This window comes from Drepanopeziza brunnea, assembly GCF_022702325.1.
Source record: "Drepanopeziza brunnea f. sp. 'multigermtubi' strain 214-2 chromosome Unknown ctg7, whole genome shotgun sequence".
In the NCBI taxonomy this organism is placed as follows: domain Eukaryota; kingdom Fungi; phylum Ascomycota; class Leotiomycetes; order Helotiales; family Drepanopezizaceae; genus Drepanopeziza; species Drepanopeziza brunnea.
The window spans coordinates 2340963-2609603 of NW_027094070.1; the positions used below are offsets into that span (position 1 = coordinate 2340963).

Here is a 268641-nt window from a genome sequence, read left to right on the forward strand (position 1 = left end):
CTTATTCGTGGCGGAAGAAGTCCCGTACAGAGTACACAACCAACGGGTCAATGGTACCGTAGTGGGTGTGCAGAAGAGGTAGCTACGGAAACCGTGATCAGGCCAGATCATTTATATTGATAAATATTGATTGTTTTGATGCAAGGCTACACGGCATGCATGCAGGCTTACGTATATGCATACATATCTGCATACACCCGTATCCAGGGTCTTTTTTCATAAGCGATGGTTGGTGGGGGATTGTGTACGAAGTATCGGTACCGGACAGTATACAACGCACGTAGTAGTAGTACAGTACTGTACTGTACTCCGAGTCCTATATACTGTATCTATCTGTAATGGCTGATGCATCCGCCCGACAGGAGCCGGATCATCTCTGGCCTGATCTGATCTTCCTGGATCGTGATACCGGTACGGAGGAGTTGGGGAAGGATCAAGCGCGCCTAGTAGTAGGTCCTCGTCGCTCGAGTCGTGAAGAAGGATGCTTGACCTAAATAGGTAAGTAGTAAATGGGAAGCGGTTTACTACGCCCTACTCGGCCAAGTTCCGGCCAAGTTCCGGCCAGCTTCCAACCAATCCTGCGCGGCCTCAGGGGCCGTGAATCACTAATGACACAAGGCCCCACTTCCGACGCTTATGCCGTCCGCTAATCCACTCTCGGCCTTGGCCTTATCTTCCTGTCTCTTTCGTCCTTCACTTCGCGTCCTTCGCATCCTTGCGTCCTTCCCTCAGACCTTTGCACCATCTCAACCTCAATTTCCACCTCGAATACCACCTCCCCCTTCCTCCGGACCTCCTCGCGCTCTCCCTTATTCTCTCTCCCTCCCTCCCTCACCCTCGTTCCTCAATCTCTCAATTCAATCATCTTCCCTCGTCTTCGACACCCACATTCGTTTTACCCGCCGCTTTCTGCGTAACCGCCGGTAGATGCCTATACAACGAATTATCGTCGCCTTGCCTTCTATCTATTGCCCGCAACTGAAAGAGACTCCTGCTCTCGTCTCAACCGCGACACACTCGCCCCAATCTCCTCATGGGTAAATGTACGTGGTGGTATTCCTCAGCCCCCTTCTGCGGTCGGTGCTGATTGTTGGCAGGGCGATGGGGCGTGATCCTGGACGCGGGTTCGTCGGGAACTCGAGTCTACGTCTACAGATGGCTCAATGCAGCCCGAGCCAAACACGATGCAAAGCCCGAGGACCTGCTCCGACTGCCAAAGCTCCATATGAAGTCGGAGAAGAAGATCAAGCCGGGCGTGTCGACCTTTGGTGACCGGCCAGACGCGGTTGGGCCCGAACACCTCAAGGAGCTACTCGACCATGCCTTGAACATCATTCCGGAGGACCAGGTGAAGGATACGCCGATATTTCTGATGGCCACTGCAGGAGTGCGCCTGCTGGAGCCCCTGCAGCAGAAAACCCTGTTGAACTCGATATGTACCTACGCGCGAGCACACACGGAATTCTCGTTACCAGACTGCGATTTGCACATTCAGGTCATCCCGGGTGAGACGGAAGGCTTGTACGGCTGGATCGCGGCAAACTACCTGTTAGGAGGCTTCGATAAGCCCGAGAAGCACATGCATGGCAAAGGCCACCACACTTATGGATTCTTGGATATGGGCGGTGCTTCGGCCCAGATTGCCTTCGCACCTAATGCTACCGAAGCAGAGAAGCACGCCAACGACTTGAAGCTTCTACGGATGAGAACTTTGAATGGAGATTCCTCTGAATACAAGGTCTTCACAGCCACATGGCTAGGATTTGGAGTGAACCAAGCAAGGGAACGATATGTGGAAGCGCTTATGGATGCGACGTACACGAAATCCCTACGCGAGTTACCAGACCCGTGCTTGCCCTCGGGCTTGAAAACCACGTTGAAAGGGCAGATCATCGATGGATCCTCAAGCAAGGATCCTGTCCTGGTTGGTACGGGGCGATTTGACGAATGTTTGAGACAGACTTACCCCCTTCTTGACAAGGATGCCCCTTGCGCAGACTTGCCATGCCTACTGCACGGACAGCATGTGCCTGCTATCGATTTTAATGTAAATCACTTCGTCGGGGTCTCGGAGTACTGGCATACTACGCACGAGGTGTTCGAGATGGCCCACAAGGATAAGGCTTACGACTTCACCGCGTACCAAGCCCTGGTGAAGGATTTTTGCAGCGAGGAGTGGCATGATATTAAGGAAGGTGTGGAGGAGAAAAAATGGGGGAAGAAGGTTAGCGAGAAAACTGCGCAAGAAGTGTGTTTCAAAGCCTCGTGGCTGATCAACGTTCTCCATGATGGAATCGGTATACCGAGAGTGGGGATTGAGAAGGGCGTCGCATTCGGATACAACGGCACGAAAGAAGTGGTCGCCTCCTCGAAAGAGAGAGGATTCATGGATTCTTTCCAAGCCGTGAATAAGATCGATGGAATGGAAGTGAGTTGGACATTGGGCAAGATGGTTCTCTACGCTGCAGGCCAAATCCCGCCTTCGACTCCAGAGGCTGGCCCCGTCGGATTCGGCAGCAACCTGGTCCACAACGACTTCCAAGAGGCTGGCTCGAACTCGAATCCGGTACCAATGGATGAGCAAGACAGCTGGACCGAAACAGTCGAGGACCTCTCGGAAAAGGCTCATTCGCGGACCACTCCCGGCTTCCTCTTCTTCATGCTCGTCCTCATCATCACTTGCTATTTCTTTCGCAAGCGCGAGCGCCGTCTACGCCTCTATCGCAGCTTTAACAACTTCCGCCGAAACCGCCGCCCAGGCAGTCCTCGCAAGGGCGGCCGGGGCTTCTTCCACTCCAACAAGCTGTTTGGAGGCCATAGCTCGGGGAACTATGACCGTGTTCTCGAAGATGGCGAATCAGCGCATGAGTTTGAAATGAGCGATGTCGATTCTTCCGATGATAATGAGAATTCGGACAGCAGCGGTAGCGCCGGGTCGCGTCTGGGCCGTACATCCGGCCTAGCAACACCCAAGCTGAGCGTGGTGAATTTTGATTCGAATACCTATTACGAGAATATGCCGAAGCACGAGGGCGTTGGGTTGGGGCTGGGCAGCGTAAATGCATTTGACCGCGCGGGGTTGGTAGTACGAATGGAGAGTCGGGAGCGCTTGGGACCTAATATGCAGATGCTGGGGGCGGGGCGGAGATCTAGGGCTGGCTCTCCGACGCGCAAAAGCCCCCTCGCCACGATACCATTGGACGAGGATTAATGCCATTGATGGAAAAAGAAATACATGTGATGGGATTTAGAAGAGGGATGTGCGGGCTTATTAGCGAGGCGCTACGTTTGGATGTTGGCGTTCTGGGGAGGGGGATTCTGGTGGCGTTGGCCCTGGTGGGCTATTTCTGTCCTATTCGTCGGCACACCCTCTTAGTGTGCCCCTCTCCTACTCTTTGACCGAGTCGGAGTTTTTGAAGTTGTTGCTAGAACAGAGTTCTGTGTTGGGGTTTGTTTGTACATATGGACCTAGACGGGTGCCTGCTTGCGCGGCCAGCTCCGAGTGAATGAGCAGCATGGTACGTGTGCTAGAGGTGGAGGAATTGAAAAATCACGCAGACTTCCTACTTCCGTATCACCAGTCCCGAATACCTATACATCTGCCAGTACTGGAATACTCTCACCTCTCGGAGGTTGTCCCATCCACGTGGCTATCGTTAGTCGTTACGTAGGTAGGTAGTTATGTAGGTACCCGTGCGGGACCGCTATCAAGTCTGATGACCGGTCCGTCTACCCGCTAGAGCGCAAATCGCTTGAGAATAGATTGCGTTGCGTTGCGTTGCGTTGCGTTGCAGGACTCTACTGTACCGTAAGTACTGAATTGAATTGAAGTCTTGAACGGCATGCATTACTCGCTCTTTCCAGCGACGCACTATGTGTGCGCGTCTTTCAAAAAAAAATTCCTTTCGCTTTCGCTTTCGCTTTCGCTTTGGCTTTGGCTTTGGCTTTGGGTGCATGAGGAGGTGGGCAGGTATGAAGTACCTAGGTAGAGTAGTAATGGTGCTAGTAGTGCTAGTGCTACTCACTTACCTCAATCGCACTGCTACCTACCTACCTCCGTAGCCCTAGATGGTATACAGATACCGGTACAGTACTTATGAGATGGATGCGCGGAGGAGAAGCTCGCTACAGCTACAGTACCGGTGATCAATCTACTTGTTAGTACCTAATTACTGTACAACTTACTACCGGCACCTACTCCCCTCCCTTCTCCATGAATAGGTACCTACTCCTAGTCCCCACCCCTACCCACCCATATCGACTGTACCGGTCGGTACCTAGGTACTATTCTCTTGTAAGGGGTCGGGATCTCATCGGTGCTTGGATTAAAAGCAGTCACTCGATCCATTTCCGTGGTTCGTTGCGTTGTGGAGGAAGTCAGACCTGGGAAAGGTTTTGTTGTAGTTGTAGTAGTAATATCTCTAGGTTAGTATCTTTAGGTTAGTATGTAGTAGTACAGCTCCCGTCGTAAGTACCTACCTAGTACGTAGTACTTATTCTGTGCGATTGAATCGGCGGGGTTGCGAGCTAGTCGGAAACCACCGCTCTACCGGTACTCGTATGATAGATAGTAGATAGATACATGGGCCTGGACGGGGTCTGGCATTTACTAGTAAGATACCTACTATACTTACGGGGGGGAGGTAAGGTGAGCTAAGGTGAGATGCGGAGTCGAGGCTACTTTTTGGTCTGGGCTTGGTTTTTCTACTGACTACGGTAGTTGGGGGGTCAGTAGGTGGGAGATTGTTGCCCTCGTTCATTTCAGGGGCCCCCCCTTTTTTTTTTTTTTTTTCGTTCTTTTTTTTTTTTTTTTTTTTTTTTTTTTTTTTTTTTTTTGAAATAAAATGAGATTGGTATCTGGCGCCCCTCCTCCCCCTCAAAAATGTGTTTGTTTCCGTTACGGTCCTGGCAGCTCTTGGCATGGTTCCAGGGATTGGTTCCGGGATTAGTCAGCTCATATCACATGATATCCCGCCGTAGGAGATGCATACCGTACCTATACCGGCACGTAGTAATAGTAGGTACTCTCAGCCCTGTCCCTACTGTACCGTAATCCCCTTCCTCCCTTCGTCTTTCTCTCAAACGAACGCAGTAGTAGCGTACAGATTGGTAGCTACGTAGGTACTACCCAATCCGACCTTTTCCTCAGCCGCAACACTTTTCGCACTCGGCATAACGTTCCTCGTTCCATGAAACATGATTAATTACACACACACACACGCACACACATATATATAAATAAATAAATAAATAAAAACTTGTTATTCTGATGTTTAGCGATAGTGCTAATTCACCGAATCAACCCATGAAACGCTAGCTTGTTTTACCGCTTGTTCTATTCCAGATCCAATTTGAGTCGGATTTGACTTTGGTGGGGTTTTTCAAGCCATCTACTACGTATATCGGTTGGATACAAAACCCCTTTTAGAAATTGGTGTTTCGAACCATATGTGAAAACCGCGGATGTTAAATGATTAATCTTGAAGATGGGATGCGTTGATGGGTAATCGTCGGTTTCCTTAAATTTTAATTCGAAAGAATTGACCGACTTGCTGTAGCAAGTCGGCACCACCAAGGCGGGACAGTAACGGTATACTACTTATTAAACAATAACTATTAAGATAAATAAGAAAAAAAAAATCTTTACGTGCTTAAAAAACTTTGCTTTACAAACGTGAATTGAAACTATAAAGATGCGTTCATTTGTGGTGATTCAATATATCGAAATGTAGTGAAAACATAAGTAATAACTGTTCCAAATAATTCAAATTTATTTGTCTATTGCGAATATCTTAACAACCACAACCTTGATTAAGAAGAAAGTCACATGGATCGAAAATAAATGATTTAATCTATTGTATATTATTAGAAGTATTAACTATTGAATCAAAGTTGATAGTGATGTGTTACGGTAATGGGGAGGCTCCAGGTCACGTGGAGGTTATAGGACGACACGCGTACAGGTTACACGTTACCTCGTGACCTCAGGCTCCCGTCTTGGCAAGACTACCTCTAAGACCTCTTCTCCCGCACTTATTCTCTTCTTTTCCTTTTCATCTTTCTTTCTCATTACAGAGCGTACTCTTAGGTAGCAATACAATCACACTGCCTTCGACAGCCGTAACATGATGCACGTATTTACTTGATAGGTTTGAATAAAAGTCCGATTTTGACGTTCCTCGCTTATTCTAGTATATACGCGGCAATTCTGATATATACGCACAAGTAAGGTCGAAAAGTATATATCAAAAGTACTATTTTTACTACTTTGACCCAACACAACAAAGTAATAACAATCTATAATTGAAATTTTAATTGATTGATAAGTAACAAACTCAATACGGTGCATCTTTCTATACAACAATAATTACGATATAATCGTCGGCAGATTTTCTATTCATTATAAAGGAGCAAAACTTTCTGTCCCGCCTTGGTGGTGCCGACTTGCTACGTACAGCAAGCCGGTCAATTCTTTCGAATTAAATTTAAGGAAAACCGACGATTAGCTTTCGTATTTACTAACTACTCTAGCTTTCGTATTGACTACCGGTACTTTGCCTTTGTATACGGGCATCCTTGACGATCGAAAAGACTTTTTATAGCTCGGCATCGGAAGTACTATAAGAATGCGATTCGAAGCTAGCGCAGCAAATCCGGAGAGTTTTGCTTGGAAGTCGGCATAGGAAATAGAAGCGAGAGGAGGGATTGCATTCGAGTCTTGATGTTTGTATTCGGCTGTTACCGCGAAAACTTATTAACGAGTGCAAGAATTGAGACCTTGAGCATATTGGTGTTGGCTGTCGATCAGCTTTCGAAGCTCATAGGCTAAGTAAACGAGCTTCGGATTTATCTATGTCCGCTCGGGATTGCTGAACTAGGAAGGCCCACGGTGGTGTGTTTGAAGCTTGGCAGATTAAAAGGTAAGATCCGCGGGATTGATTGTGTTAAATCGGAGAGGTGCGCGCAGCTTGGGATCGCTGGATGTATTGAAACCGAATCGGGAAGGACCGCGGTGGTATGTCTGAAGCTGGCAGATCGAAAAGAGAGGTGAGGTGCAACGCTCGGTGTAGCTGACAATCAAAGAGAGGTGTCAGAAGGCTTGGTAAAGAGTTTTATGTACGGTATTTCAGTCTGCGTGATTGTATTAAGTTTGCAATCAAGTGCAAGCTCTTGTCAAGAGAGTGAGGCTCGAGAGGCAGCGGTTCGACGAAGGGACTGAGAGATGTGGTGTGGTGCTATTGCAGGCTTGGTTGTGGTAATACGAATGTAATGTAACGAGGTACTTAGGCTTGGTCGCAGCAGTTCCAATGAGGTGGTAAAGCGAGGTGCAAGAATAAGGATCGCAGCGAGTCGGTAGCTTGGCCAAAGGAGGTAGTCTCGAGACTATAATAGATGATGATTGGCCTTACTGTATGCTACGGCCAGAATAGAATACTTAGTATTGTAGTATTATCTAATCGTACTTGTACGCTTGGTATTGAGAAAGTAAGACGAGGAGAAGAAGCACGAATACAGGCTCCAGGTACTACGTATATGCATCTCCGGGAAGGTGATGTCATGTGACCTCGGCTGACTAGCCAACCCCCAACCCCCTGGAACTTTCCTTGCCACGACCGTAACAATTACTACGTACTACGTAGATGCCAATCTAATCCGTAAGTAAGTAAGATAAGATAAAAGGCCACATTTTGATCCGCGCCAGATTCCACCACTACTTAATAACCGGGAGGTCTTGATTTCTAACCCAAGCTCGTTTGTGTTTGTGATTCACCTGTGTTTCAGACGATGTCAAAATCTACTATTAAAAGGGGGTGAGGAGGCGGGGGAAATCTCTCCGATCCTTATACAAAACATATATGTACCACGGTACAGGCGTAAGTATTACCCCTCGAGAGTGCCTCAAAAGTTTATTTTCCACTTCAAAACCCCTGGTTACCCTACCATCGAGGGGCAATACTTACGCCTGGCACGTAGTATATCCTTTAAGACTGAAACCTAAGCGAGCCGACGATTACGTTACTGCTCGTATTTTTAATACGGTACTAGCGATAAAAAGTATATATACGAAATTGCCGAGCCACTTCACAGTCATAACTATATAAGATGAGCTATTCTTCTTTGCGTATCCATTCGTCCCATACGCTATCATTACAGTGCTCTACAATCTTCTTATAAGCTCAATTCGTTAAAACGATCACCTTTATTTACCAACTCCATTATGCGTTTCAATAACAACCTCCTCTTGGTCGCCTCCTTCCTCGGCGTCGCAACCGCCTATCGTCGAACCTGCAAGCCCGACACCACCGGCGCCGTTCAAGGCCTCGGCTTTTATACTCTTACAGACTCCGACAATTGGAGTATTGTCGCGGCTGACTTTTGCACCACTTTAGCACAGGTGCAAAGCTTGAACTCTAGCCCCGCTTCCGAAAAAAGAGAAACTTTAAAAGTTCCTTGCAGAGAGCGAAAGCGCGATTGCGCTAGGATCTCGAGCAGTAATGAATTTGGGTACTATACGGTCGTCGATGGCGACCAATTGTCAGCTATTGCGTCAGATTTCTGCATACCTGTCGATGCTTTGCAAACCACAAACTCTAACGTTGCGAGCACTATAACCACCCCTGGCACGATCTTGAAAGTTCCTTGCTCTTGGAACTAGCGACAACAAAGGCCTCATCCGCTCGCTCGCTTTGCCTACTGCGGGGCTATGATAGGCATGGGATTAGAGACGGAATAAGTTGTGGGTTGGACTCTGTTTTAGAGCTGGGACTATTGAGCAGTTGGACTGCTCCTCTTCTTCGACGACAGAGTTGAGCTCAATGTATTTCGGAGGGAGGGAGGGAAGTTAAGGCATGAAAACTAGGTCTCTATTTATGATAAGATATTAAGGACTTGATTATCAACAAATAAAAACATAATATCGACAATTCGATTATCAAAGTGATGTGTTTTTATATATATATGGAATTTCGATAATTATTATTGCTAGTACTTATCTAGTAATAATACTAGGTCATAAGAAGAAGCTTTTGGTAAGTGTGGTTGTGGTTGATCGACTTGTATTCCCTAGAACTAGGAATTGGGGCGAGGTTGTAATAGTCAGTGCACTGACTTTGTGACCTGCGGGCTCTCGGTCACAGTCAAGACAAGCAAGTGTCCCAGGTCAAGCAAGTGTCCTATTTTAATGATTTCAACTTGTATTAGAAATCACTTAATAACGAATAAAGCTATAATATTAAAAATTTGATACTTTTAAAGAGCTCGATTCCGCCGATTAATGCATTCAATTTTTATCAATGTAGCTCTTTTTATTATCAAGTAATTCAAGTTGCAAATTGTAAAAAAAAAAGTTTTTGATTTTTTATCGAAAAGAATCGAAAATCGCGATTTGTATTAAAGATAAGTCAATAACAAAAAAAGATACAACAATAAAAATTAGATATACGAATCGAGATAAGTGAATTATACTTTACTTACAAAACATATTATATATTTTTTATTATTAAAATAAGTAAAATAATATTTATTACGCAAAATTACAATTGTAATAGCGAAAAAAGCTCGGACAATTTAGCGAAAATTAAAGAACGTCAACTTTTCGATTATATTTATAACTTAAATAAAATAATAATTATAAAAGTTATAATAGAAAAAACAAATGGTACGAGTCCGCTTAATTAAGAGTTTTTTAAATATCAAATTTTTATATTAAAACTCAATGCAAAAGATGATTAATATCAAAAAATATAAAATTTTCAACACAAAATATTTGATTTTCAATCAAATTCAATCGATAATCAAACATTATTTATTCTATTTATTATTAAATGGTTAATAAAAAGATCTTATACTTGGTTAGACTTTTAAAGATATCGATTACGCCGATCTATGCATCTAGTTTTAAATATTATAGCAATATTCGTTGCTAAGTTATTTTTAATACAAGTTGAAATAATTGAAATGGGACACTTGCTTGACCTGGGACACTTGCTTGTCCTGACTGTGACCGAGAGCCCGCAGGTCACAAAGTCAGTGCACTGACTATTAGCTCTCTTTCCACTTTACTAATTAGGGTGTGTATGGCTCGCAGTTGCACGTCCGTCCAACTAAGCAGTTGAGTTGATCTTAAAGAAGATCAACTCAAATTGACAATGGAAGTTCCACGTTCCAAGGCTTGTATAGCTCGCAACTAGCAAATTGAATAGCAATTTGCTAATTAGTAAAGTGTTTTTACGAAGTTGTTTTTGTAGTATTGAATAGCGGCGCATGCTCCCATCGCAGCGATAATAACACTTATATTGCGATTGCGCAGATTACGGTTTTTTAAAGTATCATTAGAAAAAGCTATTGCAAATAGTTGGCGTTGTAAAAATGAAAAGCTGATCAAAATAGGCGGAAAGGAAAGGGGTGGGGAGGGGGTCGAATAGCTTGCAACTTGAGCTTGCAACTTGGGAGTTCGAGCTATTTACTGCAACTTCGATTTGTATGGTGCAACTGCAAGTTGCAAGGTCAGATGCACACTTTACAAGATTTACCTGCACGAGCCATACAGATTGCTCAATTCTTGCATCCTGACGTGCAACTTGGAGATGCAAGAATATTTTGGTGGTGCAACTTGGCTTGCATCTGCGAGCCATACAGGCTCAACAAACCACTTTAATAGTGGAGAGGGAGAGCTTGTATGTACGGTAGAAAGGATGATATTTCCAAGTTCTCTTTGGTGGGAGAAGTCTATGTACTCCCCTAGCGCGCACATGCGCCTTAGAGGCCTGGTAGCCTCAGGCCATAACAACACCCCTCTGTCGAGGCCTCAAAAGGCTCTGGGCAGCACCCAATTAACACGGTACAGGCCTAAGTATTACCCCTCGAGGGTGCCTCAAGGGTTTAGTTTCCACTCTACCCTCGAGGGGTAATACTTACGCCTGGGACGTAGTATATATATATATATATATATATTTATATCTTGACTTTCTTACTGTAAAGTTGAACGGGACAAGGAAGCTGCGCTTCTTTACCTACTCTGTGCACCTATGCGGAGGAGGAGGTGCCTGTGCTCTTTCGAACCTTAACTTCGGCTTTCTTCTCTCTTCTCCTCCAGCTCTCTTTCCAGCGGCAGAGGGAGTCTACGGAAAGAGCCGAAATTGAAACAAGGTGGCCGTTTCGAAGAGATTTTTCTTTACCGGCCGCTCCGAACGAGCCTCTTTTCCGATTGCGATTATCACGCTGATTATGGTTTATGGTTGACGGGCATACCGAACGGGTGGGAAGGATGGGAGGGGATTGATGGATTGATTGATTCATTGATTGACTGAAAATAGGGAGGGTACTGTGCTTTTGATAAGAGTGCTTTGGAAATACAAATATATCGGCTTTATGGAGTATAGAGGCTATGAATGGAGGGAGCCTTTATAAGAAGCTTTGGGATAAATGAGAATGATGTTTGTATATATTTATTTTTATACAGATCGTGGCTGCTCGCAAGGCCCACGTATTCGCGGTTATCGAGAAATAATTCGATGCCAATTTTCCCTCCCCTCGAAAACTAATCTTAAATGCTTGCAAAAGGTTTATGAAAAGTCTGCAATATTGCGGGATTAGCAAACGGCCGGAGGGTTACTTGATAGAAAAAGAGTTTTTTTTTTTTTTTTGGACATGGATTTAATGCGCGGTTGGATGGTATTCGATCTTGCGCATAGTTCTTTTGGTTAGCACGGCGCTGTATTTAGCAGGGGGGTTATAGGATTTAAGAAATAAGTATTGGATAGGCGGCTGACGTAAATGGGTGAATGCTATTACTACTACTATTACGAATATAGGAAATCTTGGAATACATTTTCTACTTAATCCACTTGTTAACCCGTTCATTATCCATATTCATTAAAAATACAATAAATAAAACGGTTAAAGTTTCTATGGATTCCGTTTCGTTTGGCTGGGAGTAGGTAATAAGGTAAGGAGAGCCGCGTGATACTTAAACCGCGAAATACTTAGACAAAAAAGAAAGCAAAAAGGAGAGGCAAAGATACCTACCTAAAGAAAAGGGAAGAGAAATAAAATCACTTAAGGAATGTTTGTTTTATTTCATTTTATTTCCAGCGCAACAGAGATAAAACGAAACCTGTTTGTTATATAACTGTATCTATCGCTTATAGCCCAGCCACAGGTACAAGTATATATTACGAAAATGTATAGATACATGCTAGCCAGATAGATAGATGGATAGATGGATAGATGCATGGATACTTCGTTCCATTTTTATATAAATGGTTAATGTTAAACAAATACACACAATTTTTTGCACTTGCTGGCTGGCTGGCTGTCTTCTGTCTGTCCGTTAATCAGTCAATCGGTTCACAACCTCTCTCACAGCATCCCTCGGTCGCTATGCGCAACATACACAGCCCATATATACCTATACCTACTTATCTACAACAAGTGATTCAGCAGCCGCCTCTCGTTCTATCTCTCTTACGCGTGCACCCACCCATCGACACACGCCATCCAACTTCCGTAGGCCTCACTACACTACACTACACTTTCCCTTCTATACCATTTCCTTTCCTTTCCGCGTCTGACCTGATCGGATCTTGCTCGCTCGCTCGCTCTCGCTGACATTCTACTGCCATACATGTGCCTTTTTCTTCGAATCCGTTTGTAGATACACTCATTCACTCACTGATTCCACTCAGTACGCCTCATGTTATACACCCCCGCCCCGCCCCGCCTTGCCTTCTCATCTCCCTTCTCCCTTCCCTCATCTTTCGCGCTTCATACATTCCACATCTATCTATTGGCAACCCGCGAGTCTACTCAGCAGCAGCAGCAACAGCCTCCTCATTCAGCCTCACCGGCACTGCCTCGACCCTCTGGTCCCCTTCCGCTTCCCCCTCCAACTTCTTTTTGTCCGCCTCCTTCTCGAGGGAGACCTCCGAGGAGACTGGAGCATCCAGATCCAACTCCTTCCGCAGATCAGGTAGGAAACGATCGATGCGCTTCCACGTCTCAACCCACAGCTTCTCCTGCGACGGGTTCTTGCTTGGCGGGACGAGGTACTCGCTGCTGGACATGACGAGGAGGATGTTCTTCAGAGACTCGAGGACGGCTTCTTCCTATTTGGTTATCAGCAGAGCATTCCAAAATCCCAATCTCTAGGGACTGCTTTCATACGTGGGCGGAATTATGATTGGGTAGGGGGTTTTGTGAGAGGGGAGAGAAGCGAAAGAGGCATACCAGACTATCACCCTGCCCACTGTTCATCAAGCGATCCATGATATCCAAAATCTTTCCCCATAGATCGAGCATGCCCTCCCACTGTGCAAGCAACGTCAAGTAGTGCAAGAAGATCTTGCTCAGCAGCGTCGCGGCCTGCACCCGAGTCTCGCTCATGCCTACCGGATCTGAGCTATAGACCTCCGGCTTCAACAGCCTCAGGATGAGCGGGAATAGTACCTCCCCAAAGATAGCCGTCCATTCATCATGCTCTCCCTGAGTTAGTTCTGGGGAGAGCAAGGCACGTTGGAGGGAAGAGAAAGCTTGGTGCCGGATCTCGCGACACGGGTTCGTGCATTGCGTCGTCAGAGCGTGGAAGATAGGCGACCAGTACGCGGCCCACGCTTCCTTGCTTTCGAGGTGGGATTGCTGCATCAGGACTGGTATGCGTGCTGTGAGCGAGAAGATCATTGTGATTGCTTTCACGCCTCGGGCAACAGCGGCGTCAATTTGAGGCTGCTGTTGCGGCTTGGCTTGCTTCGGCGTTGGTTGCTTCCCTCGCCTAGCGCGCTTGTCTTGCTTTTGCTCGACGGTTGAGCCGACGCTGCCGGCAGATGCGAAGTCGTTGAGGAGTTTGACGGCGGACTCATAGTTGTCTGCCATTATTGTGGGCGGTGAGCCGACGGCAACACCCTCGAGAATCTCAAAGACTGTTGGGGCGGATTGGGCGTTGCCTGTCAGGTTGCGCAGAACAACCCAGAAGTCTGGAGAAGTCATAATTTCGTTTCTGAGAGGTCCAGGTTCTTTGAAGCATTGCACCAATCCTTGGAGCACTAGAGGCGCCGACTTGTCAAGAAGATCTTTTTTGAAGCTCGAGATCGTGTGAAGCACAACTGGGACACGGAGGAATTCATGTTCCTGGGATTTGTCAGCCTGTGTCACTATAGACCACAGACATACTTCACTTACGTAGCTAGCGTGCAAAAGATGGAGCAGGTAGAACATCGTCCTTGAGATCATGATGGAATGATAGCTTGATGGGTGTCGCATCACGTTCTGCAGCGCCTCGGCCACATCTGCACCAAGAGCCGCGACAGTCTCCTTGTCCCGGAGAGCGAGCACTGTGCACAGTTCTAAAATGTAGACCATGGCTGGATCATAGACAGGTCCATTCTGCGTTGTCTTCTGTCCGTTTGCCGGCAGTGTATCTGCTTCGGATTTGACGCTAATTACTATTGACGAGGGATCATCTGGGAGTTGAGCAAGCAATGCATCGATAAGCGGTTTCAGAGACTCGACGGGCATGTTTCTGTAGAAGTCAGCGTGCGTGACGGTGAGCCGTGTCTAGAAGAGCTTACACAACGTTTGCAAATACATCTCCAATATAGCAAGCGTTGACACAGTCTAGCGTGCATAAAGTGCTCTCCAACTCTTCGTCAGAGGGCTCGGGCGGGTCGTCGGCAGCATAACTGGAAATGTAAGACGTGAGGGCTGAGAAAAGGCCAGCATCGCTAGGCTTTTGGCCACGGTCGATAATCTGGGAGGGACTCTGTAGGGGTATAGGAGAAATCTCTAAGCGATTGGGTGCAAAGAAAGGTGGAATGAGAGAGTTGACGAAGAGATTCACCCAGATGCGGACGATCTAGCGATGGTCAGTACAAAGATAAGACAAGAACAAGAGCGAAGCTTACATGTTTCCAACTATTGCCGATGATAGCCTCACTGCCCGTAATAACCCGGAATAGCACAACTGTGGCCAATTGCGCCTTGAAGTCCCGACCAAATTTCACCGCAAGTTCGCTAACCATAACACTGTTCTCGCCAACCTGAATCTCGGTGTTGAGAGAAGTATTCGATGGCAGCTCCGTAGCCAATGAAGTGATGTAGCTCAAGCAGTACACCACTTGGTCGACGGCCTCTGTAAGTCCATACTTCACAGCAATACGCGTGCATTGATCGAAACCCGTAATGACTCTGTTGAACACCGCATCGTCACTGGCTGACATAAACACGTACGAGAGAGTAGCAACTACAGGTCTCCAGGTGGCGGCAAACATGTCTGCATCGTAAATGTTCGTATTGCAAAGCGTCAAGTCTCCAGCTGACTCCGTTTTGAGGAGCAGTTCTTTCCAGGCATAGTCGAAGGCGTGTTTATTATCATGCTCATCTGGCAAAATGATCTCATTTGCCTTGATTGAGTCGTAGATACTTTGGATGTACGTAGGCTCGAAGTTGTCACCGCCATTGACTCCGCGCAGGTTGTTGCCAAATTGCTCCACCGTCATACGGGATGCGTTTTTGAGATTAGGGTTGTAGCTGTCAGTGTTCAGCATGAGAATGGCATATGTCAAGACGAAGATGGCGTCTGGATTCGCCATTGGCTGGGGTATATCGCTTTTGTGGTAGTGCTCGGCAAACACTGTGACAATTCGCTCGATTAGGGCAGACTCTCCTGGCAAGCGACAACTCTCTACCACTTCCCGGAGCGCTTCGTCCACTCGCTTTCCGTCGAAGTTAAATGAGGCGATGAACGCCTCAAGGATAGGCTCATTGCCTTTCTTCGAGATGAACTCTCCGAACTGCTTCTTCGAAATACGGGCAGTACCTTTCAGGAACGTGGCGATCTGCTGCGCGTCTTTCAGGTCATCAATGATACCTTGAGCGTGGAGGTAAGCAAGTCCAGCCTTCGGACTCTCGTTAAACTTCCCAGCACCCGTGATAACAATCTTCTTCCTCCTCCGCTTCTCTCGTAGCGCTTTCTGATCCGGGTACCCGTCAGTCACAGGTTCATCATCAAGCCTTTCGGCAATGAACTGGATGTATCCCAAGAGAGCGTCCAAACATAACGGAGGAACACTGGTCGTGCTCCAAGTTGCCGAGTCTGGGATAGCATTTCGGGACAGAAGTCCCACCATATCTTCACACAGGTCACTCCGGTCGATTTCGCAATCGTAGTTAACGAATAGCTCTACCATGTAGCTCGGTATCCTTGTCAATGCGCCCACACTCTCAACCATTGCTTCTCTAGCATCCGGTTTCCGCGATCCGCCTTCCATGCCCAACTTTTGCCGGTCTTTAACAGGTACGGGGGTTGATCTCCCGCTACTCGACTGCGAAGGCGACGGCTTGACGAGCTTAGGTGCTTGGGGTACCCCGGCGTAAAGAGAAGGATCGATTCCTGGTTCCCTGGGAATATCAACACGTGGGTGTAGACACGCCACCAGGTACGACAAGAACAGCTCTTGCTGCAGCTTCAAAACGCCTCGGCAAGTTGCCAGTAACGTCCCAGCCACAACCAGAGACTCGTGTAAGATTGCCATGTTGTCTGACCGAACAAGCTGAAACAGATATCTGCATAAACGATCCTCAGCCAAATTCGCCAGCGAAGGATGCTTTGCGATCGACGGTCCCGCAACTTCCAGCGCAACGTCTATAATTCGTAGTGCCATCACCCTCATAGTATCAGCATGTTGCCGATCATGAGGATCAAGCAAGTCCACCAACACTCGAAACAGTTCTCGTATCGACGGTAGTGAATACGGCTTGGGAGGAGCTTCATCAGACGCCTCCGAAGCAGGCGCAACTTCCATCTCGGACCCGTTGTCCATAGACGCCGACGCCGAAGTCTCCGGCGCCCTCCCCTTCTCGAAACTCGACGACGGCCTCACGTCTTCTGGAGGAGTCGCCAAAGACGATTTCACAGCATCGTTCTTGTTGGCCGACGGGGCCATCTTCACTGTGTCCATATCTTCCTTGGTCTTCTCGTCCAGTGCATCTAGCTCATCCCCAGCCTCGATCTCCAGGTGTTTTAATCGCTCAAAAATGACTTGGGTCATCCTAATCATGGATATTTCCGCAGATCTTCTGAGCAGCTCTGAGAGCCTGGCTTGACAGCATATGCTCAGTCCTGTCTCCATCATTTCGCACACGCTTTCGTCGCTCAAGAGATCCCCGCCTGGTCCAGACAACATGCCCTCCATAAGCTTCAATATACGCAGCAACACAATCTCATCCGCCGCAGAATCGCTAGCTTCGAATCGGCAGTGCGTGATCGCTGCAGATAAGGACTGCATCGCCAGCGGTAGGCGTGGAGAGTCAGGACTTATAAGGTTATATGAGAAGAACTTGGTGATGGCCACGAGAGCGAGGGAGGTAATGGGCGCAGATGTCGCAGGAGCTTGGATGACCTGCAGGAAAGGATGCAGCAACGAGGGCGTATCGAACTTATGTATATCTGCTTCCCCATCAATACAACATCCCATTACTTGACTTTTAAGCTGGTAGCTCTCTTGGCTGGTTGTGCTCTTACCTTTACACCCCGTCAACTCGCGCCTCAGCCTCCCAAACCCAGCCATTAGCGGATTATCCTGCATGCTCTTCCCCTTCTTTCCCCTCAGCCCCCATCGATTCGCTAACCCCCCATCATCTGCATCTATGAAGCCGGAGGACGAACGATTCTTGCCCACCTTTCCTCTCCCAATCTCGTCTCCCGGCGTTGATGGGCGGGGTTTCTGTAAGCTCGGATTCAATGGGCTAGAGCTACCCCCAAGGATGGCAGAGACGGACGAGTGCGCCCACCGGGCATGCTTGCGCATGGCAGACGTGACGGTGATGCATTCCGTGGTGATCAGGGCGACGGGGTCAACTGCCACGGAGACAGGCGCTTTACTGGAGGCAACCATTGCGCCTTGGAATCGCGGCGGTTCTGAGATGTATCTAATGCTTTCGAGATTCGAGGATAGTTCGGTATCGTATATAGAAAAAGCTCTGGAGTGGTTTGTCTGTCCAGTTGCTTGTTTCGAGTTCAAGGCGGAGACATTATTGTTCATAATGTAGCTCAACACGCCCGCAATACAAACCCAGCTCCAAAATTAGGAATGACGGAAGCTGTAATCTGGCTCAAGTTATTCGAATCGTTGAAATCGACTTGATATCTTGTTGTATTAAGGAAACTTTCCAGGTTATACATACATTACAATCAAGGTAGCCAAATTGTCTCGAGAGCCACAAGGACACATTGAGCCGTCATCTACCACGTGACCATATTTCTCACTCAGTCCAATGTCTGGGCCCTCTTTTAGAAGAAACAGAGAATGGTAATTCATCTCCGACTAGTTTTCTTCGCAGCTGTTCTTCTCTTTAACATTGTTCAACGTGTTGTCTTATTGCGCCGTCTATACTTTTACATAACTCCCAAGCCAAATTAGTCAAGAAGCAGGATTGCTAAACAAACGGCTCTGCCATTACTAAGAAGGATGCTGAAACCATCATTGGGTGTACAGCGTATGCAGTTTTGAGCCTAAAGCTTTCCATGTCCCTCCTCAGATGTAATGCTACAGCTGCCCAGAAGCCACACACTCTCCCTCCCTCTTCTAATAGTTCGGAAGCGACAGTCAATGGCCAAGCGATTGCGACACTTCTCAAAGGCACTTCCGTTCATCTGGTTTGATCAGCAAAGCTTGAAGGGAAAGGGTACGGAAGCTCTACCTTGCTTCGTCATTCTCTCACTGGGATGGGGGTTGTGAGTCAGGCTTTGCTTCCTGCTTCGTCTCTTTCACCTCGACTTTGCCCTCAGGCTTGGCTTGGACGACATTTGCAGGTTGGGCAGCGGCCTGAGCTGCAGCTGCTTCTACTTGCTGCTTTTCTTTCAGAGCCTCATTCTGGATGTCGGTCTTGTCCTTCTCCCATTGGCTGTTTGTATCCGCGAACTGATCTTTGATCTTCTTCATTCGGTCGGCTTTCTCCTTTTCTTCAGCTTCACGTTGCAGACGCTCTCTCTCCATTTCCTGGTAATTGTCAGTATACTAATCTTGAGCTTGCATAGTAAGTTTTTACCTCCATGTGACGGATGTCGTCAACACTAGGCTCGTACAAATGCCAGATTGTGTAATGGGGTAGCCCAACCACTGAGAATTGCATACGCTTGGCCATCTGAGTCTCATTAGAATTGCGCAGAATTGGTTAGATGCAGCTGCATTACCTTTCCAAACCCTTCGGTTTCGGCATGCTTCTCAAAACTGAACGCTGGGAAGTGGACTCCAGATCTAAAGACTTTTGCCTTTGCCAGAATACTGACCCCCCCAACACCGTCTATATCCATCTCCATATCTGGGTCACCATACGGGTCTCGTAGGTAAGCAAGATGGGGTCTCCAGGTGGCATATTCAGCATATCCCTCAACAATGACTGCGTCCTCGTCCAATGTGTCTGCCAGAGCCAAAGCTGTCTCGGACTCTTGCCAAGAATTCAGATCATAGGGTTGCTCGCCACCGAGCCAGTCAGGAAGTGGTCTCCACACGTCTACAATTATTAGCAAAATTGGGCTGTGTACAGATGCTCGGGAACCTACTTGGCACAATGACATCCTTGTTATGGCGCATGAGATCCTCCAGAATAGTGAAGGGTGCAGTCTCAACATCCACATCTCTCCAGTAGACCCAGCTGTGGTAAGGTCTCAGAGCAGCACTCAGAAGCCAATTTCTAGCCTGGGCCATCAACTTTCTTCTGCTAGCTTGCGCGGCGAAACCGTGACGACTCTCCACATCCTGATTGACTTTTTGCCCAAAATCCTTCTCAATGATCGACACTTCTCCGAACGGCTGCTTTGGGTCCTCATCTGCTTGAAGTTCCTCTAACAGTTCAGACAGAAGCGACAATGTTTGATCCTTAGAGTCGGAAACAAGGAATGCCAGATCAATTAAGTGGTGAGGGTATGTGAAGTTCCGCAGATGCCCGAAGAACATTCGGAGGTGTGATTCAGCATCGCGCAAAGGGGCGCACAGCAGGATTCGCTCTTCCCTCTCCCAGCCCCTAGCCGTCCCTTGAACTGTCGAAAGGTCATAGTATCGTACAGTCTCTAACTGGAAGTCCCCTACGGAGCTCAGGAAGCCCAATGAAACAAACGGTATTATGGAGGCACCGGGCCACACGAAAAGGAAGATAAAGAGGATGGTGACTCCCACGCAGGAACGGAATATCAGTGTTCTTCTGCGTCGGACAGAAGAGGGGGTTGATCTGGGCTTGAACCTGTGCATGTCGAAAGTCAGCTTGCGGCTCAAAAACCACTTATGTCTGCTAGTTGAAACTGCAAGCATCTCTGCCTTCACAAGCTGATTGCGTATCTGGTATGTCTTACCTATGAGGCGATATTGAATAGGTTTCCTTTTCGCTCTTGTTCCTCGGGTATCCATTAGTCGCGTTGTGCCGGGGAAGCATCTTCGAGGGAGTGTGTTGTGGAGAGAAGCTGGGGATTCGCGGTCACGAAAATTGCGTATGCTGCCAGGCTGGCGGATCGCCCACGGATACTCAAGTTCAGCCCCTGGATCGTTGCATCGACGGGTATGGAATTGGGTTGGATTGCTTGTCGTGCTTGGCGGCAGAGACTTCAAAGAACCTCCCCTCGTTGGTCTACCTAGGCGATTGTGCGATTCGCGGTCGTGGGTGGGCACTGGCGTGAAGTATGAAGATCGTTTGCTTGTTGCTTGTCAGAGTGAAATTATTCAGGGGAGACGCCCGCTTGGCATAGACAAACCCAGATCGAGGTAAAAGAAATATGAAACAAGCGCGCTGGGGGGATTATAGAATTGGAGAAGACTGAAAGGGCGGTCGAGATTATAGCAGGTAAAGGATTTGAGAACTTGAATTTCATTGAGATCAGGAACAATTTATTATGTATCTATCTGTATATGTATACTAATTCGTGTTCTTGGGAGTCAGAGGATTTGTCTTTAACTTCCTTATTGTCTCATTTCGCCGATTAGATACCCGATAGACGCGCTAAGTAAAATGAGGTCTGGCCTTGCGCATACAGAGTAGGGAGCGGACAGGCCGGGGGGGACCAAGCACCAGGAAGCCATGCAGTTTTCAGTTCAGTGACCAGACGAAACAAGCATATTAGATGAATGTGGCACAACGGATTTCACTTGATTGTTCTAAATTCAATAACTCCTTCTACGTAGTAATTTCTAACTTCAGATGCCAACCAGCCAATCGTACTCTAAACCCAGAGAGCTTCCCTATGCCAAGCGCCTCGTTACCAACTTACATGAAGACCTATTCCTCCGTCAGCGATGAGTACGAGTCAAAGATCATGTGTTCAGAACACGAATATGTCGCTCAGAAAAGCCGGTTTATTCAAGCACCACGGCCGGCGACAGGCCCCCGCATCACAAGACGCAATACAGAGGACCGAAGCTCGGAAGCGCACAACCTCACAACATATCATCCCGATCAATAAATTGACAGGTCCTGTACGAAGGAGGCGCTCGGCCTTGACGCATTCATGGAATGGATAAGCTGTTGTCATCAGGGCGGAGGGTGGGCGAGGAAATGGCGGAGATGTACCTTTTATACTGGGCTTGCGGTATAGCATGAAGGTTGCTCATTGACCACCTGGATACTGTTAGCGAATATCCATGCAGGGTTTGCAACGTAGTTAGATAGTATTGCGGGTTTTTCAGAAAGGTTTTGGTATTATGGTTTAGCATCAAGGCGTTCAGAAGCAGAACTGATTTATTTTTTTCATCAGGAAAACAGCTGGGGAGGGCATGTGGCAGGGAAGAAGAGGTACGGACCAGATGTGGTGGGGCTGGAGGAGTGAGGCTCAAAGGTAGGTCCACTGGCCACCTCCTCCAGAGTTGGGTCAAGCACCTGCGGCCATCCATTCCTTCATCTTTCTGTCAGCGCGAGCGAGCGCTCGGAGCGTGAATCGCGAATGTTGTGGGTGAGCCCGGGCGCCCCTACGAATCGTGCATCATATTCCTATCTAACGCCAGTCAGTGTCTGAAACATACAAGAGTGTGGCAGCAAGACGCAGTATGTGGGAGTGCTTCAGATGGTGATGCATGTTGTTCAGTGGCTCAGGAGATCGCCGAAGAACTGTTGTGATAGGAATCATCAGGAGCAGGGAAGGGGGCAGAGGTCAAAGTTAGGCTCACCATTGCTATATTAGTCCATCGCATGGCTGATGTTTGCAAGAGAAATAAGCAGCAGCCGCTGCGGACTCGAAGTTGCGAGTTCCGAACGGAAGGTCGTTATGGCATAGAAAAGTGTAGGTGACTGAGGTCGCGAAAATTTAAATATAAGACTTGGTTGGCACTAGCCATCTGCACGGGCCAAGCGGCCGCAGCCGGAGACCTTTCTCTTCCAGCTCCGTCGCGAGGCTGGAAGAATTAATCGCTTTGAGCACCGATATTGATATTCATATTGGATGTCTCAGGAACTCTACAAAGCCCGATTCATGAGTATTGTACACCATGTCAGATAGGAGGAGAATCAATGGACCTTCGGGCGGTACTTCCGCGCCGATCTACTCCAAATACATCCAAAAAGATGCTGCATCGCAGACAGAGAGACCCTCCAGAGCAAGACAGCCCAATGTTTTGAGGAAGATGTGTAGGAGAAGCAAAACCCCTAGATCTTACAGCAAATATTAATGATACCTAGTCCTGAAGACCGGCGTCACTCCTTCAGCTTCAGGATCCGCATACCTGGAACTTGAGGCTTCAAGAGCAGCCAACTCCAGAGCCCCCGGCCTTGCTTCTCTCTCGACCTCCGGCTTGAAGCTCACCTGTACCGTCCACGGCCCTCGCCCTCTCCCCAAGTCTGCGCCTTTCTCGCCTCATATAATACTCTCTACACACGTTAAATATGCCCCTTTCGCTACACGGAAGAGACGAGGCTATCTGCGGGACTCGAGCGAGAGAGATCTGAGCGTACACTTGGAAACCGCTCTCAGGGGTGTGATCATCGGAGACAGATGGCCCAAGAGCGGAGTGGAAGTCATAATTACCATCCTTGAAGGCGAGGAAGACCAATGGTGGGGCGACGACCGCGGAGGGTCTACCACCGCAGGAGAATGGGGCATGATGAGTGTTCTCAGTGGGTGCATCACAGTTGCTTCAGCTGCGATTGCCGATGCGGGTATTGATTGTGTGGATGCCGTCTCTGGTGGCGTAGCAGCTGTGGTTAAGAACAACCAAAGCAAGCAATCGACGCTGGTTCTGGATCCTGTTCCATCTGAGCATCAGGAGATCCTTGCCGCTTGCATTGTTGCCTACCTGCCTGCTCGAGATGAAATTACAGATCTATGGGTCAAAGGGGAAATTGGGCATGGAGACCGGTCAATTAATACGGCTCAGACAACTTCATTTGAGGAGCTGGCTGATAATGCGGTACAAGCTGCGCTGGGCTCGCACCGAGTGCTTGTGGCGGCTTTGAAGGAGACTGCTAATATGAAGTTGGGAAAGCAGTAGGTGAGGGCTAGCGTGTCCTGGCTCTCTTTTTGGGACAATCTATCTTCAATGAGCAAATTTGATGCTCATTCTTATGGCCTCAGTTCGGCTGGTGGTATTGTCGACAACTTCTGATTTTCTGGATGGGTACAGGATCTGGCGTTTGCGAACAAAAGGGTGACATTGAAGATCTGGCTGTCTGGTTTTGGAGTTCGGAAGAATCGCACGAGCATAGAGTCTGACATCTTTCTCAAAGGTGCTTTGTGAGAAGTGTATTCAAGTTTCAAAGATACCATGTTGCATTTCCAGCTTTTTTTTTTATTTCCTTTGAGGGGATGCAATGTGGAAGATTGCTTTGCTCCTTGGATCTGCTTTCCTTCTTTCTGCCTCTCCATGTTGCTTGTGTATCGTCTGCGGCAAGTGTCAAAGCATTACAGTTTGTGCGGAACAAGCATGCCAGCTTCACTGCTCTATAAACAACCAATAGTTCCTCTGGTTTCTCTTAATTTCCTGTCTTTTCAATATCCCCTTCCCCCCAAACTCTTTTGGAGAACCCTCCCATACTTGCCAGAACCGAATTCTTCAAAGTTCAAGGTATCTCATCTCACTGGTCTGGTACTTCTCTGAGCAAGGCACGACCAACTCAGCTCAATCATCATTCTTCTCTAGCAATTCATGCCTTCCAAGATTCAACTCGACGAGAACCTGTGGTTCCTCTATATCTGCCTCCAGAAGTCAGATTTGAAAGCCGTAAGCATTCCCATTCCCACATTCTCTCCTCTCCTTCTCGAACCCTCTACATCTCACATATCTACCCCCTTCAAAGGCACATAACTAACACTCGCCCCCCAAAGATTGACTTCAACGCCGTCGGCCTCGCCACCTCACTCAAGCCTCCGGCAGCACGAATGCGCTACACACGCCTAAAACGTCAAATCGAGTCCGGCCTCCTCCTCACGCACACCACGCCCGCAGCGCCTTCCTCGCCCACCCTGTCGCCCTCCCCCCAACCCTCTTCCCTTTCACATCCCCACTCATCATCTCCATCAACCTCTGCTTCATACTTTAAAGCGGCTCCGATCGCAGTGAAACGTAAACGCGCGATCAAAAAATCCCAAGAAAGCAGTGGCGGCGGCGGCGGCGGGAACAGCTCTGACGGCGGGGACGAGAAACACCTTCCCTCTCACCACTCGCGCTACCGTTCCCATCCCTCTCACCTCGGGCCCGGAAACAGCAAGCCCGCAAACAAAGCCAAGCGGGAAAAACAAAAGAGTGAAATCAAGACGGAGCACAAAAGCGACTGGTCCTCTGCCGCCTCCTCCCCCTTCTCTTCCTTCTCCGGCTCCTCATCAGCTTCAGCCTCCAACTCCGAAGACGAGATTCCGCTGCGCAAGCGCCGCGCTCTGGCTCACGCTCATACGCAGGCACATGCTGCTCAGCAGAGGTCTGCTGCTCCCTCGCCTTCTCAGCCAGCCACGCAGATGGTAGCTCCCGGACAGGGTATGGAGATGGCGATGGGGCAGGGAGCTATGCAGGGTTACAACACGTACGCGCAGGCTCCGCGAGCGCAGCTTGGCAGTGAGGGTGATCGTGGTGTCGCACATGGACTTGCGAATATGGGGTATACGGGCCGAGGCGTGTATGCGAGTCCGTACGTGGGGTTCATTGATGGGAGGCCGACGCCGGATGCGATGGGCATGCCGGCGCCTGGCGGCTTAGGCCTGGGCTCGAGCTTGGGGTTTGAGAATGGGCTGCCGCGGCCTGGGTTGGAGGGAGAAATGGAGCGGGAAGTGGGTGAGCAGAGGGAAGAGGGCGGAGAGAATGTTGAGGGCAGAGGGATGAGTGTGTGAGAGAGAGAGGCTTTGCAGGATGTGTGTGAGATATGATGGGGTAACTGCTTGAACTGCTTAGAGGGGTTTGGGATTTTCTTTTTTGACTGGTGGAAGAAGTATGTAGTAGACGTTCTTGATTTCTATCTCTAGTGGCTTATTACTTTACTTACCATGCAATAAAACGAGATTGTAACCTCACATGCAAACCATCTATCAGACACAGCCGCCGAAGTAGCAAAAGATAGAAATGCTGTGCACGTCAAATCCTCTTAACAATCAATAGATGACGCGAAACTTGCGCGAAAAGACGATGGCTTCTCTCGCTTACCGGCCGGATAATAATTTACTTACTTTAGATAAGTGGTTTCCAGTCATAGAGGTATCAATTGGCGAACCGTCATAATGGCTCGATGGCTATAGCTCACGCTTAACAAACCGGAGACCATCTTGACACAAGTCGATTGGTAAAGTAGGCCAGCTCCCTTCCATCAGTACCCGTTCTAGGGCAACGAGGAGAGGAGCGCACCGAAAAACCTATTCAATTAGGTTTGTAAACTGGAACCTCATAACATGCATGGCATTGTTGTGGGTTTCCAGTTGAGTTTTGCTATTTTTTTTCTTTTCTTTCTTTTTCTTTTTTTTTGTTCCAAACTTAACCATGGTTGGGGAGATTAAGCACATACATGGTCGATAAATACAAGCTAATAACAAGCTGATGCAGAGAGAGCATCATCAAATATTTGCATTCGATACTTAGGCGTACTTGCAGGGTCGATCGATTCCATGATTAAGACGACAGTACTGTTTATTTTTGACGGCTTTCTGTTGACTGTAATGACGACAAACAATCTGAGCCTAATAATTCAGGTCTCTCTTCCGCTGCCATGATGCCGATCCATGAGTAGCAGCGCTTACTCTTCCTACGTTGGAGTTGCGAGGTAAGCCATCGCCAAAGCAGACCGGATCGATCTTCTAACGTCTACGAGAGGGAGCTTGATAGCAAATCGGCCTCTGTTTCACGTTCTGGCCGGGAGTTTACGCCGTGCTGTTTGTTGCCTTTGATCTCATGGGGCTCATTTTTAAGGTAAGCTGGAACTTGGATATCGTGATACACGTTTCATTTACTTTTCGAGAGAGGCAGGTAATTGATTGATCGCAGCAATACCCGGGACAGCTTAAAAAACCTTTAGATGTGTCTGGAAATTTGAAGAGGTTCGTTCTTGGGTTCGATGCAGCAAGCACGATCGGGCAATAACCCACTCCCAACTTTATTCTTGTCCCAGAATAAATTGTACTCCAAATCTACCGTCGGAAGATGGAGGAACGAGCGTCTACCAGTATCTCAATAATACAGTGGTTGCACGATACGTTGCATGCCTGCAAAAATAGCAGTTACAGTGAATAAAATGCGGACGGCCGAATGCCCGACTTCAATAATCACGTCGAGGATCCGCGAAGACACATTTCGCCACAACCGCCTACTGTTTCCGAGGTCACAGAATACAAAGCCTGGGTATATCGGAATCAGTCAATGGAAGCACTCAGCTTCTGCACGCGGTTTAGCGGTGATTCGACCTCAGAATGCGAAATACTAAGGAGAGCGCCAGCGACAGATCAACGGTAGAATTTGTTGATCTCATCGAATTTGAGTACTAGGTTATCGAATACCCCAACACAACCTAAGTGATGGGGAGACACATGGCGGCCTCGGAACAGGCCAGAACCAGTGTTGAGAATATTGAGATACGAACCAAGGAGGAAAATTTGGATAGAGGGTCTGATCCTTGAATCCTGGCTGGACTTCTGTTTTTCAAGCTCTGACAGCCACGCCAAATAGTACGCTGGGCGACGCAGAAAAAGTGACATCCTGACCTGTCAGGGGAGTTACGAGTAACGCTTGTTTGTTAGCTTGTACCCAAATCCCAACAAATCTGAACCTCATCAATACTTCTGTTCCGGAGGTGTTGGCCGCTGGGTCCCTCTCCCTTTTGCTGAGGGAGAAAAGGAGTTCAGATCTGGCGGAAATTTGCAGCATTGGCTTATATAAGAAAAGCCTACGAGCCGGACTTGCAATTTATTAGGTAGAAAAAAAATCGGAAGCTGATCCAAGAGACATTACTCGTTATTGAGGCCAATTACGCTGCCCGAATCCCACTTGCAACTGCTTCGAAGGAAGTACCATTATATTTGGCGAAGATTACAATACAGCTCTACAGACAACGCGTTTCAAATTTTGTACAAAGCAAATTCCTTTCCTACTGTGGAAGCGCGTACGCGGAACAATAGAAGGCGAGTGAATCGTGATAATACGCGAAAAGTGAAGTGAACTTCTACTTCTTTCGACCCAAAATTCATCACCGCCCTCCTTCTCGAACAGCACCAACTCCGGAGTCTTTGCAAGAGCAACGGCATACGATCACACCGTCGCATATAACACACGCAATACAGAGTAACGCAACGAAATGACAGGACCACCTGCAGGACCAGATCCAAAACGTCGTGAGCAGCTTGCCGCCAGGCTCTTCTCCCTACTAAAGAAGACGCGACAGAATGAGAAGAAGGAGCTTGGGGTTCCGGGGACACAGAAGACGAGTGCTTGCGCTGCTTCCAGAACGAAGAAGAGAAAGGTAATATCTTTCCTGAGATATTTGCGCACCCAAATTTATGGTGGCTAACACTTATCAACAGTGGTACCATCGCATGGGGTTCACCACGACCAAACATATTGTTACGCCACCGTTGATGAAGGACCACGAGATGACCGACGCCATGCAAACCCCGTAGGTGCCTTGTTTTGAATAATCCCAGGATTTCTGGCACCATGTTTCGTCCTCTTCGCCGAGCATTCCCGTCGTGAAAATTGCTGACTTCATCCGCCTACAGGGACGAGATATTGCTTGATCTAGAACACTGCAACCTTGGAAGTGCTCCATGGCAAGGAGGCTACGATGTGACTCCGGGAGATATGGTCACAGAAGGTGTTACTAGCACCGACGAACTCTCGGATCCTTTCGAGTTCCGTTTTGATTGTCACATAGCTACCCGCGACCCTTTGCAACATATGGACTTGGACGATGAAACAGAGAAGAAAAATCATGACAACTCCGCCAACAAAATCCCAACGCCAAGACGAACAGCAAAACCAACAGCAACACGAACAGCAAAACGAGCAGCAAAAAGAACGCAGAAACCACGTATACCTATCGTTGAGGTGCCAGGTTACGACATCTTCCACCATAGTTCACCTTGGAATTCGGGGAGTGTCCCCAAGCACACGCCTCCAGCAAGCGCCGAAGACGACTTCACCTTTGGCACACCGGGCGAACAATTACCAATTCGATCACTCGGTGAAGGTATGAAGACATATGTATTCCAAGATCAATTCGAAGAAGAGGATTCAGAAGAAGAAGAACGTTCCGAAGAAGAGCAAAGTGAACCTGAACTGGCATTCTCCGAGGAGGAGTTGAACTTCAAGGCTGGACGGGGAGGTTTACGAGGAAAAGGCAACGTGCAAGCTCCGATGGGTCAACCCTTGCGGAACAAGCTTTATCCGACGACCACTAGTTCACCTCCGAGTCTTGGCACTGAACCATCGCCATCGCCATCGCCCCCGTACTATCTGTCAGCAATGCTCAACGGACCATTAGCTTCTCTTCTAAACACCTGCCTTGAGATCCGGGATGGAGTGAAGCCTCGAGGTTTCTGTCCAAAGCCAGACGAGGTGCCTGCTACTCTCATCGCCGCTAAACCTCTCCCGCACGAGGAGGCCGCCGAGGCTTGGGCATTAAAGTGTGCCTCTTGGATTTCGAAAACTCCCCAATCTTGAACTCCCACGTCGGAATTTACAGCTTGGATTTGGGACGCGTGGTGAAAGCCCGAGAGGGTCTTGGGGACGTGGAAACTTCAGTTTGGAATCTTCGCTATTGGGGGGAGAGGGTTGGGGGGGGGGGGGGGGGGGGGGGGGGGGGGGGGGGGGGCTATGGGAGTCGAGAACGAATCGATACTTTAAGGCTTTGAGCTGATTCACCTGTTTGCCTTTCGAAATCTCTTGATCGTTCGTGTACGGTATGTATCTTGGTACTGCCTGATTTTAATATCAACAAATGGAAAAAAGTTTTCACCAACATCGCGGGTTACCACGAAATTTGAATCCCTGGCAATCATACCGTTACTGTAGGAAATGTGACATCTGTAAACGATAATGACTTGATTGCAGCCAAACCTCTCTTGGTATTTACAGAACTTTGCAGTACGTTCCTGGACTATGAGTAGCCAACCTTCACGCAACATTGAAGTCATAGAAAGACCTTAAAGAGGGATTGATGCAAATGTTATACTGTCTTCCACCGAATTTATGCCTTACTGAGGCCCAAAGGCTTTCAATAGCCATTTGGCGTGCAGGTAGTCTTGAAATATTCTTTGCTAATTTGAAGAGGAAGATGGTTGGTGATATTTTGACGTGTGGACAGTCCTGATTGCATGGTTCAAAGTATATATTCTAATAAAATTGATACCCTAGACAACATCTTTGGAACTAGAGTCAATCTAAAGATTTGACCGGTACAAGGAAACTCGTAGTGTTGAGATAAGGTTGGGATCAGGAGAGGTCGTCCAGCTCCCCCTCGAAGCGAGGTGCCAAGCTTGTAGCTAGAATCCTGGCGGCGAGCTTCAAGGCTGACTTGAAGAAGCCCCGAACACCTCACGACATATACAACACCTACAACCACCAAATGGCAACCACAATACCCCCCGGTGGCCCTCCACCAAACGCAACGTACGTGTCATTGCACTCCGACACGTACCTCCCGTTTGCCCTGCCAACCTCCAACTAACAATCCTTAGCGTCTACGTCCGCAATCTCGAAGAGAGTATCAAGATCCCCACCCTCATTGAATCCCTCAAGGAGATCTTCTCCGAGTACGGCACCATCATCGACGTCGTCGCAAAGGCGAACCTGAAAGCCAAGGGCCAAGCTTTCGTGGTGTTCGACAATGTGGAGAGCGCGACGCAGTGTATCGAGGAGGTGCAGGGCTTCGACCTCTTCGGCAAGCCGATGCAGCTGGCGTTCGCGAAGACGAGGAGCGATGCGTTTGTGAAGCGGACGGCGGGCGACGACGAGCTGGAGAGTCATAAGCGCAGACGGCTGGCGGAGAAGGGTATGCTGATACTGTGCCTCTGGAATGGAACGGGCTGGGCTAATGTGAAGTAGACAAGAAGAAGGCTGCCGAGCAAGCGGAGGAACTGAAGAGACTGAAGCATACCGCTCCGCCTGGCATGGCACCGGATATGGGCGCGCGACCGATCAAGGCGACTCGTGGTGCTGGGCTCAAGTCTACGAATGCCGGTGCTGCGGCTGTTATCCCCGACGAATACCTGCCTCCGAATAAAATCCTGTTTTTGCAGAATTTGCCGGAGGATTACGATGTAGACTCTCTTACTGCAATCTTCGGTCGCTTTGAGGGATTTAGAGAAGTCAGATTGGTGCCTGGTCGTAGAGGTATTGCTTTCGTGGAGTATGATGCCGAGGTCGGTGCTATTAGCGCAAAAGAGAATACAGCGGGCATGTCATTGGGCCAGGGACAGGTCATGAAAGTTACCTACCAAAGGCAGTAGGTCTGGAAGGTACTGGATATAAAATGTTCCTTTCAACCCTCGACGTTGGTAGGAAAAGAACAGCAGAATTTTATCATGCTTCGGCCAATCTGTTACCCGCTAATACTACAGCGACTGTGAAATACATACTTAAGAACGCTTTACAGGTACAGGGATCAGAAAATGACATCTGTGTCCTCGGACTCCCCCAGTATGTCTGGGTTGGCCGAATTTCCCTTGTCACCGCCATCTTTTTCGCCCGCAGCTTCCTTCGCTAGTCTCTCTCGCTTCTCCAACATCTCCGCGTCTTGAGCTGCTGTGTCTCTCAGCTTCTTATTTTGGACCTGAAGCACGAGTTAGTGAGGCGTAGTAGTGGCTGGCGTAGGAAGCTTACCTTCTTCAATCTGAAAAACTCTTCTCGGTCCATCTCGCCAAGCTCGGCCTCGATATCTAGAAACTGTCAGCATTGTTAAGGGTAAAATCTCGACCAAACATACATTTAATGGTATTTTCGGTTCTTGGGATGATGACATGCTCGCTGGGATTGATTAGTATCAAGTTTGATGCACTGGTTGAATCTCAGCTCACATGGCGTTTACTACATGAAGGTTAGCAAGACGTCATGGAAAGGAACATAAGCCAGAACGGACCTCTCCTATTTACAACCTTGATGACCTCGTCCAAGGTGACGAAAGCAGTCTGCAAAGTTAGCTATGATCCGGAATTTTTGCACAGATTCCCCTATACCTGCAGACTGGCGAGCTCCACTAATGTTTCAACAGCTCTGGCATATGTCTCTCGACACTTCTGGACTTGTTGTCCACCTTTCCCCAAACCCGTCAAGCCAAAGTCATTGTTCCCGTCCGTGGTATAGCTCTCGAAAGCTGGCAGAAATACACCGGAAACATTCTCTTGCTTCGTGCGAACACGAAACCGGGCCGACTTTACAGACTCCTGGACTTGGTAGCCAATGTCTCCTCCTACCGCATAGGTCACTTCTGCCAGCGAGAATGCCGCAATCTGCATAACTCTTCCCATTTTGCGTTTAGCTTCATCGATGCGTTTTGTGATTTCTGAAAAGTGTCAGGCTTAGACGAGTGTCGCAGCTCTTGTAAATACCTCGGAAACGTCTGGTGCGGTTCATTAGCTATTGGTCATTTGAAATTCGACCTTGACGTACTTTGTCAAAGCTTCACTCTTTCTCTTCAGCAGATCGTGGCCAGTTTGGGCTCCCTTCAGCTTTGCTTTCATCAATCCCAAGGACTGACGGGTAGGAAAGACAGCCTCTCGATTCTATTAAGCTGTGAGCTGGGAGTTGGCACTGGGCAGTGCAGCCTGTCTTACAGTTGCTCCCGACATCTTGACGGGTGGTATTTGGTCAAGAAGTGTCTTTTGAGAAGCCTGTCCACAAGCTTGAGGACTTGGTCGGCAAGGAAGCAAAGGAATGGGGTAGCCGGAATCTAGACAACTTCGAGGCTCTTCTCAACTTGACGATCGATAAGCTGCTGTTGTCGAAAGCTATCGTCGCGCCAAGATACACTAGACATGATGCCTGACCCGCAAGGCATCAATCACCCTTATTTCGGATTTCTCAAACAAGCTCCTTCCCGACTGGCTTATAACGTCCTTTCAAACATCTCCTCCTCTTGAATCGCTTCGCATTTTGTCGCCAGATATCGCAGCAGGCAGAGAATGCCTGGTGAGCTTCTGCCAACAATGGCTGCTCCCAGCGTCTCGAAATCGAAGCTGTCACGGGCCAACGCAGACTTGTATCTCATTGTAAGCTACGCAGCGCAATTGCCTCTGGAGCGCGAACCGAGTCGCTGATAATCCTGCAGTCCGAAGAAGATACAATTTACGAGCAAGATATTCTCCGAGACCCGGGAAGCACGAAGCCTTGGCTGGCATACATCGAGTTCAAGTTTCAACATGGCAACCTTCAAGAGCAGGCATTCGTCCTCGAGAGAGCCTGCCGGCAACTCCCACGGTCCTACAAGCTGTGGAAGATGGTGCATATACCCTCTCCATTTCTCTACGAGTGTATCATGCTGACTTGAAAAAGTACTTGACTCTGCGAATGAAACACCTTGGAAAGCTAAATCCGGCTATTTACAAATCCGAGTATGCTAAGGTGAATGCCCTGTACGAACGAGCCTTGATTCTCCTCAACAAGATGCCGCGTATATGGGAGATGTACCTGTCGTTCTTGTTACTCCAGCCGATTGTTACACTCACTCGAAGAACGTTCGACCGTGCTCTCCGAGCTTTGCCTATGACCCAACACAATCGCATATGGGCGCTTTACAGACCTTTCGCCAATTCGGCATCCGGACAGACTGCAGTGATAATTTGGAGGCGGTACATTCAAATCCACCCCGAGGATATCGAGGATTTCATTGAGCTGTTGATTGAGATGGGCCATTACACGGAAGCTGTCAAGAAGTACATGGACGTTTTGAACAACCCGAAATTCCGGAGCAAGAACAGCAAAGGCCACTATCAACTATGGATGGAAATGGTCGATATACTTGTGGGTCATGCAAAAACCGTTGAAACTGGGGATGAGGTCGGAATCGATGTGGAGAAGATCATTCGCAGCGGTATTGACCGGTTCGCGGACCAGAGAGGCCAACTATGGTCCGCTTTGGCGACATACTGGATCAAGAGGGGAAGTTTTGAGAGGGCTCGCGATATTTTCGAAGAGGGTATCACTACAGTCATGACCGCTCGAGATTTTACCCTGATATTCGACGCCTACGTCGAGTTCGAGGAGGCAATCACAGGGCAGCTCATGGAAAATGCTGCGGCTCGATCAGAAAAGGGAATTGTAGACGAGAATGCCGACTTCGACCTGGACATTCGCATGATGCGATTCGAGCAGCTGATGGACCGACGACCATTTTTGATCAACGATGTGCTACTCCGGCAGAACCCCAACAATGTTTCCGAGTGGAACGTTAGGATAGGATTGTGGGGCGACAATAAGCAGGAAGTGGTGCAAGCATATACAGATGCAATTGCTGCAGTACAACCGAAGAAGGCTGTGGGCCGATTCCACGAATTATGGGCCAATTACGCCAAGTTCTACGAAAAGGGTGGTGACATTCGGAATGCGCGAGTCATCATGGAGAAAGCTGTGAAGATCCCATTTAAGTCGGTAGCTGAGCTTGCTGATATGTGGATTGAATGGGCAGAAATGGAGTTGAGAAATGAAAACTTTGAAGAAGCCGTAAAAATCATGGCCAAAGCCGTTCAAGCCCCGAAACGATCGACCGTCGACTACTTCGATGAAACACTTTCTCCACAGCAAAGAGTTCACAAAAGCTGGAAGCTGTGGAGTTTCTATGTGGATCTGGTTGAGAGTGTCAGTACGCTGGAGGAGACGAAGAAGGTCTACGAGAGGATATTCGAGCTCCGCATTGCGACACCACAGACTGTGGTCAACTATGCTAATCTCATGGAGGAAAATAAGTACTTTGAGGAGTCTTTCAAGATATACGAGCGAGGTCTGGACTTGTTCAGCTACCCAGTCGCTTTTGAGCTGTGGAATCTGTACCTGACCAAGGCCGTGGACCGAAAGATTGGCATCGAGCGACTGAGAGACCTTTTTGAGCAAGCAGTGGAAGGCTGCCCCCCAAAATTTGCCAAGGTGTTGTACTTGATGTATGGAAATCTCGAAGAGGAGAGGGGCCTCGCCAGGCACGCTATGCGGATATACGAGCGCGCGACCCGAGCAGTGTCAGATGAAGACCGCGCAGATATGTTCAACTTCTACATCACGAAGTCTGCCTCGAACTTTGGCTTGCCATCTACACGACCCATTTACGAACGCGCAATTGCAGCACTGCCTGACAAGGATGCTCGCGATATGTGCATGAAGTTCGCCGATATGGAGAAACGATTGGGCGAAATCGATCGGGCAAGAGCGATCTACGGCCATGCATCGCAATTCTGCGATCCTCGTACAAGCCCACAGTTTTGGACGAAATGGGAGTCTTTCGAGGTGCAGCATGGTAACGAGGATACCTTCAAGGAGATGCTGCGGATCAAGAGAAGTGTCCAGGCGCAGGTATGTAAAGGGAGAGCATATTTTGTCTATCCAGATTTCAAGATCTCAGGGAACATATTAACATGCAATTACTGATCACTCGTTCTAACAGTATAATACCGACGTCAACTTCATCGCCTCTCAGGCTTTGGCACGTAGCCAAGCACAACCAGAGGGAGCGACGGATGAGGAGCGCGCCGACGCGATGGCTGCTCTGGAACGTGAGGCCAGAGCACCCGTTGGTTTCGTGGCGGCAAGTACTGGCCCGCAAGTAGGCAACATCAGCAACGGCGATGCGCCGGTTGTAGCTACGAATCCGGATGCCATCGACGTGGATGGCATGGACGATGACTGAGCCTATTTTCAACATGTCCTCAGACAAATGCGGCGCATGTAGGAACGATGGTTGGAATCTTGGCAGGCTCCGACTCGGTTGCCTCGGAGCCTCGCTTTCAATGTACCTGGAGAGAGTCGCGGTACATCTGGAAAAGAATATCGTGAGGAAGTAGGCACGACTGCATATGGGAGTTTGGACTGACATATCTAGCTGCTGGATCCAGCTCTGTGCATAGGATGGATGGCGTTTGAGGTGGGCTCCCAATTGCCTCATCATGACAGCCGAGGGCAAGTCGGGGCACAGAAGAATGAGCGCCCTTTGTACGGTATGGAGGTATTGGTACTAATGGTACAGCTTGAGATGATGAGAAGGCATAGCGCAGAGACATGCGTAGGACCCGAAAATTTTAAAATCAACTCCCTCTTCCTGTCTATCAATTTCTACAAACAATCCTGGGCCGATAACCAACACTGCTTTCGCTCTGATAGCCTCTTCATATCCATTCCGCCCATCTTCTACGAGTTTCAAATTGTCAGTGAACAGTCAGTTACAACGGCCGTCTCAAAACCACAGTTCTATCCGTCAACCTTCTCTCTCGCTTCCTTCTCACTTCTCCCCTTCTGTCTTCCCGTCCCTCACATCTTTCTCCATGCCGTCCACTTTTCTCTCCCCGCCCTTCTCTCCCTTATCAGCTAGACTCCCTCTCCTACTCCCCGTCATCTTCGCCCACCCCTTCTCCACCAGCGTGGCATGGTACTTGGCATCTCTGTCTGTGTTCCTGTCCACGTGTCCGTCCCGACTTCCTTGCGTAGCGTAGATACTGCCTTTGAGCTTCTGGAATTGCGACGGTGGGGTCTTGGAGGCATCTGGATTTTTGGAACAGCACTCGTTAGCCTCCTCGTTTTTCAAGATTTTATCCTTCATCATTTCACGGGGCCATGAAGCATGATGGGTAGGATTGGGTTACCACACGCTCCTGCCTATACACCGCCCACAGAAAGTTCGCGGCTGAGAGGGTCGAGGGGAAGATATGGACATGGACATACCCCATTCATTCGTCGTCGACACCCGACTCGCGACCTTCCGCCCACTCAGCGGGTCGCCGGTCACCACCTGCTTCTCGAACGGGTCGTCTCTGGGCATGGCTTCGACGAGGGGCGTGATGGCGTAGAGGCTCGGGTGCCGTTTTGACTTGGCTGTAGCATCGAGGGAGGGCGCCGGGCTCTGGGTCAGGCGGAGGAAGTCTGCAGGATGTGGGAGTTGGGCTCGGGGTTGTGGAAATGGGTGGGGGAGGGGGATTGGATGTGTATGTACCTGTTGTGAGGGTGGGTGGCGGTGTCATGGTGATGAGTAGGTAGGTAGGTAGGTAGGTAGGTAGGTAGGTGACGAGAGATACCTAGGCGATAGGGAGGTTTCTGGTTGCTCTGGGTTGAGGATGTATATGGGTACGGATGTGAAGTGTGTTGATGCGAAGGTTGTGTTGAGATGAGATGAGAGAAAGGGGGGGGGGCGCAGCTTGAGAGATGCGTAAGGTAATGACGAAGATGGACTGGACTGCACTGGAGTGGACTGGTCTGCGACTGGAAACGGAAGGCACGATTCATTCGTTTATAGTCCATGCCAGCGCTGACGTTTGCACCATGCTTCGGCTATAGCTATGAGCTCTCTCTTAATTTTTCGAAGCTCTTCAGTCGTCGGCCTAAATACTGTGTATGATACTGGCCCACATATGTGCAAAGTTATACACAGGATCTAGAAACAAATGTGTGAACAAAGTCATTTCCTGTCTGTCATGAATGGGGCCAGGGAGTCCGGGCTTATGCGCCTATGCTTACGTGGTGATGGATGCAGAGCTTCAGGCCATCGGTTCTCTTGCCTGTATACCATCACTGGCACAAATTGCAAAGCTCAAGAAGACCTGTGGCGGGCTTATCTTGCTTTTATAATATTGCATTCTGTGATAAATATGAACCGGTAATTATGTACCTGTCCATTCTCTCTCTCTAGACCAGGAGTGGGTTATAGGTATACAAAGAACAATTACGGAGTCCAGCCGTCTGGGGACCTGTCTCGGCAGGCTGGAACCTGTTTCAGGAGTCCCAATTTCGACTGTTTTCTAAGCTTCGAGAGCCTATCCAAAGAACGCCACGCTAAGCCCAGATCTCTGCCTTTCAGCATGCTAAATTACCAACCTGCATCTGCTATCCCTCAGGTCCTTGTCCGTTCATGCTCCCAACTGAATCTCCTTTCGGCAAGCTGTGGCACATGGATCAAATCCTCTCCATCTAGCCTGTTCCTGCTACTCAATTGATCCAAGACCGGGTTCTCCCGACTCGATCCCCCTTGTGCATATCCCGCCCTTTCAGACCACAGTGCATCTGGAGACGAGTTATCCAGCGGAGATACGGTATTCGTACCCCCGATGCGAGCTCCGGATTCTGATGGGGCACTCTGTAAGGGAGACACAAGATGCGAGCCTATTGATCCGGTGCTTGCACCATAGAGGTCCGTATTTGAACCGGAGCTTTCACTGCAGAGGTTCCTGTAGAAAGCATCGAAAGTCAATTCGCTTCCGAGCGAGCTATTTGTGTTCATGTCAGGCGGGGGACCAGAGACCTCGGGGCGATACACTCGACCATCGCGCCCAAATAGAGGGGGTGCAAGACCGGGAGGTTGCACATTATCAGGCAGTCGTCCAGCATATACAACGTTCGCTGGGTTGATCCTGTCGTATATGGGCGGAGAATCTCCTTGCGTCTCAGAAGAGGTACTTGCACGGAAGTGCTGGTTCTCCGTATCTGGGGCGCGGTAATGACCCATGTGGGAGATGTCCGTTTCGCTTTTTTCCACCCGGGGAGGACTTGCACCTGCTCCTTGCGTTGCAGCGAATTCTGCTTGCTGCCGCTCCATTTTTCTCCTGGCACATTCGTAGGCGGAGAGATATGACGAGTCTTGCGTTGAACCGCATGACTCACCGTCGAGTTCTACGGGACCCAGGGGAGCGGGGAGCTCGAAACGTTCGTGTGTTGCGTCTGCTCCGACCTCAGTTGGGTAGGATGTGTTGCCATCAACTTCGTGGATATGAATTGGTGGAGGAGTCGCTTTGTGATTAACCTCGTGGTCAAGGGGAGATCCGCTGCGAGGTAGCGAGGAGGGTGACGAAGAGGATGACTTCTCGGAATCGCTGTCTCTTGCTTGCTTCTGTCGTTTGCGGAAACATAAATAGACAATGGCAACGGCCATAGAAGCAACACTAACAAAAGCACCAGCTGATATACCTATTATCGCTCCTGTTGTGAGCTTTGAAGCTTTGGGTGTTCCTGGGCCGCCGGTCAAAGGGCTGTCTGAGGGTGGATTGATTTCGTGAATGCTAGTATTGGTAACCGAGTCTGAAGGGTGGAGTGCTTGGAAGATCGAGAAAGTGTTGCGTTCGTAGTCAGCGATTAAGTATGCTTCTTGTAGGAAGGCTCGACCGATGGTGTACTGAGCCTCGTTTTCTGCTTGACGCAATGGAAAGTAATATTTAGTAGCGTCCGGGTCGCCGAAACCGGTGCCAGGGATTGCAGGATATTTAAGCTGTAGATCGAAAGCGTCGTATGGAAGTGTGATGTCGACAGTGGATGGTGCTGATAACATGTCGGCGAAGGTGAACGTGAAGGAAAGTTGCGATGCAGCGAGTACATCATGCTGAGATGGATTGTCGTCAAAAGTGTACAGATTCAGTGAAGTGTTGTAACTCAAGCCCAAAGCCGTTGCAAAGCGCTCACAAACTGATGGCGGTAGCCACAAGAATGGAGTGGAACTGTCAAATACCGCGGATACCTGATCCGTGGTGCTCAAGAGTTGCACTGGGGCGGTCCAATTGTTGGAAGCTTGGGAAGAGGAAACGGTGATTTTGTTGATGGAAGTCAAAAGCTGCTTTGCCGCGTTCAGGTTGAAGTTTGTATCGTGGTTGATGAAGCGGTTGAGATCGAAACCACCAAGTGTTAAGGAAGCGACTGTCCCTTTTTGTCCTGTTTATTATTAGTATTTCGTTGGGGGATCTAGGTATGGACCAAGTCTTACGATAATGCGCTCCAGCGGTATACCCCCAGCTATAACTTGGTATAGCCCCAACTTCTTCGACCAAGGCACTGACGGCACTCAATGGAGCGATATTGTTAAAGGCTCCAGGAATAATACCGACGCCGAAAAACCCCAGCAGATATGAGGCCCCATGAATTGGCCCAGTCCCGTTGAAAGCACCAATAATAGCAGATGAGATAGTAACGCCAGAGCCGCCAAAAGTCAGAGTGTCAAGACCATACAATCCAACTCCGTTGTTGCCCAGCTGTTGGCTGGCTCCGAGCTCGTAGAGTCCTTGGTCTTTCCATGTCGAGGACTTTGATGGAGCGAAAGTCCCCCCTCTCGTGAAGACGCACTGCGTATCTAGCACCGGAGAGTTAGAAGGGCTTCGAAGCGTCGTGAGAAATATGTAGAGGGTGATGAGGGATAAGAGGCTCAAAGAGGGACCTAGAGTAGAACAACCACGACGGTGAAGCTGATGCCAACCACGTGAGTAGCCAACAGCTGTCCATACCATCCATACACAACAACCCAACAACCCAACGAAGGAACCGAAAACCACTTACCACCAGGACCACATCCGCCATCGCCGACGACCCACGTCTCCGAGCTTGCGGTGCTCACCATGACATCTATCCATTGCTGAGGCGTCCCCACGCGTAGTGATACAGCGCTCCACGTCCCATCGTCACCATACCATTTCTCGCTGGGAGGCACGCTCAAGGCCTTCCCGTCCCCCTCGGCACACCGAACGAGCGATGCAGCAACGCCTAGTACGCGCAGCCACCTGGAATCCATCATCACGGAATTTGGCACATTGATTCAAATTGCGTGCATGACTGTCTGAGTAGGTATGTTTGGGTTTCTTGTGATGGTGGCGAGGCAAACGAGGCACGAGAAAACAAAAGAGGCAGATGCAGGTGGTGGGCGGTTGGTGCAGAGACAGGCTGGGATCGAGCTGTGAAGGAAGGATTCGATTGCAGGAGGCGGAGCGGAGCAGACGGAACCTTACGAAGTTACGACTACGGACGAAGGGGGGACCAAGCGGTTTCTGGAAGGTGGTTGGTATCAGGGGCGGTGGAATGGTACAGCGTTCAGCCTTGTAAAGTAAAGTATCCTTGGAGACTCCTTGTTTTGTGAGAGTTGCGAAAGCTAATGCAGCTCCTACAGTACAGTATATAATAGACTAGAGCAGCACTCTGCAGATGTACGGACAATAGACACTTTTGAGGTGTCAATTTTCGATTGGATGTTATCGATCTGAGGTGCCCCGACGTACAGGTACAACTAGCTACCTATAGGTACGTTGTACTGTATGTGAACGGGATTACAGAGGAACGGACTGGGGGCGATTCGAGATCTCGGCCATGGTACTCGGTGCAGCTAGAGTACTTGATCCACTGAGGCAGTGCCACCATGGGCTCGCAGGAGCATGCTTTTTTCGCGGTGTGGAAATAAATAGGTAAAGCAACGAGTCTAACTGACTTTTCAAGAACTCATGTCAGTAAGGTAGGCACCCAGGTATACTTATCATTCATAACTTAGGCATTCGGAGTCCTTCCGGCCTACTTTCCGGCCAAGGAAGAGAGAGACGCAAGATCTACGGTCAGTAGGTAAACTAATTGTACATCCTACGACGCGAGTACGTGACTCCCGAATAGGCACTTCGGCTCCAGGGCCGGACGGATGAGATGAGGACCCAGATTGGAGGATGTCGATGAGCTCGAAGAGAAGGGTCGGCGCTTTCATGTAGAGTAGTCAAAATACGACGATGCGTCATTATTGTGATCATCTGCTGGCGAAGGAAGTTTATCTGTCTGGCAGGTCTTGGGTCTTGGCTGATATGGGCCCGGGCCCGGGCCCTACGGTATACAGTACAGTAGGTAGATGCACTGCGCTATCTCCACGTCTGTATCCAGGGGAAACTCTGTTTTGCTGGGCTGGCTAGGCGGTCTTCTGATTCCCAGTGGGCTACGAGTAGGTCGTAGTACGTACAGTAGTAGGTACGGTACCGGTACTCGATCTCTGTAGAGATACCGGTACCGTATGCCGTCCCTTCTTTGATGCAATATGCCATCTGAAAAGCTTTGCATTGTGTACTCCAGGACTTACATTATTGACAGCATCACGTCCCTTCCCCTGAGCCGAGCTCGCTAAAGAAGCCGGATAGGACAACAGAGCGGTTCATCCATTCTCCCATCTCCCATCTCCCATCTTCCCCCACCCCTCCCCCCATCCTGCACTGACAGTTGATTCCCCACCCCCAAGCTTCTTTGTGGGACTTCAAGGCTACTGGCATCTAAACTCAAGTTTCAACTCTTTGTTTCATGCCCTGATGCCCAGCCGAATGGCCCGAAGGCGGGCGATCATTCTATTCGCCTCGCATTGGCCAGTCCAGTTCTGGGTATGTGGGTATGGCAGAAGGTCGACGACTCGACTACCTGGCTGGCCGCGTTGCCTCTCCAGCCCATGGGCCTCGTGGCCGGGAAACCGGCATTGAGCCCGCCTCTACCTAGTCATGGCCGTTGTTGAGGGCACGGTGGTAGACTAGTAAGTAGTAGTACCTAGGTACTAGGTACTAGGTACGTAGTACTAGTATATTCAATAGTACCCTCGTGGTAGCGTGCAGTGTAGTGTAGTGTCGAGTAGTATAGTAGTATAGTACCGTAGTATAATGTAGTTTCAACGCAGTAAGAACCAGATCGGATGATCAGATATCTGCTTTGCTGCTGTAAGTACTACTGGTCCTGGTATCCATCCGTACGTACTACGGACTGCCCGTACGAAGTGTATGGAGTACAGACATTAAGGACCGACCTTATTTGCCGACGTTTATCGCGGTCCAAGCGTCTTGGCTGCAAAGTCGGTTATACGGAGTACACCATGTTCTTCGAGCTTCGAGGCTGGTTTCCATGCCTACCGCTGCTCATCCTTTACTCTTGATCTCTTTATGCAAACCTACGCCATAATTCAGCCTCTGAACTTGTGGCTATACACGATCGTTTCTACCAGCTTTATCTCCCTCTTCTCAGACATTCGTTTATTACAACTAAGACAGAGTTTGCGTTCGTTCTCGATAGCGCAATTTTCTGTAGTCGGCTGCCGGAAGAGAAGGAACTCGGTCGCATCTCCCATCTCTCACAGCCTTCACCATTACGTGCAATCCATCTCGGAAACCTTTGTTTGCATGTCTGGCTCACTCACACAACACTCCTGTGTTACCGGAAGGTGGTTACGGCGAAATTCGTAGCCATGCTGTTCTGGCCGGGAGTGCTACTATGGCAGGTCTTGCTACTCGGCACCTGGGTTGAAGCCGGTACGTGGAAAAAGTGCGATTTCGACGATAGTAGGCGCTGATATATAATCCACAACAGACCCAGACACGCCGCAGCGGAGGGGCTACCAGTATCTGAACACGACCTTCGTTTCGGAGAGGCCTGACCCAACCAAGTCCGATGTGATTTCATCGGATCCGCTATCACCATCTATTTACCCAAGTTTGTCGAGTACCGACTCGGGCATTATACACAAATATCCCAACAGCCCCGCACCAATTTCCACATCTGCGACGAACACGTCGTCGACCGCAAGAAACAGAACAGATCCGTATCCATATCCGACGGCGCCACGGTCATCTTCATTGACCTCTGCTAGCACCGGGCTCAACTTGACCTCTTCGGTTCCCCGTACCTCGGATGCGCAGGGCAACCACGCTTCCTCTACAGCGAAGCCCACGTATTGCACGCCTCTGGCACCAGGAGAAGCAGAAACATCGTACTCCTTTGTTCCTAACACCACAACGATTACTTTTACCTTAACGGTGACCGTCCAAAACAATAAGACAACGTACTTGAATTCGCCTCCGTCTCCAGTTCCCGAGTTTACACCTCCAACATACTGCAAGGGTGCGGCAAACGAGGTCACACAGCTTCCTGATCAGGACTCGGTTCCTAAGCAGGACTCGGTTCCGAAAGAGGACTCGGTTCCGAAAGAGGACTCGGTTCCGACAATGACCTCGGTTTCGAAAATGACCTCGGTTCCGAAAGAGGACTCGGTTCCGCAAATGCTCTCGCTTCCTAAAGACGACTCGGTTCCGAAAATGCTCTCGCTCCCTAAAGACGACTCGGTTCCGAAAATGACCTCGGTTCCGAAAGAGGACTCGGCTCCGAAAATGATCACGATCCCTATAGACAACTCGGTTCCGAAAATGCTCTCGTTCCCTAAAGGCGACTCGGTTCCGAAAATGCTCTCGCTCCCTAAAGACGACTCGGTTCCGAAAACGACCTCGGTTCCGAAAGAGGACTCGGTTCCGAAAATGCTCTCGCTCCCTAAAGATGACTCGGTTTCGAAAACGACCTCATTTTCGAAAACGACCTCGGTTTCGAAAGAGGACTCGACTCCGCAAATGCTCTCGCTCCCTAAAGACGACTCGCCTCCGGGAATGCTCACGCTCCCTGCAGATGAGCCGCCTGCTATAATCATTGACGATGGGGTTACCACTGGAAACAAGAGCCGGCCCGGGGGTTTCGTCCTAGATATCAAGGTAGGACCACCAAAGCCTGTCCTCCTCCATGAGAGCAACGCACCAATTACTTTGATCACAACGCGCAAAAATCCTGTTATTGTAACCACCGAGGAGGTTATTCCACAGTTTCCCGGCGGCCGGAGGCCCGACACACAGAGGAAGACGGTCGCACCTAGGCCTAGGCCACAAATCACCCCAAATGCTCCTGTCCCTAGACCCAAGGCCATGCCCGCGGCCATTCCCGTGGCCCCAAATGCTCCTGTCCCGGCACCCGCCGCTAATCCGGTGGCTCAAAATGCTCCTGTTCCGGCACCCGCCGCCAATCCGATTATCCCAAATCCTCCTGTCGCAAATCCGGTGGTTCAAAATGCTCCTGTTCCGGCACCCGCCCCTAATCCGATTGCCCCAAATGCACCTGTCGCTAATCCGGTGGCCCCAAATGCTCCTGTTCCGGCACCCGCCGCCAATCCGGTTGCTCCAAATGCACCTATCGCTAATCCGGTTGCCCCAAATGCTCCTGTTCCGGCACCCGCTGCTAATCCGGTTGCCCCAAATGCACCTGTCGTTAATCAGGTGGCCCCAAATGTGCTTGTCCCGGCACCCGCCGGCAACCCGATTGCCCCAAATGCACCTGTCGTTAATCAGGTGGCCCCAAATGTGCTTGTTCCGGCACCCGCCGCTAATCCGGTTGCCCCAAATGCACCTGTCGTTAATCAGGTGGCCCCAAATGTGCTTGTTCCGGCACCCGCCGGCAACCCGATTGCCCCAAATGCTCCCGCCGTTAATCAAGTGGCCCCAAATGTGCTTGTTCCGGCACCCGCCGGCAACCCGATTGCCCCAAATGCTCCCGCCGTTAATCAAGTGGCCCCAAATGTGCTTGTTCCGGCACCCGCCGGCAACCCGATTGCCCCAAATGCTCCCGCCGTTAATCAGGTGGCCCCAAATGTGTTTGTTCCGGCACCCGCCGGCAACCCGATTGCCCCAAATGCTCCCGCCGCTAATCTGGTAGCCCCAAATGTACTTTTTCCGGCACCCGCCGGCAACCCGATTGCCCCAAATGCTCCCGTCGCTAATCCATTGGCCCCAAATGTTGCCGTGGTCAATCCGTTGGCCCCAAATGCTCCCGTCGCTAATCCATTGGCCCCAAATGTTGCCGTGGTCAATCCGTTGGACCCAAATGCTCCTGTCGCTAATCCATTGGCCCCAAATGTTGCCGTGGTCAACCCGATGGCTCCAAATGCTCCCGTCGCTATTCCCGTGGCCCCAAATGGTCTTGCTCCTACACCCATGGCCAATCCCATAGGCATTCCAATCCCCTTCCCAGCGCCGACGCCAGTGGTTATCAACGAGGATGGGAGTGCGACGACGAGCATTACGCAGCTGGTGGGTCCAATCACTGTAGTTGTATCGCCCGAGCGAGCGGTAATTGGAAATCAAATTGTGCCTATTGGAAGCTCGCCAGTGACTATCAGGGAAGGAGATTCTGTGTTTACCGTCAGTCCTAATCAAGTGGAGGGACCTCTGGTCAAGATCTTTGTCCCAAAAAAGGAAGATATGGTTCCGAAGACGACCCCCCTCACGCCAACGACCGTTCAGGGAGTTCCGATCCAGCTTGGCCCGTCTCGAGTGGTTATTGGCAGTGCAACGCTACCCCTCAAACCTGGAGCTAGACCGACAAAGGTCATAGTTGGAACGCAGACTATTATCGTAGGGCCTGCGGGGATAGGGTTCTTGCCGAGAAAAGGCTTTGGTGGCACAACCATCACCCCCCCGCCGAGTATTCCTACGAATGTAGTAGTCATCGGGGCAGAAGGCTTCTCAGCGATTGGAAGTACGTTGGTCGCTCTCGGGGACCGAACGATCACCTACGGCCCTGGAATCCCATCTCAGATGGTTGTCTATAACGGAGAAGTCATCACCATAAGGCCGGATGGCGTAGTATTTGACGGCAAGACGATTGGAGGGCCATTACACCCTATAGGAACACAGTACGCCCATGCTGGCGGGATATCGATCACTGAAATCGGGTCAACCTTGGCAGTCATCAACGGCAAGACGCTCACAATCGGACAAGGAGCAGCTTTGTTAACGACTGTAATCGGAGGTCAAATCTTCACCGTCGCACCCCAGGGTATAGGCATAGGCGGCCATATCCTTCAATTCCCCTTCAACCCCGTCACAAAAGCCGTCACTGCGGGAGGAATCACTTTCACACAAGTTGGAGATTCCATTGCTGTAATAGGTAGCAAGACGTTCACCTTTGGCCCTAAAGCTACTCCAGCTATTGTCAGTTACAACGGACAGCTTATTAACATTGGACCGGGAGGGATTGGATTTACTGGCACAACGATCCTTGGGCCAAAACCCACCACGACCGGAATTGGGTCGCTTACGACGACATCAACGCCATATAGGATTGGACCAACACCGACAGCGAGTACAGGGGATGATAAAGAGAACAACGCTGGGAAAACAGTACCTGTGTTTGGCTTGCTCGGGGTGTGCATGATCCTCAGTTTGCTCTGAATGTGTCGGGGCGTTTGAGTTGAGTTGGATACGAACGGATATGAACGGATAGCTATATATACCCCGGTGCATGTTGGATAGATTGATCAATGATTTATGATTAGCGGGAAACGAACGGTAGTAATATAATGGCATAATGTAGAGATCATAGAAATGAACCGATATTAAGGTCAAAAGTCGCAAGACCTGTTTTAACGTGATCAATATCCCCGATATCATATCTTGAATTGAGAGACACTAACATCGGATACAAGATATATTCTCAACTCGATACATCGTTCTTTTTTATCATTTTGATTTTGTGGTTCGCAATTCGTCTTTGATCTTACGGAGGTACAAAGAAGTATCACCGTTCAAATCATACCCATGTTGGTGACCACGCTAAACCAGATCAAGCGCATGTCCACTTTTTTCACGACGAAGCATCTTCCCCCGTCACCGCGATCAGAGAAGTCTCCCTTTCTGTCTCCACCGACCACACACAACGTCTCGCAGCCACCGCAACCCATTTCCAAAATTCAAACTCAATCACAGACTGTCCCAGAAACACCTGGCTCAGTCAATTTGCTCAACCCGAGTCCTCCCCACCCATTTATATGCAGCCAGACCCTACAGAACCTTCACCATATACCCCAACATTTCACGCCTCCGAGTCAACCTCCATCTCCCAATATGGCATCCACCATCTACCTGAGCCTCCCGCAGTCCTGGGCGACTCGCGCGATGTCCATGCGTTATCCTCGAGTTCCGGCGGCGCCGTTGAGGACGCGGGTGTGCAGGAGCAGTTGCGAAGATTGAGCGTGTCGGCGCAGGATGAGAACCGTCCGAAAGCTTCCTTCCAGCAGATTTCAGAGTATGAGAATGCCTTGTCGCCTTCGCCTGCGAGGAAAGAGAACGAGGGGCCTGTGTTTAAGATCGTGAAGAAGAAGGGCAACAAGGCTGATAGTATACTGCTTGAGAACTTCCCTAATGGTATGGCTCTCCGCACACTCCTCGCCCGGACCAGACATCTAAATCCCACCAGAGGTCCTCACCCACATTCTGTCCCATCTTCCAGCGAACTCGCTCTCTGCCGTCTCACTTGTCTCCCGCACTTTCTACAATCTCGTTACTACCCCCCACGCGTGGCGGACAGCCTTTGCCCGTTTCTTCCCCGGACAAGATGCACTCGTTGCCCCACCCGTCACAAGTCGCCGCGGCTCCGACCTCGAAACCCGTGAACAGCTACGCTCAGAAACCCGCCTCTTCACTCGCCTGACAGCCCTCGCCTCCTGGCGTAGCGAATACATCCTCCGCACTCGTCTGCTCCGAAGTCTCGGCCGAGGAAAGCCAGCACAAATTGCTCCAGGCCACGGTAATTCATCACGATCGAACAGTGCAGCGAACAATTCAAATGCTGTGGTAACATATAGCTCTCAGTTGTTTGCTACTGTCAACCATATTCATGCTGTGTTTGGGAGCGGCAAGAAGAGCCCACGGTTCATTCATGGGACTGATGAGACCGGTTCAGCATGCACGAGTGATCCCAACATTGGCAGGATTGACAACTGGGGGATTTCGGATCCGCAAGCGTTACCACAGTTCTCCGAGCTGTTTGTTGGGGATCAGCCCTATGGAGATGGAGATGGACCCGCCGGACTGCCAAATTCGATGGATGTCAGCCAGCCCTTTGGTATGGTCTACGGAGAGGGGTTTCCCGGTGGACAGGCCTACTTTCGTTCATCGGACGAAATGCGAGGTCGATTCCTCGGCCAGTTAAGTGAGATGGCGATCCCAGATGCTGGTATTCCCGGCGTTCCAAGCCTCACAGAAGGCATTTCTGCGGTCTGGATTGCGAAGTCTACATTTGTTCCTCTCATGACTGATGGCTTGGTTGGTATCTTGACTGGGTCAACATTGGGCGTTGTTACTGCCTACTCTCTAGGCGCTGATACCCCATCCGGACGACGCATTCCAAGAGGCAAAATTACTGCGAAATGGGTTCTGAGTCCAGGTGTTCCAATCATTGGCATCAAAGTAGACGAGTCTTATAACTCTAAGCGCAAAGCATTCGGACGTATTTGGGCAGTTGCTCTGAATGCGCTTGGCGAGGTGTTCTATATTACCGAAACTCCCATATCTGGTTTGACCGATGGTAAGGTTGCAGACAGCGACCCTGGTCGGCATGCCTGGATCACTGGTCGGACTGCCTACTGGAACCTCGCTGAGCCTTCTCGTCGTATTGCTCGTGAAGACCCTTATCGTGAAGCCGAGATTCATGGAAGCTACTCGCCAAGATCATCTTCAAAGAATCAACGCTTGTCCAAGGCACAGATAGTTGCCGAGACAAACGAAATCGAGAAGTTCATGGCTTATCGCCCAGTCCACTTCCGTAAGCTTTGTGAGGGCTGGGATATGCGTCGGATACTCGAAGTTGACTTCGCAGGTGATGATGGTCACGGGGCTGGAGAAGGCATTTTCATCATAAAACGTGGACTTGTCGAGGGCGAAGAGGCCGAGGTCCGCAGGCTCACTAGATGGAAGTCGGAGCAAGCTTCTCTTGATGAGTATCCTTTGCCAAGGACACCTCCAATGGCTTCAAGAACCGCCACCATGGCTTCATTGTTTGGTGGCGGAACCGTGATCAGCCCTCCTCGAGCCTCGTCCCCTGAGCGCTCCCAGCGAGCTTCCATATTCGGTGGTGGCAGCATCATCAATCCAGCTAGGATGTCATCTCCGGAACCAAACACCCAAGGCGGCCCAGCCAAGGCGTCTTCATCTGCTATGGTTGAAGAATGGCGATGCTCGGACTTGTCCTTGAAAGAGCATCCGAACATCGAGATCACGACGAGCGGGATCGATATGTCTACGTTTGCATTGCTGACTGTTCAGGAAGACCCGTTGTGCACTGTCGATGGGACTTCTAACCTCTCATCTCCTTTCGCTACTCCCTCAGATGCAGGTACTCCTTCTTCGACTAATATTCCGGGCCACAGAGCTCGATTTCTAGCAGTTGGAACAAAGAATGGCAGTGTCATAATGTGGAATATGCGTGGTCCTCAGTCTACTAACCCCGGCCTCACCAACGAGCTGCACCCATTGCGCACAATCTACACTGACTCGCCTCAAATATCCTGCCTTGCAGTGTCTGCTCTGTATCTCATCCACGGTGGTAACGATGGCCTGGTCCAGACTTGGGATCCACTAGCGTCATCGCCCCAACCTCTTCGAACACTCAATTCACGATTCTCATCTCGTGCTCGCCGCCGGCTAGTCCAAGCTGAGGCGTCGGCCTTGGGCGTCGGTATCAATCTCTATGCTGCTGGAGCTATCGCGATCGATCCAGACCCAACCGTTCTTCGCGGCATGGTGTCGCTAGGTACCCATCTTCGTTATTGGTCCTACAGCTCCTCCGCAGCAGACCAATATCAGAGTAAAAAACGTCGCCTCCGTCGCTCGAACGAGCGCGGTAGCAATAGTACCTCAGACCGCTTTAGCAGCACCGGCCGCGGTGCTCTTATGGACTATATTACTACCGAGCAAGACGAATTGAAGATAGAGAAGCTCCGTCGCTCCCGCGAAGAAGCCCGTCTCCAAGCTCGCTTTGGCGTTGGTCTCGGCGGCTTGTCAGAAGACGAGGCACTGAAGTATGCAGAAATGGTCTCAGCAGAAGCTTTCCAGAAGGAAGAGGAAGAGCGCCGATACAACGAGTCCAGATCTCTAGATGAATTTGACGAGAGCTCTACCTCGCAATCGTTTGCACGGAGCAGTAGCGAAACTGTGACACCTGAAGGCAGCATTGTGGGGCGCGCTGGTCTGTCCTCGCCTCCAAAGTACCAGCCGAAGACCGATGATGAATACGAAAACGACCTCGAGGAAGCAATTCGCCTCTCTCTGCTCGATGGCGTCGACGAAGGTGGGCGGTCCCCTAGAGAATATGGTGCGGGCGGATATGAGGTTCCAATTACATACAAGCAGTTTAAGAAAAGCAGACGCTCTGCTTCTAGTTCGCCGTCGACGTCCCAGAAACCGCGGAGTAGGAAGAATGGCAGTGGACAAGAAATTGAGGTTGATGATCTGAATTTCGCACTCCAGTTGAGTCTGGCTGAGGAGAGGAGCAGGTTGGAAAGTGCTGCTGTGAAGGGCGGACAGGCTGACCTGTTCCCAGCGCTGGAGCAGGTGGCGGTCAAGGCGAAGGGGAAGGGCCGCGCCGTTTGACCTTGGGGGAGAGTTTGCGTGGGAGCGGGTGTTTGCAGTGAGCGATTGTGCTTCTGAATTTGAAAGGGCGGTTTGATGACTGGATGGTCGAGTTGGAAAAGACGCGCGCCCTCTGCTTGTTCATGCGCGCTCCGACGGCGAGCCTCGTTGATGTTTGCATTATTTTCTTTTCTGCCCCTTGATAACGTTCTTGGCCTCCTTGCTTTTCTTAGCTAGATAGATAGCTAGCTAGACCTCCGGAGATGTTTCGCTTCTAATATTTCAATGCTAGAAATTTCTGCTTTATTACCCGCTTATTCCATATTTGTTTTTTGATCTCTCCCGTACTTTTGGAAAGGATATCTTTGAGCTAGGTAGGCGGCAGGCTTTGATTTGGCATGGTACTTGATGTTTGATATCGCGCAGCGAGTCCTGCATATTATCCCATTACTTATCTTGTACCAAGCTCTCAACGTCGAAGAGAAATAATCTGATGTATATATCACTGGATCGATCATCATATCACATCACGAAGAAAAGTAAAGAGAGGATGGAAGAAAGGAAGAAATTGTGGGTGGGGGGAGGAGTGGGAAAGAAACTTTTCATCTTTCATCTCCTCCTCCACCGTCCGCTCTTCAGCCACGCCTTCTCCGGCAGCCTGATCAGGTCGAAGACGGTCGTCGTCGACGTCGTCGTCCTTCTTCTTCTCCCCTCCTCGAGCTCCTTCGGCGTCAAGGGCTTGACATTGTGGCCCCTCTCCCTCTGCCTCTCGTGGTGGCGGAGGAGGTTGATCTCCTCGAACGAGTCGAATGAGGAGGTGGAGGAGGAGGTGGTGGAGGGGTCTTGCTCCCGGGTGTAGAAGCTTTTTAGACTGAGGAGTCTGCTCCTGTTTCGGATGGGCGGGGTGGTGGTGGGCCAGAAGGGGTCTTGGTGTCTCTTGTCGTCTTGTTCTTGTTCTTCTTCTTTCTTGAAGAGGCCTGGGGCGTAGAAGCGGGCGTTGCGGGGGGTGATGCCGGGGGGTAGATGGTGGTGGTGGGTGGGGGTTGCCGGTTGTTTCTTGCGGTTGGTATTGGGATTGAGGCGGTGGTGGAAGAAGGGGTTTGGTGAGTGGAAGAGGGAGAGGGAGCGGGAGCGGGAGCGGGAGTGGGAGTGGGAGCGGCGGCGCTTGAGGAGGATGTACCAGAATAGCGTGCTGAAGAGGACGGCGACGGCGACGGCGACGAAGAGGGTTGTTAGGATGATGGCTTTCGCGGAGGGCGTGGCGCTCGAGGCGTCGGTCGAGGGGGCGCGGGAGACGAGACGGGGTTTGAGGAGGAGGAGGAGATGGCGAGGAGGAGGAGGAGGAGGAGGAGGGGGGGGGGGGGGGAGGGAGGTTTTGGAAGGGGTGAGCCATGGAGAGGGCGGGTGCGAGAAGGAGGAGGAGAGGTAGGAGGCGGGATTGGCGGGTGGATGTGTGCATTTTTGGTGGGCTGATATGTCCAGCGAAACGAGATGAAAAAAACTGAACTGAAGGGGGTAGAAAGTCCAATATATAGAAGCCTGGCTGCTTGCTCGCAGACTCGTCGTCTGAGATACGAAATAGGCGAACTCACCAACCCACCTCCGCCGCACATGAACTCTTGCCCAGATATAATCATAGGGACGTCTGCAGCGGTGTGGTCCATCTCGCAGCGCCATCACGGGCTCTGGGTGACGAGGTCGAAGGCCTCTGATCGTGGCTGAGGTTGAAGTATTACGCGGATGGCCTGCGCCTGGGAGCGTGTTGTTATACGGTCTTGTGAAAGAGACGGGCTACCGGTGTATGTCACCTAAGTCACCTGATGCAGGTCGGTTCAACAAGATGGTGATCGAGAGAGGTGGGTGAAGCCTTTCCACCACCGTCCAGACTTGACATGAGGTTGGCTGTTCAAGAACCCAACTACGAGGTGCCAGGAGTCTAAGCGAGGAAAGGGCGAGATTCTACAATTTGGCAGAGTAGGTACCTACCGGTAGACAGAGGCCTATGTATGACGTCATCGTCATGCCCATATCAATGAATGTTTACTTAGCAAATTGCAAATGGATCGATCAACTGCGGCCGGGAGCAGCCGACCGCCGGCGATGCAACCGAGCCATTCTTCGTACGGCAGTGAGAAATCCAGCCCACGCCAACCCCAACCCCCGGAACCGGGAGAGTGGTGATTGGTCACGTGACCCAACTTCCACCACATTTTTCGCACCATAGTTCTACCTATCCGTATTGCCATATTGCCATACCATCCATATGACTTTCTTTACCTCCATACATTCTTCTCCCCAATCCGTCGTCCCCAGTCCGTTCCCATCCCTTCGCGGCTCGTGTGGCTGGTTGTATGTATGTATCGGGATTGGATTGCATTGGATTGCATTGCATTGGATTAGATACCGGTACGACAACTGATCAATCCGATTCACTCACTCACCCAGCCCCTTGTTCGCTCAGCCACGGCCACAGCCACGGCCACTCGAGCGAGGATTTGCGACGGCAACCCAAAAGCCCAAACTATCGTCAACACCAAGCCCAAGCCAGCCGCAACAATGACCTCCCGCGCCGGCCGCAGCTCTTCCATGAGCCAGGGCTCCATCCCGAACGGCAAGGCCTGTCGATTCTGCGCCCGCGAGTTTGCCAAAACCGAGCACCTGATCCGGCACGAGCGCTGCCATACCAAAGAGCGACCCTTCCAGTGCAGCATCTGCGGCAAGAACTATAGTCGAAAGTGAGTTGTTGTGGTCTTCTTGATTTTTCTCGCACCACGACAGATGAGGTTGCGCGCATGAGAGAGGGACGTCCTCCGTAGGTAGATATCGCCTCGATTTATACGGAGACTCATGCTCCACCCACTTTAGTGGCCCCCGAGGCCCCCGAGGCCCCCGTGGGCCCCCTTATAAACATTCCTTGCCCAAATGCCCCGCATCCCCACAGTCACGGGATGGTGGTGCGACGTCGACGAGGTAAGGTACCGGCAGCTTCGGTAGGTTCGGTAGGTTCGGCAGGCTCGGCAGGTTAGGTAAGGTATCCTCTGTACGGTACGGACATGCATAGAGAGGGGAACCGGAACCGGAACCGAGAGGGACCAAGGAGGAGGAGGAGTCCGGACCTCAGACCGCAGACCGCAGACCGCAGACCTCAGGAAAAACACCCATCGAACATCGAGGCTGACCGAACACAGTGACACCTTGATCCGCCATCGCAGAACCCACGGCAACAACACCACCACCGTGCCCCCCGATGTCTTCAGCAGCAATGATGCCGCGACAACCTCCGACGGCCTGGATGTCCCGGATACGCCCCAGAGAGAGAGAGCCACACCCAACAACTTGAGCCGGACCTCGACCTCCACGACCTCGACCTCCCATGTATCCCTATCCACTCCCCATCTTCATCCTCACCCTCAACCTCACCCTCACCCTCATCAAGGACATGCCCCCGTGGCCTCCATGACAGACACCGACTACCAGAGTCCTCCCATCTTTGACGGCCGGGCGCTGGACTTCGAGTCTCTGGAGAACCAGATGTTCGGCCATGACATGGTCTACCCCGTTTCCGACCTGGTCCCTGGTGGGTATCACAACGAAAATGGCACTGGCAGTGGCAGTGGCATGGACAGCATCAATATCAACATCACGGGAATGCCTCAGATAGACCCCGGTCTCGGTGGAGCCGAGAACCAGCTGCTGGACGGCAGCGCCAACTTGAACCTCTCCAGCTCTTTTCTTGATCCGGCCTTGAGTCAGTACCCTCAGCATGCAAGCATGGACGGCTTCCCTCCCATAGGCCTGAGCCATATGCCATATGTGCCTCCGCAAGTCGAACAATTTCAGTCCTGGCTGGTCACCCCGGACTTTGATTTGGCAGCTTTCAACAAATTGTTCGTTCCACCGACGGCCGCTGAGTTCCTAGGGGTGAAGAGTCCTCCCATTCCTCACCAGTGGAAAGACCACGAGATGCCTAGTCCTGAGATCAGTGGAAGTATGGTTTCTCTGCGAGAGCACTGGGACAGAGACCTGCTACCGAGTATCGATGTCTTGGTGCGTATCCATCCCAATCCCTGGCCACCATTAATGCTAACAGCATAGAACATCGCCATTCAACTCTTCTTCACGGGGTTCAACCCTATCTTCCCCATCTTCCATGCACCGACCTTCCGTTCCAGTGATCGGAGTGAGCACAGTGAGCTCTTGCTGCTTTCCATATGCTCCATCGGAACGCTGTTCATGGGCTCTGATGGCACGACTTTACAGGCGGCGAAGATGTTTGAGACGGTGCATCAGCACATCGAAGGAGCTGTATGTTTGTTGCCAGGCTGGGCATTGGACGATGTTAACGATTGACTAGTGGGAACAAATCCTCAACAAGCCAATGACAGAACGAAAATCCTTCATCCAAGCTGGCTTGATCAGCCAAGTCTTTGCCTACCTTTCGGGTGTGAGTACCTCTTCTACAGGTGATTCTCCCAAAGCTGATGGTTATTCAGAATCCCAAATACGTGGCCCTCGTTAAGAACATGAATATGAAATTGATAGATGTGAGCAATCCGCCGACTCTGGTATGCGAGTTCCACTGACGGAGCTTAGCTTGCTCGGCGCTGTGAGCTTCTTGATAATGTTCGTTCTCTCCCGTTGCTAGAGAAGAGGACTACGCCGGAGCTCGATGGGGCTTGGGAATCTTGGGCCAGAGCTGAAGAAGTGTCGAGGCAAGTCGTTTGAACTCTATCCATCACAACCTTGTACTGATCTCAAAAGAACCGCTCTTGCTCTCTACATCTTAGATGCCCAATTCGCCAGCACATTCCACACTCCTCCCGTTCTCCAACACAACGAATCCCGGCTCCCGGTCGCCTCAAATGACGAGCTCTTCGCCGCCGCAACTCCAACTCGCTGGGCACACCTCGTCCGTCTCTCCCCAGAACCGAGCAGAATCACTTCTCATCTGCATATCAACCAGCCAGCCCACAACTGCACGACACCCCTCTCGAAGGAACTAACATGCAAGGACAGCCGGCTCTCTGCCTCCCTCATCCTGCACAGCATCTCCGCTTCAGTTCAAGACTCCAAGGCCGCCAACTCTCTCACACCGCAAGCTAAGCACGCCTACGAGGAGTCCCTCATCTGCTGGTACCACGCCTACGAGGAAACCCGCACCACGCAAGACGCCGACCCACTATGCCTCATGATCCTCTACCATGAGATCTTCATGACTCTTCTCGTCGACTTCCGCCAGCTCGAGGCCGCCATCGCCAACGAACCCAATCCGAACTCGGCGCAGGCAATCGAATACGCGCGCTCTTGGGCGACCAGCAAGGCTGCCAAGCGCTGCATCATCCACGCCTCGCTTATCCACCGCCAAGCAGAAGGCATCCGCTACGATGCCGAGCCTGCTCTCCACGTCCCGCGCAGCATGTTTATGGCAGCAAGAGCGTGGTATTGCTACATTCATTTCGACAGCTCGGACGTCGCGCCGCCGCCGCCGCTGATACTCGATAACGAGGTTGATCTGCCGGAGATCAAGATGTTCAACGTGGATCCGCTCCAGTATCTACCTGGAGCCAATGGGTATGGCACCGCCAAACCGGCGATGAGTGAGGCTGCCACGCTGGTGCGACTGACCGATCTACTGGAGCAGGTGGGCCATTGGGGTATTTCGAGACGGTTTGCGTTTATTCTGCGGGGGCTGATCTACGGGGAGCAGCATCAGCAACAGGGGGCTGATGGCTCAGGGTGATGGATGGAGGAAGCGGAAGTGGAAGTGGAAGTGGGCGATGATAGATTTGTGTAGGGGGGATTTTTTTCTTCTTCCTTTTTTTGGTAGATGGGCAGAATGGGGGTGCAGGGCGGGCAAGAGGGGTGTTTCAGCGAGGGTGATTGATTGAGGATTGCAGACCGAGGCAGCATAGTGGGAAGTGGGAAGTGGTTAGATAGACCGACCGTTGCTTTTCGCTCATACCTCGTTGAGCTCTCGCTCATATGCAGCACGATGATTTACTTTACTTTTCTTTTCTTTTCTTTTCTTTTCTTTAATTCTTTCCCCCTTGGTTTATGAGTTCTGTTTGTTACCTACCTGGTTCTGATCTAAAATGCCACTCACTGGGTCGGTTGGTGGACCGTGTTGGTGGACCTTGGTGATGGTGGTGGTGGGTGGTGAGTAGATCTCCGCAACAAGTTCGTAGCTGTACAGTACTAGGCAACTGCTGTTGGCCATTTAAGCGAGAACTCCAAATCAACAATAGACATCCATTTTTTATTCTTTAATTACGCAATAATTACAAATCCAAATTAAATAAAAAAAATATCATTTTATTCCTTAGACTCTTTTTATCTTTCTCAATTTTTAAGCTAATTTTTCGAAAGCGTACGAACCTTAATATTTAGTATGCTAGCCTTCAGCCGCGATACAAGCTTCAATTCTATCCGGCATACTTTAATACAAATTATCGAACAACGATTGATCTAATGTATTTTATACAGCTTGCAAACAACTTTCTATTTTTTGCTTTACGTGTTCCGAATTCGATTTATCGATCGCAACGTCGAGGAACATTTAATAAAGCTTTTTTTTAAGATGCTATTAAACGTACTTGATCGGATTAAGATCGAGAGAAAAAAGTAGCCAATTGATTAATAAAGTAATCTTGTTTTTGCCGAATTAAAGCTAAACTTTCTTTACAGTATAGATTGATGCATTGTCTTGCTGAAACTAATATTTGCGAAGCAATTTTCGAAAGATTAGCTTGACTTCGGCTTCGAAGATTTCGAAGTAAGATTGTGCTGAATACCCGTGTTTTTTCGATTCGAAATCTCGATCTATAATATAAAGATTCGATCTTCCGCGGTCTTAAAAAGCTCTTTAGACTATCACTTTTATATTCTTTTTCGCATCGTATGTTTAGACTATCCGACGATCTTATTTCTCTTTAAGCGTGCGAAAAACCCATTCGGTCTCTTTTCCTCGACTTCGCTCGACAAAACACTCATCCGACTAAACGATTTCTTTTTAATCCTCGACCGTCTACCCTCGATAGTCTAAACACTATTATAATCGAGCAGCCGCGTGTTTTTCCGTAAGTTCGGAGCGCTTTTTACACTTTCAATTAAAAATTCTATGATTTCTTAAAATCTTCTTAACAATAGTCTCTTTACAATCGAGATTATACGCTCGAATAATATCTTTGTATAAATCCTTAAGATTTAAACGAACGTGTCGTAATAGAATTCGTTCGTCGGATGCCGAATATGATTTCCGCCGAGCAGCTTTCGGTATAAATATACTTTCGTTGCGTAATAAAGCTTGCTTTCGAGTATAATTAATCGTGCTACGAAGTATTTCGAAAGCCTTTGCAATAACGGTCGGATTTGCACTAAAAGCAAAGCCGCTTATAATTAATCCTCGTTAATAAAAAGAAAGATAATGCCGAATAAGCCGATTACTAGACGTCGCAGCAAAAGGAGTACGTTGAGGTGGCATTTTTGCAATAGTTGTACAAGATAAAAAAACGCGTGTCGCGAAAAATCGCGGTTTTATGATTTTCGGCTAACAGCAGTTGCGGGGCACTGTAGGTGTACTTATCTCCTCTGACTTGTGTGTGTGTGTGTGTGTGTGTGAGATGCCCTACACATCTGTCTATCTTGTCTATCTTGTCTATCTTGTCTATCTTGTCTATCTTGTCTATCTTGTCTATCTTGTCTATCTTGTTTATTCATAACCTACCTGCATGAATGAATGAATGAATGAATGAATGCATGAATGCATGAATGCCACTTCTACGGGCATCTCTTCCCTCCCTCTCTCCCTCCCAAGTACTCTCTCTTCTTCAAATCCTAATCTCACTCATATACTCAATCTCAGTCTCATACTCATACTCACACCAACCCGCCCACACCACCCCACAAAAGATTTCTATATACTTCATACACCTCGCTATAATATTATAAAGTGGTGTGTGTAATGTTCAAAGAGTATCTTATTACAATTCTTACATACATATCTACAATACGCGTGCGGGCTTTTGGGCCCATCTAGGTACCTATCCATCCATCCATCATCCATCTAACCATTTGATGTGTCAATGCGTCAATGCGTCAATGTATCAATCCATCCATCCATCATCACCTATCCGTAGAGTCCCAATCCCCCTCTCTCCCTCTCTCCCGCCCCATCGTAAAAGTACCGCTGCTGTCAAATATGATATGACCAGAACCATGCCATGCCATCTCAATCCAAATCTCCTCCCACCTCGGAAAGATTTTCATCCACTCCCTAGTGATCAGAAAGGCTAGAAAAGCCAATCATTTCTTTTTCGCGAGAGGGGAAAAATGTAGACAAGAGGTGCGCGGAACCACAACCCCCCCTCCCAAACAAACGCCCTGTTGTACCATACCTTGTGTGACATGAAAATGCAACCCCTCGAACGCCAGTATCGTAATCGTGAAACCTCCTCAAAAACCAAAAGAGAAAACTCCATATTAAACATCGAGACGCTCCCGCTTGGCTGGAGGAACCTTCAGCTTAATCTTCATCTTGCGCTTCCGCGAATGGTCGTTAGCTTCATACTCATCATCCTCAACCACAACTGGCGTGTTAACCCCATTCGTCTCCACGGTCGTCGCGTCCGTCATGCTCTGCTCCCGCGTGCTGCCCTGTGCCTGCTCCCCAAACTCCGCCTCGTAGTGGCTCTTGATGCCTTCTGCAAGCTCCTCGCACAACTCCCTATCCTTGGGGTTATCCTCGAAATGCTCCGTGCAAGGCGGGCATTGGATGTAGAACGCGTTCGAAGCTTCCGGGTAGCCGAGCAAATCGTACTCCATGAGCGTGTTGCCGATGAGGGTCGTGTGATCGAAGTCAAGGCAGTCCTCGCAGTAAGCGCGCTCGCACCAGCGGCAGCGGTAGAGCATGCCGCCTGCGTCTTGAGTACCTTGGTGACAGTCGAAGCACTGGTGCTGGGGACAGTTGAACTGCCAGCTTTTGGCTTTGGACTGGTACTCGCGGTCCAGGCAGGCGAAATGGAAAGCCCGGGGGCACAGTTGGCAGCAGTGCAGCTCACCTCCGTCGATGCAGATTTGGCAATGTTCTTGTGGTGTGGGTGACTTCTTCTTTTCGCGCTTCGGGTTCGCCAGACGGGCGTCCTTGCCGGCCATGGTTGGGATAGCTTCGCCCCAGGCGCAGTTCATCGACTCCTTGGAGATGGCGAAACCGTCTACCATGACCGTGGTGTTCTTACCAATGCGTCGGTCCTCCTTGTTGAAGAACTCTTGGGCAATGTCCTTATTGGTGTTATGTCTCGCGCCCTTAGCTAATTTCTTGCCATCAAAGACCGAAGACTCGACACGCTCCATTTCGGACAACCACTTGCGCTCGGCTTCTTCATCAACCTTGGCGTCGGGAATTGCATCCTTCTTGACATTGACATCGGCTGGCTGGTCTTTGCACTTGGCTACAGTAGTCTCCCAATCCCAGCTTAGCATCTCATTAACGTCAATCTCAGGTTTGGAGATGGCAGAGGCACCACGACGGACAAGGGTCATCAGTTGGTTAGTGTTCAATTGAGGCATATTGTCGCCATCTTTGGCTGGACCCTTCTTGGATTTTCTGCCGGTACCGAACTTAGTATGGATGTCCTCCATGGCTTCCGTGACCTTGGCAGAAAGGTAGAGCTTCTTCTGGATTCGACCCATCATCTGCTCCTCAACTGTACCCTGAGATACGAGCTTGTAAATAGTGACAGGATTCTTCTGGCCAATGCGATGAGCTCGTGCCTCGGCTTGGAGTGTGATTTGAGGATTCCAATCTTGATCAAGCAGAACCACATCGGACGCAGTGGCAAGATTGATACCAAGACCACCAGCGCGGGTAGATATCATCATGACACGGTACTCGCTGTCCAAATCATTGAACATCCTGATTCCCAGGTTTCGACGAGCTCGGGCAGTGGAGCCGTCAATTCGCATCGATCGGAAATGGGTTCCATCACCGCCTCTCAGCAGAAGCAATTCCTCAACCAAGTCCAGCATCTTAGTGAAGCCGGAAAAGATCAGGATTTTCTTTTTCTGCTTGATCACAAGTTCGTTGACCAACTTTTCCAGGATAATGAACTTGCCAGAGGCTGTGATAACATGCTCACCAGAATGGTAAGGATCTGGCTCGGCGTTCTGGATCTGGTAAGGGTGGTTGCAGACCTTTCTCAGCTGCATGAGCAAATTCATTAGTTTCTGCCAATCCGACTTCTTGCCTTCGATCTCAACCTGCTCACGCTGCACGGTTTGCTCCAGAATGGCCTTGGTCTCCTTCCATGCGTCGCTGCCAATGAGCGCATCGTTCTCCAAGACTGCCAGAGCATCGGCCTCTATCTTCATGAGCTCGGCGTCACGTTCCTCCATCTCCTTCAGAGATTGCATGTTCTGCTCTTCTTTGCTCTTAGCCCCCTTGAACAACTCGTCAAGGAGACCTTGGTCAGCCTTTGTAATCATTCGAGTGTACCAGAAGCGTTGCATAGGACTGTATCTTATCAGCTGAGAACTGTAGATCGTGTAGTTTTGAGACTTACGAAAGTGGGACAAACAGGAGCACCTCAGTCTTTGGGGGTAGATTGAGGTCGACTCCTGGAGATGTCTTCATGCGGCGTAACATGATGAGCTCGAGCAAACGACGAGAGTTGTCCAGCACCGTATTGGAGTACTGTCCCTTAGAAAGATTGAAGGAAGTGTCGAAAAGCTCATTTGTCTTGTCAACGAAGACTTCCGGGTAAAGCCAATGCAACAGCGACCATAATTCCGACAAGTTGTTTTGAAGTGGTGTACCGGTCAAGATCAAACGATATTCAGCCCTGATACCATGCAACGCCTTCGATGTGAGACTTGCATGGTTCTTGACCGTGTGGCCCTCGTCCAGCACAACATATCTCCATACAAAAGCAGTCTTAAACCACGATTGCTCGGCCTTGAAACATTCATATGTAGTAACAACCACATCAACGCCAACGTCCTCTTCGTCCTCCGAGTCAGTATCCAGTGATATGACCTTGGCCGAATTTCTACGCGATTTCATCTTTTGCTTTGCTTGAGCAGTGAGGTTTCCGTACATGTCAATTTGACCAACGACAATTTTCTTCAAACGTTGTCGCTCGTGGGCCGGACCGTGGAAACGGATTGCCTTCAAGCCAGGGGCCCACTTCTTCACCTCAGACATCCAACTGCTTAGAACAGATAAAGGGCAGACAACCAGAAATGGCCGTTGCAATCTACCCATGCCTTGCTTCGGATCATTCTCTTTCAAGTACTGGATGAGTGAGATGGTTTGTAAGGTTTTTCCCAGGCCCATTTCGTCACCAAGGATGCCAGAAAGCCCCTGCGAATATTAGCTTCGTTCGGTAACATGGGAAAGAGTCCATACATTGTGATGGAGATACATCATGAAAGATAACCCAGACAATTGATAAGGCTTCATAGTGGCAATAATACCCTTTGGCTGCGCCTCAAGTTCCTTGTAGGGTGTAATCGTGGGCAGTTGAGCACGCTCCTCTAGTGTCATCTGTTCCTCCTTCTCTATCAATTTCTTTACGTAGTTGTGCTGAGCAGGCAAGAGAGGGAGAAGCACATCCTTCTTGTCCACAAAGAATTTGTTGCGATACGCTGCAGTCTTGCTAGCAATTTCCTGCCTAATCGCATTCCTCTTGGTGATAACTGGGGTTGTATGGATATTCGCCAGTCCGCTGACAGGAGCCGCCTTTTTGCGCGATGACTTGGGTGTTTTCTCTGGATTTCGGACCCTAAGTCGAGATCGAGGTTTCGTATATTCGATCTTCTCCTCATCACTATCGACCTTAACAGGAGTCGTTCTCTGCTCCTTATTATCCACCAGATCGACGTATGGAGTAGGTTGAATTGGCGGAGTCTGAAATTGCGCCTGGAAATGCGCCTGGAACCGCGGGGGTGAAGTGCTGTTGGACTCAGCATAAATAGGCTGGCCTATAGATCCCGATACCTTTCGCGGACTGCGCTGGTCCATCTTATGCATGGTGCTGACCCCAGGGAGGAATTTCGACAGGAGACTAGAGGCGGAAGATCGTGGATGGGGAGATCTTTGCTCGGGCTGGGTGTAATTAGGAGGTACCGGGTACGAGGGGAATGTTTGCTCCTGTAAAGACGGGTAGCTGTGGCAGCTTTCTTCTTGCGAAGATGAATAGTTGTAGTAGTGGTTTGGCTCGGGAGCGGGGAGTCGATCGTGAGGAAGGGTGAAGTCGGGATACGGAAGAGGTAGAGAGGAGAGGGGTCGCAAATTGTCCTGGGGGAGGTCGGGCAGATCTGGATACTGGGATTCTTGGTAATCTGAATTCTCATTCTCCATCTTGAATTGATGAGCTGCAGCTGCAGCTGGGTTGCGGTGCGCTGCCGTTGGTATGTGACGGTTGCTAGGTAAGGGGTGTAGGACGAGATCGAGACGGTTTGGCAGAGGCGGCGATTACGGGAAGAGACTGGCCGTAACGAATTTCATCGAGCTGCGACTGCGATCGTTGCTGCTGCTACTGCACTAGATGAAAGGGTATTGTCTTTGTCTTTGCGCGGAATCAATAAACGAATTGCCTTTGCAAGGTGCGATGCGGTGCAAAGGATGGCAATGGGCATCCAAAGAAGGTGTTGTGGTAGTGGCCGAGAATACTCATTGTAGAAAATAATTATCTGTCTGTTGCTGGCCTTCGCTCGACTAATTTAGAGGGCAGAGATAAGATAAGCTACCTAGGTACCTATATCTAGACTTCGATTGAACTCGATCCACCAATCTCACAAGTCAATGCTTTTCAAGTATAATAATTATCCTTTTGGTTTAATTATTTAAAAAATAAGAATTTTAGCATTCTCAAAACTAGAGGTGCTGGACTCTTATGACGTTTATTGATATCGGACCGTCTTCTTGATTAGCTAGAGCGCGCTAACCGTAAGAGCTTAGTGCGGCTACAGAGGTACAGAGGTCAAGTGTCGTAACCCTCGTCGACCCACGGCTACTTTCTCTAACCCACTTGGGCAATAACGTGATCGCTAGGCACGGAATTTTGAAGAACCTCAATTGAACAGAACCCAATTAGGTTAGAAAAATTGGCTGTGGGTCGACGAGGGTTACGCCACTTAACCGCTGTACTTCCGTAGATTATGCAAGATAAAGCAAGGATTCGATGGCCCAGTAGCATTTAGTAGTAGTATACGGAGTAAGGCGGGTCTAGAAGTGGGTGCCCAGATATAAGGCTGAAATTTACCCCGGATTTCAGAAGCGCTTGAAACGTTGTACGGGCGGCTCTCTATCGGTTGCTTTATATTAAAAGCCAAAATTGGCCCCATAAAGTCAGCCGTGTTTTAACATATCGAAATTTAATAAACTATCGCGAAAATGATCAAGGAAGTTAAAAACATTAGAACCTGAAACTTTATAAACATATGGCTATTAAGCTAAAGACCAACTTTCCAAAATGAAAATAAAGGCATTATAAAAAAGGCGCGTAAATAAGGTAGCAGTTGGATCGTTTCTCTGCTATAATTTGCAGCTTGCAAATATTTCAAGATTATAATTGTATTTTTAATTTTACCAAGGCCTAGGTACTTCAGGTCGAAGTCTGAGCGGTCATTATTACTACCTATCAGGCATAAATTTTCCCAACAGGTCCCCTCTAATATAGCTGGAAACTGCTTACAAAATCCTCATTTCCCCTTTAAATACAAGAGCGTTCTTAAATAGGGCAGCGTTTTGCTCTTTGCTGCAACAAACACCGACGCTAGCTCGGAAGAGCCTCATGTCTCCGGCATCCTTGGCGCAGCATACATGTGATCCGGTCGTACATTGTTCCAGCCCGATTGAAACCCTGTTCGATATGTACATGGAACATGCGGCCCGTAGCTCTGGTAAAAATCGATTGTATTCTCACTCTTCCACTACTCTTCCAGTGTAAAGAAAATTACAGCGAGTACACCTGTCACAATGGGTACCGTTTATTATCCATGTGCAGTGTCCCGCTCTGATGGGTGTAGAGAGACAGCTACTGGGAGGGATGGGTCGAAGGAGCCAAATACGCCTACAGCAAACCAGAAGGATGATACGCCAAAGGCAACGAATGATCCCAAGGACCCTGGGCAGCTTAAGTACGTTGTGGATTGTTACAAGAAGCTAGACGACAATGATCTCAAGGCTATTGAGTGGAGGCGCAAGTTGGGTGGCATGCTTATGAGCATTTTAACGAAGGATAACAAGGAGTTGAAGCGTATGCCAGTTTTTCAAGCACATAATATATATTACTAACCGTTAATAGGCAGAAACTGGATTCTTAAAGAGCTACCAGAAGGCTACGAACTATGGGAACACTTGAAATACAAAGTTACATACCGGACGGTGAACGGGAAGGAGAAGCAGACCGATGGCAATTTCGAGAGACAAGACGCCTACCTGTACGGACATCCGCAAGGTCGCAAGAAGAGATACAGAAGTCCCGCGGATTTCTTGCCACATCTTTTGTGGCTAGCAGTTGACAAGGAAGGCGACAGCAAGAATTGCTCATGCAAAGTCTGCTCACCGGACGCCAGCGATGAACAAATGGATGAGGTCAAGGGGGAAGATAGCACGCTTCAGCCCAGTATAAATACTGATTCTAAGGAGCAAGTTATTATACCGTCACGCTCTCAGCCTCCACCACAAGCAAATGCACCCGCTGTTGCACTCTCGACACCCAGACTTCAGCCACCAGCTCCTAAGCATGGGCCGTCTCCAGAACAGCTCTACGACAGTCAATCTGGAGGGTCATACCTATATCGACCAGGAGAGCTGGTCTGGTGGGAGAACGAACCCAGCAACAATTGGCGTCTGGGCGTCATTTCAAGAAGAGGCTTGATGAACAATGCACCACGATACTTCGTACAACCCTTATCAAATCCTTATGAAGCACAGAATCCTAGAATCCTCAATAAAGAGAGCTCGCTTCGACCGTGGTTGGCATGGAGTCTCCCACCCACTACAATTCCTATACTCCAAAGTAAAGGCTTCGATGACGTGCCTTGGGACCGTGTTGTCCGAGGAGACTTTGATCAAAATCAAAGCAAAGAATATGTTGTTGACGGCAGTATCCTCGCCGCGCGAAGCATAGACGCCAGCTACTCGTTCTTCGACCGAAACGAGAGCGCGCTGGCCGGCCCAGGCGAAGTCCACTACAACGGTATGTTCTTAGGTGGTGAGAAGCTCTGGGTTGGTGAGCCCGTTCGCATGCGCGGCCCTCCAGCAGCTGCATCGCTAGCACCAGATATACTGGTTTTGGTTGTACATAAGCTCATTGAGCGTACCACACATACGGGCTCTTCGGTGACTATCATCGGTGAAGTCTACAAATGGGTTGAAATGCCGACACCGTACACTAGTCGCACACAATGGCCGACTCCAAACCTACCACCTCGCATGGTAGCCGATCTCCGCTTCCGCAACGAGATCGCGGATAATGCCAAGACGGGAATGTGGTATGAATGGCGCCTGCTCGACCCGCTCGCAAAGAAAAGCCTATTGGACATCAAAGGTCGATGGTACGAGACTAAGAACCTCTTACCTACCCTGGCTGGTGCAACAAAGTTCAGACAAGATGTAGCGCTGGGCAAGCTTCTGGATGCGAATGAGTGGATGAACGCTCGGCTTGACAATAACCCTGTTCCGGAGCAGAGGCGGAAGAACAGGGCCGATACCTTTGGACGGGCAGTGCCTCCCGAGTTCAAAGTCAGCCGTGGTTTGGCTGGGGATCCAGCGGATGATTTGTTCCCTGATCAGATGCAGGCGAATATGGAGCAGTACATGGAGATGGGCCAAGGGCAGAGTCAACAGCAGCAGCAGTTCTATGCCGGCTCGATACAGCATCAAGGGGTACAATAATAGGGATGGATACATGGCGTTGGTGTCGAAATCTTGCTTGCTTGCTTATGGATGGGACAGGAGGCGCAATACAATGTCAGAATAGATACCCGGACAGGCTTTTTATCATGCGTGACCAATCGAGAATGAAGCGAGCTGCTTGTGATCTGCGTATCCATTTTCCCTCTTATGCAAGCCTCGTGTTGGTTTTGCATGTACTGTGGTCGTCATTGGCAGCGAGGTACTACATGCTTCCACTGCCCCACGAGAAGTAAGACAGACAATGGTTGGTTTGTCTGCTTCATCAGGACTTGCTGATCTATTCTAATTTGCTCTGCGATAGATGTGTATGTATGCTCCGTCGCGGTATCCAACGCGGCAATGGTCGGTCGGCTGCCACTGCTAGTTTCCCACGAGGTCGACGTCGACGTCGATATTAGAATTTGTTTGTTTGTTTATCGCTCCCCTTTTTTAAAAAAATGCCAGAACAGATCGAGGCGAGGCCTAGGAATTGTTGATCATTACCTCAAGTCATTGATCCCTGGAGTTAATCAAGACAGCCGCAGCAGGTCTTGTCTTAATACTACTTACTTACTTACTCTACATCGATCAAAAAAAACCATACGTCCGGTCGATAATACTTCGTAGATTGATGGATATAGATAGGTAATTGATCCAAATATGTGTGTGGTACTCGCTCCAATATGCATCAAATCCGGGAACCATCACCGAAGCAGAAAAAATAAAAAATAACAAAAGTGGAAGGAGGGAAGGCCACCGAGGTGAATGATGGGGATGGTGGCTAGGTGATGAATGTCGCAAAAAGGTCCGCAAACATACGGATCAGACGAGCTCCCTGACTGGTTCGAACAATCGACCTGGCGATGAATTGACATTACTGCAATCGCCCGCTCTACCACTGAGCTAAAGGAGCTGTACTGTATCAATACGCTTGGATGCGAATAAAGAATGTATATTCTCTAAAAATTTGTCCGATTGGCTCGGTGCTGAGTTGAGCGGCCACGACTCCAAAGGTCAGCTGATGCTTCTTGGCCTTTGTGACCACCAATTCAAAACACCTTCGCCCTTTCTCTTCACGTGACGATAAGACTTTATAAATCGTAGCCCGAAAATTAAAAGAAAGAAGGCAAGGCAATCAACAAAAAGCAGCAGCATGTGATATTTTGAATTACTACCTGCCCTTTGCATCGAGCAGAATATAACATATGTATTGATAATTGTCCGCTCTATTGAGTGTTTATCTCTAACCGAGTTTTCACGGCAGGTTCAGATCCCAAGAGCCTCCACAAATTGCTAATCGTGTCATCCATTCATTCAATTATCTATTGACCATCAGAGCAATAGAGAGCAGCTGCGGTCCAGGGGAGCCTGTTTTATCTTCGCGATAAATTGGAAGATTTTCAAAGTGCCTCCTTCACAGCTTTCCAACCGGATCAAAAGTGAATAAGTTTCTCCCTTCTTCGCCAACATGCACCCATCCGCATCTCCCAATCGGCTCCGTGGAACCGCTCGACAACTGCTGTAGAGTACTGTCATCGCCGTGATTAGCAAGGAATCGATGGCCATTGCTTTTCAATCTTCCGACGGCATGTCCACGCAACGGGGAACCATCCCGCTCAAACTCGACGGTGTATGTCTGCAAAATCAGCAAGCACTACAGTCGCCAGAAAAATGGAAGCGAGCTGCGACGTACCTCGATGACAGCTTCTCCTTCCGCTCTGTCATCTAGAGCCGGTACAGATCCGTGTTCCAAAACTTCAGGAAGTGGGTTGCGATTCGGATATGGCGAAGTCCGAGGCTGTGAGGAGAGACATACGACGTATTGATATGTCACCAAACCTCCGTTCGCAAGGACCAATCCTCGTTTGCTCTCGCCCTCTCTCAGTACTCGTACCATCTCGGTGATTGCCTACTCACTCATATTAGCGAAGCTGTACTCTGACACTTTTCGACGTACTCACATGCATAGAGTAATTGTTTCCAGCCCCTCCAAAAGACGTCAATCCTCCTAACAGCGTGATCGGTTTCGATTGCTTCGTCAGAGGAAATCCAAGATGTCGACATGCCAATTTTGGCACGATTGGGAAGCACGAGTAGAATTCAAAAAGATCAATCTCGTCTTTTGTTACACCCGACACGCGCAGCCCCTCGTCAAGTGACCTCGAGATGGCTGGGCTTGAGTAGAAGTTCGGACGTTCCCAAACTACCAGAATCAGCAACGGATTTTGTAACAGCTGCAGTAATCGCTTACAATTTTCGGCATCACTGGACCCTGCTCCTCCCAATGGATAGATCCATTTACTCTCAGAAATCCCTAGTTCTTGAGCGTACTCGGTCGAGGTCAGAATGCATGACCCGGCCAAATTTATATTGTTAAATGCATTCATCAACAGCGGGTCTAGAAGATCAGCGAAGAGCTTTTGATTTCGATGAATCGACGTACAAGGGAAGCAAATCATTCGATTCTTCTTCGACACGATCCCGATGGAAGCTTCGGTTGCTGCCGGCTGACCATAATTCCAGGATAGGGGGTTCTTCTCGGCAACCTTTGCAAAGTCCGCATACAACTCAGCCGACTCCTTGTTATTGCCCTGTAGAGACTGCCCTCTATGAGCTCTCAAGCCGTTCTCATACAAGGGGTATACATGGATAGGTAGCCCAATGGAGTGGAGAGTTCCAATGCCTACTATGTGTCAAGCTCAGTCCACAAGTGATAACAGTTCAACGTACTTTCCGGCATCCTCGAGATGTCCCCTGCCGACAACGACTTTCCACTCTTTTCCGGAGGTGTCCATCCTGGAGGAGACTGTCCTGCAGCAGCACAAGCACTCACTTTCCACATGTCAGCATATCGGCTCCACCAAAGATCCGAAGAACACTTACGTGAAGCCAGAGCTTCACCACCAGTTATCACGGCGACTCTACACTCCCGGAACGAGATCCTCCTCGCCGCTTCATCGAGCAGCATGGCGGGAGAGTCTCCACCATGGTGGCTGAGAGTCGTATACCTCGGTCTGACACCCAGATGCTCCGATATCAGCCCGGGAAGATCTGCGTAGCTCCAGGTCCAGGTGTTGACCACGCCCACGCTGTCAATCCCCGACTGCAGTTCTGAAGACTTCCTTGGCGAGAGACCGGTATCTTGAATGGCGGCTCGAGTTGCTTGGAGCATCAGTTTCATCGGTTCGATGGCATCTTCTACTTTCTGAGACCGGTTCTTGATGTCACCCACTCCGACGACGATGGGGACGGCTCTTTGGGGTAACATGGTCGGTCACAAATAGCAACAATAAGGAAAAAAAAGAATGGGATGCGCAAGACGGAGTAAATGGGGAAGCAACCCTTGTGAAAACAGAGATCTTTGGAAGGTTGATCTCCCGAATTTAGACGGTTCGGACCGAGGCTTCTGGATTGCAGGGATAGTTTCACCACGGCAGCCGATTCAATCATACCTCTTCTTCCCTGGCCAATAAAGATCATTTGAAGTAATGGGACTATTCGAATGAACACTTCGTAATGAATAATAATATGGACTCTTCGGCAGTCTATAGAGACCCAGGTCGATGGAGAACATTAAACCCTCCATCGCTACTTTCGTCTCTCTATTCTCCAACACCTAAGAAAAGAATATATATATATATATATATATTAAAACAATTTTTTTTAACATAAAAATAAAAAATAAAAATAAAAACACTTCAAGAGAGAAAATACTACCGGAAGGGATGTTATATAGCAATTCCAAGTTTCGATCTTGGGACCTCAGGGTTATGAGCCCCGCGCGCTTCCTCTGCGCCAAATTGCTTTTGTTCTTTCTTCGTCGCGGTTACGTGTTGCTACACCAGCTATCTATCTGCCGATTTCTCGGTTTCTGATGTCGGAAAAGGCTGAACTGAGGTTATATCAAGGAACTAGTTGGATTTTGATGAGGGGGGAGGGAGGAGGAGGAGTGAGTCAGTCATACGGATGAAAGCAGCATGATTTGTCTTTTCTTTGTGAGGTGTTGCGTCGTATTAGTTTGGTGCCCCATTTATGTCACTACTTAAGGTAGTTAGTTGTGAATTGGGTTACATAGAATGAACCGAAGGAATACATATGCACAAAAAAAAAAATTAAAAAAAAAAATTTTTTTCAAAAAAAAATTTTTTTTTGATTTTTTTTTTTAATTTTTTTTTTTGATTTTTTTTTTTTGAATTTTTTTTAAACTCTTTTTGAATTTTTCTTCATTGTTTAAAAAAAAATTAAAATTTTCTTGTTTAATTATTTTTTTTTTTTTTTTTTTTTTTTTTTTCTTGGATTACTTTGTCGGTTAATTCTTTAACCCAAGTTCATTTATTTCCATTCAAAGTTCATCGTTGATTGGTCTTGGTATTTTCGTGGTGCTTTCTCTCAGCTGATGCACCCTTCTCTCAACCAGCTCAACTCCTACCCGCCACGCCACCAATATTCGAAACGCTGCATCAATCCGTAAGTAGCGCGTGGCTTTCTGTGGCTCGCATTTTCGATTCCTCCTCATCCACCATCTGGGCTCAATGATAGATGAGCAGATGGGCTCACCGAGGTGCAATGTTTTATATAACATGCCGGTGTTGCAGGCAGGCCGGAGGGATATTTTATTGGTCTCTACCAAGTCGGAGAGCCTCACTTAAAGTCTGAATCTGACATTGAACGCAAGACTCGGGGAGGCCTGGCGCTGGCAGCATGCCCCTTACTCCTGAAATATTCGGGCTTCGATACAGTCAGGCGTTTGTGGCGACGGCGAGCCGCACAAAGCTGGAACGTCGAGAATGTTCGAATTCCTCAGGTTCCCCTTCAACTGCCTCTACTCTTTCTCGGAGCCCAGCTAAAGTTCGGACGCGCATAAAAACCTCCAAGAGTCCAGTCGAACTTTTGGATGCCGAGGAAATCAATAATAAGGTGAGTGAGTATTGCTTCATGATTATGGACATGTTTGCACTACAAACCTCTGCACAGGAGCGTAACAGCTATATCGCTTTCCCGCCAACCTGGGTATCCTTGGGAAGAGATTCTCGAGCAAAAGTTGATTATCTTTGATTGAAGAATATAAAGAGGGAATGTCTGGTAATTCTGAGGGGGATCGAATTAACCAGTCCAAGACCTTACTGCATCAACAGTCGCAACAGTAAGATGAATTGAGAAAAACAATTCAGGATCACGAGATCAGAATTCAAGAGCAGGAACAAATGCTAGGTGACCAGTCGAAGATCATTGACCGCATGCAAAACGAAGAGAGACTTCTTCACAGTCAAGTTTGAAGGTTTCCGGATCAGCTGAGCCAGGCGAAAGGAGAGGCGGATAATTTGAAGACTCAAGTCACGACACTGGAAGAGCAGGCCAGGAGTATGAGCTTGCAAGGCCAGGTCGCGAGTATCAAAATGAATGACCTGAAGGGCGCCTGCAACCAGAAAGACCAGGAGCTGTCAGAGAGGTCCCATAATTCAAGTTCTCAGCGGGCATAATCAGCAGCTACAAAGGCGTGTTGCCCACTTGGAGAGAATCGTTGCTTCGACCAGTCAACAGGGCGGGACATCTCTTCAATCATTTCTCGATCGCTATACGGGAGATGGATCTCGATCGCTATACGGAGATGGAAGCCACTCACAATGACTTGACGACGAGGATCAACAGAGAAAGCCTGATCTCGAACGCCACAGGCCACTAGTAAGTAGTAGAGGGTGAAGAGGAACCCCATGCGTTTTCGTTCCATTGAGAAGTCTTTATTTACTACGACCCGCAGAAGATGGATAGATGGATAGATGGATTGCCCACGCCCAGGCGGGGAGGATGGCTCCCAGCATATAAAGCCAGCGTTGAGGCGAAGTTGAGGCTGTGGAATATATATATACCCCCGATCCAGCGCCAAATAGCAATAGCCCATCTAAAATCTCGTACTGAAATGAAACAACTGATCTATCTATAGAAGGTGGCCTCACCCAGCGCTCACCAAAAGCCTTCATATGACAGATAGAAACCCACCGAAAGGCCGGAGGCCGGCTTGAATAAAGGCCGCAGAACCAACGGATTCCAAATCCTAATCCTCCGGTCCTTTCCCGGAGTCTATCAGAGACAGTGGTATTCTCAGCGGAATGGAATGGAATAGGCGTAGCCAGATCAATACCCCCTCATAGGTTCTCCGCCAACAATCCATATTTTTGGTTTTTTTTTTTGGGTTACCGTAGCGTGAGATATCAGCGTCTTGCGGACTCGATCAGTGGTAGGGGGCCGGCATATTGGAATTCCCACGCCTCTAACCTCTTCCTATCCACGCGTACCCGCCTCAGCTCCTGGCCATTCGAAGGGCAGTACTGAAAAAAGCCTGTCGGGCTACTGGGATTCCACGCATAGTATAACGGTACCTTATCAGCTAGCTGCATGCCAGTCGACACTCATCCCGGACCTCGGAGGCCCCCAAGTCAAGTCAGGTTGTAAACAAATATTGCCCCGCCGCAGTAAACGAAGCTGCTGATTTCATTCATCCACAACCTGCCAAATGAGGAAGTGGAAGTCGGAGGCGCAGATGGCTAGTACATGGAAGAAGCTCCTTAGCCATCGCAGTTGAGGAAGTAGAGCGCCGTCAGCTATGGGTATAACATATGGGTGTCAGAGATGAATATCGGGCCCGGTTACTAGCATCTCGGCTCTTTTCCGCTTTGGTGGTGCCTTGGTTGGCTGTCAAAGAAATATTCTCTGGCGTCAAGTGGTGGGTGAATAATGAGCGGGGATTACTGTTATCGATGTCTGTTTAGCTGTTAACCTCTTGCGTTCTTGATGCGAGTAAGAGGATAAACTGATCCGCGGTGAAGCACAGCAGCCCAGCAGCCTAGCAGCCTAGCAGCGCAGCTATAGAGCAAGGAAGCAAGCAAGCAAGAAGAAGAGCAAGCAGGGTCGCTGGGGTAAGAATGAACGGCTTCTATTGTTCAAGATGGAGAGGAGGCATATTTTGATTCATAGAAATACTATACCATACTATACCACACCCAGCCCAACCCGGCAGGAACCGACGTATACAAAACAACGAGAAAGATTCTATTAATGCGTCTCCGAAGTATCCCGGGCAAGGCGGAGAGGCAACAACTGTATTTGTTATATTGCGTTAATTGTACCCTTGGGTTTGCAAGAGGTGAGTATTTCCAAACGTATATATATGTATATATTCTTCACGAAACAGTTAGATAAAACGCCAGCCAGTCAGCCCCCAACCTCTCGGGGTACAAAGGAGAGTGACGATGCAACGTGGATGTCGAAACCCATACCGCTAACTTAATCATCTTAGCTCTCGTCTCGTGATTACCGGTTCTTTTGATTCTGTGTCCTCTCTCTTGCAACGCCCACTACTGAACGGATGAAAAAAGAAGAACCAAAAATGGAAAAAAGCAAAAAGGGAACGAATCTGTCAAAAGTACCGGTACCCAAGCAGGACGGAACAAACAGAAATACCGAGACCGAAACCAAAACCGAAACCGAAACCGAACAAGCAAAAGCAAAAGGAAGCAGCGATGAGAAAGAAGGGGCATGTACAGTAGCAGAGCCCAGAGACCCGATTGTAGGGAGAAAATTGAACTCACATCCGTCCGCTCCTCCGTTCGTGGTGGATGGGTTAGGCATCAAGAGGGAAAAGCAAAAAGAAAAGGAGTTACAGCGTTTAAGTAATTCCCCCTGTTTTGACCCACTTTCGCTCGCTTCGTGCCGCTAAGGGAAAGCTCAGCGAACTTGCATTTCAAGCGCGTGATGAGAGAGTCTGCCAGAGCGTTGTCGGGCTGTAATCGTGGCTGCACAGAAAGTCACCACATATCACGGAGAATCAATCTGGTTTTTATCTTCTTCTTTTTTTTTCTTATCGGATTTATACCTATTACCGGTACATGCTCGCGTTCAGCGACACGAAGCGAAGGACAGTAAAGGTATTGCTCGATTGAGCTAGGCTGCGTAGTGGGTCAAAACAGGGGGAATTGCTTAAACGCCGTACATCCGTAAACAACCCCCCCCCCCATCCCCCACCCACCCCCCCCCAGAAAGCGAGAGCGAGCCATCGTCCGTTTTTAAATTCCGATGATCCAGACGCGGACGGAATTCGTCAACTTTACACTATCACTTATCAATCAAGCAGAACGACGACGACGGAGAAAAGGCCAGCAGAGAGACTTTTTGGCCATCCGGCCCGTCTCCTTCGTCCGGAGAATTTTGGTAAAACTTCCAATCTGTTTTAGACTTCTCCTTATCAAAATGGCCCAGAGGAGAACGAAAAGGGAACAAAAGAGGACGAAACAGTCATGTCTATTAATCTACGTACTGCGTCGTTTGGCTGGCTATCTCATCAACTACATACTTGCCCCCACCACCTTTCTAGTGCGAAAGTGCAAAAACATCGGTACTGATTGCCCTTAACTACCTACCTCTACTCCTCCGTACGGTCTTGCTTATGCTCAGGGGGCGGGAGGGACTGGACTGTGGGAGGCCGGTAGATTATTCGGATGCTTCGGAGCAGGTGGTGATGTCGCAGGATGGCTTGAGCTTTTATCTTTTATTACTTGCACGTCGGCGAGGGGGGGTACGGATTAGTAGTAGTAGTACTTGGTACTGTAGGGCTTATCTACTTCTACTTTACTTGGTACGACAAGAAGATAGGTGTTGTATATACTTCTAGTAGTAGACCGGAAGTAGCTCCGTCCTTGACAAGTTCGTAGTAATACTACTACTATATTTGCGGATAGGTACTGTAGATAAGGGAGAGAGGTAAGGTTGACTTCGCAAAGCTGGAGTACAATGCAATGCAAGGAAAGAATACCTCTTGCTGCGGAGATTTTAATGTAATCTCTTTCTTATATCTATTTAATTTTTTTTATATTTTTTTATACGTTTTGCTCGATTTACATTTGTTAGTAGGGAGAAGATATTAGAGACGGACGGCACTCGAATAGAACACTCTACATCAAACACATCCGTCGGCTCGTTCGGCTGATCCGAAGACGCGCAAGCAAGGCTTGTTTGTCTCCAGCGTAAAGAGTACAGGCCTGCCTGGAAAGGGGTTTCGGAAAATCAGAGGTAAAGTACTGTAGGTAACTTCTGCCGCACTCCCTGATCGACCGCTAGTCTGTAAGAAAGACTAAAAAAGAAAACCAAGTACAGTTTTAAACCGGATTCGCAAACAGGGGTCCCTCCGCCGTGATATCGATCGGGATTTGAACATCTCTCTCTCTTCTTCCGAGAGACCGCGCGTCGGGCAACGCGACGGCGCTTTTTCAGACGTGGAGATTGTGAGGTTCACCACCAGGCGTTTGGTTTACCGAACACCTGCGTCAACCACTTCTAGTCGTAGTGTAGTGTAGTTGTGGTTCTGCGGCGCCCCGGCCAAACCGGGTACTTCGATTGTAATACTGCTAGTATAACAAGTACTAATAGTAGCATAACTACTACTAGTTGTATAACGGCCTTTGAATTTAGGAAAACGAGGGCGGCGGCAGTTGGGTGGTCAAGCGGACCGAGCAGCTTGGCCCGGCCTTGATTTTGGTTTGTGTAATTTGAACTGAATTTTCGAACTGAAAGGTAGTACCGTAGTAGGTAGGAGTAGTAGTTGTACTAAAGTGGAGATTAAGACTTTAATGGTACCCTCAGGCTGTGACACCTGGGCCTGTACTGTGGTGGTAGCTGTAAGACTGGGCTGTGTGGAGTCCGGTTGAAGTCCAGGGGGATAGGTTCGGAGGCGCTGGCGCTGGCTTTTGCGTTGTTGTTTTTGGAGAGTTGGCGGGATATAGTAATTGTATCTTGAAGAAGATCCTTTTGAATTTGGATTTGGATACGGATACGAGATACCGGTGATGATTTCGGGATCCTTTTTCTTCTTCTTCTCTATTTTTCATTTCTTCTAACCGTCTCGCGAATCGCAATACTATCTATCAGGTGTCGGACACTGTCTTGAGTTGTACTTGTACTTTACCAAGTACACCGCCGGCGGTAGGACAAATCGGCGATGTTCGAAGTCGGCCGGTATTTGCATCGTAGTCGAACCAGTATTCTGTACGGAGTATAGCAATACGGTACAGTAGGTATAAAAGTCGTACAAGTCGTTGTACGGAGCCTGAGGACAACAATTTGGTTGTCTGAGCTCGGCACTCGTGACCAACGCGTTTCTCTTGGCCGGTTCATAAGATACCGTAGTAGATGGCAGGGACCGTGCCTCGTATTCGTACTAGTATTCGTACTTTCACGGATCGGAGTATATTACGGGAGTATATTGATTACAGGGCGCTGCGTGGTCAGTGACTGTGACTGTGACTGTGACTGTGACTATAACTGACTACGACCATAACTAACTATAACTATAACTAACTATAGCTGTGACTATAATTATACGTAATAATTATAACTGACGGTGACTATAACTATAACTATAACTATAACTAACTATGACTATGACTATAATTGTAATTATAACTGACTATAATTATAACTATGACTATGACGTCTTATCAATGCTTTGCTATGCTGGCCGGGTGTCTCGTTCAATACCGATTTCGTGCTTCTTTCGTTCCGTATACGGAGTACGACATCTATGCAAGCGTGGTGCGATTGTGGCGCTCTCGTTTGGGCTGAGTCGATGTTCCCGAGCGCCAGTGCCGGCCGGTGTGGTGGTGGTGGTACCTGTATGTACCCGTCCCTTTAGACACTTGCTGCACGGAACATGGCTCTCGGGACTGACTCTCTCCCCCTACGCCACTTTAACGACACGGCCAACCTCTGGTAGTTGTAGTGGTAGTGGTAGTGGTAGTGGTAGCAATTTGTGTGTACTCTGTACATGATCTTCGCCCGTACTGCAAAGAGGACGAAGCGCCGGCTCGGCTGTCCGCCTGTCAACATGCCCGCGTGGACATTTGATACAGGACTCCGCCCGGAGCACCGGAGCAAAGATAGCTCGTGGCAGAAGCGCTTTTCTTGCAAGTTGAGATAAGAGAGAGCTGCTGTGGCACCAAGCCTAGATCTCGGTCAACGAAAGACCCGGTGTTCCGGCGTGGCGTGCTTGCCAACTCTTGCGTCTAGACGGGGATCTCGACTATTGTTACCGCATCAGGAGATCAGCCGCAGGGAATCTTGGTGACTGGTAGTAGTAACTGGTGGCTTGCAGGCGGCAGGAGGCTAGACGTACGTAGTACTACTACCGGTAGTGATTGTACGTAGTAGATGCTAAGGACGACGAGTGAAACGGGTTACGGGAAAGGATAAGATTTTGAAAGAGACTGGTAAGTTATGCCCTGAACCCATAGAAAGGCTTGTAAAGCACTGTGAGTGGAAAGGTAGCCGTAGCCACGATGCTGAGGACTAAAACGAGAGCAAACCCTCCTGCCATCATAACCTACCCTTACTTACCTACCGGTACCTACCTACCTACCTACCTACCTACCTACCTACCTACCTACCCATCGTTTCCTTCTCGCGAATCCGTCTCCAGCATCGAGATGGGCTTGTCAGTTCGTCCGTAGGCGAGACCAGTGAGCGATGCCCCACGGGTCCTCCTCCCGAGCCCTGCAGGGTGAAAGTCTTTTTGAGGATTCTGCAGGGAGCATGTCCCATGGCCACGACGGTGGAAATTCGAAGCATTCGGTATTCCCAAGATTTTGGGATGTAAAGTTCGCTCCTCCGGGATTTGGAATGGTAATGGAAGTAGCGGTACTTAGTACTTAGAAATACGAGTAGAAGTCGATTTATGCCATGCCATGCCATGCCATGCCATACGGTCGCAAGGAGTGTTGTGGACCCTGTCTATAGCGGACCGCTATATTGCCGGCACTCGTCCCTACCCGTCGCCCTTAGCCAGACCAGACACGGAGTCACGAAATCTTGCCGACGTACGATCTTCTGACTCCTTCTCAACCCTAAATACCGAGCCACCTTTCGCTCCACCTGCTTGATATGCGGGCGGGGAGCTCCGACGTTCCAAGACTGATGCATGTGCAGACCCAGCCAGGTCCAGGTACAGATCCCGGCGTGCGGGTGGTGAGCGTGGGTGAGAGTCGAGATTTGATTGCGTAGTGGAGATCCTAGTGGGGGATGCTGGCTGATGCGGTGATGCCACAACCGGTGCTGGGACTGGGATATACTACGTATCCTCAGGGGGTAATACTACTAACGCCTGGGACGTAGTAAACAAACCGAAGCGAGATTCTTCCAGAGGTGCCGTTGGTCCTGTACGGATGCAGTGAGTCCACGAGGAATAATGATTTACTTCCTACTTACCTGTACAGAGTACGTACCATCTTCAACTTTTCCTCTCGCTTCCCAATCCATCGCAGTGGATTTAAAATCCCGATCCTGCGGTGGCAGTGGTTCCATTGAGTGCTCCTATATATGTATATGTTCATGTGACCATGTCCCTTCTCCTAGAGTAGTTAGTCGTAGTACTCTGGCGCTACTTGGAGCAGGCGAGAAAATAGAAGTCTCTTCTCTTCAGTTCCTCCCGTCCATGATCTCCATCATCTCCATCCCTCAATTTTCCCTCAATTTCCCCTCCTCTTCTTCCATCGCTCCCATCTCCTCCTCTCCTCCTCCTCTCCTCCTCGCCGTCGTGGCCACCTGACCGTCGTACACTGCTTCGCTGTCAGTGTCCCTGTCCCAGTCCCAGTCCCGCGCCGTGCAAAGCCCGCCATGCATTAAATTGCGACGTTTGCAGCGACAGACCGCCTGTGCCAACCAACCCTTGCGAGCTTGGCCCATCCCCAACTGCATCCACATCCACAATCCTGTCAAGCCCAAGAACCCCCCCCCCCCATTCCGCCTCCACTCCCCCCCACCCCTCCCCGAGCCTGTCTCGCTACCCGAAAACCATCTCCAATCAGCTCGCCCCAGCTCATCCTTCAACATCCCAGGATCGTGGTACAGGATCCCCTCGTCGAACGGAAAACCTTCTTTATGGAATTATTCAGCGCCAGGAATCAGCAGCCGCTCCATACCCGCGAGATACCTACCTAGTCGTACATATATACTACGTAGTAGTAGTAGTATATCTAGGCTCGAACCCATCAGCAAGGAACTTCCCTCGGCGCTTCGACATCATTGAGCATATCAATAATTTATAATTTACCAAGCAGCCTGCGGAACACACCCTGGAAACTTTGTGCAGACCGCAGTCCAAACGCCGGAGACCCGGGAAAACCTTCGTGACGGGATTTGATTTTGCTGAAGGAGCGATTCGAGCGATAAAGAGGACGATCGACCTACCCGCTTCTACTCAGCTCTGGAATTGATCTTGACGATGCGAAAATAATGAGTGCACCAGCAGCAGATGGACCTGCCGTCCCGGGCGGAAGCAAGAGAGGCTTGAGCAAGATCGTCTTGAGATTGAAGACTGTGTTAAAGAGACGCGATGGGTCGGGACGTTTGTCGTTTTCCGGCAAGCCGGCCGTGGTCGCAACCGAGGGACCCAGGTATGCCCTCGTCTCGGAAACAGTACGACAAACATGCTAACCTCACAGCGTCGTCGCCCAACCGGACGAGCCTACTCCTGTCGTCGAGGCCTCAACTCCTGACACCAAGGTCCCAGCCCCCGTCGCCGACCCAGCCCCCGTCGAGGATATCCCAAAAGGACCACAGCCCACCAGGATGATGCGCTCGCAAATCGAGGCCGACCGTGCGATGAAAATAAGAGAGAAATTCGCCGTCACCATCGAGCCGTTGCCGTCCGCCTGTGACCGGGAGATATGTCGCGTCGAGAAGCCAATTCGGATGCGCGTCCACAGATCTTGTCACCAGTGTGAAACTACCTTCGGAGTAAACAAAGTCTGTTCCCAATGCCAGCATACTCGATGCAAGTCGTGCCCAAGATACCCGCCGAAGAAAACGGACAAGGCAAAACGGGAGAAGGCCCAGAGAAAGGAGAACGTCACGCCATCCATTGTGGTTTATATTGAGCCCGACACATACTGGGGCCTGCGCGAGCAGATCCTGTTGACGAGACCAAGTCCCAGACCTGGGGCACAACCCCTTGTGAGGAAGAAACCCAAGCAGAGAGTCCGCCGGAACTGTCACAAGTGCGGCACCTTCTTCCCAGGTGGATGCAAGATATGTCCAAACTGCGACCACCTCCGATGTGTTGACTGTCCCCGGGACCCGTATGCTCTCCCCCTTCCGACATGAGTGATAGGTAAAATTAGCTAACAATCCTCAGAGCCAAAAGGTCTCACTACCCCGACGGCTATCCCGGCGATGCACCTTCCTCTGATACATCGCTCCCGGTCAAATACAGGTGCCACAAATGCACCAAGGTCTTCCCCGCCGTACCGCACCCCGACAGCGCTGAAGGCATCGCTCGGAAAGAGGGTAAAATAGAACCGCCGCAGTGTATACGATGCAAACACCCCATGTGCTCTGCGTGTCCACGAGCGCCCCCCGTGAGAATCGATCCGGAGCCGGACCCCGAAGTGCTGAGATCAATGCAGGCGAAGCTGGCGGCGCTGAGGCTGACGGTATGACCGTCGGTTTCGGCGACACCTGTGGAATGGTCCTCACTGAGAGATAGATCAGGACGCAAGAGGGGGAAGAAAAAGATGAAGCAAGGAGTGTAATGGCATAAGCATTTACCTTTGTATGTCTATTTGGCTTGCGATTGACGATAATGAGACATGAGCAAGCGAGCGTCCGAATAAAACGAGATTGCCGGGGACGAGAGAAGCTTTTATGATACTGCCTGGGATGTGTTTTCTTGGAGAGAGCGTGTTCGTTTGGAGGCCTTCCGGAATTTGGGATCTAACCATCGGATGGAAGAGGAGTGAGGGAGGGATGGGGAACGAGGCTCCAGCTCTCTTGGCTTGAAGAGGGAAGTTACCGTGGTGATGAGGTGGCGGATGGAGGAGTGAGAAAACTTCGGAGGTGGCCTCTTGGTGATCTGAATCGAGCAATTGATTAATCCACACATTCCTTCTCATCACGCTTTGCATCTCGAGAGAGGGCGGGCAAATTAGCGAAGTCGTGCCTGGCATCTATCCAAGTGGGTAAATGTAACCAGACCTGCTATTCCTCTTATCATGAGTTAGTCATCGCACCAAGTCTTTTCTTGCAGCGTTTATGGCACTATCTAAATCCGAGGTTCATTTATACTCATCGATGCTTCAACCAATCAACTAGCTGCACACCTCTCTCTCTCTCTCTTTTCATATCAACAAACAGGGGCCTGCCTTTCTTTGTCCCTCCCTGAATACAAACAAGCAAACAAGCAAACAAGCAAACAAGCAAACAAGCAAACAAGCAAACAAGCAAACAAGCAAACAAGCAGACAAGCAAACAAACAAGCAGACAAGCAAATAAACAAGCAGACAAGCAGACAAGCAGACAAGCAAACAAGCAAGCAAACAAACAAGCAAGCAAACAAACAAGCTCGAGCGAGCGGGCGAGCACCTCTTGCTTTTTACTTTTTCCGCCGCTTTTACCCAGCATAAGCCAGACGACGTTCGGTTTCGGTTCAGTCTGGTCTGCTCTCTCTCTCTCTCTCTCTCTCTCTCTCTCTCTCTCTCTCTCTCTCTCTCTTATTCGAATACTGACTGACATCGGCGACTGAAATCGGTGACATCGGTGACATCAGTAGACCAATAATAGCGCACGCGCGCGCACCCACTCTTCTGCACCGCTGTGCTAAGTAACGAGCGTGGGAGGGCGGCTCCATTGGGTGGGTGGCTCTTGGCGTAGTAACTAGCGGATATATATTTATTTTTATATATAATATATATATATATATATATATCATTCCTGAAGGTGGATGGTATAGACGCAACTGCAAAGCTCCCCTTCTGCACGCCGCCTTGCTGGAGAATCTCGACGAGGGGCGATGAATGGATGGATGGGTGGGTGGAATTACTCATTCCTGCCGCTGCAACTTGGCAGTCTCCTCTTCCGCAGATGCATGGTATTGAGGACCTCGAAAGCTGCTGTTCGTTTTCGCTGTCCGAGTTGGCTTAGCGTTGGTTGTCTTGTGTGTGTGTGTGTTTTGAGAGTGATGGTTTTTGTACGGGCAGAGAAGCAGTACTCGTAGCTTCTTCTACCTGTAGCCTGAGCTCGTCCTTCTCTCCTGCAGAGTCCGAGGCGACGGAGCATGCGTATACGTTTTGGCGTTATATGCATCGTCTGCGCTGATCTGGTTACAGCCCGCCGATACTGAGGCTTCCTTCACCTGCCTGTAGAGAAGGAAGGTAGTGACGAATCTCTTCTGATCGGTCAGATATCTTTCCGACGAGGCGTGCTCGTATATCAGTCCCGGTGATTTATTCGACCTAGTTGATCCACGCTTGAGGGTAATGAATGGGGGGATCTGCTTCACTTGGGCTGAAAGGTGTCGATGAATGGGTAGGTAGGTAGGATTATTCCCTGCTGCTGCTGCTGCCCTCGCGTGTTGAATGACCGCATCGAGCCTTTCGAGTCACTGCGATATATATGACCATGGATCCATTCGGAGACCGGCTGACTCATGCTTGTAATGAGACAAAGAATACTCTTCATTGACGAGAGTATCAAACGCTATGCCAGGGTGAATTGAAAGCCCGGACCCCGGTGGTAGTGCAGTGATGGAAGGCGAGCGAGTGATTGTGGAATTGACGTCGCGTTTGACTTAAGCGAGCGCGTCTCGCGCGCTAGAAAATACAATATCAAGTCGAGGGACAATACTTACAGCCACCCACAATACCAAGCCTTCAGCACTTAACACCCTCCTCTCCTCTTCGCTCTTCCTCCATCCCTTCCTTCTCAATCACAATCCACCACACATCGAGAACAACATCCGCCTTCTCTCCTTCTCTCCTTCTCTCCTTCTCTCCTTCTTTCCTTCCTTCCTCCAATACAAACTGGTACGCGCACGACAAGACACACCTCGGCCCCGCGTAGTACCTGCTACATACGTACAGCAAGCCCTCGAGGTCAGTCTTTTTCTCCACACGGTTTACTTCACGCACATTCTGCTGCGAAGTCCAGACGGGCCAGAGTGTGTATCATTTGGACATTTTCACGGCCCTTGAAAAAAGTTTCAACGAGCGAGTTCCTACCCGTCCTGGAACGACCGAGATTTTCGGCACCCCGAGTACCGACTCGCACATTCACCTTGGAATTCACCTTTGAAAAGGGGGTGAAAAAAAAACTTCGCTTCCCCGGGCCCCGGCCACGTGAGATAAAATCTCGTCAACCTCCTGACTTCGACTGCACCTCGCAACCTCTCGAGCTTGCAACCTACTAAGATCTCGACATCTCGACCTCACAACCTCACAACCTTTCCTCACCCACTCCATTTCTTTTCCACAAACCTAAGTCGTTTCTCCGGCCACCCCTCACCACCTCATCATGGCGCCTCCAACTCCATCGGCCAGCTTCAGCACCCTACCTACAGAGTTAGTGCTTAATATCGTCAAACACACAGAGAGTATCACGGATATCCTCACGCTTTATCGTGTCAACCGTCGCTTCAATTACCTCGTCTTACCCGCAATCTTCGAAAGATACATCACCCGAGCCGTGAACACCTGGAGCGAGAACAATATTGAGCGTGCGCTGTTTGAGATCTTCCTCTGGTCCATCGTGCACAACCAGATCAACCTCATTCGGCAACTCACGACCTATACTGATCTGATTGACCTCAAAGGGTAAGATATGTTCCCATCTAAATTCCTGGACGGTAGACTGACTGACGTCCCCAGTTTGATGATGGAGTCCTACTTCGTCAAGAATAAGAAAGTCACATTCTTGCACTTCTCCCTCCTCATGGACGCCCCCAACGTTGCACAGCATCTGATGAAGTATGGTGCCGATCTCATGCAAGAAGCCAGCGAGTACCCGGACCTCACCTGTCTTGCCCTCGCGCTGGGTACCCACCAAGTTATCACCCAGCAAGAGCTCGATGCAGCTCTCCGTACCTCCTGCAGTTACGCATTGCCCCGGACCACCGAATTCCTTCTTGCTCGAGGTGCTGATTCCAACGCCAAAAGCCAATCCGGACAGTCCCCTATCCACACCACGCTCGCGAAGAAACCAAGATGGGGCCACTTCTCTGAGCTCCATGGGTTCCTGTACCGAGCTCGTCCAACATCTGAGCACCCTCGAGTCTGGGAGCAGATGATCATCGACACTGCCGCGGTTCTGCAGCTCTACGGCGCAGATATCAATTGCAGAACAGCGACATCGCAATCCCACCAATGCGACTTCAAGTGCTGGAATTCGGTCAGCTGCTGCGAGAATGGTGGTCAAACGCCTCTGCATCTGGCTGCTGCGAATGGTTTCATAAACGCAGGCAGATCAGTGATGCTACGTACGAGATATCTGGCTCCGGTTGACGATGACGGCTACACACCTCTCTACTACGCAATTGCTCACGAACAGTGGGATATGACTGTGTATCTGCTGCGAAAATCGAAAGTGAATAATCCGATTGTCAACGAGAAATACAAGTCTACACTTCTGCACATCGCATGCCGGTTCGGTATGGAAGCCCTGGTTTTCGAACTTCTCGAAGTGGGAGCAGAGGTCAACGCTGTTGACACCTGCGGACGAACACCCTTGCACGAGCTTCTCACCCAGACACTGATGGAGCGAAAAAGCGGAGTCATGAGAACACTGCGCACCCTGTCAAACTTTGAGGCAGACCTCAACCTGCGTACAGCATACGCGCAGACCCCGAAACAGATGGGAGAAAGGCATGAGTGGGCGACAGTGAGAGCTATGTTCACTAAGTTTACCTGGTTGGACTATCTTGATCCTCACACTACGGACTTGCCAAGTGCCTATGGAAAACCTGTGGCTGGCGTGAAGGCTTGGAATGTGGAGAGTTTTCCGAGAGCGATTTCAAAGGAACTGGGAAATTTACCTCGGTATGTGTTTGCGCTGGCTGTTTTTTGTGATGCTCGGCTAATTCTTTGAAGTGGATACTATCGACATGCCAATCAGGAAATGTCGGTGCAGGATGCAGCTATGATGACGGGGTACAAGAAGTACAAGCCGAGAGGCAAGAGAAACTACCAGCCGGATCCAAAGCTCATCCCAAATTCTACCTCGGGTGTTCAGCCGGCTACTCAGGAGACAGCCGCCACCCAACGAAATCACCAATTGGGTAATAAGCCTGAACTCAAGCCATTGGTTAGCAAGAAGCCTGCAGAGGAACGAAATGCCCAAGCCGAGCAAGAATTACCACTGAAGGAGAAGCATAGACAGCACATATTCACGATTTGGGAGGCTGAGCGGTTGGAGTTTGACCGAAAGAAAGCAGCGGCCAGTATTGGCGCGGCTTTGCTTCCTGAGCCCGAAAACACCAAGCCGGAACAGGGAGTAGAGGGGAAGGTATCGAGTTCGCAGAACGTTGGCCAGGAGAACATCAAACTTGGACGAGCTTCGGAGAAGGAGAAGCAGCAAGCTTCGTGGTCTACTTCCAAGGCCACGGTCCCGAGACAAAAAGTCTCGGAGAATCAGCAGGCTTCGTGGGATACCCCCAGATCCACCGCCCCGAGAGAAGCCTCGGACAAGCAGCAAGCTTCGTGGAGTATTTTGAAGGCCGAAACAACTCCGGAGCCACGAAACGACAAGCCTAGACAGTGGCATTAGAAGAAGTGCGCGAAGCCCATGGTGGGGCTTGTTCCTCAGGATGGACACAGCGGAACCACCGCTCCAGGAGTCAACCAGATGAGCATGATCTCCGGCAATGGCATGAACAGGACGCAGATGTTGAAGAGTCAGATTTTGAACCTGTTGCACTCTTTCTAGATTTGGGGGGGGGGGGGGGGTTACTATTGCTACGATCTTCGGGAAGAGTATGTGCCACGTGGGCCACGAGCCTAGATAAAATAAAAGGAATCTCGAGGGGGTTATGGATCTGAAACTCGAGGCGGGGGAATAGTTCAGGGTGTCTAAAAGACTCAATATTTTTTTTGGAGACTCGGTTTGCGGGCTCTTTTTCTGCGGGCTGCAAGCAGGGTGTTTTTGCTTTTTTTTCCCCTTCTGCTCTGGTCTGCTCTGGTCTGCTCTGCTCCTCTTTTGCTTTTGCATTGGAGGGTGCGTATGTATTGGGGGGGTGTTGGACATGTGGATGTGGGTGGGATCCTTGAGAGGAGAGGAAAGAAGAGCAGAGCAAAGCAGAGCAAAATCAAAATCGATACCAAAATAGCAAGCAATACAAGACGATGGATCTTTGAAAGCCCCTAAAGTCGCGACGTCAAGTCCCACCGTCAGTTTGAAAGTGAAATTGGGAGTACAAGCAGGCAAGTGCAAGTATAAGCAAAGTGGAGGAGTGGTTGGAGGAGTGAGTGAGTGAGTGAACCTGAAGATTGACTGATTACTCATTCATGACTAGATCTGATTAGATTATATTAGATTAGATTAGATGGAAATCAAATAGACCTACGCAGTAAAGCATGAATACCTAGCCTATGGTCTTTTTGGGGGCTGGGGTTGGGGGGTTAGACTACTCCTTCCTTCACCTATCTGTATACCAACAGAAACGAGAAGAGAAGAGCAGAGAAGACGTGAGTTCCATTATTACAGAACCACAGAATTCTCCTTGGTCTTAGTCTTGTAGTCTTCTCTGTCTCTCTCCTCCCCAAACCCCGAAATACGAAAAAGCTTTTTTGACAGTTGGGCGGGCAGGTGACCCCCTGGCTGCGCTGCTGAGATCATGATTCGCCCGAGGAAGACGGTAACAAAGGAAAAGAGAGAGATCTATGCGGCTGGATTTTTTCTTCTCCGCTTTTTTTTTTTAAAAAAAAAAAACTTCATTGCTGTGATCAATATGTATATGCATGCGTCGCAAGCCCGACCAAGGAACGCTTGCTTGCTGCTTGGGCATTGATCCGAGACTTACCACCTCAAGAGCATGAAATTTTCCAACGACGGAAAATTAAAGGATCGACAAAACTCGATCCAAAACAGGACCGGACAGGCTGTGAAGCTACAGTGCAGGTCTAGTGTATAGAAAACTCCCCTCTAAAGGCAGAGACTATTTACCTATCCGTCCATCTATCTGCCTCTACTTCTTGTACATCGCGCTGCCAGTGTCCGCTTGCTGAATTTCGCCAGGGCTTCTACGACTTCTTATGCATAACAGTAGCGGCAGCCTTGCAAATTAGCAGCTAGTCAGAGATGAGAGGGAGGCGGCTTACCTGGTGGTTGGGAAAGATCAGGGTGTCAGCGAGTACGACGTTCTCCCGACGCCCAGCAGCGAAGACGATAACTTCCGCGATATCCTCTGGAGTCAAAGGCTCGCAGCCACTGTTTTTCGATCAGCCCTCTATTCAACGAACCTAGATCTCGGCCGGAGGAACTTACGCATAGACAGCATCAGCCTTGGCCTTGTCTCCGTAGAATCTGACAACAGAGAATTCCTAGCCAAATGGATCATTAGCCTCGAAACCCTACTTACTCTCCTCTCCTGGCCCGCCTGAACATACCGTCTCGACCTGTCCTGGATCAACCTCGATAATCCTGATTCTGGTAGCGATTAACTCCTTCCTCAAGCTGTCAGTAAAGCTTCGGATAGCTGCCTTTGTCGCACAATATATGCTTCCTCCCTGGTAAGCCTCGCGACCAGCGATACTCCCAATATTGATAATATCTCCCGCCCCTCCGTCCGCCCTCTTCTTAAAGATTGGTAGAACAGCCTGTGTCATGTTGATGAGGCCAGTGACGTTCGTATCGAACATGACCTTGATATCCTGCTCTGCAATTTCCGGAGCTTTGGCAACGCCCTTCACCAGCCCACTGCAATCCCATCCATCGATAATCAGCACCCAACCCACTAATCCCACACGGCAGCGAAAAACGGCAACTCACGCATTATTAACCAAAACATCGATCTCCCTCCACTCCTCCGGCAGATGGCCCACGAATGCCCGCACCTCTTCCGGATTGCTGACATCCAGCTTGAACGGTAGGACCTTGACGCCCTCGCCGACATCCCTCTCAATCTCCGCCTTGACCTCCTTCAACGCATCGATCCTCCTCGCCGTCAAGACCAACCGCAGATTCTTGGGCGCCGTACGCGCGAACTCGACCGCGGTAGCTCGTCCAATGCCGGATGATGCGCCGGTAATGACAATGGTCTTGCCTTCGAGGCGTTTGCTCATTGCTGCAGACGCCATGGTTCTGACGCTGATGCGGATGTTAGGGTTGCGGCTTGGATTGAAGGGTGGTCGATGCACAGTTCGCAGCGTCGGGAGTGTGCGGGAGAGAATCGTGAAGGCTCGAGAGAGTGGCATACGGGTTGGCTGGGATGAAAAGGAAAAGGGCCAGGTTGGAGGCGGTGGGGAGTCGTCATTTTCGAGGTCGCGGTGCGGTTTGTTTTGTTGGAGGAGCTCTCTCTGAACCCCACCCCCACCTCTGGGCCTCTGGGCCTCTTAGCGGCATCGCGTCCATCGGGATCTGCAGCTTTCCGCGAAGCGAGAGAAAAGGGGCTTTGTTTTGATTCTTTAAATTCTGTGAGCATCGATGATGGAGTCGCGCAGAATCAACGCGGCAGAGAACTGGTCAGATTTCACTGCTACAATAGCATATGAAAAAAAAAAACACTAGACAGGAATCAAATACAGGCTGCGATTCTGGGACTTCCTGTACTGATATGCTCTGAAATGCTAGGCTCTAATACCAATAATCTAAAATTACTGTTCCCTTCCTCTTTTTGGGCGAGGGCGGGATTCTTTTGAGCTACATGAGAGGTAGAGTTGTCCACATTTCTCGAATCGTCATTGCCTAGGAATGCTGTTGTTGGCGGGTTTCCATCTCGCTTACGACCCTAGCCCAGCGCCGACGGCAACAACAATAAAAAAAAAGGAGCCAAAAATAATCGGAGAAGGAAGATTTTGTGCACACACACAAATTTGAGGAGAAATTTTAACTTAAATGTTGGCAAAATGGCAAAAAACTCAGGGGGAATCGGTGGAATACGAAACCCCCCTAGAACAACCAGGCGAACTGATTTGTTTGAAGTCGGCACGTTGATGGGATTTTACCCTACGCCTGCTTGCCAATTTAGCCCACGGTCCAAGAGCATTGCATGACCACTAGGCCATGCGCATCAACTTATATGGAAGCCACTCGTTTAGCTCGTTATGTGTACAGCACACTTGGGTCGGAAACCGGTCGGGTTTTCGGCTTGCTTGCCTGGACCCGGCAGATCGGCGAAGTCGAAGGTGAGAGAAGATAGATAGGATTGAATGTCACTTGAAAATTTTCAATGCGGGTGCCGCTAGTTATTAATTCAGCTTTACCAATCCCATCCTCCGGGTCCATATACACTACTGTCTAGCCACAGAAAGCCCTCGTAGTCTACTCTCGATATTGTCTCCCCCCCCACACACCCCTTTCCTTCGCCCGGTTTATCAGCTGTGCAATAGCGTACCAGCCATCCAGCTTGTACATTGCTGCCACACACCGCCCGTGACCAAGTTCCAATCAAGTCTTGCACTGCGAGTCTACGGCTCCTGAATTCTCCATGTCTGCCTTCTCGATTGCGTGTTTCGATTTTCGAACCAGCTCCTCCAGGACCGCGTACGGATTCGGAATCGGGAAAATGGCAGAGATGCCGTGAATCACCCCCGTGACCCGACAGGATTCGTACAAGCGCGAAAGCTCTTCGCCTGAAAATCTCCACCGCAGCGGGTTATGAAAAGGTACTATGCTGGACCGCCGTTCGGGTGCTTTTATCATGGCGGCGAGACTGAGAGGCCTGCGACTCCGCCCCTGATTTCATGCTCGATACCATGGCTCTGATTACTGTACCTGCCGCTTGGAGCGCTAATATCATACCGATGTGAGGGCCTTAGTCGAGGAATCCCACGAAAACGGCTGGCAAGACGCTGGACCGGAGAACGCGGGGGCAATGTTACCCATTCGAGGAGGTGAGCTACCTACTTCATCTCCCAGGCGTCGAAGAGGTAGGAGGCAGGCATGATGTTCACTAGGTTTCGGATCGCGGATACGAAATCGCGTCTGCGTTTTCCGCTGATTCTTTTGTCGCATTGCTTAAATGGGCGGACAAGCTTATATCTAACAATCACTTCTACCAGCCCATATACTGTAGCTCCGGGGCATCAACACCTGCACTCGGACTTAACAACTCAATAACTACTGTGAGGTGCGCTGGCACGTTCCTTGAAGTTGAAGTGTGTCATAAGAAGCCACTGTGCTTCTCCAGCGGGCTACGTACGGATCAGCTTACTATTATCACGATGGCAGTATTACTGAACATTGACTCTATCACACTACTAGGAACCGCAACCCTGGCCTCTGACCTGTACTCCCGATCAGGGGTACGATTAAAGCTAAGCGAAAGCAGACTTTTCACAGTACAGTAAGTATACTTCTACTTTAACTAATCCTATTGAACAATCAGTATTAAAAAAACCGTCTTATAAATGCAAGCTATTCCTTTCCACTAAAAGAGTTTCGATTTGTATTTACCTTTTGAAGCTTATGGTTGGATGGAGAGAGTTCAAGCTGTCGAATGTAGTACGAGTTCTGGTGCGAAATAGAACTTCATCTATCTATGCATTAGCAGTCGGAGTTGACTTGTACCCACCATTCTAATTAGTCATACCGGGCAAAAACCAGCGTATAAAATCGTCTCACGGGCGTCGGAGTGCAATGCGGGAATAGCATCCGTGGTTCCTGGCTGCAAGCTGAGAATTTTTTTTTTCAGGCGGCGGAACGGTCGTCACAGCACAGCGTATTGTATTCCTATCTCGCTGAAACAAAGATCTCAAAGCGTTCTGCTTCGTGCCTTGAAGTAATGATGCAAACCTCGGATTCTGCTGTCGAAGATAAGTCGGCTTTTGGCAAGCAATTCGGATGGAGTCTTCTTTTCAATTTCCAAAATCGAGAAATGTTCAATAAACCCCCAATTATATACACATATTTACTGTAAGCATGTAGACAGTTGCCTGTATTTAACCCTGGCCGAAGACAACTAGCTCAACGTCAAGTGACTTATGAGGTCCTGCATACGTCTCATCATTTCCCAAAACCATCACCCATTCATTTTTCATATCCAATGTCTCCCGATTTCATGGCATCAACGTGATTGATTTCTCAAGATTCAGAGAAACCAAAAAGCCCTCCCCCCCGCTCCCCCCCTCCTAATCCAAATCTGCTACAGACCTACCTCGTCTCAAAAATCTCGCTTCTCACCAAGTAAACAAAGCCGCTAAGCGAGATGGCCCCCCTCATATTTCACATTCCACAACTGCATTCCAGCGCCAGGAATGCTATTCAGCACCCACAACAACAGAACAATGGGATTTTTTTCATTGTATAATGCGCCCCCTCGGACCCCTAGTGTGTGCAGCTTGCGACATCTCACCCATAGTCCAAAAAACGAAGCGAAAAAAGGGAAAGAAAAAAAAAAACGGCATCGCGGAAACGAGCTACACAACGCTATTGTGCCTAGTTCCAAGATGTCCGGCCCATACCGCACGGGCGGACGGGCAGACGTTCGTTCCGGCCTTGGTCCCTCACGCTCACGCTCACGCTCGCCAAACAGAAGGCAAGATTTCCGGCCCATCGATCTCACGGAAGAACATGAAGACGACGACGACGACGACGATGATGACGACGACGATGACCTGGTGATCACAGGATCAAATCGGATCCCAGCAGGCGTCTCCCGACCACCGAGGGCCCAGGTGCCGAGAAGAAGACCGGGACCAGCACCCGGCGCGGGACGCACCCCGCGGAGAAGACCTCCCATACAGCAGATTGCCCCGAATAATCTGCCGCGGCCCATGGTCCCCCCGGATATCGTACCGACGCCCCAATCGGCCGGGCGTCATGACAGGAAGAGCTTGCTGAATGATGTTATGAGCATGTGGTGGAACCAGGCGGGTCAGGAACGGACGAACCCGCCCAGTAGCCATGTAAGTGTTCGAGATGAAGAATGACACTGCACACACACACACATACATTTGCTCACACTCAGGCGCAACAAAGTGCTATGACTGTGTTCGAAGTCACAGGCAGTGCAACCTCGCAACGGTCGGCTATCCATGTACCCGGTGCAGAGAACTGAACCGGGCAGACGAATGTAGAAATGGCTGTCCAACCAGTTAGTTACCCATCTTTTTGCCGCTTTTCCATGCACGGCTCCAAAAACATCAGCCGGAGAGAGAAAGAGACGCCGTTGAAGCCATGATCTCGCAAGGGACACGGCCTTCAGGGCGTCCGGATAATCAATGCTGATTTGCAAATCCAGTGGGGTGGGAGGCCGATCGAAGACAAGAAGACCAAGCTGCAGCGCAGAATAACGCGCCGATGGCCTACCCCCCGAATCTGGCTCCACAGCCACAGGGGGGAAACCAGCGCATAGGAAACCCCAACCCAGCAGGTCGCGGCGACGGGCTATACGACAACACTCCCACGGGTAGAGCCATGGCTGCGAGCTACCTGGGAATAAATCGCGACCAGGCCAGCTCGCGTGAGCTGAATCAAGCCTTCAGGGAAAACGATCCCCGGATGTATCCAGGCGCAGCTGAACCATCCATGACGTTAGTAGACATTGCACTCACTCATTTTCCTTATTCCTGATATATAGCTTTCTCGACCAGCTACAGCTAGCCAGCTAGCTACACTGCCAGAGACGGAGACAACAGAGTCGGCGAGAAAACATAGCTAACTCGTAGGCGCAGTGATCCACCCTACCCAAGCGCAGCCGGAATCACCGCATCGGCCAACAGGATCGCCCAAGAGGGCAGAACACGCTCTGGTCCCGCGTCAAGAAACAACCCGCGCCCGAGAAGCAGAAGTCCACTCCCGAGGCCCAGGTCCCAGAACCCGGCGGTGATGAACCGCGCGAACAGACCGCAGGAGTCGTGTCAGCGGTGCTGGGATGAGTCCGTCCCTTGCAACGATGGCGCGAACCGGCCCTGCCAGAGGTGCAGGGATAATAGGATGAGGTGTTACCCTCCGGCGCCACCATCTCGGAGACGACCTCAAGCATCCAACCGGCCGAGGCCTGCTCCGCCAGCTGCGCAACGCCAGCCGGCAAGGACGCCTTTGCAACAGCAGCCGGGCCCAAATCCTTTTCAACAGCCACCGAGCCCATCGCCTTTTCAACAGCAACCCCCCCCAATCCCAGGGCCCCCAGCTGTTGACGCTTGCGACTATTGCCGTATAACTGGAGCGTTGGTACGTACCCTAGAAATCTCGAAAACGATAACAAATACTGATCGTATCCTTCCAGTGCGACGCCAACGATCGCTGTCAGAACTGCGTACAGAATCTCACATACTGCGTTCGCAGCAATCAAGCATATCCGGATCAACAACCGCCGCCACCCAATTATGATTTTGCCCCTCCCCGTCACGACCCCGATGGCGACATTGACATGGAGAATTCCAATATTCCCGGCGTTTTCCCCAATCCTAATGCGCCCCCGCACAATGGCGACCACTTCCGCAGAACGGGCGTTGCGCCACCGCCCGCAGAAGAGCCCTTTGCAGCCCAGAGACATGCCTTCAACCAAAACGGGGACGGCTTCGGCGGGAACATTGAGGCCGGGCAGCGAGCAGACTGGGAACACCAGGTGGCGGCGCAGACGTGGACCCCCAGTCGCCTACCAGCAGCAGCAGCAGCTCCGCCAAGACCATCGCAAGGGTCGTCTGCTACAGTGCCGGTGCCATACCGACCCGAAAACCAGTATCCCGCATCTCAGATCGGGGACCATGTCCGTTCCCAGAGCATCCAGAGACCCGACCCGGCAGCAAACAACGTAGCCGTGAACCAGCCTCTCCAGAACTGGGCCAGCTACGTATATGACGACGCCGGGCGACAACGGAGCGAGTACGCCGGGCCAACGGAGTGGCCTTGGCCCAGCCTCGACCGGATCGCAGACTCGCACGTGCACGATCCCACGTACGGGCTGGACAGCGAGCGGCCGTGCGACGAGCTCCGGCTGACGGGAGACAACCCCTTCGTCGACTTCGACCTGGACAAGTGCGGGAACGTGCCCACGAAGAAGTGCGAGGTCAACGAGCCGCAGGAGATCTACCCCCAGCGGACGCTGCGTCACATAGAGGAGCCGTTCCACAGTTGCAAGCCGTGTCGCGATGTTCTCGAGGCCTTCTTTGCGGCGCGCTATACGGAATTGGTGGAGCAGACCAAGATGTATCTGTGTGGGGTTTGCGCGAACAAGGCGAGAACGCAGAATGTGGCCTGGAGGGGCTTGTGTCTGTGTATGGCTTCGTTGCAGTGTCGCTGGGTCTGCAGTTATCATCGCGAAGCTCTTGTCCGAGAAGAGGATTTCAACCTGTTTGTGGCAGCGTCAGAGGACTATTTGATCAGGAATGGGATCTTGATTAATGGTCAGAACAGTCGGTGTACTGCTTGCTTTGAAAGGTTTTCGATGCCGCAGGCTCGGGTGTGGTCGTGCAAGCTCTGTAGAGAGTATGTGTACAACTGAAGAAGTGTCGAGGAGAGTCATCTAGAGGGAGGTAATTTTTTTCTTTTCATTGGTTAGCTTCTTGTAGATCATTCAAAACCTCTTTAGCTGTTCGTAGTACAAGCATAGATTCATCCTCGAGTCCAGCTTTCTTTTTGTTGCCGATTGGGGACCCTATTTCGGCATCTCGTTCCGTGGTGATGAAGCCCAATTTAAGCGAGGTTACCCGATCCGGGATGTAGACAAAGCCAATTCTCGCTTACCACACAACGGCCGAAAGAAGCTATACAAAGAAAACCAACGCGCATTGTTCTTTCGCGCCCATATCTTGCGCACCTATCGCATTCAGCGCAGGTCAATCCGTCGCGATACACGAGCGCGAGCGCCAGCGCATTCACCCTCGCGACACCACATACCCTAGCTCAAACCAAAAATAGCTTAGCCCCAGAGGTATACCGCAGAAGAAAGCCATTGTACCATCTGAGCCCCCAACCATGTCGCTGCGACCACAGCAGCCATTCGGCCGGCCAAACTACACCGAAGCGACAGACGAGCAAGATGACGAGGAGATGGAAGGGGCGCAGGACGCGCCACCGCCTTCCCCTCCCCGCCTTCCTCCCTTAGCAAGGGGCATCCACCGCAAGAAGGTTCCAGCAGCTGTAGCCACGCCCAGCAGCAGCATAGCGCTACCGCAACTACCTCGGCCGGTTGTGCCGCTTGTTATGGTGCCCACGCCGGCCGTCAGGGGACGACCCAAGGACAGGAGAGAGAGTCTTCTGCACGTGCCTTCTTCATGGTGGAACGCGCCGGGGCAGGATCGGACGAACCCGCCCAGCGATCGCTGTTTCAAGTGCTGTGACGACAGGCGCACTTGCAACGTGGGGCTCGTTGGGTACCCGTGCTCGGAATGTGAGAGGCGCGGACCGGCTGTGGCGGCCCAGTGCAAGAATGGCGTTCCGACTGTGAGGTGGGAAGACCGGATCAGAGAGGAAGACAGGGTTGCGAGAGCAAATGGCCAGCCTCTGGGCTATGCGCCTACTGCTGTTGGGCCCCCGGGCCCGGGCCCGTCTGCTCCTACGGTTGCAGCAGGAAGGGCTGCTGCGAATTTGAGAGCAACTGGGAGCTCCTCCGTCGCTACTCCTGCCGATAGTGGTGTCCAGGGCGGATGGAGAGGAAGGTCGCGGGGACGTTTGAACGAGGTGAGCGATAGCAATATTAGGAGAGCAGCTCTGAGAGACGACAGGCCTGCCAGACGTAGAAGCGCTAGCCCGGAAGGTTCATCACGGTCGTCGTCAGAAGGCCCATCGGCAGCGCCAGGGCTGAACGATCCCCCAGGAACCGGAGGGAGGAGAGGCCGTCTGACAGGGCCGAGATGTAAACAGTGCGAGAGGTCCCGTAAGAGGTGTAACGATGCAAGACCTTGCGACCAGTGCCTCAGACGTGGCATCCTCTGCGAAGAGATAGATCGTGTGATCAGGGCTACAGGAGCGGGTACTGGTACGGGAACAAGAGGTAGTAGGGTGAAAGTGGCCACCAAGCCTCAACCAACACCTGCCGGGGGAAAGCCTACGAGACCGTATAAATTCGGGCGGTGCGAGAGGTGTAAGCGTTTGCGGAGACCGTGTGGGGACGAAAGACCTTGCAATCGATGCAGCAAAGCCAATGCCCAGTGTATAGAGCAGGACGGCAAGGCCTATCCCGTGAACCCGGGACAGTCGGTCGACGAGGGAGAAGGGGATGATGCCGAGGACGACGAAGATCTGTCCATGTACGACAACGGCAGAAACCGACTTGGAGACGATGAAGACTCCCCAATGTCCGGTGTCGGGAAAATTACCGGCGGAAATCTACGCCCAGAAGGCGCCATGCTGCAGATAGCCGACTCCGACACGGAGGATCTCTTTCCTGCATCGCCACGTGCTGGGTCCAACCCCTTCGAGCCGGAGGATCTCTATGGTGCCTCGCCTCGAGCAAGAGCTCGCCCAGCAAGACCTCTCCAGAATCTTGCCTCGAGACCGCCACAGTCCCCAGTCTACACACCAGGGGGCTTCAACAATAACAACCATGACCATCATCTGGGCCCATTCCCTCCCGACAACGGGTACGGCCATACCGCGAACCCAAATCTTGGGATCAACAGTTTTGACGACATGATGAATGTCGTTTGGGAGGACTGGGTGGCAGATAGCCCTCGGCTCCCCCCGGGCCAAGCGAGAACGCTCAACCCGTTCGCACGAGTCGCAGACGCACCAAGAGGCTACCATGATCTGCATCCCAGAGAGAGGACGACGCCGTTCTATCGTACATCGAGAGCGGTTGGAGGTGTCGCCTACGGTGAAGGCTTCGGCGGAAACCAGCGAGAAGGATGGTACAGACCGTTCTGGGAGATGCAAGTGGGGGAAGCTTCGTGGGCATTCCGAGCGCGAGCAGCGCAGGATGATCCAAATGGTCCAACCCAGTTCCACGGCCAACAATTTGGTAGGTAGCGGAAAGAATGCCCTTGTTTTCCCCATTCCAGAGATGTCTCATTTCCGTCCAAGTATACCCTTCAAAACCCTTCTGACTGACCCTCCCGTGTCTTCCTAGACCCACCTTTCGATCTTGCCACGGTCAACGTGACCGTACCGACAGTAGTCAACAACCGCCGCCCAGGCGATCCTTTCGCCCCATTCGCCACGTATTCCTACGACGGCAGTCTTAGCACCATGGGGGCATTCCGCTGGCCGTTCCCGGAGATCGATCCCGTCAACAACGAGCGGCCTCTCAACCCGCTCACCTACCAGGATCTGGAAGACGTGCCCTGTTCGGAAGAAGAGGACTACTTCAGAAGGATCTCGGACGGCAACAGCGGGTTACCGTGCGGGAAAGTCCCGTCGAAGGAGTGCGAGGTTGAGCCCCTGGAGAGCCTGCGACACAGGACTATACCGATGCAGACTTGCCACGAGTGCCACGAGGACCAGCTGCGAGATTCCATGGATCGTCATCAGCGCGAGATCGAAAGGACTAAGTCATGGCTGTGTGTTGATTGCTCGAATTCCGCGAGAGCAGCTAATGCGACCCGGCCTCAGTGCAACTGCACGGCAAGCAGGATGAACAGTTGGCTGTGCCATGCTCACCGGGAACAGATAGATGGCCGCGTTGAGGGCGCCATCCTCCAAGCAGAAGAGTAAGGCTAGCCGTTGCGTTCCATCGACGACGTTCTTATGCAAACTTGCTGACTTCCGATCGTGCAGGCTTCTTATCCGACTTGGGGTTTTAGGGACTGGCTTTGGCGCTCGGTGCGTTGCCTGTTACCAGAATGCAGCGGAACCCAGGTCCGGGGTGTGGGCATGTAAACTGTGTCGCCAATGGGCGGGGAACTGGTGAGCAGGGCCTTGGTTTTCGATGATTTTCGTTTGCTTTGCTGTAAGTTATGATTGAACAATGGGTGTTCGTCTTGATCTTCGTCGTCTAGGTGTGGGGTGGGAGTATATGTGACCGAGGAAAGGCGGTCCCGGTCCATATCGTCGCAGTAGGTCCACCCCCAAATCCAAATCCAAATCCAAATCCAAAATCAAAATCACAATCAAATTCAAACCCAATCGACAAAGAAAAGAAAAGAAAATGAAAGAGAAAAAGGTAAGAAAACAATCCAAGGACAAAAGACGTAAATAAAAAACTCCATTATGCCAATCTAATAAGAGAAGCTAGCCAACAACAATCGCAACAACAATAACAACCGCAGCAGCAGCAGCAACACACACACACACACATACAAACACACACGGAAATAAAAAAGGAAGAAAAAGAAGATTACAGAGATGACACGGGTACGGTACTCCGTCCGTCCTCTTTCCTCCCTCTCCAGCTAGCTTCCCCTAAATTTTACTCCCCCCCGATTCCATTCCATTTCCCGTCCCGTCTCTTCTCTTCTCTTCTCGTCCCTCCTCTTAATGTTATCACCTCCTCTCTTCACTCCCCACTCCTCTCCATCTGCAGAGAAGTGAGAAACCCGTCTGGCCCGCACAGCCACCACGTCGGAAGAAAAAAAAAAAGAAAAGAAAAGGGAATTCGTAATAAAAGGGTGGGTTCGACAACCCAAGGGGAAAGAACTGAAGCAAGCGCGGGAGGAGAAGAGCTTTCAATCGTCGTTCGCCGTCGACGTGCCGTGCTGGCGGGTGTTGGCGTTCAGAAAGGCCTTTCGAAATAGATTTTTTTGTTTTTGGTTCTGGCTGCGTAACTGTGTTGGCTTGCTGCTGGGAAATAAATGAAATTCAGACCCAACCCGAAACAAGAACCACCCAGCTCGATGCCCCCCTATAGAGGGCCATGCGTGCCTCTGCCATCCCCTCAAGTGTAGGAACGATGAGAGGTATAGTACGCAATTAATCATCCGTCCGCTCATCTCCAAATGCTCCCCACAGTCGTTCCGCGAGAAAGCATCGGCTGGCATCCCCGCAGACATTATTGCTCCGTACCGCCGAGAGATCCCCACATTATGCATTTCTCTCCTACCCACCCCACTCATGCCTCAAGCATCCACAATCGCCAGCGCATTATTAGGAGGCCAAATTACATGATTATGCAGCAGCAGTTTCGGTTCTGCTCACCCTCACTGACCTCCATCTTGCCCGATGGTCCTCCGCTCCCTGCGCCGCTGCCGCCACCTGCTGTGTAGCCGGCCATTTCCTTGTTGTAGCGTCTGATTTCGCGGACGATGTCGTAAAAAGCGTTGTCAACGTTGATGCGGGATTTGGCGGATGTCTCAATGAACTTGCAGCCAAAGGAGCGGGCTAGTGCTTCGCCCTCTAAGTAAATAGCATCACTATTAGCATTAAGCCGTGGGGCAGCGTCCGAAAACCCTGCCAGCATAGGGAGAAAACAGGTGGAGACGTACCCTGCTTTGATACTTGTCTCTCGCCTTCCAAATCACACTTGTTGCCCACCACGATTATCGGGAAGTAATCTTTATCTTTGACCCGGAGGATCTGTTGTTGAAAAACCAGGATTTCGTCAAAGGACTGCCTGCTTGTGATGCTGTATACAAGTAGGAAACCCTCGCCTGTCCTCATGTATTGTTCTCGCATCGCGGAGTATTCTTCTTGCCCGGCCGTGTCAAGAACGTCTAGGAGCGCTACCTCTTCATCGATCACGCATTGCTTGCGGTAGGAATCTGAGGGATGTTAGTTTATATTTCGTTAAATGGGATGAGTGAGGAAGATGGGAGAGCGGTACCTTCAATTGTCGGATCATATTCATCGACAAAATGGCTCTGTATCAACTGGATCGTCAAGCAAGACTTTCCAACTCCACCTCCACCTACGACAACGAGCTTGTACTCTCTTAAGAACTACGGTAGAACAATTGATCAGCACTCGATTGACAAGCACAGAGCGGCAGCACACCACACGCCAATGCCATGTGCCACAGGGAGTAGGACGAAGCCAAAGCCAAGGGCTCCAGCTCGTGGCTCGCTGCTGGCGTGTTGATCTCGTAACGGGCTTACCTTTGAGGCCATTTTTGCTTCTATTCGGGATTGTTGATTATGCTCTTTTCATCGACTGGAGGGAGTGTTATCGACGGGAGGGAGTACGACCCGGCGCGTATTCCAGTTGCTGAAACGACAGCGGTTCGATAGTTCAGGCTGGGGAGCTTGCGTGGATTGGGACTTGGACTTGGACTTGGACTTGGGCTTGGGGGTGATCTTTGCTTTGCGAAGTACAAGTAAGGCAAGCGAAGGTCGAAGAAAGGGATTGATGTCCAAGGGTATATCGTCGCCTGCGGATGGGATGAGTATGCTGTGCTGTGTCAAGGAGAAAAAGGACGTTGGTATTGGGAGTCGCCAGAAATCAACAATCGCAGTGAATCCGGCGATAGAATGCGGGACGGGGGTACAGGGACAGGGACAGGCGCCACGACCAGTTCGGGAGCCAGGGCTGGACACAATTTGACGGTGAGATGGGAATCGAGTTGGCGGCTGGATGGATGGATGGGCGGATGGGTGGGAGATGATGAGAAGAAGGTGGAGGGAGAGATGGAGAGATGAAGAGAGAGAGAGAGAGAGTGTGTGTGTGTGAGAGAGAGAGGGAGAGAGAGAAGAGCGGGAGAGAGAGTGAGAGAGGACGGGCTTGGGTGGGTGCTCGGACTGGAGAGAGATGTAGTTTGTAGATTGATTGATTTGAGTTGGGGGAGGGGGTCACCGTAGTAGAGCTTTCGCTCCGTACTGTACCTACTGCCCGTCTCCTCGACACCCACCACGAGCATTGCCCAAGCTTATTAGTTACCTAGTATTAGCTAGCCGCGCTTGCACTAGCGGCGCGGCGCACCTCTGTCTCTCTTACTACTACTTTGTTTCTTCCTCTCTTTCTTTCTTCATCCTGCATCTGCATCCGCATATCTGCATCTGCATCTGCATCTTCATTTTTTTCGTTCATTACTCCTCTTCCATGATTCTTCTTCTATCTTTCATCCAACCATGAGGCCCATACTCTCCTGTGGAATGGAATCAGAGACGCCCAACTCCAACCCCCCCCCCCAACCCCCGGCATAATAAACATCCTAGGCAGCTGCAGCTGTTTATTTACCTTTCTCCCAATCACAGTCCACTCTGCGGTCCAGTCCAGTTCACCTCTATCCCGAGGTGCAAGGGATATGCCTTCGATGCATGTTCTTTGAGCCTTCTGGAGCTGAGCACGCGACTACGATCGCATCATGGCGAGAGAGGCCTGCTGCCGTACTCAAGTCAAGCGAAATCGCCCATTTCTCATTGAAACTCGGGGTATCATACGTACTCCGTACGTACTCCGTACGGGAAAAGGTTCCCTTGGAAATCCCGAGGCTCGGAGAGTAAACTCTCCTACGGACTTTCCGGCTGCTTCTGACTCAAGCCCACCTATCATCTGAGACCGCATTTCTTTCAAGTCAACAACCTCCCCTCCCTCTCTCCCGCTCCCTCTGTTTCTCCAAGGGTCCAACCAAAAAAAACATATATATACATATCAAGGAATACCGAGCCTCTGCCGGTGAACCTTTATCACCACTCGATTCAACTGCAGTCTTGGGCCTTTTAAGGTTAATCTTTCACCCGATTGAAGATGCTCGGCTAAACATCCCCTAAGTATATACCTCACCCGGTCCGAATCTCGCAGATGGGCAACGATTGGAAGCTTCTGCGCGATTTGAAACTTTTTCACGGAATTTGGACAGCATCGCATCGGACTTTCAATCACCATTTCCATGTACCCGGTTTCGACAAACAGTATCTTGAGGATGCTTTACCACACCTCACGGGCATACTAGCAGCATATTGATCCTGCACGGCTGTCTCTGCCCTGCCGAAATGTAACCCCGCCATTCTGCTCGCACCACCGTCGCCGCCTTCTAGAACAGTACCAAATTTCCGATCGACTACCCCCCAATATATATATATATATATATGATATATCGATAAGACGACCGTTCAATGAGCCTTTCGATTTCTTTGCACTTTGGGCTAACCAACATTCTCTCAAAATCCCTCCCTCGCTTTGAATTGGAGTGGAGAGGATGACTTGAAGTGGAGTGGAGAGGAGTCAACGTCTCTCTTTGTCTTATCTGATGTGAGACCCCTTTCTCGATAGGGCGTCTAGGGTAGGTGTTGGTGGCGTCTATCAAAAATTACAGTACGGCAAGCGGCAACGTCAACGTGGACTTCACTTCCCTTCCCGTGCTGCCTTTTTTCATATTCTGTGAGGATGGCTTGAAAAAATTCAAAGCAGCCAGTCTAACTGTCACACGGTGTCAGCAGGAGAAACTCAAACAAGATGGGGAAAAAAAAATAGATAAAAAAAAATCCGATATTCCGAAAAGGCGCCATCTTTCTCCCCCGCCATTAGATTTATGCGGAGTATGCTCTACGGATACGGTAGGAAAGGCTTCTACTACCGGTATCGCGTCTCCGTACGGAGCGGCAGGCAGCAGGCCCAGCAGCGTGGCGTGGCGTGGCGTTAGTGTGACCCTCCAACCAACCAACCTTTGAACTACCTACTTCCGCGTACGGCGTTGTCTCGTTATAGTATATAAACGAAAAATAAAAAAATAAAAAAACATCAAGCGAATATCCGGCGGACTTTCAAAAAGTTATAGTCACAGTGCGGCAACTCGTACTCGTACTCGTACGAGAACAGGCCAGGTACCTAATAAGAGGGGGTGGGTGGTTTGGGTGGTTTGGGTAGAGAGGTAATTAACACATACTCCATTCCTCGACTCTCGACTTTCCACGTCGCTCAGAAGGAGGGAAGGGAGGAAGGAGGAAGGGAGGAAGGGAGGAAAAGTACTGGTAAGATGAGTTGACGTAAATGGCAAGCAGCTGACGTAATACCAAAGCGAGCTTGAAATTTCACTCTGCTCTGATGCGCGCTCGCTTGCTTAGGCGAGCTCATATGAGTCTTCTAATATCGAACCAGCAGAGAAGAAAGATGGAGGATGGCTTTTGCGTGGATCGGATGATACAATTGCAAGTAATATCGACCCATTTTCAAGGCGTTACTTCGTACTCCCATCTCATCCATCTACGACTCCTTGCTGGCCACCTCCTCGTCATCCTCCCCTTCTCTCATCACTCTCCTCCCCTCGACGTTCTGCTCAACTTCCGCCACCAAACTCTCGAGAAACTCTTGGTCCCTGTATACAAAAAAATCAGCACTTGCTCCACCCGACCCGCCAACACTCGAGGGGAACTCACCGCCCAACCAGCGTAACTGTATTCCGCTTCTTCCCCCATCGTGGATAACTTCCGACCTTCACGCCCTTGCTCTCCACGCGCCCTGCTAGCTCCGTCAGGTACCCCGCTACGGCGCTCTCGCTCATCGGTGTCGATATCAGGATTCGGTGGATGCCTTTTCCTTCTGGATCCGATAGGCGTGGGAGAAGGATGGGCTTCATGCCGTCGAGGAGGCGCTCAAAGAGGCGCGGGACGCCGGGCAGAATGTGCACGTTGCCGTTGATGCAGGCGACTGGGACCCAGAGATCGGGTCTGTCAGAAGGGTGGGTTAGTTAATAGCTTATGTATATACACGCATGTAATTCTAAAAGTTGAGAACGCTGAGAACGCTTGCAACGCTGAGATGAGACCCGAGAAGATGTTCCAAGATGATATCGGAAGGGAATCACGGGACGTACTGGGGAAATATAACCTGATCGGTCAGGGAGCGCGAAGTGTCGGTCGGCAGCTCGATCATGCGCAGCTTGGCTTTCTTAGCGGGAGACTCGATGTCCCAGGAGAAATCCGGCTGGGAGGGGTGCGGCTTGGATAACTTTTTCATCTTGGCGTAGGCTTCTTCGTGGAGGATGAGGGGCAGGGAGAAGGCTTTTGCGATGGATTGGTAGGTTATGTCGTCGTGGCTGGAGGATCGTGTCAGTTACGTATCCATCCTATTCCATTCCGTACGTTCATCACGCACGCCCAACATGTGTGTATATATATATATATATATATGTATATATATATATACATATATCATAATAGATGGGAAGGGAAAGGGGCCAAGGCATACGTTGGACCGATGCCTCCGCTAGTAACTACAAAATCGTAGGTAGTGCTCATCCGCCTGACGGCTTCCACGATCTCGTCCTCGTCGTCGGCAATAACTTCGATGCGTTTCAATGCCTGTTATTTTGTGCAGACGGCATCAGCACTGCATCACCTCTCCTGAGTCTCATCTCCTCGGATCCTATCACAAACAATCTCTCTCCCCCTCCCTGCCAATTCCCCCAATTCCGCTGGGATCCAGAGAGAGATTGGAAAAGATATAGATAGGTCGATGGAGTGGACGTACCATGCCCAGCTGGAAGCAGAACTTGGCCATGTACGCCGAGTTTGTCTGCCGTGCACCGAGTTATTCAATCAGCATTCGTTTCTCTCTTCTCTCGTAGCTCTCTTTTTGCCCTTTTCTCTTTCACACGAGGGTCTACCACGGGGATTCGAGTTCGTTTGCGTACATCTACCGTCTGTATTGAAGAGTCAGTGCATCCAGCTCGGCCTACAAGTACTTTCTGTCTCCCTCTCTCTCTCTTTCTCTCTCCCCCTCTCTCTCCCTCTCTCTCCCTCCCCCACAAAACACAAAATTCCCCTTATCTCCATCTCCCATTTTTTGCCTTTTTTTTTTCCCTCCCTCCATCCTTTTCTTCAGTGGAAATTCACAGAGAGAAACATACCTTCCCACCCAACACCTCATCCCCGATAATCAGGCACGCGGCCGTGTGTATGGTCCTGCGGTTCCTCTCGTTCGCATCGCTGCTCGCCGCCGATAATGATGATGTCATGATGCCGCTGCGGTGGAATCCCGCTGTTGCTGTAGCTGTAGCTCTAGCTGTTGCCGCCGAGTGGTGGGCGTAGTTTGGGAGGGGGCGAGTGAAGTGTCGTGCTATTTGTGAGAGTCGTGAAAACATAAGGTGGACCGAGACGGTGGGAGGGGGGTGGTGGTAAAGGTGGAGTTGAAGGTGTGCTCCGATCGTGTGTACAGCGTTAAGGTAGAGAGAGGGTGGATTTTTTGGGGATGGATGCGATGCATGGATGGTGGGGTAATTGTCGGGCGATCGATGAGACGGGGGACGGGACTGGACTGGACTGGGGGCCCGACAGGTGTGAAAGGGACCTTGCAGATTCGATCACGGATGCTTGATCGCGAGGAGAGTACCGGTACTGGGCACATATATCCGGATATCTATATCTGGGTAGGGAGTGTAGTACAGAGTAGATGAAAATGAAAATGAAAATGAAAATGAAAAGCACATACATATATATACGTATATGCAGTGTAGGGAAGAGGTAGAGTACCGTATCTACCGGTACCACTACCTACCGAATGCCTTTGTTTACTTTCATGCTTTAAGGCCGGGTTTCACAACTCAGCCTCTACTTGTACGTAGTAGTACCTAATACTTAGTACCAGTACTTAGTAGTACTTGTACGGTACTTACAAGCTTTAAACTTAATCCGCACGACCAACTACTTATTCAGTATTACCTATTCCGATTTGTCCCTTCTTCGAGGTATATCCAACCACCATCACCCACTATCACCCACCACCTTCATCATCATCATCATCGTCATCGTCATGATCGTCATTCATGCATTCGCCCTCTCGGACTTTCGAGTTTCCCTTTCCCGGCGCCCGGCATTTCTCCCACCAGGTCTGCAAGATGCCGGCCGAGCCGAGGTGGCTTAAAGCTGCTTACGGTACCGGTACTTGCAGCGTATTTTCCGTACCCTTACCCACACACACCATCACATCCCATCCCATCCCATCCAATCCAATCCAGCCCCCTTTCGCAAGAAATCAGTCATCTTGTCAGCTTTTAGTTCAAATTCTATTCCCAAAAGAAGCCTTATTTTTCCCTCCTGCCCACATTGATCCACGACAAGCAAAATTTGGAATGACCAAGCCTGATCACTGAAGGAAGAACCGATCAGATCTCTCGCAAACTTGGAATGACGTAGGACCGACCCAAGGCAAGGGTGGCAGTTTCGAAGCAACTTCACCACCGCAAATACTTCAGTGAGAAAACAGTAAATACTTCTCCTTTCTCGAGTCTCGAGACTCCTCTTGGATACATTACAGTGCTGGAACACGGAATTCCCTCGCAATTGCCAAACCACACAAGCACCATGGCAACTGAAGGCCCTATGCACAGAGTCGAATCCGCGACTGTAGAGTACGGATATCCTCGCGGCCATCTGGGGCACCTCTCCAACGAGGAGCAGGCGGCTTTCAAGGACTTCAAGATTTTATGCCAGGAAAAGGGATACTACAGACCTGCAACCGCCGACGAGGTAGAAACGCACGACGATGCGACGCTTCTGTACATTCCCCCCCCCTCTCTCTCCTCTTCCTCCCGAAAAGCTGCAAAACTGATCACACCCAGCCGTTTTCTGCGAGCCCGTCGCTTCGTAATCGCAGATGCGTTAAAGCAGTTCAAGGAGACGAATGATTGGCGGAAGGCAAACCAACTAGACACCCTCTACGAGACCATCGACCTGGACCAGTACGAGGAGACGCGTAGATTGGTACTTTCCCTCTTCTCCTCGGATCTCAATGCTTCACAGTCTAAGAATGTAACATAGTACCCCCAATGGACAGGCCGCCGCGACCGTCGCGGCATCCCGGTCTACGTCTTTGAAATCAAGCATCTCAACTCGAAAAAAATGTCTGCCTACGAGAAGGCGGCGAAAGCAACCTCCTCCAAAGCCAGCACCGACGGCAGGACGCCTGCGAAAATGCTACGTTTATTTGCACTATATGAGAACCTGATTCGTTTTGTGATGCCGCTGTGTACAGCACTTACTGATAGAGAGCACCCAAGGACGCCGATCACGCAGAGTAATAACATTGTAGATATTTCGGGGGTTGGGTTGAAACAGTTTTGGAATTTGAGGGCACATATGCAGGATGCCAGCATGCTGGCAACGGCGCATTATCCCGAAACGCTGGATAGGATATTCGTAAGTTTTGCCTCCCTTCTCTTCCATTCCATTTTCAAGAGGAGAGAATAGCGTGGAGGGCATAAGAGGGAAAAATTCCAACATCGAATAGATTATCGGCGCCCCCTCCTTCTTCCCCACCGTCTGGGGCTGGATCAAGAAATGGTTCGACCCCATCACCACCTCCAAGATCTTCATCCTCTCGCACGCCGAGATGAAGAATACGCTAGAGTCTTTCATCGACCCTGTCAACATCCCCGTCAAATACGGCGGGAAGCTTAAATTTGAATTTGGCGACCTCCCCCTGCTAGATCCCGCCTTGGCCAAAGTGACGAAGTGGAATGCGGGCAAGAGTGACTTTCCCCATGGCCCAATGTACTGGACCAACAAGAAAGGGCAGCCGGTTGAAGGGGAAGAGGTAGAAATGGAGCGGGAGATCACGGCGCAGAGCGTGGGCAGCATTGCTGGCAAGGCCAGAAAGGTGGAAGTGTGCACGGTCACTCACGTGTTGGATGGTAATAATGCTGTGGACGCCGTCACGAACGGCCATGCTATGGCGGGCACCGTGAACGCGAATGCTGCGTCTGACGCACAGGCTGTCGACAGCGACGTCAAGCCATCTCTTCCAAGCTCAGACGCCAATGGCGAGAAACCAAAAGCAGCCGCCATCTTGGTCCCCACACAAGCCCAGCCCGAAGCCCCAATCGTGCATCCGACACCCGCTCAAAAGGTAGAAGAGGGAGTACCAGTTCCCGCGAGCAGACCGGTACCAGAGAGATTCGTCACCGCCTTAGAAGGGTTTCCTACGAAGGCGGGACAGGGCGCAGAGTTGAGTACCGGTAGTGCTGTGGAAGGATTGGAATTTGGTAAGAAAAGCGGGAATGTGGATGGGAATGTTGCAGTCACGAATGGGAACGGGGGAGTGAAAGGCCCGCATAGTACCATGACGGCGAATCTGCTGGATCCGAGCTTGGCAGTTGGTGCTGCGGGGCCTGGTTTCAGGAAGGAGGGGGAAAAGGCTTAGTTTACTACGTTAGGGAGGTACCGGTACCGGTAGGGAAGAAACGTAGGGAGGTGGCCGGGGGCAAGGGGAAAGGGATTCAAAGATTCGGATCTCGTGATTGAAGGGAGAATGTGGAGATGGGGAGGCTGGGACTCTGGGAGAGGGCTTGGAGATAGTAACTGGGATCGAGAGAGGGTGAGAGAAACAGAGATAATCGATACTCTCGCTATCAGCTAACAACGGACGGACGGAAGAACAAACACGCGTGGCTTAGCAGGACTATGCGGTAGGGATGCATAGGTTATAGGTATGTGGGTAATGATGTACCTGAAATTTATTTTACATGTACGCAACAAGTATATCTATCTATTTAACTAGATGTCTGCTTATCTGGGTATCGATCTACAGACAAACAAGCCAGGCAGACAGGAAACAGAATACGAACAAGAGCTGAAATCGACCCCCCCCCCCCCCCCCCCCCCCCCCCCTTCGTTTCTCTTTCTTCTTCGATCCTTGCCAAGATCTGCGGGGTGAAACTCTAAACTTGAAATGTTAAGCGAGAGCTTAATTTACCTACCTACTTATTTGTTTTTTTGGCTTTGATCAGTTCTGTTGAATTAATTATAATTATATGAAATGCAATGAAATGAAATGTAATGAAATGTAATAACCGTCTTGCAGTTATAAGCTGTTTGTATCTATCAAGAGTTTTATGAATATCGGTTATTTTTTGAAGCCTATAACTATAAAAAGGGGGTGCTCTCAAATATACAAGTTTTGATGTAAAATGAGCGTTGATGCATCATTTGTTCTAGGTAGGTCACTGTAGATGAATGAATCAACGTGACGCGTATCACAGACGTATTTTGCATATACTATCATCGATTCATGAGTTATCTTTCCATCTCGTAGAAAGTATAGGGTATATCTGAGTTGAGTAAGTACCAAACGCCCCTTCCCCATCCTTTCCCATCCTGTCCCATCCTCACCAGCCAAATGTACCCTGTGTCCCATTTGCAATTTTCGCTCAAATAAAATCATTCCCCCCAAAGCCCCCAAATGGATTCGGCGGTCTGCCCCCACCACCCCTCTGCGGCCCATCTCCCGGTCCTAACGGGTCATACCTCGCTCCCGGCGGTGCCCTTCCATTTCCTCCCCTCCCCTGTCCCTGGCCCCCGAACAGCGGATCATCAAAAGTAGGATGCATCCCACCACCAAATCCCCCAACCCCACCACCCACGAAGCTCCCCCGTAGCGGATCTCTCGGCCCAAGACCAGGCGGGTTCAAATCATCATGTCCAATTCCAAACGGCGATCCTGCGCCAGGGAACGGAGGCGCCATCCCGCGGAGGGGACGGTTCATGTCGAGCTCGTCGTCGAATCCCGGGGGTGGGAAATCGCCTGCCGGGATGGGGGGATGGCGTGGAGCGGCCAGTGGGTCGTTGAAGGGGTAGGGGCGAGCGGGTTCGGGGAGTCCAGGGTCGCGGAGGGGATCTTGACGTTGATTTCGTCTTGCTTGGGCTTCTTCGCGCTCATCGTGGGCATCTCGCGCAGCGGCGGAGGACTCCTCGTAGCCTTCTTTGTGGAGATTTGGGATCAGTTTCTGGATGATGATTGTTTTGAATTCCGAGGCGAGGTCCTGGATTCGGTGGGGCGTGGTGAAGATGGCTTTCAGCTTGTCTGGTAGATCTGATCTGTCCTCCTCGCCATCTGGGGTGAGAGTTATGCGGAGGGGCAGAGCGGCGTTAGATATATAGTCTTTGGCGGTGATCTCGAGTCTGGTAATGCGCTCATCGCCTAAGCCAATTCCTCTGATCTCAGCTTTGCCTCCTAGTCTGTCGACTTTGATGACGTATTCCATCGATGATTGCGAGTGCGCGTAGAGGAAAGAGTAGGAGTTGACGGAAGAGTTCCATTTTTCTGAGAGGCGAGGTGCGAGCTTCTGGCTCTCTGCTTCTGCGGGTGGGTTAGAAGACCAGATGTGTTGTATGCGGAGGTTGAGCTTACCATTCTTCTGTCCTTCGCCGTAGCCTAGAAGTCGGAATCCAACCGCCGTCATACATGCGTGGGCGAACAGTGCGATGGCTTCGTATGAGCTGCTGAAGTCGGATCCGGTGTCTCCTTTGGTATGCGTGGGGACAGCATCTGCCATGTGCTTGAGAATGCTCTCTGTGCTGAGCGGATTGGTCGCCATCTTGGATGAGCTGGTGGTTGCAGTGTGATGAGATTGTAGAGCTCAGAGTCGTTGTTGCTGTGCGTTGATGAGGTTGAGGTTGAGGTTGAGGTTGAGGTTGAGGTCGAGAAGCTGTGAAGTCTGTTTGAGGGCGGGGATTTGATGGCGAACGCAAAGATGCCTGGAGTGAATGAATGAAGCTTTGCCCAGCCCAGCCCAGACCCAAACTCAGTGGTCACCCCTCCGTTCTCCACTTAATTACTGCAGTAGGTGACCGTTTTCCCACCCCACTGTTCAGGTGCCGATCCCTGTGCCCATATGGACTTTATCAAAAACTACTACTACCGGTACCTACTTCTCTTCAAGCCGGCGACTCGACTCGGCTCGACCCGACCCGACTCGAATCCAATGGCTTATTCATTTTCTGTGCGACTGTGATACTGCTGCCGCCGCCAATACAACCTGCGATACCCTCCCCCTTGACTCTGCAAACATCTTCCAACTCCAACTGTCATCATGGATAACGGCCACCCAGGATCCCTCGTGGGCATTGTCAAACCGACCAAATTCCCTACAATAGGTCCCGACGATCCTTTTGCTAAGGTCGTCAAAGCTCTGTCTTTGTAAGGTCACATCCGCCATATCTACCTGGCTGTTCGGACCATACATATTCTAACCTCTCATAGCTACTTCGTTGACGAATTACACGTCCCTTCTACCTTCGAACAGTTGCGAACCACCTCTGCGGGAAACAAGATCCGAGTCTTGGTGGATTACCTCGTTGCAAATGTCACCAACCCAGCTTTAATCAACGCTCTCCTGTCAGTACTCCATACGAAGTTGCCAAGCACCGCTCATGCAATTTGGGTAGGACCTTGAAATGGCACTTTTCCACCCTCGATGTCGACGATCGCGGATTGAACGAGACTCGGGCTAATGCATGCGAAATTGTTGCCTGGCGATTCTTGACACGACTGTCAGAGCGAGATGCTGTCGACTTTTGCTTGTACGAGCTGCCCGAAGTGAAGGTGCCGGAAGAACCAGAACCAGAACCAGAATTCGAGGGCCCTTGCGGCATGGAGGCAGGTGAACGCACAAGTCTGTTACCACAATTTAGAGCGCGGGATCATCCTCGACCAATGACACCCACGAGGCTGGGCAGTAAGCGTGTGGAACTGCTACGGTCAATATCGCACATGGGATCCAACTCAGTACCAGATCAGTCTTTGGAAGACGAGAATGATCCGACGTCGTCATTTACTGGCCTAAATGCACTGGAGATCGCTGCTGTAGCGGACTGCAAGAAATTCATTAGCCAGAGGATTGTTCAGAAAATCATTACTGGGATCTGGAATGGAGACATAACGTTCTGGGCCAAATTGAGCGCAGACACGAAGAAGAAGCCTCACTTTTACAACAAGAAACGCTCTGATATTTTCACGCGGCTGCGAGTACCGAGATATATCAAGGCGTTTGAGATTCTCTTTTTCGCCACCTTTCTGTTCCTATACTACGCCGTCCTGGTGGAACGGAACCCGTGGGTAGACCAACTGTCCGGCATTTCGCCTGCTTACATTGCCAGCAGATATCATGTTACTTTCTTGGAAGTCTTGCTCTATTTCTGGTTTGCTGCCTTTTCATACGATGAGCTTGGAGAATTTATTGATGCGGGGTCGATATTCTACGCTGTCGACATCTGGAATGGATGCGATATCATCATCATTCTCATCGGGGCAGCCTTTGCAATCACAAGTGAGTGGCTACACATTCTGAAACAGATACGGATCACTAAAGGCGCGAATAGGATTCGTTGGAATTTTCAAGGATAGCGAACCTATTACAGATACCGCCTTCGATATCTTGTCACTAGAAGCTCTTTTCATGGTCCCTAGAATATGCTCGCTTCTGAGTCTGCATCCATACTTTGGCACTCTAATTCCATGCCTGAAACAGATGACCAAAGACTTCGTCAAGTTCATGGTGGTCGTGGCTGTTCTCTACATTGGATTTCTCACCACTTTCACCCTCCTGGCTCGGGATAAATTCGACCTGACCAAAATGAGCTGGATCTTGATCAAGGTATTCTTTGGTTCGAGTTACCTGGGCTTCGATATTATGAGTGATATTAACCCAAAGCTGGGTCCACCTTTGATGGTAGGTTTTGGCTCTGTCTTACTGTAACCACTTTGCTGATTGTATGTAGCTTATTTTCGTCTGTATGACAAATATTCTCTTGGTCACATCCTTGATCAGTATTCTGAGTGATAGCTTCTCGAAGGTTATTGCACATGCAAGGTGTGTTTATACTGGAACAGTTGAGAGTTTATGTTAACACTTCACAGGGAGGAATATCTGTTCGTTTACGCGGTCTATGTCCTCGAGGTACGATCTCACATGTGTGGAAGCTTCACCACTAATATACTGCAGGCATCAACCAGCAACAGGCTCACACATTTTTACCCACCCCTAGTAAGTTATTTATTCCTTTCCGACCCACGCCTCTATCTACTGACACTCTCCAGAACCTCATTCCACTAGTCCTCATCCGACCCCTTCGCCTCTTCCTCTCCGCAGACGACCTCCGACGTACTCGAATCCTCACCCTGAAGATAACCCACTCCCCAATAGTAGTAGCAATCTTGATCTTCGAAAAGGCGCACGAGAAAATTAAAGGCGGTGCCTCGGCATTCTCGTCCATCGGCCCTGGCCTCACACGCATTGAGTCCAACTCTAAAAAGCAGCGTCCGTTCCTTACAAACCGCACGAGTGGAAAGGCGAACTCGCAGCATTTCCCCGACCGGCCAATCAGCGAGGATGGGGCGCACAGTCCGCCTGAAGCTGCCACGCCGGTTCAAGGGAAGAAGGAGGGGGCAGATTTGAATGGGCAAGTGATGGGTGGAGGAGTCAGTAATGAGGTTTTAGAGGAACAAGTTCGGGAGTTGAGCATCAAGATCGCGGAGCTGACTGCTTTGATCATGGCGCAGCAGGGGACGCCGCAAGAAGAATAAGTTCCGTCACCGACACTGGCTACCCAGCACAGTAAATACGGATAACGTGTTTCCCCAGCGGCGCTGATCGCATATATGGCGTTATGAGTGCGGGAAAAGTAGATAGCAGTACGGACCAGCGTCTTCCAGAATCGAAGGAAGGTTTCTTTCTGGCGCGCGGAAATTCGCCGGATCTGAGTGGGTCTTGATATATTTCAGACGAAGTAAAGCAACCAGCACAGGAGTGGTACATCTCGCTGTGAGCGCTTCACCCTGCAAGGTATAGGGCTTTGAGATGTGTGTAGTCTGGCCGGGATTGCCTGGACTTGATATATCATCGATGCCAAGTCCTCGGTCACACATCGGACCGACGCCGTCACGCAGCAGCCAAGAACGAAAGCAGGTGCATCTCGCCAAGGCAGGCTCCTGAGTCCCGTGCTCCCCTTCGCCCCAACCCCGCTTTCCACAATGAGAAGGTGCAGTGTTCCCAGACTCTATCGTATACTTGTATCAACAAAGGGTCTGTCGCTATAAAAGACGAAGGTCCTCGGCTCGGTACCTCATGGAGTTGAAGCATTTGCACTCGCTCCTCCTCCTCCTCCCCTTCAACCTCAACTTCAACCTCACGTGCCTTGACCCAGGCGAGTTCTTCACCATGCGCTTCTCCTCCTCCTCCTCCTCCTCCTCCTCCTCCATCCTCGCCAGCTTTGTGTCTCTCGTCACCGCTGCCGCTGCCGCAGGACCGCTCCAAGCACCGGACTTGAGCTCGTTCATTGCGCAGGAGAGGGCCATCGCACTGCAGGGCGTCAAGAACAATGTTGGACCCAGTGGAAGCAAAGCGTCTGGAGCTGGTGCAGGCTTCATCGTGGCCAGTCCGTCCAAGGTCGATCCGCCCTGTATGTGAATTTGTTCTTCAGCCGTGGAAGGGGTGTATGTATGAGAGTCAATGCTCATGCGAGGATAGACTTCTATACGTGGACCCGTGATTCGGCTCTCACGATGAAGATGATTGTCGATGAGTTTCTCCTAGGGAAGAGGGAGTTGCAGTCCTACATCGAGGATTACATTCACGCCCAGGTACATAATGCGGAAGCCAGATTTTTCCCATTCCAGAACGTTTGATTATACCCTGGAAACGTTTTAAATCAGGCAATTTCTGACTCCCTGGTGTCACTCCCAGGCTGTCCTCCAAACGGTCGCCAATCCGTCAGGGACTTTTCTCCCGGCTGGTCTGGGGCTTGGAGAGCCCAAGTACCAGGTTGATGGGACGAGATTCAATGGGGCTTGGGGACGTCCCCAGCGTGACGGACCTGGTTTACGGGCAATCGCAAGTACTTAGCACTACTCAGAGCGAGCAGAGCTGACCTTCTAGGCTCTTATAACTTATAGCAACTACCTGATCCAAGACGGCCAGTCCGAGAAAGCCAGAGAGATCATCTGGCCGATTATTTCCAACGATCTGTCCTATGTCGGCCAGTACTGGAATTCTACCGGCTTTGACCTTTGGGAAGAAGTCCAAGGCTCCAGCTTCTTCACTGTTCAAGCTCAGCACAGAGCACTCGTCGAAGGCACCGCACTTGCCAAGTCCTTGAACGTAAACTGTACCGGCTGCGACCAAGCACCCCAAGCACTCTGCTTCCTCCAGTCTTTCTGGAACGGTAAGTATATTGTTTCTAATATCAACGTCGACAACGGACGTTCCGGACTTGATGGAAACTCTATCCTCGGCTCTATCAACAACTTTGACATCAACGCTACCTGCAGCGACGAAACCTTCCAGCCCTGTAACAGCAAGTCTCTTGCAAACTTCAAGGCCCTCATCGATACCTTCCGCGATGCCTACACTATTAATAAAGGTATTCCCAAGGACAAGGGTGTTGCGGTAGGACGGTACACCGAGGATACCTACCAAGGCGGCCACCCATGGTATCTTATTACGACAGCCGCTGCCGAGTTTCTCTACGACGCAGTCGCCCAATGGAAAGCTCGACAAGTCCTTTACGTCGACGCTACCTCTCTTGCTTTCTTCCAGGACCTTTACCCAGCAGTCACCGTCCGCCAATACAACAGCGGTGACGCCAACTCCCCCTTCGCCCAGATCATGGACGCTGTCACCGCCTACGCCGAATCCTTCGTCGCCGTGGTCCAGCAATACACTCCTGCCGACGGATCACTCGCCGAGCAGTTCAATCGTGACAGTGGCGTCCCTCTTTCAGCTGCAGACTTGACTTGGTCCTACGCCGCCTTCGTCACCATGGCTGAACGTCGTGCGGGCGAGTACCCACCGTCTTGGAACACCCGCCACGTCGCTCCTGTCCCCACAGCCTGTGCTGGTACTTCCACCCCAGGCGTCTACGTCCCAGCCACCGCGGCAGGCGCGCCAAACGTGACGACAGGCTGCCAGATCAACGTCCAGTTCAACGTCAACGCATCCACCTACTTCGGCGAGAACCTCTACGTCTCCGGATCATCCACCGATCTCGGCGCCTGGGATCTGGGCAACGCGATCCCGATGGGCGCGGGCGGGTACACGAGCGAGAGACCGCTGTGGAGCGTCAGCACGTATCTCCCCGCCGGGCAGACGGTGGACTTCAAGTATGTGAGGGAGCAGAACTGCAACCAGGCGCCCATTTTCGAGAGCCAGGACCGGACGCTGGTGGTCCCCGCTTGCGGCAGTGCGGCTGTGGTGACGGATGATGCGTGGGTGGGGCCCGTGGGCACGTCTGGGAACTGCAGCTGAAAGAGGGTGTCGGTCGACGTGAGTAGTAGTAATAGTCATTTGTTTGATAATAAAGATAAATGGTCAGCAACCTTACTTATCTGCTTAGTAGAGTGAGCAGCTTACGAAATGCTAAAATGTGATAATATACGGGTATCTTGTTCAAAATACTCGTATTGCTAAGGAAAACCAAACTCCTCTCATTTCAAAGACCTAAGTCTATCAATCACCTACGTATGCATATACCTAGACAGGCAGCCCAAATACCTATACAATGCCTGGTCCTGTCACCCTTGTTTGAGTATACCAACTCAGATCCCCAACCACGTCTTCCCCCTCTCATAAACGTAAAAGCTGACGGCCACCATCGGCACAACCTTTACATACCCAATGCTCAATCCGACCCAGAACCCCATGACGCCCCTCTCTCTGAAGATCATCTTCGCCGTCTCCCGGATACTGAGACGATGCCCGTTCCCGACTGCGCCTCCTACCTGCATCCGTCTTCTTATGACTTCTAATGGATACGCTGATGTTTGGGAGACGAGGCCTGCGATTCCGCCTGCGAAAAGCTCGGCCCAGGATCGTAGGGGCGGGGGTTTATTGGGAGGATAGTTGGCAGGTTTCGGAAGGGTGGTGTACGGTGCTAGGAGAGGGTACCGTAGCACGTCGCCGGCTGTATCGTGGGTGAGAAAGGACATGCCTGCGTATGGTAACATGCCGAGGATCGTCGCGCTGAACCCGCGGTAAAAATTTGCTATCCCGGCACGGGGTGCCACAGCGCGTACTGCCTCAGCAGTCGCTCCTACCACGGCCGGTCCCGATACGGGTTTTGCTGGTGGGGGGGCTTCGTTGAATATGCGCTTACAGATATTTGATAGTGAGGAGCGTGAGTCCCGCTTCGTCTCGAAGGCTAGTCGGACTCGGATCACTTCCAATGGGTATGTGAAGAACACCGATGTGACACCTGCAAGGGATCCAGACAGGAGTCTACGGAGGGGCGTTTCTTGAGCGGGGGAGGGGATGATGGCAGAGCGGATCTGTTCGTAGGCTAGGAACTTGATAGCTGCGTAGGGGAAGATACGGAGGATGGTCGCCGAATGCCCCCGGAAGAGACCACGCGCACCGTCGTCCTTGTAGATGTCGTTCATGGCCGTTACGACGCCGAACCAGCTGCCGGTGTATTTGGCAAATTGGGGGTTCGAGGCCTGGAAGAGGATCTTGACGCGGTCGAGGGGGGCGACTAAGGATTTGGCCTGGGTATATGTCAATCAGCAGGTATTCTTCTTATGACTCCAAAAGATATATATATATATGAGTGCAAATGTAGGTAAACATACCGCACTCCCCGCCAGCCCACCTGCCACGCCGGTCCGCCATATATAGTCGAAGCTTTGTTTATGACGCTTCTTGCTTTTTGACGCTACCGTGTCGTCGTCGTCGTCGGTCGGGCATCTAGCCAGCTCCTTCTGGTGTTTTTCGGTTTCTTGCATCTCTCGTGGTCTGTCCTTTCCCTTGTCCTTGAGTATCGCGGGTGGAGAGACATTGTTAAGGAGGGCCGAGGGCATTCCTTGCGGCCCAAGGGCTCGTGGGTATTATTTTCTTGGGAGGTATTTGGGGGTCATTTGGTATTCATTCCGTCGTGAGAGAGGAGGCGATGGACGGTGAAGATATGTGACGGGTCGAGGATTGAGGTTGAAGTCGAAATTGAACTTGAAGGTGAATTGGAGTGGGGGATGCGATTCGGACGTCCAAAGCGTCTGGGGGGACAAAGTTGCCTCGGGACATTGTTTAGCGCATAGCTTCGGCTTATACCAGCCGATGGACACCGAGACGAGGGTAATATATTATCCGCGATTTATATCTTCATCATATCTGCCTTAGAAAGGAAGCCTTGGATGACGACTGATGGAAATAATTCGATAAGTTGAGATACCGGTAGCTTACAAGTAATACTAGTCATCATATAGCCCACGTGATCCGGGGCCGCAATCTGGATCGCTCGTGGCTTCTTCTCTCCACTCTCCTCGCTTTCCCTTCTCTTAAGCTTCCACCATCATGTACATATAAATATAAATATGCATATATATATATTTGTTTGTCTTTTCTTTCTGTCTCAGAGTTTCGTTCTATTTCTCAACTCGTTATATATATAAGATTCTCTACATTTGCCAGCCCCAATGGATCGGTCATCCATTCTTTACGCAAACTCGGATGCTACAGGTAAGTAAAGGGCTATTCCCCGTCCTTGGTTGTCCCAGCAATGGCTAATTCCCATAGTCATCCTGGTAGACATCCCCTGTTCCATTGAATCAGCCCAAGAACCAGAGAACCGGAATCCCACCCACTACCTCCTCTCATCAGCAGCACCCCTCCAACCCTTTCCCTCCACAGAACCCAAGTCCGCCAAAGCCAAAGCTCGCTTAGGAGTAAGCGAACCCTCTTTAAGCGACCAGCTCCTACGACGACATCTGGAGCTCGCTCTCCAAGACGTCCGGGAGAATTATACTGGGCCATGGTGCCGGCCCAGATACACATCTACCCACCCATCGCTTATGAGGAAGCGGAAACGCGAGCAGTTCAAGTCCAGTCCAGACGGGGAGAGGAATCGTGCAGCGAAATCGATTGGGTTTACTCGTGAAAAATGGCATTCGTGTGTTCCAGCGGCTTGCCAGTATGCCTCAGACGTGGACCGCGAAATATCGCCGCTGGTTTGTGGCCACGGTCCGATTTCGTGTGCTCACGTGTCACCATCTCGGTCTGGTGCTTATAGTGTCTCATTAAAATCGTATGGATGCTCTGATACTTCCCGAACCCACGGTCGCTTTGCGATTTCTCCAGAGGAAAAAGTGCAATGTGCGTCCGTGGGCGAGGCTTTCAGTCTCCCGCCTGGATCTAGGTACATTTCAGGAACCATCGAAGCCACGAACGAGACGTTCAAATTCTCCGCGCCAAAATTCGATCTCGTAGTGATAGATCCTCCCTGGCCCAACAAATCCGCCCTTCGCAAACGCGCATACACCACCGCTCCTACCACCCCTTCCATCAAACACCTTCTCTCTCTTCTCCCACTTCCCCTCCATCTCACAGACACCAGCCTAGTCGCCATATGGATAACCAACAAGCCCGCCTTCCGCGCTCTCGTCCTCGACCCCACCGGTCTGTTCGACGCCTGGGGCGTCACGCTCGTCGAGGAGTGGGTATGGCTGAAAACTACCCTTTCCGGGGACCCGATCCAGGCTTTAGATTCTGCATGGAGGAAGCCGTGGGAGGTTTTGCTTGTGGGAAAACGGGGTGTTCATAGGGATTTCAAGGTGAAGAGAAGAGGTACGTAACAGATGCCCTTTATGCTACTCTGGGCTTCTGGTTGCCCGGGATACTAGGGTCTATGTGCAACATCTTCCTGGAACTTCCTTGATCTGACGATCGCTGACCCCTACCTGTGCTGTAGTTGTCATTGCAGTCCCAGATTTGCATTCAAGGAAGCCGTGCTTGAAGATGGTGCTTGACGCTATTTTGAAAGTCCAGCCGGAAGGTGGAGGCGCAAGTGAGAGTGGCAGTGTGATCGAGGGGTTGAAGGACAAGTATCAAGGCCTGGAAATTTTCGCTAGGAATCTGACAAGTGGGTGGTGGAGCTGGGGGGATGAGGTTTTGAAGTTTCAGGATAAGAATTGTTGGATTGGAAAAGAGGAGGCCGCGATGCTTCTTGACGAGCAGGAACAAGAGAAGGAAGCCATGAGAGACGGAGAAAAAGATGAAAAGCCAGATAACAATTGATACCGCTCGTACCACAACTTATGTCTTATACACGTTGTACAGCTCGGCTCCCCAGACTTAAAGTCAGTCCATATTAATACAAACAGGTCTCGTCAATCATGTCACTCCTCTCCTCATACTTTTTCCAATTTCGGCACCTCGACATGTTGATCAACCTCAACCGGCTCCCCATCATCCACCCATTCATTCCTCTGTGCACGTGTCGAATACGGATCCGACTGCCAGGTAGTCTCGCCCTTCAACAAACTTTTGGCCTGCTCCGCAATACTTTCCCGGTCCCGCGCAGGCTTGAGTCTGTATTCGGGGTTATACACCTCTGAAGTCTGCTCGCGGTCTTTCTTCGCGGCATCGAACGTCTTCTTATCCCATCTGTAAATTCCCCTGATTAGCAGCACATCCTAACACCCAACGTAAACGTAAAAGACATCATCAACAGTCCCCCCTTCCTATGAATCATCTCCTTCAACCACCAATTGAAACATGCAGTCCAGCGAACGAACAGGGATGCAATCAGAGAACCTACGGGTCAAAATTTTCCGGCTCGGCTGGCCACACAAACGGCTTCTCCATCTCAACCAGCATGCGCTTGATCGCGCGCGGCCGGTACCACTTCCGCTGCGCGACACGCTGCGCTCCGGGCTTGTCCTGCCGCACCTTTTGCTGCTGGATATAGCTCCGCACACCCAGGACCTGCACCCCGTACACGTTCCATAAGTAGTCCCGGATATCAAGCTTGTTGAGGTTAAGCGGCACCTCGAAGGAGGCAGTGGTGGGTGGGAGCTCGGGCGTGCGAAGGAGGGTGAGCGTGAAGTTCGGTCTGTAAGCTGTTAGGAGTAGGCAGATGGGAGGGACAAAGGGAAAGTACAGGTATATTTCTTTGGTCCCGAGACGGAAACGGCCTGCACGGGTGGGAACTCGGTTCATGGTTGCTGATTTTTGAATTGGCGTGGTTAGGAGCCAGTTCCCATCAATTATTGATTCCGTACATGAGCTTTAGACGGCGAAATCTTTGGGTGGATTAGGCGCGCGCTTGTTATTTTCAGCCTCGTGTATCTACGGAGGTATGAGATGGACCCGCTTTTGACTCGACTCGGGTAATCTTTGCTCCGTAGGCGAGATACGTCAACATTACAAAGCAGGTTGGGGTTATACGTGCCCCTCCTTCGAGTCCAGCTACTTCATTCTCAGAACCACCACGAAATCTTTGTAAAACCCTGGATAACTTGACTTTGGAAGATCAACAAGAGAGAATACATAATATTCAAATTGACCGAAAATATGGCGTCTAACCCTCCATCTACTTGCTGCACCATTGGGGTCAAGCATGAGTAAGTCCCAAGCTCTGCTCTTGTTGACTTTCCCCCTTTCCCGCATTGGTCTTTGGCCTGCTATCACAATGAATCTCAAACTAACAATGATTTATGTAGAGGCACGCCCACAGGCACCTCCATCAAAATCGGCTCTATCGACGCCTATGAAGCCCCCGCCACAGGCAAGACCGTTCACGCCGACACGGCGATCCTCTTCCTGCCCGACGTGATCGGCATCTGGCAGAACTCGCAACTCATGGCCGACCAATTCGCCGCTAATGGTTATTACACGGTCATCCCGGACTTGTTTAACGGCGATCCGTTGAGCCTGAACCGACCAGCTGACTTTGATTTCACGGGTTGGCTGACCAAGGGGACGGGGGGGAATAATCCGCATACGTGGGAGGCGGTGGACCCGATTGTGAGGAACAGCATTGCGTTCTTGAAGGAGAAGGGTTTCAAGAGGATTGGCGCTGTGGGGTACTGTTTTGTAAGTCCCCTCTCTCTCTCTTTCAACATCATCTAAACAATACCACTTGAACATCACAGAATCCGGGATATTTATATCAATGTTGACTGGCAATGAACAGGGTGCCAAATACGTCATCCGCTTCATGCCAACCGGCAAGGGTATCGACGTTGGCTTCGTCGCACACCCCTCTTTCGTCGAGGAGTCCGAGCTCTCGGCCATCAAGGGCCCGCTGTCTATCGCAGCCGCGGAAACCGACCAGATCTTCCCAACGGAGAAGCGCCACCGCTCCGAGGAGCTCCTCATCGAGACGAAGCAGCCGTACCAGCTCAATTTGTTCAGCGGGGTCGTGCACGGCTTCTCCGTGCGGTGCGATCCAAGCAAGAAGCAGGAACGGTTTGCGAAGGAGCAGGCGTTCTTGCAGGCAGTTACTTGGTTCGATGAGTATCTGCTTTGACTAGCTGAATTGAAAGGGGTTGGGTGGGCGACGGGGAAGCTTTGAGGGAGGGTCTGTCTTGGGTGCTCGGACTTGCTGATGATAATGATGATGATGATTATACCTAGATAGACAATAGAGCCACAGCTTATAGCATATCCGTCGTACAACAATGTAGATGAATAGACTACATAAACATTCGCTATTTGTATACACACTTACATGATTTTCAATACCAGCAGACTACGTTGCGATATCTGCATCAAGAACAAGAAGTTTGCGTGTACATAAGCCGCCCACCCCACTTGAGCAGCGTTTTCATTTCAATTCTACTTCAATATCTATGTGCACATTTTCAGCCCGAATTCCAGATACCCGCACTTGAATAACATATCAAATCTTTCGAAACTAATATCCACCTTGTAACTTTCACATCGTCGCTACGTATACTTTACCCATGCCAACAGATGTCTTGCTAGTTGCTTCGCACTTACGACAGCGAGAACCGGGTTTTCGTAATCACTTACTACGTCTTTGAATCTCGAAAACCCTATAGCTAGCCATACTCTATGGCGAATTGATAACACAGAAATCAATTAAAGAAAGTAAGTTGTCGTTTCCTTTTCCGCTTAATACGAAAGCAATTGGTCACAGTCACCTTTCTCTGTTTTGGTCTTTTGTACCTCGCTTATTCCGCTTAGACCTAGGTTCGTACTATAGTACCTCTATCTGTGTATTTTTATTTATTGGTGCCTTGGTTGATGCGGGCTTGTGTGTGCTTTTATAGATAAGAGATGATTATTTGCTTTGTGATTTTCGAAATAGAGATTATCTTTCGATTTTGAAGTTGGGTTGGAGGCATGGTGGGGAGGTGACGGTACCTGCTTTCTCGGGGGTTTGAACGTGTGCATATGTATGGGTGATATCCCGTGAGGTTCCGGCTATTATCACCAAGACACAGACACCGGCTCGTACTATAGTTCTCCCCTCCAACAAGGATTTCAAGCAGTATAGTGGTAGATACTAGGATTTAGTCAATCTGCTTGCGTCGTAATTCCTATTCATACATTCCTTGAAAACTTTCAGTGGTCCTTGGCAGAGGGACCGCTGGGATTCATCTCCGTACAAGGATCGGCCCAGACTCGTGCTCCAGACATGGTACGAAAGTACTGACAGAGTATGGGTAGTTGTATCTACCGCCAAAGAGGTTATTAAATAGAGTTGTCCTTGTTGGAAGATACGATTTTTATCTATTATAAGCATATTGATATGTCTGATATCTCAAAGCAACGCAACGCTAGCGATATTCTTAACAGCGGTTGTATTAGAGTCGCTAGCTGGCTAGGATCAGTAAGAAATACAGTTAAGTGATGAAGATTTCTTAGCTCAGAGGCATAAGCGATAATCCAACGTGGATATTCAAACCAGATTAGCTGGAAGCTCTTTTCAACCTTCTTCATTCATCTGCTGTATTTTTTTGATTAGCCAAACCAGGAGGCCAGTAGCCGTTTTGAATATCTTTGTATTGATATAGTGCCCTTTCTTCCACTTGCAAGTCACATGTTACATTTATTTCAGTTTCAATATTCCTTTCAATATCATATATCATATATGAGCACTGGCATGAGTTAAGGTAGAGCGACTTTCTTGTATTGCATCTTGAAGCCGCTCTCAGTCGGAAGCATAGACGCTCGATTATTCGTCGATCAAACGCATCTGATGTCTAATCAATGCTAATAATTATCGAAAATTATGACACAGTAAGATCACTATACCCTAGATAGAAAGCTGTTGTGATATCATTACGGCTTGCTTGACTTTCAGCGATACATGCTCGCTTAACCCCTTTCGACTCAACACTACGCCAGCGCGTCCATCCGGAACATTCTATAGAAGGAATTTTCCACATGCAGTTGTTTTCACAGTCTTTGAACTTTAGGATCCAGACTGGCAGCATCCACATTCAACGTCCAAAATGTCAACCTCTACAAAGTTTGATTGTTTCGTAGGCGGAGATCTAACCACGGAAGCGAAGAAAGTAAACAAACCCCTGAAGATGGCCCCATCAACAACAAAGAAACATCTAAACAAAGCTGCAGATCACCATTTCCTTCACATACAGAGACCTGGAACCGCTGCCCAGCCTCCTCGCGTCGGGGATCGCCTCCCGCAAGGCAGCTGGCGATACCTACCACGAATTCCTGTACCACATCCTCTCCGCCCTCCTCCACCAGGGATATGGCGAACAGGCCGAGTGCTCGCAGAGCATCGCAGATGCAGAGGTCGCTCTGAGGGCATTCCGAGACTACGTGGCAATCCGTAAGGAAAGCAACGCCACCAGGGATATTGTGTTTCTGGAGAGCCAGGTGTTTGGCGAGTTGCTCGTGGTGTTCGAGGACATCCGAGAGTTTGTGGGCGGCCCGGTCTCCTCCTTTAACAGCGGCGCGAGGAGCTACACCAGCAGGTTGTTCAGCGTGTTGGAGAAGCCGCGGGAGGATGCGATGGATTTGGACGACGTGGCTTGGGGCGGCATGGCGGGGTCCACTTGGGCGAAGGCGGATGTGGTCCTGGCGAAGCATGCGGAGATCTACTCTACCAAAAGGTTGTTCGACTCGGCGGGCCTGCCACCGGTGTTGGAGAATAGTTCAGTGGTTATTCCGATGTATGAGGGCATCGTAGCTCCGCGACCTCGCAGACAGCTGCCGGATAACTTCTTGGAAAACAGTTCTGTGGCTATTCCGACGTATAGGGGCATTGTACCTCCGCGGCCTCGCAAACAGCTGTCGGATAACTTTTGGGAAGGTTCGTGAAAGTCGACTCCCGCACCTGGGAGTTTTTAAGTAGTTACACGGGACCAGCATGCAGATTCGGGATTGGGATGTACTTGGAGTAATGCCAGTTGAATAGACACACCTGTGCACTCCCACGCACAGCTCTCGTCCCCTGGCGCAAGGAAGGGCTTGAAAGGGGCTCAACACTGTGAGCTGAATTAGCCGGGCACTCGATTCCTGTTGATTGATCTACAGCTTAGCTGTAGCGTTCGAGCTCGGCATCTATGAGTTCAACGACCATTGCTGAGATATTTGAGCTTTCGCACTCAGTTTTACTTCGCTTATCAAGATCCGTCCACCGCTTTCAATATGATTCAATTGATGTCGGTTCCTGACTGGACTTGTGAGTCTTGAAACTTTTGATTTGGCCATCTAGTGCTGAAACTGGCTGGCATTTGACGGCCGCGCCGCGTCTGTACAGGTCGTATATGTGACACCCTATTCTCTAGCTATCTGGTTATTCAGATGTGATAGCAATATTGCCCTTCAACAAGAACCAGTTGGTTGCTAACTATAGATAATGTATGTAATTTTTTCCCTCTTTCTCTTAGCTTTGATGCAGTATAGAATGATCTCAGTTGGTAGGAAAAGATAAGGAGAAGCGAAAAAGGCTCATATTTTATTCAACAGCATTCAAATATCAAATTGTGATTGATATACTGTTATAGTCAACATTAGAGAAATTCGTTACCAATGGGTTAAAGTGATGTTTGACTGAAATCCCATGTCGTTGAGCGGGACAACGTCGGTCAGGTCGGCGATAAGAGATCTTATCGCTTGCCAGCGGAAAGACCTCGAGTTCCCTTGTCCTTGGAGCATTGATTCAAGATGTAACAAATAGCACAATCACCGGATACCGAGTCTGTACGCCGACGCCTTCTGGTCTGAATAGCCTCATGTTTATGCGGCCCGGGTAAATTGAGGGTATACTGGGCCCAGGCCTGCTGCTATCAAGTCTCTCGGCCAGCCTGCAGCAGCCCGCTTCACCTCTCCAAGCTGTCAGAGCTTTCTTTCACCCCGCGCTCCCGCTCCCGCGCCCGCACTGCGTCGAAGCGCATATATCCGTACAATACGGGCACGGTATTGGTACTGGTCCAGGTCCAGGTCCAGGTCCAGGTCCAGGTCCAGGTACAGCGCCGTACCTCGAAAGGTCAGCGCGAAAGCAGTACCGGTACCTATTTCTGGCACGATAGAATAGCGAGTTGCCCAACCATGTCTTCCGGGTTAGTGCAACCGCTGATCCAGTCTCGTCGCATACTTACTGAAAGATAATGCCACCCACAGGTCTTTAAAAGAGCTTTCAAGGTCTATCACTGCCTCCGCCCCCACCCTAGCTCTTCCTCTCCCGGACGATCTAAGCCAAGTCATAAACGCATATCTCGATAAACATGCTGTCTACGAAGACTCCGACTCCCAGCGCCTGCAAGAGGAGTTGCTGATTGTCTACCAGAGGTCCATCCTCGACTATCCCAGCCGTCTCGCGCCGTTCCTGAACATCCTGCGAACCTTGAAGCCGAACATCAGAGGTTCCGGCAGGCTGCTTCAGTGGTGGGATAAACTCAATGGACCGATTTTTCTACACCTGGGCGTAGAAAAAGGATTGGCATCCGAGGCCAGGGACACATTACTGGGAATCTTGATCTACGATGAGGAGGAGGAGGAGCATTTGAAAGAGGCAAAGGCGACCAGTGATGCGGTGGCAGATAGTTTGATGTCCACATGGCTTGCCAAATCCAAACTGGCATTGGAGGAGTTCAATGATCATGCGAAGTTCGTGGAAACGCAGATCCAATCGATCTTGCTTGCATTTGGTAAGAAAAGACCGAAGGTATGACTTATTTGGGCTGTCAGGTCTATGGGGGTGCTAAATTGTACCAGGACCTCCTGACGACGATCGACAAGTTCTTCATCCAGAGGGGCAGCCGAATACTGGCTCTTTCACTTCTCTGCGAGTTCTTCAGACACCAACCTCCACATCTTCATCAAATGCTGCAAACTCCTCTTTTCGACAATCTTCTACGATGCCTCCAAATCGATACCTCCACAAGGTCTATATCGCTGGCAATGACGGCATTAATCATGTTCCTACCACATATACCGAATGCTTCTTCCCAATATCTTCCCGCACTGTTCAATATCTATCGTCGAATGCTTTTCTGGGACAAGGAACGCCGAATTGTGGATCCTATTCCTTCCACAGCTGAGGACGACCCGGATAGTGAGAATGAGCAAAGCCCCAATCAAACGGGGAAATGGAAAAAACTTGCCTTTTTGCTGGATTCCGAAGACGAAACCGTTCCAGAACTGCTTCATTACTTTACGTTCTTGTACGGCTTATATCCTCTGAATTTCATGAGCTACATCCGAAAACCCCAGAGATACCTGCGACATGCCAGGTTTCCAGGAGCCGACGATTTGATTATCGAGCCTAGGGATATCCAACAAAGATCGGAACCCTTCAGACAGGTCCATTTAATGCATCCGAACTTCTTCATGTTGACTATAGACTCTGAACTTACGGATAAAAAGCGTTGGCAGAAAAGTTCGGCTCCGGATGTTGTTGCTGAATGCATGGCTCTGTATGTTCCCAGCGAGGATGGCCACGAGCATGCTCCCAGACTAAGAGGACCGGTCAAAAAAGTTGAGCAGAATGCAGATATTCCTGACCAGCCCCTGCTTGATTCTGAGCCACCCAGTGCTTCTCAATCCAGAGCCACTAGCTGGCGGGATACCCGATCAACAGCCGTCGTCACACCAGAGGGATATCGTCCTTCATCTGGTCTCAGCCTGCATCGTAAGCTTTCTCAGACATCACAGTCAATGCCTTCGGATGCCGAATCTCCTATCCTGAGACCTCTAGAGCACCAAGAGAGCCCGACAATCCAACCACAACGGATTGGGTCTCCTCCCAGCCAGCTTTCTGACATGCCGAACACGCAGATTTCCACTCGGGGAAGTCTTTACCAGGCGGTGACCAACGACTCAGTGGGTTCTCTGCCTGCTTCTGGCAACAACGTTCCATCCCATGTCAATGCTTTTCTCGATTCGTTGACGCGAGACACCATTCCCAGATCTCCGTCACTGCGACCAACTACTGCTGCCAGCGGGCTGAAAGTTGCATACCTTCAACGCGAGATTCAGCTGTTAAAGAATGATCTGAATTTTGAACGTTATCTCAAGCAGCAACATCTGTCACATATCGGCAAGATTCACAGACAGCAGATCCGCGAAGCAAGATTAGAGGCGGAGACGCAGCATCTCTTGAACTACAACCGTGGGCTGAAAGCCAAGTTTAAAGAAGCTAAAAAAGTGAACACCCAGTTGAGGAAGGAGACCGATAAATCCAAGACTCATGCCAGAAAATGGGAAGCTGATCTCACTGCCAAGCTGCGAGTACTTCGAGAGGAGCAGAAGAAGTGGAATCTGGAACGGGAAAGGCTTGTCGGCGACCTCACCACTTCCCGAGAATCGAACAACAAGCTCCAGATTATCATCGTCGAGGCTGAGCGTCGGGCAACCGATGCAGACCAAACAGTCAAGAGCGTGAAGAGTAACCTCGACGAACTAGAACGCCTACGCAAAGATGTTGACGGGATGTCCAAGAAAATCGTCAAACTAGAAGTCGGCGCGCGCGAAGGCGACCGAGCAAAAGAGCGAGAGGAAGCCGCTCTCAACCGCGCCCACCTTCTGGAAATGGAAATCTTGGCCCGCGACTCCGAGCTTGCCAAAGCCCGAGCATCATTTGAAGCCGAGCTAGAAAACATCCGCAGCCAAGAAGATACTGCCTCTTTCCGGAGCGAGGAGCCCGAGAAAGCACATCTGAGCCACGTTTTTCTTGACACCGCTATGGCTGCTTCCCGCCACCGAATCAACGAGCTCCAGATGTCGTATAACCATCTCTTGAAGCGGTATACACGCCTTCAGGCCGCGTACTCTGGCCTCCGCGAACAGGTCGATGCTATTGGAGACGGTGACGAGCCTCTGCTTGGCGGATCCTCCCCTTTCGGCGCAGGCCACGGGATCACAAGTCGTCGCTCGGAGCCGGATCAACCTACTGTCTTCGAAAATGGCTCATGTTCTCCGTTTCCACAGAGACCAGGTCGATCAGACACGTTGCAGACGTACCGGCAGTCTCCTGTAGATGAGAGGAGCCCTACGTTATCTGGAGGTCCTGGGTACCATTTTCAGGCATCGCAGCCGTATGGGCCCTCGAGTATGGCGGGCACGTGGAGGAGTGCGGAGAGTGGGAGTGGTGATAGTCACGCCGGTGGAGTGCCAAAGATTAAGCCGCAGAGTGATGTCCGGGTTTTTGGACGAGGTGAGCTACGTTTTCTCCCGCTTTCCTCAGACCTTACTTCGCAAACTGACCACTGCTAAAGGATGAGCAGGCGGCGTCCAAAACATCGGCAAGAAAGAAGGCGAGAAGAAAGACAGGAAAGTGGCGGAGCTGGCTGCCAAAGAGGCGGCGAAGGCGGAAGCTGCTGCGACTGAGGATGCGAAGAAGGAGGAGAAGAAGAGTGTTGGGAGGGGCTAGGTGGTATTAAAGAGGTTGGAAATATCTGACTTGAGATTTGATTTTGGGTGGAAATTATGTGGGAAAATTGGCGTTTGAGGGACTGCAGCGTGATTCTTGGATGGGAAAGAAAAAGTACTTTGTCATTGAGCGTTTAGGCTGGGTGGGATGCATGCTTTGTGTGCGGCTGGGAATTGAGAATTGGGGATTGGGAGAGGAGGTTTTACATTTGTCTGATATATGGTTTACTTGAGCAGGGAGAGACGACACGCATGAAATTCTCACCTGTAACATTTTATGGTGAGAGAGGCAATTCGTGAGAGAATGGTTCGTTACTACGATTGATTTACTGTACTCGGCGTCGGAAGCGAGTGGAAGAGATGTTTCATCATGGCGAAGAAGGAGGAGGGAGGAGGGAGGAGGGACGTAAAAAGTGGACAAGGAAGAATGCAGGGGAAGAATAATCCGAACTTGGTCGAGTTCATCTGTATCCGATGCAGATTAAAGGGTTCGAGATGATCTGATCTGACATCCGTGATGGCGTGGCGTGACGTTACGTTTTCAAGATTAGAAATCGAGATCGAGACCGAGTACGTCACTAACGGACGGACAGGTCTTTTTCATTGAAAGAAAGCTAGCTACTTCCGGCTGTCTAACGTTGCACCAGCAGGTTTGTGTTCTCAATAAACAAGGTAATTAATTGGGTGAGTGAGTGATTGATTCTGCTTGGGACTTGAGATGATGATGATTGATCTGACAATTAGACGAGACAGCACAGCTGGAGAAAAGGCTTGCTGAGGTGACCGCTCTGGTAAGCTGAAGGTACGTAGTAGGAGGTAAAAACTCCATTAGAAAGCTCGGTTATTTAATGCAAGCTTTTGATATACGGTACTGTACCGGTACCTGTACATATATATCCGGCTCAGGTACGACGTAACGATCGTCAAGAACAGCTCCCGATGCAGAAGATGGTAAATAGGGTGCATGCATCCCGGCTCTTCGTAACCGAGCCGAACCGAGCCGAGCCGAGCCGAACCGAATCCAGTCGTCAAGTCCGAGAGCGGGCTCAATGATCTATGCGTCATGATCATCATCCAGTGTGCGGGTGTTTTGTTGATGTTGATATCGGTGCTCACACAGGGCAAGGGGACTCAATAGCTGATGGCAGATGATATGACGCTTGATTGAACCTTGCCCGCGGCGAAAATCATTCATTTCATTTTCGTTTCATGGCCATATGCAACAAACCGTGGCGCTCGAACCTTGTGCTCGCTCGTACATGTACAGACATACATCATTGCTGTGTTTATGGTTCTGCACCGTTAAGGCTTTTCCGCGCATCTTCCTTTGTTTTGTTCGCTTACCAGGATGGCTGCCTTGCTGGGGAGAAAGTCTCGGTTAGCGAATTGAAGTGTATCTATCTGTCCGGATGTATATGCGTTCTATGTGCACGCCTACCTACACCAATGACTCTTCCGAGTCCAGGATTCCAGGATTTCTATCACAAACCAATCAAGAACTCACCGTCAACTGGCCACGACGGGGAGGAGAAAGAGAGAAAGCCCTCCCCGCCTCCAGAGCGCTCTGCTACTTATGAGCGTCATCAATTCGAAAGCCCACCCACCTATCGCCAGAGTGGCAATGACATAATAGCATGCTAGTAACGGCTCTTCAGTGCTTGCAGTCCGACAACAAAAGTATATGAAGGACACTCACGCTCCTTCTCAACACTTGACGTCAGCTAACATCATTTCTCGCAACAACTCTCAAGATGCTTTTCAAGGCAGGATGTGCCGCGGGCTTCTGTGCCGCAGCGTCTGCTCTTGCTCTCCCGCAGATTGCACAAGTCCGTGATGGCCAGGTGCAAGTACCCACCTCTACTTCTGTCGTCGGCAGCGTCACTACTTCAGCCGCATCCATGGCATCGCCGTTCGGATACTACTCGTATCCTCAGAAGCCTTCGGTCAACAGCGCCGCCGTCGCCTCAGCTGCGGCCTACGCGGGCATTCCCGCGTCTGAGATTCCAGGAGCAACCAACGCGGTTCCTCCCGTCGTCAGCAGTCAAGTGACGGGAGTGACATCCCACGGTCCCTACACCGGCACACCCACCACCACCGGTGCCGTCTCTAACGCGCCCGCGGGCACTGCCATCCCAATGCTGCCCCCCAACCCCAAGGAGCTGATTTACAGCCCGGATGGGACCCTCCACAACCAACAACCCATCCCGTACCAGCCAGCCGGCGGCTTGGGCACCAACGGGACCGAGCCCGTATACCGCGTGCAGTCTGACTTTGACTACGAGTCGATCCTGCTGGGCCTGTACCAGGAATGGATCGAGCTGGATCTGTTCCACCACATCCTCGCCACCTTCTCCGAGGAGGAGTTCACGGCGGCCGGTCTGACACCATCGGACCGCTTCCTCATCCAGTTCATGGCCGACCAGGAATCCGGACACGCCACCCTGCTGTCTAACCTCCTCGGCGGTCCGGGAGGCGCCACACCGCAGTGTACCTACAACTACCCGTTCACCACGGTGCACGAAGCCTTCGACTTCACGCAGAAGCTTACCCGCTTCGGCGAGTCCGGCGTCTGGGGATTCCAAGCGCACCTGGACTCCCGCGAAGTCGCGCAGCTGCTCGACCAGTCCATCGCCACCGAGGCCCGCCAGCAGATGATCTTCCGCCAGTTCGCCGGCCTGTTCCCCATGCCCGTCTGGTTCGAGACTGGCATCCCCCAGTCGTGGGCCTGGACCCTGCTCGCCCCCTACATCTCCTCGTGCCCGGCGAACAGCAAGCGGCTGGCGTGGCAGAACTTCCCGGCCCTGACGGTCCTCAACCAGCCCAACAGCGCACGCATGAACGCCACGCAGACGGGCTTCAACGAGACGACGGGTTTCGGCCCGGCGGCCCCCGGCTCAGACGTCCCCAAGGCCGAGTCGTGCATCGGCACCAACGTGACGGGCTTCGACTGCTCGGCGGCCATCTCCCAGAACCGCAGCATCCCGCTCTCGTTCCCCGGCCGCAAGGTCTTCCTCAGCTGGGAGAACCCGGGCAAGGCCGTTGGGCCCAACAACTCCTACGTCACGGACACCAAGGCGGGCGCGCCGCAATGGGTCCTCTGGGTCAGCCAGCTGAACATCACCTACTCGCCACTGACCAACATCTCGTCGTCCAACGGCACAAACTTTGGCCAGACGATCCAGCCCGATGTCTCTACCTACGAGGGAGACCCGGCTATCAATGGTAAAGTTCTTCTCCTTCTTTTCTTTTCGTGCCTGACTTTTCTGGAAGGTTGTGACTAACTTGGTTTTTTTTTTCGCAGGTACCATGTTTATCGCTCTTACCGATAACAACCTGCCATACACCTCCTTCAACCTGAGCAACGTCAACCCTCACGTAGCTGCTGGTCCTTTCTTGTACCAGGCTGGTTAAGAGTCTCGCTATGTTTTTCTTCCAACATTGGAATCAGATCTCAACAAGCGGGAGTGGTGGGAATGGGAGGGATTCAAAATAATAGATATTGTAATGTAACTAACCTGTATATATTTACTCGTACGTTTACTGTAAAATATATTCCACCATCAAAATCCGAGTTTGACCACCTTTCTCTCACCTCTCGTCGGATTTCTCTTTCGCCAATCTGTTCTTCATTGCCAATTTCTCGTGGATAAGTATCCTTGATTAGCCCCTCCAAACCCCAAGCGTGTTCTCGCATTCACCAACGGCGCGATGATTACAGTCCTCTGAAAAGTCAGGGCGCATGACTTTGGAAGATGCTAGGCATAATATCTGCGATGGCAGAGGGCTTCACACGACTATCGAGACCAGGCGCCAACGATTCGGTACTTTCCTCTGACTCGCAAGTGTTTTGGCAGCCGGCAGGCCTTTGGAGCACACTACCCATGTACATCGACTATGCATTAGAAAATTAATCCTCTGCAGTCCTAATAAAACCTTCACTCTATTACCGAGATATCGATGTGAAGGATCCCATAACGGAGCCGAAACTACAAGACCCCTATTCAATTACCTGGCTAGTCACTTACTGAATCGGAGATTGGGGGAAATCAAATGTGTATAGCTACCTAGGTATACGTACGTGAAGAAGCATATAACTTATAAACCAATTATTATCTATCTCCTCTGAAAATTCTGATCTGCATGTATGTAGCGGTTGTTTACTGGGCTGGACGGGGAAGTGATAGGTATATACATAAATATATATATATATATATATATATATATGCATCATACTATATCGCGGACCTAGTTTAGCTCTATGAATCGTAGAGCGGCGATCTCTGAATTGCTTAAAGCCCGGTCAAGTCCATTGCACAGAGTCAATACTGGCTCAAAGATACTTTTTTCAAGGCTGAATGAATCCTTATACTACTACCGTACCTACGTACTACGTACGTACGTAGTAAGTTGGTCGGTTTAAGACCTGGTTAAGATCCCTTGCAGAATTATACTTTCTAGGTATATATACTAGTACGTAGTACTTCCTAGTCAGTGCGCCGACTTTTTTTTACCTGCCGGCTCTCGGGACGAGTCAAGACAAGCAAGCGTCCTACCCGGTATCTCAAAGAGTATATCAAATTGGGTTGGAAATCATTGAAAGTCATTTAAAATTCACGCTTCTCTCGTGCATAGCTTTACCACGCAACGAGCTATAGGAATGAGGGTTGTATTTCCGTATCGGCGTCACGACGTGCTACGAGCTTATCAAATCTCAAATATATGTATTGATTATTATGATACCTATTGCGTAAAAAAGATTGGTTTTTTTTTGAACATGAAAAAAAAAAAAAAAACGCGTAGCAAGCTTGCAGCTTATCGATTATTAGCTTCGGAATATCAAAATATCAGCTAGAATTGATGCGATTTGCAACTCGAATGGATCAACAACGCGACGAGTAATAGTATTCAAAAGTAGAGGAACGAAGTATAGCAACCGAGCTCTATTTCATCATCGAGTTTTTATATAGATAGCTGTTTTTTGAATGTAGCTAATATCGTATAATATAGCTTTTTCCAATCGGAAATGAAGTGGATTGGGACACTTGCTTGGCCTGGGACACTTGCCTGTCCTGACTGTTACCGAGAGCCCGCAGGTAAAAGTCAGCGAGCGCACTGACTACTATTCATACTGGGGGAGGGAGAGTACTGTCTTTACCAGGTCACCTAGAACCGAGTCGGCAGGTCTGCTAGCAGCTCCGTAAGCATGCCAACTCCATAGAAAGCTACGGTAGGTAGTGGTAATCGATTTGCTGATGTTCCGAGGGATCCGGGGAAGGGCTCCCGTGGCCTGAATCACCGCCGCATGCTCTGATGATTATTGGAATAGTTATCGTACTATGAGACGGAAGCTCTGGTTCGCACTTGGTGAATTTTGTAAACGTCAGAGGCGCTTGTAGAATCGTGTGGCTTCTTGAGAAACTGTTGTGCAAAAGCAGATCTGTAATCGCCTTGCGGTGTTTCGCTCTTGTAACCCTGGTATGTGGGTATACCTTTTTACATACGTAGTACTTAACAGTATTATCTGCGATGCGCAGAGACGCCTTAAGCTTCGTCTTATATTTGATCTGAGCTGATCTGTGAGCTGATCTGATCTGATCCGATTTATTAAATCCACGGCTTAGTAAAGATGGAAAGGCTTACCGTCACGAGTCAGGTAGACGGGTTTGCGTTGCCTTTTTCTTTTGTTTTGTTTTCGGTTTGATGTTTTTAATAGAGCTTTGTAAATATGATACTTTCGTATTATTTATAAACAAACGTTTTTCGTACCTGATAACAAAAGCTTAAAAATTAGCTTCCGCAGGTAGCGCTGGCGATGCAATATAATGGTAACGACTAGCCTTGCCGCCGGCGTCAAGAGAGACTTCCGCGTTTCCAGTCCCGTATATGCATACATAAATAGGGATATATTCCGATCCCGAAAGAATGTTTCAACCTGAATCATCGCAATACCCTGCTGTACGTCGCATCCCGTAGAGGTGTTTTCCGGGCTGAAGTCCCTCATTCGTTAGCTATTAATGTAATCGCTTTCTGGTTTCCCTAATCACGTTTTTAGACGAGACAGATACCTTCTTCGTACCCGGAGATTATTGTGATTGCTAAAATTTAGATTTAAGGGGGTGAGCGGCGCCCTATTGTTCCCGGGACTCGGATGCTCCCCAGTTTATGGTCTCTGGAAATCTTGGAATTCAAGGGTCAAATCCCCAGATTTCAGAAGGGGGGAGTTGATCCCTTCGTTATAGTAGTACTTACTTACGGACTACGTACAACAATTAGCGAGCACCACGTGGAGCATGGTCCTGATGACGGCCGATATGTAATTCGTTTCGTGGACTTCTATTTTTCGACATCGAGTACGAGGTGAGTGTGACGTCGCCGTTTCAGTTTCGAAGATATTGATATGATCTACAATAATCAATGGAGGTCGATCTGTTCGGAGATGTTGATCAAGTAACGAAGAACTTTGGACAAGAGGATATCTATCGATGGATCAAGAGCTCGAGATCAAAAGAGACACCATGACAAGCGCAAGTGAGCACATTGCATACATATTCACACACCGTATAATAATGGATATAATGGATATACAAATCGAGAAAGGGGCAACAAACTTGTGGAGGATGGTCCGGGCGCATGTTGACTTTCGCCAAGTTGAGTATATTAACGTTTCAGGTCGACTTTAACACCTCCGGGAGCCGGAAGCTTTAAGGACCCAAGAGTCAGGGCTCGTACTCGGGCGGCCGGCATATCTATGTATCTCCAGATCGAAAACCTTTCCAAATACACAGTCGGATTTGATGACGCTTAGCCAAATATTAGAACTACTTCTGGTTGTAGTAGTTGTACAATTCAGAGCATCGCAATTTCTGTCCCTAGTTTAAAGAAGATCAACTCAGGGGAAAAGATATGCTTACTCTGGCCGCACGAGTAAGTAGTGAATCAGATGACTGGGGACCTACCGTAACTAGAAGCCCCCGACTTTTGGCCAGGCTAGAAGACGAGTAACTGTCAACTGTATCGCACAGACCAGATGCTGGCCTACTTCAAGTATCCTTCAAATGCTGAGCGTAACTTTACTGGTTTCCACACGGCTCTGGCAAAGCCCTTTGTAACATTCCATTTTCGCTATCATCTTGATTCCTAAGAGATTGGATGAAATCGGTGCTTGAATGGTGCATCGCCCCCTAGCCGCCCCATTGGCAAGACCTGGTCGCTCTATTTGCAGAGCTGCCCAGATAGATACGCGTTGTTGTGATCCGGGCAAGGCGCATACAGTACGATCTCGTTGTAAAGATACCGAGTGTGCACGCCCGGGCTTTTTGCCATATTAGGAAAGGAGTTCTGTTGCGCCTGGTTTCTTGTATTATTCCCTTCAACTTTGTCACTCTACATATGGAAATATGACTGCTCGATATATAGTATTTACCGCTCTCGCTTCGAAGCGAAGAATCGATTTCCGGATCTACGACCAAGGTCATACTTGCAATTATAGAATAACTTCGTTGTCGTTGCATCTAAAGAGACTTTTTTTTTTAGATTTCAATACGTGCGAGGCCAGCATAAGGATACCAAAGAGATCCTTGTCGAGGCTTAGAATTTTCAGGAGTCTCTTATCGGCGAATTTATCCTTGATTCGTAAGAAACAAGGATATTGACGGGGTACTTTTAGGGAGTAGGTCTGGGACGGGGTCGTACACGGTAGAATAAGCGTATATATTCTTCCTCTCCCCCAGACCCAGCTTCTTTGCACAAGATCGCAGTCACATCACATCGCTGGCCGCTGTTTCCTTTGTACTGCTGACACTCTCTTGATAACAGACATTCACGTTCTCTCAAACCACATTCACGGTCGTTTAGCAACGCACTCTTTTCATCATGTTATCTACCACTCTCATTCTTCCTTTCTTGTTGCCTGCAGCCCACGCTCAACTCAACACACTGGCCATTGCTGCGGTGAGTGTATCAAACAAGTCCATAAACCTTCATGTCTCACTGAATGCAGGGCTTAAAATACTTCGGATCGGCGACAGACAACCACGAATTGGACGATGCGCCATATGTTGCGATCCTCTCCGATACCACCGAGTTCTCGATGATAACCGTTGGAAACGCTCAAAAGGTCTGTCAACTGGCTCTGATTAAGAAGATAGCCTCTTGCTGACTACATTCAGTGGGATACGATTGGAAAGTCCCAGGATGGGTTCTCTTTCGAAAACGCCGATCAAATTGCGAACTTGGTCGCTGGGAATGGTCAAACATTGCGTTGCCACACTTTGGTCTGGTACAACCAGTTGCCATCATGGGGTATGACGCTTCTCGTATTATCGCTCAGCTCTATTCCTGACGATCTACAGTGTCTCAAGGAACTTGGACGCGGGAAACCCTCCAGAAGGTCTTGGTGGACCACATCACTGGGGTGGTGACACAGTACAAGGGACAGTGCTACGCATGGGACGTGGTAAACGAAGCCTTCGACGACACTGAAGCTGCTGCACATCGGGACAGCCCATTCTACAAAGCCATGGGCGAGGACGTATGTACAAATCCATCCACTTCTCATCTATCTCCCTTCTTCTGCCCTGGATATTTTCGAAGCCGAGGTCTTCGGAGGATCCCAGATTCCGAAGTTTACAGAATCCTGACTAACACTCTTGAAGTACATCAAGATTGCCTTTGAGACTGCCCGGGCTGCCGACCCAGATACCAAGCTCTAGTAAGTGGATCGGCCCTGATCACGTCCTGATCTGCCTTGTTTCGTGATCGGTGTACTTCGGAGACGAGTGCCGAGAAGCCCCAAAGGCACAATTTGCTGACTTGACGATCTGCCAGCTACAACGACTACAACATCGAATTTGACGGATCCAAGCAACAGGCTGCCCTTGCCTTGGTCACTCAGATGGTCAACGAAGGAACCCCAATCGATGGTGTTGGAGCACAGGGGCACTACATCTCGGGTAAAATGCCTAGCACCGAAAACATCGTGGCCAACTTCGAGAAATACGCTGCGCTGGGACTCGAAGTTGCAATCACCGAGTTGGACATCCGCATCGAACTTCCCGGTACTCCTGACAAGCTCGAGCAACAAGCCCTTGATTACGCTGAGGCTATCAAGACTTGCTTAGATGCCTCTGCCTGTATCGGCATCACCATCTGGGATTACACTGACAAATACTCCTGGGTCGATGCCACGTTCCAGGGTTATGGACAGGCTCTCCTCTGGGACGCCGATCTCCAGAAGAAGCCCGCGTACGACGCTGTGGCCCAAGTCTTTTCTTCCAGAGCCAACAATGGCTCCACGCCCGATCCAATAACGCCCGATCCAACAACGCCCGATCCAACAACGCCCGATCCAACAACGCCCGAGAAAAAGCCAGACACCGGTTCCCGCTTCACCACTTCATACGGTTCAGCCCCCACGAACCCTCCTACCAACGGGTATCCTGTTAACCCTCGTCCCGGTTACGACCTACCAGTGGAGAGTGGAAAAGAACGCCCATACAAGGAGGACGAGACGGAAACCCCAACAAAGAAGGAGGGCGAGAAAGGTACCCCCACCAAGGAGGGCGAGAAAGGAACCCCATCCAACGCCCCATCCAAGCAGGGCGAGAAGGAAAGCCCCTACAAGCAGAACGAGAAGGAGACCTCAAAAAAGGAGGGCGAGACAGGAAATCCATCCAAGGAGGGCGAGAAAGAAAGCCAATACAAGGAGAACGAGACCCCAACAAAGAAGGAAGGCGAGAAAGAAACCTCCACCAAGGAGGGCGAGACAGGAACCCCATCCAACACCCCGTCCAAGAAGGGCGAGAAAGAAAGCTCCTACAAGCAGAACGAGAAGGAGACCTCGAAAAAGGAGGGCGAGACAGGAAACCCATCCAAGGAGGGCGAGAAAGAAAGCCCCTACAAGCAGAACGAGAAGGAAACCTCAAAGAAGGAGGGCGAGACAGGAAACCCATCCAAGGAGGGCGAGAAAGAAAGCCAATACAAGCAGAACGAGAAGGAGAGCTCAAAAAACGAGGGCGAGACCGGAAACCCATCCAAGGAGGGCGAGAAAGAAAGCTCCTACAAGCAGAACGAGAAGGAAACCTCCAAAAAGGAGGGCGAGAAGGAAACCTCAAAGAAGGAGGGCGAGAAGGAAAGCCAATACAAGGAGAACGAGAAGGAAACCTCGAAAAAGGAGGGCGAGAAGGAAACGTCCAAGAAGGAGGGCGAGACAGGAACCCCATCCAAGGAGGGCGAGAAGGAAAGCTCCTACAAGCAGAACGAGAAGGAGGGCTCCAAAAACGAGGGCGAGACGGGAAACCCCTCCAAAGAGAAGGACCAAGAAAGCCCCTACAAGCAGGACGAGAGCCAGACGCCCACCAAGACGGAGGGCGAGACCGGCACCCCCACCAAGGAGGGCGGCGAGACCGGAACCCCCTCCAACGCCCCATCCAAGCAGGGCGAGAAGGAAAGCTCCTACAGGCAGGACGACCAGGGAACCCCCATCAAGAAGGGCGGCGGCAGCGGAGAGGCCTGCACTTGAGCGGCGGCAAAACGGGCCTACCCGCCCAGCCAGCCAGCCAGCCAGCCTCTCCTCTCCTCTCCTCTATCCCGAGGGACCGTTCCCGTGTACATATTTTTTTTCCTTTTCCAAAATCTACCGCCGACCAGTGCTCGCTCACTCACGCCTCCACCAAGGCAACGCTTCTTCTTCCCTCTTCTTTCTCTGGTCGGCTGCTCACGCGACTGCTTCCTCCGTCGCGGCTTTTCTGAATGTACAGTAGTGTCTCTGGCCTTCCCCCTCCCCTCCCCTTCCCTCCCTCTGCCCTTCCCTCTCCCTGTCCTTTCCGTCCGCTCGCTCGCTCGCTCGTTCGTCGTGTATTATGTATATAGTCAGGTACTCCTCATCAAAGGTCCTCGACGGCCGTCGGTCGGTCGTCCGCTGGTTTCACTCCCCTCCCCGTCTCCTACCTACTCTCGATGTGTCCAATGACCGGGGCCTTGCTCGTCCCTCCAGCAGCAGCGGCAGCAGGCTTGCATGCTAAATAGAATTCAAATCTGTCGCATACGAGAACTAGAATTGGTAGGGTGAGATAGGAGATAGGAGATACGTGAGCGCCGATTAGGCTCGGTACCACCCACCCACGCTCTTAACTTCTTTCTCCTCCTATCTGGTGCTCTCTCTTAAACCCTTTTCTTTCTTTCTTTCTCTCTTTCTTTCTCCCTTCTCTCTGTGCAAGCTCAAGCTCAAGCTCAAGCCGCGGCTCAACTCTCAACCGAGCTAGATAGTTTCTCAACCGAGTCAGATTAATAGACACTTCTTGTCTTTTTTTTTTTTTGGGTTTTTTTCTCGCCCCCCTTTTTCGGTGCTTGCTCCGAGGAAACTTACTTTCTCTTGGCTCGTCCCCCGCTGATACAGTACGTAGGAAGATAGTAGTAGATGGAGACTACTGGTAGACTGGTGTTCGCACCTCGTGCGGGTGAAAGCCTGGAAGGGTGGGAGCTCCGTTGACGCGGAGGCGCGGATTACGGGGGCGGAGAAGAGGAAGACGAAAGGAAAAAAGGAAAGAAAAAAAGAAAGAAAAAATTGATTGAAATGGAAATATTCATGGTTATATATAGATATACATATTAATGAGAAATATGTTATTGAATAAAAGAAAATGCAAAGAAGGCTTCATGGTAAAGTCGGTGACGGCGCGGTCAGATACCGGTAGGACAAGACCGTGCTCCTTCCTCTTCTGTCTGCCCTCCGATTACAGGGCTGGCGTGGGACGGGACACGGTCACCCCATCCCTAGATCTACCGGTAGATCACGACGTGTCGGAGTCACGAGAGAGACGGGTCGATCGATGACATTTCATGTTCATGGGATTCCGTCCGTCATCGATCATCTGTCTAGGTGACATGTTCGGTTCCGATTAATTACCGACCTGTAGACACGGTTGTAGCTACCTACCTGCTTGCAGGATTGGAGTGTCCATAGGTACCGTACTCCGAGAGCGGTCTCTCGGTCTCGGATCCACGTGGGAACTCAACCATGGCTGGGGGGTTCTCGACCGCCCACCGACCAACGCCCTTGCTGGATCTGATAAGCAGCGGAAAGGGGGCGATGGGTGAATCCATAGGTACCTACTACCTAGCTAGGTACTCCATACTTTGTTGACTTTCCTCATTTCGGTTACCGTTCTAGCGCAGAATCCCGGATCTGGCTCGGCCTGCGCCTTGCACCTTGTTGGAGGGACTGGAGCCAAGGGGCAGGGCGTTGGCCTCAGGCGGCTAGCCACGTGAGGGAGCATTAGTCACCGGACACGTGACCCTGCGGCTTTCCTCGGGCTTCCAATGAGCCACTTTCCTCGAACGTGTCAGATGCGGTACCGCTGGTCCGTCACCAGATACGACGGAAAACCCACACGCACCCACTCACACGGTGATGGCAGCTCCTTCGCAGCTCCTCGCGCACTCGACGCCTTTGCCTTTGCCTGAGCCGATGCCTGCCTGCCTGCCCGGCTCATTCCTGGTGCATCCTCTATGCCTTCACGCACCCGTCCACGGCCGCTCGTTCGGCCTTCCTGCGCCAGCTGCGTCGTGTCGAAGTACCGGTACCGGTAGTAGTACGGTAATTAAATACGCGCGATTCAAGCCTTTCCAGCCTCTCCAAGGGGGCCTGGACTCGCTGTCATTACGTAATCAGTGACAGCGGTAATTTCCCCCCTTTTTTTGCAATTTCAGCGCAGACAAGCTTCCGATCCGGCGTCTCAGCATTTTTCCTTCCGATGCCCCCGTCCCTACCATTTCCTTCCCCCGACGCAGCAGTACGCTCTTCTCGTCCACGTCCACGTCCAAAGGAATGCCCAGAGATCCTTTGTCTCATATATACTACTACTATGAAATGCGAGATGAAATGCGAGACGTGCTGCAGGCCAGCGCGAAATGGCGGCGACCGGTACTTAGGTCGGGCTACGCAGCCGTGCCGCAATTCGCCAAGCGGCGTGATCTTGGTGTTCCCCGGGGCAGGAGCGCCTTGAGGATCTGAAGGACTTGCATGCAGGTTGGGGCGTTGGGGCGTTGGGGCGACCGGGGGTGTTTTTGTTTTGTTTTGTTTTGTTTTGTTTTGTTTTGTTTTGTTTTGTTTTTTTGCGGAGGACGCGGGGTAAGAGCAAAAGCCGCACCACGCGACAGTGACGCTCTGTCCACTCACGAGATCCTCCCTCCCTCACTCCCTCCCTTATACTACGTAGTATATGACTGATATCCAAGACCTTCCTTCCTTCCCTCCCAGCAAGCAATCAAGCAATCAAGCAATCAAGCAATCAAGCAATCACACCACTCTCACCGAACCCCCTTCCCCTACGCCATTAATGCGTTGAAAAGGAAAAGGAAAGAGAGGCCACGACCTGACCTCGGGATCAGCTACCTAATTAACCAACCAACCACCTCCAACTACCGTAGCGCAGCTGCATCCGCACGTAGGAATACTACTCCATTCCTTCTCCTCCTCCACTTCCTCCTCCTCCTCGAATCTCCGCATCTCCGCATCTCCGCGCAATCCCCCATCCATCCATCCATCCCTCTCTCGGGCGTCTACGGAGCCCCCCAAGACACAGACACAGACACAGACACAGACACAGAGCGATCCCTCCCGACGAGGGACCAGTACAGTACGGTACGGTACGGTACGGTACCGGACGGAGACGGAGGATTCCTTCGTCGTGGGCCCCACGTTGCATCTCCACATGAACAGTAGTTCCCCCGACCTTGCACCGAGTGCGCTCGTGCGCGTGCGCTGATGCTCGATCCCGTACTTACGTTCGTACTGTGAGGTGAGTAAGGTAGGTAGGTACGGTAGACCGCGGCTGGTCCGTAAGGAGGAGGGACGGAGGTGCTGTACTGTGGTATACTGTAGTATAGTATACTGTAGTATAGTATACTGCAGTATAGTGCGGCGGCATGGGGCAGGCACTCGACTCGACTCCACTCGACTCCATGTCTGCGTGCCGGTGGTTTGTTTGTTTGATTGTTTGATTACATTGGTTAGTGTGATTGGTTAGTTTGACTGTTGATTGGATTGTTTTGATCGTTTGGTTTGATTGTTTTGATCGTTTGTTTGGATTGATTGTTTGGATTATTTCTCTCTTTGTTTGTTTGTTTGTTTTGTTGACTCTGCTAAGCCAGAGCCTGCTAGCTCGCGCATGCGTTCATCCATTCATTCTACCTACCGGTACCGACCGACCGACCGACCGACCATTGCATGGCTAAGTAGCCTAGCCTACCGAGCCGGCCCTACTTACTGCCGGGGTCGCTTAATTCGAAAAAAAAAAAAAAATGGAAAAAAAAAATGAGGAAAAAAAAATCTGTCAAAGCCGGGTCCTTCTACGGAGTCGCCGCCCGCCGGGCGCCATCGTGACTTCCCACTTTCTCAACCTCACTACCCACCCACCACGTACCGGTACCGCATCCCACCTGCTGAACACGGTGGAAATGAGGTCAGAGGGACCAGCCAGCCAGTCACGAGATCCAACGGTGGATTCGGCGCGAGAGCCCACCACACCAAATTCATCTCATATATAACGCCGGTGATCCCCTCCTTCCCCTCCCCCCTCTCCTCTCCCCGCACATATCCCATCCATCCAGACCCAATTCCATCGGTGATCGGACACGTCGACGTCCGGATCATATCATATCAAGGTAGTGTTACTCCTCGTCCGTCGGACAGCCATCGATCGCCAATCTCATTCCTCCGAGTCGCATTCGAGACGGTCTCCAACGACAACGCCTCTCGTCCCCGGTCCGAAGTAGAGGTAGATTAGACCTATACCTATACCTATATATATACATACACATACAGATACATCCCCCCAGCCAGCTCACCATGGGTGTCTTCGGCAAGACCACACACGTCGAGCGCGAATCGTCCATCAACCAGGAGAAAGATGGGCCGTCGTCGGCGGGCATTCATCATGCCGAGACCTCGGCGGCCCACACGCCGGTGAACGGCTCGGGCAAAGGCGCTGTCGCGCACGGGAAAGCGGGCGACGCCGCGGAAGAGCTGCCGCTGACCTCGCTGGCCGTTCTGCTGGGTGGCATCGCGTCGATCGGAGGATTCATGTTTGGGTACGAGTCGGGTCAGATATCCGGTACGTGTGCTTTGACAGAACGACGGCGACGCCCGGGCCAGATGCCAATCGCCGCCGTCCCGATGAAGGCTCCCAATGGCGCCCGGCGGGACGGGATAGATCTTGCGGGGACCGCTGCTGACTGCTAGCTCAGGCTTCCTCGCCATGAGCGATTTCCTGGATCGATTCGGAGAGAACGGCGAGTTCTCGGCGGTCCGCCAGGGAACCATTGTCGGCCTGCTCTGCATCGGGACCCTGATCGGATGCCTGGTCAGTGGGTGGCTCGCGGACAAGATCGGACGTCGATACACCATCTCCTCTTCCGCCTTCTTCTACATCATCGGCGTCGTCATTGAGATTACCAGCGACCGACAGTGGGTTCAGTTCGCCATGGGACGATTCACGGCGGGCTTGGGTATCGGGGCCCTGTCCACCAGTGTCCCGATGTACCAGACGGAAAGTGTGCCGAAGAACATCCGAGGCGCCACCGTCAGCTCCTACCAGTTGCTGATTACCCTGGGTATCTGGACCGCCTACATGGTGAGTGGTTTCCTCCCACGCTCCGCCGGGTCTCCCGCCGCTCACAGAGACAGGTTAACTACGGCACCGAAGGTGCATTCGACAACTCCGCTCAGTGGAGAATTCCCAATGGTCTCTCGGCCTTGTGGGCCGTCATCCTGGGTGTCGCCATCCTCGCCCTGCCCGAATCCCCTCGCTTCGCCTACCGTGCGGGCCGCGTCGAGGAGGCACGCAAGACCATGGGCCGCCTCAGTGGCATCGGCCCCTACCATCCTCTCATCGACCAGGAGATTGCCGAGATCGAAGAGAAGCTGGCTGCCGAGCGGGCGGGCGGGGACCACGCGCTCTCGGAGATCTTCACCGGACCGCGCATGCTGTACCGCACCCTCCTCGGCATGACCCTGCAGGCAGGCCAGCAGCTCACCGGCGCCAACTTCTTCTTCTACTACGGCACAACTATCTTCAAGTCCACGGGAATCTCCAACTCGTACGTCACGTCCATCATCCTCGGCTCCGTCAACGTCGCGGCTACCGTCGGCGGTCTCTGGATCGTCAAGAACTGTGGCCGCCGCAAGTCCCTGATGGGCGGGGCGGCCGCCATGTTTGTCTGCTTCATGATCTACGCCTTCGTCGGCCACTTCGGCCTCGACGCGGAGAACCCCATGTCCACCGCGACCGAAGGCAAGGTCCTCATCGTCTTCACCTGCCTCTTCATCGTCGCGTTCGCCACGACCTGGGGTCCCCTCGTCTGGGCCATCGTCGGCGAGCTCTATCCAGCCCGCTACCGCGCGCCGTGCATGGCGCTGGCCACGGCATCCAACTGGCTCTTCAACTTCCTGATCTCGTTCTTCACCACGTTCATCACCCGCGAGATCGATTACTTCTACGGCCTCGTGTTTGGCGTCTGCTGCTTTGTGCTGTTCTGGATCGTCTATTTCTTCATGATGGAGACGAAGGATCGGTCTCTGGAGGAGATTGACACGATGTACGTGCTCCGCGTGAATCCCCGCACTTCGGCATCCTGGGACGCCAAGTCAGCGGGCCACGACAGACGGCCGGGGATGTGAGCCGACGGCATGGATGTGCAAGCTGGGGGCGACGAGTTCACTGGTACATGATGCGCGATGATTCTATGAGGCAGTAGACCCTGCTGCGACCCCACTCACTGCTTAATATGGCTGCGTTAATCGTAGGGTGTTGGAGATTCTGGCGGCTTGGATGTAATGGGTGGAACATTTCTGCATACAAGGCAATCGTTTTTGCGTATGGACGTCTGATGCGTAGTGCACAACGGACGGCGTTACTGGTGGCTTGGATGGATTGATTCCGTAACGAGGGAAGCGTGGAAGCGTGGAAGCGTGGAAGCGTAGGTATACAGCACGATATTATGTAATCAGCGCCTCGTGCCGCGTTCCCGTGACGGCCCATGTTGCGAGTCCGATGTGTTGGGCGTGCAACAGAAACGATCCGGGAATTAATAGCTTTGCCACACTCCGTCGCGCATGCATATATGCATCTACGTAGTACATCCGTACCACCTATACGTACCGCTAGGGTTCTCCATCTCCTCACCTACCTCATCTATCGATTTCATATCACACACGGTCACGTGCAAACCCGCGCAGAGCAATACCAGGGGAAGGAGAAGGGCGCGTCGCTGGCCTGGCATCCGACGGTATCTGTATATATGTATGTAAGTATGTACGCAAGCGAGTACGAAGCGGCAGAAGTTTCTATCCTGTCACTCGAGACGATTTATTCATTCACTCATTCACTCATTCACTCATTCACTCATTCACTCATTCACTCATTCACTCATTCACTTATTCACTCATTTACTTATTCACTTATTTACTTATTTACTTATTTACTTATTTACTTATTTACTTATTTACTTATTTACTTATTTACTTATTTACTTATTTACTTATTTACTTATTTACTTATTCACTCATTCACTTATTTACTTATTTACTTATTTACTTATTTACTTATTTACTTATTTACTTATTTACTTATTTACTTATTTACTTATTTACTTATTTACTTATTTACTTATTTACTTATTTACTTATTTACTTATTTACTTATTTACTTATTTACTTATTTACTTATTCACTCATTCACTCATTCACTTATTCACTTATTTACTTATTCACTTACTTACTTATTCACTCATTCACTCATTCACTTATTCATTCACCTAATCGTCCATTTCCTCAAATTTAATTCAAAAGAATTGACCGACTTTCGCTATAGCAAGTCGGGCACACCCACTACCTAAGGCGGGACCGTAAAACTTGCTCCTCTATGATAAGAAAATAAATAAATAAATAAAAATTCTATTGATAATTTACATTGTAATTTTTTTTTTTTTTTTTTAAAAAAAAAAAATAAGAAAAGGATGCACCGTATTAGGTTTGATATTGAATCCATTTATTAAATTTTAAATCTCCATCACAAGTTGTTATGTTATTCCTTTCATTAAGTTGAGTTGAAATAAAGTAGTAGTAATACAGTAGTACTTCTTGATATGTACCGGTCGGTACTTTTCGATTTTTGTAATGCGTATACCGGTAGGTATGTCAGAATTGCCGCGTGCATACGGTAGAAGTAAGTATATAGGTACTAGAATGAGCGAGGGATATTGAAATCGGACTTTTGTTTGTTTGAACCTATTAAGGAAATACGTGCATCATTAGAAATTTCTCTTTGGTCATTGATTTGATACTTTTGGTTATGGAATAGATGAAATCTTCTTTTTTTCTTTTTTTTTCTTTCGATCTATGGAAGTTGATTGCTAAGATATTCGCAGTTAAACAAAAGTAGATTTGGATTGTTTGAGACGGTTTTTTACTTATTTTTTTATTTATATTGGAATGTATTAGATTACTATACACGAATGCGTCTTTTATATTTTCATTTAAGTTTTTAGAGCAGAGTTTTCTAAGCAGGTAAAGATTGTTTTTATTTTCTTATTTATTTTAATAGTTGTTGTTTAATAAGTAGTATACCATTACTGTCCCGCCTTGGTGGTGCCGACCTGGCGGATTCTTTTACAAATCAAATTCAAGGCAACCGACGATTATATTCCTTTTTTTTTTTTTTTTTTTTTTTTTTCAAAGATTAGTTTAAAAAAAAATCGTAACAATAAAACTTACAATAAGAGATTAAAATTGAAGGTTAAACACATACTTATACATATATGTATATACAAAGAAGAAAAAGCGGAAAAAAAAACGCAGCTGAGCATAGTGATACTGCTTATAGGAATTGAACCACACCCGATTTGAACGGATAACCTTCCGCTCTAATCCATTACTGGAGGCGGACGCGCTCTAATCACGAAGATGTTAGAATGCGATTGTGAAGGTGTTTGAATGTGGAGAAGGGGTGCTTACGCCGTTGCGCCAGCGGTCCTGGGATGTCTCTGAGGACAGATTGATGGTGGGGGAGTCGGGCGGTGGGATTATCATTGGAAAAGGAAACGTGAGGTGGAGTTGGTGGGGTGGGGTGGGGTGGTGGGGTATCGAAGGTCGATACGCAGGATGATTGATGTGTGGTGTGTGTATAAAGCTATCTACTTATCTATCTTTCTACTTATAGCTTTATAATCTTTCCTCTTCTTTTCTCTTCTTTTCTCTTCTTCGTTTGTGTTTGAATGAAGGGATTGATGATGCTGGATCGTGGTGAACTAATTAGGTTACACAGAATCACATCGGATTTGGAACCGCGGGGAATGAGAAGATTAGACTAGAAGAGGTGGGTGGTAAGTACCTACCTACAGTAGCGAGCTGCGATGATATACCTATAGGTAGTCGCGTTCCGTATAGCGAAGGTGGTAGGAAGGTATAGGAAAGGAGATAATAAAATTTTTGGAGTAGATAGAAGAAAAGAAATAATGCAAATGTTGGTGTAAAACGTTGATTAACCCCCCCTTACCGGTATTTACATTCTATTATCTTCCATCTCTCCCTCGCCTGACAAACATCATGCATGCCCTTGGTCACATGCTCCACAGAGATTCAGGCAATAGATTGAAGAGTTTTGAAATGTCTGTTGTTAACTTACGATGCTACCCAGGACTCCCGATAGATCGCTCCGAGGTGCTATGCAGTCTCTGACCGCGAGCCCTCTCGGCCCCAGGATTCCCAAGTCTCTCTTTACCGCAAGCAAAAGAGAAATCCAGAAACGCAATCATCGGAATCCCAAGTGCAGGTCGACATTAGTCGTTAGCGAATCTACGAGGTTGAGGAACGCTTCAGGCACTGGATTGATACGGCTATGAAAGAGCGAGGCCGCGGCTTCTTCTGCTGTTTTCAGCCGACTGTTGCATCTGTCGGATAGGACTGGCTGTCGCTTCTTCATAGAGGTATCACGATTTGAATAGGCCGGATTGCTTCTGCAAAACTTATTCAGCCCTCCTGACATGAGAGGGAGTTTTTTTTTGGTCCCATTTCGCATAGGTTACGAATCCCGGCAGACCAGGACCGGTGAGCTTTTTCGCAATCCCCACTTTAGTATCCGGGAAGCTTACCAAAAGCCCCAAATGTTGTGACGTCAAGTGCTACTATTACAATAGCAGCAAAAATAAATGTTTCAAGTCCGAGCAAAAAAGATGACTTTAAACTGCAAAAGTAAGAATTCGTGACCTACGCAGGGATCGAACCTGCAATCTCTTGATGCAACTAATGGGACATTAATCGTAGTCAAGCGCCTTGCCATTGGGCCAGCAGGCCTCATTTTTATACACGACGAAACCGTATTGAAATATATATAGCCTTCAAAAAAATTGGCCGCCGAGGTGTGCAAACTTCTCCATGGGAGGATCTGATTTGTTCGCTTGTTGCCCTTTCTTCACCAGCACAAAGCTTGGGATATACTCCCATCAATGCAACAAAAAGCCTCAACGAGCATTATCGATTGATTAAACTGTAAGATCTCAACCAATTCTGGTCCAGTAGTTTCCGCTGTGCGCAGATCAGGCTGTGTTGGATCACGGGTTTCCTTTCCATAACTACGGGTACGATGTAAACACTTCTGAAAGCCACACTCGTGTACGGGGATTTCTAGGCTGCAGGCCAGAGAATGAATATTTCAGCTGTGGTATGTTAGATCGGCTCTCGCATGGCGACTCGTATGGCGAGGTGAATAGATTAAAGGGAATGGAAATTTGGAATGATCATCAGCGGTTTTACGAGGCCGTTAGTCCCTCAGGCAGCGTTCTTCAGACTGTGGGGAAGACTCTATGAGCAACTTAACATTTTAGTGAATTCGGATCTCTCTTTACGCTAGTTCTGGCTGCCGAAACTTTTACCGCTTTCGTCAGACGACTTCCTATATCAAGTCCCCTGCAAGCAACCTTTTGGTTCGCGCTTTTCTGATCTTCAAGTTGGTCAACCACCCAACCTGTAAGCTCTCGAGCTCTCTCAGACTCCCGCGAACACACGCACTGCAACCCTGATAAGAATAATGGATATATCTGTCCAGCCCCGATCTTTCGATCACCTCTTCCAGTTCCCTCTTGGAGATTTGACCATTCTCGCACGGTACAAGGGCTACGATGTGGTCGGGAAGGTAATCACTTCAGCCATGATGCTTGCCAGTCCAGTAAGTAAACCTTAGCAGGTCGATGTTCACCTTCTTACCTTTTCGATCTGCATTCCATGCCTCAGAGTACAACTGCTAACCCTAACAGATCTGGGGAGAGTTGCTCCAAAACCACCCCGTGCAGGAACTCACCTTCACCAACGACAACGGTGAGGCTCTGCTCATCCTCCTGCGCATTGCCCACCTGCGATTCGGCGCCATCAAACCCACGTACGAGCCTCCCGAGCTCTTCGAGATTGCCATCCTGTGCGAGAAGTACAACTGCGCCAGTCTCGTGAAGCCTTGGCTGGGATCTTGGCTGCCCCTGGAATCATGGGCGACCATCCTGAACGACGACCGCTGGCTCTACATCGCCTGGGCGTTTGGCCGAGAGATCATGTTCAGGAAGGTGGCCAAGGGGATCGTTACTCGAATGCGCCTGTCTCCCAGCTTCGTTCCGTTCACCCAATCCCGAGTTGCTTTCCCCCGGCCTTACCCCAACTGCAATATCATGGGTATGTTGGCTCTCCTCGATGTTCTCGTACATTCAAACGCAGCTGAGCTGACAAACATCAACAGAGAACATCCTAACCGCCCGCGCCAGTCTCATCCACCAAATCACGGCCTTGCCCTACGCAGACACCCAGCGGTTCACGGAAGCCCATCGTGAGAGGAGAGTTGTGTGCAGGGCGCGAGACCCACATTGCGACAAGTACGTTCTCGACGGCATGGTTGCGATCCTCGTCCGGTACTCCCTGTGGCCCCCCCAGCGCCCGGAGGAGATCTTCACCAGTGTTGACGCCCTGGCGTGGAACATCTCTCAGATCAAGATCGACCCCTACAATCAGGCACCATACTCGATCCTCGGACCTCACTCCTCCTGCGGTATCTCGGGCTACAGCCATCAGGTGCTGAACATCCTCCGCAATTTTCCGGAGCCGGTTGACATGAGTCAAATCGCACGGTTGCAGGGGAAGGATGCTGCTGGCTTCGCAGAGGAAGACGATCAGCCCTTGGAAGAGCCTCGGACCGAATCATTGATGCCCCCGACTAGAGTATCCAATATTCCTGGGCCGGTAGTCGAGAGTCAAAACACACTGCTACAGGAGAAGGATGCTGCTGGCTTCGTTGAGGAAGTCAATGAGCCCTCGGAACAGCCTCAGACTGGATCATTGATGCCTCCGGCCGGAGTATCGGTAGAGGGTATCGAAGATGAACTGTAAGAGTCATCACCTGCAAGCTAGTTTTCGGAGCCGGGAGAGGTGTACGGAGGCTTTGCTTCAGCGGGGTGTCAGCGAGCACTCATGATTTTGAGAGTTCTACGGTTGGGACTGCAGATATTTTTCCGGCCGTTCGACCGTTGTGTGGTGAGAAATATTAGGCGGGAGCTCGAGTCTGATCATTCAGTTGCTGCAGCAAATCTGGCTCCTTTTTGCTACTTGTGCAATACAATCAATTCAAAAATACTCATTCGTGGGAATGTCCTCTTCGGATAACATATAAACGTATATATGTGTTGCATGTGAGGGAGAAACACTCACGGTACAACTGCATCTCCATGAGAAGCACGACGCAGCCTCCATGAAAGGTACAGTAAGGTGGGAGATGCGAAACCACATGCAGACTTGCTCCAATTACCTTACTAAAGCCATTCGTACCACTACCCGAACCTAGAGTAATAATGTATCAAATCAGCGACAACTATCTCTCCTGAAATCTAGCAAATATGAACATGTCCAGCCGCAAGCCGGGCGGTCCCCCGGTCTAGGAGCCGATACACCAAACTCCCTCGGAGACTAGATACCCACATCAGCAAGTGGGCATTCGTTTGTACCTCGATAGATCCGAGCCTATACCGAGGTATTGAAATCGTCATCATTCGTCTTCTCCCCTTCTTGTCTATGCCTCTCCTGCGGTTGTAGCGGGATGGGCGATTCGAGTATGGAGATACCCCATGACCCACCGACCACCACGATCCAAACACGCCAACGTGATCTAGGGCGGCGGGACTCCATAGCCCCATATAGATCATGGCGCTGGCCACAAAGGGGTCCTACTAATATAGAAGCTAATCTGATATCCATCGATGAGAGATGTTTGTCCCGTTGACGCAGAGTGGAAAGGCTCGCTCGCATCCGGGTAAAGAGGTGTAGGGGCTTGGACTTCGTGAGCTGATCGTTGTCGTGTGCCGAGGTTGACTGCGCTGATTCCTCTATGTCTATTTTCCGAGGTTAGGGGTAAGTGGGAGTTCTGATGCTGAAGAGGCCTTTCGGTAGAAAATCCAGCTTGGCGACTTGTATGATATCACAAACTCGATTGGTTGAGAACACCTGGGGCATGCTTCATAAGCTATGTGCCGCTACTACCTACTGTAATGACTTCAACCAATTTGCGTATCTGGTGGCAATGAGCAAGTCCTGCGATGCCCAGACACTTTTAGCGAATCGAATGGGTCAACAACGAAGCGAGGGAGGTATTGTGGCCAACGAAGAAGCCTGCTGATATCCATTTCCACTTCTGTTGACACTCTTGAGAGATTCAAACTGGTCAGATCGTAGCTGACGAGCTGGAAGCAGCCTCTTATGGACAAGGAGACGGAATGGACGTGACATCTATCTTCTACGCGTTCGGTTTGGAAAGCGTGTTGTTTTGGGCAAACGCACCACTCCTGGACCCTTATTCTAGTGCATTACACTATACGCTTCATGAAATGGTACGCAGGTACAAACGGTACGGTGTCAAAGAGCCTCAAGAATTCTTGAGCCACATAAATACGGCAGTTCAAAGCTAGACTTCGATGTTCCTTTACTAGTGAATCGTTCTTGAAGTTGCACTTGCACCAGACTCGAGCAATATAATGATAGGACTTCAAATGCAGCTTGGGCTTAAGAGGTTCTCGCCGCATATTTAGATGCAATACCCGTATCCCCCCCGGGAAGAGCAAGATGCTGACTGAAGATGGAAGGCACGACTCGGACTAGCGTGGAGTCGACTTTCCCTGAGCTGTCCCCCGAGCTCCCTCGAGTTTTCTCTGGCAACACCAACTTCGTTCTTACACTCTTCTCGTACCCAGCAATCCCAACGCCGTGAAAATCGATCCTGATCCCCCGTGTATACATACACTTACATACACCGTGTAAGCATTGATTTACTTCTCGACAAAACACCCACCGCAGTCACTCTTGCACGACCGATCCCCATCCGCTATCCTATATGGAAATTTTGAGCATGGTCACACCTCACAAGTACGACCCACCCCACAGCAACACAGCTTGTAGTGGTATCCTTCACCGTAACACACCTCACTTTCACAGTCCTCATGGTGACAGTCCTCGAAGAGACGGTTCGCGAACCCGCAGTTCGCGAAGCAACACTCTCCACATTGCTACTACCAATCAACCTTTACCCGGCTCAGCATCAAAGGCAACTCTGCAACCGCAACCGAAACCGCGACCGCAACCGCAACAGCAACAGCGAGTCGACTTTCTTTATGGGGACGTACAAATTAAGATCAGGATGGGTGGCATGACCCATGAGGGAAAGGTAGTCCGTCAGAATCTGGCGGTGGCAAGCCCTGTATGTATTCCAACTATCCCGCCCCGGTGGAGGACCTCATCTGAGTCGATGCTGGCATGCTCATCTTGAATCCAGGTCTGGGACAGGCTCCTACGCACCAAGCCAGGAGATCCCCCGCTCGAGTCGATAGACTTCCAAGAGGATGACGGCGAAGCATTACTCATCTATCTTTGCATTGCACACTTGGTATTCGACTTGGTCCCTTTGAAGTTGAGCGAGACGGCGCTTTACAACGTCCTCCTGCTGGCCGAAAAATACGAATGCTTCCATCTGGTGAAACCCTGGATTCCTAAATGGCTCAAAGCATACGAATCCACTTTGTCAGAAGCGCCTCACCATTCGCTACCCTCACTGCAACACAGGCTCTATATTGCGTGGACCCTCGGCCAAAAAGCAGTCTTCAGACAAATCGCGCAGATTTTGACCCAAAAATTGGGACATCCGGCGGATGTCGCCCAGCGGGATCCCGTGAGTGGTCGAAAAAAGATATTTCTGTTGGCAAACAATGGCCATGTAGACCTTCTGGAGGAAAAGCTGCTTCCGGCAAATCTCTTGGGTAAGGAAAATTGCTGCCTTCAGAGGATCTTGCGTTTTGTATTGTATTGACCAAAATTATACAGAGAGCATGTGCTCAGTGCGCGACAGATCACTGAAATACCTCCTGGATATAGTATACAGCGAACTCGCCAGACGCTCTCAGAGTGTGCCAGGAAGTTATTGCCTGCACGGAAAGCCCCACTGCGATTCGCACATCTACCGCAACATGATGAAGGAACTCGAACGTCGGAAACTGTGGCCCCTGAAATCGATCATGGATGTCGATTTGTCGGTGCTTCAGCTAGCCGTCATCATTGGGGCCATGCGGCCTGCATACCCCTTTCCGACGCCGGCCGACCCCTCCGACCACGCGAGGTGCGGCCCAAACTTCCTTGAACCGGTTACGTTGCTACTAAAGAGCTTTCCCGACCCAAGTCTCGAGTGCCAGATCGAACACATGGCGACGCAGAACCGTTATCTCTTCCCTGATGATTGTCAGTATCTCTTCCTCAAGCAGTGACAGGGTCGATATGAGGATCTTTAGATTGTTGGGCTATAGTGAATCTAGCGCGTAGCTCTTGTTGAATGAAGAATCAGAAGGACGGAAGGACCCATTGTATGCTTGTCTTTGTACTCAGACTATGACACACAGAGAGGCAATGAGAGGACGGGGGCTTCTGACATCCACATCCACATCGCCGTACAGGCATAGCTCTCGATCTTCACTTCCCATAAGATCTAGATCAGATGATGAGTGAGTGGCACGCATGTAAAAGAAAGGGAGGAAGTCTCGCTGTCTTCTGTCCAGTGTCGTCTCGTCCTCTGTCTCTGCGGCCATCAAGCAGTGACTGCCAAACTCAACTTGTCACTCATTAGGTACTTCTTCTCTTTTTCCCGGTTCTCCTATTGGACAACGATATCGGCCTCCAGCCTTTTAACTCTCGCATGGACAGTGGTCTATGGTCTATGGTTACATTCAAGGGCGAATAAAGTAACGTGTAAGTGCTAGATTCGACTTGAACTTGGAATGCATGGGTGCTGCTACATAAACAACAATCCAGAGCTCCATCTCAGATATTTTCATGCTTTCAGTTGATTGAATTGCATAGGCAGGTCCCGCGCTTGCGGAACGAGAGAGAGAGAGAGAGAAACCAAATCTCTCGGGGAAAGAAGGAAGAAAGATGGAGACGTGAATATGAAGACGAATTGGTTTGAGTCCATGTAGAAATTTGCGAAATTCGCAACAGCATCGCGATCTATCTATCTATCCCTCGCTCCACGCCCGAGCTCCAGATGCAGAGATCCTCCAGCCGAATGCCAAATGCGCGCCGTAATTTCATGATTCGTAAATACCGCGCCGAATCACGAACCACACCGCGGCTTGCTTTCTCCTCACCTGCAACCACCCACCCACCAGACGCAACATCTTCCCAGTTTCAAACGGCAGTGCCATGGAAATGCTCACCCCCTTGCGTCCCATCAATTTCCACATCCTCCGGCTTGCAATCGCACGTATATTCGCTCCTAAAGTCTGACAAAGGCAGCCCACTCAGAAGGTTCATAGCCTTCTTTGCAGCATTGACCTTCGAGTATCTAGAGCTCTCAGCCTTCGCGTCGGCCACTACCTTGCCGTGGACAATCACCATAGCCACCACCGTCGGTTTGCTGCCGTCTACATGCTTGATTTCACGAGTCATGATGCTCCAATCAGCACAGCCCATGTTGATCTGTAGGAACTTGGTGAGGAAGGTAGTCGGGTGCTTGTTGGCGAAGGTGTCGTAGACGGACATGTCGAGGAAATACCATTTGATGTGGCGGTCGAAGAAGTCTTCAATCACGGCGTAGTTGTACTCCGAGTCGACGAAGATAGCGCCGATGTAGGCTTCTACGACGTCGGGCAGGCACTTGGGTGGTTGGCGAACAGAGGTCCAATAGTCGGGATTGCAGTCTTGTGGAGATTTTCCAGCTCGAACGGCATCGGCCTCGGCTTGCGTTCGGGCTTCCGTGATGTCTGTGACGTAGTCGGAGATCTGCTTTTGGAAGCCGGCGTTAAAGAGGAGGAGATGGCGGTGGAAGCCGAGAGACACGCACAAGGCGCCGAGAAACTGGTTGGAAACCATTGCCATCTTGTGCTCTGTCAACCATTGAGGGTCTTTGTCGGGGAATGCGTGGTACAAGAAGTTGATGCATGCCATGTCGAGCAGAGAGTCGCCCAAGAATTCTAGACGTTGGTAACTGGGAACATGCTCATACGAGTATGGATAAGATGGGTGAGTGAAAGCTGATCTAGCTAGGCGAGGATACTTGAAGTGGTACGGGTGCTCTTGCTCCAGTTGCGCGGCCAAGTTGCGTTGCATCTCTGTGGCCTGCGCTAGTTGATACTTCGGCTTCTTGTAAAGCTTGTAGTAATCAGCAAAGCAAGTAACTTGATGGTTCTCGCTGGAGACCAGTTCTGTTACAGCCCGAACAGCCGCATCCATATCCTTACTCTCATGATAGGTCAGAAGAGCGGCCCCGATCAAAGCCTCGCAAACATCGGCAATACTCTTATCGCCAAGTTTGTGCGTTGTAGGAGCTGCAGCAGTCTTTCCCTGTTTCAAAACAAGTCCCTCAGGATACCAGGCGCGACGACTGAAGGCCTGAGAGCGGATGTACTGATAAAGCTTCAGCTTCACGGCATTGTTCTTTAAATTTTTGTTGCAGATCAACATCATTCGGTCGACGTGGTAGCTATATTCATCGTTTTCCGGATGGATGCCGAACAGCGAGATAGAGGTTGCCATCTTCAAGAAACAGTCGCCAAGAAACTCGAGACGCTCGTAGTTGTTTCCCATACCGCGTTGGAAATTGACTTGCTCGGTGCCGTGGTCTTCGGAGTTATCCGAGTCTTTAGTGCAAGCCTCGAGTGCCAAGTCAGGGCGGATCTTCAGATTGAGCAATTGGCAAGCCTCTAAGGCAATCAAGTATGACTCGAGGCGGTGGATGATAGCGGGAAAGACGTACGCCATGGCTACAACAGAGGTAGGAATTGGAGATATCTTAAGAGGTTCCAAGATTACGAAGCACTTCTTAGGGATCTCCTCCTCTGGAGTATCAAACTCATCGAGCAGGTTTCGGCGGAGGGAGATGAACTCGGCCTCGACTACACGCTGATTTGGATCAAAGGTTCGTCGAGCTCGAGCCTTGGACCAAAGACTACAACTGTACTCCATAATGTTGTTGTTGTTTTTTCTCGTACCGTGGCGTGGAGCGCTGTTCGGGGGAACGGGGCCTAAAGGGCTGTGGTCTCGAGTGACGCCGATAGTCCACAGCTTTCTCGAACCATCGTATGGATCAACGATGAACTTATCCTTGAAGAACTCATCCGGCTCCGTCTGCCAGGATTTGTTATCCCAGGGATTGTCGGCCCACTTGATGACATGATCTTCGACAGCCTTTAGTACATCCCACGCGATAAGAGAAGAGAGATCCGTGTTGGCGGTGACTTCACTTAAGGAGATTCCAGGAGCCAGGAAGTAGGGCATTTTCGCGACGTCCGATTCGTACAACTTACTAAAGACGTCATTGAATAGGTAGATTGTGAACGTGTTGATCTGGGCGATCACCTCAGGGGTAGCCTTGATAGACTGCGCGATTGAAACCATCTCTACGGGAGAATGACGATTTGATCCAAAGTGCAAGTAAAATGAAGGAAGTTGTGGCAATCGGGATCTCGTGAGCAACACTAGAGGTTGAGAAGGACGATCAAGAACCTTTGGGTTATCCAGCACTAAATAAGTAGCAAAGAATTCCTCGGGGACACCACCGACGGACCATAACGTAGGCTTAGTCTTCATTTCATATGCCTCTCGCTTCTTCGAATCAACGGCAAGCAACGCATTACGCATTGCTGGCAGTTGCTTCGTAAAAGTGGGAAGCAGATGTTCGTCCAGAAGCTTGCACTTGACCAACCCAAGACAAGTCTCGAAGGCAGCAGAGCACTTTGCGACTTGCTTGGTTGAGCAGGGACGACCGACGGAACCTCTGAAAGGAGAGCCCTCTGGGAGGATAGTCTCGCAAATGAAGTGCCTGTTGTGAACAGTGATGATGTATTCGGGTTGAAGGTTGGTATCTTGCGCGTGGGGCAACGAATCGACAAAGTTCGCCAGAACCGTCAAACTCATCTTGTATGTCAGTTTCGCACCAGTGGAGGTTTTGTAGATCCGATGGCTCTTCTCCTTAGCCAGGAAATGATCCATGTCGTAGTCATTGCCGGTCAGCTTGCGATTCTCGGGCAAGGCCTCACAAAACTTCCTCAAAATATTCTCATTCTTTCGCACCTCCAACATGATTGTCGCGTGCTCTGTGTTACCGGCCTCATACATATGAATGTATCTGGAGTTTTGATGGCGCGCACGTCCTCGAGACTGGATGTATTGGATCAAGGTGGTGTATAGATCAAATCTCACGACGAGATTGCAATCAGGTACATCGAGACCCTCCTCCGCGACAGATGTGGCGAAGAGACAGTTGATGTTACCTTTGCGGAAGTTTCCCATGGTAAGTACTTGATCGCGAAAAGACTGGTTCAGGTCACCGGCATCGCCGCTACGAGTACCGACCAGTGTTCCACATCGTAGGTGAGGGGTGCCGATATTTGGTTGCGAGAAGAGCTTGGCCAATAAACGAGCTGTGTATCTCTGATTGACGAAAATAATCGCCTTGTCATCAGTTGGTCGCTCGAATCTCTCTCGAAGGTACCGAACCAGCAAGACAACCTTGGATGATAGATTATTCGAGCCCGCGGTCTTGTCTGTGAAGTCAGGAGCATCGTAGACATGAGCTTTCATGATGTCTCGAGCTTCTTGGATCTGAGCCTTGTGCTTCTCCAGCACTGCTAGTGGTTCTTGGATTTTCTTAGCATGATACTTACGCTCAGTCTTTGCCTGCAACTTCTTGCACTCCTCTTCTCCGAGACAGAATGGCCAGACCTGGTCTGCACACCACGCCCCTAATTCTTTAGTGGCGTCGAACGCAAAGTTCAGAGGCTTTCGGAGGACAGTGTTATTCTTGAATCTCTCAAACATCTGCGCATACAGCGGTGTTTCAAATCTCGGGCCCAAAGGTGCATATGCAGCCGCCTGTTCCTGCTTCACCGTGATGGTCTGCTGCAACAACTTTGGGTCGCTGGCGGTACATATTTGGGAATGGAGGATCGACTCCAACTCGGCAGCAGCCTTTCGCACATCGACACGCGCATCAACAGGTGATGCTGTCATGCCAAAGATCTTGGGAAGAGTGTGCTTGTCCTCGTGGGTAACGTAGAAGTCCTTGATAATTCGGGCATAGGCATGGTCTTTCTTCGCATGATGAGCCTCATCGAAGATGAGCAGATTGATCTGAGCCATGGATAGGAACGAGTGGTGCAAGCAATGGCGGAGAACTTCGGCGGTGCAGACAATCACCATGTTCTTATCCAGATGCTTCTCCCATGTAGATTTTTTCCACAAATCAATGCCCATGTCACCGCAGAACATTTCCATGGGTTGGTCAAGGTTGGCCTTCAGGACAGCATGTTGCTGGAAGACAAGCTGAACGGAATCTACCAGAAAAAACGAGATTCGCTTTGGTAGGCCCTTTGCTCGATCTTCGAGTTCCTGTGCAAAGATGTGGCGAAGGAGGAGGACGGCGATGAGGGTTTTTCCGGATCCCGTATCTAGCACGGCGATGACATTCTTATTAATGGCTTCGTTGAAGAGCTCGGTCTGGTACTGACGAGGAGTCGAGATAATTTCCCGACTCTCGGCCTGGTTGACAAGCCATCTGGTCGATTGGAGAGCCTCATCCTTGGGACGACCTCGCTTTTCCTCTTCAATCGACTTTTGCAGGTAGTCCTGGAGAAAACTGTCAGCCACAGCATTTAGCTTCTTCTTGCGCTCAGTGATCTTTCGAGGTTTTGTAGCCGGTTGCTGCTCGTCATCATCAAGATCATCGTTTTCGTAGATTCCATCCTCGTCTTCATCTGCCGTTGCTTTATCCACCCATGTCTCGACAGCATTGGAAGTTCCACCAGAGGATACCGAAGTCCCAGCACTTGCAGATGAGCCTTGGCGTCTCTTTGCATGAGGAGGGACAGCGAGTGAGGGGGCCTGTTGAGAGCGCTTGAGATCTGCAATAACAGCTTCGGTGTTGCGGGTAGCAAGAGCAGTGTCCAAGATGGCAGCCAAGGGCGATGCTGCGACCGTTTGTGAGGAAATACCTCGGAGTGGAGGGATTGCATAGGATGAGGCAGAGGCCGGAGCGCATCCAGCGTCTCTAACTGCCTTGAGAAAGTTGGTGTGGTAGTTGGGGTTCTGAGGGTTTTCGGAGGTTGGACCATGGGGTGTATTGGCGCTCAAGTCAGCTGGAGCCGGGTAAGGTGAGGTCGGGGGTGTCTCAGCCATGACGGGTAGATTCTCCGTTCCTGGCTGCGACGGGTAAGCCAGAGGGTTGCGACCGTTGGAAGAAGGCAGATTGAAAAGCTTCAGAAGATCTCGATTGCGTTCATCAGTTGAAGGAAGAGGTTTCCAGTTGAGGAGGATGAGTGGTGTTATAGTGGTCGAAGAAGGAGCTGCGAGCGGAGTCCACGATCTTGATATATCGTCGCCGGAGGATTTGGAGGTGAATAGAGATGAGGTATCTCCAGTCGGCTGTTCGACCTTTGATTCAATCTCTCTAGTCTTACTCGTATCATGGGATCCATCCAAGAGCTCTAGATCATGCCATGTGCTGGGTTTCAGGTCAGTGAAAGGGGAGGGATTTTGTGTAGCAATCGCAGAAGTAGAGATGGAATGATGGTCGAGTTTGCCCTCATCTCCGCCTACGGGGTCCACGGGGCCCGCGGGGATTAAGCAATCATCGATGAGGAGACTGAGATCCTGCAGGTACCCAGGAAAAGGCATTTCGAAAGTGCGCAAAGCGAGCGAACGGAAGGAAATTGAATGAGACGCGTATAAACACACGCGTCGAGACACGAAGAAGAGAGAAAAAAGGCGGGAAAGGCAGTACTTTAGAGGAAATGTGAATGGAACTATCGCCGGCTTGACGGAGAGAGATCACGGCATGGGATTTATGTTGTCGATATTGATATCGGCGATGTTTGTGTTGTTTGTGGATGGACGAGTAGCAGACGTCAGCGAGGTCAGAGTCGCTGAGTCTGTTGTACGAAGTATTTTAGTGGGGGGAGGAGTGGGGGAACTGAACGCGAAAACCCGTGACTGTTACTTACTGCGACGATATCAACGTCCAATCGATTAATCAATCGATCAATCAACGGACACCGCATCACCTCCTTACTATGGCAGACCACAGTATCAAGTCCCTTTTCACTAGAGCAGAGCAGCAACGGAAGGATATCGAGGCCTCCTGGGATAGCAACACCGCCGTGTACCAGCAAAACGTCGCCGCCGCTATCGCAACCTACGACGAATGCCTCAAGCTCGCAGACCGGCTCTCCCTATTTAGTCCTAACGAGACGCTTGAGGATATCACTTCTGGGGATCTCCAGTAGGCTTTCACCTTTTTGATAGTTCTGTCTGCCTGTAATACAAAGCTGATCGGCATGCCCGCAGATATCTTCTCATTAGCTATCGCCTCGCCGACCTTATCCTCCGAGTCTCTAGCAAGGACCGCAAGGGCACCCTCCAACAAGCGCGTGAGGCATACGAACGATTTCTCAGTCTGCTTGACCACTACGAGATCCTCACCGGCGCTGAAAAGAAGCTATACAATGCCTACACCGAGGACCCCACCACCTTCTCTACAATCAACAACTCGGATCCGAATGCACGGCGGGCGACAAAGATAGCAAACTTCAAATTGGAGAAGGAGCTGAAGCAGAAGCTGGAGGTATAGTTCTCTATCTGCAGCCAAGAATCTGTCTGGCAACAAGAAAGCTAAAGCTATGCTAACACCCCCCAGGTCGCAGCCCAGAACCCGGCCTACCTGCAAAACGATGACGATGCGATCCGTCAGCTCCAACTCGCCAGTATTGCACTCTGTACACACACCACTTTTCAGTCTCTCGAATCGCTCAATCTCGAATGTCAGATCCTCGCCATGGCGCCGCCCACACCACCTTCTGGCCCCGAAGCCCTCGAGCGCGACTACAGGGAACGCATGGGTCTGCGCGACAAAGACGAGTCTTCCTCCTCCGACCGTCTCGACCGACGAGATATGCTATCTTCGGCTAACAAAGGCCCGATTTTGAGCGCTGGGGGTAAACCGTTGAGGCCGTTCACGTTGCTGGATAGTAGGCAGACGGTTAAGGAGGGGGTGTTTAAGAGTGGGCATAACCTGCCAACGATGACCATTGATGAGTATCTGGAAGAAGAGCGGGCGAGGGGAGGCATTATAGAAGGCGGAGGAGAAGCGAGCGGACTTACTCCAGAACCGGATGAGGATAATTATGAGAAAGGAGATCAGGAGACGATGAAGGCGAGGGAGTGGGATGAGTTTACCGAGGCGAACGCTAAGTATGTTCCTTTGTAACCGGTCTCGAGATCTATACTGATTTTGTTAGGGGCTCTGGGAATACGCTTAACAGAGGATGATGAATCAATGAAATATTCGAATGAAGGCTCGTTGTTCCCGACCGTCGCTGTATCCTTGATTGCGTTCTCCCGTTACATGCACACTCAAACGTCAGAATGCTTCGTATTATTGTCCAGCCCCGATCTAGCTAATGCATTTCCCAGGCCAATAACCAGAGGCATTGATGCGACCACTCACGTATCTTGAGTAAAGCAGTTGACCCCGTTCGCCATCCATTGCCCTCTCGGGGGAAAAAAGAGATGGAGAGAGAGAGAAAAATACTGATCCCCTGATGGAAAAGAACCTTGTTTTAATTGCAAAAGAGGCAAGTGATTTCTTTCTCCCCTTAAAACCCATGGCTTCGGTTCCCCTCCCTCTGGAAACACTCGAAAGATCACCCCGCAAGTAATCAACGCATCTCAACCCAGGTCGGTCCCGGGTCCAGGCCATTTTGCATCGATCTCCGTCCCATCCCTCTACTCATCCTCTGTAGTATCCCGGTTACTGGTAGTAGCACCTCGTCCATCCTCGGGTTCCTTAACAACTGTCGCGTCCTCACGCTCCCACTCCCTCCCAAAGTCCTCGTGCCATGGACCCTTTGCGCCCCATCTCTTGCCGCCGCCCAGCATCAACAACTCCATGCCCAGGTGCACTTCCCCAAAAACCCGAACGCACTCGCTTCGCTCCTTACTGCCTGGCGCGAACCGCTCGAACGGATTGTTACTCGCGACGCACGCCAACGCGAAATCCCTCAACAGATTGATCTTACCTACTTCTCCGCGGTCGATGCCCACGCCCACTTCTAACGAGTATATCTTCTTCACATTGCACGCCGTGGACTGTGGGTCTTTATGTAAAGACCCCAGCTTTCGGACCACGCTCATCTGTGTATTGCAAGCAGATAAGCGGTTAGTAACTGTTGCTTAGTCGGGACTTGGAGTCTCGTTTCTAGAAGAAAAGGATAAGACATTCTCATTCTTGGGACGATCAGAACCAGGAGACACTGAGAGTCTGTCCATATTACGTACGATATAGTTTTGATGACCAGGTGCATCGAGAACACTGGCCGCAGCCCGCAGATCATACCACTCAGCTCTATTATCATTACCACTGCCACTGATGGGTCCGGTATGGAGCCGCGAAACAAAGGTGGCCAGAATGGGTCCGTCGAAGTCGCAATCGACCACCGCGTCGAACTCGTTGAAGTACTTGGCCGGCTGATCTTCGCATTCTGCTTGAACTGGAACAACGGCTTTGTCTTGTTCAACAGACTTTTGAAATGCCCGGAGTGCATGACCAAGAGCTCCTTGTGAATTAGGAATTGTTGACGTTGACGATGAAGAGGGTCTTCCGTCACGTGGCTTTTTCTGGCGATGACTAGTGTCACGACTTGTTTCGAATCGAGGATTAGACTGGATTTCGCATTTAGCTGACATCCGACGCGGTCTTCCCTCTATCCATTCGCAATAAACGGAACAGATAGAGAGTATTCCTACTCCAAAATGTGGTCAAGTCTGTTGGGCTCAAAGTCCTACAATCATCCAGGACATATCAATTTCCCCTACTCGAATTATTCAAACGGGATATACATATGACTCCTGAGGCCTGTTGGGAGAAGAAGGAAACTGGAAAAGAAAAGAAATGACGAGAAGGGGGAAAACGGAATTCCAACCTACCTCATAACATCCCCAACCCTCTTCCAAACCAACTTCACCGCCTCACAATCCGTCAAACCCAGATGCCCACCGCATCCGCATCGGAATCCAACCTCCTTCCTGCTGGACAATAGAGAATCAGCAAAAGCCAAATTGAGGCCCCCCACGAGAAAAAACCTTCGAGAAGTCCCGTAATCAGCCAGTTCAGAAAGAAAAACAATCAAGCTCCAAGTTGAAAGTAACATCCCCCGCATCCTCCGCATCCTCATCACCGCTCTCAACAACCCTCCTGGATCTCACATTCCTAATCCTCTTGCTATTGTTCTCCTTTACAGGAGTCAGAGTTTCCCCAAGCGCTCTTTCCACGACCCATCTCCATCTTGGCTGTCGATGATGCAGTGGGGGGCACGTATGAATCCCGGCGATCCGATTCCGAGTTCGATTCCAAGTCCGAGTCCGAATCCGAGTCCAAGTCGTCGTAAATATCATCGTCGTACCTGTTATGTCGGCGGTAGCCTGGCGCTGCGTCTGGACATCTCCCTATTACCTACCTACATTTTGTGTATGTATATGTTTGTAATTCGCCCGTTGTAAATTTTGAGTTGAGAAAGTTCTAAATTGAGTCTTGTAATGATGAGGGAACACATACTGGTGCGGGAGGAATCGGTTCGGTTGCGAGCTGTTGCTTGTTTGTTACATATTAGGTAGGTACTTATTATTTTCGCATGTCGCTACCGTAGCGTAATTGGCCGAATATGGAAGGTGGAAGATACACCAGACCTAATACTAGTCTAATCCCTACTTACGAAATCCACAGATCAATTCTTGAAATCCATATTCAAAATTAGGTTGCAGGTTGGTCAGGCATTGAAAAATTTCCCCCTTTTTTTTTCCTTTTTTTGTGAATCTTGGAATCTCGGAGTCTCGTCTGAAGGCATTTTTGTATACTTTTATACTCTCTGCAAAGTAGGTTACTTTCAAGAAGACATTGGTCGGCAATGACATCATCAAGTTTTATACCAAATAATAACAATAGAGCCACGGATATACTTAAACTGGTATGACTGAAGTATGATAGTAATTGTACAATATTTGCGCCTCTATGCTGAAAGATAATCATCATCTGCAATATGATCATGATCATCTGTAACATCTTCATCATCTCCAACTTCATCATCTGCAACTTCATCATCATCTGCAAGTGTCTCATCCTCAACCGCAAACTCCCTGTCGAATTTCTTGTCCCAAGGACCTTCCACTCCCCACTTCTTGTCTGCAACGAGGACATTGAACGCGAGCTGCTTGTCTTTGTCAAAGACATCGACCCACGTCTTTCGCTCATCACTCCCCTCGGACTTCTCGAATGGGCGGTTGCTGGCAATGCAAGCAACCAGGAACCTCCCCAACGCGCTATCTTCCCCCGCCGCACGTTTCCCCCCCTCGATATCCACATCTTGCGCAGAGACTTCATGAGCTTCGGCCGCCGTTGGCCATCGACGGGTCGTTACAGCCGTCTCCTTTCGCAAACCATCCATAGCATAGTTCCGGAACCCCGCGGATTCGAGTTGAGAGCCAGTTGCCCACATCGAAGTCCAGTCCGAGCATACTTCACTCCTTGCGCGAGCGGCATTCTGAGAAAGGCTAGTGTCAATACGTCCGGTGTACAGCCATGACGTGAAATGCGCAAATGGCGTCGCGGAGACATTGGGTAATTTGTACACGGGGGGCGAGGCATGTACGGTAGTCTGAGCCGCCTCTCCAGCCTCGGTCTTGATATTGACATCGTTGGCTTGCACTGGAGGTGCGGAGAAGACCGCGGTGAAGTACTGAGAATGCTTCGCGAGGAGCTCCTGGTGAAGGCAGAAGATTCGCTCTCTTTCTCCCTTGTCAACGACGGCGAGTACCATGCTTTGAGATTTCAGGATGATACTGGTCATAGAGGTAAGTTTGTGAACATTGAATTTGGAACCAGGGATGTGTTCCCGAAGCAGGGTTGCGTGCGTACCTGGCTGCGTCTCTGGCTCTCTTCTCTGCCAGCTTCTGGGCCTCACACTGGTCGTCTTTTATATGTTTAAGACACCTGCATCTGTACTTAGTTCTTGAATTTGCCGCCTGCGAGTTCATGGTAGGTTCTCTTTCGCTCCCAGAACTCCTGGAACAGTCGACCCTCGCCCGTTTGTCCACTGGCTGGCGGACGACATGCAGGCCGACAAGTGGCTGGACAATTTCCACGACCGGTCTCTGTTGACTCGGCTGCTCCTCACCGTCTCTGTATCTCTTGACGGGACCGGAAGAAGGAACAGAACCGGAATCGATGGGCACTCGGCTGCGAGCATGTGTGGACGTATGAGCAAGTCGCCTCTTGGGTGGCATCTCCGCTGCCGAGGAGCTTAATTGTTATTGTTGTTGTTATTCTGGACGGTATCCTCGTCTCGGGGCAAACTCGTTGTCAGGGGAAAGAAGCGTGGCCACAATTTGGCAGTGATCATAAGCGCGTGGTCTAGCAGGAACGGAAGGCACGACGTGATTGTTACAATAATTATATCACGTGATATCGGAATCAATTTCGATGCCCGACGCAACCAATCGTCGCTCAGGAAATAGGGCACGTGTAATCCAGTTTTACGGATATGCTGGTCCCGATTGCCGTTCCTAAAAATAGAGCCCTCTGGGTCCGCATTTCAAAAAAGTTCCCGGGGTTGTTTATTTCGCGGATTTCAATCCAGCCCCAAGCCCGATGCATCATCCCCAAAAGGGCGATTCCCAAACCTTCACGACGACGACGAAGACGACGATAACGACGACGACAACAATAACAACAACAGTAGCCATTCGCATTATTTGATTAATTGAGGCGATCTACAGGCAAGTGGTTACTTGCTCCACGACGGCATTCTGTGCCACTTACGTTCGTTCGAGCATAATCCACCTCCTATACGAACTCCCAACCCTCCACCCTCCACGCGCCCATAACGTCAAATTTGACTACGCTTTGAGACCCGGAGGATACCGAGGGTGAAAATATTGGATATCGAAAAACCGCGAGGGAAAGAGCATACCGGGGGAGACGCGCAGGGTTGCAGATGTAAATCGCATGAGTTGGCGATAAATCAAGATGGATACACATTTCCCATTACACCTGGGGAAATGTCTCCTTTTCTTTATGACCTTTTCATTTTCTCAAGGATTCTATATTCCAGGTATATATGAGGAACGCGAACTATACTTTACAGAGGACTGACAATCTGCAGGCTGGTCCATCAAGAGTTACAAAGACAATGAGGCAATCCCCTTACTCGTCAACAAGGTCTTCTCCGATAATACACAACTCCAATACGGATACTACGACCTCCCATTCGTATGCCCCCCTACTGGTGTCAACCACGCCGGCTCGTCACTGCTCAGCGGACAAACCATTCCATTGAATCTAGGCGAGGTACTCAGGGGTGATCGCATTGCCCAATCGGACATAGAATTGGTCATGGGCCAAGATCAGGAGTGCAAGTTCTTGTGCTCGAAGAAGATCAGTCGACAGGATCTGAAGCGCGCAAGAGAGATGGTCAAGGACGGGTACGTGGCGGAATGGATCGTGGACAATCTTCCAGGGGCTACAAGCTTTGTGACAGTGGACAAGTCCAGAAAATACTACTCAGCAGGATTCAAGTTGGGATACAAAGAAATCTCGACTGTGGGAAAGTCCAGATATTACATCAACAATCATCTCGCCATCGTCATCCGATACAGAAAGGCGCCCGGCAAGGACGGAGAGAGAGGTGGAAAGGTAGTGGTAGGATTCGAGGTCTATACGAAGAGTATTGGACCTGGGAAGAGATCAGCTTCTGGTTGCCCGACAGATATAAACGATGACGATGAGCCTTTCGAACTTTATCTCCGGCCGAATGGAACCGATTTATCAGCTCAGTACCCGGAATCCTCTTATCACCCCCCCGAGAGCGCCATGGATATCGATGATGGAGCTACATTAGATATCCCCTACTCGTACTCGGTATACTGGCGCGAAGAAAACACGATAGAGTGGGCGCATAGATGGGATTTATACTTTGTGAATCAGGAGGAAGGCTCCCGAATCCACTGGCTGGCAATCATCAACTCGTTGATCATTACCGGGGCTTTGAGCGTCATTGTGGCCATGATTCTGGCGCGGACTATCAGATCAGATATCAAGACCTACAAAGATGCAGTCATCGAAGATGGGAGGATGAGGAATAAGAGACGGTCCAGACCAGCGAGCGCGACACGGACACCTAAAGCAAACGAAAAGACAGGAGGGCTGCTCGAGCAGGTTGGCGACACCGACAATGATGCAGATGTATCATCTGACGAGGAACCTCTGGAGGATGTTACAGGATGGAAACTGCTTCACGGAGACGTTTTCAGGGCCCCCGCGTATGGCCACCTCTTGGCACCACTCGTCGGATCCGGCATGCAGCTGGTATTTATGGCAGTCGGTCTTCTCGCCCTAAGCAGTTTTGGGGTTCTCAATCCAAGTTTCCGTGGTGGGTTCGTTTCTGTCGGTGTTGGACTGTTCGTATTTGCCGGGCTCCTCTCGGGATACTTCTCAGGCCGGGTGTACAAGACCTTTGGTGGTCTCAACTGGCGCAAAAATTCTATCATCACCGCCATTCTGTTCCCGGGTCTTCTATTCTCTCTAATCTTCATCCTGAATCTGTTCGTCTGGGCTCAGGCCTCATCAACCGCCCTGCCCTTCAGTACACTCGTTGGTATCATTTTGCTTTGGCTCTGTATTCAACTACCTCTTGTATACACCGGGTCATGGTACGGCTATCTGCGAACTGGGGCCTGGGAACACCCAACCAAAACGACAACCCTTCCCCGCCAAATCCCAGTTCAAGCTTGGTACATCCGCTCGCCACAATCCATCCTTCTAGCCGGCCTCATCCCTTTTGCCGTAATCTTCATCGAGCTCCTCTTCGTCTTCCGATCCCTCTGGCAAGACAAGTCCGGCTACTACTACGTCTTTGGATTTCTCTCCGTCGTCTCCATCATCCTCATCATCACCATCGCTGAGGTCACAGTTGTGACCATATACATCAGGCTCTGTAGCGAAGACTACAACTGGTGGTGGCATAGCTTTGCGGTCGGTGGCGGCAGCGCGATTTGGGTTTTCTTGTACTGCGTATGGTATTATTTCACCAAGCTGCATATCGAAGGCTTCGTGAGCGGGCTGTTATTCTTCAGTTACAGTTTCATGGCTTGTGTGGTTTACGGTCTGCTGTGTGGGACGGTGGGCTTTCTGACGGCGTATGCTTTTGTGAGGAGGATATATGGGTATGTATACCTTTCTGCATGGTCCGTGGAACATGTCGCTAACAATACCCCAGCGCAATAAAAGCCGATTGATGTATAGGTATCGTTACTGATTGTATAGAGCTGGATCCCACTGGCCCAATGCGCCATGACATGGGCTCATCAGGTGTGACGAAACGAAGTCCGAGCCCTCCAGGCTCGTTAGAATATATGGAAACATATTTATATTTAATATTATCTTATGACACCTGATGAAACGCATCGTCTCTTATACATTGTTTATCATAGACGAGTGTCTAAATCAGAAATTTTTTTCACAGGTTTTGTTTGTAAAGTACTTTCTTGACACGGCAGACCGCCTTATCTCTCAATTCAATGTCAGCTCTGCACGTGAATATATATCTTCAGTCAGCGCTATGTACTACGTTCTTGCATTAGTTAAAACGTGTCAGCATTTCATAGAGAGCATACACTCTAGCAGGAATGCACACTTTATTGCATTGCTGAGATACCAAGTGTCTTAGTGGAGTAGGTACTCTGTGCTACGTATGAATGAGAATGCACGCTCTTGAACAATATCTTTCCGTATAGCTGGTACTTTCAATGAGACGCAGACGATCCACGTTGAGGCCGCAAGAACATGCTTAAGAAGGTTACTTCATGATAGGTGAAGTAAACAAAGGTCTATTAAAAGTGGACCTCACAAGAAAAGGGTTGCTTGCCGCGCCACGCTAAGTAGGCTGGGCTCGCATTACGGAATTGACAGCTTTCCCGCCGGGCATCAACACCAGATCCCCCACTATACCTTATACAATCTACAATGGCTTTCCTTCACCCCCGACGCGTTGCCCTTCTTCTCTGCTTAGCCATTGCCCTCGTCGGCGTCTATGCCGAGAAATATGCGGCGTCCGTGGCGTCGATGAGCATCCCCGAAATCGAGGACGCATTGCAGGCAAGCATCCCCCACTTCCTCCCGCGTCCTCCCCAGGTCTCCCTACAGGCAGCACGCAGATCATAGAATATATACAGCTAAGATACCTATAAAACCTCTATACTATTGCTAACACTATCTGTCTGCGGTGCAGGAATGCCCCCTGGTCCAAGACCTCAATGCCTACCAAGCCGCGACCTCCCCAGCAACGTCCTCCCTGACCTCCCGCATCTTCGCTGTGCTCTTCCCAGGCACGCCGGCCATCAATGCCCTGCTAGCTACACTGTACATCTCCGGGCCGCCAAATCTCCTGCTGGCGCTATGCCCGCCGGATATCGATCCCGGGGCGCTGTCCGCCATGGTCGCGTTCGCGGTGGGAGGCCTGCTCGGTGACACGCTGTTCCACCTGCTGCCGGAGATATTCCTCGGCGAGCACGAGGACGAACATGTGCGTTTCGTGCTGGTGGAGCCGAACCGAAATTTGTTGCTCGGAGTGGCTATCTTGGTTGGCTTCGTGACGTTCGTGGCGATGGACAAGAGCTTGAGGATTGCGACTGGGGGCCAGGGCGGGCACGATCACAATCATAGCCATAGCCACGGCCAGGGGACGGTGGAAGTAGCGAAGCCTGTTGCGGCGGCGAGTAGTGCCCTGGAGGACTCGCCGGCGAAGAGCTCGAGGTTGCGGAAGAAGGGCGGAAACGACAGCACGGAGCGAGAGCTTGTGAGGGAGGAGAAAGAGAAAGAGAAGGAGAAGAATGCCAGTGTCAAGCTGGCCGGCTATCTGAACTTGATGTACATCTTTCCTCCCTACGATTTTCCCCTCTCGTACCTCCGCTGTTTCTCTTTTCTCTCTTTATGTTCCACGGGGTCGCAATACCAACTTTTCTGATCTTGTGCCGCCAGCGCCGATTTCACACACAACATCACCGACGGTCTCGCCCTCTCCTCCTCCTTCTACGCCTCGCCCACCATCGGCGCTACCACCACCGTCGCTGTCTTCTTCCACGAGATCCCCCACGAGGTCGGCGACTTCGCCCTGCTCATCCAGTCCGGCTTCTCCAAGAAGCAGGCCATGGCCGCCCAGTTCGTTACCGCCCTCGGTGCCCTCCTTGGCACCCTCATTGGTATCTCCATCCAGGAATTAAGCGGCGGCAGTACCGACCAAGGGGTTAGCAGGTTCGACGGCCTGATGGGCACGAGTCTTACTTGGGGCGACATGTTATTGCCGTTTACGGCTGGCACGTTCCTGTATGTGGGGACCGTAGCTGTGATCCCGGAGCTGTTGGAGACGGGTAGCGAGAAGGGCGTAGAGCTCAGGAAGGCCATCACGCAGTTCGCGGCTTTGGCTACTGGTGCCGGCATCATGCTGTAGTAAGTTTCTTCCTTCTTTTCTTCTTCTACGGTATCCCAGGGTGCGCGTGGCTGATTTGACGGGTGCGTTGTCTAGTATCTCTTGGTCGTAGATCTTTTGTGGATAGGTGCGCGGATTGGGAGGTGAAGCAAATAGGCGAAAAAGTGCTAAATATCCTGTTCTGTGATGGAAAAGGTCATACTATAACAAAAAATGGAGGTTACCAAAACGCATAAATATAAACGGTAACGCTACCGATGTTATGTCTTCGGACCAGGGTCACCTAGTAATTTTTCTCGCAGCTAGCATAGATGGAAACCAACCAGCCCAGCTAACACAAGTTGTTCATGACCGAGTCGTACCCATCTCTCAACTCTATCCACATCATAGCAGTACCTCGCAGCATTATCCTCAACCTGCATCAGCCTAACTCTTGTTCTTCTTCATTGTTCTTTTCGTCTTCTCAACTAACCCAACTACCAGTCTATAATCCAGTCCAAACCAACCAACCAACCAACCCGTCCGTCTATCATGTGAGCTCCCTCCCCACGCCACAGTTCCCAGCGCAAAAGCACAGTCTCAAAAAAATCAGCAAGGCAAGGGCAAGCAGGCTTTAAAGGGCGTCGACATCATGCATGCGATGCGTGCACACTCAACCCTTCTTCTCCTTTTACCTTTATTTGCTTGCACCATGATCCTCGCGCTTGGATATCATCTCCTCGGGCTCCTCCTCCGTCTCTTCCGTCTCCGTCTCCTCCCCACTATCATAAGCGAAATTAAAGTCGTCGCCGTCGCCGAAATCAGCGTAGAAGGCTGCGTCGTCGTCGTCGAAATGGTCACTTGGAGCGGCTTGGGTGGAACCGCTGGGGAGGGGTGGAGGAGGGGAATCCCCTCTCGTTTCTTTGGGTTTGGAAGAGGAGGAGGAGGGAAATGCTGAGCCGCGGGCCGGTGGTTGAAGTTGGCTGGAGGAGAAGGAGGAGGAGGTGGTGTCGGATACGGCCTCGACTTCCTTGCCTTTGCCTCCTCTATCTCTCTCGCGGATGGGGAGGTTGATCTCTTGCGTCGGGGCTTGAGCCTGGGATTCCGGAGCATCGGAAAGTCGATCGTACGAAGCCTCAGAATCCTCTTCTGGCACGATGCGACGCCGATCTACGTGGTCCATACTGTACCCATCTTCGACACCGACGCTGGTGTGGATGATATCCGTCGATGACGCGACGCTGCTGCCATCCATGCTCTCCGCATCGGCGTCGTCGAAGCGGATCGCTGAATCGCTTGAGGAGGCGACGGTCGAGCCCGTGTGGTAGCTTGGTCCTGGACCGGCTGCGCCGCCGCGCTCTACGGGGGGGAGTTCCATCTCGTATACGCCACCGGAATCGTCGTCGAGGCCGCCAGCCCAGAGCGGGAGGTACTTGTACTCGTCGTCCGACAGGCACAGGAGAGTGTCGCAGATTGAAGGCCGCTCCATCTCATTGTACGAAAGCAGCTCTGAGCACAGCGCGTCGATGTGCCTCTCGATCTGCGCGAATATAGCCCTGAGAGAGAAGAAGGGGGAGTCGGTGCCAATGTCTTCGTCGAGCGGAACTCTTGGGCTCGGCTGGGGAGGGTCGCCCAGCGTGCCGAGCGACTGAAGGGATTCGCTAGGTATGTTGACCTCGTGGCCGTGGATACCGGTGGTCGACACAGGTCCCTCCACGGTACGCGTCTTTTGCGGACTGATGGACCCGGCAGCAGAGCCTGAAAAATGCACGTTCTTTTCCAAGCCGCTACCGCTGCCCTCTGCGATTTCCTCGTCGCGGAAAGCGAGTGCGCGCTGCCAGAACTTGAGCTTTTCTTCTTTGAGGGCGGTCTCCCGGTCTTTGGTGACTCCGTCGACCTCGGAATCGGAATATCCCTCGTTAGTGTCTGACCTAGGTGACTCGCAGGCTGCGCCAGGAAAGACGCCGTTATTGAAGTTTTCATGACGAAGGGACTTCAATATCAGCACGTTCAGACGATCAACAACGAGGTGGAGGTGGCTGATGGAGACGTTCGGGATATTGTGGGAATCGGCAGCAGCTTTCATTATGGTCTGTATCTCTAGGTGGTGGTGTTCGCTGTCAGCCGGTGGTGACATTCGAATCAGATTCGTGCGGCACGAAGGGTCATCCTGGTCCCAAGGCAAGACGCGCATAGAAGCCCAGAAGTACCTGGTCAAGACACGTTCCTCGTCGCTGAGGGAGTGGTAGATGTACTCCGAGGAGATGCCTTTGAGGATGATTTGCTTTTCTTGCCAGCGAAGCTCGTCCCAGCGTTTGCCTTGGGTCTCGTCGAGGGGCTTCAGTAAGCACCATAAGATTCTTCCCCTAACGTAAAGCTTGATATTCAACATGACCTCGTCGATGGCTGAGCGCTTTTCTTCCAGGACAAGGTCGTTGGAGCTGGCAGCTGCCTCAACGAACTCTTGGAAGCTACGAAGTTTACCAAACTCAACTTGATGCTGGAGCCAGACCAGCTCTGGGTCGTAGAGTTTTCTCACTTGCTCTTCAATTCTGGCGAAGAAGCTGCGACCAGCATGCTGAATAGAATTGAGAATGTCCTCGTCTATAGATTCCCGACGTCGTCCGAATCTGGTGGTGCCTTTGCCGTCAAGTTGGCCCGCCCCCTCGCCTGTACTCTTTGGTGGACCACAATCTGCTCCGAGTCGCAGAGCTTCCTCCGAGACGAGGATCGTGAACGCCCATCGTGTGATTGTGGGATTCTCGATCAACACACCGATGCGGAGACAGTCTTCCGGGAGGATATCGAAGATCTTATCGTTGGGGTCAGCTATCATCCAAGAAGTTATGAAATCGACCTAAAGACGAGTTAATACGAAAAACGTCCTCTTTGCCGGGTCCTTGCTTACTCACCACTGCATTGGGGCACTTGAAGTAGTTGGCAAGGACTGCAAGGGTCCAGACTTTCGGAGCCGAATCAAGTCTTGGGTCCTTACCTTCGATTACCTGAAGAAGACGCCTAATACCAGTTCGGTGGCGTATCGGACAGTAGTCGAGAACCACTTTCTCCCTTTCAGCATTCTCCGCCGTCTTTTTGTTGCCTCTTTGGCCATCTCTCAACTCGTTATACATCTTTCTGCTTTCCTCAAGTGTGGCCTCCAGAGAATAATCGGAATCATCCTCAAATCTCATTCGCAAGCCTTGTTGGGAGCTTACTGATGCAGTCCAAGGGGTATCATCATCTGATACAGAATCAGGCTCCTCATCCCAGGCCTGACCGGGATGAACCGTTGTCTCGTCAAGTCCACCCACCAATCCATGGGCAGCCTCACCCTCAGTGAATTCTGTCCTGTACCAGCTTCGAATGCCAAGGGAACAAGACAGGTTAGCAGTCAAGTTCAAGGCCTCGTCGCCCTCGTCGGGTGGCGTGAGATCCAGAATATACGTGATGCCCGCAGGGAGCTGGCCGACAAGCTTGTTGCGGCGCTTGAAGCGATGCTGCTGCCAGTCATCCTCCAAAAGTCTCTTGAATTCGGGAGAGGCCGCCTTGAGCTTCTCGCTGTGGACGCGGTGCTTCTCGCTCACCGCAGAGCCTGTTGAATCGTAGGCCGGGACATTGTTGGGGAAGCGCACAAACACCAAGGTATCGCCTTCGTTGAGCAGCGACTTTGCGTATTCTACCGCGAGTAGGTCCCGACGGGAGAAATTCTTAGGGGTAAGCTCTTCTCTGGGTGGCTTTTCGGAGGAGGTTGCAGCTTTTGTCGGCCTTTTCATTGCTGGATCTACGTGGCTATCGGATGGTACGGCGAGGGTAGAGAATTGGGCGTTTTCTGATGGGATGTCTGAAGCTCTCTGGGTACTTCCTGCAAGAAGGGCGTTCATATCTTCTGCAACATCGGCCGTAAAGATCCGTGAAGGCTGATGTGGAGTAGTGGGAATAGGGCCATTGGCGGTTCGAGCGAGGTCTGCGAGATCGCTGAGGATATTCTGTCGTTCTGGATCCATGGCCTGGGTAGTTATTAGCATTGCAAGACAAAGATGGACGGAGATCAAATGCAGGAAGTATAAGCAGATAGAACATAGGAGGTATAGGCAAAAAGACCATAGGTTGCATAAAAAGAGAGGACGCTGGCTGTGATTTTTAGAGCAGCAAGGAAAGACCGAGGACGTACCAAGTTTGCCGTAGTGGAGAAGCTCTCTGGCTTTCGAGATGTTATGTTTCTTTGGCCCTACGAAGAATCCCAGCTCGTATCTGTCGCTCAGTTCTGTGCTGTACAGTGGATGGCCAGCTGCTGAAGGAGATCGAATCGAATCGACGCGACGCTTCTGGCGAGGTCAATCTCCCGCTGCCTAGCCCTTTCTCGCCAGTAGCAAATCTCAAGTGTGTGAACTACTGTACTGTGTTGTGGTATGTTGTGTTGTGTTGTGTGTGGGTATATTGCCGGCTTCTCGTCACAAACATGCGTTGACAAGTATCATAATAACATCCACGGAGGACCGAACAAAGTGAACAGTCTCGTCTCACTCTTGTCTCGCTCTGAAAGATACATAGGAGTAACAAAGCTGCCTTTCTAATGTTCAGAGGACAAATAAATGTATCGATCAGTTGTAAGGAATAGAGCTTTAGATCGATTTTCTCACCTTCCGAATACCATAGATATTCTCAGAAGGGCACAAGGCTGACGATGTTTGGATTTAGGCACCCGCCCGGCAGAACAAGACTAGCGCTGCAGCAGTAGCGTCAAGTAGAGACGGGAAGGAACACCAAACGGAAAGGTGATTCGATATAAACATAATGGAGATGATAGAAATGAGATGATAGAATTAAGAGCGAGGAGGAATAAATCAATGATTCCATTTTTGAAGAAGAAAAAACCTTTGAAATAGAAATGTAAATAAGGATGTAAACTTAATAGGGAATAGATACATACGACTCAACAACATAGGGAATTGAAATTGGGATAAGATATATAGACTGCTCGCTCAAGGTCACAGTACTTTCTTTGCATTTGCCACTCACTGGTTTGGCGGGTTGGTGCTGTGGTCACCAGATGTGGCTTGTCTCGGTGGTATTGGAGCAAACTTTGTATTATTGCTGATTGATTACAAATTGGTCAAATGCCATGTATGCTTGGTCGGACGCAAACGTATAGGAAACATATAGGAAACCTGGAGGTAGGTTGTGAAGAATTTGGAACTTGAATTTAAAGCCTCGGGCTATACACATATACCGATAGCCGATAACCTTATTTCAATACATCCTGTCTCTCCTTTTCTCGATCTTTTGGAGCTGCTTACACCCTTCGGATAAAATTTGCAGAGCTTATCGTTACGCCTGAAGACCGAAGAGGTACGTAAGGTACCTATAAGACAAGTTTCGGAGCCGAGTTACCACTCATGATTTTTTTTAAATCGCGGACAAACTCCTTCTGGCCGCAGCCCTGGCCTTTTCCAAGGGAACTGTGGAGTTTGTCCGCAGTAATAGAAAAATCGTGAGTAACTTAACATGCATAAGTAGGTACTGAGTTAACCCTATAATTATCTAATTGAGTGAACTTCAGAATAGAAGTTTCAGAAGGCAGATACTACGTCGCAGGCGTAATTGTTACACTCTTGAGGGTAAGGTAACCAGGGAATTTAAAATGGAAATCCAAACTTTTAAGGCACCCTCAAGGATGTAACAATCACGCCTGTACCGTGGTAGGTTGCTCATTAATCTTGGCCGAATTCGGTATAGAAAGCTTGGCCTCCTGAAAAGTGGAAAACGTTTTGCTAAAGAAGGAGAAAAAATGGAGAATATTTTCGTTGCAACCAATAGATATCTCTACGAAAGCAGCGCCGACGATGATAATTATAATATGATACAACCAATACAGCATTGAATAGAGTGCGGGCAATAGCTACATTCAGCGAATTAATAAGGTTCATAAGTTCTCTGTACACTTCTATACTGGACGGACGCATATTGGCAGGACAGTGATCGTTATCTTTTAAAACCGTCCACGTTACTAAATTCTTGGCTGTGGCACTGACTCTTTATTTAGGATAACTGAATGAGTGAACTCGGCTCTGAAACTTGTCTACGAAGTGCCTACGGACTTAGTCTTCTTAAGATGAATCTAGTTTATTTATTTGAAGATGGTTTGCATCAACCAAGCCAAAAAGTATTTGAAAATTTATCCACTCCAGCTTCAGCCCTATTGTTGTTATTATTGTGTTTATTAACGTCGGGCGGATAGCAGGCGAAGCCTGCCGCCTTGGGACCTCCCATAAGGTACGGCGACGTGCTAAGCTAAGGAATTACATGCAAGACGGCTTTAAAAAGCAATTCAAAGTGTCGCAGCGAAAGCTATTATCGTCTGCGCTTTTTTTTATAGATAAGATGGATTATAGTAAGAGGAAGACTATAAAGAAAGTTAAACAAGTACAAACTGTTATAGCTGGCTTATAGCGTAGCTATGCGAGTCGCAAAGCGATTAACATCAAAGCCGTATCTTACTTCGTTATGTATTTAGCAAGCTTTTACAGTCTCTATAAAGCGGAGCGTACTTCGTCCTGTTTATGAAAGCAGTATCAGTTAGTTAAAAGAGTACTCTTATCGAGTGCAATGCTTGATGTAGAACTCCGTAGTGGTGAAGAAGGCTTGAAAGTTGGCCGGTTTGCTTAAAATAGCTTTAAAAAAATCGTAGGCTTTCGGGATCGTGCTTAATAGGATCCGTGATCAAGTTTCTTTTGGCCAGGAGAAGAAGCGCCGTCGTGTAAAGCGACAGAAGGCGAGGTGCAGAAGGGACTTGCGTTTGCGCTTCAGCCCTATTGCTACTAGCTATAGTATAATATGATATGAGTATAAATCTCTTTCTCCTCCCGCAGGCTACCGTCAATCAATCAAAACGTTCATCAGCTTTTTCGGTTTTCAGATTATCAAACTCTAAAATCAGAATACTATACATCCAACAATCCTTTATATCTTCAAAATGGTTTCTAATATCTATCATGTTGGTATCACAGGTATGATGATGCAAGGTTGAATACGTATTCAAGGTGTGAGTGTGTTCAGTTGGTATTGCATGTCTATCTAAGTACGTAAGGTAGTAGTAGCCTCTTATAGCTACCGATGCAAACGGAAGGTACAAACAGATTCCCACGTGACTTGACCTGTTTGACTAAGTTGACTCAGCTGAATGACTTGACCTGGTCCTGTTTGACTGAGTTGACTCAACTGATCAAGGTCTCAGTTCCAACATATCAAATCTTTGCTTACCGTGCTTTTGTAAGTAGCTTAATAGTCAGTGCACTGACTTTGTAACCTGCGGGCTCTTGGTCACAGTCAAGGCAAGCAAGTGTCTTGGGTTAAGCAAGTGTCCTATTTTAATTAATTCAACTTGTATCAGAAATAAGTTGGCAATAAATAAAGCTATGATATTTAAATTTATTACTTTAAAAGAGCTCGATTCCGCCGATTAATGCATTCAATTTTTATTAATATAGCTATTTTTGTTATTAAGTTATTTAAGTTGCAAATCGTAAAAAAAAAAAAAAATGATGATTTTAGTTCTTCATCGAAAAGAATCGAAAATCGCGATTTATATTAGGAATAAGTCAGTAACGAAAAAAGTTATAATAATAAAAATTAGATATACGAATCGACATAAGTGAATTATATTTTAATTATACAAAATATTATATATTTTTATTATTAAAATAAGTATAATAATACCTATTACGCAAATATTAGAATCGTAGAAGCGAAAAAAGCTCGAATAATTTAGCGAAAATTCAAGAACATCAACTTTTCGATTATTTTTATAACTCAAATAAAATAATCATTATAAAAGCTATAATAATAAAAATAAATTGCGCGAGTCCGCTTGACTAAAAGTTTTTTAAATATCAAATTTTTATGTTAAAATTCGATATATAAAATACGATTAATATCTATTGATTATTAAGTTGTTAATAAAAAGATTTCATACTTGGCTAGAATCTTAAAGATCTCGATTACGCAGATCCATGCATTTAGTGAATATTATAGTATTATTCATTGCTAAGTTATTTCTAATACAAGTTGAAATAATTGAAATGGGACACTTGCTTGACTTAAGACACTTGCTTGCCTTGACTATGACCGAGAGCCCGCAAATTACAAAGTCAATGCACTGACTATTATCTACGTAGTATGTCTTGGGAACAAATACTGGTTGTTATCGATCTGAAACTTTATCTATTTCTTAAGTCCGCAAACCCTTGTACCCCGCGGCTGCCTGCTTGCCCCGCTGCAGCTACAGCCTCGTATACAGCTCGACAACTCTGCTCCCTTCGCTTCTTTCTTCCAATATCAACAATAACAATAGTACTACCGTATAAAGTACATACCGACCAAAAACTGCCAATCTTAGCATAAACACCCATCTCCAACCCGCAGCTCGATAACATCATCACTAAACAGCCGCTAAAATGCCTATTCCAGCCGTCTATGTAAACGGCAAGAAGACTTTCACAGTCCTCGGTACTTACCTACCTCTTCCCCCTTTCAACCCCCTTAAAACCTCTCTGATACATACCGTAGAAAATAACCCCGAAGTAATGAACGCCCTCGCCCTCTCGCTGGGGCTCTCCCCAACCCTCCAATTCCACGACGTCTACTCTCTAACGGAACCCTCACTCCTCTCCCTGATCCCCCGCCCCGTCCACGCCCTCCTCGTCATCATCCCCCTCACCTCAGCCTGGCACGCCGACCGCACCATCGAAGACGCCTCGCACACCGCCGAGCACCCGCACACCTGCAAGGGCGCCGATGACCAAGAGCCCATCGTCTGGTTCAAGCAGACCATCGGCCACGCCTGCGGCAGCATCGGCCTCCTGCACTGTCTCCTCAATGGCGCCGCCCGGCACCACCTCGCCCCCGACTCTACCGCCGCCAGGATTCGCGCCACGGCCCTGCCGCTGGGCATGCGCGACCGCGCGCAGATGCTCTACGAGGACCAGGCTTTCGAGGACGCGCACTGTGCTGTTGCGGAGCTGGGCGATACCGTCGCACCGTCGGCCGAGGAGGGGGACCGGCTCGGACAGCACTTTGTGGCGTTTGTGAAGGCGGGCGGGCGGCTGTGGGAGTTGGAGGGAAGCAGGATGGGGCCGCTGGATCGGGGTCCGTTGGCTGAGGACGAGGATGTGTTGAGTCAGCGGGGGATCGCGTTGGGACTGGGTAGGGTCATTGAGTTGGAGAAGAGGGATGCCGAGAGTAAAGGGTTGGAGGGGGGTGATTTGAGGTTTAGCTGCATTGCGCTTGCTGGAGGGGGGGATAGAGACGTTTTGGATGCAGGAGGGGGAATCGTGGGTTAGATTCTTTGGACGGGCGAAGTATGCCGTTTTGGGCTGGGACTTGGGGAGCATGGCTGGAGTTCTCTGACTTTTGGGATATGGACTTTAAATAGGCATGTATTTGCTTTGCTGCCTACTTATGAAGACAACGACGCTCGATGAATCTAAGGCATTCTTAAACAAACATCCATTAGTGTCTGAAAAGAAAAACTCCTTGACTCAGTTTGAAGATAATCAATATATATATATCACATCTTATCAAATATAAAAAATGCATACGACGTATATATCACGTCAATCTATCCATCTACGTTCATTGTTTAAGAGTAAAACGGAAATCAAATGATACGAAAAAGAAAATACCTTATCTAATCATTCCTCCCTGGCTTGATAGTCAGAATATATAAAACGCCCTTCTTTACGCGCATATAGAATCAGAGAGAGATCTTTCAACCCCCTGGGGACGAATCTAAATAAAACGACAATCTTACAAAAAAGAATATCGAACAGAACTCCTCGGACCAGAAATTTCTCGATTGGTTGATCGGATACCAGTAATGATATAGTTTACGGAAATTAATGCTAGCAGGAATTGCAAGCTGGTAGATAATATTTAGCGCTCAAGGTCGTGGCTTTTTCTTTTTCTTCTTGCTTTTTGCTTTTCGTCTTCGTTTTTTGCTGGCGGCTTTTTTTGCGGGGGAGGAGGAGGTTGGATGGGTTAGAATAAGTCATTTAGTATGCAAATTGGATTTCTAATTTTTTTTAAATTTTTTTTTTAAAAAATTCCACATCGCGTTAGAGGTTGGGAGATTAAAGAGGGAGTTGGTGTCCGTGGCGCTAGTGACGGGCACGCCACGCTGATTTTTGGAGAGATGTTGGTATATTCATATCGACCTAAGTTAGTTACCGGTAGTACCGGTAGTTGTTGGGGGATGATGTGGCCAACTCCACCCGTGAACCATGGTACATTCGTTACTTAGCGTGCCTCGCTTAGTGAGTCGCGCGGTTAGGGAGCCCCCAGCTTGACTGTAAAAGCTACCGGTACTATTTAGCTAGTGCACGTGACTCCTTCTAATCGAATAGAAGGAGTCAGCTCTCCTGAACTTTGGGGAGCATACAGAATTCAGATACTTCTCAAACCGAGTGTTTTGCAATTGCAAGTCCTTTGACGATGTCACGAATATTTACGATAGATCGCTACTGGCGATCCAACAAGAGAGGAGGAGATGAAGACGGGAACGGGATGAAAAGTAAAGATATGGAGCAATGGCTAGGAAGAGGGGAATTGATAAAGTATAGAATTGTTCTATTGACTTTGGGGTCACTTAGGACTTGGGGATTCAGGGGCTTTTACCGCATATGGAAATAAATCCGTCCAAACTTTTGCTCTAGTCGTCGGCTGGTAGACTGAAACGATGAAAGGAGGCCCACCTAAGCGAGTCGACGATTACTTTAATGCACCTTACAGGGGGAACGCAGTCCATCTGTGGCCGATATTAAATGCCAATCCCAAAATGGAAGTTTGGAGAAACGTGAATGGGATTGGTCTCGGCAGCTTTGTTGCAAGTCCTCGCCGAAATAAACCACAGTCAGCGTCGAACCGGCTATATAATGTGGAAATAAGAATTTAATTCCTTTTAACTCCCCCCTCTCTCTCTCCTTCAGAATGCGAGCGACCAAATAATGTTATTCAATCCGACTCCGAGTATTTTCTAGATGATGAGAGTCGTTTATGCATTGAACTTAAGCAGGATCTTAGACATTGGCGAGACGTCTGCAGCGAGAGAGCACCTGGCTCCGTGTGTGGCCAGGCCGAAAAAGGATTGTCTTCGACGGGCTCAGTACATTATGCACACAGAGCACGAATGCCGGAGCTTCTCGCCACTGCGATATTTGATATGGCAGATTCGAACTTGTAAAGTGGAATGAGGATTGACCGTGTAAGCTCGAAGGGAGAAGAAAGCAGAGGGTGGCCAGCAGAGATTCGGAGACCCAAGGTGCGCATTCAATAAGCGTACCGGTTGGATTGGCTTTTGGCCCGATCGGTCGGTCAGGGACAGAGGGCATGATGAAATGACAAGGTGTTTATTAAATTTGGAGCATTCTCTATTGAACAGAATCCTTAATTTCTAATTATCTTGCCTGCAACATAATCTGAACAAATATAATTAAAAAATCGAATCCCCCAGAATTCTGTGTACAAATCCATTAAGTGGTTTGGCCAAAGCTGTACCTATAAGCAGCTCCCTATTTGCACATGATCGAATTGATGGCATCATCGTACCGAGCGATCTCGGGTTTGTTTGAAAACTGTCGCGAAAAGCCGTTGTACGAAAAAGCCTTAGAAAAGCAATTCCCATCCCTATTTTAGTCAGCTGCCAGAGCTTCAATCAGAAAACATGAGTACTCACGTGAAGAAGATACAGTCTCTGCCATTAGTGTTAAAAGAGGAAATGCTACCATCCAGGCCTTTCCGACTAAGATCACTAGTGACTTTAAATTTGTAAGCTTCGGCTCGAATAGGGTCTTGAAAATTAGGAACCTACTGCAATAAGTTGGCTTGTATTCGACGTCGTAGCACCCGTTAAAATTATTATCGCGGCAAAGCTTGATAACCTCTGTTGTTGTTGTAGCGGCAGGAGCTGCTGAAATAGCAGAGGCAAGCATGGCGGCGACGATAGTGCTGGTGAACATCATTTTGACAGGTTTACAAATAAGGGGGGAAGTGTTCGAAGATGGATAGAAGGTTAATGAAAGTTGACAGCTCTCGATTAAAAAAACAATCGTTCGCTAATAAGTAGTGAATTGCAATGAAGTGGTGGATTGATTCTATCGTCTTTCGAGAGGAATCTGGAGAGATACAAATACTCTTCTCTAAGTTTCCAGAAACTGTAGACTTTAAGCTGCCTTTCCGTGAATATGTATTGGAGATCTAGAAAAGAAAAAAATTGATTAAACAAGTCTAAATGCACGGTTAACAGCTTATTGAGTTATCTTGTAACTGATAGGGAGGCTGATAGTTTTTTATGCCTCGAATATAGTAGTAGAGCACATTCTCGCAAGCCGATCATTTCTTATGCCTCGAACAAAGTGGATGTGTTTTTTGCAAACCTCACCCCACCCAAATAATGGGCCACCTACCCAAATCTACCCGCCGCTCTATATCGCCCATGGTAGGGATCTAAACCAAATCAATATTAGTACTCGATCTGAACGTAGATACAGATCTAATTCCCATATCGATTAAGCAAGGCGACGTAATACGTTTTGAAGGCCTTTAAAGACGCGGTGCTTGATTAATCATTCTACTTACGAGCAATGCGAGCACGTGTCTTGATAACGAAAGGAGTCGTACAAGATACGAATATACTTTTTCAACGATTCGTGCAAGTGGCGCGCTCGTTGCAACTATGATTCTACAACCGAAGAGGCGATGGTGTCGGTATGTTAAGGGGAAACATACGTGCATCGATAATAAGCCGCCCGCTCAATCAACGTACTACATCTATTTTTTTCTACCTCTTTCATTTTAAATTGCTATTGTGAATAGCTTCACCGTTATAATTTTCTCCTAACAATGTACGCGGCATCACTGAAAATCTTCTTATATACTTGTGTACGGAGCGGCGAGTAGGTATAGTAAGGTTTGGGTGGGATAAAGCATAATACAAAAAACAAATCCACTATTTCAAACCGAGTGCCGCTTACCGCTACGAATTTTTTCTGTCATTGCGTATATAAAAGAGTCAAATGACAATAACAATAGTCCTAAAGCATTTATGTTTCATAATATCTCCCCCAACGCTGGTTGGAAACTTTTCCCTTCGGAGGCTTCTTACTGACCCGGATACGGTCTAATATTACTCCGATCACGTGTCTCATGAATAATTAATCATGAGTAAAACCACTCGATTCAATTTATAACGAAAACAGCCGCCATGAATTAAGTAACCCATACCTAGCTGCAATCTCTTGTCCATAGTAATTACGGAATATCGACTTGTTGCGCCTATGTTTCACTCCTGCCATTTAGCGTCTTAGCCTTTGAGGGTAAAGCCTCGTAGTATATACGGAGTACAGATAAAGGCTAAGTAAGTGTCTGTACTACGTACTATTTGTATTTGTACATACTCCGTAATTACTGGACCAGTCTATCCAAAACGCCGTAAGCGTGGCCGAAATGCTTAGCAATTGGCTGGGCACACAAGTCTCTCGCGGCTTGCTTATTCCTCTCGTCCGAACGAATACCTAGGTACCTATAGGCAATACGGAATCCGTTGTCGCTCGCTTGTACGGACAGTTAATTGTAGAAGTAGAAGCATATTGTATACGCAACTAACTACCTACGTAGTATGTCTAGCTGCATTTCAAACGACTCCGTAGAGGTTTGAGGGGGAGAGGAATCTCCGTCCCTTTCCTTCAACAGGACCACGAATACGGTACGATCAAGCCAGGATGATAAGTTTGCCCAGCCTTGACGTCTGAAACTGGCGGCGTAGTAGCCAAGTCATTTCACCAAACGGAGAATTCGACTTCAGAGTCCAGCTTCGGACTTCGGAACTGTCGGCCTCATAGTCCAAACACACATAGTTTAAACACATCCCAAGTACGAAGTAGTACTACTTACAATTACCGGGAGTACCGGGAGTACCAGGTTGCCAGTTCCTGATCCCGGCTCGAGGTCCATCTCCTCTGTACTGTAAACAAGCGACCAGCCCTGCATAGATGCATCTCCTCCCTAACTATGCGTCTGCGCCCTGGCTCATCTGGTCTCAATTGTTGCAAAGCCTATTTAGATGAGATCCCGACAGATGAAGCACCGGGCGCAAACCTTATACGCCGCGAGCTGTCAATTAGACTTTCTCTAGAAATGAATACCGGGTCTGGCGACTTTTGCGAGGAGATCAGCTCCGGCCGTGGTGTTAAAGCGTCGTACATATATGTCCCGACTCTCACCAAACATTGCAGCAGACACTCCTTCATCAACACCTTATTGCCTCTCTTCTTTCTTCTTCATTTTCCAGGTCCTTACTCTCTTTAACAAACATTCTTTCACCATGGGTTTGACACTCATTTACACTTCCTTGCTCGCGCTGGCTTCGAACGCTGTTGCTCAAAAATGCCCCATCGTTTTCGATGGGCGAGTCCCGGATGGAACCACGCCATCTCTGTTTGATACTGAAGCAAGTCCATTTAACACTGAGTACGTTAAGGGCAAAGGTAGGTCGATCTAATAGCTCGTTCTCTATCGCCTGTCAATTAACCATGAGCAGAAGTCGCCTTCTCTGAACTCATCAAGATCCCTGATGTGCCTACTTCTCTGGTAAGTTCAATCAACCTTGGAATACCAGAATCTCGCACCAACGTTACCCTAGTTTGATGCTCCCGAAAAATCCGAGGCCATCGAGGTGACGATCTCCGACCTCTCCATCTTCGCACCCTCTCCCGACAACGTCCAAGTCGGATTCCGTCGGGCCGAGCTCCAGGTCGACGGCAACAACGGAACCGACAGCTCCACAATCGGCGTCAAGACTCTCCATTTCTCTGTCCGAAAGGACCCTGCCCGCCCGTTCAACAATTCCCACGAGTACCAGCTGGTGTGGCTTGAGGACAACAGCTACAGCACCAACCAGATTGTGCTGAAGACAGGGTACATTTGGCCCCCAACAGGCTTAGACCCGGACACCTTGGTCCTGTTTGGCAATGTCAACTCCAAGCCGGTCCCCCAACTGTTCAACACGAGCTTCACCGAGGATGTGTGGCACAACTTCGGAGTCACTATGGACTTCACTGCTTCGTAAGCCTTCCCTCCCCTTGATTCCTTCTCGAGGACGCCCAGTGCTGACCATGAAACAGGACTACCACCGTGTACTACTCCACCGACTCTGACCCTCTCGCCCTTGTCAATGGCCCGGTCGCCAACGACGTGAGCGGACAAGGCCAATTCCACTTCGGCCCCTTGAAGAAGCCCACCGGCGAGGGTATCAAGGATGTCACCAAGGAAGGTTACCAATCGCCCGGCATTGACGAGGGTGTTATCTTCGGCGCTATCTTCATGGAGGACAGTGAAGGAGATTGCGTGTCTTTGAGCCCAGATGGTTCTAGCACACAGAGCTACAACGCTGTCCCTGCTCCTACCGAAGAGAAGAGCTACCAACCTACTACTCCGCCTACTAAAGAGAAGACCGAAGAGAAGACCGGAGAGAAGACCGGAGGGAAGACCGGAGGAGAGACCGGAGAGAAGACCGGAGAGAAATACAAACAGAAGAGCGAAAAGAAATACGAAGAGAAGAGCGAAGAGAAGGGCGAAAAGAAGACCGAATGCGACTCGTGAACGGTGCCATGTAAAGGAGGAGACGTCGCTGCGATCCGCGCAGGATCTCCCCGATAGCCAGCTGTACTGGTACATAACGGCGCGTATCGCAGGAGTAGCAGTAGCAGTACCATATCAATTTGATATCCCTTCGCACAAGAACCCTTCCCATAATCCACTTCACAAATGCAACGAACGCGATCTTCATCCGTCGTGATACTTCCTTGATGACATCAGGTAATATCAAATTCTGTTTCTCCAAGCGCAGGCAGTCATCCAAGTTGAGCACCATCGCCCCGGCATCATACCACCCCCTAAAACCCCACGGTACAGGCGTAATTGTTACCCCTTGAGGATGCCTCAAAAGTTTGGTTTCCCCTTTAAATCCCCTGGTTACCCTACCCTTAGGGGGTAATACTTACGCCTGGGACGTAGTAAGTCCAAGCCCAGACCCCCACCCCTATGCTCAGAATTTCTTTCATACAAGTATCTGCTTCACAAGTGTTCCAAAGTACATTCATTCATACAATAACCGCCAGTCCTCAAATTCCCCCCCATATATACAAACACACATAATCCCACCCCCACCCCCACCCCCCTCCTCGCGGACCTTACTTACATCTCGACTCCAGCTACGACAGGATTCCCTAGGCAACATCCCCCCTCCCTCCACGTTCCTTAGTTTCTCAGGACGCTCGCTTGATCCATGACTCGATAGTCATGGATCTCTTCTTCGCCATCCCAACCACCACGTTAAGCTTTACAACCAAGAGTTAGATGTGGCGTGGAGCTGCGCCCGGTACACAACTACTACGTACGTAGTATTAAATAAAGTCCACAGTTTATCTTCAAACTCGATTGCTTGGAAAAGAGGAAAAGGTGAGCTTGTGAGACTTGTGAGTTTGGCTGACAGGCGCCCTTGAGCTTTGATTGGTGTGATGACAACTAGCTAGCAAGCTTCTTGATCTGAAGTAGCTGAGAGTACTGGTAGGTACTACGTAGCTTTGCTAGAGAAGAAGCCAGCTGTCAGAAAAATGTGCTAAGCTCAAAGAAGCCTAACGCTCCTAATTACTGCCATTCTGAAAAGGACTTCCAAGCAATCGATCGCCGCTGAGGACTCCTAGCTCTGGGAGATTATCATTGTAATATAGCCCAATATGACCAAAGGCCTTTATTCTGTATTGAAGGTTGTAGCCCGCTTCCTCCTTTAAAGTATAAACACCAACATTTTGACTAAGTAAGCCGAGGTAAACAATAAACACTATGTCTGACCAAACACTCGCCTTGCTTCATCCCCATGCCTCTCTCATCGCCAGAGCGCAGAAAAGCATCCATCGTCCGGATCTTCGAAAAAGACAAAGGAATTCTTGATAAACTCTTCTTCAGATTAGTACTACTATTCCGCTCCTCTCCTCTCCGCGCTACTCTTTGACGTTTAGTTGAACCCGACCATTCGTTTATAACGTTATATCCTCTCTCTCTCTCTCTCTCCCCCCCCCCCCCCCCCCCCCCCCCCTCTTCCCTATGCAAGCACAAAGTCTGCCCCCTACCCTACCCCCACACACGCCGCCCTTGTCCACACCAGCCCTCACACCCCCGTCGCAGCCGGAAGAGCCGCATCGCAATTCGCCGTGTTCGTAACCCACGGTGGCCGTCTCGTCGTGCACTGAGGCAGCGGGGTGCCATCCAGCGCCATGGCGCTGTACCCCAGAATCCACGGCCCCTCCGAGAAGCCCGTCACCGGCACCTCGATCGCGGGCCGCAGCTGCGTGCACGTCCGCGTGCCGCTATTTCTCTTCCATTAGCAAGCAGCAACAAGACTCGGTAAACCAACCATGAACAAACGAACAAACAAACAAACAAGTAGATTGCAGTACAGTACGGTACAGTACAGTAGCTCGCTAGTGCCTCCTCTGTCTGTCTATCTGTCTGTCTTCGATGAGGGGAATAGGAACGGGAATGAGAAAGCCAGAGAAGGAAGAGGAAGGGGGAGAAGGGCAAAGGGAGAAAAAAAACGGACTTAGCTTCCACGACGCAGGAAACCTCATCCGCTAGCGTGGTCAGCGTCCCCTGGATAGCGACAGTGCTCGGCCCGCGCGAGCTCGTCGACGTCCCACCGCGGCAGCCCGTCAGGGCCGCGCAGAACTGGTTCTGGCTGACGGTCAGCCAGCTGTACCCGTCGGTGCTGACGCGCGCCAGGCCGTCGATGTCGCACGTCAGGGAGTGGACGCCGCGCGCGTCGACGGACTCGTAGTAGGAGTGCGCGCGGTTCGGGCAGATCAGGTTGACGCTGGAGGTGTAGGTCACGCGCAGCGAGACGCTGTTGTTGCGCATCTGGAAGTCTGTGATCGTGAATGCGGATGGCTGCGGGCAGGCGGGGAAGGGGTTGGTGGCTTGCACGGCTTGCTGGAGTGGGGTGCAGCCTAAGGTTCGAAAAACGTTGTGGGATTAATCATGTATAGATGTGAGGAGAGGAGAGGGGACGGAGGGTGAGAACGAACTGGGGAGCACAGATGCTGTGGTTGTTGCAACTGGAGTAGTAGTATCTTGGGGGAGACAGTAAACTGTTGAAGCCAGCATTGCGCTAGCTCCGATCGTCTGAATGAGGAACTTCATCGTGGGTGTTGTTGTTATTGTTGTTGTTGACGTTCGCTTGTGGATTGATTAAGCGAGTATAGCAGCCGATATGGTCATCATACTTCAAGCCGGCGGGCTAAGCTCAACTTTATACCGATTGAAGAAAGTAGAAATAGATATCTTGCCTTTCATCACTATTGCTCTCGCGCGATATATATGCACGTAAGCAGATACGAGAATTGTCAGCCTCCGCAGGTTATGTGTGCATGACCTTTCCAGCAATATCGACCGTGCCGTCCCGTATTCGCACGCGGCACGACGCCTTCCATTTTGACCGACCGACCGACCGACCGACTGACCAGATGATTGGAACAACAAGTTCGTAAAAACCCGTTCGAGCATCACAGTCGCCCCGTGAAGACCGGGATTCTTGGCAAGGGTTAACGGCGATTCCAGTCAGCATTCGTCAGATTTGCGGAGCACTCGTGATGTTTACAGCTCTTTGTTTGCTCGCTTGATTCGTGTTGACCTTCATCGATTCGAAGATCAGCAGTGCAGTAAACATTTTTTTATTGATATCTTCGCCGTATTGATTGATGCACCTCTGATTCGAAATGGCAAAATGATTCGAAGACTCGGGAACTTTTTCTAAAGTGGGGCGGAAGCCCAAGTGAGAACTATTTTGAGAAGAATATCATGAGAAATAAATACACTGACATGGCACAGCAAGTTTCGAGACAATTCGTATATACATTGAAATCATGAGAGTAGGCTGTCTGTCCAGCAGACAATCAACACCTCTAAGCGAACTATTCACTTGCGAGAAGCGTGGCAGCTCGGGTAGGTGGGCGTCAAAGGAGGGTTCGCATTCTTCACCAGATCCATCGTATATTCGTTCCACCACATCCCCGCAGCCGGTCCCGTCTGCCCGTCCAGGGCTGGGCCACAAGCGCCATCACTTTCGCCCCCAGGCTTGGCCCAGACGATACTGTCAACCAAAGTGCTGTTGGTATCTGTGGTAGGTCTAATGCCAAACCCAGCTTTGGCATTGCACCAGTCGCCCCATGAAGTTCTCGTCCCTTGGAGTCCAGAACGGCCTTGGTCGATGATGAATTTAGTGGGAAGAGAGGCGCTGGTGAGGTATGGAGCAAGGGACTTGGCGTAGTTGAGCTCGTCATATGAGGTTGAGAATTCGGTGTAGCTTGGACGGGTAGTCGCGATGTATGGATTGAAGTTCGACACATTGGTTGAGAATCCGCGAATTTTTACCTCCTTGGTGGAGTTCTGGTTAGCGAGATCCAGGACTTTCGCAAATTGCGCGGCGACTGTGGCTGGGTTAGTATTGAGGCACTGGGACTCAAGAGAGAGATCTATATCTGCCTACCCTTTGGGAGCGAATCTGGCCAGCCGAGCCACCCACCATTCGCCGCATCGACGTAGAGATGGACGTGGCTGGCCTGCAGTTTCGAGATTGCATACGCGAGCCCTTCCTCATAGATAGGAGCAGCGCTTGCACAGAATGGGACATTCATGTTGGTGATCGCATTTCCCATACTGTCAGGCTCCATGATGACAGCAAAATCCAGGTCGGGTGCGGCCATCAGCTTCTCGGCATACGGGTCCACGAAGGTCTTCTTGTAAAGCTCTAGTCCGTTCGCAGCCGAGCTGAACTCTCCTCCCGACTCTCCACCCGAGCAATCACGATCTGGCAAGTTGTACAATACCAACGAGACGATCTGTTTCTGCTTGGTCTGGTGCTGCACAGCGCGTGCATACTTGATAGTCATGTCGAGGTCCCCGAGGCCGGCAACGCTTGTCACCCAAACGAAGGTACCAATGCTCTGCGCTGTTCTTGTCCGCGCTGCGTTCAGCGTGTCATTTTGAGCGAGGAATGCTGAGATGGTTTCCTCGAGCTTATCCGCGTAGGCTGGGTTGACATAATATGACTTCCCAAGGAAAGGGTTCACCTCCTCGGTCGTGTCTGGGTCTGCAGCAGTGCCATAGTCAGGCTGCTGGCGAGCATGTATACGATGTGCAAAGGGATGTGAACCTGGATGGGCAGCTGTGCATAGGCTCGCGGCTCCAAGAACAGCCCCGAGAATCGAGGTGGAGAACATGCTGAGAAAATTCGAGAAAATTGAGTAAAGAGGGTGTGTGAAGAAAATTGAAACCGCAATGAGAGAGTGACGAGAAGTGGACCAAAGGTTTAAAGCAACAAAGGAAGGGTTGGAGGTGAGGTAGGAGAGAAGAGACTTATCAAGTCATGAGTTCAGGCCCAAATCTCTTACTAGCACCGAATAGCCTTTGAAGGCATATTTTTTGTTACACTTGTACTCTCCCCCCATGAATACAAGTCGAAAGTATAACTTAGCAAGAGATCTTACCAAGTGTTAGACCGATCAACTTATAAGGATTCATTCAGCCTTGAAAAGTGTCTTTAAGCCAGTATTTAGTCTGTGCAATGGAGTTGACAGGGCATTAAGCCATTCAGAAACCACCGCTCTACGATTTACTACGTCGCAGGCGTAAGTATTACCCCTCGAGGGTAGGGAAAACAGGGGGTTTAAAGTGGAAACTAAACTTTTAAGGCACCCTCGAGGGGTAATACTTAGGCCTGTACCGTGGTAGGTAGTATGAAGCTGTATTGGGTCCGAAAATTATTCATAAGGGGGGATAGTAATTGTGAGATGTAAATGAGATGTACGCCTAGCCTCTTGGCTACCTCTTTCCAAGTACGAGCTCTCGGCTCTCAGCTCTCAGCGCTCTACAACCAACCTCTTCCAAAATCTTAATTCGACGATCGGGTATGATGAGGATAGTGCAAATCCTTATGAGAAGGATACGCTTGCCGACCAGGAAATGAGGATACCTCCGAAATATCCATTTGATGAAAATCCAGCATAGTACAGTACTAGGCAATTGCTGTTGGCCATTTAAGCGAGAATATCAAAATCAACATTAAATATTTACTGCGTCGCAGGCGTAATTGTTGCACCTTGAGGGTAGGGTAACCAGGGGGTTTAAAGTGGAAATCTAGACTTTTGAGGCACCCTTAAGGGTGTAACAATTACGCCTGTGCCGTAGTAGCTATCACTTTTCGATTGCGCAATAATTATGAGAATGCGCACGGACCTTAACACTTAATATGCTACTTCCCCCCCCTATGAACATATGTCGGACCCAGTTTAAGCCCATAAATTGTAAAGCGGTGGTTTCTGAATGGCTCAAAGCCCTATCAATTCAATTGCACAAACTAAAGAGTGACCTAAAAATATTTTTTAAAGCTGGATTCTTGTAAGTTGAATGGTTTAAGCCCTGATAAGACCCCTCGCAAATTATACTTTCGACATGTTTTTATTAGAGGGGGTAGTAGCTTTTAGCCGCGATATAAGCTTTAATTTATTCGATATACTTTGATATAAATTATCAAACACCGATTAATTCAACGTATTTTACGTAACTTGCAAGCGAAATTTTATGTTTTGCTTCACGTATTTAAATTCGATTTATCGATTATAACACCGAAGAGTATTCAATAAAGCTGTTTGAAATGGCATTTTTGTAATTGTTATAAAAGGTAGGAAACGCGCATCGCGAAAAATCGCGGTTTTATAACTTTCGGCTAAAAGGGGTTGCGGGAAAGTCCAATAAGACCTTACTTATACTGTACTATTGAACCGCAATAACGTTCGAAACATTATCTGAATCTTAGCAGCAACCCCGAGGCCAGGATCGGATTCCGAACTTCTTCTCCTTCCGAATCCTTTTTTACGCCTTTCTTCTTATTCTTTACTTATTTCCTCTCCTGTTGGAACTGAGACCTCAGTCAGAACTGGTAGCCAATAGGGCTAAGCGAGAATAGCGGTCCGCCTGGTTGGCTACAGCCAGCTGAGTCAACTCAGTCAAATCAGTCAAGTGAGCCAAGTCACGTGGAGCTCCGTTTGCTACCTTCCGCTTGTAGCGGTAGCTATAAGTAGCTACCACCTTACATAGTTAGAAGGCATGCAAAAACCAACTGAATCTACTCGAACCAACGAATACGTATTCAACCTTACATCACACCTGTGATACCAACATCTCCGATTCTCCCGATTTCTCCAGCATACTTTGTTATTAATCTAACACCCTTTTTTTTTTTTTTTTTGAAAAAAAAAAAAAAAAAAAAAAGAAAAAGCCGCGTAAAGCCTGACCCTTTTCTCTTCAACATCTTCAATCTGAAAAGTGTTTTTGAAGTCAGTTTTTGAGTTTGTACGCTAGCCAAGCCCCTAATAGTAATCCGAAACCACGTATTCCACTTTTACTTCTTTTCTTTTTATCGATAATCAAAAGCTCGAAACGGAGTGATAGAATTCACGTGAATATAGCTTTCAGAAAGATCAATCAAGAAAAAAACGACGTATCGAGATGAAGAGAAATACGGACCAAAATCTCTTTTCAAAATCGATTAAATTTCACGACAAAACGTCGTTTCAGATTATCAGTTTTTACAAACTGTACTTTCCGATCTGGAGTTTTTTCTAAAAAATCAGCTTTTAAGCCAGTTTCTATAGACTAAAGTTGAATCGAACGACCCTTTAAATGAAATTTATCTAATCATATTCCTGACATTCACTTCTTACAACTCCCTTTCATACCTATTACGCGTCCAGCTGCGTGGTCTTAAAATTCTTTTACTCCGAACGTTAACTGCTAAGCTATTCGGCATCGGGCCTACTTCAATCCATCTTACTTCTGGGGCCATTCCAACGTGGTATATCACGTGATTACAACTAGCTCGGCGTCTTTAGCGCCGGAAGCGTCTGTAAATGGCAATCGCGCGACTTTCTCTTTAATCTTTACTCCAATCAAATTCATAATACAATCATTTGAATTAAGATTAAGCCCGCCTTCTACTTCTCATCGAATACCAGAAAGAAAATCTATCTTTACAAGGTTACACCATTCAACTTCAAAACCTGCAAGATCGAACTTCGATCTTGACGCCGGTGCAAGCTTAAACGTTTATCAATCTTGCAAATTGTACAAAATAGCTAACGGAAGCTGTCGTACGATCGATCTTTTCGCCTTCGAATATATAAACCAAAGATCTTTTCGTAATCTACGATCTGCGCTTTCTCTTTCTTTTCTCGATATTTGTAATTACTTTACTCGATTAGCTTACGGCAATCTGCTCTATACGTTATAATCGCGCCTCTTTCTTTGCTAGCTAAGTGTTTTAAACAATTATTACGAAAATACATATACTCGAATCGATACGATATCATAAAGAAAGATGAAATACGTAGCTAAGACGCTATAAAAAGGCTTTGATTCCGCGGACGTAATAAAAGAAATAATATTTTATCTCGCGATTTCGACGACGATAAAGCGAAATAAAAAGAATTGAAATGAAAAGAGCTTGTCGACAAAGTATTTTAAGGATTTTCGGATTTGTATAAGTATAAGCTAAAGCTTAACCGAGCAAATTTTTGCTCGACGTCACCTCATCGAATAAAAGGCTCGATACCCTTTGTCGGACTTTGTTGAAGGAAAGCTCCGCTGAGCTTTCTTGGAATCGAAAAGAAAAAGATATCGAAGTTTAGATTATAATCTAGATTTATTTTCTTTTTCGTATTATCTATCCCGCTCGCAAAAAAAAAAAAAAAAAAAAAAAAAGAATACCTACCCGTTTTGACACTCTTTTAAATTGAATTATTGCATTCTAGAGTACTATAAGTTAATATTAAGTCGATTTAAGAAAAGGTTATAACTAAGGGTTTGGCGCTTAGAAGATCGATTTGATAAACTATATACACACCCTCAGCTTTGCACTTCTCCCTACCTCTTGGGAGATCCTAGGACGAAGAGCGCATGCTACGCTTATAGTCCGCTAGACGTTAATAAATACAATAATAATAACAACGATTCAAGTTCAACACCCTTCTTTTTTCTTTACTTCTCCTCGAGCAAAAGGAGACATTTCCTTATTATGGCACCATTGGACAATAGGTATAGAAAGTAAATAAGGTGATTTCAGACCAAAGACAAAGCTTATACCATTCCTTCCCGAACCTCTTATATATTCCAGCTAATCGCATACCTATTATTATAGGTGTCAAACGCTGCTAAAGACGACATCTAACCAACCGCTTGTAGGTCAATCTCGGGTTGCCTGCCAATACCGGTACGACAGACATCATATATACACCGGAGGCTACTACCTATTCAAGTCCCTATCAACCTACCTGCTGCACCGTCTCAGCTTATCTAGTGTTGTGCGGAACAAGCATGGTTCCACCTAAGCTATATATGACATGTCATGTAACCTCGCCTAATAGCGCCCTTAGCATACTAGAGCTCCTAAGTATATGTATATAGATCTTGACGAGCTTCTTAAATAGAATATACTAAGCTTTATTCAATTTATAGAATCTCTTCTTGATCTTAGTGCTAGTAAGCATTATAATTAAAAGCTATATTCGCATTCACGAGCTATTCAGTTAGTCTTTGATAACTTCCGAATTAATCGAAAGCGGATTCTGTAAGTCACTTTAACGCTACCTCGTTATAACTTTTATTTTTGCAATTTATTCTTTTTAAATATATTCATTCCTTATAATTAATACTTATTATCTTTAAGAACTCTAACTAATTTTTAAAAGTTTTATTTATAAAATCAATTGCTATAATAATAGACGATAAAGTAAAAAAGGTTTTCTTAATTAATAAAACGAATTTTATAAATCGTAGCGACTTCTTAAGATAGATTACGAATTACAAATACTTTATTAAGCGCTTCGGCATAGAATAATACGCAGCTCTTCGTATTAGCGTAAAAGAACTTATTTTTTTTATCGAATAGATTAAATTAAAAACGAAGTTTATTATAAAGATAATAACGGAGCTTAATAACGAATAGTTTTAAAACTAAAACCGCTAACGAAAGGCTTAAAATAAATAGCACTTAAAAGCTTTTGCAAACGATTTTAATAGACCTTTACAACTAAAAGAAGCTGAGTTCGAAGACGTCCGAAAAGCGTATAACGATAATATAAAAGAATATAATATCGCTATAATCAATTAGAAGATCTTAAGTAATAAAAGCAATCAAATTATAAATTAAATTAAATAAACGATTAAAAGCTTTATTTTCGAAGAGGCGATCTTGGCGGCTATAAAAGAAAATAACACTTTTATTTAATTCTTAATAGAAAAGCTTTAAGAAATATGCCGTCTATTTAATTCGAGCTTTAAGCTGTCGATAGCACGAAACTATAATAAATCTTTGCAAGTAGCAAAGCAAAAGAGCGTCTTTTTAGCGGTTTAAATTAAAGAATACCGAGCTATTTATAAGTTAGCGAAGATGAACGAGCTTTACGAGACGATAAGCACGCTCGCGATAAAAGCATTTTTAAAAGCTATTAGCGAAAAATAATTATTAACTTAAGCGTCGTTAAAGCTCGCAAAGGTCATTCGAAACGACAAACTATTATTGCTTTAAAAGCGCACTTTTTATGATTATCTTAATTAATACGAAAGCCAAGTTAACGAAAAGATTAATAATCCGAACTTTAACTTTCTTAATATATTCGTTACTTTCGAAGATCAAACGATTCGCAGCACTTTCGAAAGTAATAAGGCTAACGATATTGCTTTTAAGCAATCCGATAAACGCTCCGATAGCTTTAAAAGACTTGCTAAAAGTTTTAAATGCTTATGCTTTAAAAGGAAAATACATTATTAAGATGCAATCAAGTGCAAGGTCTTTCGCTATTGCTTTAACGGTCTTAATAAAGATAGATTTTTAAAGCTAAACCGAAATGATATCGTCGTTATAAAAAAAAGGCTTTAAAAGCTTAAATTTAAAGCGCTTCGAGAAAAGATTACGAAGAAAAGTTAAGTATAAATTCAAGTCGATAAGATCGTTTTAAAAAGCAAAAAAAAGCAATCGAATAATAGCGATAAGTTAAAATACTTTAGAAAAGTGTTAATAGCTATTATCGATTCCGAGCTCTTTAGCACGCTCGATAATCTTATTTTTAATAGTCTTTATAGCACGGCTAATAATAAGCATTAGCTATTTAATAGTACTTTTCTCGATAATTGCGGCGCTATTCACTTTATTAACGATAAGAATCTTTTAATATTAAAATTAATTCAGCGCTCTCGCTTAATCGATTTTATCGAAGCTAAAACGAATAGTCTTTTAATCGTCGAGCAAAAGACTAAAGTCTTTAAAGGAGCTTTGAACGGACCAAATAAAGCTAAGACGAAGGATTTGAAGTTAAATAACGTCGTTATCGTTAAAGGATTTAATATTAATATTATTTCGAAAGCTTTTTTAAGCAAAGCTAGCGTATAATACTCGGGATATAACGCAATTTTTTGCTACGAAAAAGTTAAAAAGAGCGTCGTATTAAGAAAGTTAAAAAAGAAGTTTAATCTTACGTTTTTTAAATATAAGCTATTTAATTATTCTTTGCTTTAATTGATTCGTAGCTCCTTTTGCTTAATAATATTTTTTACAACTTAAAGGCGCTTGCAAATACGTTATAAATTTTAAAAGAGCAGTGTGTTTCGAGCTTTAAGAAAGGATTCATCGATACTCTAACATTTACGGATAGGTTATTTAAGTAAAGAAGCGCTCGAAGCGCTAGCTTATAACGCTAAGAAGATAAGTGTTGGATTGCTTTTAAGCGATTGGGAATATATATTCGTAAGGTCGTAACGTTCGTTAAAGTACTTGCAATTGCAAAACACTCGGTTGATAAAGTATTTAAATTCTGTTTGCTTTTTAAAGCTTAAGAGAGCTGATTCCTTTTATATGATTAGAAGGAATCACGTGCATTAGCTAGCTAATAAGTTTACTTGTCAAGTTAAGGGTCCTTTGACTGCTAATATGCTAAGCGAGGCATGCTAAATGGCTCGTGAACCTTAGTTCACGGGTGAGCTTTTTAACTACTATTATTACTAATTAAAGTCGATATAGATATACCGACACCGGCAACTCTTTCTTTAGCAAGCAATGCTTTATTAATTATTATATCGACTGAAAAAGAAAGGAAAGTAATCAAATAAAAGTAATCAAATAAAGGAAAAACAATTTCTTCCTTCTCTTTCTTATAACGGCCTTTTTACTTATCTATTTACTTGCATCTTCAAGGTATTAATTAAAACTAGTTTTTGCAAAGATATATTAGCTTCGATTTTGATTATAGCGTTAATAAGGTTAGATTTTCCTTCGATCTAGCGTACCTTAAAGAGCTCCCGCCTTTCGTATGACTTTCGAATAGCTATAATATCGATCATAAAGCGCTTTTCTTTAATAGTTCTTAGCTTTATTATGCACTCGTAAAGCGAGTAAGAATCAATGCACATTATTACGAAGAAATTAAGGATTCTTAATTAAGCTGTGATTTAAGTAAAGGTGGTTGATATAGCAATAACTATATCGATATTTAAAGACATAGCGTATAGCTTAGAAGCTAATATTACTTTTATTACCTTTTTACACTTCTGTGACATTTAATAAAAGATATTATCTGTTAAAGTGAATTCGTTTTCATTTACGTGAGCTTTATTATTAAGGATAGCTACGAAACCGATTTAAAAGCTAAGGTTAGCGTTATTAGCAAACGCTTCGTTTACGAATACAAAAAGCTTCGCTATCTTTAAGTCTAAAAGCACGTAATATGTGACGACACGCCAAGTCTCCTGGACGCACCTTACATGCGCCAAGCTACTTCTTTTCTTTTTCTTTCGTATTCTTCGTATACCCTTATTCCTCGCTTTTTGACTTATAAACTATGGTTCACGAGTCCTTAGCGCTTTTACTTTCGTATATATAAACCTTAGCTACTTTCGACTTTTATATTCGGTAATTGTTGATTCTAAATTATTACTTTAAGATTCTCTTAAGCTCTTATATAAACCTTCGCGCTTTCGTGAGTTCTTTTAAGTAATCGCTTAAGGTCGTTATATTATTAATAACTACTTTACTTCGCCGAGAACGGCTTTAATAATATTCTTTTTTTTTAAAATTCTTTAATAATTAGACGTTAAAAACATTTAAACGATTTTAACGGTTACGAAAAGGCTTATTTTAAATATAACTTAAAAGATAGCACTTATATAATATAGCAACCTTCGCTCCGCGAGTAAAATCTTTCGTACACTTTTTAAAGCTGCTTTAACAGCTTTTTCCTTTTCTTTTACGGCTTAACTAGCAGTTCCTTTTATTTAAGAAGAAGCTATTAATAAGCAAGACGATAAAAATGATCTTTCGGCCTTTATTAACCTCGAAGAAGCTTTAGCTTAATATTAAGCTCTTTTTTAATTTTAACGAAAGGCCGCTAAGCTTAAAAAGCTTTTCGCAAATATAAAAATCCGTAATAAAGAGCTCGATAAAAGCGCTAGCGAGCAAAAAACCTTCGCCGATAAAGCTGAAAAAGAAGCTCGTCGAGCTCGAAAAGAATTAGATTAGCTTTAAGCGGTCTTGCTAATTACGAAACGCTCGTCAAAGCCTTCTTAAGTCTTTTTCGAAGATAATTCTAAAGGCAAAGAGCTATATAAGCCTTCGGTCTTTTAGATTATTCTTTTTACTTATAAAACCGTTAACTTTCGCCGCTTTTTCGCCGATAATAATAAACTACTTTTTTTTTATAAGCTAATCAACCTTCGCATTTTAATTAAATTTAATACTTTTAAAGCTTTATCTTTAGCTTTTTAAGGTCGCGCTCGTATCGAGCGGATCCTTAACTTTAAATAAAAGCTTTTAAACGGTATAAGTTATCGAGCACGCTATTAGCAAGCCCGCGTTTTCGATAATTTAAAAGCTTTCGACGAATACTTTTTTATAAAACGCTAGCGCAAGAATTACGTTTTTAATTAAATCGAAAGAATAGCTTATTTATTTTTAGCTTTTTTAATTATAAATTGTAGCAACTTCGTAACCGCTTCGGAACTCGTTTAGATCGCTTTCGAGTTTTTAAACGACTTTATTAAAAAGATTAAAGCGTTAATTAAGTTCGAAAAATTTTATATAAAGCTTAACTAGTAATTTTAAGACTTTTACTTTGTTTTCTCGAAGCTTGCCGCTATCGTCGAAATCAAAGACAAAGACCGATTACGTAAAGCTTTACGTTTTAAGATTATTAAGACGCTGCGCGACCAGCTTCATTTAGAATTTGCTAAAATTATAACTTTTAAAGACTTTTAAACCGCCGTCTAATAATTAGCTGTTAGCTAATACGCGTTTATAAAGCTTTACGACGCTTTATAAGCTAAGTATAATACTTAATTCGCGAAAAGCTTTTATAATAAAGCTCGTAACGAATCTCGCTCGGCTTAAAGAGCAGCGGTTAAGCAAATTATTTATTACGAAAACCGCTAAAGTAGCTTAACTTCCGTCTCTTTCTTTATTTTTTAACGCTAAATTTTTAATAGCTTTAGCGCTAATGCAAATCGATTTAATCGATTTAATAAATTCTTTTTTTTCGAAAACGCTTTTAAGTTAGCGATTAAGACTTTTAAATCGTTTCGCAAAGACTCGAATACGCCGAAGCTTTTCCGCTATTATTTAATTAACGAAATAAAATATAGCGCTAGACTTAAATACGGCTTTTATTCGAATGATTCGAACGATAAGCTTTATTCCGATGCTTTTAAAGATTATTAAGAGCTTTTTTTTATTGATTCCGACGCTTTTAATAAAAGAAACGTCGAAGCTTAAGCAAAGCTTTTTTTTTAAGCTAGCTTCGAAATATACGATACTTCGACTTTACGAAGCTTTTTAATAATAAAGCTATAATTATACTCGTTACTTTTATTAAAAACGGCTTTTCGTATAAAGTATTTGCTTTGCTCGATTTAAAAGCTAATAAATACGCGTTAATTGATTTAGTATTATTCAAATCATTTTCTTTTTTTCTTAAACTTTTGATTTAATCCTTTTCGGCTTTATTTTTTATTAAATTATATAATAAAGCTCGCGAAGCTATTATCTTTTATTTTATACTTTTTAATCTTACGGTTAATAAGCGCGTTTAATCTTTTTTTTTTTTTTATTATTATTAACTTTAAAAATCATAACGTGATCTTCGGACGAGCATAGCTAGCTAAGCATTAGATTCTTTTTAATTACGCTTGCCGCAAGCTTTATTAACTTCGTTTTAACTTTTCGATCGCTATTTACGCTAAACTTATCGAAATTATATACTTTAATTAGCGTAAGATAAACGCTCGTCATTAGCACGACGCTAATAAGCGTAATCGAATTTTAAATCGCTTTTAAAAAGCTTACGACGCTAATTTACTTATAAATTATAATTCATAAGCGAATTAAGTAGCAACGATAATTATAAAATCACTTTTTTCTTTTTAAAATCGCTTTTTTTCCGCTTCTTTTTTTAAGATCGTTAAACCTTTTTCTTTTATTTATTCTTTCGTAAAGCCGTTATTCTTTCGCTTTACGAAAAACACTTTTTTTAAAGACTACGCTAAATTAATGTTTTAAATAAACCGTAAGCTTATATTAATCGACGTCGCTTTCGTAAAACCTTTTTTACTCGTTAAACGCTTTCGCTAAACATTTAAGTATAAAATTAATAAAAACCTTAAAATCAACGGCGTTTTCGAATACGCTTTTTATATAATCGCTCGTTAAAAAGACGTAAAACTATTCTTTACGTCTTTTTACGAGCTCGATTGCTTAATTTTCGAGCATTAAACGATTGCTTTTATTTAAGTTAATTATTAAGCAATATTAATACGCTTTATTAGCGGCTTTATTTTTATTATTAATCTTGCAGCGGAATTATTAAAGCTTATTAACGACTTTTTTATCTCTTTCAAGTACTCCGATTATATATACGTGTTTTTTAAAGCCGTTAGCAACGTACTAGCATTATATAAGCCTTACGATTATAAAATCGAGCTTTTCGAAAAGAAAGAAAAAGCGCTTCGGTACTTATTATTATATAAGATATCGATCCTTAAGCTAAAGCTTATTAAAGCTTATTTTATCGATAATCTTAATAAAGGTTTTATCGAACTTTTAATAGCGCTATTTGCAGCTTTAATCTTGTTTGTTAAAAAGCAAGACGGTTCCTTCCGCTTTTATATTAACTTCCGCGCGCTAAATAACTTTATTCGTAAAAATCGATACCTTTTCTTTTTAATCGATAAGACTTTCGCACGTCTTTTAAAAGCTAAAATCTTTACGAAATTCAATATTTAATAAGCTTTTTATAAAATACGGATAGACTTAGCTTTAAAAAAGCTTATTACATTTAAAATACGCTACGATGCTTATAAGTGCAAGGTTCTTTTATTTAAACTGATTAATAGACTCGCTATTTACTAACGCTATATAAATAACTTTTTCTTCGATTTTTTAAATATCTTTTGCACGGTATATTTAAACGATATTTTGATTTACTTTTTTAACCTTTCGAAGCACGCTTATTACGTCCGCTAAATTCTTTAACGATTCGACGACGCTAGCTTTTAAGCTAATATTAAAAAATGCGAATTCAATACTATTAAAGTAAAATACTTAAGCTTTATTATTTTTATCGAAGGCTTAAAAATAAATCCGGATAAAACGTCGATAATAAAGCATTAAGCGCCTTTTATAACCGTTAAAAGCGTCTAAAGCTTTTTTAGATTTTATAACTTTTATCGCCGATTTATTCGAAATTACGGCGTAATCGTAAAGCTTTTAATGCATTTAATTAAAGCTAACGTTTTTTTTTTATTTAATTTTTAATATTAAAAAAGCTTCGACCTTTTAAAGCTCGCCTTAATTATTGCGCTAATCTTATAGCATTATAACTAAGACCTCTTTTATATGCTAAAGACTAACGCTTTCGACGGCGTAATCGCTTTAGTCCTTTTTTAAAAGCATAATTCCGATTAGCTATTAATCGCTTATTATTTTAAAATTATAGCTTTCGCTAAGCTTAATTACGTCGTTTACGATAAAAAGATGCTAGCTATTATACGCTTCTTTAGTAACTTCCGCGCCGAATTCGTCGGCTTTTTTTATTAAGTTTAAGTAATCATCGATTATAAAGCTTTAAAATACTTTATAACTTTTAAAACCTTTAACGCTCGTTAAGCACGCTAAGCAAAGCTCTTTTTCGATTACAATTTTATTATTACGTATAGACTAAGTAAAGATAACCTTTTAATTGACGCGCTAATACGTCGCATCGAAAAGCTTTTTTTTTTAAAACAACTTTAAGCGCACTTAACGCTTATAAACGCTGCTTCGCGCTAATAACGTTAATCTACGATTCTTAATCGAAAAGCTACGTTAACTTACGCTTTTAAAGATCGCCGTTATTATCGAAAAGATCGCGGAGCTTTTATTAATATTTTAAATTATTAATTAAGTTTTAAAAGCTAACCGGACCGCTTTTAGCTTTATAGCACTTTAAATTCAAGCTTTTAAAGCTAATTCTTTACTCGTGAATTACGGTTCACGAATTAAACTTATTATAAAAAGCGACTTGTTGCTTTATAACGGCCGCTTATTAGTTTTCGACGTTTAAAACTTGCGCTCGTTATTCGTTTAAGAAGTTTACGATTAAGTATTTACAATACACTTTAGCTTTCGTAAAACTTATAAGCTTTTTGCAGCATAATATTATTAGCACGATATAGCTAAATTCGTTAATTAATATTGCTATAATTGCTACGCTTGCAAACGAGCTTTAATGCTTCGCGATAAAAAACTTAGTTTGTTTTAATTTCTTTTAATCCTTTTGCGCTTTTAAAAGCACGTTATTATAGATTTTTATAACTTTAATAAAGATAAATACGGCTACGATAACGTCTTTATAATAATCGACCGCTTTTTTAAATAAGCAATCTCGATCCTTTATTATAAGTCTATAAACGCTAAAGGCTTCGCTAAGCTTTATATTTATTATATTTATAAATATTTTAAAGCTTTTTTAACGCTGACTTTTAATAAAAAACTTTAATATTAGTCCGACTTCTAAAAAAAATTTAATAAAATCTTCGATATTAAACTAACTTTTAATACCGCCGCACACTTCGAAACTAACGGTTAAATCGAAATTTATAATTAGTATTTATAAAAGCGCCTTCGTCCTTTCGTAAGCTATTATTAAAACGATTAAAGTAAGTTTTTTTTTATAATAAACTTCGCTTAATTGACGCTCTTTTACGACTTTTTCGGCGGTTTTTCTTTTTTTAAAGTAATTTACGGCTACGTTCTCCGGACCACTTAAAATTAAAGCTTAAAACGATTTAATAATTAAACTTTTTTTCGCAAGCTTAATTAAAACGAAGCTCGTGCTTACGCTAACCGCTATTTCGAAGCTTGGAATTTCGCTAAAGAGCACTTTTAGCGCGCTTAAGACCGCATAGCTAAATAAATTAATAAATTAAAGCGCTCGATTAACTTCGACGTTAATAATAAAGTTTGATTAAATATGCGCTCGTTTTTTATCTTTCGATCGTTAAAAAAGCTTAATAATCCGACGAACGGATCGTTCGAAGTTACTAATAACGTTTATAGCAGCTTTATATTTAAGCTTTTCGAGTTAATAAAAGTTTACTTAATCTTTTATTTCGGACGATTACGAAAGGCTTTTAATAATTTTACTTTCGAGCAAATCATTTTTAAACTTAATTCGATTAATATTATTAGCGAATTTAAATACGAAATTAAAAATATCTTAACCGTACGCTAAACTAAAAAGCATTTTAAATACCGCGCTTTTTAGCTCGGCCGCGATATTGACTTTACTTAATACCTCGCTTCCGACTTTATATACGCTTTTTTTAAAATACGTGACTTTTATTTGAAACATAAAGATCTTTTCGGCTCTCTCGCGAAGCTTTTCGAATAAATTAAAGCTTATTCGAACGGTGTTAATAACTACGATCACTTGAGCAATAATAAAGCAATGGATGAACGCTCGAAGACGAGCTTTTTTCGGACGAAAAAGTAATGTAACGATACGCTAAGTCTTTTAAACGCATTTTATATGCGCTAAGTTATTTCTTTTTTTTTTCTTTCGTATTTTTCGTATACCTTTATTCCTCGCTTTTTGATTTATAAACTATAGTTTACGAGTCCTTAGCGCTTTTACTTTCGTATATATAAACTTTAGCTACCTTCGACCTTTATACTTAATAGTTGTTGATTTTAAGTCATTACTTTAAGATTCTTTTAAGCTTTTATATAAACCCTCGCGCTTCCGTGAGTTCCTTCAGGTAATCGCTTAAGGTCGTCACATAATAGATCTTTCGAGTTAAGTAATCGATTAGCTATTAGATCACTTTATTAAAGGCCTTATAGTCTTCGTCCTTTGGTTCTTAATGCTAAGCAGCTATCGATAAAGCGCAAAATGCTTTTAAGTAGCAAATAATAACTAAATACGCTTTTCGAGCACGTTGCTTTAAGTACTTTTTAGCCCGTATTATTAAATCGAGCTTGATTACGTTAAGCCTTTCACTTTGCTCTTTTAGCTTAATTAATAATCCGAACTCGTTTTTATTTAAAAATAGCTTGCATCTATCGAAAATTATCGGTTCGGCGTATATAAAGGTCTTTATTTCCTTGCTTCTTAGCTTAGATTTGATTAACTCTTTTTTCTCTTTTGCTTTTATTGCTCGATTGATAACTATAAGAATATCGTTCGTTTATAAGGCAGCTATTCTTAGCTGATCTTTATTAATTGATATAAAAAGATAAAAGTTAAAGCTCGATTGCTTTATGCCGAAGTTGTTTATAAAGTGCTTAAAAAAACGCTTATATTAATGCGTCTTTGCTTCGAGGATGCCGTATAAAAGGCTAATCATAAAGAATAAAGTGCCGAAAAGGAATCGATAAGTGATTTCTTTAAATAGTTGCACGACGATTATTCGTATAAGCTTTGTACTTAATTAAGTATAAGCTTAAGTGATATTTTTGCTATAAACTTAATACTCGTAGTCTTTTATTAGCGAAAGAGCTAAAGCATAATAAAGTCTTTAGCTTGCTCGCTGCATTATAAGCGACTCGATTAATACCCTTATCTTGCTTTTATCTTAAAAAGCTTAGATTATTATACGAGACTTTTCGTATAGCGTAAGTATTCCTTTGCTTTTAATTTTATTAATAAACTTAAATCCGAAGATCTTAGCGCTTTTAGCACGTAAGTCGATGCTCGAGATCACTTAAAAGATGCTTTAAGCTATTAATTTATCTAATTCTTTTGCTTTAAACTCTTAAAATAGTGCTTTAAAGCTCTTAATAATTCTTTCGGCTCGTAGCTTAACTAAAAGTTCATAATCTCGGCGTTTCTTATTAGTAACGAATATTTCGAAGTCTTTAATAAATAAAGTATACGAATTATTTTCTTTTTCGTCGAGCACGGTCGAGATATTAAGATCGTACTTTTAATAAGATATCTAGATTATTAGTATTATTGATCTTTAAAGATTAGCAAGTTGAAAGTTAAAAAGGCTGTTTGCTAATCTTGACGAGCTTTTTGAATTAAGCGACCTCGATGGATTAAGCGAATATTAAAGTTTAAGCGAATTTCGTAGTTTTAATTCTTTTTCGCTTTCGCTTTAATCTTCTTTTACTTTTACTTTAAGTACTTGCAACTTTTCTAATAGCTTTTCAACTTTAAAATAATAAGATTTTATTAAAGTTGATTTGAATTCCGTAAGCCTCGGATATGCTATTATACATATATGCTCTTGCTTATTAAGCAGCTGAAAAAGGCCTTTTTACTTTTGGTTTTCCCGCTATACGAATACTCGTAAACCGATAAAAAAGTCTAAAGTATATTTCGTAATTAGTTTATTCCTTTTTTTAAGCGCGTTTTTAACTTGCTTCGCTGCGTAGCATTTTCGTACTTCTCTTATAGCCTTATTAATAGCAGCAGCACGCTTTTAAGTAAACGCGGCAAATCGATCTTGCTCCGTTAGCTTCGGTAAAGTGCTAAAAACGAAAAGCGTAAAGATCAAGCTATTAAGTCTCGCCGTATCGTCAATAGCTTTAATAGCTATTTAAAGCCGGTCTTTTTTTAAGATCTTTAAAAGCTCTTTTATAACGATCTTAAAAGCGCGTCGCATAAAAACGTAATAGCGTTTTATTAGCCCGACGCTATAATAAGCTTTTATAAGCATTTGCTTCGGAATGCTTTTAATACTTTTAAAGTATCTTCGGAACGTCGCTAAATTGAAATTAGTTTCGAAATCGTGTATTACGTTTATAAAGGGCCCGACGTAAGTATTAACTTAATATTAATTAAATCTTTTAAGTAAATGCTATACGAATATGCTTTTAAAAAAAGTAGCGGCTTGAAAATTAATAGAATCGCAAACGACGTGCAATACGTTTTTGCCGTTAAAGTGCATTACGTTTACGTATATCGTATTATTAAATTTAATATTATCTTTAAGTTTAATATTAAACTTTCTTGAAAAACGTTCGAATACTTAACAATAATAGCAAAACTTTTAAATATTATAAAGCAAATCTCGTTTGAATTCGTGCTCGGCCTTTTTAAAAATAGCAGCAAATCGATTTGCTAAAAGGTAGCCAAAACGCTTATAGATAGTCTTTAATTGCTTTTCCGTAAAATAGCAATAAACAGTCTCGCTTTTAATATTATAATAAATAGTAGCGTGCTTTTTATTTAATAGCATCTATACGTGCTTAAACATCTTTATTATTAATATTTCTCTTTTCTTTTAGACTAGCACGTTCCGCAAATTATTTAAGATTATTTTATGCTTATTTATATTAGCTAATAAGAATAAAAAGGGTACGTCGTTCTTTATAACGTAGAATTCTACTTAGCTTAAAGGTGTTTCTAAAGTAATTGCTTTAATAAAAGTAGCAAAGCTAATACCGTATTTAACGGACTTCTCTTTTGCTCGAAATATATTTAATTAAATCTCGAAGTATCTTTTTTAAAGTGCTCGTAATTAAAGCAAGCTAGCAGTAAAGAAATTAGCTGCTTCGCTATTAATTATAAAGCTTATAAACACGTTTTTAAAGTACTTAAAAGCTATATAAGTCTTTGCTTTGCTCGTAAGCATACGCGGATCTTGCTCGAGCATCTTTTAAGTTTCTATTTAGCTAATAAAAGCGTAGAATACCGTTTGAATCTTTAATTATTTATATATTTCGTTAGCGTTAAAAGTGCCGTAAATAATTATAAAACCTTCCGATATATTAGCGTAGCTGCTCGATTCGAGCGGCTCGTTTAATAAGCTTGCGATGAACTGATCGAATTTTTTCGTAGATACAAATAGCAAGCTTTCGATCGATGCTACGTATTAAAAAAATTTGCTTTTCGTTACTCTTTTTGCGTCTTTAAAGCTTTAAAACTTAGCGACGAATACCTTCCTTTCGTCGAAGATATAGTTAATGCTTTAATAACTTAGCTTCTTACAAATAAAATACTTTTTCTTACTTTTAATAGCTTTAATAGCTTTCTTACTTTCAAAGTATTAGCGGTTTTAAATAAAGCATTCGTATTTTTCGTTTAAATCGAAGTTAGCCTTTAAAGTGTTATACTAAAAGCAAATATAATCGTGTAGCTCGCTAAAGCTCGCGTAAGCTTTATTCGCTTTAGCGAAAGGTCGAGAAGTCTTAATTGCAAACGCAATTGCTCGGCGGATATCGGCAATTGCGGCGGTAAAAGTAAAAGCAAGGTTCATTCGTGCAATAATAATCTTTAGCACGTTTTTATAAGCTAAATATAGCTTATCGGCAAGACTTTTATCGTCTTTTAAACTTAATCGTAATAAGCTTTAAATACTTTTAAGCTTTTTAACGAGCTTTTTAAAGCACTCGCTAAGCGAAGTCTTTAGATTCTCTTTTTTAATCAGATCTAGCGAAATTTCCTTTTAATAGTCGTATTTTGCTTGCCGCCGGTAATTAATTTCGAAGTGGTCTTTTACTATAATAGCATTAGCTTTAAATATCGAAAGCCTAGCTTTAATTATATAATTATAATAGAAAGTTATAGCTTCTTTGTTGCACAGTATAGTCCTTGCCTCACGTGCTCCTCACGTGGCTTAGCACGTGCTCCCTTGCACGTGCCTGCCAAGCTCCTTAAAGGCTACGTACCATATATGTATATATTTATAGTTGCTTCCGTGCTCCCTTAAATAAACCAGACACTTTTATCGCTATCTCTTAGACCTTGATCTGCTTTACTTACTTAAGTATACGCCTTTTGTCATTATAGTTAAGAGCTATACGCTTTTACGAGCTCTTTTAATTATTATCAATACGATACAGATCGCTTTATCGGTGGTTGCAAGATTATTGTCTTTTTTTTTTTCGGTCGGTAAAAGTTGTTTTCTCTTTTAACGCTCGAAGCGTCTAATAAAAGCTTTTTAAACTTCATTTTACTTCATTTACACTTTACTTCGAGCTATTACGATATATCACTTTAAAGCGCTTAATACTTTACGGACCGAGCGTTATAAGTCGATTGGTTTATCGATTACAAAGCTGTTGCGATAATAAAAAGCGTTTAAAAGCTTGTAAACCTTTATTCGAAAGAAACTTAACTTTACATCCTTTTTTTAAAACCGCCGGTATCATTTACGATTGACGACCTGATCGTTAAAAAAAACAAGCGAAAAGATAATCTTATAAAGGAATAAAAAAAGGCGCTTTTAGCTACTCGTAAGGACCGCTTAATGCTAAAAGGTGCGAGTTTCTAAGACGTTAAAAAAGAGTTTGCATATCGGTCGAAAGAGTACTTTAAAAAGGAGGCGCGCTAGAGCGCTTTAAACTTTAAATACTAATATATATTAAAATAAATGAATCAGACGGTCTTAAAGGAGCTGCTGCAGCCTTATAAGACTCGTTTAATTAAAGAAAAAGAGTTTTTATTCCAAACGCTAATAAGGTCTTTACGAGACTAGTACGCGGAGGACGACGAATCGACGAAAAAGTATATGCGAAACGAGTACCGCCGAATTCTTAACGAAAGAGCTGCGAAGACTATTAAACCTTAATAATAGATTCGAAATTAAAAGCTCGTGCACTTTAAAGCTGTCGCTTTAAAGCTCGAATTGCAAGATGTTATCGGTTCTTTTGCTATAAAGGATTTTTTAAAAGTAATTGCTTAAAAGTTAGACCTTGCTTAAAGCAATCGCTATTTAAAACTTATGGTCGACGCTATTAATATAAAAGAAGCTTTTAAGTTGAAAAGCTTAAGAGACTACGCAAAGATATTTAAAAGGCATTTATAATAAAAAGGAGCTCGTAAGGGTGTGTTCGCTATACTTAACGAGCTTTCGAAAGGAAAAGTTTGCTTTTGCATGCGTATTTACTCTTAGCAGCCTTTTTCTTGCGACTTATTAAGGCTTGCTTTTATTAGTTAAAACCCTAGGAATCTTATAGTGTCGGAGCCGAAGCTTTAAGCTATTAAAGAGCGATTCTTTATGCTTAGCTACGAAAAGCTGAAAGCGAGCTTAAAGCTTTTATAAAAAGAGAATAAAGCTTTTATTAGCGAAGGCAAGTCCAAATACCTTAGAAGTGTAGCTGCTTAAAAAAGGCCACTTAAGAGCAAGTCTATAAGGGATGTTGAAACCGCTCGCGCACGCCGGAAGAATGAATTAGGCCGTAGCCTTAGCGCTGCTAGAGGCTTATTGAAGCTTGGAAACCGTGTTTAAAGCTTGCGAGAAGGAGGTGTAGTATAAGGAATTTAAAACGCTTGCCTTAACTATAAGTTCTTTTATTTGAATCGCTTTTAAGGGGTAAAGGTTTAAGTTGGCGAGTCTTTGCGACGGCAAGCGGACTTACCTTGCACCTTGCTTTAAAGACTATTAGCTATTGCCGCTTGAGGAGGCTCGTTGCAGCTTACTAGCGCTAGCGTGCTCTTATTTCGTTTGCCTTTTATTTAAGAGCTTGTAAGCTTCGTTCATCTTTTGGCTAGATTTTTTTTAAGTTTTTTCTCGTTTGTTTTTTCCTTTTCTCTTTCTTTAGGCGAGCCTTTGTTAATTGAGCAGTCGCTTCGCAATTAAAAAGTGTGTTGCATAGTATGGTCCTTGCCTCACGTGCTCCTTACGTGGCTTAGCACGTGCTCCTTTGCACGTGCTTGCCAAGCTCTTTAAAAGCTACGTACCATATATATATATATTTACAATTGCTTCCGTGCTCCCTTGAATAGACTAGACACTTCTATCGCTATCTCTTAGACCTTGATCTGCTCCACCTACCTAGGTATACGCCCTCTGTCACCATATTCTTTTATAAGTATAATCGAGAATACTACTAAGTAATCGTTTAAAGTTAAGTCGTATCGACTTGCTTAATTAATAAAAATACTTAATTAAGTTTTAAAGTTATTATCGAGTCTCGAATACTTTAGCTTTTTAAAAAAGCTTCGCGCGAACAAAGCTAATTCTTTTGCTTTTAAGTAAAGGTTTATTACTTTTAGCTTAAGGAAATCGTTTTTATTATCGTTAAAAGCGCTTGGAATGCCGTACGCAAGTATGCTTTGCTTTGCTAATAGTTTGATCGATAAAAAGTTATCGATATAATTGCCGGTGGTCCGTCCTTTTTTAAGGTTTTTAAAAGGCTTATTTTCGAATCCGAAATCCTTTAAGGGTCCGTTTCCGAATTCCTTTAATAGTCCAAAGGGCTTATTTCTATCTTTTCCGTACCCGTAGCTTCGATCTCTTTGCTAATCTCTTCCGTTTTCGCTTCGTCGGTTATCGTTAAAATCGCTAAAGCTATTCGAGTCACCGGCTAAAGCTCTAGCTTAATAATATCCGTACTCTTAAGCGCGCTCTTAGCGATTCTTATACCCTTAATATCCCTTTTATCGATACGTAGCTTATTAAATTATCTAAAGAGCTTATCGATACGTTCGAAAGTATTAAATCCCTTTTTCGAGTTGCTGAAATTAAGCACGGAAATCTGTACGCTGTTTTTAATAAAAGCTGACTTTGTTCGGAATGCTTTTAAGTTTCGGCGGGTCCTTTTTTAGCGTATAGCTTTCGTAGCTTCGAGTATTGCTTAATCCGATAATAATTTTAAAACCTTTATTATTATTGCTATTAAGCTTAAGCTTTTTAAATAACTAAGTATAGCTTTTAAGAAAAGGGTTTAAGAGCCGCTAAAGTGATTTTAGCTCTTATTATATAATTGGCGTATTGCGTAGCGATTATTAAATTGAAAATAAATACGTTAAAGTATTTCGTCGTAGCTTTTCGTTAAATTGTATAGCGTAAGTTCGTAATTCCGCTATTTGCTTTGCTATAGCTTTTATATTTCGTTTTATATCTTTCCTTTCTTTTAAAAACTCTTTTCGTAACTTTTAGACTTTTTCCTTTTCTTTCTTTTTGCTTAAGGTCTTCTTTTCTTTTTCTTTTAGGCTCTTCGAAGGTAAAGGTAAAGGCGGTTAAAGTATAATATCTTCGTCGTCCGTAAGGTTTTCGGCGGTCCACTTTGATTCGAGACTTAAAAGTATTGCTTATTGCTTTTTTACTTTCTTAGAAATCTATTAATGCTGCTGCTCGTCATTCAAGAGCTTGATTATTTTATTAGCGTAACCCTTTTGCTTTAAAGGGCATTATACGCTTTTAAATAGCAAGTGTTTCTTAAGGTCGATAAAGGTAGCAAACTTAAAGCTTCGTTTTGTATTATTCTTCGTTATCGTAAAGCTCGTTTAATTTTAGCGTAAGAAAGCGTGCCGGAATAAGCTTTATAAGTCGTAATCTTTTAGCTCTTTGCATTTCGTATTTAAAAAATCCTTTATTATTACTCGAGCCGTAATTTTATTATCGGGCTTTGCGTATAATAGCTCGTTTAAGTTAAATGAAATGCTCGATATCTCGTCGTTTAGTCTTTCCGAAAGGCTTAAGAGCTTTAAGTATAATAGTTGTTGCTAGGTAAAGTGTAAGGTGAGAGCGTGGTCCGTGCACAATGCACGGACACCTCAGCCTTAGCATGCTCTTACTACAACCTCGCTCTTAATTCTTAGTCTTAAATAATATAAGTCAATCAACCACAATATCAGCAAAGCTTCCTCGTGACATAGTACTATTATCAAATTGATACTAGCAATAAGTTATGAGCCCCGAAGCCTGATTCAATTCATTCTAAGGTATTTCTAGATTTTAAACACCCTTTTTCGGTATATTGAAATACTTACCTTTTAACAATTCGTCACCGTGGCGCGCGATTCTTTTAAACGCGTTTCCATAGCACCCCTCGTCGCAATTGATTCTTAATTGCAACCTGCTAGTGTAGCGAAAGGTGAGGCCGAACCTAGCGGTTCCCTAAGCAAAAAGCAAAAGGAAGCTGCAATTAAAGCAAACTTAGCTATATAGCAATATACTACTACGAAAAGAGGAAAGGCGGCAAAGGAATTGCTTGCTTCAAAGAAACTATCATTAGTGCCTGAACTTGGAATCTCTTCATTACCTTTTTAACCGCGCTACTTAACGCTATCAAACGTAAGAAGTTCATTATACGTAGCAGCAACTCTGCTTAAGGTATACCCTCAATCCTTCTTCCGCGAGGCTAATAAAGGTAAACTCTCTTTATCTAATGAAGACGAGTTTACTACTCTCTTAAAGAAGATCTTTAGGTCGCTAGTGCGCTTAATCGACAGCGAACCTCCCTTTCCTCCGAGTCCACCTGACGAACCATTTACTACGATTATACTTATACGTCGAAAGAAGATGAGTTCGAGCTATAGCCTCAACCTACCCGAAGCTTTAAAGCTAAAAGGAAGTAAGAATTATTAGCAATGGAAAGATAAGGTGATTAATATTGCTAAGTCTAATAGGATTAGTAAATATATTAATCCAAAGTCTAGGTCTTTGATACTTATGAAAGTCGACGAATGCGACGATATAATTAAAGCAAAAGACTTGCAAAAATAGCTAGATTAAGATACCGAAGAGTTATAAATAAAGCTTGCAATTACTTTGAATTGCAAGGCTAATCCTTTTAGACATACACAAAGTAAAGCCATTGCCTTAAATATATAAGAAGCTTTACGACATTAGTATAAGAGTTTTAGTATAATTTTAGAATACAACGCTATTTAAATCTATATCATAATTAAATACGACGATTACCTTTTTTTAAAAAAGTTCGTAATAGCATTTAAGATTGCAATTACGAAGCTTGATTCGCTAGATATTGCGCCGCTTTTATAATAGAATCCCGTAATGTTTATCGCTGCTTGCTTAAAGAAATAGCTTATTTAAGTTGAGCGTTAAAGATCGAATTTACGGATAGCGATTACTATATAAAAAAAAGCAGAAATCACTCTTGAATCTTTAATTAAAGATATTACCGACGAAGCTCGAACTAGCGACTTAATTAAGACGATTAACGGTCAAGCTTTGTACGGTAATAAATCAAACTTAAATTCGAACTCGAATAATTCGAATGCGAATAATAAAAGAGGAAATAAAAGTAGCAATAAAAGTGAAAACGCAGCAAACAAATCGAAGCTATAATAAGTTGCAGATAAAAGACTTGATTGCAAGCATTGCAAGCAGCCTAAACCTCTACACCTTCTTAAGGATTGTTTCGTTATCAATAAAAAGCTACGAGAGGCGTTTAAGAAAAGAACTAGCAAGAAGGCTATCTTATACTTCAAGCGTATTAAGAATAAAAAAAGTAAAAGAAATAATAATAATAAGAAGAAGGACGATGAGGAAGTTGATAAAGAGATCTTTTCTTACGCGCTTCTTTTTATTAAAAAACCTTTAGTTGATGCTAATAGCATAGCATTCTATACGTCGTTAAATAAGAATCGTTGGCTTTACGATACAAGAGCAACTGATTACGTTTGCAATGATCTCTTTAAGTTTATTATTTATATAGCTAAAAAGGATTTACTCTTTATGAATATTATAAGAAGCTTAGTTCGCCCTTTTAATATTAGCACTTGTGTTATCAAATGCCTTAGATTACAAGGCTTAGCAAGCGTCATTAAGTGTAAGAATACGCTTTATATGCTTTAAAATCCCGTCAATTTATACTTAGGTTTGAAATTAAGTAAAATCGGTGGTTATTTAAAAGGAAGTAAGTTGCTTATAGCTACCGATAAAAAGATTTATAAAGTGAATGCCAAGCTATTTATTATTAAAAATGACCCTTGCGCACCTTTTGCTTTTGTTACCGGCCACGCTCTACTTGCAGCTATTAAGAAAGCTCTTATTAATATTAAACTTTAGCATAGACGTATATGCTATATTAGCTTATAAGCAGTTCGCGATACTTAAGGTAGTGTTGTAAGAATGAAGTTTAAGAAGACCAAAACTAATAGAATACGTGTTTGCGCTCTTTATAAGAAGGGTCGTCTTCTTAAGAAAACCAATAAGGTGTCAGCACGCAAAAGACCTACGATTGCTTTATAAAAGCTATACGTAAATGTGGTTTATTTAACTCTTACTAAGATTCACGGTCATAAATACGCTTTAATCTTCACTTGCCTAGCTACAATAGCTAAGTAAGGATACACTTACGTAATTAAAAGTGACGCTTTTTTGGTTAATAAGAAAATGATTCGCTTTGCTAAGATTTAATACAATCGCATTATTAAAGTGTAGCGCTGCGACGAAGGTAAGGAATACTCTTTTAAACAAATGAAAAAGTTAGCAGACCACTTAAGTATATTACTTAAGGAATCGACACCTTACACCCTCGAGCAAGACGGTAAATCAAAGCGATCTATTCGTATTCTGATAAAGAAGCTACTGTAGAAGCACCCAAAAAGATGTGCTGTATAAAAGCCTGGCTCTGAGGCTAGGCCTTATGGTCTCACAAAGAAGTGTCAGAAAAGGTGGGTGGAAAGCTCGTTGATTGTTCTAGCTAAAAGATGTGTGCCCTTTTATAAAAAATAGGTCCGTTTAATATAGCTTTAATGGCTATAGCAGGTACCCTATTAGGCAAGGTGTTTATATCCGTCCTTTTATAGAATAAGTAAGCGCCTTCGCTTATCATCAAGTAAAAAGAAAAAAAAAAGTATAAAAGAAAAAAAAAAATCTAGTATATAAAAAAAGGAAGGTATTTTATTTTTAAACTTTAAACATCTAAATTACGCTTCGATAGCTTCTTTATAGTTTCTTTCCGTGCTTACGTCCTTAACTCTTTCGTTTTTTTTAAGCTAAAAAGGTCTTCTTCTTTTAGCGGGGCTAATATTAAATAATGACGTGCTAGCAATAGCATCTTTAAAGGTGAAGGAGCGCGTATCGTTCTTGCGCTTATTAGTAGCATCGTTGATAAGTGTGAACTTAGCCGACGAAGGATTAGCGAAGCTAAAATAAAGTTCGAAGCTATTAGTTAAATCGTCTTCGTCTTTAAGCAAGTTAGCTAAGGCTTTTATAGCTTTATCGAATGCGCGATTTAAGGATTCCGGTTAAGAAGATGATGCTTTAAGATCGTTGATTTAGCTTGTAAACCGTAATTCACGGGTAGATTTCGCACTTTTTAGATTAATCTTTATATTTAAATCGGAGTTATTAAAAGACAACTCAATCGGTCGAAAGCTCTTTTTAAAATCCTTTAATTTATCGGCGTTTATAAGGTCGTTAGCTCGGCGGCTTTTGCTTTTAAAAAAGGACTTGGCTCCGTAAGTTTTAACTTTAGCATTTAAGATAATAGCAAATCCTTTTTTAAATGCCGAAAACAACTTTTTTTTATGCTTAATAAAGTATTCTTAAAATTAAGTCCGAGATATAGTAAAGATAGCGATTAATTTTTTTACTACTTAAGGTTCGTTTTAATTTATTCTTTCGATTAAGGCTTTTAATACGAAACTAACGTAGTTTAATTGGATTATAGCGGCGAAGGGCTAGCTTGATTTATTAATGACTTTTTATTAAAGGGTTAGCAGCATGCGTTTTAAAATGATCGTGCAAGCGTGTTTTGCAAAGCTGACTTCATTTTTTAATATGTTATCGTTTAGCAAAGCGGTATAGTTATTAAAGAAGATAGCTTATTCGCAAAAGGCATTTTAAAAAGCGTTTATATTTAAAAAAACACTTTGTTTCGTAATAACGAATATAAAAGTAGCGAAATCATTGATTATAGCGAAAGGTTAGCGCGGCGCAATATTCTTGAAAGCATTTAAGGTTTTCGACTTGAGTTTAAAAGCTTTTTATTTAGCGGTCTTTTTAAGCGTAATGTCGTAAGCGTAGTTTTAAGGCCAAATAGCTAAGCTTCCGATCTAAGTCTTTACGCTATAAAGCATTAAGTAGTAGTTTAAAATTTTATTTTTTATTTATAAACTACGGTTTACGAATCGTTTAATATTAGCGTCGTATTTAGTCGCAATCACTCGAGCATTATTATTGCATTTAAAGAGCTAAAAAGGTTCCGAATAAGCGATAAGCTTATAGTTTTCGTTTCGGCGATTAAATAAAGCGGCAAAGTACAGCTTATAATAGCTTCGAAGGACTTGCTAGGTTAAAAAGTGCATTATATTAAAGAGTGCATTAGTCGGGGCTCCTTTTAAGTTACTAGTCCGAAAGTGATAAAAGTATATCTAGATCTTTTTATTTATAATAATAAGAAAGGTTTGATTGCCGTGCTTATTATTTAAAAAAAAAGCTTTTAATATAAGCTAAACTTTCGTATAGCCATTTGCATTTATAGTATTGAAAGGGCTATTCTTTTAAGCGGTGCTTATTAAGCTAATGCTTTAGTTTAGCTTATTAAAAGACATCGGCTTAGCTTTGAACTTAAAAAAGCTTAAGCTAGATATTCTTTTAGTTAAAATATTGCCTTTGGTTTTAATAGCGAATATTAATTAATTGCTCGAGTAAAGCATAAAGTTGTTAAGAGCGTTAGTTTAAAAAGCTTCGATAAATCGATATAAATTAAAACGGATCATTATTATTATAAAGCCTTTCGTAATTAACTTAAAGTATTTAGCGTATTCGAAAGTATAGACTTCGTAAAAAACTTTTTTTAATAAGTCGATAGCGGACGGTAAGACTTTGCGATTAAAGCGGAGCTTCGTTTAGACGTTTAAGTTAAAGAATTCTTTAAATCTATTTTTAAATTTTAATACGTTCTTCACCTTTTAAGAGACTTTTATGCAATCGCAATCGTTATTATTAAAGCTTAAATTAGAGATCTCGGATAGCAAAAAATAGTTTATTACTTTGCTTTTTTCTTTATTTACTTTTATTTAGCTACGACGGTCGAAAAGTCGTAAAATAACGTTATTAGAAAATTCGTTTTTTAAAAGCTTACGAATCTAGCTAATAGCTTTTTTAATTAATTCCGCGGCAACTTAAAAAGCATTATCGATGTTTTCGTTTAAGTTTAAGCGGTCGAAGGCTAATTAATAAAAGTCTTAACAAAAGTTGATAAAAGCTACGTTTATACTTATAAGGTCTTTAATCTCGACGAGTCTTAAGCAGCGGTTCGATATAGCTTTAGCTAATTCGTATTCGAAGCTATTTCCTTTTTTAATAGATAGTGCTAATAGCAGCTAGTTTTCGAAAGGGTCGCGTTGCATTTTAAGTTTAAAGGCTGCAAAGGAGCTCGCGTCGGTGGACTTACGTAAAGTGGATATAATTAAAGCAATTAGTTTAGCGTTCGAAGCTTTATTAATAAAAGATAACGTCGATCTTTAAAATAAGGCTAATAATAGCGAAAGGTGCGCAATAAATGATTTAAGCAAAAAGGTTTTAAAAGCAAAAGGTTGATTTGATCTTGCTTTAATTATTAAGTTATCTTTCACTTGTAAATTATAGTTTACGAATAGAGTTTCGGATTCGAGCTCTTTTTATAAGACGAAATTCTAAGTTTGATTCTCGTCGATAAACTTTATACGTTTTTTAAGCTCGTCGTATTCGCTTTTAATATTATCGAAAGCTAAAATCAATAAGCTATATAATAAGACCTTTAGTCTTAGCTTTTTTAAGAGTCTTTCGTTAAGAATAGCGATTTTATTTTTTTATTTAATATTGTTTTTGTTTTTTATAATTTAGCAAATAAGATTGATTACCGTAGCATTAAGCTTAATAAACTTGCGTCTTCGGGCTATATTAATTATAATCTTTTAAAAGGCGACGTAAGCAATAATATAATAATTGATAACTTAGATAGCGTAAGCGTTAAAAGTGCAATTCTTTAGAATGACGCCTAATTAGCGAGCGTTGCGGATTAAAGTGCATATAGCTTTAAGGTAGTCGTTATATAGCAATTAGCTTCGAGCGTCGTCGAGAGCTCTTTTGATTCGTTTATATCTTTTAGCGTTTTTATTGCGTAAGGAGTAGATAGCGGTAACTTTAATAATAAACTAATCGTAAGCCGAAAGAAGGTCTTCGGCGTTTATATTCTTTTTTGCGTATTCGGCTCGCAAGAATTAATCGTATTGCAAGATCAAGTTATCTTTTTTTTTTAATTTATTATTAAGGTCGGAGGTTGCTACTTTAAGCATAGCTAGTTGATTAGAGTTGCTTATTTAGCGGTAGATTTAAAGAAACTTATCGAAGGTCTTAGTGATTCGTCTTTCGAACTTTAGCTCGAAATTCGATTATCGAGCTAAAGCAGCTTGCTTCTCGCTTATTAATAGGCTAGAAAGTGCATCCCGGATAAAAGCTTTTCCTTTAGCGGCGGTTAATTTAAAAAGCATATTTAACTCGTGAATTACGGTTCACGAGCTAAATATAAAATAGCGGAATAAAGCTGATAGTAATAGTGATTAATTAAGTGATGATTAAGGTCGTTAATATTAGCGTAATATTATATAGTTGTAAAGAAAAGGTGATAATAATATTATTATAATTATTATTATATAAAAAAAGAAAAAATATTAAGAAAAAAGAAAAGAGGCTTTTTTATATAAGTACATTTATAAGAAAGACTTATTCTTTTTAATAGCAGTTTACTTTCGAATACACGTAGTTGAGTACGCTTAAAACAAAGGAACAATTTTAAATAAGAAATAAGAAATAGCCGTGTAAGCTTAAACAAGTAAAAAAAAACAATCAAATAATAAAAACAATTTATATAAGATAAGTAAATAGCTAGTAAGGTAAAAGGAATAAAGAAAGAATAAAGAATATAATAAAAAGCAAGTCTAAAAGTAAGAAAATAAACGTAAGAAATACTTTTCCTTATCAAAACAAAAAGAGTGATTATTAAGGCACGTCCTTTTATAAAATAAGTATAAAACAAAAAGAGGATAAGAAAGTAAGAAAAACAAAATAAAAGAAATAGATTAAGAAATAATTTTATAAGCTAGTTTTTGTTCTTTCGAAAGTGTTAAAAAAATAATTTGAAAGTTAATAGACTTAAGTTTAAGGATCACTTTTAAGTTAAGTAGTTTACTTTTGCCGTCGTCGGAAAGCTTGTATTCGTTAAGGTTTAAGTTATTCGAGGAATTCGAATCTTTTTTTTTTTTTTTTTTCGTCGTTTTTATTAAAAAGAAAAAGAGTTTGATCGCGGCGATAAAATCGCTTAAAGCGGTTAATTGCAAAGGTGCTTTTAAGCTTAATCTTATCGGTTTCTTAGAGTTTATAATATCTTTTATCGTAAGCTTTAGAAACGATATAAAGTCTTAGCTACTTATAGTCTAGCTTAATATTCGCGGATATATCGATACTTCGTTTAACGTCATAAAGAAGTATTAAGTCTTTTTTTTTAATAGATTCCGATTTTAAGACTTTGATTCGTTCTTAAGTAGCTTTAGCGGCAAGTCGATAGCGCTTTTTCTTTAAAATGATTTCGTTGATATTTTCGTTTCGAAGTTTTAATTATTTAAACTTTATAGCAAGCAGATTAGCGCGAGATCGAATCTTTTATTAAAGTAATAATTTTTAAATTAGCTATCGTGATTTTAAAGATAGCTTAGCTTTCCGTTCGTAGTTTAAAAAGAAAAAGGTAATTCTAATAAGTGCGTATATCGATATTCGGATCGTAAAAAGCATTTTATTAAATTTGCGAACTTAATCTTTGAATCTTTTGTTTATAACTTTTAATAAGCTATCTAAGATATCTTTATAGCTTTTTTTAATTATTTTATTAGCTTTTAAATTATAGCTTAAGATTTAAACTTTTTTGATCTCGTATTTAATAGCGAAGGCTTTAGCAATTGCTTTGTTTTCGAGTTCTTTATCGATAGTTAATCTTTCGAATAGTTTATAGCGGCAAACGATATCTTTTTAAAAGAACTTGGCAATAGATTCAGCGTTAATTAATCGAAGTAATCGCTTTTCTAGCTATTTAAATAGATCTTTCTTAATTAAAACGAAGCAAGTTATCTTTTTATTAATAATAAGTACTCGTAATACGTCCAAGTTAACTTTTAATTATATTTACGTAAATTAAGTCGAGTATAAAGGGTTTTCTATTCGTTTAGCTTTGCGTTTTTAATAAGGCTTATAGCTTTAAACGAAAGCTTTGTAATCTTCGTAGCATTTATTTTAAAAAAAGAGTTTTAATATGCGGTAGTAAGTTAATTTAGCTTTTTTATATTCGGATTCTCGATAAGCATCGGAAATAATAATATAGCGTTTTTAAGTTCCGTCGATAATTAGCTTGGTCGGATAAAAATTATTTGCTCGCTTATAAAGGCAATTATTTTTAATTAAGTAATTGAGTGCTTTGTTTTTGAATTTTTAAAAGTCGTAAGTTTTAATCGAAAGAAAGCGTTTAAAAGTAATAAAGAATTAAATAATAAACTTAAAGTCGAGCGAGTAATCGTGCTTTAAAACTTTCTTTTTGACTCGTGAATTATAATTCACGAGTCGTTTAATCGAGAATACTAAAACAATGCTTAGCTCGTTAATAACTTAATTATTAATATCTTTTTTCTTTTTCTTTTTAATATTTAAAAGATGCTTTTTTTTTTTTTAAAAAAACCGTCCGTTGCCGTGTTTTTAATCTTAAAGATATGCTTGACTTTAAAGTCTATTAATCTTATTTACGCAATTTAGTTTATAACGAAAGCTTTAAGCAAGTCGCTTGCTGATTCGTTAAGTTGATTAATTAGTACTTTAGCGTCGGTTTTTAAGATAAAGTGAACTTCGTATAATTCGCTTTTTATCTTTTTTATAGCTTTTAAAGCACCGCGGCATTTTCGCTTAATCGCGTCGTATTTGCTTTTCGCAAAGTTTTAAAAATTATTTTCGAATCTAGTAAGATATCGCTTTTTATCGGAATCCTTTTGCTGCAATACTGCTTTTTATCTTTTAAGATTAGCGTTTACCGTTAAGTAAATTTTCTTTTTTTTTTTATTATAATCGATTTTAATAAGAGCGAAGGCAAAAAGCAAGGCTTTTTTAAGCAGCTTTATCGCTTTTTGCTAAGGCTTTAACTATTCGAATTCGACCTTTTTTCTTATAGTCGCGTAAATTAAAGCAGCAATTATAAAAAAGTTTTTAATCTAGATTTTATAATAAATTACGATCTTAATAAAGGCTCGAGCTTTCGATATATTTTCGCATTTAATTTATTTTAGTATCTTTTTAATTTTAGCGGTTTAAAAGTAGCGTCTTTCGCTATCCGTAATGAATCTAACGATATTAAAGCCGAGCATGCAATATTAAAACTTAGTTCCGATAGTCGTTTTAACTTTTTTAAACTTTACGAGCACTTTATCGATGTTTTATATATATTTTAAAACGAATCGTCGAATTTCGAGCAAAACTTTTTTGTAATTATAAAAAGATCGCAATCTTTTAACTTTTACGTTATTTATATAAAGCAAGCAAACGTTAAGAATACAGTTTATAAAGATCTTATAGATGACCTTAACGAATTAAGCGATCGAATTAATAGCTTTTATAAGTATTCGAATTATTCGAAGCAATCCGATAAGCGTTTAAATAGCTATTATATTTTTAGACTTAACGTCGAAAAAAAATTAATCGTATTTAAAAAAAAAATCTAAGAGTATAGCTATCGTAAAACCGGCAAATTCGTTTGAGAATTGGTTTACGTTCGAAGCAATATTAGCGTCTTTAACCGTTATACGGTTCATTTTAATTATAGCAATAATCAGCTTGTATTTTCTTTTTTCTTTTTTTGCTATAATAAATTATTTGTTTCGATAAAAGCTTTAGTATAGTTCGAGGACTTTTTACTTTAATCGTTTTTTTAATATAAAAATGATTATCTTTTGCAAAGCTTTCGGTATTGTAAATGTTTTTTTTTGCTAAGCTTCGTAAAGCATCGTTTTGATCTTTTAAAGTAGCATAACTTCCTTTCGGACTTAATTAAAATAAGTAAAATCTTAAGCTATCGCTTCTTTTCGATTTAAAAGGCATTAGTAAAGCAGCTTTTTTTTTTCCGAGATAACTTAAAAGCTAATCGTAAATGTTTTAAATCGTTCTTTTATTAATCTTGATCCAACTTTTAAATTTAAAAACTTATTAATAAAGTATTTCGAAAAAGGTTTTTTAAGTTTAAGAGGTTTCGCTTTTTTATTTTGCTTAAACTAATCGTCGATTCTTTTAAGTATCTTTTTATCCGATACTTTTAAATCCACCGGTTTAACTTTTTCTGCTTTTTTTTTATATATCGTATTAACTTTTATTATATTTCTTTTTAAAGGATCTTTATTATTATCGATAATAAATATAAAATTTTTCGATTTATCGAGTTTGATTGCAAATATTTTTAATGTTTTTAATTTTAATAAGCTTTGCTTAATATTAAGTTGAATTATTTTTTTATGATTTTATTATTTTTATGCCGATTTATTTGTAAACTATAGTTTACGGGCGGAATTTCTTTTTAAGCTTCTTTTTAGCTTAGCATTTATTTTAGCTTGCATGCTAGCGATTAGTTTTTCGAATCTTCGATTAAATTCGATTTGTTTTTCGCAATAGTAATTTATCTTTAAATAGATCGATCGTGGTTTTAAAAAAAGGCTTTTATCGTGCTATTATCGAGGTAAGAAAAAGAAAATTAAGATTTTAAGAAGAAAAGCATGCTTAAGATGATCTCGTGATTATTATTATTAATAATAAAAAAATCGGCGTAATTAATAATTCCGCTAATAATGACTTCGACGTCGTTTATTTACTTATCGAAGTTATAAAGATCACCGGATACGATAATATAAACTAAAGCTCGATTCGTTATAATAAGTAGTTTAGTTATTTTAGTTATTTTTTTATTTATAATATTAACTTTAAATTTATTATTAAAAAAGGATCTGCTTTTAATTATATCGTTGATATTAATAAAAACTTTTAAAGTTTTTATCGCTACTTCGAAGTAGTTGCGGGTAATAAATTGTTTGCGAATTTGCGTCGCTAAAAGGTTTAGTTTGCTTTTTTTATTCCGATTTAAACGTTTAATAATTAAGGCGTTTATAAAAATAAGCTTACTTTAAAAGACTTTTACGTTTTCTTTAGCATCGGGAACCACTGGAATATAATGGCTTAGTAGCTTGTCGAAGCGAGAGCTAAAACCGAATAAATCTTTAATCTAAATTTCGATTTTCGATTTTATAATCGCCGTTATTGCTTTTTCTTAAGCTTTAATAGTAACGTAAAAGTTAATGAACTTTTCTCGTTTATAGGTTCTTTTTTTCTTTTTTTTTAGCACTCGTTAAATGATCTTAACTTTTCTTTTTATATCTTTTATAGCTTCGTCGGCTTTAGTTAATTTAAAAGGTCTAAAAGACTCTTTTTTAATTATACTATCGAATAGCTTATTCTCCGAGTCTATCTTTTTAGCAATATTCGATTCTTAAAAGGCACGGGCCTTAAAAGTGCCGTAATTCTTTTCTTTTTATTATCGGATATTTTTCTTGATCTTAATAAGCTTAAATCCTTTTAAAAGCGAGAGAGGCTTCTTAGCTTTATCTTTCGCGGCAGCGTTGATTTCGATCGAAGCAATCTTTATGCTAGATAAGTAGCTAAGCGTATTGATTTATTTTATAGCATTGATATTTTTAGTATCGATTAGTTTTTTAAGAATAGTGATAAGCTCTTTTAGCTAGTTAGTTAGTTATTAAGCATTTTGATCGGGTTAATATTAAGCTAGTTATTAGATTGGTTATTAATAAGAGAATAAGTGTTTATAAGTCTTAGGTCCGCTAATAAGTCGATTTTCTAAGATATTGTCGTATTTCGTTTTACGAACGTTTAATACGATAGATTTAAACTAAGTTTTTTTTTGCTTTTTTTAAATAATAAAAGCACCGATCCTTTTAAGTCTTAAGCAAAGGCGTCCGTAATTATTAATATAAATACATCTTTTATTAACTATGTCTTTAAAAGCTTTATATTCATTTCGGTATTGATAAAGAGCTTAAGTTGTGTCTTCGGAGTTCTTGCAAAAGCTATAATCTTGCATTTAGCTTTTATATCTTTTATCTTTTTTTCTTCTTCGTCTTTATAGTCCGTAGCCGATAGTAGCAATTTAAACTTTACTTTTAAAGCTAACTTTATTTTAAGCATCTTAAGCGGTATATTTAATAAAGGCTTCGTCGCGGTTTTCGAATCGAACTTAAAGTTAAGATTAAATAAGGCGTCGAGAAGTTGGGTTAGCGATTTAGTTTTCGAAGTAATCAATTCGATTATAAATCGTATTAATTTGCAAATTAAAAAACTTTTTAATTATAAAACCTACTTTATTAATTTCCTTTTTTTCATTCGTAAACCGTAGTTTACGGGTGAACGGCATTATTATTAAGGCTTTTTTAGTAAACTTAAAAACGCTAGCTAGCTCGGTGTGTTCCTTAATTAAGGTCCGAATATTTTTAATAAAATTAGTTAAAAAAGACTTTTTTCGATTTATAGCTTCGATAGTTTTAGCACTTTAGTCGGTCTTAAAAGCGAATGCAGCGAAGTCGTCGAAAGCGGCATAAGAGTTTAGATCGAGTTCGTCGACTTTATAATGCTTGATCGTTTTATTTCGAATTTCGACGGGCAATCTGAAAAGGAATAAGCGGCTTTATTCGATCTTGCTTAAGAGGTGCATTAAAGTAAGCCTTTCGAAGACTCGAGAGAAGGTGTAATAATAGTTTTTTAAGTTATTAATATCTCGTTCTTGCATAATAAATTCTCGTAAGAAAGCGATTAAGTCTTTAATCTGTTAAGTATCGTTTTTACGAAACTCGGCTCTTAAAGCTTTAACGAAAGCAGCTTAATCTTTCTTAGCTTTTTATTCGAGCAAGCTTTTAATAACTTTCTTGCGAAAGTTATTGCAATAACGAAGGAGCTTAATAAACCGATTATCTTTAAAAATATTAAAGTTATTATAAGTCTTTTCGTACTTTTCGATAAAGTCGGTGATATTAGTACTATTGAAGCAAAAGGCTTTTAAAGCACTTAGCAATAGTATGCGAATAATCATAAAAGCGTAGAGGATAGCAAGGTCGATTATAATTAGCGCAAGACCTAGTAAAAGAGCAAGAGGAAAAAGAGTAGTATAAATTTTAAGACCGGTGTTTATTTTAAAAAGCATTTTCGAAATAAGTGTTTTCGATAAAAATAAAAGTAAAGGTTCTAATTAAAGGTCGAAGTAAGATAAAGATAGTCCGAAGCTTATAAGAATACGATTAAAAGATTTAATAAATTTAAAAGATTTTAACGAAAAGAAAGATGATTTTACGCCGATTTCGATATTAAAAATCTTAAAAAGGTTTTCGGTATTTTAAAGATTAAATATATGCGTGTATTAAAAATAATCGGGTTAATAAAAGGTTTTTAAATTATTTGATTTTAATTCGTAAACCGGGTTTACGAGTAAAATAAGCGATTTTCGTAAAGTATTTTCGATCCGAGATTAAAAAAAGTAAATCTTTTGCAAAAGTAAACTAATAAATAAAATTAAAATTATAAAAAACTTAAGAATCAATTAATTAGCTTCGCTAATAACTCCGGATTATATTAAATGCTTTAATTTAAGATAAAAGCTAAAGTATAGAAAGATATTTTTATTAATAAATGAAAATTCTTTTTTATTAATAATAAAAGAGAGTTTTTGTCGAAGAGCCGAAATATTGCATTTCGGCTATTTCGGCATTTCGGTATTCGAACTTATCGAGAATGAAGTTTTAATTATTTTAAAGTTGTAATTATAAAGTGAAGTGCTAAATAAATAAAGATCAACTTGATTGCGAATTAAGCGATTATAATAGGCTGTATAAAGATAAAGACTAAAGGTTTAAATCCTTGCGTAAGTTATTAATATAAAAGCATTTAAAAAGATATGCTGTATAAAAGCTTAGCTTTAAGGCTGGGCTTTATAGTCTTATAAAGAAGTGTTAAAAAAGGTAAATGGAAAGCTCGTTAATTGTTCTAGCTAAGAGATGTGTGCCTTCTTATAAAAGATAGGTCCGTCTAGTGTAGCCCTAGTGGCCATAGCAGGTATCCCATCAGGCAGGGTGTTTACACTACGCACCGCAATTATTAATTAAGAGATTTTTGAGTTCTTGTAGCTCGAGTGCTTGATAGCAGTAATCTATATCATTAATCTTATAGCTAATATTGCCCTTTTAGATAGAAAGACCTTTTACGAGGCTTTTTAAGATAATATTAAGCTAAAGGTGATTTATAAACTTTCGATCAAGCACTTACGAGTACTCGAATGCAAAGTTTACGTCTTAATTAAGCTTGAACGCCGCGTATAAAGTCGCAAGCTAGCGCTTAAAGCTAAAGTCGGAATATTAATTGGTTTCGAAGGCAGTAATATTTAGCGAGTCTACGTCTCTTTTCGATTTAATAAGAAAGTGGTTCGTACTTTTTATATTCGTTTTAATAAGGATGGACTCGTTATCGACCTTACTTTTTAAAAAAAAGAAAAAGTGCTATTTAAAGCTAAAGGTAACCAAGTTGACCGCAGTTAGCTTACCTTTAACTAGCACAACCAAGATTAAGAGTCCTTTAAAAGCCTTGATCACTACGTTTAAAATAAATTAGATTTCGATAATAATTTAAAAGAGATTAAGGACGAAAAGGCTACCGACAAGCTTCTTAAACCTTATAAAGCTCTTTCCTTAAACGATAAAAAGGAGGTTGAAGAAAAGGTCGAAAAGGAGGTTGTTCCTTTTAAGGTAAATGATAAGACTTTAAAGGCTTTTACTATTCGGAAACCACGCAAAATCTACCTTTAAGTTCCCCTTTCGGAACGAATAAATACTCGGTCCAGCACTCGCAATGCTGCTGCCCCTTTAGCCAACGTAACTATTAAAGAAGGAACTAATATAAACACTTACTAATGGACCTATTTCAACGCTGCTAAGGAGTCACCATTTGCAAACGATCCTTAGATTATAAAAGAGGCTCTAGCACGCTCAGATGCAAATAACTAGCGCTAAGCTATTATTAAAGAGTACTTTGCTTTTCGACGCAAAGAGACGTAGTTAATTATAAAGAAGCGTGATATCCTTAAGAGTGGACGCATTTTAGGCTTACGTTTATTATTTAAAACTAAGAGAAATGAAAACGAAAAGATCGAGCGATATAAAATAAGATTCGTAGTTTAAGGCTATACATAGCAAAAAGGCCGTGATTACGATCAGACCTTCGCTGGAATATGCAAATCAGTTGTTTAAAAGCTTGCAATTGCTTTAGCCGCCTTGTACGACCTGAAGGTCTAATAGTTCGATGTTAACACTGCCTTTTTGAATAGTAAAGCTAATAGCGACATCTATATTAAAGCTTTACTAAGATAGGTCGAATTCGGCTACACTTTTATTAATAAGAACTGCTTAAAGCTACGCAAAGCTTTGTATAGCCTTAAATAATCACTACGCTTTTAGCAGAAGTTGCTACGAGAGCGACTTGCTGAGCTAGGATTCGCCTTTATGGAAATTGATAACTATATTTATATTAATAAAGACCTTAGAATCATGGTTATTACGTATATTAACGATTTCTTAATAATCGGCAAATCGGGTTTAGTTTACGAGCAATTTAAAAAAGATCTGCATAACCTTTTTGATATTACTTGCATTAGCGAGGCTTTTTATTTCTTAGGAATTAGAATCGTTAGAGACCGAGTAGCTAGTATTATTACTTTGTGTTAAGACGCTTATATTGATAAGGTGTTAGACCGTTTTGGTATGTCCAATTGCAAGAGTGCACTTATACCTTTTGCAAGTAGCTCCGAAGTTTATATAGTTAAATTCAAAGGCCAAGCTACTTAATATAAGATTATACTATACTAATTAATCGTTAGCTCCTTGCAGTACCTCGCAACTTACATTCGATAAGATATTGCTTACCACTGCTCTTTATTAGCTAAATTCTTGATTAATTCGTTATCTTAATATATAGCTGCCGCTAAGCGCGTTTTATAATACTTATAAAGTACTCGTATGCTATCAATTGTTTTTAATAGAAAGGACGCTAAGCTTATTAAATTAATAGGCTATTGCGACTCCGATTAGGCCAGCTTTAGAATGGGTCGAGTCTTATATAGCGGAGGAGTATTTTTTTTTGCAAGAAGCGTTTTTAACGTCATTTCCAAACGCTAGACTATTATAGCTCTTTCTTTAACCGAGGCTAAGTACGTAGCCATATGCAAATTCGCTTAAGAGGCCGCTTAGATTAAGCAGGTACTTAATAAGGTTGGCTATAAAAAGGCTAACGCAAAGAAAATTGAAATGATTTATGACTTATAAAGAGCATTTTCACTCTTTAAAAACCTTGAATACTATTAAAGAATTAAGCATATCGATATCAAGTTCTATTACGTACGCTATAAAGTAGCAGAAGGACGACTCGACTTATAATATATTCTTAGCAAAAAGAACGTCGCCGACGGTATAACAAAGCTATTAAATAATATAGATCACGCTGCTTTTATATAACTGCTTCGAATAAAGGTGCTAGAGCTATAAAGCTTAGCAAAAGGTGTTTTCTTAGCAAAGGGTAGTAAGGGTATATCATAGAAGGTTTTCTCCTCTTGGAAGTCGTACCTGCTATATTCGGTAGAGATTAAGTAAACTGTGCTCTTAGAAGTGTTTTTACTTCTACTACAAAAAAGGTATATTAGTTTAAATACAATTGGGGTACTGCCGAGAGCTTTTAAGGCCTCGATAGAGAGGTATGTTGCTAGGTAAAGTGTAAAGTGAAAGCGTGGTCCGTGCACAGTGCACGGACACCTTAGCCTTAGCATGCTCCCACTACAACCTCGCCCCCAATTCCTAGTCCTAGATAATATAAGTCAATCAACCACAACATCAGCAAAGCTTCCTCGTGACATAGTACTATCATCAGATTGATACCAGCAATAATAGTCCTTTTAGCTAAATAGCTAAAGATTCCGTAAGTAGTGATAAGACTCGAAAAGTATAATACCTTGCTGCTTTTTATCGGCTAGACTTTTTACTTAAAAGTCTAGTTGCTCGATCGGCTATAATTATTATTTGTTTATGTATAAGTCGATTTAAATTTAGTTAAGTTGCTATATATAGCAGGCACGGCTTTTATAGCGTTAAAGTTGTTGTTTTGAAAGTGACTTGGTTCGGAATCACTCTTCCGTAAGAATAAGAAACTCGATAATATAGTTAAGCGATTTAATACGAAATCGCTTTTTCGTTATAAAAGAAAAGAAGTATCGTAATAAAAGGTATCTTCGCTATAAAGTATTCTTAGCTTCTTTATGATTGATCACTTAGTAATAAATCAACTATTGATTAATATTAAATTGCTTTTAAGCGATTAAGAATATATATTCGTAAGGTCGTAACGTTCGTTAAGGTACTTGCAATTGCAAAACACTCGGTTGATAAAGTATTTGAATTCTATCTGCTTTTTAAAGCTCAAAGGAGCTGATTCCTTTTATATAATGTAAAAGCACCTAAAAGATGTGCCGTATAGAAGCCTAGCTCTGGGGCTGGACCTTATGGTCTTACAAAAGAAGTGCTAAAAAAAATGAGTGGAAAGCTCGTTGATTGTTCTAGCTAAGAAATATATGCCCTCTTATAGAAAATAAGTCCGTCTAGTATAGCCTTAATAGCTATAGCAAGTACCTTATCAAGCAAAGTGTTTATATCCGTCCCTTTATAAAATAAATAAGCGCCCCCGCTTGCTATCAAGCAAGAAGAAAAAAAAGGAATATAAAAGAAAGAAAAATTTAATATATAAAAAAAAAAAAGGGTATCTTGTCTTTAAACTTTAAATATCTAAACTACGCTTCGGCAGCTTTTTTATAGTTTCTTTCCGTGCTTACGTCTTTAACTTCTTCGTTCTTTTTAAGCTAAAAGAGTCTTCTTTTTTTAGCAAGGCTAATATTAAATGATAACGTGCTAATAGCAGCATTTTTAAAAGTGAAAAAGCGTATATCGTTTTTGCGTTTATTACTAATAGCATTATTAATAAGTATAAACTTGGCCGACAAAAGGTTAGCGAAGCTAAAATAAAGTCTAAAGCTATTAATTAAGTCGTCCTCGTCTTTAAGCAAGTCATTTAAGGCTTTTATAGCTTTATCGAATGCGCGGTTTAAGGATTTCGGTTAAAAAGATAATGCTTTAAGATTATCGATTTAACTCGTAAATCGTAATTTATAAATGGATTTCGCACTTTCTAAATTAATCTTTACACTTAAATCGAAGTCGTTAAAAGACAACTTAATCAATCGCAAGCTTTCTTTAAAATCCTTTAACTTATCAGCGTTTATAAAGTCGTTAGCTCGACGGCTCTTGCTTTTAAAAAAAGATTTAGCTTCGTAAATCTTAGCTTTAGCATTTAAGATAATAGCAAATCCTTTTTTAAATGCCGAAAATAATTTTTTCTTATGCTTAATAAAGTGTTTTTAAAACTAAATCCGAAATATAGCAAAAATAGCGATCAATTCCTTTACCACTCGAAGTTCGTTTTAATTTATTCTTTTAATTAAAGCTTTCGATACGTAATTAACGTAGTTTAGCTAGATTATAGCGGCAAAAGATTAGCTTAATTTATTAATAACTCTTTATCGAAAAGTTAATAGCATGCGTCTTAAGACGATCGTGCAAGCGTGCTTTGCAAAGCTGACTTTATTTTCTAAAGTATTATCGTTTAGTAAAGCGATATAATTATTAAAAAAAATCGCTTATTTGCAAAGCGAATTTTAAAAAGCGTTTATATTTAAAAAAACACTTTATTTCGTAATAACGAATATAAAAATAACGAAATTACTAATCATAACGAGAGATTAGCGCGGCGCAATGTTTTTAAAAGCATTTAAAATCTTCGACTTAAGTTTAAAAGCTTTTTATCTAGCAGTCTTTTTAAAAATCGTATCGTAAGTATAGCTTTTAAGCTAAATAGCTAAGCTTTCGATTTAGCTCTTTACGCCGTAAAGCATTAAATAATAATTTAAAACTTTATCTTTTATTCGTAAATTATAATTCACGAGTCGTTTAATATTAGCGTCGTGCTTAGTCGCAATCATTCGAGCATTATTATTATATCTAAAAAGCTAAAAGAGTTTCGAATAAGCGATAAGCTTATAGTTTTCGTTTCGGCGATTAAATAAAGCGGCAAAGTATAGCTTATAATAACTTCGAAAGACTTGCTAAGTTAAAAAGTGTATTATATTAAAAAGTGCATTAATCGAAGCTCTTCTTAAATTATTAATCCGAAAATGATATAAGTATATTTGGATTTCTTTATTTATAATAATTAAAAAGGTTTAATTGCTATGCTTATCGTTTAAAAAGAAAGCCCTTAATATAAGCTAGACTTTCGTATAGCTACTTGTATCTATAATATTAAAAAAGCTGTTTTTCTAAGCGATGCTTATCAAGCTAATACTTTAATTTAGCTTATTAAAAGACATCGGCTTAACTTTAAACTTAAAAGAGCTTAAGCTAAATATTCTTTTAGCTAAAGTACTACTTTTAATCTTAATAGCGAATATCGATTAATTGCTCGAATAAAGCATAAAGTTATTAAGAGCGTTAATTTAATAAGCTTCGATAAATCGATATAAATTAAAACGGATTATCATTATTATAAAGCTTTTCGTAGCTAATTTAAAGTATTTAGCGTATTCGAAAGTATAAACTTCGTAAAAAACTTTATCTAATAATTCGATAGCGGACGATAAGACTTTGCAGCTAAAGCGGAGCTTCGTTTAAACGTTTAAATTAAAGAGTTTTTTAAACTTATCTTTAAATTCTAGCACGTTTTTTACCTTTTAAAAGATTTTTATGCAATTGCAATCGTCGTCGTTAAAGCTTAAATTAAAAATCTCGAATAATAAAAAATAGTTTATTACTTTGCTTTTTTCTTTACTTACTTTTACTTGATTACGACGGTCGAAGAGTTATAAGATCGCGTTATTAAAAAATTCGTTTTTTAAAAGCTTGCGAATTTGATTAATAGCCTTCTTAATTAATTTCGCGATAACTTACGAAGCATTATCGATATTTTCGTTTAAGTTTAAGCGGTCGAAAGCTAATTAATAAAAGTCTTAGCAAAAGTTAATAAAAGCTACGTTTATACTTATAAAGTCTTTAACTTCGACGAATCCGAAATAGCGATTTAATACGGCTTTTGCTAATTCGTATTCGAAGCTATTTTTTTTTTTAACGAGTAATGCTAATAGCAGCTAGTTTTCGAAAAGGTCGCGTTGCACTTTAAATGCAAAAGCTAAAAAGAAGCTCGCGTTGATAAACTTGCGTAAAATAAATATAATCGAAGCAATCAATTTAGCGTTCGAAAGCTTATTAGCAAAAGATAATATCGATCTTTAAGATAAAGCTAGTAATAGCGAAAGGCGCGCAATAAGTAATTTAAGCAAAAAAGTCTTAAAAGCAAAAAGTTGACTTAATCTCGCTTTAATTGCTAAGTTATTTAGCACTCGTAAACTATAATTTATAAATAAAAGTTCGAACTCGAGTTCTTTTTATAAAACGAAATTTTAAGTTTGATTTTCGTTAGCAAACTCTATACGTTTTTTAAGCTCGTCGTATTCTTTTTTAATATTATCGAAAATTAAAACTAATAAGCTATATAATAAGATTTTTAATTTTAGCTTTTTTAAAAATCCTTCGTTCGAAATAGCGATCTTATCCTTTCACTTAATATTAATCTTATCTTTTACGATTTAGCAAGTAAAGTTGATTACCGTAGCATTAAGCTTAATAAATTTGCGTTTTCGAGCTATATTAATTATAATCTTTTAAAAAGCGACGTAAGTAATAATATAATAATTAATAACTTAAATAGCGTAAGCGTTAAAAATGCAAGTCTTTAAGATAACGCTTAATTAGCGAGCGCTACGGATTAAAATGCATATAGCTTTAAAATAGTCGTCGTATAGCAATTAGCCTTTAACGCTATCGAGAGCTCTTTTGATTCGTTTATATCTTTCGGCGTTTTTATTACGTAAAAAGTAGATAGCGATAACTTTAATAATAAACTAATCGTAAGCCGAAAAAAAGTCCTCGGCGTTTATATTCTTTTTTACGCATTCGGCTAGCAAAAACTAATCGTATTACAAGATCAAGTTATCTTTTTTACTTAATTTATTATTAAAATCGGAAGTTATTACTTTAAGCATAGCTAATTGATTAAAGTTGCTTATTTAGCGGTAAGTTTAAAAAAACTTATCGAAAATCTTAATAACTCGTTTTTCGAACTTTAACTCGAAACTCGATTATCAAATTAAAGCAGCTTGCTCTTCGCTTATTAATAAGCTAAAAAGTGCATCTCGAATAAAAGCTTTTCCTTTAGCGGCGGTTAACTTAAAAAGCATATTTAACTCGTGAATTACGGTTTACGAGTTAAATATAAAATAGCGGAATAAAGCTAATAATAATAATAATTGATTAAGTAATAATTAAAAGTCGTTAGTATTAATATAGTTTTGTGTAGTTATAAAAAAGAAAGTAGTAATAATATTATTATAATTATTATTATATAAAAAGAAAAAATATTGAAAAAAAAAAAAGAAAAGCTTTCTTATATAAGTATATTTATAAAGAGGACCCACTTTTTCCAATAGCAATTCATCTTCGAATACACGTAATTAAGCACGCTTAAAACAAAAGAACAATCTCAAATAAGAAATAAAAAATAGCCGTATAAGTTTAAAATAAGTAAAAAAACAATCAAACAATAAAAACAATTTATATAAGACAAGTAAATAGCTAGTAAAATGAAAAGAATAAAGAAAAAATAAAGAATATAATAAAAAGCAAGTCTAAAAGTAAAAAAATAAACGTAAGAAATACCCTTCTTTACTAAAACAAAAAGAGTGATTATTAAAAGCACGTCTTTTTATAGAATAAGTATAAAACAAAAAAAAGATAAAAAAATAAAAAAAACAAAGTAAAAAATAAATTAAAAAATAGTTTTATAAGCTAGTTTTTATTCTTTCGAAAGTATTAAAAAAATGATTTGAAAATTAATAGACTTAAGTTTAAAGATCATTTTTAAATTAAGTAATTTACTTTTGCTATCGTCGAAAAGCTCGTATTCGTTAAAGTTTAAGTTGTCCGAAAAGCTCGAGTCTTTTTTTTTTTTTTTTTCGTCGTCTTTATTAAAAGAAAAAAAAGTTTAATCGCGGCGATAAAATCTTTTAAAGCGGTTAATTGCAAAAGTGCTTTTAAGCTTAATCTTATCGGATTCTTAAAGTTTATAATATCTTTTATCGTAAGCTGTAGTGCTTACTAGCATTAAGATCAAGAAGAGATTCTGTAGATTGAATGAAGCTTGGTATATTTTATTTAAAAAGCTCGTCAAGATTTATATACATGTACTTAAGAGCTCTAGTGTGCTAAAGGCGCTATTAAGCGAGGTTATATAACATATCATATATAGCTTAAGTGGAGCATGCCTGTTCCGCATAACACACCTTTTAATTTAGCAAAGTAGCTGCTAAGCTGCAAGCAAACAAAAAAGAAAAAAAAAAAAAATAAGTGATTAAGCTTTTTAAACTCGATATAAACAAAAGAGATTATTATCGCAATTTAAAATAAACAAATAGCGGTTGTTATTATTGATTAAGTGTTAATTAAAAATGCAATTCCTTTTTAAGTCGGTCTTATTACGTAGCAAAAGTCTTTAACGCCGTCTTTGTCGCGTTGCTATATAAATAAAAGCGCGTCCGTTTTTATTATAATAAATACTCAACTTTTATTTATTTATATAATGCCTTTTAAGCAAGTAACTCAATTTAATAGAATCGTTAAGCGCGGTCGAAGCCGTCTAAAAGTAAGTGCTTTTAATAAATTAATATATTTATGCTAATTATTAAGAGAATCTTTTCTTTACTTTAGCTATTGCTGCTGCTGCAATTACGGCGGTTGCGGCGGCTATATTACGCACTTTTACTTCCGAAGCTTCGCCCTTTCTTTTAAACCCTTTTATTAAGCGCTTGCTTATGTTAACGACCGTTAAAGGCCTTAAAATGCATTAAATGCATTAATAATAGGATTATATCGAAGTTTAATAAAAATTGCTATAATTGCGATACGAGCGTTATACGCTATCTTCGATATATTAAAAGTAATTATAGCAATTGTACCGCTGCTTTTGCCGCTGCTAATATCGCTTTCGATAACTTCGTAAGCGCTAAAGATAATAATATTATATAAAGAGTTCGCCGAGGTTTCCGAAATGTTATGCGATAATAGCTCGCTTTAGATGCTGCCCTTTTAAGAAGTGTTGCTAATAGTCCGAGCGGTCTAGCGAATAAAAATAAAGGTTTTAAAAGTAGTCTCGATAGCCTTGCAAGTTTTGCTTTTGCTTTTAAGACTTTTAATTTAAATATAGCTTTTATTAAATTAAATGGTCTTATAATAGCGAACCGTGGTCCGGTAACGCGGAGCGCTTCGAGCATATTACCTTTTCGTAAGTCAAGCTTTTTAACTTTCGAAATAATTTAATTTAAGCAGCTTTTTTTAATTAAAATTTCTTTTCGAACTTTATATAAAGGTTTTAATTTGCTGCTATAGCAGCTTTTGCGCTCGCGCTAGCCGCTTTTATTGCTTCCGTCGCTTTCGCAGCTTTCGTCGCTTTCGTCGTCGTCGCTTTCTTTGCGCTAATTATTGCGCTTGCCGCTCTCGCAGCGGCGCTCGCCGTTGCTATAACTCTTGCAAAGCGCCGGGCTAAAGTAAAGAGATTGCTAAAAGCTTTAGTCGATCTTTTGTTATAAAAAGCGAAAGGTAAAGGCGTATAAAATAAAATAAAATAACGGTTAAGATTATTAAATAAATGTTTTTTTTTAAATTACGTGCAAATAAAAAAAAAAATAAAATGTAATAAATGAATAGCATATGCGTGCTATTAAAGCTTTTCGACGGACGCGCGAGCGTTTTATAAATTTAAAAGCTTGATAAAGCTTTTAAATTTTTATCGAGTTAAGTTTTTTATAAAACCGTTAGCGTGCATTTTTTTAATAAAAAGATATTAAATTTAAAAGCTCTTTTTAAAGTGCTCTTAGCGCAGCTATATATTATAAATATCAACGTAGCGAAGCTTAATAGAGATACGCTCTTTCTTATTAGCTATAAGCTTAATTATTTATTAATTATTATAATAAACTACTTAAAGCGCCGCAAATCGAAGGTGCAGCTTCTTAAAAAATCGTTAAAGCGCTATAGTCTTTTTTATTATAAGGGCCATGCTAAGAAGCTCCGCTTTAATAGATAATATAATAATTATATTTTGCTTTAAAGCTTTTTAAAAGATCGCACCCTTAAATAAAAACATAATATACTTTTAAGAAGATCGCTTTATCTTTTCGTTATCGGCGTAAAAAGCGTTAAAAGCTATTACTAGCTTCGACTTGCTAAACTAGCTGTATTAAATACCTTTAAAGCGCGAGTTAAATAAATATCGCAAATATTAGTTTATAACTTAAAAGTGCTCCGCGCTTAAATTAATGCTAAAGTAAAAGAGTTAAGAGGCTATAAAAGCTATATTTAAGCGTAGCATAATCGCTGTATATAATACGAATCTAACCTTCTTTTAATACTTTTTCATTTGCTTCCGCGAAGCTATCTTTTTATTCTTAATTAAGTTATAAAACGATAATAGAGTTGTTAAGCAGCGTCCGTCTATAAGTTCGAATTTTTTAACTATTTTTTTAATATAAGCGTCGTGCATAAGCGTTAGCGTTTTTCGTTAACGGTTTTAAGCGACTTTTATATTAAAAAACTATTTAATATCTTTTATCGCTTCGATTTTATACGCTTTATTAAGACCGTTAATAATCTCTTGCGCTTTAAAAAGATTAAAGTGATAATATATAACTTGAATATCGTTTACGTAAAACGCTATAAAGACCGTCTTATTTAAATTCGTAAAAATATACGGTTTTTTATCGAATAATATAAGCTTTAATTTATCGAATATGCTTATAAAGTCGAAATATTATAAAGCTAGCGAGTTTTTAAGTTTATATAAGGCTTTATCGACCTTTACGAGCATACCTTTTTATTTAAAACCGTTAAGAAGATAATACGTGATTAGCACGCTATCCGTATGTTTTATAGCGTTAATAAAAGCGTTGACGACGTCGAATTGCTTTACTTTTAAGTTAAATTCGGCTGATATAGCTATTATGATCTTAAAAAATCTAGCTATTAGCGTAATAGCGTAAGTTAAATAAATAATAGATTCGTTTTAAAAGTTACTTTTAATAATAATCTTCGATTTAAACTTTACGATCTTTTCGAACGAGCTAGTTTTATATATAAATACTTATTTAAAAGATATAGGTTTTAATTTAGCTTCGCTTTTAAAAATCACTTTTTAGCAATTCTTTTTTTCTAGATTATTTAGCTTTATAAAAGCTCCGTCCTTAAACTCTTTGCCGTATAAGTATCGTTATAATTCTTTTTAATAAGTAAAAAGTTTTAGATATTTTCGTTCTTGCGAGTTAAGTTATTCTAATAATAGCTTAAACAAAGTAATAGCTATTATAATAACGTGCAATATCTCGTAATCTTTATTATTTTCGCGCACGGATTCGCTATTAGCTTAAAAAGTCGATATAAAATCTAAGACGCGCGAATAGCGGTTCGAATCGGCGCGAAAGTTATTTAAAAAAAGCTTATTAATACTTGCGTATATCCTCGCGCGTTTTCTAATGCGGCTATTAATAAGTAAGTACTTTTTATTAAAATCGGAATTTTATTTAAAGTATTTATAGTTTAATTTTTTAATATTAATGCTCGTTTTAAAAAAGTCTAAAGGCTTTTTTTTAATTATTCGATTTAAATTTCCGCCGGTTATTAACGTAAAAGCTTTCGTTAGTCGGCTTATAGCTTGGCCTTTCGGACTTCGGCTTTAAATAATAATTTAAAAGTATGATTTGCGCGCTCCTTTATTAAAGCTAGATTTTTATTCGTTTACGGTGCTTTTTTTTGCTTTTAGCAGTCTTAAAGCACCTTCGCTTTTGCTTTTAATTAAAAAGCTAGCGAAACGTTTAGCGGTATAATTCGAACCGTTAAAGTTTATTAAATCGTTTCGTAAAGCAATTGCTTTTAATATAAACGTATTTATAAAGTCTTTAATTAAAGTTAAAGCTTTTAACGTTTATGCATCGCTCGAATTAAATAAGGTCGCATTTTTTAAGCTTTAATTAAATCTTTTTAAATTAACTTTTATAAAGTTTAACGGCTGCTTACTTTTTATATTAGTTGTATTCGTTTCTTTTAAGCGATCTTTTACAACGTTTTCTATATTAAATAAAGCGTCCTTTATTTAATTAAAGTCTTTAATATCTTTTAATTTAATAACGATGCTTTTAATCTCGCTAATCAATTAGCCGACCGATTTTTTTTCGTCTTTAAAATAAAATTAAGTTTTATCGAACGTTACGTTGCGTATAATAATCACTTTATAAAGTATAAAAACATAAACTTTATATATATTAAAAGCTATATATTTAATTAAATAGCTTATATATCTTTTCGGTTTAATTTTAAAAGCTTTTTTATTACGAAGAGCTTTTCGGTTTTTAATTATTAAGTACGCACGAGCGCTATACGCAATCAAATCGCTATAATCTAGTCTTAAGTCGATATCGATCCGTATAAAGATCGCCGGATCGTATTATTTAAAATATTACTTAAACTAAAGCTATAGCATTTTATTCGGACTTTTTATAAAGCTTTTCGCTTTCGATATCATATTATAAAAGTAAATAGCGGCTAATATAGTCTTAAGCTAAAGCTTTTTTAAAAGCCTTGCTTTTACTTTTATTTTAATAAACTATTTTATTACTTTTCTTTTAGCCTTTTTAGCTTTTCTATTAAGTTCGTGATTAAAAGATAATAAAAGCTTTAACTCGATTTTAACTTTTTTCGCTTATCTTTAATATTTAATAAAATCGATTACGTTGATTGCGATTATTAAAGAATCGTTATTATAACGCATAATAGCTATTAAAAAATCGTATTTGCGTTTCGTTTATGCTTTAAATTCTTTTAATACTTTTATAACCGTTAATTATAATTTATTTTTTAATATAAAGCCGAATAGCTTTTTATTATATTTATCTTTAATTATTAATAACTATTTGCTTTCGTTAAAACCGTTAAGAAAATCGAATAAATTTTAAGCGATCTTATAAAATAGCTTAATTGCTTTATTATTTAACGTACGGCGAGATATAACTTATTAAGCGTGCGTAATAGCATATGCTTTATATTTAACTTTAATAATTCTTTTAAGTCTTACTTTTTTAGCGTTATAAGCTAGCGCTTCGAGCGTTTTTTTGCTTAAATGACTTATTTATAAATGCTAAAGTATCGATAAATCCTTTTTTAAAACTCGAAAGATATTGCTTTTTTAAAATTTATAACGTATTTGTAAGCGCTTTTAAGTTATAAAGAATATCATTAAGCAAAAGGAGCTACGAATCAATTAAAGCAAAAAATAATTAAATAGCTTATATTTAAAAAACGTAAAGTTGAACTTTTTTTTTAACTTTTTTAATACGACGCTTTTTTTAATCTTTTCGTAGCGAAGAGTTGCGTTATATCTCGAATACTATACGCTAGCCTTGCTTAAAAAAGCTTTCGAAATAATATTAATATTAAACTTTTTAACGATAGCGACGTTTTTTAATTTTAAATTTTTCGTTTTAGCTTTATTTAATTCGTTTAAAACTCTTTTAAAGACTTTAGTTCTTCGCTCGACGATTAAAAGACTATTCGTTTTAATTTCGATAAAGTCGGTTAAGCGAAAGCGCTAAATTAACTTTAATATTAAAAGATTTTTATCGTTAATAAAATAAATAGCGCCGCAATTATCGAAAAGAATGCTATTAAATAGCTAATGCTTATTATCAGCCGTGCTATAAAGACCGTTAAAAACAAGATTATCGAGCGTACTAAAAAGCTTAAGATTAATAATAGTTATTAATATTTTTTTAAAATATTTTAATTTATCGCTATCGTTCGATTGCTTTTCTTTGCTTTTTAAAACGATTTTATCGATTTAAATTTATACTTAACTTTTTTTCGTAATCTCTTTTTAAAGCGCTTTAAACTTAAGCTTTTAAAGCCTTTTCTTTATAATAACGATATTATCTCGATTCGGCTTTGCGAATTTACTTTTATTAAAACTATTAAAGCAATAGCGAAAGATCTTGCATTTGATTGCGTTTTAATAATAGTTTCTTTTTTTAAAGCACAAGCACTTAAAACTTTTAGCAAGTCTTTTAAAGCTATCAAAGCGTTTCTCGGATTGCTTAAAAGCAATATCGTTAGCTTTATTATCTTCGAAAGTATTACGAATAGTTTGATTTTCGAAAGTAGCGAATATGCTAAAAAAGTTAAAGTTCGGATTGCTAGTTTTTTCGTTAACTTAGCTTTCGTATTAATTAAAGTAATCGTAAAGAATGCGCTTTTAAAGCAATAATAACTCGTCGTTTCGAATAACCTTTGCGAGCTTTAACGACGCTTAAGTTAATAATTATTTTTCGTTAATAACTTTTAAAAATACCTTTATCGCGAATATATTCGTCGTTTCGTAAAAGTTATTTATTTTCGTTAACTTATAAATAGCTCGGTGTTTTTTAATCTATATCGCTAAAAAGACGCTCTTTTGCTTAGCTATTTATAAAGATTTATTATAATCTCGTGCTATCGACAGCTTAAAGCTCGAATCAAATGAACGATATATTTCTTAAAGCTTTTTTATTAAGAATTAAATAAAAGTATTATTTTCTTTTAAAGCCGCTAAGATCGCTTTCTTGAAAATAAAGCTTTTAACCGTCTTTTTAATTTAATTTATAATTTGATTGCTTTTATTATTTAAAACCTTTTAATTATTTATAGCGAAATTGTATTTTTTTATATTATCGTTATACGCTTTTCGAACGTCTTCGAACTTAGCGTCTTTTAGCTTTATAAGTTTATTAAGATCGTTTGCAAAAGCTTTTAAATGCAGTTCTTTTTAAGCCTTTCGTTAGCGGTCTTACTTTTAAAACTATTCGTTATTAAGCTCCGTTATTATTTTTATAGCAGACTTCGTTTTTAACTTAATCTGTTCGATAGAAAAAGCAAGCTCTTTTACGCTAATACGAAGAGCTGCGTATTATTTTATGCTAAAGCGCTTGATAAAGTATTTATAATTCGTAATTTATCTTAAAAAATCGCTACGACTTATAAGGTTCGTTTTATTAATTAAAAAGACTTCTTCTACTTTATCGTCTATTATTATAGCAATTGACTTTGTAACTAAAGCTTTTGAAAATTGGTTAGAATTCTTAAGGGTAATAAGTATTAATTATAAAGAATAAATATAATTAAAAAAGGACAGATTGCAAAATAAAAGTTATAGTAAAGTAGCGTTAAAGTGACTTGCAAAATCCGCTCCTAATTAATTCGAAGGTTATTAAAGACTAATTGAATAGCTCGTAAGTGCGAATATAGCTTTTAATTATAATACTTACTAGCACTAAGATCAAAAGGAGATTTTGTAAATTAAATGAAGCTTGGTATATTTTATCTAAGAAGCTCGTTAGGATCTATGTACATATACCTAAGAGCTCCAGTGTGCTAAAGGCGCTATTAAGCGAGGTCACATAACATGTTACATATAGCTTAGGTAGACCATGCCTATTCCGCACAACATAAGCTTTAAAAACGATATAAAGTCTTAGCTATTTATAATCTAGCTTAATATTTGCGAATATATCGATGCTTCGTTTGATATCGTAAAAAAGTATTAAGTCTTTTTTTTTAATAAGTTTCGACTTTAGAACTTTAACTCGTTCTTAAGTAGCTTTAGCGGCAAATCGATAGCGTTTTTTTTTTAAAATAATCTCGTCGATATCTTCGTTTCGGAGTTTTAATTATTTAAACTTTATAGCAAGCAAATTAGCGCGAGATCGAACCTTTTGCTATAGCAATAATCTTTAAACTAGCTATTATAATTCTAAAAGTAATTTAGCTTTTTATTCGTAATTTAAAAAAAAAAGAGTAACTTTAATAAATGCGTATATCGATATCCGAGCCGTAAAAAGCATTTTATTAAGTTTGCGAACTTAATCTTTAAATCTTTTATTTATAACTTTTAATAAGCTATTTAAGATATCTTTATATCTTTTTTTAATTATTTTATTTGCTTTTAAATTATAACTTAAGATTTAAACCTTTTTAATTCCGTACTTAATAGCGAAAGCCTTAGCAACTGCTTTATTTTCAAATCTTTTATCGATAATTAATCTTTCGAATAATCCGTAACGATAAACGATATTCTTTTAAAAGAACTTAATAATAAATTTAGCGTTAATTAATCGAAGTAGTCGCCTTTTTAATTATTTAAATAAATCTTTTTTAATTAATACGAAGCAGGTTATTTTTTTATCGATAATAAGTACTCGTAATACGTTTAAGCTAATTTTTAATTATATTTAAATAAGCTAAGTCAAGTATAAAAGGTTTTTTATTCGTTTAGCTTTGCGTTTTTAATAAAGCTTACAGCTTTAAACGAAAGCTTTATAATCTTCGTAACATTTATTTTAAAAAAAGAGTTTTAACGTACGATAATAAGTTGATTTAGCTTTTTTATATTCGGATTCTCGATAAGCGTCGGAAATAGTAATATAACGTTTTTAAGTTTCGTTAACAACTAGCTTAATCGAATAAGAATTATCTGCTCGCTTATAAAAGTAACTATTTTTGATTAAGTAATTAAATGCTTTATTCTTAAACTTTTAAAAGTCGTAAGTCTTGATCGAAAGAAAGCGTTTAAAAGTAATAAAAAATTAAGCGATAAGCTCGAAGTCGAGTAAATAATCGTGCTTTAAAACTTTCTTTTTAGCTCGTAAATCGTAATTTACGAATCGTTTAATCGAAAATATTAAAATAATGCTTAGCTCGTTAATAATTTAATCGTTAATATTTTTTTTTTCTTTTTTTAATATCTAAAAAATACTTTTTTCTTTTTTTAAAAAAACCGTTCGCCGCCGTGTTTTTAGTCTTAAAGATATGCTTGATTTTAAAATCTATTAATCTTATTTACGTAATTTAATTCGTAATAAAAGCTTTAAGCAAATCGCTCGCTAATCCGTTAAGTTAATTAATTAATACTTTAACGTCGGTTTCTAAAATAAAATAAACCTCTTATAATTCGCTTTTTATCTTTTTCATAGCTTTTAAAGCACCGCAGCATTCTCGCTTAATCGCGTCGTACTTGCTTTTCGCAAAATTTTAAAAACTATTTTCGAATCTAGCAAAATATCGCTTTTTATCGAAATCTTTTTGCTATAATACTACTTTTTATCTTTTAAGATTAGCGTTTATCGTTAAGTAAATTTTCCTTTCTTCTTTACTATAATCGATCTTAATAAAAGCGGAAGCAAAAAGCAAGGCTTTTTTAAGCAGCCTTATCGCTTTTTATTAAAGCTTTAACTATTCGAATTCGACTTTTTTTTTTATAATCGCGTAAATTAAAGCAGCAATCGTAAAAAAGTTTTTAATTTAGATTTTATAATAAATTACGATCTTAATAAAAGCTCGAGCTTCCGATATATCTTCGCACTTAATCTATTTTAATATCTTCTTAATTTTAACGGTTTAAAAATAGCGTCTTTCGCTATCCGTAACGAATTCAACGATATTAAAGCCGAGCATGCAATATTAAGATTTCGTTTCGACGATCGTCTTAGCTTTTTTAAATTTTATAAGCATTTTATCGATATTTTAAATATATTTTAAAACGAATCGTCGTATTTCGAGCAAAACTTCTTCGTAATTATAAAAGGATCGCGATTTCTTAACTTTTACGTTATTTATATAAGGCAAGCAAACGTTAAAAATGCAATTTATAAAAATCTTATAAATGACTTTAACGAATTAAGCGATCGAATTAATAACTTTTATAAGTATCCGAGTTATTCGAAACAGTTCGATAAGCGTTTAAATAGTTATTATGTCTTTAAACTTAACGTCGAAAAAGAATTAATCGTATCTAAAAAAAAAATCTAAAAATATAATTATCGTAAGACCGGTAAATTCGTTTAAAAACTAATTTACATTTAAAGCAATATTAGCATCTTTAATCGTAATATAATTCATTTTAATTATAGCAATAATCAGCTTATATTTTTCTTTCTTTTTCTTTATTATAATAAACTACTTATTTTAATAAAAGCTTTAGCATAGTTCGAAAACCTTTTGCTTTAATCGCTTTTTTAATATAATAATAATTATTTTTTATAAAGCTTTCGGTATCGTAAATGTTTTCTTTTGCTAAGCTTCGTAAAGCATCGTTTTGATTTTTTAAAATAGCATAACTTCTTTTCGGATTTGATTAAAATAAATAAAATCTTAAGCTATCGCTTTTTTTCGATTTAAAAAGCATTAATAAAGCAGCTTTTTCTTTTTCGAGATAACTTAAAAGCTAATCGTAAGTGCTTCAAATCGTTTTTTCGTTAATCTCGATCTAACTTTTAAATCTAAAAACCTATCAATAAAGTATTTCGAAAAAAGTCTTTTAAGCTTAAGAAGTCTTGCTTTCTTATTTTATTTAAATTAATCGTCGATCTTTTCAAATATCTTTTTATTTAATACTTTTAAATCTATCGATTTAATTTTCTCCGCTTTCTTTTTATATATTATATTAACCTCTATTATATTTCTTTTTAAAAGGTTCTTATCGTTATCGATAATAAATATAAAATTTTCCGATTTATCGAGTTTAATTGCAAATATTTTTAATATTTTTAATTTTAATAAGCCTTGCTTAATATTAAGTTAAATTGTTTTTTTATAATTTTATTATTTTTATGCCGATCTATTCGTAAATTATAATTCACGAGCAGAATTTCCTTTTAAGCTTCTTTTTAACTTAGCATTTATTTTAGCTTGCATGCTAGCTATTAGTTTTTCGAGTCTTCGACCAAATCCGACTTGTCTTTTATAATAATAATTTATTTTTAAATAAATCGATCGTAGTTTTAAAAAGAAGCCTTTATCGTGCTATTATCAAAGTAAAAAAAAAAAAGTTAAGATTCTAAAAAGAAAAGCATGCTTAAAATAATCTCGTGATTGCTATTATTAATAATAAAAAAATCAGCGTAATTAATAATTCCGCCGATAATAATTTCGACGTCGTTTATTTACTTATCGAAGTTATAAAAATCCTCGGATACAATTATATAAATCAAAGCTCGATCCGTTATAATAAGTAGTTTAATTATCTTAGCCACCTTTTTATTCATTACGTTAATCTTAAATCTATTATCGAAAAAGAATCTACTCTTAATTATATCGTCGATATTAATAAAAACCTTTAAAATCTTTATCGCTACCTCGAAGCAATTGCGAGCAATAAATTATTTGCGAATTTACGTTATTAAAAAGTTTAATTTGCCTTTTTCATTCCGACTTAAACGTTTAATAATTAAAGCGTTTATAAAAATAAGCTTACTTTAAAAGACTTTTACGTTTTCTTTAGCATCGAAAACTATTAAAATATAATAACTTAATAGCTTATTAAAGCGAAAGCTAAATCCGAATAAGTCTTTAATTTAAATTTCGATTCTCGATTTTATAATCGCCGCTATTACTTTTTCTTAAGCTTTAATAATAACGTAAAAGTTAATAAACTTCTCTCGTTTATAAGTCTTCTTTTTCCTTTCTTTTAGCACTCGCTAAATAATTTTAATCTTTTTTTTTATATCTTTTATAGCTTCGTCGGCTTTAGCTAATTTAAAAAACTCTTTTTTAATTATATCATCGAACAATCTATCTTTAAAGTCTATCTTTATAGCAATACTCGATTCTTAAAAAGCACGGGCCTTAAAAGTACCGTAGTTTTTCTTTTTTTATTATCAGACATTTTTTTTGATTTTAATAAGCTTAAATCCTTTCGAAAGCGAAAAAAGCTTCTTAGCTTTATCTTTTATAACGGCGTTAATTTCGATCGAAGCGACCTTTATGCTAAATAAGTAGCTAAGTGTATTAATCTATCTTATAATATTAATATTTTTAATATCGATTAATCTTTTAAAAATAATAGTAAGCTCTTTTAGCTAATTAGTTAATTGCTAAGCATTTTAATCGAACTAATATTAAGCTAGCTATTAAATTAATTATTAATAAAAAAGCAAGTGTTTATAAGTTTTAAGTCCGCTAATAAATCGATTTTTTAAAATATTATCGTATTCCGTCTTACGAACGTTTAGCACGATAAATTTAAACCAAGTCTTTTTTTGCTTTTTTTAAATAATAAAAGCATCGATCCTTTTAAGTTTTAAGCAAAAGCGTCCGTAATTATTAATATAAATATATTTTTTATTAATTATGTTTTTAAAAGCTTTATATTTATTTCGATATTAATAAAAAGCTTGAATTATATCCTCGGAGTTTTCGCAAAAGCTATAATTTTATATTTAGTTTCCGTATCTTTTACTTCCTTTTCTTTCTCGTTTTTATAATCCGTAGCCGATAGCAGCAATATAAACTCTACTTTTAAAGCTGATCTTACTTCGAGCATCTTAAGCGGTATACTTAATAAAAGCTTCGTCGTAATTTTCGAATCGAACTTAAAGCTAAAACTAAATAAAGCGTTAAGAAATTAAATTAACGATTTAGTCTTCGAAGTAATCAATTCGATTATAAATCGCATTAATTTATAAGTTAAAAAACTTCTTAATCATAAAACCTACTTTATTAATTTCCTTTTTTTTATTCGTAAACCGTAATTTATAAATAAACGGCACTACTATTAAAGCTTTCTTAGCGGACTTAAGAACGCTAGCTAGCTCGATATGCTTTTTAATTAAGGTTCGAATATTTTTAATAAAATTGATTAAAAAAGACTTTTCTCGATTTATAGCTTCGATAATCTTAATACTTTAATCGATTTAAAAAGCGAATGCGACGAAATCGTTAAAAGTAGCATAAAAGTCTAAATCGAGTTCGTCGACTTTATAATGCTTAATCGTTTTATTTTTAATTTTAATAAGCAATTCGAAAAGGAATAAGCGGCTTTATTCGGTCTTGCTTAAAAAGTGCATTAAAGTAAGTCTTTCGAAGACTCGAAAGAAAATGCAATAATAGTTTTTCAAGTTATTAACATCTCGTTTTTGCATAACAAATTCCCGTAAAAAAGCGACCGAGTTCTTAATCTATTAAATATCGTTCTTACGAAACTCGGCTTTTAAAGCTTTAACGAAGGCAGCTTAATCTTTCTTAGCTTTTTATTCGAGCAAGCTTTTAATAACTTTTTTATAAGAATTATCGTAATAACGAAAAAGCTTAACGAATCGATCGTTTTTAAAGATATTAATATTAGATTGCTTCTAAGCGATTGGGAATATATTTGTAACTTCGTAAGGTCGTTAAAGTACTTGCAATTGCAAAACACTCGGTTAATAAGGTATCTGAATTCTGTCTGCTCCTTAAAGCTTAAAGGAGCTGATTCCTTTTATACGATTAAAAGGAATCACGTGCATTAACTAGCTAATAAGTTTACTTGTCAAGTTAAAGGTCCTTTAATTGCTAACATGCTAAGCGAGGCATGCTAAGTGGCCCGTGAACTATGGTTTACGGGTAAGCTTCCTTAACTACTACTACTATTACTATTATTATTACTAGCTAAGATCGATATAAATATACCGACACCGGCAACTCTCTTTTTAGCAAGCAATGCTTTGCTAATTATTATATCGATCGAAAAAGAAAGAAAGTAATTAAACAAAAGAAAATCAATCTTATTTTATTAAAACTCACTCTCCTTTCTTTTATAACGGCCTTTCTATCTATCCGTTTATTTGCATCTTTAAGGTATTAGTTAAAACTAGCTCTTGCAAAGAAGTATTAGCTTCGACTTTAGTTATAGCGTTAATAGGATTAGATTTTCCTTCGATTTAGCGTATTTTAAAAAGCTCCCGCTTTTCGTATGACTCTCGAATAGCTATAATATCGATTATAAAGCGCTTTTCCTTAATAGTTCTTAGCTTTATTATACACTCGTAAAGCGAGTAAGAGTTAATACACACAATTACGAAGAAATTAAGGATCTTTAATTAAGTTGTGATTTAAATAAAAGTAATCGATATAACAATAGTCATATCGATATTTAAAGACATAGCGTATAGCTTAAAAGCTAGTATTGCTTTTATTACTTTTTTGCACTTTTGTAATATTTAATAAAAGATATTATCCGTTAAAATAAACTCGTTTTTATTTACGTAAGCTTTATTACTAAAGATAGCTACGAAACCGATTTAAAAGCTAAGGTTAGCGTTGTTAGTAAACGCTCCGTTTACGAATATAAAAAGCTTCGCCGTCTTTAAGTCTAAAAGCACGTAATAAATCCTTCGAGTTAAGTGATCGATCAGCTATTAGATTATTTTATTAAAAGCTTTATAATCTTCGTCCTTCGGTTTTTAATACTAAGCAGCTATCGATAAAGCATAAGATGCTTTTAAGTAGCAAATAATAGCTAAATACGCTTTTCGAGTACGTTACTTTAAATACTCTTTAGCTCGCGTAGCTAAATCGAGCTTAATTACGGCAAGCTTTTTATCTTGCCCTTTTTGCTCAACTAATAGTTCGAACCCGTCTTTATTTAAAAATAGCTTGCATTTATTAAAAATCATCGGCTCGGCGTATATAAAGGTCTTTATTTCTTTGCTTTTCAACTTGGATTTAACTAACTCCTTTTTCTTTTTTGCCTTTATAGCTCGATTAACAATCATAAGAATATCGTCCGTTTATAAAGCAGCTATTTTTAGCTAATCTTTATTAGTTAATATAAAAAGGTAAAAATCAAAGCTCTATTGCTTTATGCCGAAGTTATTTATAAAATGCTCGGAAAAACGCTTATATTAATACGTCTTTACTTCGAAAATGCTATATAAAAAGCTAATTATAAAAAATAAAATGCCGAAAAGGAATCGATAAGTAATCTTTTTAAATAATCGCACGACGATTATTCGAATAAGCTTCGTGCTTAATTAAGTGTAAGCTTGCGTAATATCTTTATTATAGACTTGACACTCGTAGTCTTTTATTAAAGAAAAAGTTAAAGCATAATAAAGTTTTTGATTCGCTCGTTGCACCGTAAGTGACTCGGTAAATACTTTTATTTTGCTTTTATCTTAAAAAGCTTAAACTATTATACGAGACTTCTCGTATAACATAAGTGTTTTTTTACTTTTAATCTCGTTAATAAACTTAGACTCGAAGATCTTAGCGCTTTTAACTCGTAAATCGGTGCTCGAGATTACTTAAAAGATGCTTTAAGCTATTAATTTAATTAATTCTTTTGCTTTAGACTTTTAAAATAATGCTTCGAAGCTTTTAATAATTCCTTCGGCTTATAGTTTAGCTAAGAGCTTATAATCCCGACGTTTTTTATCGGTAATCAATACCTCGGAGTCTTTAATAAATAAAACGTAAGAATCGTTTTCCTCTTTATCAAATACGATCGAGATACTAAGATCGTACTTTTAATAAAGTATTTAGATTATCGGTATTATTGATTTTTAAAGATTAATAAGTTAAGAGTTGGAAAAGCTATTTGCTAATCTTGGCGAGCTTTTTAAATTAAGCGACTTCGATAGATTAAGCGAATATTAAAGTTTAAGCGAATTTCGTATTTTTAGCTCTTTTTCGCTTTCGCTTTAATCTTTTTCTATCTCTTTTTTCATTTTTACTTTAAATATTTGCAACTTCTTTAACAGCTTTTCAACTTTAAAATAATAAGGTTTTATTAAAATTAACTTGAATTCCGTAAGCTTCGGATATGCTATTATGCACGTATGCTTTTGCTTGCTAAGCAGCTAAAAGGGGCCCTTTTACTTTTGATTTTCTCGCTATACGAGTACTCGTAAACTAATAAGAAGGTTTAAAATATGCTTCGTAATTAATTTTTTTTTTTTTTTAAGCGCGTTTTTAATTTGCTTCGCGGCGTAGCATTTTCGTACTTCTTTTATAGCTTTGTTAATAGCAATAGTACGTTTTTAAGTAAACGCGGCAAGTCGATCTTGTTCCGTTAGCTTTAATAAGGTCTTAAAAACGAAGAGTATAAGGACTAAGTTATTAAGTCCAACTATATCGTTAATAGCTTTAATAGCTATTTGAAGCCGGTCTTCTTTTAAAGCCTTAAGAAGCTCTTTTATAACGATCTTAAAAGCGCGTCGCATAAGGACGTAATAGCGTTTCATTAGCCCGACGTTATAATAAGCTTTTATAAGCATCTGCTTTAAAGTATTGCTAATACTTTTAAAATAATTTCGAAACGTTATCGAATTAAAGTTGGTTCCGAGATCGTGCACAACGTTTATAAAAGGTCCGACGTAAGTATTAACTTAATATCGATTGAATTTTTTAAATAAATATTATGCGGATATGCTTTTAAGAAAAATAGCGACTTAAAAATTAATAAAGTCGTAAACGACGTGCAATACGTTTTTGCCGTTAAAGTGCATTATATCGACGTATACCGTATTATTAAAATCAGTATTATCTTTAAGTCTAATATTAAACCTTTTCGAAGAGCGTTCGAATACTTAGCAATAATAGCAAAACTTTTAAATGTTATAAAGCAAATCTCGTTTAAATTCGTGCTCGGCCCTTTTAAGAATAATAGCAAATCGACTTGCTAAAAGGTAGCCAAAACGCTTATAGATAATCTTTAATTGCTTTTCCGTAAGATAGCAATAAACGGTCTCGCTTTCGCTTTCGGTATTATAATAAGCAGTAGCGTGCTCTTTACTTAATAGCATTTATACGTGCTTAAATATCTTTATTATTAGTATTTCCTTTTTTTTTTAAATTAATACGTTCCGCAAGTTATTTAAAATCACCTTATGCTTATTTATATTAGCTAACGAAAATAAAAAAAGTACGTCGCTTTTTATAACGTAGAACTTTACTTGACTTAAAAGGGTATTTAAAATAATTGCTTTAATAAAAGTAGCAAAGCCGATCCCGTACTTAACGGACTTTTCTTTTGCCCGAAATATATTTAATTAGACTTCGAAGTACCTCTTTTAAAAGGCTTTTAATTAAAGCAAGCTAACGGTAGAAAAATTAGCTGCTCCGCTATTAATCATAAGGCTTATAAACACGTTTTCAAAGTACTTAAAAGCTATATAAGTCTTTGCTTTACTCGCGAGCACGCGCGGATCTTGCTCGAGCATTTTTTAAGTCTTTATTTAGCTAGTAAAAGCGTAGAATGCCGTTTGAATCTTTAGCTATTTATATACTTCGTCAGCGTTAAAAGTGCCGTAAATAGTTATAAAACCTTTCGATATGTTAGCGTAGCTACTCGATTCGAGCGGCTCGTTTAATAAGCTTGCGATAAACTAATCGAATTCTTTCGTAAATACAAATAGCAAGCTTTCGATCGATGCTACGTATTAAAAGAATTTGCTTTTCGTTACTCTTTTTGCGTCTTTAAAAGCTTAGAACTTAACGACGAATGCTTTTCTTTCGTCGGGGGTGTAATTAATGCTTTAATAACTTAGCTTTTTGCAAACAAAACACTTTTTCTTACTTTTAATAATAGTTTTAGCAGCTTTTTTACTTTCGAAGTATTAGCGGTCTTAAATAAAGCATTCGTATTTTTCGTTTAAATCAAAGTTAGCTTTTAAAGTGTTGTGAAAGCAAGTGTAATCGTATAGCTCGTTAAAGCTCGCGTAAGCTTTACTTGCTTTAGCGAAAAGTCGAAAAGTCTTAGTTGCAAACGCAATAGCTTTGCGAATATCGGCAACTACGGCGATAAAAGTAAAAGCAAAGTTTATTCGCGCAATCGTAATCTTTAATACGTTTTTATAAATTAAATATAGCTTATTAGCAAGACTTCGATTATCTTTTAAACTTGATCGTAAAAAGCCTTGAATTCTTTTAAGATTTTTAGCGAGCTTTTTAAAACACTCGTTAAGCGAAGTCTTTAAATTCTTTTTTTTAATTAAATTTAACGAAATTTCCTTTTAGCGATCGTATTTTGCTTGCCGTCGATGGTCAATCTCGAAATAATCCTTTATTGCAATAGCGTTTACTTTAAAAGTCGAAAGCTTAGCTTTGATAACGTAATTATAATAAAAGGTTATAGCTTCTTTTATAAGCATAATCGAAAACGCCGCTAAGTAATCTTCGGAAGTTAAATCGTATCGATTTGCTTGATTAGCAAAAATCTTTAATTGAGTTTTAAAGTTATCGTCGAGTTTTAAATACTTTAATTCTTTAAAAAAGCTTCGCGCGAATAAAGCTAATTCCTTCGCTTTTAAGTAAAGGTCTGCTACTTTTAGCTTAAGGAAATCGTTTTTATTATCGTTAAAAGCGCTTAAAGTGCCGTACGCAAGCGTGCTTTGCTTAGCTAATAGTTTAATCGATAAAAAATTATCGATATAATTGCCGATGGTCCGTCTTCTTTTAAGGTTCTTAAAAAGCTTATTTCCGAATCCGAAGTCTTTTAAAGGTCCGCTTAATAGTCTAAGGGGCTCATTTTTACCTCTTTCGTATTTATAGCTTCGATCTCTTTACTAATCTTTTTCGTTTCTTTTTCGTCGGTTATCGTTAAGATTGCTAAAGCTATTCGGATTACCGGCCGAGGCTTTAGCTTAATAATATCCGTACTTTTAAGCACGCTTTTAGCGATTCTTATACCTTTAGTATCCTTTTTATCGATACGTAGCTTATTAATAAATCTAAAAAGCTTATTAATACGTCCGAAGGTGCTAGATCTTTTTTTCGAATTGCTAAAGTTAAGCACGGAAATCTGTACGCTATTTTTAATAAAAGCTAAATTTATTCGAAATGCTTTTAAGTTTTAACGGGTCTTTTTTTAGCGTATAGCTCTCGTAGCTTCGATTGTTATTTAGTTCGATAATAATCTCAAGACCTTTATTATTATTGCTATTAAGCTTAGGCTTTTTAAAAAACTAGATATAGCTTTTAAAAAAAAGGTTTAAAAGCCGCTAAAGTAATTTTGGCTCTTATATGATTAGCGTATTGCGTAGCGATTAATAAATTAAAAGCGTCGAGTACGCTAAAGTGCTTCGTCGTAGCTTTTCGTTAGATTAAATAGCGTAGGTTCGTAATTCCGTTATTTGCTTTGCTATCACTTTTATATTTTGCTTTATATCTTTTTTTTTTTCGCAAATTCCTCGCGTAACTTTCGAATCTTTTTTTTTTTTTTTTTTTTTTTTTTAGACTTTGTAAAAGTAATAGAAGTAATTAAAGCGTATTATCTTCGTCGTCCGTAAGGTTTTCGGCGGTCTACTTTAAATCGAGGCTTAAGGGTATTGCTTATTGCTCTTTTATTTTTTCGAAGGTCTATTAATATTGCTATTTGTCGTTTAAAAGCTTAACCATCTTATTAGCGTAACCTTTTTGCTTTAAAAGGCATCATACGCTTTTAGATAGCAAGTATTTTTTAAAGCTAATAAAAGTAGTAAACTTAAGGCCTCGTTTTATATTATCTTTCGTTATTGTAAAACTCGTTTAATCTTAGCGTAAAAAAGCGTGCCGGAATAAGCTTTATAAATCGTAATCCTTTAGCCTTTTATACTTCGCGTTCAGGAAATCCTTTACTATTGCTCGGGTTGTAATCTTATTATCGAGCTTTGCGTATAATAGCTCGTTTAAGTTAAATGAGATGCTCGATATCTCGTCGTTTAATCCTTCCGAAAGGCTTAAGAGTTTTAAGTATAATAGTCCTTTTAATTAAATAGCTAAAGGTTCCGTGGATAGTGATGAGACTCGAGGGGTATAATACTTTATTGCTTTTTGTCGGCTAGACTCTTTACTTAAAGGTTTAGTTGCTCGATCGGCTATAATAATTATCTGCTCGTACGTAAATCGATCGTATTAGTTGGGTTTGCTATATATAGCAAGCGCGGCTTTATAGCTTTAAAGGTTGTATAAAAGTAACTTGGTTCGGAATCACTTTTCCGTAAGAATAAAGGAAAATCGGTAATATAAAAAGCGACTTAATACGGAATCGCTTTTCCGTTATAAAAAAAAGAAGGTATCGTAATAAAAGGTATCTTCGTTATAAAGTCTTAGCTTTTTTATAATTGATCATTTAATAATAATTCAATTATTGATTAATATTAGATTGCTTTTAAGCGATTAAGAATATATTCGTAACTTCGTAAGGTCGTTAAAGTACTTGCAATTGCAAAACACTCGGTTGATAAAGTATCTAAATTCTGTTTGTTCCCCAGGCTAGATCAGTGTTGGATTGCTTCCAAGCGATTGGGAATATATTCGTAACTTCGTAAGGTCGTCAAAGTACTTGCAATTGCAAAACACTCGGTTGATAAGGTATTTGAATTCTGTCTGCTCCCCAAGGCTCAAGGGAGCTGATTCCTTTTATACGATTAGAAGGAATCACGTGCATTAGCTAGCTAATAGGTTTACTTATCAAGTTGGGGGTCCCTTAACTGCTGACATGCTAAGCGAGGCATGCCAAGTGGCCCGTGAACCATGGTTCACGGGTGAGCTTCCCTAACTACTATTACTACTACTACTACTACTACTAGCTAAGGTCGATATGGATATACCGACAATTAAAGTTATTACAAATCTCTTCGTACTTCTCGATAAAATCGATAATATTAGCATTATTAAAGCAAAGAGCTTTTAAAGCATTTAATAATAGCATGCGAATAATCATAAAAGCGTAAAGGATAGCAAAATCGATTATAATTAGTGTTGTGCGGAACAGGCATGGTTCCACCCAAGCTATATATAACATGTTATATGACCTCGCTTAGTAGCGCCTTTGGCATACTAGAGCTCTTAAGTACATATACATAGATCTTGACGAGCTTCTTAAATAAAATATATTAAGCTTCATTTAATCTATAAAATCTCTTTTTGATCTTAGTGCTAATAAGCATTACAATTAAAAGCCACATTCGCACTTACGAGCTATTCAATTAGTCTTTAATAACCTTCGAATTAATCGAGAGCGGATTTTGCAAGTCACTTTAACGTTATTTTGCTATAACTTTTATTTTTGCAATTTGTCCTTTTTCAATTATATTTATTTTTTATAACTAATACTTATTACTTTTAAAAACTTTAATTAATTTTTAAAAGCTTTAGTTATAAAGTCAATTGCTATAATAATAAACGATAAAGTAAAAGAGGTTCTTTTAATTAATAAAACGAACTTTATAAGTCGTAACGACTTTTTAAGATAAATTACGAATTACAAATACTTTATTAAGCGCTTTAATATAAAATAATACGCAGCTCTTTGTATTAGCGTAAAAGAGCTTGCTCTTTTTATCGAGCAGATTAGATTAAAAACGAAGTCTGCTATAAAGATAATAACGGAGCTTAATAACGAATAGTTTTAAAAGTAAAACCGCTAACGAAAGGCTTAAGAAGAATTATACTTAAAAGCTTTTGCAAACGATTTTAATAAACCTTTAAAGCTAAAAGACGCTAAGTTCGAAGACGTCCGAAAAGCGTATAACGATAATATAAAAAAATATAACTTCGTTATAAACAATTAAAAAGTTTTAAATAATAAAAGCAATTAAATTATAAACTAAATTAAAGAAACGATTAAAAGCTTTATTCTTAAGGAAGCGATCTTGGCGGCTTTAAAAAAAGATAACACTTTTATTTAATTCTTAATAAAGAAGCTTTAAGAAATATGCCGTCTATTCGATTCGAGCTTTAAGCTATCGATAGCACGAAATTATAATAAATCTTTGCAAGCAGCTAAGCAAAGAAGCGTCTTTTTAGCGGTATAGATTAAAAAATACTAAGTTATTTATAAGTTGGCGAAGATAAATAATCTTTACGAGACGACGAGTATACTCGCGATAAAAGCATTTTTAAAAGCTATTAGCGAAAAATAGTTATTAACTTAAGCGTCGCTAAAGCTCGCAAAGGTTATTCGAAACGACGAGCTATTATTGCTTTAAAAACGCACTTTTTACGATTACTTTAACTAGTACGAAAGCTAAATCGAAAAGAAGATTAGCAATCCGAACTTTAACTTTTTTAATATATTCGCTATTTTCGAAGATTAAACGACTCGCAGCACTTTCGAAAGTAATAAGGCTAACGATATTGCTTTTAAGCAATCTGATAAACGCTTCGATAGCTTTAAAGGATTTGCTAAAGGTTTTAAATGCTCGTGCTTTAAAAAAAGAAACTATTATTAAGACGCAATTAAATGCAAGATCTTTCGCTATTGCTTTAACGGTTTTAACGAAAGTGGATTCGCAAAGCCGAACCGAGATAATATCGTCGCTATAAAAAAGAGGCTTTAAGAGCTTAAGTTTAAAGCGCTTCGAAAAGAGATTACGAAAGAAGGTTAAGCATAAATTTAAATCGATAAAATCGTTTTAAAAAGCAAAAAAAAGCAATCGAACGATAGCGATAAGTTAAAATACCTTAGAAAAGTATTAATAGCTATTATCGATCTTAAGCTTTTTAGCACGCTTAATAATCTTATCTTTAACGGTCTTTATAGCACGGCTAATAATAAGCACTAGTTATTTAATAGCACTTTTTTCGATAATTGCGGCGCTATTTATTTTATTAACGATAAAAATCTTTTAATATTAAGATTAATTTAGCGCTCTCGCTTAATCGATTTTATTAAAGCTAGAACGAGTAGTTTATTAATCGTCGGGCGAAGGATTAAAGTCTTTAAAAGAGCTTTAAACGGATTAAATAAAGCTAAGACGAAGGATTTAAAGTTAAAAAACGTCGCTATCGTTAAAAAGTTTAATATTAATATTATTTCGAAAGCTCTTTTAAGTAAAGCTAGCGTATAGTACTCGAGATATAACGCAACTCTTTGCTACGAAAAAGTTAAAAAGAGCGTCGTATTAAGAAAGTTAAAAAAGAAGTTTAACTTTACGTTTTTTAAATATAAGCTATTTAATTATTTTTTATTTTAATTGATTCGTAGCTCTTTTTACTTAATAATGTTTTTTATAATTTAAAAGCGCTTGCAAATACGTTATAAATTCTAAAAGAGCAATGTCTTTCGATCTTTAAAAGAGGATTTATTAATACTTTAATATTTACGAATAAATTATTTAAGTAAAAAAGCGCTCGAAGCGCTAATTTATAACGCTAAAAAAGTGAGACTTAAAAAAATTATTAAAGTTAAATATAAAACATATGCTATTACGCACGCTTAACAAGTTATATTTCGCCGCACGTTAAATAATAAAGCAGCTAAGCTATTTTATAAGATCGCTTAAAATCTATTCGACTTTTTTAACGGTTTTAACGAAAGCAAATAGTTATTAATAATTAAAAATAAATATAATAAAAAGCTATTCGGCTTTATATTAAAAGACAAGTTATAATTAACGGTTATAAAGGTGCTAAAAGAATTTAAAGCATAAACGAAACGCAAATACGATCTTTTAATAGCTATTATGCGCTATAATAACGATTCTTTAATAATCGCAATTAACGTAATCGGCTTTACCGAATATTAAAAATAAGCGAAAGAAGTTAAAATCGAATTAAAGCTTTTATTATCTTTTAATTACGAACTTAATAAAAGAGCTAAAAGGGCTAAAAGAGAAGTGATAGAACGGTTTATTAAAATAAAAATAAAAGCAAAGCTTTTGAAGAAGCTTTAGCTTAAGATTATATTAGCCGCTATTTACTTTTATAATATAATATCGAAAGCGAAGAGCTTTATAAAAAGTCCGAATAAAGTGCTATAGCTTTAATTTAAATAATATTTTAAATAGTACGATCCGGCGATTTTTATACGGATCGATATCGATTTAAGATTAAATTATAACGGTTTAGTTGCGTATAACGCTCGTGCGTATTTAATAATTAAAGACCGAAAAGCTCTTCGTAATAAAAGAGCTTTTAAAATTAAACCGAAAAAATATATAAGCTACTTAATTAAATATATAGCTTTTAATATATATAAAGTTTATATTCTTATGCTTTATAAAGTGATTATTATACGCAACGTAACGTTCGATAAGACTTAATTTTATTTTAAAAACGAAAAAAAATCGGTCGGCTAATCGATTAACGAGATTAAAAGCATCGTTATTAAATTAAAAGATATTAAAGACTTTAATTAAATAAAAGACGCTTTATTTAATATAAAAAACGTTGCAAAGGATCGCTTAAAAAAAACGAATGCAGCTGATATAAAAAGTGATTAGCCGTTAGACTTTATAAAAGTTGATTTAAAAAGATTTAATTAAAGCTTAAAGAATGCGACTTTATTTAATTCGAGCGATACATAAACGTTAAAAGCTTTAACTTTAATTAAAAATCTTATAAATACGTTTATATTAAAAGCAATTGCTTTACGAAACGATTTAATAAACTTTAACGATTCGAACTATACCGCTAACCGTCTCGCTAGCTTTTTAATTAAAAGCAAAGGCGAAGGTGCTTTAAGATTATTAAAAGCAAAGAAAAGCATCGTAAACGAGCAAAAACTTAGCTTTAATAAAAGAGCGCGCAAATCATACTTTTAAGTTATTATTTAAAGCCGGAGCTCGGAAAGCTAAGTTATAAGCCGATTAACGAAAGCTTTTACGTTAATAATCGGCGGAGATTCAAACCGAATAATTAAAAAAGAGCTTTTAAACTTTTTTAAAGCGAGCATAAATAATAAGAAATTAAATTATAAATATTTTAAATAAAATTCCGACTTTAATAAAGAGCTTTTACTTATTAGTAGCCGTATTAAAAAACGCGCGAAAATATACGCAAGTGTTAATAAGCTTTTTTTAAACAACTTTTTCGCCGATTCGAACCGTTATTCGCGCGTCTTAAATTTTATATCGACTTTTTAAGCTAATAGCGATCCCGTGCGCAAAGATAATAAAGATTACGAGATATTACACGCTATTATAGCAGTTGCTATTTCGTTTAAGCTATTATTAAAACAGCTTAACTCGTAAAAACGGAAACATTTAAAACTTTTTACTTATTAAAAAGAGCTATAACGATATTTATATAGTAAAAAGTTTAAGGACGGAGCTTTTATAAAGCTAAATAATCTAGAAAAAAAGAATTGCTAAAAAGTAATTCTCGAAAGCGAAGCTAAATTAAAACTTATACTTTTTAAATAAGTATTTATATATAAGATTAGCTCGTTTAAGAAGATCGTAAAGTTTAAATCGAAGATTATAATTAAAAGCGACCTTTAAGACGAATCTATTATCTATTTAACTTACGCTGCTACGCTAGCAGCTAGATCGTTTAAAATAATAATAGCTATAGCAATCGAATTTGATTTAAAAGTAAAGCAGTTCGATATCGTTAACGCTTTTATTAACGCTATAAAATACACGGATAGCGTTTTAATTACGTATTATCTTTTTAACGGTTTTAAATAAAAAAGTATACTCGTAAAAGTCGATAAAGCTTTATATAAACTTAAAGACTCGCTAGCTTTATAATATTTCGACTTTATAAGCATACTCGATAAATTAAAGCTTACGCTATTCGATAAAAAACCGTGTATTTTTACGAATCTAAACAAAACGGTTTTTATAGCGTTTTACGTAAACGATATTTAAGTTATATATTATTACTTTAATCTTTTTAAAGCGCAAGAGATTATTGACGGTCTTAATAAAGCGTACGAAATCGAAGCGATAAAAGATATTAAATAGTTTTTTAATATAAAAGTCGCTCGAGACCGTTAGCGAAGAACGCTAACGCTTATGCACGACGCTTATATTGAAAAAATAGTTAAGAAATTCGAACTTACGAACGGACGCTGCTTAGCAATTTTATTACCGTTTTATAACTTAATTAAAAATAAAAGGATAGCTTCGCGAAAGCAAATAAAAGAATACTAAAAGAAGGTTAGATCCGTATTATATATAGCGATTATATTACGCTTAAATGTAGCTTTTGCAACTTTTTAACTTTTTTATTTTAATATTAATTTAAGCGCGAAGCACTTTCGAGCTATAAACTAGTATTTGCGATATTTATTTAGCTCGCGCTTTAAAGGTATTTAATACAGCCAGTTTAGCAAATCAAAGCTGATAATAGCCTTTGACGCTTTTTACGCCGATAACGAAAAGATAAAGCGATCTTTTTAAAAGTATATTATATTTTTATTCGAAAGTACGATTTTTTAAAAAGCTTTAAAGCAAAATACAATCATTATATTATTTATTAAAGCGGAGCTTCTTAGCATGGCCCTTATAGTAAAAGAGATTATAGCGCTTTAACGGTTTTTTAAAAAGCTGCACTTTCGTTTTGCGGCGCCTTAAGTAATTTATTATAATAATCAATAAACAATCAAGCTTATAGCTAGTAAAAAGGAGCGTATTTTTATTAAGCTTCGCTACGTCGATATTTATAATATATAGCTGCGCTAAAAGCATTTTAAGAAAAGTTTTTAAGTTTAATATCTTTTTATTAAAAAGATGCACGCTAATAATCTTATTAAAAATCTAATTCGATAAAAGTTTAAAAGCTTTATCAAGCTTTTAAATTTATAAGACGCTCGCGCGTTAGTCGAGAAGCTTTAATAGCACGCATATGCTATTTATTTATTACATTTCATTTTTTTTTTTTTATTTGTACGTAATTTAAAAGAAAACATCTATTTAGCAATCTTAATTATTATTTTATTTTATCTTATACGCTTTTACCTTTCGCTTTTTATAATAAAAGATCTATTAAAGCTCTTAGCAATCTTTTTACTTTAGCCCGGCGCTTTGCAAAAGTTATAGCAACGGCGGGCGCCGCCGTAAAAGCGGCTAGCGCAACGATTAGCGCAAAAGGAGCGACGACAATAAGTGCGACGAAAGCTGCGGGAGCGACGGAAGCAATAAGGGCGGCTAGCGCAAGCGCAAGAGCTGCTATAGCAGCAGATTAGAGCCTTTGCATAAAGTTCGAAAAGAAGTTTTAATTAAAAAGAGCTATTTAAATTAAATTATTTCGAAAGTCAAAAAGCTTAACTTACGAAAAGGTAATATGCTCGAAGCGCTCCGCGTTATCGGACCACGGTTTGCTGCTATAAAACTATTCAATCTAATAAAAGCTATATTCAAATTAAAGGTCTTAAAAGCAAAAGCAAAACTTGCAAGGCCATCGGGATTACTTTTAAAACTTTTACTTCTATTCGCTAAACCGCTCGAACTATTAATAGCATCTTTTAAAAGAGCAGCATTTAAAGCGAGCTATTATCGCATAGCATTTTGAAAACCTCGGCGAACTTTTTATATAACACTATTGTTTTTAGCGCTTATAAAATTATCGAAAGCGGTATTAACAGCGGCAAAAGCAGCGGTGCAATTGCTATAGCTACCTTTAGCATACCGGAAATAGCGAATAACGCTCGTATCGCAATTGTAGCAGTCTTTATTAGACTTCGATATGATTTTATTATTAATGCACTTGATACACTTTAAAGCCTTGACGGTCGTTAGTATAAGCAAGCGTTTAATAAAAAGGTCTAAAAGAAAGAGCGAAGCTTCGAAGGTAAAAGTGCGTAATATAGCCGCCGTAGCCGCCGCAGCTACAGCAATAGCAATAGCTAAAGCAAAGAAGAGATTCTTTTAATAGTTAATATAAATATATTAATCTATTAAAAGCATTTACTTTTAAACGGCTTTAGCTGCGCTTAACGATTTTATTAAATTGAGTTACTTGCTTAAAAGGCATTATATAAATAAATAAAGGTTAAGTGTTTATTATAATAAAAAAGAACGCGCTTTTATTTATATAGCAACGCGATAAAGACGGCGCTAAAGACTTCCGCTACGTAATAAGACCGACTTAAAAAGGAATTGCATTTTTAATTGACACTTAATCAATAATAACAACCGCTATTTGTTTATTTAGATTGCGATAACAATCTTTTTTATTTATATCGAGTTTAAAAAGCTTAATTATTTTTTTTTTTTTTTCCTTTTCTATTTGCTTATAGCTTAGCAGCTACGCTATTGACTTAAGGGATATGTTATGCGGAATAGGCATGGTTTCACTTAAGCTACATATGACATGTCATATGACCTCGCTTAATAGCGCCCTTGGCATATTAAAGCTTTTAAGTACATGTACATAAATCTTGACGAGCTTTTTAAATAGAATATATCAAGCTTCATTCAATCCACAGAATCTCCTCCTGATTTTAGTGCTGGTAAGCACTACAATTAGCGCAAAGCTTAATAAAAAAGCAAGAAAAGTAAAAAAAAGAAAAGTAATATAAATTTTAAGACCGGTATTGATTTTAAAAAGCATTTCTAAAGCAAGTGTTTCCGATAGAAATAAAAGTTCCGATTAAAAGTCGAAGTAAAATAAAAATAATTCGAAGCTTATAAGAATACGACTAAAAGATTTAATAAATTTAAAAGATTTTAACGAAAAAAAAAGTGACTTTGCGCCGACTTCGATATTAGAAATCTTAAAAAGGTTTTCGGTATTTTAAGGATCAGATATATATATATATTAAAAATAATCGGATTAATAAAAGGTTTTTAAATTATTTAATTTTAACTCGTAAACCGAGTTCACGAGCTAAATAAGCGATTTTCGCAAAGTATTTTCGATCCGAGATTAAAAAGAATAAACCTTTTGCAAAAGTAAACTAATAATTAAAATTAAAACTATAAAAAACCTAAAAATCAATTAATTAGCTTCGCTAATAACTCCGGACTATATCAATTGCTTTAATTTAAAATAAAAGCTAAAGTATAAAAAGGTATTTTTATTAATAAATGAAAATTTTTTCTTATTGATAATAAAAAAGAGTTTTTGCTGAAAGACCGAAATATTGCACTTCAGCTATTTCAGCGTTTCGGTATCCGAACTTATCGGGAATGAAATTTTAATTATTTTAAAATTGTAATTGTAAAGTATAAAGAGAGCTGAATAATAAACGAAAATCAACTTGATTGCGAATCAAGCGATTATAATAAGCTATATAAAAATAAAAACTAAAAGTTTAAATCCTTGCGTAAGTCACTAATATAAAAGCACTTAAAAGATATGCCGTATAAAAGCTTAGCTTTAAGGCTAGACCTTATAGTCTTACAAAAGAAGTGCTAAAAAAGATAAGTGAAAAGCTCGTTGATTGTTCTAGCTAAAAGATGTATACCTTCTTATAAAAGATAGGTCCGTCTAGTGTGGCCTTAGTAGCCATGGCAGGTACCCTATCAGGCAAGGTGTTTACAATGATTAAAAGGAATTACGTATATTAGCTAGCTAATAGGTTTACTTGTTAAGTTGGAGGTCCCTTGACTGCTAATATGCTAAGCGAAGCATGCTAAGTGGCCCGTGAACCTTGGTTCACGGGTAAGCTCCTTAACTACTACTACTACTAGCTAAGGTCGATATGGATATACCGACAATAAGACTTAAAAGAATTATTAAAGTTAAATATAAGGCATATATTATTACGCACGCTTAATAAGTTATATTTCGCCGCTTGTTAAATAATAAAGCAGCTAAGCTATTTTATAAGATCGCTTAGGATCTATTCGATTTCTTTAACGGTTTCGACGAAAGCAAATGATTGTTAATAATTAAAGATAAATATAATAGAAAGCTATTCGGCTTTATATTAAAAGACAAATTTCAATTGACGGTCATGAAAGTGCTAAAGGAATTTGAAGCATAAACGAAACGCAAATATAGTCTTTTAATAATTATTATGCGCTATAATAACGATTCTTCGATAATCGCAATTAACGTTATCAGTTTTATCGAATATTAAAAATAAGCGAAAAAGGTTAAGATCGAGTTAAAGCTTTTATTATCTTTTAATTACGAACTTAATAAAGGAGCTAAAAGGGCTAAAAAAGAAGTGATAAAACGGTCTATCAAAATAAAAATAAAAGCAAGGCTTTTAAAAAAGCTTTGGCTTAAGATTATATTAGCCGCTATTTACTTTTATAATATAATATCGAAAGCGAAGAGCTTTATAAAGAATCCGAATGAAGTGTGTAGTGCTTACTAGCACTAAGATCAGGAAGAGATTCTGTGGATTGAATGAAGCTTGGTATATTTTATTTAAGAAGCTCGTCAAGATCTATGTATATATACCTAAGAGCTTTAGTATGCCAAGGGCGCTATTAAGCGAGGTCACATAACATGTCATATATAGCTTGGGTAGAACTATGCTTATTCCGTATAATATACTTTCCAGGTTAGCAGCGTAGCTGCTGAGCTGCAAGCAAATAAAAAAGAAAAAAAATAAGTAATTAAGCTCTTTAAACTCGATGTAAATAAAAGAGATTATCATCGCAATTTAAACAAATAAATAGCGGTTATTATTATTGATTAAGTGTTAGTTAAGAATGCAATTCCTTTTTAAATCGGTCTTATTACGTAGCGGAAGTCCTTAGCGCCGTTTTTATCGCGTTGCTATATAAGTAAGAGCGCGTTTTTTTCTATTATAATAAACACTTAACTTTTATCTATCTATATAATGCCTTTTAAGCAAGTAACTTAATTTAATAGAATCGTTAAGCGCGGCCGAGGCCGTTTAAAAGTAAGTGCTTTTAATAGATTAATATATCTATGCTAATTATTAAAAGAATCCTTTTTCTGCTTTAGCTATTGCTATTGCTGCAATTGCGGCGGCTGCGGCGATTATATTACGCACTTTTATCTTTAAAGCTTCGCCCTCTTTTTTAGATCCTTTTATTAAGCGTTTGCTTATATTAACGACCGTTAAAGCTTTAAAATGCATTAAGTGTATTAATAATAAAATCATATCGAAGTCTAATAAAGATTGCTATAATTGCGATACGAGCGTCATTCGCTATCTTTAATATATTAAGAGTAGCTATAGCAATTGCACCGCTGCTTTTACCGTTGCTAATACCGCTTTCGATAACTTCGTAAGCGCTAAGAATAATAGTATTATACAAAAAGTTCGCCGGGGTTTTCGAAATGCTATGCGATAATAGCTCGCTTTAAATGCTGCCTTTTTAAAAGGTGCTGCTAGTAGTTTAAGCGGTTTAGCGAATAAAAGTAAAAGTTTTAAAAGTAGTTTCGATAGCCTTGCAAGTTTTACTTTTGCTTTTAAGATTTTTAATTTAAATATAGCTTTTATTAAATTGAATGGTTTTATAGCAGCGAACCGTAGTTTAATAACGCGGAGCGCTTCGAGCATATCACTTTTTCGTAAGTCAAGCTTTTTGATTTACGAAAAGATTTAATTAAAGCAGCTTTTTTTAATTAAAACTTCTTTTCGGACTTTATGCAAAGGCTTTAATTTGCTGCTATAGCAGCCTTTGCGCTTGCGCTAGCCGCCTTTATTGCTTTCGTCGCTTTCGTTGCTCTCGTCGCTTTCGTCGCACTTATTGTCGTCGCTCCTTTTGCGCTAATTATTGCGCTTGCCGTTCTCGCGGCGGCGCCCGCCGTTGCTATAATTCTTATAAAGCGCCGAGCTAAAATAAAAAGATTATTAAAAGCTTTAATCGATCTTTTATTATAAAAGGCGAAGAGTAAAAGCGTATAAGATAAAATAAAATAACGGTTAAGATTGCTAAATGGATGTTTTCTTTTGAATTACGTATAAATAAAAAAAAAAAAAAAATATAATAAATGAATAGCATATACGTATTATTAAAGC

General features: G+C 44.5%; 53 protein-coding genes across 54 annotated transcripts; 33 read left to right on the forward strand and 20 right to left on the reverse strand.

Annotated features, from left to right (window-relative positions):
* Window positions 1–1033: 1033 nt before the first annotated feature.
* On the forward strand, window positions 1034–3211 carry L3040_005023 (uncharacterized protein; the record flags this gene model as incomplete). The annotated part of the gene is made up of 2 exons (XM_007294535.1): window positions 1034–1043; window positions 1098–3211. The coding sequence occupies 2 exons, from the start codon at window positions 1034–1036 to the stop codon at window positions 3209–3211; spliced, it is 2124 nt and encodes a 707-aa protein (XP_007294597.1).
* A 9592-nt stretch (window positions 3212–12803) lies between these two features.
* On the reverse strand, window positions 12804–17888 carry L3040_005024 (uncharacterized protein; the record flags this gene model as incomplete). Its single annotated transcript, XM_066156422.1, has 6 exons — window positions 12804–13106; window positions 13228–14124; window positions 14176–14515; window positions 14565–14848; window positions 14898–17440; window positions 17516–17888. The coding sequence occupies 6 exons, from the start codon at window positions 17886–17888 to the stop codon at window positions 12804–12806; spliced, it is 4740 nt and encodes a 1579-aa protein (XP_066011828.1).
* A 738-nt stretch (window positions 17889–18626) lies between these two features.
* L3040_005025 (uncharacterized protein) lies at window positions 18627–20421 on the reverse strand (the record flags this gene model as incomplete). Its single annotated transcript, XM_066156423.1, has 7 exons — window positions 18627–18646; window positions 18694–18709; window positions 18765–18992; window positions 19042–19137; window positions 19187–19506; window positions 19556–20232; window positions 20342–20421. The coding sequence occupies 7 exons, from the start codon at window positions 20419–20421 to the stop codon at window positions 18627–18629; spliced, it is 1437 nt and encodes a 478-aa protein (XP_066011829.1).
* Window positions 20422–22460: 2039 nt separating this feature from the next.
* L3040_005026 (uncharacterized protein) lies at window positions 22461–23573 on the forward strand (the record flags this gene model as incomplete). Its single annotated transcript, XM_007292112.2, has 3 exons — window positions 22461–22599; window positions 22651–23455; window positions 23543–23573. 3 exons carry the CDS (start codon window positions 22461–22463, stop codon window positions 23571–23573), a joined length of 975 nt encoding a protein of 324 aa, XP_007292174.1.
* Window positions 23574–24113: 540 nt separating this feature from the next.
* Window positions 24114–25288, forward strand: L3040_005027 (uncharacterized protein; the record flags this gene model as incomplete). The annotated part of the gene is made up of 2 exons (XM_007292113.2): window positions 24114–24188; window positions 24293–25288. The coding sequence occupies 2 exons, from the start codon at window positions 24114–24116 to the stop codon at window positions 25286–25288; spliced, it is 1071 nt and encodes a 356-aa protein (XP_007292175.2).
* A 2444-nt stretch (window positions 25289–27732) lies between these two features.
* Window positions 27733–29096, forward strand: L3040_005028 (uncharacterized protein; the record flags this gene model as incomplete). Its single annotated transcript, XM_007292114.2, has 3 exons — window positions 27733–27897; window positions 27959–28050; window positions 28154–29096. 3 exons carry the CDS (start codon window positions 27733–27735, stop codon window positions 29094–29096), a joined length of 1200 nt encoding a protein of 399 aa, XP_007292176.2.
* A 904-nt stretch (window positions 29097–30000) lies between these two features.
* Window positions 30001–30883, forward strand: L3040_005029 (uncharacterized protein; the record flags this gene model as incomplete). The annotated part of the gene is made up of 3 exons (XM_007292115.2): window positions 30001–30044; window positions 30113–30426; window positions 30480–30883. The coding sequence occupies 3 exons, from the start codon at window positions 30001–30003 to the stop codon at window positions 30881–30883; spliced, it is 762 nt and encodes a 253-aa protein (XP_007292177.1).
* A 155-nt stretch (window positions 30884–31038) lies between these two features.
* Window positions 31039–32221, reverse strand: L3040_005030 (uncharacterized protein; the record flags this gene model as incomplete). Its single annotated transcript, XM_007292116.2, has 9 exons — window positions 31039–31206; window positions 31257–31312; window positions 31360–31400; window positions 31451–31460; window positions 31513–31561; window positions 31610–31935; window positions 31982–31992; window positions 32043–32155; window positions 32207–32221. The coding sequence occupies 9 exons, from the start codon at window positions 32219–32221 to the stop codon at window positions 31039–31041; spliced, it is 789 nt and encodes a 262-aa protein (XP_007292178.1).
* A 357-nt stretch (window positions 32222–32578) lies between these two features.
* On the forward strand, window positions 32579–35265 carry L3040_005031 (uncharacterized protein; the record flags this gene model as incomplete). Its single annotated transcript, XM_007292117.2, has 4 exons — window positions 32579–32641; window positions 32701–32871; window positions 32925–34931; window positions 35023–35265. 4 exons carry the CDS (start codon window positions 32579–32581, stop codon window positions 35263–35265), a joined length of 2484 nt encoding a protein of 827 aa, XP_007292179.2.
* A 588-nt stretch (window positions 35266–35853) lies between these two features.
* On the reverse strand, window positions 35854–36589 carry L3040_005032 (uncharacterized protein; the record flags this gene model as incomplete). Its single annotated transcript, XM_007292118.2, has 3 exons — window positions 35854–36113; window positions 36294–36491; window positions 36562–36589. 3 exons carry the CDS (start codon window positions 36587–36589, stop codon window positions 35854–35856), a joined length of 486 nt encoding a protein of 161 aa, XP_007292180.2.
* Window positions 36590–37455: 866 nt separating this feature from the next.
* Window positions 37456–40113, reverse strand: L3040_005033 (uncharacterized protein; the record flags this gene model as incomplete). The annotated part of the gene is made up of 3 exons (XM_007292119.2): window positions 37456–39260; window positions 39313–39675; window positions 39879–40113. 3 exons carry the CDS (start codon window positions 40111–40113, stop codon window positions 37456–37458), a joined length of 2403 nt encoding a protein of 800 aa, XP_007292181.1.
* Window positions 40114–40226: 113 nt separating this feature from the next.
* L3040_005034 (uncharacterized protein) lies at window positions 40227–40576 on the forward strand (the record flags this gene model as incomplete). Its single annotated transcript, XM_066156424.1, has 3 exons — window positions 40227–40242; window positions 40296–40419; window positions 40483–40576. The coding sequence occupies 3 exons, from the start codon at window positions 40227–40229 to the stop codon at window positions 40574–40576; spliced, it is 234 nt and encodes a 77-aa protein (XP_066011830.1).
* Window positions 40577–42564: 1988 nt separating this feature from the next.
* L3040_005035 (uncharacterized protein) lies at window positions 42565–46363 on the forward strand (the record flags this gene model as incomplete). The annotated part of the gene is made up of 2 exons (XM_066156425.1): window positions 42565–42628; window positions 42687–46363. The coding sequence occupies 2 exons, from the start codon at window positions 42565–42567 to the stop codon at window positions 46361–46363; spliced, it is 3741 nt and encodes a 1246-aa protein (XP_066011831.1).
* Window positions 46364–46959: 596 nt separating this feature from the next.
* Window positions 46960–50560, forward strand: L3040_005036 (uncharacterized protein; the record flags this gene model as incomplete). Its single annotated transcript, XM_066156426.1, has 2 exons — window positions 46960–47335; window positions 47388–50560. 2 exons carry the CDS (start codon window positions 46960–46962, stop codon window positions 50558–50560), a joined length of 3549 nt encoding a protein of 1182 aa, XP_066011832.1.
* Window positions 50561–53095: 2535 nt separating this feature from the next.
* L3040_005037 (uncharacterized protein) lies at window positions 53096–56279 on the forward strand (the record flags this gene model as incomplete). Its single annotated transcript, XM_066156427.1, has 7 exons — window positions 53096–53274; window positions 53728–54586; window positions 54635–54844; window positions 54894–54983; window positions 55033–55083; window positions 55133–55251; window positions 55301–56279. 7 exons carry the CDS (start codon window positions 53096–53098, stop codon window positions 56277–56279), a joined length of 2487 nt encoding a protein of 828 aa, XP_066011833.1.
* Window positions 56280–59017: 2738 nt separating this feature from the next.
* Window positions 59018–62894, reverse strand: L3040_005038 (uncharacterized protein; the record flags this gene model as incomplete). The annotated part of the gene is made up of 3 exons (XM_007292123.2): window positions 59018–61046; window positions 61096–61895; window positions 61941–62894. 3 exons carry the CDS (start codon window positions 62892–62894, stop codon window positions 59018–59020), a joined length of 3783 nt encoding a protein of 1260 aa, XP_007292185.2.
* A 1620-nt stretch (window positions 62895–64514) lies between these two features.
* On the forward strand, window positions 64515–66437 carry L3040_005039 (uncharacterized protein; the record flags this gene model as incomplete). Its single annotated transcript, XM_007292124.2, has 2 exons — window positions 64515–64794; window positions 64843–66437. The coding sequence occupies 2 exons, from the start codon at window positions 64515–64517 to the stop codon at window positions 66435–66437; spliced, it is 1875 nt and encodes a 624-aa protein (XP_007292186.2).
* Window positions 66438–67851: 1414 nt separating this feature from the next.
* L3040_005040 (uncharacterized protein) lies at window positions 67852–69705 on the reverse strand (the record flags this gene model as incomplete). 2 transcript variants are annotated; one of them, XM_066156429.1, is made up of 7 exons in its annotated part: window positions 67852–68073; window positions 68131–68346; window positions 68399–68640; window positions 68689–68835; window positions 68881–69120; window positions 69168–69269; window positions 69321–69705. In XM_066156429.1, the coding sequence occupies 7 exons, from the start codon at window positions 69703–69705 to the stop codon at window positions 67852–67854; spliced, it is 1554 nt and encodes a 517-aa protein (XP_066011835.1). The 2 variants fall into 2 exon arrangements, with proteins under 2 accessions (XP_066011835.1, XP_066011834.1); XM_066156428.1 differs by having other exon boundaries at window positions 67871–67966.
* Window positions 69706–71138: 1433 nt separating this feature from the next.
* Window positions 71139–71492, forward strand: L3040_005041 (uncharacterized protein; the record flags this gene model as incomplete). Its single annotated transcript, XM_066156430.1, has 2 exons — window positions 71139–71354; window positions 71412–71492. The coding sequence occupies 2 exons, from the start codon at window positions 71139–71141 to the stop codon at window positions 71490–71492; spliced, it is 297 nt and encodes a 98-aa protein (XP_066011836.1).
* An 8220-nt stretch (window positions 71493–79712) lies between these two features.
* Window positions 79713–80964, forward strand: L3040_005042 (uncharacterized protein; the record flags this gene model as incomplete). Its single annotated transcript, XM_066156431.1, has 4 exons — window positions 79713–79873; window positions 79922–80557; window positions 80614–80765; window positions 80885–80964. 4 exons carry the CDS (start codon window positions 79713–79715, stop codon window positions 80962–80964), a joined length of 1029 nt encoding a protein of 342 aa, XP_066011837.1.
* Window positions 80965–83765: 2801 nt separating this feature from the next.
* Window positions 83766–86171, forward strand: L3040_005043 (uncharacterized protein; the record flags this gene model as incomplete). The annotated part of the gene is made up of 4 exons (XM_007292129.2): window positions 83766–84064; window positions 84119–85285; window positions 85337–86002; window positions 86063–86171. 4 exons carry the CDS (start codon window positions 83766–83768, stop codon window positions 86169–86171), a joined length of 2241 nt encoding a protein of 746 aa, XP_007292191.2.
* A 1313-nt stretch (window positions 86172–87484) lies between these two features.
* L3040_005044 (uncharacterized protein) lies at window positions 87485–88540 on the reverse strand (the record flags this gene model as incomplete). Its single annotated transcript, XM_007292130.1, has 5 exons — window positions 87485–87517; window positions 87563–87671; window positions 87729–87784; window positions 87851–88160; window positions 88233–88540. The coding sequence occupies 5 exons, from the start codon at window positions 88538–88540 to the stop codon at window positions 87485–87487; spliced, it is 816 nt and encodes a 271-aa protein (XP_007292192.1).
* A 3309-nt stretch (window positions 88541–91849) lies between these two features.
* Window positions 91850–94829, forward strand: L3040_005045 (uncharacterized protein; the record flags this gene model as incomplete). Its single annotated transcript, XM_066156432.1, has 5 exons — window positions 91850–92276; window positions 92644–92935; window positions 93077–93575; window positions 93631–94750; window positions 94801–94829. The coding sequence occupies 5 exons, from the start codon at window positions 91850–91852 to the stop codon at window positions 94827–94829; spliced, it is 2367 nt and encodes a 788-aa protein (XP_066011838.1).
* Window positions 94830–95321: 492 nt separating this feature from the next.
* L3040_005046 (uncharacterized protein) lies at window positions 95322–97997 on the forward strand (the record flags this gene model as incomplete). The annotated part of the gene is made up of 2 exons (XM_066156433.1): window positions 95322–97305; window positions 97414–97997. The coding sequence occupies 2 exons, from the start codon at window positions 95322–95324 to the stop codon at window positions 97995–97997; spliced, it is 2568 nt and encodes an 855-aa protein (XP_066011839.1).
* A 1381-nt stretch (window positions 97998–99378) lies between these two features.
* Window positions 99379–100324, reverse strand: L3040_005047 (uncharacterized protein; the record flags this gene model as incomplete). Its single annotated transcript, XM_066156434.1, has 4 exons — window positions 99379–99614; window positions 99704–99979; window positions 100042–100156; window positions 100313–100324. The coding sequence occupies 4 exons, from the start codon at window positions 100322–100324 to the stop codon at window positions 99379–99381; spliced, it is 639 nt and encodes a 212-aa protein (XP_066011840.1).
* Window positions 100325–103355: 3031 nt separating this feature from the next.
* On the reverse strand, window positions 103356–105108 carry L3040_005048 (uncharacterized protein; the record flags this gene model as incomplete). Its single annotated transcript, XM_066156435.1, has 7 exons — window positions 103356–103467; window positions 103529–103819; window positions 103966–104187; window positions 104340–104452; window positions 104622–104666; window positions 104785–104793; window positions 105001–105108. The coding sequence occupies 7 exons, from the start codon at window positions 105106–105108 to the stop codon at window positions 103356–103358; spliced, it is 900 nt and encodes a 299-aa protein (XP_066011841.1).
* A 1345-nt stretch (window positions 105109–106453) lies between these two features.
* Window positions 106454–108290, forward strand: L3040_005049 (uncharacterized protein; the record flags this gene model as incomplete). The annotated part of the gene is made up of 4 exons (XM_007292134.1): window positions 106454–106647; window positions 106711–106852; window positions 106910–107287; window positions 107379–108290. 4 exons carry the CDS (start codon window positions 106454–106456, stop codon window positions 108288–108290), a joined length of 1626 nt encoding a protein of 541 aa, XP_007292196.1.
* Window positions 108291–109296: 1006 nt separating this feature from the next.
* L3040_005050 (uncharacterized protein) lies at window positions 109297–110463 on the reverse strand (the record flags this gene model as incomplete). Its single annotated transcript, XM_007292135.1, has 2 exons — window positions 109297–110225; window positions 110277–110463. The coding sequence occupies 2 exons, from the start codon at window positions 110461–110463 to the stop codon at window positions 109297–109299; spliced, it is 1116 nt and encodes a 371-aa protein (XP_007292197.1).
* A 495-nt stretch (window positions 110464–110958) lies between these two features.
* L3040_005051 (uncharacterized protein) lies at window positions 110959–113450 on the forward strand (the record flags this gene model as incomplete). Its single annotated transcript, XM_066156436.1, has 9 exons — window positions 110959–111065; window positions 111129–111263; window positions 111314–111979; window positions 112028–112194; window positions 112247–112596; window positions 112646–112737; window positions 112785–112824; window positions 112870–112911; window positions 112965–113450. The coding sequence occupies 9 exons, from the start codon at window positions 110959–110961 to the stop codon at window positions 113448–113450; spliced, it is 2085 nt and encodes a 694-aa protein (XP_066011842.1).
* A 634-nt stretch (window positions 113451–114084) lies between these two features.
* On the forward strand, window positions 114085–116169 carry L3040_005052 (uncharacterized protein; the record flags this gene model as incomplete). Its single annotated transcript, XM_066156437.1, has 4 exons — window positions 114085–114325; window positions 114394–114506; window positions 114610–114756; window positions 114802–116169. The coding sequence occupies 4 exons, from the start codon at window positions 114085–114087 to the stop codon at window positions 116167–116169; spliced, it is 1869 nt and encodes a 622-aa protein (XP_066011843.1).
* A 290-nt stretch (window positions 116170–116459) lies between these two features.
* Window positions 116460–117716, reverse strand: L3040_005053 (uncharacterized protein; the record flags this gene model as incomplete). Its single annotated transcript, XM_007292138.1, has 2 exons — window positions 116460–117404; window positions 117489–117716. The coding sequence occupies 2 exons, from the start codon at window positions 117714–117716 to the stop codon at window positions 116460–116462; spliced, it is 1173 nt and encodes a 390-aa protein (XP_007292200.1).
* A 612-nt stretch (window positions 117717–118328) lies between these two features.
* On the forward strand, window positions 118329–119925 carry L3040_005054 (uncharacterized protein; the record flags this gene model as incomplete). Its single annotated transcript, XM_007292139.1, has 3 exons — window positions 118329–118371; window positions 118429–119475; window positions 119600–119925. 3 exons carry the CDS (start codon window positions 118329–118331, stop codon window positions 119923–119925), a joined length of 1416 nt encoding a protein of 471 aa, XP_007292201.1.
* Window positions 119926–120038: 113 nt separating this feature from the next.
* On the reverse strand, window positions 120039–120849 carry L3040_005055 (mitochondrial 54S ribosomal protein uL23m; the record flags this gene model as incomplete). The annotated part of the gene is made up of 3 exons (XM_007292140.1): window positions 120039–120294; window positions 120449–120742; window positions 120791–120849. 3 exons carry the CDS (start codon window positions 120847–120849, stop codon window positions 120039–120041), a joined length of 609 nt encoding a protein of 202 aa, XP_007292202.1.
* A 354-nt stretch (window positions 120850–121203) lies between these two features.
* Window positions 121204–122161, forward strand: L3040_005056 (uncharacterized protein; the record flags this gene model as incomplete). Its single annotated transcript, XM_007292141.1, has 3 exons — window positions 121204–121253; window positions 121353–121725; window positions 121826–122161. The coding sequence occupies 3 exons, from the start codon at window positions 121204–121206 to the stop codon at window positions 122159–122161; spliced, it is 759 nt and encodes a 252-aa protein (XP_007292203.1).
* A 1954-nt stretch (window positions 122162–124115) lies between these two features.
* L3040_005057 (uncharacterized protein) lies at window positions 124116–124950 on the forward strand (the record flags this gene model as incomplete). Its single annotated transcript, XM_007292142.2, has 2 exons — window positions 124116–124178; window positions 124240–124950. 2 exons carry the CDS (start codon window positions 124116–124118, stop codon window positions 124948–124950), a joined length of 774 nt encoding a protein of 257 aa, XP_007292204.2.
* A 1233-nt stretch (window positions 124951–126183) lies between these two features.
* Window positions 126184–129505, forward strand: L3040_005058 (uncharacterized protein; the record flags this gene model as incomplete). Its single annotated transcript, XM_007292143.1, has 4 exons — window positions 126184–126194; window positions 126256–126799; window positions 126850–129289; window positions 129360–129505. The coding sequence occupies 4 exons, from the start codon at window positions 126184–126186 to the stop codon at window positions 129503–129505; spliced, it is 3141 nt and encodes a 1046-aa protein (XP_007292205.1).
* A 1750-nt stretch (window positions 129506–131255) lies between these two features.
* Window positions 131256–132915, forward strand: L3040_005059 (uncharacterized protein; the record flags this gene model as incomplete). The annotated part of the gene is made up of 2 exons (XM_007292144.1): window positions 131256–132726; window positions 132806–132915. The coding sequence occupies 2 exons, from the start codon at window positions 131256–131258 to the stop codon at window positions 132913–132915; spliced, it is 1581 nt and encodes a 526-aa protein (XP_007292206.1).
* A 4461-nt stretch (window positions 132916–137376) lies between these two features.
* Window positions 137377–140023, forward strand: L3040_005060 (uncharacterized protein; the record flags this gene model as incomplete). Its single annotated transcript, XM_007292145.1, has 6 exons — window positions 137377–137454; window positions 137504–137620; window positions 137673–137805; window positions 137856–138034; window positions 138159–138214; window positions 138331–140023. 6 exons carry the CDS (start codon window positions 137377–137379, stop codon window positions 140021–140023), a joined length of 2256 nt encoding a protein of 751 aa, XP_007292207.1.
* Window positions 140024–144352: 4329 nt separating this feature from the next.
* Window positions 144353–146182, forward strand: L3040_005061 (uncharacterized protein; the record flags this gene model as incomplete). Its single annotated transcript, XM_007292146.1, has 3 exons — window positions 144353–144617; window positions 144751–145136; window positions 145190–146182. 3 exons carry the CDS (start codon window positions 144353–144355, stop codon window positions 146180–146182), a joined length of 1644 nt encoding a protein of 547 aa, XP_007292208.1.
* A 4405-nt stretch (window positions 146183–150587) lies between these two features.
* Window positions 150588–151927, forward strand: L3040_005062 (uncharacterized protein; the record flags this gene model as incomplete). The annotated part of the gene is made up of 3 exons (XM_007292147.1): window positions 150588–150725; window positions 150814–151219; window positions 151284–151927. 3 exons carry the CDS (start codon window positions 150588–150590, stop codon window positions 151925–151927), a joined length of 1188 nt encoding a protein of 395 aa, XP_007292209.1.
* Window positions 151928–154220: 2293 nt separating this feature from the next.
* On the forward strand, window positions 154221–155337 carry L3040_005063 (uncharacterized protein; the record flags this gene model as incomplete). Its single annotated transcript, XM_007292148.2, has 3 exons — window positions 154221–154280; window positions 154356–154836; window positions 154901–155337. 3 exons carry the CDS (start codon window positions 154221–154223, stop codon window positions 155335–155337), a joined length of 978 nt encoding a protein of 325 aa, XP_007292210.2.
* A 916-nt stretch (window positions 155338–156253) lies between these two features.
* Window positions 156254–161737, reverse strand: L3040_005064 (uncharacterized protein; the record flags this gene model as incomplete). Its single annotated transcript, XM_007292149.1, has 1 exon — window positions 156254–161737. The coding sequence occupies one exon, from the start codon at window positions 161735–161737 to the stop codon at window positions 156254–156256; it is 5484 nt and encodes a 1827-aa protein (XP_007292211.1).
* Window positions 161738–162132: 395 nt separating this feature from the next.
* On the forward strand, window positions 162133–163387 carry L3040_005065 (uncharacterized protein; the record flags this gene model as incomplete). Its single annotated transcript, XM_007292150.1, has 4 exons — window positions 162133–162341; window positions 162407–162683; window positions 162756–163309; window positions 163357–163387. The coding sequence occupies 4 exons, from the start codon at window positions 162133–162135 to the stop codon at window positions 163385–163387; spliced, it is 1071 nt and encodes a 356-aa protein (XP_007292212.1).
* A 456-nt stretch (window positions 163388–163843) lies between these two features.
* L3040_005066 (uncharacterized protein) lies at window positions 163844–164803 on the reverse strand (the record flags this gene model as incomplete). The annotated part of the gene is made up of 2 exons (XM_007292151.1): window positions 163844–164251; window positions 164396–164803. The coding sequence occupies 2 exons, from the start codon at window positions 164801–164803 to the stop codon at window positions 163844–163846; spliced, it is 816 nt and encodes a 271-aa protein (XP_007292213.1).
* A 1319-nt stretch (window positions 164804–166122) lies between these two features.
* On the reverse strand, window positions 166123–167395 carry L3040_005067 (uncharacterized protein; the record flags this gene model as incomplete). The annotated part of the gene is made up of 2 exons (XM_007292152.1): window positions 166123–166951; window positions 167028–167395. 2 exons carry the CDS (start codon window positions 167393–167395, stop codon window positions 166123–166125), a joined length of 1197 nt encoding a protein of 398 aa, XP_007292214.1.
* A 742-nt stretch (window positions 167396–168137) lies between these two features.
* L3040_005068 (uncharacterized protein) lies at window positions 168138–170404 on the forward strand (the record flags this gene model as incomplete). The annotated part of the gene is made up of 3 exons (XM_007292153.1): window positions 168138–168222; window positions 168274–170332; window positions 170386–170404. The coding sequence occupies 3 exons, from the start codon at window positions 168138–168140 to the stop codon at window positions 170402–170404; spliced, it is 2163 nt and encodes a 720-aa protein (XP_007292215.1).
* A 727-nt stretch (window positions 170405–171131) lies between these two features.
* On the forward strand, window positions 171132–172705 carry L3040_005069 (uncharacterized protein; the record flags this gene model as incomplete). The annotated part of the gene is made up of 4 exons (XM_066156440.1): window positions 171132–171263; window positions 171397–172034; window positions 172146–172613; window positions 172690–172705. The coding sequence occupies 4 exons, from the start codon at window positions 171132–171134 to the stop codon at window positions 172703–172705; spliced, it is 1254 nt and encodes a 417-aa protein (XP_066011844.1).
* A 564-nt stretch (window positions 172706–173269) lies between these two features.
* On the reverse strand, window positions 173270–177226 carry L3040_005070 (uncharacterized protein; the record flags this gene model as incomplete). The annotated part of the gene is made up of 5 exons (XM_066156441.1): window positions 173270–175429; window positions 175485–175519; window positions 175568–176579; window positions 176744–176773; window positions 177224–177226. The coding sequence occupies 5 exons, from the start codon at window positions 177224–177226 to the stop codon at window positions 173270–173272; spliced, it is 3240 nt and encodes a 1079-aa protein (XP_066011845.1).
* A 3799-nt stretch (window positions 177227–181025) lies between these two features.
* Window positions 181026–181910, forward strand: L3040_005071 (uncharacterized protein; the record flags this gene model as incomplete). Its single annotated transcript, XM_007292156.1, has 2 exons — window positions 181026–181077; window positions 181138–181910. The coding sequence occupies 2 exons, from the start codon at window positions 181026–181028 to the stop codon at window positions 181908–181910; spliced, it is 825 nt and encodes a 274-aa protein (XP_007292218.1).
* A 2226-nt stretch (window positions 181911–184136) lies between these two features.
* L3040_005072 (uncharacterized protein) lies at window positions 184137–184586 on the reverse strand (the record flags this gene model as incomplete). Its single annotated transcript, XM_007292157.1, has 3 exons — window positions 184137–184251; window positions 184301–184382; window positions 184436–184586. The coding sequence occupies 3 exons, from the start codon at window positions 184584–184586 to the stop codon at window positions 184137–184139; spliced, it is 348 nt and encodes a 115-aa protein (XP_007292219.1).
* Window positions 184587–186946: 2360 nt separating this feature from the next.
* On the forward strand, window positions 186947–188223 carry L3040_005073 (uncharacterized protein; the record flags this gene model as incomplete). The annotated part of the gene is made up of 4 exons (XM_007292158.1): window positions 186947–187109; window positions 187163–187212; window positions 187265–187686; window positions 187746–188223. 4 exons carry the CDS (start codon window positions 186947–186949, stop codon window positions 188221–188223), a joined length of 1113 nt encoding a protein of 370 aa, XP_007292220.1.
* A 1567-nt stretch (window positions 188224–189790) lies between these two features.
* On the reverse strand, window positions 189791–190818 carry L3040_005074 (uncharacterized protein; the record flags this gene model as incomplete). Its single annotated transcript, XM_007292159.1, has 3 exons — window positions 189791–189989; window positions 190223–190625; window positions 190704–190818. The coding sequence occupies 3 exons, from the start codon at window positions 190816–190818 to the stop codon at window positions 189791–189793; spliced, it is 717 nt and encodes a 238-aa protein (XP_007292221.1).
* A 774-nt stretch (window positions 190819–191592) lies between these two features.
* Window positions 191593–192896, reverse strand: L3040_005075 (uncharacterized protein; the record flags this gene model as incomplete). Its single annotated transcript, XM_066156442.1, has 2 exons — window positions 191593–192104; window positions 192164–192896. The coding sequence occupies 2 exons, from the start codon at window positions 192894–192896 to the stop codon at window positions 191593–191595; spliced, it is 1245 nt and encodes a 414-aa protein (XP_066011846.1).
* Window positions 192897–268641: the final 75745 nt, after the last annotated feature.